Genomic DNA, 288,358 nt, shown 5'->3' with positions numbered 1-288,358 from the left:
AATACTTGTGTACAGAGCTTCGATGTCCATCGTCCACCTGTTTTTCTGCTCCCAGTCTAATTAATACAATTACACCGGGAACCCCGCATCTGTTTTCCTGCTCCCAGTCTAATTAATACAATTACACCGCGTATTTAAGACGGCGCCCGCTCCCTCCAGTCCTCGCACTCGGGAGGTTCGAGCGGACACATAGGACACAGGCATATTCTGCTCCGTGTTACAGTAAGAGTATGGATGATGCGAATGACTAAGAAGTATGCGAGTGTAGTATGGTTTAACTTTCACTATATAAGCAATTTACTTCCAATGTTTCCCTTCAATTCTGTTTGGGATTCGCTTAAATGATAGACCTTCTCTCTGTCTGTGTGTCATTTTCCCTGAAATTTGGATTAAGACCTAGGCTATTTGCTTTTCTTTCAACAGAAGTAACATAACGGTGGATTACCCCCGTCCCTCCTCCCCCCTTTGGGACAAGTTGTCCAACCAATTAGGGTAAGTTTGGTAGCAGTATTTACTGCTCCCAGGCTGCAATTGTTCACAAAAGTGTACACAAATAGAGGGTCACAAAGTCACAAACACTTTATTCACTCTTAGAGTTCAATGCATGCATTGTATTCCTTTTCTCTTTTCGTTTACAGGTACGTCCTACTCAACAAGTTTTAAATAAATCCTGTTTTTTCACTTTTTCTCATAGGCTTCACCTTTGGAAGCACCATAGGAAGTGAAGTGTGGCCTATGCTACACTCACACAGTGGTAGTGTCTTATCAACACCTGGTAAGAACGGAGCCCTCACTCATAATTTGGTCCTGATGAATGCCACAGACCCAACAGGGCCATTATGGCAGAAACATGTTGACCACACATAGGACGGTTAGGGGACACTAAATACCCCATACACTGTCACACATAATTTTTAATATCATATAGTTGTCTATCACATTAAAAATCACTTTTTGACCACTATAATGATTTTTAACCCCACTCACAGTTTCACGGGACCCCACTTAACCATTTAGAAAGTGCATCCTTGTCGTCAAGTGTATGCCCGCCCTTTATCAAACGAAGGTTTTAGAGGGCGAGGACTGGTCAATGATGAAGCATGACACCAGGTGGTGTGTGAGACCAGTCCGTAACTTTTTGTGAGATGCCCACACCTACGACGTTCCTGTAACTCGTTTGGGTTATCACACTAGGAGCGGCTTCTTGTGGTAAACAGTTATAGTGGAGGCTGCCAGCTCCTAGAACCCCTGTGCCTCTAGTTCCCTCCTCCACAGATCCAGTGGAGACTTTTTGTGTGTTAACTTACGTACAGCTGATGGCTGTGGGAACACATTAAGGGGTCAGCGTCCCAGTGTAAGGGATTTATTCTGTTATACAAACTTTTGTAAACAGAAGAAACTACTATAGCCACTTTTTGTTTTTCGACACTGTCCTTTCAAAATAAGGATAGATTTAGGATTATCCTCAACGCCACCCTAATTATCCAGCATGGATACCGAACTCTCATTTGGGGAAGAAGTCTTAGCAGAGATCTTAAACACACCATCTCTACTAGCAGAGACTGTAGTGACACAAACAGTGCAGAATTCAGATGAGTGGGAAGCACTGTCCTCAAAGAAAAAAGAACAAATTCGCACAGCCCTACACGGGGCATTTATGACTTACTACCTCCGGAAAAATACGGCACCCAGGGGATTGATTGTCACTAACGAACCCAGATTATTCCTTAATAATAAAGAATTTAGAATCAATTGGTCCAGCATTGCGTGGAAATGCACAAAAGATTGGTTAATTCTCATCATCAACACTGCGAGACAACTAGCAGATGCTCTCCTAGTCGAGATCCAACAGAGTGAAAGCAAACTGAAGACTACAGTGCAACTCTCATTTTTCAAAAAGAAGTTGGATGAAATCAATAAAGAGCACTCAGAATATAAGGAATATCTAACACAATCCAAGCTGACTAAACTGAAAAAAGATGTACAAAAATTCAGCAAAGAAACAGTCTATCCATACGTGACGGATGAACATTACAATAAACCAATCCCACAACAATCAGGGAGAAAACAACGCTTCCGACCGACGCCCCAGAACTGGACATTCAGCTCTGGAGAAGAGAGAAGTGACTCCAGCAGTGATGAAGGCTCGGGACCACATTATGGAAAACCGTCTGGGTACCAACCCCTGATGCAGGTACCTCAACAACAACCACCCCAACCTCCCCCCTTTGGCTTTTGGCAACAGCCCTATTTTCCACCGGGCTTTGGTTATCATCCAGGCCCACCGCCTTTTTTATTCCAGGGCAGAGGCAGAGGGCGGGGCAGACAAAAAAGAAGAAACACAAGGGTCCAGTGGGAAGACCAACAACCACCGCAAGGAGTAACAACCAGGAGCAGAGGGAGAACGGAGATGCCCTCAACAAGCAGGGATTAACCAATATCGTTAACATCAGTACACACATCCTAACCCCTGATGAAGAAACCATTCTTAACAAAGGTTTAGGTTTCGTCCCCACTCCTAAAAATGACCCCTTCACTCTTAATATGGAACTGGCCCAGTTTTTTCGAAAACTTAAGCTTCGAGACTTCTTCGGAGACATGACAGAAACTGATGATGATAAGAGGAAATCTACCGGGTTGCGCAAAAAGTCCACCTTCCAACCTCCAAACCAGAACATTTCGTGCCAAATACTGACATTTGAACAGGCAGTGCTCAGTGATATAGAAAACATTGACTTCCTTAACACCAAAGGGTTTAATAACCTCTCAGGGAAGGAACGGACGGCCCTACTAGCACTTAAAAACAACCATGATATCGTTATCAAACCAGCAGATAAGGGGGGCGCGACTGTCCTGATGGACCTCACGACGTACCGAGATGAGTGTGTGAGACTGCTAGCAGATACAAACAGCTATGCCACACACCAAACGGACCCCACGGGCCCAATCAAGATCAAAATCAAGAACATGGTGGAAGAAGCCCTAGGTAACAACTGGATAACGAAGCAAGAAGCTGAGTTCTTAATTAACGAGGAACCTAGGATGCCGCGCTTCTACATCCTACCCAAGATCCACAAGGGACGCATGCCACCGCCAGGCAGACCAATTGTTTCAGGCATCGGATCGGTGCTAGAACCTTTGTCCCAATTTTGCGATTGGTTCCTACGGCCTATTGTTAAGGAAACACAATCATACCTTAAGGACACAAAAGACGTCCTATGCCTCCTAAGAGATTTGGAGGTTGATACCACAAATGACTGGCTTATTACGATGGACATCGAAGCTCTGTACACAAGTATTCCACAACGACGAACATTGGAGGTTGTAGAAAACATCATCTTGCGTAGGGAGTGGGATTTTGTTACCCCCCAACACTTTATCATGGAATGCGCTGAACTGGCCCTTACAGAGAACTTCTTTGAATTCGAACAGGTCATCTACCACCAAATAACAGGCACTTCGATGGGGAGCACATTCGCTCCCAGCTTGGCCTGTTTATACGTCCAGCAATTTGAAGATGATTTCATCAACAATGCAGTGAACCCATTTCAAAACCACATAAAGATTTGGAAACGTTACATAGATGACGTTTTGATTGTATGGAATGGAACAGAAGAGAACGCTACAGCCTTTGTCCACTGGGTTAACCTACAAGACAGCCATCTCAAATTTACTCATACCATCAATAAAAACCACGCAATTTTTCTGGACCTGGACATAACACTCACAAGTGAGGGGATAACAACCAAGGTTCATAACAAACCCACCGACAGAAATAGCCTACTCTTGTATGAGAGTTATCATCCTAAAGCCCTCAAACAGAATTTACCTGTTGGTCAGTTCCTTCGTATCAGGAGAAACTGTTCCGAGTAAGAAACTTACACAGAGCAGGCAGAACAACTCGAGAAGAAACTGATTGAACGCCATTATCCAAGGAAACTGGTGAAGAAGGCTAACAAAAGAGCCAGAAACAACCCAAGGGAGGCACTTTTGGAAAACGTGGAGAAAGACAAAACCAACAGACCAGTCTGCGTCACCACTTTCACCCCAATTTCAAACTCAGTTCAGAAAATCATTCAAAAAAGATGGCACATACTTAACAGCGCTGGAAAACATTGGGAACCCCCACTGTTCGCGTATAAACGGAATAAAAATCTCCGAGATGAACTAGTCCATGCCCAGATGACCACAAATGAGAACATAGAACAACCTACACTTTGGGATCAACCACCCGTGGTTGGCCATTTCTCCTGTGGCGGATGCCAATCATGTAATCTTACAAAGAACACTAAGACAGTGGACATTGGAACAAACAAACCATGGCAACTCAAATCGTTCAGCAACTGTAACACGGAAAATGTGATATATTTACTAACATGCCCTTGCCAACTTCAATATGTGGGGATGACTACAAGGAAAGTAAGAATTCGAATCAATGAGCACCGTAGCACAATCAGGTGCAAAAAAACGAACACCAAGTTAACACGACATTTTACCGAGAAAAACCACACAGACTCAGACCTACGGTGGACTATCCTGGAGGTCATGAAGAATAAGAAATTTGATCTCACAAAAGCTCTCCATGTGAGAGAACAACGTTGGGTGTATCGCCTACGCTCTCATGAAAAAGGTCTCAACGATGACATTCCATGGCTGCAGTTAACCAATTGATGAAAGGAGATATAATTCGGACAGTTGAACAACCATACACAATGGTTCCCCTTTCCCATTTCCTTTCTTGACCCGGTTTTAATATACAATACTAACTGCACATTTGGAGACATATAAGTTTATCACGACACTATAGTCTTGTAATGTCACGATACATCACCCTACATATGCTTAAAAGCGGCTGGTGATAGCCATATGTAGCAACGCTGCCGCTACATTAACAGACACTGTACATAGTTCTATAGCACGTTGAGGTAGCAAGTAAGACGTGTCTCAGAAAAAACTTTTGAACTCTCCAGTGCTTGAGCCCTTTTAATAACATACACCTCTGTATTAACGCGTATGTGCCACCAACTATTTTTTTAAAAAGAACCGGGACACTATTGAATGCACTCTTTAAACAATTTGTCATCAACCTGCATTCAATACAAGAGCAACCTAGAAATTAACAGATACTGTGCATAGTTCTATTGCACGTTGAGGTAGCAGGCAAGACGTGTCTCAAAAAAACTTTTGAACTCTCCAGTGCTTGATAACATACACCTCTGTACTAATCCGTATGTGCCACCAACTATTTTTAAAAAACCGGGATACTATTGAATGCACTCTTTAAATAATCTGTTATCAACTTGTATTCAATATAAGGGCAATCAAGAAATCAAGGTTGCTTAAGCATCAATGGCGTCGCGATGTCAACATATGACGCGTTTTCATATAACTTCAGTATTCCCATGTAATTGAACATAAGGTAATGACACCCCTCGCCGAGCCAGTCTCCAATGAAATGGCTCCTGTCTTACGTATCTCGCCAGACAGGCTTTAGCGCGCCCTATGAACGGCGTCCTTTTCCGATCCTTCGTTTCCTATAGGACGGCTAACACACACCCCCAGGCTCTCCACGTATGAGGCTTCCTCTTTCTTTTACGCTACCTCCGCCATTTTGACTACAGGCTCGGTGCTCTACTGACACCGTGAACCCCGCACCTGTTTTTCTGCTCCCAGTCTAATTAATACAATTACACCGGGAACCCCGCACCTGTTTTCCTGCTCCCAGTCTAATTAATACAATTACACCGCGTATTTAAGACGGCGCCCGCTCCCTCCAGTCCTCGCACTCGGGAGGTTCGAGCGGACACATAGGACACAGGCATATTCTGCTCCGTGTTACAGTAAGAGTATGGATGATGCGAATGACTAAGAAGTATGCGAGTGTAGTATGGTTTAACTTTCACTATATAAGCAATTTACTTCCAATGTTTCCCTTCAATTCTGTTTGGGATTCGCTTAAATGATAGACCTTCTCTCTGTCTGTGTGTCATTTTCCCTGAAATTTGGATTAAGACCTAGGCTATTTGCTTTTCTTTCAACAGAAGTAACATAACGGTGGATTACCCCCGTCCCTCCTCCCCCCCTTTGGGACAAGTTGTCCAACCAATTAGGGTAAGTTTGGTAGCAGTATTTACTGCTCCCAGGCTGCAATTGTTCACAAAAGTGTACACAAATAGAGTGTCACAAAGTCACAAACACTTTATTCACTCTTAGAGTTCAATGCATGCATTGTATTCCTTTTCTCTTTTCGTTTACAGGTACGTCCTACTCAACAAGTTTTAAATAAATCCTGTTTTTTCACTTTTTCTCATAGGCTTCACCTTTGGAAGCACCATAGGAAGTGAAGTGTGGCCTATGCTACACTCACACAGTGGTAGTGTCTTATCAACACCTGGTAAGAACGGAGCCCTCACTCATAATTTGGTCCTGATGAATGCCACGGACCCAACAGGGCCATTATGGCAGAAACATGTTGACCACACATAGGACGGTTAGGGGACACTAAATACCCCATACACCGTCACACATAATTTTTAATATCATATAGTTGTCAATCTCATTAAAAATCACTTTTTGACCACTATAATGATTTTTAACCCCACTCACAGTTTCACGGGCCCCCACTTAACCATTTAGAAAGTGCATCCTTGTCGTCAAGTGTATGCCCGCCCTTTATCAAACGAAGGTTTTAGAGGGCGAGGACTGGTCAATGATGAAGCATGACACCAGGTGGTGTGTGAGACCAGTCCGTAACTTTTTGTGAGATGCCCACACCTACGACGTTCCTGTAACTCGTTTGGGTTATCACACTAGGAGCGGCTTCTTGTGGTAAACAGTTATAGTGGAGGCTGCCAGCTCCTAGAACCCCTGTGCCTCTAGTTCCCTCCTCCACAGATCCAGTGGAGACTTTTTGTGTGTTTACTTGACGTTGATAACACATATGAAGAGTGACGTACTCTCTGGAAGGACATGCCCAACTTAGTGCGGATCATACAAGGTAGAGAGACATGGTATAAAATGGTGTGTGATTGATATCTGTTAGAAATGGGGGTCTCTAGTTGGCAGAGGTAGGTACCTTTTCCAAATAGGAACCCTTGCTTCTAGTCAGGGTAAGGGGGATGCACTTCTAAAATAACCCCTGCTCACCCCCATGGTAGCTTGGCACAAAAAGCATTGTGTAAAGCATATGTGAACACATACAGTAATACAGTGAAAACACTACAAATGGATAACACACCAGTTTAGAAAAATAAGTAATCTTTATCTAAGCCAAACAAGACCACATGACAAAAATCCACAATACAGTAGTAAAAATATGATTCCTAAATAGTAGAAACAGTTCAGTTCCAAGAAAATGTGAGATGCGACACTTTACACAAAGTACCTTGGATGCGTCGAAAAATGCAAGCAGGGAAGGTGATGGCTCGGTTCATTACTCAGTTCCTTACACTCAGGGAAGGTGATGCGTCGGTTCCTTGCTCCAGTGGGGGTGATCCGTCAGTTCCTTACTGCTGTGCAAGGGAGGTGATGCGTCAGTTCCTTACCAGAGAGGAGATGATGCGTCGGTTTCTTACTGCGTCCCCCAACGATGCGACAGACTTGGCACTTCGATGCGATGCGTGATGATCCGGTGTGATGCGTTGATTCTTCTCCAACTGGGCCTGCTTCAGAATCGGTGCGGTGATCTCGGATGTTGGAGATCGGTGCATAGGATTCATCGCACGGCAGACACTTCAGCCACGAGCAGGCACTGCATCGATTCTTTGGCTGCGATGCGTTGGAAATTTTCTCGGAAATAGGTGATGCGTTGTTTTTCACAGTTCGTGCAGTTTCCATTCCCAAAGCAACCACCAGAGGCCCAGAACACTGGCAGGCACCTCTCATTAGGTCAGAACTCCCAGAAAAGTAGTTCAAGGCGGACTGGGGGTGAAGTGTTTGTATCCCTGAGACTTCAGAACAGGAAGCAAGCTTGATTCAAGCCCTTGGAGATCTTTCACAAGCAGGGGACACAGCAAACAGCAAAGTCCTTCTCCTTTCCTTGGCAGTAAGTAGCCACTGCAGGCCAACCCCAGACAGCAAACATCACAGGGGCAGTATTCCTGCTCAGCTTCTCCGGCTCTTCTCCTTGGCAAAGGTACCTCTTGATTCCCAGAAGAGATCTAAAAGTCTGAGGTCTGTGCCCCTCTTTTTATTCAGTAAATCTCTTTGTTCTCTGAAGGCAGAGAGTGTCTGTGCCTAGCCAAAACCAGCTCTGTCCTCACTGGTGCAGCTTCCTGGCAAGAGTTGGAGACAGCATTGTGGAAGGCAGACCAGGGCCATTCAGGTGACCAGGATGAAACTGTTGCCCATGGCTGTCTTGGGATCCAGAGGCCCCACAATGCCAATATCCACCCTCTCAAAGGGAGTGCTGATCATGGGGAAAGGTTGGAGAGGAGCCTTAAACTTCCTCCCACTCTTACCACTTGCATGGCAAGTCTGGCAAGACCTACAATGAGTGTGGGAGTGCTTTTGCATTTGGGGCCAGTAAAAGTGGGTGACAAGCCTTTCACTGGTCTTGTCTTGCCCCAAATGCCCTGCCAAAGGCACATCATGAGCCAGACCCAGCAGGAAGGCTTTGAAGCGCTGGGGTACCACCAGGCTCAGCAATCTGCATTGTGGAAGGCAGACCAGGCCCATTCAGGTGAAAGGAAAACTCCTCCCCCTACTCTAAATGCAGCCCAGGTCTATTCAGCCCAGCCCTGACTCATCCAGACTCTTTGGAGCCACTACACCTCCCCAGCCCCTGTCACACTAAAGCCAGACAGTCAATACACTTCCTGGCAGAAGCACACTGAGTGGCTAAGAAAGAAAATACCTACTTTCTAAAAGTGGTATTTTCAACACAGAATGTAAAAACCACCCTTACTAAAATATGCATCTTAAAACTCTGAGTTCAGGCATATCAAACTGTATTCTCCTATCTTGTTACCAGAGGTAGTAGTTATGTTTTTTAAAATGTTATAAACAAATGCCCCATTCTATCTTATGGGAACGGATAACCTTGCAATAGTTAAACATGAAATTGGCAGTATTGCACTATCAGGACATGTAACACACTTAGGGCATGTTCCTACCTTTTACATACACTGCACCCTGCCTTGCTTGTCAAAGTGGGTCAAGTTCCTAGTGCTCATCCTTCTTGTATATCGGGTATAGGGTCTGGTGTCTCATCTGACAGTAGCTGAGTCTCTCTGCCTCTAACACCTTAAACTCCATTCTGCACTGAGTGAAAGATTTAATTGACTTCTGGAAAACCTAATTGTCATAGCATGGTGCAATTGCCTAGTTTCCATGCTGCTTACTGGTTGTGTGGGTGACTAACATGTAAGAGAATGGAAGCCTAGGATCTGGCAGCTGGGTGCACTGGCCAGGTCGACATGGCAGTACCAAACTGCGCACAGACACTCTGGCAGGCCTGAGTTACATTTAGAGGCTGCTTATGTGGGTGGCACGATCTGTGCTGCAGGCCCACTAGCAACATTTGACTTACAGGTCCTGGGCACACACAGTACACTATACTAAGGACTGACTAGTAAGTCAAACATGCCAATCATGGAATCACCACTCCATAACAACAATTTACAAAGGGAGCACTTGCACTTTGGCACTGAACAGCAGTGGCAAAGTGCCCAAAGCATCTAGATCAGCAAAACGAAGTCCAACACACAGCAAAAACCCAGGAGGCAAAGGCAAAAAAACAGGGTAAACCCATGCCAATGAAGCCAGGCTTAACAATATCTTACTCCTCAAAAATGAAAACAGAATGGGTGATTCTGGAGGGGCTATAGGGAGGAGGGAATAGAATTACACGTCCAGTGGACCTGACCAAGGATCAAGATATTTTGGAAATAAATACTAAACCATATCATGAAGATTGCAGGTCTCCCAATACCACAAAAACTTATAAAAGTGATCTTTGGCATATGGTCTCAGGGTTTGGAATGTTTCGGCAGGGGAGTATAGATGGTGGATCGCTCACATGCCCCTGGTAACTAAATAAGCAGTAGTGCCACACTAGGAAAAACCCTTAGGGCCTTTTTATGAGTCTGACGGGCTTCTGACCACCAGACTCGCAGTGGCGGTCCACCCTCCGCCGTATTATGACTTTTTAAAGTCGTTACATTGGTGGATCGTCAGCTGCTCCAGGGAACAGTTGTTCCCTGGACGTGGCATGTAAAAACAAACCTGGGCACGGTGAATTACAGTTAAAGCAGGCAAAGAAATTCTAGAATTCCGACATTCTTACTGGCACTAATTATCAGAACAGATATCCAACCAGTATGTATTTGTTTCCTTTATTTTTTCTTTTTTTTAAATATCAAAATTCATCCATCGTACTTTTTTATATAAATGGATGTACATATTTGATACACATACTTGATTATTTATAAAATATTATCAAAAATAATTTCCAGTTGTCATACTTCATATCATTATTTGCAAAAACCAGCAATGTAAACATGTATACAATAATAATTTTCCTTTGTTACAAATATTTTTCATAATCAATGGTCAAAAGAGAACAATTTTGTGATGATGTGCAGAGACTGGTGGTATGTTGTCAGACTACGCACTTTTCAGCAAGGCCTTCGTCAGGACTCCGTCACAGAAGAAAAATGTGCGTTCCCAGAGGATAGATAGCTAGGTAGAATAGAACAACCCTTATATCCCTTTTTGAGGCCAGCCTAGTTAGCCCTTTAGTTCTTACGTGTTAGTTATGAACGGCATACCTATTGTTTGGTCAATAATCGAGGTTCAACAAAGGGATATGTAAATGCTGATTCTCATAAATGGATTTTCCAACAGGATCGCCTTTTCCTATGTATATATGAAAAGAAAAGATGTAGATATATGCTATTTACAGTTTATGACCCACCAAAATAATGAGCTGGAGCGCCACAACACAATTTGCTGAGTGGGGACTGGCCCACCAGCCTTTTCATGGCAAAGCCCCGCTATGAAAAGGCTGGCAGTACAGGAACAAAGGGGCCCCTACAGGGCCCCCTATGGCCCCCCGACATGGGCATGCATTCAGGGGGGCACAACGTGTGCCCCACCCCCAAAAAGTTCCAGCACAGCGTGGACATTCACGTCAATTCCATGCTGGAACTTTTTTGCTGTTCCCAGTTGCAGGACCAGTTTTGCAGGCACCACCAAAGGAATAGCAAAGGACCGCCTGCCGTATTGCGAGTTACACAAAATTTTAACTCGTAATACAGTCAGCGGTGCTTCGCTACACCAAAGTTTTAATCAGGCCCTAAGACTCCTGATAGTGCGTGATGGTCTTGCAGACCATGGACAATAATGGCCATGGGAATGATAACATATGATGGGAAAAATTTAAGCCATCTGCAAAACAGGGCCTGTTTTCAGGAAGATTCCCAGAATCTGGGATGTCAGCACAAGTTAAGGGATTTGTGACTGAACTGGTCATACAAAGCCTCAGAATAATAATCCAGGCGTCTTTAATGGGCAGTTTAAGGACAAGACAACTCTTTGTATACCTAATGGCAAATGGAAAGCAAAGTTACCTAATCATGTACTCTGGGGGAAGGTGATGTGTAGTGTTCTGAAGGGAGTCAAGAGGTTTACCGTATAATGGACTGCATGTTGTGTTATAATGCTATGATTTTGCTGAGAATCAAAATGTGTCATACTTGCGGTCACCAGTAGGTGATTATAGTTAGCAGGTAGTTTCCATATGAAGAGCATCTTTCCATTTGCCAATAACTTTGTCAAAGATCACAGGGACGTTATAGTTAGGTTCAGATTTTACACATACACAAAACCATAGATATATAGCAGTAATAGTTATACTTATCTCAAATAACTAAAACTGGAGCCTTCAGGTAACAATAATTTGTGATCGTGAAATTGAAACAGTTTTGAAAACCTCGTACTGTTGTAACAACAAGACAATACCATGGTTTTCTTTGGGCCACTAAGATCCATGATTTGGATGATCCTTTACAAAATAGCACCTTCGGTATAATTATTACTGAACATTAGCCCATTCAGGCGGTATCTCAGAATTGACATAGGAATGCTTTTACTGATGCAATATAAGTATGAAACCTGAGCCAACTAGCGCAATATTGCAATACATTTTTTTCTTTTTCCTATGTATCAGAATTTTATCAGAACTGTACGATCTGACAACATCCAAATTTCACTTCTTGCATTTTACCCATACATTATGGTTTTGAACATTAGATTTAAACATTGTGTTTTTAAAAAGTAGCTAAAAGCCTACTATTAACATATGTCGAGGCCTCTTCTCAATATGGTGGCTCTGGAAACCTGACTCCCAATGTATTCATTTCGGCACAATCCGTTGTTGATGTCTACTGCACTGTCACTTTATAGTCACTCATAATGGTATCCAATGAAAACCCTTGAGCAAGGGAATCCTTCCCCAAAATGCATTGGGTTACATGCTGCTGCCTGAATAAACCACCAAGCACTTTTTTGCATACAATAGAGAATAACACCGTACTCTCGAAGGGAATATTTCAATTAAATTTATTGAGTCATTACAACTCATGCCATTACATTTCCACCAACGAGTTTCAACCAAACTGATCTTGTTCATGGTGTATCTTAAAGTCCATCATTACTTTCTACCTTAAATACCTCTCTCCCATACTATCTACTAAGAGGCATAATGGGAAGGGTAGTTCTCATTACAAACAAACAAATAACCAAATACATTTTGCAATTCATCATGTCACATTCTGTCAAGTGTTAAATCTGATAATGCAAAGTGAAACTCTGATTGTGATATTAATTTACATTTTACATACTAAGGTTGCATTATCATTGGTTAGTGTATTTATACATATTTATTGTTGGTTATTATTACTTGCCACTTATCTCTAGCTCACACTGTTTTCTAGTGTATCTTATTCAGGATGTAATAGCTTTATACTGCCTCTGCCAAGTGGCAGCATAGGAGTTTCTTCCATGCCTCATTTTTATCCATGTAATGAAGTCATTACTGGTCTCCTGACACACATCTCAATAAAGATTTTAAGGGGGACTCCTGTCTTCCAACTTCTGGATAGTATATCTTGCTTCGTGCCCATATATTATTGGCCCCAACAACTACCTCAATTTGTTGCAGTTGCCTGCCATAAAGACTATCACCATGATGTGTGATGTTTACAGAGTATGATCTTTATTCCTACCACTAAATCCTCCATGTGGAGGGGGGGGGGGTTAGTATATATGTCTATCTAGGTGACCATGTATATATGTCCCCACCTCTCTATTTTATGACTCCATGCCATAAAGGCTATCACCTTGATTTATCATATTTGGCACCCAGTATGCCTTACAATGTTGTATTTGTTATTATCACTAAGTGTGTTGGTTTATAATAGTGTTTTTAACATATACATTTCTTCATCCCCATTCAGGCCCTGAGGACTCATAGTTTTAAACCTAATGATGAGTCGTAACTCTAACCCTCTCAGTTTTAAAGTGCTATTGCCTCCTCTGTCATCTCTCGGGATCGTGGTTATCCCAAAGTAGTTCATGTTTAACCAGTTTTTATCAGCATGTGTTATCATATGTTTGGCAATTGCATAATTCATATTTTTATTTTGTACAGCTCTTATGTGTTCTAATATTCGTTTCTTTAGAGGGCAAATCGTGCTCCCGACATATCTCATTCCACAGAAGCATTCAATCATGTATACTACATATATTGAGTCACAAGATATTCTTTCATGGATGGTAAATGTTTGCCTCCTAGATCTTGGAGCTCTTTCATCTTTCTGCCAGTTCTGCAGGCTTTACATTTTCACATTTTACGAATCCTACTAGTTTATGTAGCCAATTACTGGATTTTTTCATGCTGAAGTGATCTTTACCAATTTGTCCCTCCAGGAAGGCACTCTATGAAATCTTACATTGGGTCTCAATCAAAGCTTTCATCCAATGTCCAGGTCTTTATTCAAGACATTCCAATATTTATTCAAGATGTTCTGAATTTTATAGTTTTCCTTACTGTAAGTCAATATTATTCTGATAGTTGCATCATCTTTCCTTGTGTTCTTCCTTCCTTTATTGTCAAGTGTTTGAGCTTGTGTCAGTGATCTTGCTTGTTCTGACCTCGTTTGATGTCTCTTGTTGCCTCTATGTTGGAGTCTCCTTTCTGGATTTTGGATTCCATTTCATCATTTATTGCGGATATCAGGGCGCTTTACATAACAACCAACTGTAAGTTGAACAAACAAAAGTATGCAAGTAACAATCATATAAAACCACAATTCGTGCAAGTATAGTAGGAGGATTAGACATGGTAATGTATATTATAACAGGATCTAAAGAACTCGGGCCTGAGTAGATAGTGCTCATGTAAATTTTGCCATGAGAAACGCTTTGACTTCTTTTTTTAAAGAAGCGGTAGAGGCATTCAGTCTGGTTTCACGGGGAAGAGTGTTCCATATTTTGGGCGCCATCCCTGAGAAGGATCGTTTATAAGTTTTCTTTTTGTTGAACCTTTGTGGTTTCAGTAAAAGGTTTTCAGCACTCCTAGAGGACCTTAGACCACCAGAGATCGTCAGTTTCTGCGCGAGGTAGCTGGGAGTGCTGTGATGTAAAGCTTTATGAGTCATCCACGCAACTTTTAGGTGGATTCTAGCTTCGAATGGTAGCCAGTTCAAGGTTTTTAAGTCCGGGGAGATGTGTGCACTTCTTTTCGAGCCAGTGATGAGTCTTGCTGCAGCGTTGATAGACACTCTTAAGGGCGCTGTTGCAGCTTTTGGGAGGCCACATAAGGAGACACTTCCGTACTCCACACAAGGGATACCTAGAGCTTTTACTGCCAGCTTGAAGTCATCGACTGGCAGGAAGGGTTTCAGCTTCCTCAGTGTATTTATCTGGAAATTAGCTCCCTTTGTAGCGTTCCTGATGAGTTTTTGCATCGTGAGGTTGCTGTCAAGAGTAATCCCCAAGGATTTTGCTGAGTCCACGATAGTTGGTTGAACGTTGAAGGCGGTAAGCTGTTTGATCAAGTCATGCATTAAGGGGACTTTGACCGGTGATGCTATGAGGAGGAATTCTGTTTTTAGTGCATTCAATTTGAGATGATTTTCTGATTGCCAAGACTGGGTGTTCTTGAGTGTGGAGTTAAGCATCCTAATGCCTTCTAGGGAGTTGATCTTGAGATATAGTTGTGTGTCGTCCGCATACATATGAAATTGTACATTGGATGCCTGTAGGATTTCAGTGAGAGGTTCCATGAACAAGTTAAATAAAGTCGGCGAGAGTGAAGACCCTTGCGGCACCCCAAGTGTTACAGGAGAGGAATTGGAGAGTGTGTTGTTGACCTTGAATTTTTGTGTACGGTTATGGAGAAAGGAGGTAAACCATTTTAACACTGTGCCTGACAGATCCATTCTATGCTCCAGGAGATCTATTAGTTTCTGGTGTTTGACCGTATCAAAGGCTGAGGAGAGGTCTAGCAGGATGAGTAAGCACGATCCATTCTGGTCAAGGATTTGTAACGCATCATCAATAATGTGTGTCATGGCTGATTCAGTGCTGTGACCCGCTCTGAAACCTGATTGGTGTTTATTTAGGAGGTCAAAGTGATCTATGTGATTGGTCAGTTGTCGGTGTACACATTTTTCCAACAGTTTGGCCAAGGTGGGAATATTGGATATGGGACGATAGTTGTTAAGGTCCGTAGGGTCAGCTGTGGGTTTCTTTAGGATAGGTGAAACTTGGCCTACTTTGAGGGAGTCCGGGATGCAGCCTTGTTGAAGTAAGCTGTTAATGATTTTGGTCCAAAGTGGAAGAAGCCAAGGTGAGAGGTCTTTGACTGCATTGGCAGGGAGAGGGTCAATGAGGTGATTGGCCGGTTTCAGGGTGTTGAGAATCTTGCCTAGGGTGTCTTCAGTGCACGTATCAAAGGAAGACCATGCTGCTTCGTTTTTAGGGCCAGGTTTAGGGGGGAATTGGCATGGAGCGGTTGTAAATGAGGTGGTGATTTCTGTATGAGGAGCAGTGTGTAGTAATCGGTCATTAAGGGGATCCTTCATGATGTTTTCGTTCTTCAGATTGAAGAAGGTAGAGAATTCTTCACAGTTTGGTTGTGGGCGAGCTAGGTCTTGTAGCCATTGGAGTGCGTCCTTAGATTGATTTTTGATTAATTCGAAGAGTTTTTTTGGGCGGTTTTTTGCTTGGTCTAGTTGATGTCTGAAGAAGTCAGCTTTAGTGCGCTTAATCTTTTTTTATTATGCATTTCTCTTTTTCCTAAGAAGTTTGAGATGGTGAGCCGATGAGACTGATCTCCAATTGCGTTCTAAGGACCTGAGGGCCCGTCTGTCCTCATTAAGTAGAGCGTTGTACCAGGGCTTTGAATCTTTAATGGGGGCTCTCTTAAGTTGCAGAGGGGCTGCCTCATTCATTATCGTGGTCATAGCGTTGAGATAGTGATTGGTGAGATCATGGACGTCAGAGGTGCCTACAGGGGGCTGGAGCAGGTTATAGCTGGAGGAGGGTAGTGAGTTGGGGTTGATTTTTTTCAGGTCTCTTTTCCAGATCTTTGGTTTTGTGGATTGCGCTGAGTTGAGTTTAGTGGTTTCTTTGATATAGAAGGCAATAATATGATGGTCCGACCAGTCACAAGGTTGGATCGAGTCCACATGGATGACATCAGCTTTGGAGTTAATGAGATCAAGGGTTGATCCTTTATTGTGTGTCGGACTGTTGCAGGATTGGATGAGGGCTAGATCATCCAGGAAGTTTTTGAAGCTGTTGACCACTGAGTCATTATTGTCATTCCAGTGGAGATTGAAGTCGCCAAGGAATATTTGGGTATTTTGCCGCCCATTGTTAGAGGAGATCAAGTCCATGAGGTGTTCGATGAAGAGGAGGTTGTCTCCTCGGGGATGATAGATGGTGTGGAGTGAGCATACAGGTTTGCCCTTGCAGCAGATGTCCAGGCATAAGTATTCACATGAGGGGAAGGTAGGCGATGTGGCTCTGTTTATGGTGATGCTGCTGCGATGTACACAAGCTATGCCACCCCCTATCTTGTCCGCTCTGTCTAATCTAATGATGTCGTAGTTGGGTGGTACTAGGATGTCGAGGAGAGGGGTGGAGGATTCTGTTAACCAGGTTTCAGTTAGAAATAAGATGTCAAGCTCCTGAGAGATGATGAGGTCAGCTATGTCGGCTGCATGTCTGGAGGCTGATCTACAGTTTAGCAGAGTGCATTTCAGATGGGGTGCAATGAGGGAAGAGGAGAGGTCCTGAGGGATAGGGATTCTTCTTAGGTTATTATCACAGACTCCTCTGTTGTTGTGTGTAGCGGGTCTGCAGGGGTTGAGGGGGATAGTCGGGTTGGTCATCTGAGGGGACGTAAGGGGATTGGGGAGGGAGGGTTCGTAAGAGTGCAGAAGAGAGAGAAAATCGCTCTCCGAAAACGGATTAGTGCTGCGCATTGGGCGTGTTAGTGTGTTGTGGGACGGAACTGTTTTCCAACTGTGAGGGGGCATTTTACAGGCAGATGAAATGAGGTCCAGGCGCTCGTGTAATTTATAGGTCTTTGAGGGAGTGAGGTGCAATGAATGTCTCGACAACATCACCTTGAACGAATGAAGCTCCGCTTTAATTTGGTGCAGGGCGATTACATTTTCCTCTAGTCTAGGGTCTGGTGCGGTTGAGAGAGAGGTTGGAGTGTGTGTTATGCCTGAGGATGGCTGTGTGGGAGGGTGTAAAGTTGGGGTTGCTGGCTGTTGTGAGGGAGTAGGGATAGGATGGAGGGTGGATTGCTCGGAAGGAAGCGTGGTATCAGAAAGGGGGTGAGGTGAAACGTTATTAGCCCGCAGTCTACGTGAGGGTGGGTGACTGCGCTGTGGGGAGTATGTGTCAGGAGAGGCCGTGTCTGGCAAAGGGGAGGTGGCAGAAGAGATAGAATCAGAGGGGCATAAGCTGTAAAGGGGGAGAGGAGCGGTGGGTTTCAGAGGAATAGGTTCCCTATCTAAGGGAGGCACGTAGGCTGTCTCAGTCGTGCTGGGCAGTAGAGTGTACAGGTCAGGTGCAGTGACGGGGGGTGTGGATGTTAAGGGTGTACAGGGGGGAGAGCCATAAGGCACCGGTGCCAGCAGTGGCCGGGGAGTATGCAGAGCAGGGGTGTCAATCGAGCAGGGCGGTGAGGATGAGGTAAAGTGCTGTGTGTGGGAGAGGGGGGTAAATTGTGTGGGGGACGGACTAGGACAGGGCGGTAGCGGGGAAGTATTGTTTGTCAGGGTGGGGGGGCTAATCCACTCTGTGTTGACACAGGGAGCGGGTTGAGAAGGCAGCTGGGATATAGACACCCGTTTTTAATGATGGGGAAGATGTTTTCTAAGAGATTTAAATTACGATCTGTGGCTTGAATGAGGATAGTGCCGTTATTGTATATGGTGATGGTCGCTGTCGCATGAAAGTTGGGAGGGGGAAATACCAAAGGCTGTCCCATGTGCGGTTTTCCTCATAGCGGAGATCGAGAGAGATGCTAGGAATGCTTTTCTCCATTGGGCTCTTCGTTTAGTGTGGAAAATGAAATCTGTGGTAGTAACGCCGCTACGAGGTGAGAAATAAGGGTCCGCGAAGAGAGTTTCAGGGTGGAGTTTAATACAATTATGCTTGAAACATTTGGCTGATTGTTTAGTTAGGTTAGGGGGATAAATGATGCTGTAGGTGTGTGTACCTGCACGTTTCATGATGCCCACCCAAAGCAATATGACGCGCGCTTGGGGGAAGCGATATGGGGGGGAGAAGCAAGAAAGCTGAAGCCAGGGTCTAAGTAGAAGTGGACTGAAAGGAAAGGTGGGGGGTGACAGACTGGAAGTAGATGATAGCCCCGGGTGCAGATAAGGAAGAGAAGTGCAAGAGAGGGGGAAAGGAAAAGAACAAGGGTTTAGAAGAGAAGAGGTTAACGATATGTTGAGTGAGGGATAAAAAGAGAATCTGAAATGTGGAGAGAAGAAGCTAAGGTCAGTCTTAACAGTGGTAATGGGAAGGGGCAGTCTAAGATGGCCGCCTCATTGGGACTGAACTAATGGCGCAATTGAGTGGTCCATTGTCAGTTTCCATTGCCCAAGTGAGCAACCTTGTAGTCCTATGTTACTGACTATAGGGGAAGGTGGGAGCTCTGGGCAAAAGTGGGGACCAACTATTACTCGAGCAATTTCTTTTCATTCTTATAAATTCACCAAATGGAATTCTGCTGATAAGCAAGTTGGGGTGGAAGCTGCAGCCATAAAGGATGCTATTACTCGCTGTTGGTTTTCGAAATACAGGGGATTGTATCTCACTATTTTCTATGTACACTGTAGTGTTCAAGAACTGTATTTCGTTAGTACTTGTATTGCACATGAATTTCAGACCTACTTCATTGTTGTTAAGTATCTCAAAATATTCCATTCATTCTATTTTGGCTCCAGTCCAGATTAGCAAAGGATTGTCTATGAATCTCAGCCAGAAAGCTACTTTAGCTGTATTTTTTTCATTTTTCTCTCTCTGGGCTATTGTCTTTTCCCACCAACCCATGGTAAGGTTGGCATAGCTTGTAGAGATGGAAACTCCCATAGCTATTCAGCAAATCTGAGAGTAAAAGTTGTGATTAAAGATATAGATGTTATTCCTTAAACACAGTAAGATCATTTCCATTAACATGTGGGTATGTTGTAGTTCCTCAATGTTCAGTTGCTTTGAAAAAATACATGACTGCCTTCAGACCAGCTTCATGACTTATTGATGTATAGAGAGATATCACATCAATAGTTACAAGTAGATATCCATTTTGCCACCCAGTGTCTTTTCAAATTCTAAAAAGTCTCCAGTATCTTTAATATAAGAGCTCAATGTTACCACTATTGGTGCCATAAACAAACATTGCTATATTTTCATAAAGAGACCCACAACTAGAAATAATTGGTCTACCGGGAGGTCTCGTTAGTGTTTTGTGCACTTTAGGGAGGAAATATATAGTTGGTATGACTGGAATGTCATTTTTCAGGAACATCACTTCTTCATCATTTAGTAGCCTATCCATGTGACACTTGGTCAGCATTTTGTTCAGTTCTAATGTTAGATCCTTAATCGGGTTAGTTGGTAATTTTTCATAGTTGGTAATCTCATTCAGTTGTCGCATGGTTTCAGGGATATATTCCCGTTTTTCTCAAATGACCATGTTTGCTCCTTTATCTGCCGGTTTTATTTCTATAGTATCATTCTTCATTAGTTCAACCAGTGCTTCCCACTCTTCTCATGTGATATTCTCTTTTCTATGACCATGTTGTATTTTCTCAATTGCCTCCAAATTAACTAAATCATTGACCATATCGATCCTATTGCCTGGATTTAAAGATGAGCAAAATTTAGACTTGATTTTAAATTCGGTGTTGATGTGACTTTCTTTATTGATACACAATTATACTAATACCTGAGACTCCATCATGTCATCATCCTTGAAATCATGCATCAGATCATAGTTTTTTTTTAAATCTGGTATCTCCAAAATGTGATGGTTTCGAGTTAGTTGTTCCACTTGTACTCATGTTATTCGATCTAGCAAAACATTTAGCTAATTTCAATTTTCACACAAATTTATATATAGTAATTCTGGTTTCCACATGGTCATAATGTTTTTTTGGACAAATGGTTAGGCCTTTATTACCAAGCTCTTTTCATGTTCATTTAGCATGTAATTTGATGAATTAATAATCATGTTCTTGTCTTGTTCATTAGTCAAGTGTGTTATTGTTTCTTCTGACAATTGCGTAATGGGAATCCCTTTGTTTTTTCCGGAGCATCTTCGCATCTTTCTTCGCTTCTTTGACCTGATTGCTGGTCTATTCCTCTACCTTGTCCATGACCTCATCCTCTTCCCCTTACTCTCGGTGCTTTTTGATCGAGATGCATAAGCTTCTAAAAAAGTTGTCTGACATGATGTTCCTAATGATCCTTCTCCTTCACTATGGTCTGTATCCGACTCACTTCAAGTTGTATTTGGGGATTCATAGGCTGGTAGTTTGCCCTTATGTAAATTCTGATTCAATACATCAAATTGTTTAGTAAACGTAAGTATGGCCCCACACTCACATTCACGTTCATCTCTTCTAAATTTCATTTCTTTTCACTCTTCCACTACATTTTCATGCTTATCCAGATTGTGCTCCATTTATTTGCTTATTTCTTGCTTTTATCTTCTTATTTTGCAGCAAGGATTAGTGCCTCTAATTCTTCTATTGCAGTACGTAATTACACAATATTTTGCTTGCCATATTTCACAATGATCAACATCATGTTTTTTTGATAATTGCATGTTATGATTGCCCCATTCCTCCAACAATTCTGACTTTGTGTCTGGATGATTAGGTAAAGTGAATATTCTTAAGCCTCTCAGCACTCTCTCACATTCAATATACGTTTTAATGTGATAACTTCCCAGCTCGTAGTTATTTCTTTCCTTAAAAGTTTCTCTAGCTGGATAGACAGTTGTTTTAAATTTCTTTCTCCCGCTTTTGTTGTTGATTTAGGGTCATTCGTCTTTACATGTATTCTTTTATTTCCTTTCATTAACATCATCTCTGCCTTTTGAATCCTCTTTGCTGTTCTCGCTTCCATTTTTTGTTTTACTTTGGATACACTTGACTGCTCATACTATGTCAATGCTGTCGTATATGTTGATTGAAAAGTTGCTCCATTTACAATCCTGTATCATTTCAACTCACAGAGGCTTATTCCATTTATTATTGTGGCACATGTACCATTTCCCTTCCAAAGAGGATCACGTGTTACTTCCATTTCCCCCTCCCATGCACACAGAGCACGTGCTCTTACCTGGGGAGCCTCCTGATTGTGTGGCGTCCTCTAGCCCCCCTCGTACAGCGCTCAAACTTCGTGCACGGAGGGCTTCTTTCAATCTCTTTGTGTCAATTCCGCCTGGACGCGGATGTCTTCACAATCTGGATTGTTCCTCTCTCCTGTCTACATAGAATTGTTTAATACTATAATAACTTTAAAAAAATAAATTACCTAAGAATATTAAACGTAAAAAATATATAAAACTTGGATGCAAGGAGGATAGCATTTACAATAGTAATGCCAAGTTAATAAACATTAAAATCATAAAAAACATGCCATTATAACTTCATTCAATCGAAATTTTAAGAAAGCACACACATAAAATCAAATTTACTATTCCCACTCCAACCTCCTGAACAGCTGGAAGGAAAATTTGGGACTTTCAAAGGAACACTTCTATTATTCTCACTCCAACCTGAGCAACAGTAGGGAAAGTCATGGACTTTGCTGGGGACAGATTTACTATTCCGATTTCAACTTGAGCAGCAGTAGACTTTGGAGGGATAAGATTCACTATTCTCACTTCAAACTGAACAGTAGAGAAAATGTTGAACTTTGGAAGCATGGTACCTTCTATTCCCAATCCAACCTTACCAGCAGTACAAAAGGTTTAAAACGTCTTAAAATCACATTTACTATTCGTATTCCTAAGAAACAGAAAGAAATTAAAATTGCATAAAATCTAACGATACAATAAATTATAAAGAAATAAAAATGACCAATATCATCTTACCAAACAAAATATAACTATTTACATTATATATGTTAATTATTATTAACACACAGTACAATTTAAATTCACAAAATAAATTTGAAAAAATTACAAAACTAAATATTAAAGTACTTAAGGAAAATTATAAATAAACAAAAACAATATGAATTAAATATTAAAATACTACCTAATTATAAACATGAGCAAATTAAAAACAAACGTTAGCTAAATACAAAAACCTACAACAAAACTATATGAACTCAATATACAGTTATAATATTCACAAAAATAAGGAAACATCTTACCAATCAATAATTACTAAACATATTTTAAAATTGGTAAAAAAAATGTTTATAAACACTACCAATCCTACTTCCATACAAAAACAACACACCAAAAAAAGAAATAACAATAATAATAATAATCTTAAAAACAGAAACAGAATAAATACAAACACAATATAATTATAAATATTAATTGGGATAATAAGTTTTTTCTACATTTTCAAACAATAAGATATTCATAGGAAATTTAAAAAGAAACTGCAATCATTTAAAAATTTACTAAACAAATTACCCAATTCAAAATAAATTAACCAATCAAATTTCAAATATATATATATATATATAAATACACATAAAACACTTCCTATCCTACTCTCCTACAAACTCAACACCCCAACAGAAAAAATATAAAAAGTATTAATGTATGTTATATTAAATACATAAAAACATTACACTAAAAGAACAAAATAATGAAACGCCCATAAAATTAATACATACAAAATAACAAATATATTGAAATTAATTAATTTGTTTACATCATTATTAATTTAATTAACCAATTACAATTTTAAAACAATTGATGATGTATTTAATATTAAAACATATATATTTTTAATACCATTCCTACCCTGCTCTCATACAAATCCAGCAACCCACCAACAAATCAAAACAAGAATTTTCGCAATGCAAAAGGTCTTGCATTACTGAAAGTTGAGTTATTTTTTTTTTGTTAACAAATATCCCAGCAGTAGCATAAGAAAGGGTGCACAACCTTATGTGGCCATTTGAGGTCCCTTTACAACTCCACAGGGACACCTAGTACTGCACCCTTTTCTTGCTTTGTGGATTTTATTTTATTACTCATGCTACTGCTGGGATATTGTTTTAACAAACAAAGAAACCAAACAAACATTAACATTTGGGGAGTAAAGCAGTAATAAAATCTTTGCCTTACACAAACGCAGATGTAAAGTACCTTTTATGAGGTTTGTGAGATCCATAAAAGTAAGAAATAGCGTGGCTGGCATAGTCTTGCAGGGAGTGGCACACCAAGGGCCAAGAAGCTCCTGCCTCCGAGCTTAATTAAGGCAATAATTTAGAGGTTGGCAGATGGCCCACTGACCACAACTGTAAGCATTGATTCAGGAATCTACCAGCATTGCCAAAAAGACTTTTGAAAGGGACTCTGGCCTAGATCGAGAGCCTATAAATTTTCTGGAGCAGCGATTTAGCATGGCTGAATTTGAAGCTATATTTTTTACAAGCGGGATAGGGAGAATTTAGAAAGTGCTAACGAAAGTGCCAATCTAGCAAGGAACAGACTCCTAAACATTACTTTGCAAAGTATGAGCAGATGGAGTGAACAGTCTGAGACTTGTGCATCACCGAACATAAGCCAAAGGTCCTTATCACACCCAAAAGGCAAATGAAAGCTTCCATGTCTTCATGATTAGACCCCTTACCCAAGCAGTCACTGCTTTCATTACAACATCCAGACACCGCTCCGACTGCCAGTGCTTTGAAGATGCACCCCTATCATGCAACAGTTGTTGACACTATTGACGTCCTGCTGTGCGTGAATTGTTGATGATTTCTAGATCTACTTTAGGTGACACAAATGAAGAAATAAAAATGAACCATTCAGATGGCAGATGTAACTGACTTGTCTCCAATGTGATCATTATGGGGCCGAATCCGATCCGGGTCGGAAAGCACTCCGACCAAGTCAGATCCAGAGTGTTTTCCGACCGAGCCGGACCCCTACAGTCCAACCGAGCGAGTACGATGCGCACGTATGCTGTCGGACTCGGTTCGGTCGGACTCCCATAGAAGTCAATGGGAGCCAGTTGCACGACGCGTACATGCGCTCCCATTGACTGAATGGGTACGTCTCGAACAAGTGCGCCCCCCTACAGTGGGTACGCGTCATTGCCATCCGCACCATACATGCATGTGTTGGGGAGACCATAGGTCTCCCCCTGTGTCCGAGTCGTAGGGCTGCGGGTGTTAGGGGGTCCGACGCGGACCCCCGAAGTCCGACTCTGGGAGCTTTTGCGAGCTGGACACTCCGGCTCGCACAGACTGTCCGACACGTGCATCGTACTGGCTCGGTTGTAAATCGCATCCATTGCACGCCACTGTTAGCTTCCGACCGAGACGTATGGAGCGGTTCGGACCCCAAAACGACTCGGTCGGTGAATCTCACGCAGCTCGCATCATACTTGCTCTCTCGTACAGCTGTACGAGTCGGTCGAAAAACATGCATACGGCTCGTAGTTTTTCTGGCCGGATCGCATTCAGTGCCCTTCCGACCCGGATCGGAATCAGCCCCTATGTGTGAACATTTTCATTATTTAAAAGTAGGTGGTGTTTGTCAGATTAGGTCTAAACTTCGAAACTGCTAGGATATATAAAAAAGGATAAGCAGCGTGTGGTATAAGCCAATCAAGAAGCACGCTACACAAATACAGTGTTTAAGGCTCCAAATATATTCATGCGTGAAAAGCTTCCATAGTACACAGGAATTAATGCGGTATACTCACAGGTTAGTGCAACATACATCTTAAATAGTAAAATAAAAGTGGCACAGTAAAACAGTCTGTTACAGCTGACATGCCTCTGTTTCCCGGGAAAGGCATTCTAAAAGACAGAAGGTTTTTATCAAATGTGCCTCGGAGAGCTGCAGTCTGAGCCTGGCACATTTCGCCCATTCAATCTCCCAGATTCCTTCATTTTAGATGCATTGTTACACACACAATAGCCATCAGATACATCTACTTCGCTCCAAAATACATAAGTGAAAAACATTTACATAACAATGCCAATAGCTCTCACTCTAAAAAATGCGAGACCTATTGCACTATAAATGCTGGTTACACTTGTTAACACTGTCTGGGCATTGGTTGCACCTCATTAATACTAATTTAACACCCAAATATAGCAACAGATAGATTACCAATCAAGCTTTACGAAGGGCCTTCCACTGCGCAGCAACAAGTGTTGCTGTGTTTTAGTAATTTTTTGAGGTAGAAACAATTTTTTTGTTAAAATCTGCAGATTATGTAGCAGATGATGGATCATGTGGCAAATGCTGCAAATCTATAATTATGTGAAAAACACCCTGAAAAACACCACAGCCTTAGAATCTAATAATTCAAGTGGCCCTTGTTATAAGGTCTAGGTGTCAAATATTGTGCATTCTGGTAGGCATTATATGTTAAGGGTGTATAGTTAAGAGAAACAGAAATGTGATTGGGGTTGTCTTTACAAATGAGACTTTATTAGATCCCAAAGGAATGTTTTTAGCAATCTTAGAATAATGAGAGATTGAGCAAGAAAACAATAAGGTTCTAAAGCCATACCTTGCCATTTGCATGCAGATCTTTGGTGCCGGTTTATAGCTCACTGTGCTATATTGTGAGGGCTGCAGCTTAAGAATTGCAAGTAACAAAAGGGTATCTCCAGGGCCGGACTGGCCGTAGTGGGCACCGGGCAATCCCCCAGTGGGCTGCACGGGTTGGAGCCGGTTTTGGGCCCCTGGGGGCCGCTTTTGTTACAGGGCCAGTTTTTGCAAAATTGGCCCAGTATGAAAATCCGCCGAAAAGCGGCCCTGGCATAGAGCTCGGCCGAGCACTTTGCCAGGGCCAGTTTTGGTTCCCAGTCTGGCCCTGGGTATCTCTGTCAAAAGCAGTGACCCACTGAGCTATCTACCTAAATACAACTCTGTGATCTGCAAGATGTGCTTTGTAGCAGGCACATTAACCCTCTCTGCTACATTATGAGTTAAACTGTGAGTAGACAGAACAAGGATGTTTCCACTAGATTTATTTTACGTTATTATCCCGAGATTTGTAGCTCCACCGGGATCGCTGCTGCAGGTGCCTTTTATTTGAAAATGCAGCCTCTTTGTGACCATTTAAGAAAACTGGAATCGATTTAATGGTCCCTGTGGTCAATTCTTTTGCAGGACAGAGGTTTTTAGTCAAAGTAAATTTAGAATTTGACCGCCAGACTTTGCTTTCATTATTCTTTTCCTCATGACGTCAATGCTGTTCGCCTTGACCCCCAATTTATGGGTTCCTGGAATATCTGCTTTTACAAAAACAAGCAGACAGCACCGTGAGGGCCTCCAGACAAACATTCTGCGACTGAGTGGATTTCACAGACACGGGAGGACACGTCTCCTTCCCTGCCTTTTGCAGCACCTCAGTATTGTTCTGCCTTCGCTTCTTTATATGTCATAGAGAGGGCTGCTTCCTTTCGAATGTATGGCGTTAAAACGCATGCTTTTACAACACAGTTTTTACATCGCAACATCCTTTACAACGCATTCCATTTCATCGCATTATACCCTTACAACGCATACCATTATAACACATACCGTTACATTGCATTTAAGGCAAGTGTTGGATAGTGTGGGGTAAAAATTACTATTCTAACTCCAGGGGGTGCAACAGTAGGGTAAGTGTTGGATAGTGTAGGGGTAAAAATTACTATTCTAACTCCAGGGGGTGCGACAGTAGGGTAAGTGTTGGATAGTGTAGGGGTAAAAATTACTATTCTAACTCCAGGGGGTGCAACAGCAGGGTAAGTGTTGGATAGTGTAGGGGTACTATGCATTGTAATGACATACGATGGAATGCCTGCGTTGCAGTGACATACGATGTAGTGTCATGCGTTGTAGTGACATGCAATGTAATGGATGCGTTGTAGTAACATGCGTTGTAAAGGATGTTGCGATGTAATGACTGCGTTGTAAATGTAGTGCGATGTAATGACTGCGTTGAAAAGGTTGTTTACCCTTCCTTTCTGGTTGAGGGGTAAAGGTGGGTGTAAGCTGCAGGGTGTTCATTTGCCACGCATTCCGTGCTGCGGCTGCAAACCCCGCAGGAAGTTTCCTGAAGTTCGGGACTCCAGAAGTGATGGGTGGGGGGAGTATGGGGTTGGGTGGACGCGCTTGGTCCTCGGAAGTGTACAATTTTGCACACAAATGTTTTTAGATTCCATTCAGGGGGAATCGTTTTAAAAATAGCACCATGTCTCATTGGAAAAGAATGCATTTTACTGTGCCTTGTAAGACTAAGGAGAGATAAAGGAGGGCCTGGAAGAGGGGAGAGGAGTTGGCCTAACGGCTAGGGCGATCGACCTCGAATCTGGAGAACTGGGTTCAAGTCTCAGTAATGACGCTGAACATCCTGTGATTCTGGGCAAATCACTTAATCTCCCCGTGCCTAACAAAAATGAATGTGTGTCCTCATGAACGTAACTGTTGCTATGTAAAGCGCTCTGATACCCGATTTGGGTCAAGTTTGTGCTATATAAAACTCTGCAAAAAAAAAAGAAGCAGGCCTGGCTAGATATATAAGCGATAAATTGGCCCACCCAAATAAAAATTCCTGGAGCCGGGCCTGTGTCTCAAGTCTAGCTTTTGAGGGGGTTAGGTGGGTGAGTCACCAGCATGTCTCTTTCTGAACAGCCAGAGATAAACCCAGACACAGTAGCTGACAAGCTTTGTTTATCTGTCTGTCATGGGCACTGCTTGTAGATTACGATGCAAAACAGCTCGAAGGCAACTCGCAGCTTGCTTGGGGAAGTTAAAAGAGAACCAATGTCTGTTGTTATCATTGTAAGCCTCTGGCATTTCAATTGCCCATACAGGAGGAGGAAGCAGGGACCATCACACGCTGTGCAGTGTGATGGCCAAACAGAGTATTGTTCGCGTAAAATCAACAGAAAGCACACAAAGGAGGGACATTTACAGAAATGCACAAATAGCAAGCCAGCATTTCTAAATGCCACATGAAACAACCAATGGCAATTGGTGGGTGTGCCAGAGCCCATAGAAGAGGAAACAGGTCGAAGCTTCAGCTAAAAATGAGACTAAATCAAATATAATTCTTTACATAGATTACCAACCCTCAAACACAATAAATAATACTAAAAAGTATTTTAGATTAGAGCAATAAAATATGACACTCAAACTGATGCAACAGTTAAAAAAAACTATAATGTAACTTGTACAACTATATTAAAGAAAACTATATTAAAGATTTTGATATTATTAATAAAATTTAAACAACTATATTCTCATCTGCTATGTTATGCCCAACGCTATTCTGAACATTACAATACTTTTGTGCAATTTTAAAAGCCAGCAATATTTTTGAAAAGATATTGAGGTCGAACACCACTTGCAGCATATATGTAATCCTCTGCAATGCCACTGCAACCTCAACATAGGATCTTGTGATTTAAATTGATGTCACTTGCAAGACTAATTATACTTCCATTCAGTGTCCCAAGGGAAGTTTTCATGTTGGCAGTTCGGGCTGGACTGTACCTATTGGGCACAGGGTCCAGACGGATTTGCATATGGGTGGGTCCAAACTGGAATGGCATGGTGAGCAAAAAAAATATGGATTTATGCCCAGATCTCTGTACTTGGGTGAATTTATGACATTGTTCTACATTCCGTCCATCAATTGTTCTTTTTACATTAGTCACCCCGAGTGGGACCGTGCTCTCCATGCCACTGGAGTCAAGCTATTCTGGCGGAATCTTGTTTCCAGTACAGGGAGGACCTGACCTGGAAGTTCGGACTGGACTGTTCCTATTGGGTGCAGGGTCAAGACTGATTTGCATATGGCTTGGTCCAAACTGGAATGGCATGGTGATCAAAGAAATGATGGATTTAGACCCAGATCTCTGTACTGGGGTGAATGTATGACATTGTTCTGCATTCTGTCCATCAATTGTTCTTTTGGCGGATATAGTATTGAATTCATAAGGTTGCCAGCCACATAATCCACAGGATTTCAAAGACCACCATTCATTTCTTCAATGGACTTCTCAATGCCTTAGGTGCATTCATTTCATTAAGGTTTCTTTGACATCTAGTAATGTATCCTCCAAATCAATCTTAAAGTCTTTGTGAAATGTAGCCTCCTCTGTGAAGACATGTAATATTTTCAAGCTTTTCTTAACTTCCAAGTTAACGAAAGGGAATGGCAAGCCATATTCAATAACAGTAGCTTTGGGTTCCTACCACTGTGCTCAATCTGTTGTCGGAGACTATCAGATATTATTGGGCCTCTTGCAACATGCTGAGTAGCATCAGATCTTCCAAGTGCCTGAGTTAGAAGCCATTTTTCCTATAAGTAATTTTTCTACAGGCCTGGCTGGTTGATCCTGAGGTGATGTTGATATGTTCTCCAGCAACAACGTGCTGGCTTCATCATCATCACTGCATTGCTCTACAACTGGCTCTGAGAAAACAAAGTCTTCAGTAGAGTATGTGTCACTATTTGGTTTCATTGTACCACCTACAAAGAAGGATAAGAGTTGAATGTGAGTGTTTGGTTTTTATGCATTTCAAAATACAATGACCTATCGGCAGAAGGCATAGAGTGTCATTTGTCTTTTCTTATGAAACTGTGAAATTCATACTTAATACGTGACTATCCATCATAATGTTGTGTAAATACTATATATTAAAATCAGTGGAGCACTCAGGGAGCAACAATGTGTCATGGGAGTTCAAAGTACACATTATGGGGTAATGTTGACCCCATCACTGGCTCGCAAACCCTGTGCGGTTTGTGGAGGCATCCAACACCACCAGCCCAGCAGCCAACCACCCAGTCTATCAAGAGTGCTCAGCCAGTGCAGCAGAGCACTGTTGTTGAAAATGGTAGTGCCAATGTGGCAGGAACCCTTTCAGCAAGAAGGCATAGCAGCCTGCTTGGCGTGACTTTTTTGTCTTGCAGAAAGAAACCCTATATCAGGGACTTCTCCCTGCTAAGAAAACCAAAATCTCCTTTCCGTCCCGAAATATCATTCCTTACAGGGTGGCTCTGGACAAGAGAAATCAGTGGTGGAAGCTCTACCCTAAGCAAGCATTCTGCCACTTTGATGCCGGCAACTGCGTGGTGGATGAGGCGCTGGGGAGAGGTTTACAAAATAAGAGGAAGCTGAGACTCCACTATCAGAAAATTGGCGGTTCCCCCCTCTGCAACTGTCCTCAGTCTGTTAACATTGAGGAAACATTTGAGGGGCGGTTAAGAGACAGAAGAAAAAGGATAACCTACACATAAAAGCAGCTTTCAAATTTCATTTAAAGGAAACTGTGGGTGTCCAACAAAAATAAATTTGTCTGAAATTGCACAAGGAAAAAGTCATTGAATCAGAAAACACGATTTTTCAAAGTTACTCCAAGTCAGAGCGCTTTAATGTGGCAGTAATATTACACGCACTATTTACCAACCTCTGCAGAATTGGGAATTCCAGGTGTGATATTTCAAGATCAGGGATTCGAGGACCTCCTAATGAAGCCCTGTGCTTCTAGTTAATTTTTTTTTGGTTTTGTGCTGTCATACTTTGCAGTGCAGGTCTCGTGATCTTTTTTATTATTTTCTTTTTATGAATGATCTCGGACATCCTGAGTTTTTTAATAATCCAAGCACTTTACATATGATCACGACAAAGAACCTAAAGAAAGAGGGTCTTCAACTTCTGGAAGCTACAAGAATGTCAGCCGAGATATTAAAGCCCAGCGTCCTGCAGAATCAGCAGATTTTAACCACCTTTTCTATTCAGCCATATCAGACAGCTGTTCCTGGGGGCTATGATCGATTTTTACGAACAAGATTTAGATTGGGGATCTTTTCTAGAATTGTTAGTCTTCCGATAATGAATGACTGGACTCGTGAACTGAACTTGTGTGTATGTGATAATGTTTCAGCTCAATCCGACATACGGGTCCTCTTGTTTTGCAAGTTTTACAGAGAACTGAAAAAAACGTGGATTCTTCCTATCCTAAAAGGCTTTGGGTTGAGACAATGTCAGCCAGCTTTCATTCCTTTACAATTTCTAGACAATGTACATAGCACCTGGAAGATAGCAATGTTTTTAAAGCAGGTAGCCATACTCAGGAAAAGGATGGCTATTATATAAAGGATTATATTGGAGAAAAGGAAATTTTGGTATTATCCATGTTTTTAAGATTTTTAAGAGCCTTGCTTCCTATTGCTATTTCTTGCAATAATGGTTATGCTTTTTATCCCACTTACAATGAATTGAACTAATACCTTGTATACAGGATGTTTTCTTTTATTTCGTTTTAATCATGTGCATGTTTTTCGTATATATTTCTGCTTTTATGATTGTCTGAAATAGCAATCGAATAAAGCTGTCCTTTACTTGACTATTTTCTTTTCAGTGAGATATCAGTTAGAAGAAGGCTACATACACTCGCCAAGCTTCCATTGATGAAGAATGGCCTTACCTTTCTTATGAGCCTCCTTCAGCAACTCATTTGTATGGCCCCTGGTTGGAGCAACACATGTCTATTACAACATGGTCCCCTTCTCTCTGTGTTTGTGCATGTGTCTGTTATTACCTCTCTCCCCATCCTCTTTACACTAGACAGACAAAAGTCTTAACATCTTCCTTCATCTCTCCTTATATCATTTCTAACAGAGACCTGGAACTTCATTCATAGCTGCCCATTTCCAATTGATTATTTATGCACATAGGCTTTTTTCTGTAGAGCCTTAAAAATAAAATGCTATCGGGAAATTTTGGGGACAGTTCATGTGATTACTCTTTTTTGCTCCCTCTTGATGACTATTAGGGTACAAAAAGTATATAGTTTTAAAACATTCGTTTGAAATGCCTTTAGTGATAAAATATTAAAGGTACCCTGCCATCGGAAATCATTAGCCTTGAGCGAGCCCCCCATGGCCATTAATTTCATAGAGTCAGAAGGCCCATCTCATTTAAAGCAGGGCTTATGGTGCTGTTTTCTCCTGCCATGCCCCATCATACACACCATTTCAAACCCAGGCAGGAAAAATGAACAATGCCGCAGACACGCTCTCGCTGTGCACCAATGACATTTATTATTTTGTTTTGATAAACAAAGCACAGCATTGGGGCTCACCAGCTCCTCAGGCTGGCCTGTCCATCATGCAACAAATGAGTAAGCATTGAGGGGCATATTTATCAAAGTGTTGCGTCGCACTTGGGCCACACAATGGGGCTCAAAACACACACAACTACTATGGTAGATTTATTAAGCCACGCAAGGTCACCTTGCGTGGCCCTGAGTGGCTTGACTCAATCCAGAGTAAAGCAATGCAGTGCTAATCGCTGCTTTACATTTCTCTGCCCCGGGGGCAGGGGGAGGTATGGGTGTAGCGTTGATTTTGCACAGCATCTACCCATAGATTTTGTTGCATTTTCTCAGTTTACCATTACTGGTAGACCAGGCAATGCGTCAAAATGCTATGCCTTCCCTGGTGAGGCATAACAAGGAGAAATATCTTTATTTCTCCTCTTTTTTTCCCTTTTTCTATGTGTGCTGTGTTGTGCAGCACACATAGAAAGGAAAAATGCCACAGGGGATTGTTTTTGTGCAGGAAATTCTGCTTACAACTCAGGCACACACCATGGTTAAAGGTTACCTTTATTGACGCTTGGCATCACATTGTGCACCAGCACAAGGAAAAGACAGGAATGTGCAGTATTTTGTGATATACAGCGCATTCCTGTCCCTTCCCTACCACGCAGCACAGCAAGGTGGCTTGCTGCGCTGCGTGATTTTGTGATAAATGTGCTCCTGAGTGCTTTCATCAAATCTGCCCCCACTGTGCTGGTGGAAGCCCTTTCAACAAAAGAGAGCTAGAGTTGCTTCATGGATGGCAGGAGCAAGGCTGGAGTTTCCCCACTGACCTGGCACCCCATCCTTAGAGGAGTAAACAAAGGCCTCGTTTTGAAAACAAAATTGACATTTAAACTTTGACCATAACTACAATTTACCCTCATCTTAGCTCTTGACGGATATTGACTAGAACTGAATTTGGAATATTTGACCAATTGATCAGGTTCATACTGTAAAAACATGGATCGCTAACATATTTTTGCCTGCATTTTCTATCCCAGTGTTTTCATACCAAACGAGAGCTACATAGATAGTTAACATTTTCAAACTAGGAGTTCTCATAAACGTTTAAAATATTTTGGACAAACCATTTTGAACTTGTAACCTAGATTCTACTGGATGAGGTCGTTTTGTCAATGGAAAAAAGGATCCATTCAGATCTGAGATTTTACCTGCAACATTGCACAAAGGCTGGTCGTGAATGCATGCTCCCTTGCATGTCTGCAGTATCCGCAGCGCGGCTGACACACCAAAGGAAAGGACAGCTTGGGCAGCCATATTTCTATGTTCATTTAGGTTTATACTTTAATCTGATTAATTGAAAATGAAAATGACTCTTGTGGGTAGTTAAGTGCTTTAGCAATTAAGTGTGAGTTCTGTTAACTGTTTAGTCAGCAAACGGCCCTCATTTACGAGTGAGCAGGGTGGGCCACCTTTTCATCGCACATAGTACATCAAGAGACATTACATTACAGGAAGAGCTCCGGTGCCCTATTGCACCCATAATTATATATATAGCAAATTTATGAAGCAAAGATTAGGTACAATCAAAATGTGATGCATTAAAAATAATATAAATGCATTCATATAACTATTAGATGTATTACAGTGTATTAATATTAATGTTAATAACATTTCAAGAAACATTTTAAGAGAAATTAAGTAAAATATTAAATAAAAAAGAAATGAGATAACTCATGCGCTTTGGAAAAGGTGTGTGTGTTTAAGGCATTAGGAGTTCACACATGGGGAGCTTATGAATGTAACTATAGATATATAAGGGCCTGATTCACATAGGTAAACTTACATTTTTGTGTACGTTCACGATTGTTTGCTATTCACAAAGATATTTTACTAGTAGTATCTTTACGACTGCAGAGTGTCTGCACATAAAATGATAGGACAATAACGTGTGTGTGTGTGTGTGTTTAATACATTAGGAGTTTATGTATGTACCCCCCCCCCAATGATCACAGCCAAACGCAGTGTACTGTAGGAGTTGGCCATCAGCTGAGGGCCAGTCCGTAAGACAGACCCTGCTACTAAACCTCTAGTCGCACATTCACTGCACCCCCGTTCTGACTTATCTGAGGGTGATGCATGGGTGGGGTTGGCCCGTAGCAGTGGGCTGCTTGCAAGGATGGCCATCCTGGCTGGAGGCCCGACAGCCAACTGTGGTTCTGCACAGCCAAAGAGTGCATTCCACAGGGGTTGGTTGCCCTTGTTCCTTCTCGCCATTTATTCTCTCCTCCCTTTTCCACTTTTCTGCTTCTCTCTCCCTCTCCTCATTTCCTCCCTCATACACAAACATTTATTTTTCTTCTCTCTTCCCAGTTCTTTCTGTTACTCCTTACCTCTCCCACTCTACCTCACCTCTCCATTCTATCTCATAACAGTCTTAACGATCTGTCTCTCTCTCGCTACCTCTCTCGCTTTCTGTCTCGCCAGCACCATCTCCTCTCTCTCACTCTGTGGCAGAGGCATTCACATTGAGTACACCTCGCACCGCTCCTGTATCTCATGCTTTAGAAGTTGCTTACATCTAAGTATACAGCACCCTTACTACTAGGAGAAGTAACGAATTGGAACTAGGCACTCGCTTACAAGTTTAGAGCACTTAGTAAGCACTCTCGTCCAATTTTAGAACTCACCCTTACTGGAAGCAGTATGGCACTTGCACCAAGCAGTTACATTCATGGTTAGAGCACTCAAGCACTAAGCATCCACAGCAATGCTGCTTAAAGCACCCATACTATTAACAAATCAACACTGAGCACTCACATCAAAGTTTAGAGCACTCATACTAAGAGGGATACCGGCACTGAGCACCCATATTCCAGTTCAGAGCACTCATACCACTAGAAGCACTGGCACAGTGGCACTGACTACCCGCATTCAAGTTTAGAGCACTCATATTATTAGGCGCACTAACAAACGAGCACGGAGTATACACATTCTACTGGATGCAACAGAGCATTGGCTTGTACTTGCCCTGGCGTACCAGTGGGCCTTCAGGTAACATCACATATGGGATTGTGGGATTTGTGGGGGGTCAATTGAGAGATGCACATGGATTCACAAAAAGCAAGTGCCATTGGAAAGTAGGTCTTCAGCCAAGAAGACACTGCTTTCTTGTCATTCTAGCAAGAAATTAGAGAATATTTTACATTGAATTTACAGTGTGGTTAATCAATGTTGAAATAAGCAAGTTTGCCATTCATCAAGTTGCAAGGCTTGTGCATATCACCCAAAGCTTTTGTCGGGCAATATTGAAAAAGACATTTGAAAACAGTTTTTCTCATGAAAAGAACTTTCTATATATGTTTTTCCCATTTTGCTGTCTTTTTTCCCTTGCACGGGTTGCAAATACAAAATAATTTTAAAAGATATGCTTTAAAATGCACTACTTTGCACAATGGTTTAAATATTTTCTGAGCTTTTTTGAGGAGACCTAGGCAAATATTCCTCCCAAGCCTCCATTAAGCAGTTACAACGTGCTCACTTTGTGCACTGTTCTGTGCAATTTGTACTGGCTATTTACATCTCTCACCATCAGGCTCCACCAGCTACCACTTTTCACAGATGCTCTTTATGTTACCCTCATTTGTTTAACGTCCAACAGCTGCGAGTGTCCATGCACTCCTTGAGGATCTTTTTGGTCCTTCTGGCACAAAAGCCTGCCTCTGCTACCTCTCCCTGCTTGACCAAAGTCGCTAACTGGATGAAAGTCAACTGTCTCAAGCTCAACACTGACAAGACGGAAGTAGTGATCTTCGCCAACACATCACTAAGGGACTCAAACTGGTGGCTGGTAGGGCTCAGACCTACACCCAGAACCCACACAAGTAACCTCATTATAATCATGGACAGCAAACTGGACATGACCACATAAGTCAACACCATCACTGTATCCTGCTTCCACACCCTGAAGCTGCTGAGGAAGAGCTTCAAATGGCTCCCAGGAAACACCAGAAAAACAGTCACTCAAACCTTAGTCAGCAGCTAATTGGACTGTGGGAACACCCACTACACCGGGATTACCAAGCAACTCACTAGAAGACTACAAACCATCCAGACCTCAGCTGCCAGACACATCATAAATCTCCCACATACAATTCACCTCACACTACACCTGAGGGAACTAATGAGCTTATATCTAACTCCATACACATAAATTCAAGGCACTAAACAACTCAGGCATCACCTACCTGAACAGTCTAATTTCCTTCCACCAAACATCCAGAAAACTCCTCTCTGCAGGACTCCTACTCACACACATTGCACACATACACAAAACCAAATCAAGAGAATGGGCATTCTCTTACATCACTTCAAAAGCATAGAACAACCTCCCACTCCACATCACAGTCTCTTCCTCCTTATTGAAATCAGCAGGAAGCTGAAGACCTGGTTTTTCAATTAACTACCCTGCCACAGGACTAGACACAAACCTGCTCAGCACTAGGATGACCTTGTGAATGATAGTGTGCTTTACTAATACACATAACATGACAACTCTCCTGCTCTCTCAGCCCTATAGCCAGGAAAATGTTTCTTGGTCTGGATGCCTTGATCTGCCTGGATCTTCCAAGAGTTGGTGTTACAGAGTTATAGGTGACCACAACCAATAGCCACGTTGCCACCGACACTAGGTAGCATCTTAGCAGTAGATGCCTTCTGGAAGCATCCCCCAGGAAGACATAAGTCAGAAAGCAAAAACTTTTGAAGATGATAGGTGAGGCTCCAGAGCAGACCAGGGATGGCTATGAAAAGGCAATCAGAAGAAGAAGGATGAGGTGCCAGAAGGAATCCAAAGTTGGCATCAGGTAAGGCTGATGGAACCAGAACTGCAAGGCTGGCACCTGAAGGGAAACAGACAGGAGGAAAGGAAACTGGACTGACTATGAATCCAGCGAAATCCCAAGAAATGGTCAGGAATGAGGAAACAGGCCGATGAACTACTCAAAGCACTGCAACGCAAAGAGTAGAAGGAATTTCCTCTTTTTATAGGCAAAAAAAGGAAATTACATCACAAAAAGCTGTGCCTCCATATTGAATTGGAAGGGCTTTCTTAGGAGTCTGTAATGTGGCAGCCATCTTGGAATAGTTTTAATAATACCTTTCCTGGGGTCCTCATTGAGGGACCAGGCAGATGGAGGGACTGAAAGTGTCCCCAAGTGAGAGGCTCCCATGGAGAAGAGTGACAGTGGAGAAGGCGGTCCCATTGTGATTGATGCTTCATCCTGCCCGCCCGAGAATAAGGAGAAGATAGCGGGCAGGGGATGCAGGCGCCGCAACTATGCAACATAAGGACACAGGTCCCCCAATCATTACAACATTTATAGAATGTCACTGAGAAAGGGCTCGCTCCCTGATCTAATTGAAACATTTGTAGCAAATCTTACATTTTAAACCACACTTGAGAAATAACTTTGTGCACAATATGATGGGGAGAAAACCTTACTGCGTTGACATTTTAGAATAAGCCTGGGCATGCAATACTGCTGAGCTATCTAAAGTCTTAGGGTCAATAAGTAGTGAAACGTGCGAACGGTTTAAGAGGATAAGTCAGTTCCAAACACTCTCCCCATGGCAGAGGCTAGAACTGACAACTGTCTGCTTTGGTCTGAGACAGAAGGGGTATGAGATGTTTAACCAAAGATCACCCAAGAAAGATAAACTCTGAATGTAAGAAATAAGCCTCAGAACCACAGAGGTCACGTGATAATTTCAAGGTGGTAGCTGTCTTTAAAACAAACAATTTTCAGAAGAATTCTGCAAACTACTGCACTGCTTTGGGCAGGCGGCAAGTATAAACTTGGGGTGGCCTGGCCCCTTTAGCCCGCCTAACACTCCCTCTCCTACTACCATCATTTTTAGTTCGATCATTCGAGACATCCTGCATATACTTTAGTATATACTTTGGTATATATACTTTAGTATATGCTTATATGTGTATCTACTTTAGGGCTCTGGAGATCAGCCCTAGGACTTGTCTGCTTCCGCTTAGGGACTTTCTTTTCTGTTCAACTGCCTCTATTTAACTGTCTTGATAGAAAATGATCAGCAGATGTCAGTAAAATACCAGAATTGCTTTCACCTGAGTGACTTTATTTTTTTAATTTTTCTGGCAACTGCCTCTATTTAACTTTCTTGATAGAAAACGACCAGCAGAGTTTAGTAAAATACCAGAATCACTTTAGCATTCTCTAGATTCCAGTCCATAGTAATTGTCTTCCACGAGCACCCGTAGACAATATTATTTTTTTCAAATCTTGTATTTTCAGTGATATGACCACCAAAGGCCCTGCTTTTATATTAAAAACAGAGCTTTGGACTATACCATTTCCTGCTAAAAGGCAATATTTCTCTCCATGTGTTCCCATACCTGGCGTGTCATGCAGTTTGGTGTTTACTCCCCTCCATGTTAAAGAACAGTAGATGTTTCAGCACCCAGGCTAATGTGCTGCACAGCTAAAAACATATAAGGTCCCAAAGGCGAGACCGATTGCATTGCAAATGCTTGTTCGTTCGCTCTGTCCCCTCATCTCCCTTTTAATTTCCTTGTCCCTTATTTATGTTTTTCTCCCATTCCCTCTCCCGCATTTCACTCGCCTGCCACTCTGCTTCTCTCCGCCCACATCGACCCTCACTTTCACACATACCCTGGGGCTTGTTTGTTCTGTTTCTCTCCCTATACACCCCATGCCAGTGAAAAGGAATGTGCCCCAATAACACGTTTTTTAAAAGCAACTGTACTAATGAACACACATTCAGCCATTTATTTCTACAGTCAATTTCGATCTTATTACAGTAAAGAGAAATTGACATTTGAAAAACATCGCCTGAATGGCAGCATGTTACGATGATTTTACAGAGGGACATAAGTATGCCCAGTGTAACAGCATCGGTATGACTTCACCTCAATGCATGAAATGAACCCCTGGCATCTTGGTTTTGGTTAAATACATTTTTATAATAAAAAATCCACATGAAAAACGGCATGGAACAAACCATATATGCAGATGTGCAAAGTGGAATGTGCCACTAACAAGAAATGCTCAGGGAGGGAAGAGACATCATGACCCATCAAAGCTTCCCCTCGCCTGAGACTTGGCCCCTGCCCATACACAGCTGTATTGCCCTCGAGGGGCCCTGCTGACATCATAAACCATGAGGCCAAAGGTCAAGTAATTTCTACATGTCACCGGAATCATGAGAGGCATTATTGGACCATAGTACACATTTTACCTGTTTTTTAGGATTACATGTTGATGTTTGGGTAGTCCGATAGAAAATGTGCTTTTTAAAGAGGGAAATTGTATTTTAAAAGTTGCAACTAACAATGGGCACTGATTACACTTAGCATATATAGCTTTTGCTTGCTTGCCATGAACAGAATGTTCACAAACAATGGATAATGGTGAAGGCCAGTTATGTGGCTGTGGCGTCTACTGCATAATTATGGATTTATCACATCTGTCACATCATTTTAGATTTTAATGGAAAGTGATGTTCCTAGCTTAAATGGTTCAAAATAAAGTAGCCAGAAAATGGATCCCATAATACCAAATGATGTGTCTTTGGTCCTCCATTGCCACGGAATCTAGACAATGATAAAGCTCCGCAGAGTGGTTTAGGAGAGGTCCCATATTTCAGAGTTCCCTGGGAAATATGTTTTTAATACAGCTGCATTTTGCGCACGAAAAGCATACAACATGTAATATATGTGGGCGCATGTCTGTCTATGTGGGTTGCAAATTCATTTGCATCTATTATGAGAATATTATCTCTCTTGAGTCCTGCTTCCACACAAATCTGTGTGTCTTGTTGCAAAATATTTATTCAGCGGTGGCTCCTCTGCTATGGCGGAGGAGTGTCACCCCCCACCGCCCCCTCCCCACCCCACACCCCGTCAGCAGCCCAAAAATGAAAAATAAAACTAAAATGAGCCCGTGTTTATTATCGTTTTATTTTTCTCCATAGCATCGTCTAGAGGGTGGGACCATGGGGATGACAGGCAGAGGAGAAGTGGTAGGTGCATTGGTTTTCAGTGTTCATGGCGGTTTGGCCGGCCGTCTCAGGCTCACCAAACCCTCGTGCGCACTCAAGCTCTCTCCAACCCCAGCTGCGGTGCTGGGTTGGAGAGAGCAGGCACAGGCTCCCAGTCTACCTGGGAGCTCAAATCCACAGCGCACAAGCCAATTCTGACGCCGCGTTCAGGCAGCGCAAGCATTGGCCCAGGGGATTCTGGGGGACTGTGCCTGCAGTGCATGGTGGCGGTGCCAGAGATGAGCGTCTTTTGTTATTATTTTTTGGGGGGTTGTCCGTCACCGGTTACCCCTCTCCCGCCACCCCCCATCTTGCCAGACAACGTGCTGGGGTCTTGCTGTTTTCACCCTTTTCCCTTTATCCCTACTAGAAACAAGACACCGAGGGGTATATTCACAAGAACGTGGGTTAACTACCGCAAGAGTAGCCTAACGTAACTCTCAACATCGCAGCCCATCGCGGAGTAAGTACGCCGTGCCAAACAAGTATACACAACACGGCGGTAGCATGCGAGAGTCACCAGATAACACATCAAATGGGCGTGCAAAATCCAACACCACGCCGCACAAATGCATATATGGCAGTCCATCCTCACAAAAGTCAATGCAATCAGAGTGTCGAGGAGGTCAATGGAGGAGGTCAGGAGGCGCTGGCATGAAGTGCACAGCCAAACGAAGAAGAAAGTCGCAGCCAACAGGAATGCAGCAACGGCGACTGGAGGTGGGAGTCCTGCGACACAAGAGGAGCTGGATGAGCTGGAGGAAATGGTGGCCACAGTCAGCAGTGTGGAGATGGTGGCAGGAGTTGGGGGCCTGGACACAGCTCGATACGACCTGACCCAACAGCAACAGGGTGAGTAACGACCAGGGACAGGGGAGAGATGGGCACAATGGCACACATGCACAAATATGTGTCACACACTGCACACCCAAAATGATCTTGGAACATGTCCCTGACAGCCTTGGCACACTGCAGCACACATAGAAACACCAAGTAGGCCCCCATCCACTATGTGCACAAAGTGAGCCCCCTCCTCAACACCAATATCACAACCTACCCATGCACATGTGCTGAATACAGGAAAGCAGCGGCTCTGTGAGCCACACTGACTATGCAAGTGACACTGCATGACAGATAGAATGGCTGCAGTCACAATACATGCCATGGCCCACGAATCGACATGGAGGTGTCCCAGTGCGGATCACATCCATAAAGGAGCAGGTCACACTCTGACATATCCACGTGCACCCACAACCCATGGCGCACAACACATGCAGCAGACGAACAATGCACCAGACCACAAAATCTGTCCGGGAGCACATATGACCCAAGTCAAAAACAATACAGCCCCCGAAAAGCACACAATTTTAAAGGCACCTCAAAGGGCAAAGGGTACATGAAATCAGAGCTGTAGGGGCAACCCCCACACAGTGCAGCACACACACATAGCAATCACAGTACATCAGCAATGACGGCACCATGGTACAATGCGCAACACCAGAGCACAGAGCTCACAACATGTTCCGCTCATGCGTATCAACTGTCCACTCACATCAGGCATTGCCTGACAATGTGTGATGACAATGTACGGGTACTACCACACATCCATCATGTAGTCGGTAAACACACTGACTACCATCAAATAACCAGCTCCACCAAAACAGTCACAATGTACATTGGCATGCAGTCTCAATATAAAAATCTGAAATCTTTCAACATACATGTGAAACACTGTTAACCTGCATCACCCCTTTACATTTCAGAGGGACAAAAAACACCTCGTGCAGAGCACACCACCCTTCCCATCAGTGATGATGAAGAGGACAACCTGCACATATGTCAGGACACCCTCCAACGGATAATGGACAGCCTCCGCACCCCATCCCCAGGAGCAGGGCAGGCCATCTGCCTTGAGGTGACCCCACCACGTGCACAGACCACACAGCAGGAAACACACACCACCACGGCTGTCTCCCAGGACCCCCCTGACAAAGCCACATAATTACAACAGCGTGTGTGGGCATGCCGGGTGGAGTTGGCTGATCAGCTGCTGATAGGTTTCGAGCTCGTGGCAGCCAAACTCGATGCCATACGTGGGTGTCGGAGTCCCATCAGGGACCACGTACAGTCCCTTTCGGACACCCCTTGTACGCACCATGCTCCACCACAGACCTTGGCTGACCTCGCTGGGGCCATTAATCGGATACAAGAACTGTCTGGTCAGACAGGCACCGGCGATGACAGCACAGAGTGGGCACAGATGCGGAGGACAATGGAGACCATTGAGCAGATGCAAGCTGGAAGTCTGCCTGCCACGTCTGGACACCAGCGAGTAGTAGCTGGGAACTTCAACGCCCTGCAGTACATCATCTTGCCATTGATGCCACTGAGCCTGTCACAGATGGCTGCAGTGGGGACATCGACACATACAGCTCCGACCCCTGATGTGTCAGTGGCACACCGTGATGCAGCCCCATCACCTTCGCAATCTGATGTGTCAGTGGCACCCAGTGATGCAGCCATAACCCCACCACACACACCTGACACACCGGACACAGAACCCATTTCAGGGGAGTAAGATGGGGATAGAAATTACTGTGTGAGGAAGGAGGCAATAGCATCCATCACCGCCATATGGCCTGTCCCTGCCCTCCCACTGACCCCCGGAACACTCGGCGACATTCAGCCGGTCCCTGACACGGACTGCCATATCCTCACTGCTGGACAATCACACAGCAACCCTGCTGCGGACTGCACTCCCCTTCGTCCAAATCACTTTTCATTCCCCAAAGGACTCTGTTTGGCCCACCGCTGGGCTTCCATGTAATGTGGGCATGGATGGCCATGTACAGCTCCAGCTCCGTCAATCACCTGAATGTGAATAAAACATTCTAAATCACACATATGTGTCATGACTAGGTTCACTTACGTATAGAAGTATGGCGGAACATAGGGACAATGATGCACATGTAGGTACACCTTGGTAACTGACATCTATGTGTATGTGTATCCCTGAGACACATGGCCAATTGGATGACTGTGGAGGTGAGTACTAGCTGTGTCCCCATTGCACATTAACTACAGTCTCACAACCCCCCAACGTAGGCACACGTACATGTATTGAATAGGGTTGTGTATAGGAATGCCCAATCGATAGCAGGCCAGATGTGGTGTCCTACATCACATGTGACAATCGTACCTCACGTCGCATACCTACACGCTCACATCTGTGTGGCCACGTCCTGTTACAATTCATGACATAGGTACAGATGGTCTGAGTTTGGACACCATACTCACATTGCAGAAGTCACGTAAGTGCACAGGTCGGTCAGCAACTATACCATAACAATGTCTGGCCCACAGAGGTGGAGATTGCAAAAGGGAGCCACCCCCATTGTACATGCGTCAGTCAGTTCCTCCCTGTGTAGGGACGATGCACATTGAGGTACACGAGTGGATATTCGATTCAACACTCATCACAGTTAGACACCAGTGGATCAGCATAGACTTTATTGGCATGTGTATGTCAGTACGTACGAGGCAACGGCCGCCACAGGCAGGGACAGGCTTAAGGTGCTTACACGCAGCATGGGAACATGTCAAGGTTCATAAAATGGTGAGGCAAAAATGGACAACGATCATCATAGGTGGCAACGGTGTCAGCACACCTCGCCGTTCTGGATGAGTCATGTGTTGTCTGGCGTCTGCACATTGACCCGTGTGAGGGGGCTCGACTCACTGCTCAGGTGATCAGCATAGTGCTCTGCCACCGGAGTGCGCAGATTGTCTGCTCTGCTGACAGTGATCAGGTGGAAGGGTCCAACAGGTTCACATGTCATCCTACATTGCCATGTGTGTTCACTCACCCCCGCAGTGTGTCCGAATTGGTAACACTGCAAAACGATGCTGTGTTGCTCCGAGCATGGACTGGCATCACCTTGCACAGGTGTGTGTACACACGCATAGTTCCACACACATGCATCCAGAGTCCTGACGATGGCAGACATGTCCTCTGTTGTGGTGGGATATGTGAGCATTCCTCACGATGCAACAATTTGTTGGGACCTGTGCTGTGTGTGACAATCCGATGTGGCTGCAGGGACATAGTTACTCGTCCATGAATGCCCGTGCAGCTTCATGTGCAATGTGTTCCAATAGTAAGTCGTTGTCGTGTTCGAGGAAAACCAGGGTGAGCCAATCCATTAACTGGTCCGGGCATGTGTGCTCAGCCCACGCCCCCGTTTCCCCTAATCACAACACAGCCCAATAGGGGAGCGCCTCGATGTGGTCAGTGCACACGAGGAATTGTGCAATCTCCCATGCACAACTGCCAATACATGTGCAGTATGTCAAGGCATCCCATGCACGGCTGTCTCAGTTACACTCCTGTTCGTGATTCAACAGGGGGCGCACACACAAGTCATAGTCCAATTCATCTACGGTTGTGTTGGATAGGCAGACATCCATGGGACACTCGAATGTGCATGTTCGGCAGTGGAACCAGGGCTGGATGCAGGTGATGTAGGCAAGGCGGAAGCTCAGCCGGTAGTTGATCCGCAGCACTGCCAGTGGCAGTGCGCCCAGTAAATGCAACATACGTGCACGGTACTGTTCCATGTGATGGGGGTTGTGCATGTGCCCGGGATGGCCTGACATTGCATTTGTGCGTCTCGTGAAACCGGCACTCTTCTGCGACAGTTGTGTGGAGGATATGCCACAGCTCTGGGCTATGATTAGATTGTGTGTGCAATGTTGGGGAGAATGGGTTGCTGTTTCCGTGAGTGTCAAGGGCATCCCATGCGGGGGTACCTCAGGCAGGGCCTTCTGTGTGTGGGGTGTGGATACGTTGGATTGTTCATTTGCGCAATGCGTGGTGGGAGTCGTCCATGTCTGCCATGGCATCTCTCTCAGGTTGTTCCAGCTGCGTTCAGTACCAAGGTCAGAGGTGCAGGTGTCCTCCCGCCTTCTGCATTGGTACAAAGGAGCATTCATCCCTAATATGTGTCTGACTACAACTTGCGTTTTTGTAATGTGATGTGGCTTTGGCGCTGAGATTGAGGCAAGGCCTTGGGCTCATGGTGTCCTGATAGCGATACACACACATGTTGGCATGTAGGGCCAGGTGCCCGGGAGGCCTTGCGCTGCTTGTGCAGTCTCACTCCATCTCTCTTCCTCGCTCTCTCCCTCCCTCTCTCCCTCTCTTTCCTTTGTTGTGCGCATGGCACTCCTTCTTCTCTTGGATTTTGTCTTCCATGCTGTGTCCTACAGATTGTCCAGTGCAGACCCGCTAGGACTCATCCAAATGGTTTTTGGGTTTTGGTTTGAATGGTATTTTGTGTTGGTGATTGCATTGCTGTATGACTGATTCTCCATGTTCCGGGCATGCATGTGTGTTGGTATTCCTGCTTGTGTGACATCAGTCAAAAGATTTTTGTTTTGGGATTTGTAGTTTTGGTGTGCAGTTTATTTGTCCGGGATTTGGGGGGGGAGTGTTGCGGGCCTGGGTGTGGTGTCGGTGGGTGTTGTGGCCCTCTTGGATGTCCGTGCTGCATGGGTAGTTGCTCGGGGGCATCTGTGGTTCTTCATGTGTGGCTCTGGGCTGGGCTCCCTTTTGTGGTGCAGGCTGTGGTCCGACTTTGCACCAGGTCAGAACAGGTGTTAGTTTCCTGGTGCTAACGCGCCTTATGGCATGTTTTGTGTCCTTATCGCAGTTCTGGCTGTTCGTTGTGAATGTTGTGGAGTGGTGTTGTTGCGGCTTTTGGCAGAGGAACGCCTACTCTGTATCTCATTAGCGATAGTTGCAGGGGTAATCCGTGGCGATGTTTTTTGCGGCTGCTATCGCGGGTAAACTGGTGCAGTGGGCTGTTAACACCAGCTTGTGATTGGGGCGATAAGTTTATCGTAACTTTAGCTGCGATAAAGTGCCGTTAAGTCGGCGATAGATTCTTGGGAATATGGCCCTATAAGTATGCATTTGAATTGCTGCGCGCCCTCAGCTTCACAAAGTCTGAGCCTGATTACCAAACCAGGCCTTCCACCTGAGGCCCACACGCCAGCACTGTACAAAACGCCTTAATAAATAACAGTTTGCCCCAAGACAAGGCGATATCTTAAACTCCCACTGTCCTGAATCTCTTCTGTTTGCAAACGTGTCAGCCTGGGATTCAAGACCAGGCTCCTCTGGGAAGGAAGAGGAGGCAGGGAGGAAGCTAAACGGCTCAAAGTTTGCAGTTTTTTAGAAAGTTCTGGGTAAACTAGTTGGTGATTGCAGAGATATTCGAGATCACATAAGTAGAGAAGGAAATAGTTTGTAGAGAAAGTTCTTTTATGTATTGGGAATTTGCAATAAAAAAGTTGATGGAAAAAGAAGAGCTTCCCAACATCCCTTGTAAGGACTGGAAACAGCTTCTTTCTTTCACTTCTTACACTAGAGAATGGGAGAAGCTGGCATTGAATGGAACATAACAGAATGAAGAGCAAGGGGCAAAGGACAGTAAACACTCAATCGAAGGAGAATTAAGTGAGTTGCAAGAGCGTAACTGGGTGACAGAGTGGCGAGAGGAGAAAAAGGTGTTGTAGAAAAGGTGGATTTCTTTATGTACATGAGGCCTGATTCACAAAGGTAACCTTACAGTTTTTGTTTAAATGTACGGCTGTTTGCTATTCACAAAGGTATTTTACAAATAGTGTATTTACGACTGTGGAGTATCCGACATAAAAACTTAGGAAAGTCGTATCTTCATATGGGCAGAGACTCCGTAGTCGAAAAGATACTAAAAGTAAAATACCTTTGTGAATAGCAAACAATCGTAAACTTACACGAAAGTGTAAGTTTACCTTTGTGCATCAGAGCCAAGATGTGTCTACCGTGCTGAATCAGCATGACACACGGAGCACACAAAGCCACTGATAAGCCTCATCTCATTACAATAAGTAGCTTTAAGACACCCACAGCAGAAAAGGTTACAGTGCTGCCAAAGAGTCAAAACATCATCTATGAGTTATGAAGACTTGGCTAAAGCAGGCCATTTATCAACAGAGACTTCTAAAATGCACACCTACACCTTCTAACAGCCACCATATTTCTGAATCTGCACAATGTATCATGTTCCATTTAATTAAAGTTCTTTACAATATTTTTCTGGCCTGCATATTCTCCCTTGAGTTATTGCACACAATCAGAGAGCGACTGAAGCGGGATATCAGCAGGCATGGCATCAATCACATCTTGGTGCTGTAATTCATCATAATGCCAGCCACTCAGTGGTAATCATATTCACAGCTCCTGGTTTAGATCATTTCCATCACCTCAGTCATCCCATGCATTTGTAACATCAGCACCCTTTGTCACACTTCCATGTCGCCGTGTACTGACATGGTTGCAACGCATTAGGGAGAAAGCAAATGTGAAGCAGCTACTTGCAGACTTGTTTCACGAAACAGAACTAGGAAGTGGTATGTGAGATATGAGATGTGTCAGTAGGCCTTCCTCCCAAAGCTCGACTAGCCGTCTCTGCAGGTTCCACCTTATGGCTCATAGTGCCCCCATGGCCAACATCAACGGCACAAGGTCTCAAGCGCAAAAAAACAACCTGTGCATTGAATTAAATTATTTAAAATTGTTACAAATATAAATAAAAATAAATTAATGTTAAAAGTGATTTATAAAAATAGTACATTTAACATTATTTCCTATGGGGTTTTATTTTAATTCCCTACCTCCATATTTTTATACGGTTAGGTGATGCAGTACCAGTAGTTGACAATGTGTAGTGCTAGATTTACTACAATTCTTTTTTTTGTAGTACTTTACACTCAGAGTTTGTGAATACAGAATACCAAAAAGTTGTAAACTTCTTCAAAAGTGTACACTTACTTGAAAGTGTAAGTTACCTTTTGTGAATCAGGCCCATAATATGGCTACTACATTCCACAGTTTACTCTTACCCCCACATTTACTCTTGCACTTACTCCTTCACTTACTCCTACTTATGTCTAATCGTTATCATATTTATGTCTACCGGTATTACTACATCAACCTACTACTATTTTTTCCTACTCTTGCTCCTACTCTTGTCCACTTACTTCAGTTACTATTGCTTTATCCTACTCTTACACATACTTATCTCTACTTATTCCAACTCCTAGTCCCTCCCACCTTCTCTGATTACTCATATGATTACTCTACTCATGCCTACTTTTATTCCTTCTTACTCCTATTGTTACTTTTACGTACTCAATTTACTTTAAATAGTTCCACTTATATATACTCCTACCAACTCCTAGTTCATCCAATTTGTTCGGACTTTTATATGAACTTACTCCATCATACTCAACTTACTGCTACACTTCCTCCCACTAACTTCTAGTTACTCAGACGTACTCTTAATCATCGATATTTTACTCCTATTTTGTCCTTCCCCTGCTCCTACTATTCTACTTCCTCCTAGTATTATTTTTACTTACTCCTGTTTACTGCTTCTCACATGTACTCATATCCATTCCTACATACTCGTATCTATTCCTACTATCGCTTCAGCTTCTATACTCACTCCCACACATACTCCTTCACGTACTCATGCTTACACTTAGTCCTACTTACCACTGACTTACCTCAACTCATATTCCAACTTACTCTTACATTTATTCCAACTTACTCCTACACTTATATTGACTCTTACTCTACTTACACATCCTCTAGCACCTATGTATGTGTATTACTACTCATACTCATACTCTCACTCCTATTCTTACTTTAAATTACTCATACTTTTAGGCATAGTTGCTCCTATTCCTGCAAATTCTTACTCCTACTTACAAATCTTCTTCTTACTCCTACAGTTAGGACTAGTCATCTTCTAGTTACTCCTATATACTCCTATGTACTTCCTCTTCTTATACTTACTCTTATTTTTACTTCTGCTCTAAGTTTTTCTCTTTCGCCAAATCTTACTGTTACTCTTTCCTACACTTAACTGGAGAACTATCGCCCGATCTCTCCTCTCCCATGGGCCGCCAAGATTGCGGAGGCCAATGTTAATGGAATCTTGACTCAGCATCTCCAGATTGCTAATATCCTGGATTCCTCCCAGAATGGTTTTCGGGCAGGCCATAGCACGGAGACTGCTCTCCTTGGGATGACGGAACATCTGCGCTCCATACTTGATTCCGGCCAAACTGCGGCACTGGTGTTGCTTGACCTTAGTGCCGCGTTTGACACGGTCTCACACGCGATACTATTGCAGCGTCTGGGGGAAGCAGGTGTCTCTGGCTTGGCACTTGACTGGTTTCGGTCATTTTTAGCAGGTCGCTCATTCCGGGTCGCTACACCTCCTTTTGAGTCTAAACCTCATCTCATCGAGCAGGGAGTGCCTCAGGGGTCGGCACTTAGCCCCACGTTGTTCAATCTGTATGTGCAGCCGCTGGCTGCGGTCGCCAAGAACTGGGGTCTGACTATGGTTTCCTACGCGAACGACACGCAACTGGCGGTTGCACTTAATGGGGACTCCGACTCCGAGGCACTTAGGTTCAGGGAGGGTTTGAGGGCAGTGGCCGGTTGGATGACGGCTAACTGTTTACAACTCAATGCCAAGAAAACGGAGGTCCTTATTGTTGGTAAGCTGAGCAATCTCTGGGGTGCTCAGTGGTGGCCCCCAGAGCTGGGTCCAGCCCCCATCCCGGTACCCGAGGTTAAAAACTTGGGTGTCTGGCTGGATCCCGCCCTGAGTTTTCTTGGACACACTTAAAAAGTTGCTGCTACTTGCTTTGGTATCCTGCGTGGGCTTAGGCCAGCCCTGAAATTTTTTGATGCCCCCACTAGACAGCTGATAATTCAGGCCACCATACTCTCCCGGCTTGACTATGCGAGTTCGCTCCTGTTGGGGGCCAATCAGGCGGAAGTTATCCGGATGCAGCACATACAGAATGCGGCGGCCAGAGCCTTGGTGGGCTTACCTAGGTTTTGCTCTGCTAAGGAAACTATCCGGAAACTCCATTGGCTGCCTATGACCCAAAGGATTGAGTTTAAGACACTTTGTCTCTCCTTCAAGATTCTTAAATTGTCTTCTCCTCTGATTTTAGAGCATCTTCTCACTCCTTATGTCCCCTCTCGTTCTCTGAGGTCATTGGGTCAAAATCTAGCAGCAGTTCCACGGTTTAAGCGCTGCAGAGCGGGAGGGCGCTCCTTCCGCTATCTGGCGGCCAGGCTTTGGAACTCATTACCTGCCCATATGCGCGCCCTGGATGATTTTTCTTACGTTCAGGAGGGCTATTAAAACTTATCTTTTCCCCCCTGGATTTTAATTACACTGTATAGGACCTTTTTTCTTGCCCCGCTGCTTCTTTTATTTGGTTTTCTCCTTTTCTGTCTATGTTTCTTCTTCTGCTAGTCAGAGCGCCGGGACGCCCCTTTGCTGGAGCAGCTGTGCGCTATAGAAGAATGGTTAACATAACATAACATAACTTATGTATGCCTACTGTTACTTATATTCACTCCTACTCTTCCTCTTGCTTTAACAAATTCACACTTAAACTATTCTTGATCCTACGTACTCCAGTTTATTCTTCCTCATGTATTCTTCCTCCTACACTAATACATTTACCATTTTACTTATTCATACTTATACCTACTCCCTATGCCTACTTTTACTGTAATGTGCTTCTATTTCTATTCCAAAATACTCTTACTCTTACTTCAAGTTACTCCATCTGTCTCCAACCTACTCCTGCTTGTATGTGTATTCTAACACCTATGTATATGCACTCCTTTTCCAACTAGTATGCCTACCCATGCCTACTCATACTTGTAGTTACTCCTACTCACTCCTATGCTGACTCCGTTACTGTTACTTTGACTTCTACTGGCTACTTTTTCCTTCACTTACTCCTACTAACTCTTACTCCTGCTTACTCTTACTAATTGCTACTTATTTATACTCTTACTGCCTCCTAAGCTTTGCCCTGGTCGCCTTCTATGTATTCCTACTCACTTCCGCCCTAATACACACAGGAGTAAGGAGTACTCCTACTCTGACTCCAGCTTACTCTTTTTCCTACTTACATCCATCTCTACCCATCTCCGTGTGTCCATCATTCATTTCCCCCTCCTTGTCTATCCATCCACAATCAAACATTCATCCATCAATCCACAATCAAGCATGTATTTACCCCCACACTTACAGCCACCCAGCTATGCGAACATGCCCACCAGCATTGAACCTTCTATCCATACATTCATCCCGGTCTATCTATACATTCATCCCGGTCTATCTATACATTCATCCCGGTATGGTAAAGATGCATGTAGGGATCTTTAAAGTAGTGTAATGACATTAGTATGGGCTTGTAGCACTGATAGGTCTGGCACCCTCAAACATTCATCCATCAATCCACAATCAAGCATGTATTCACCCCCCACACTTACAGCCACCCAGCTATGCAAACATGCCCACCAGCATTGAACCTTCTATCCATACATTCATCCCGGTGTGCTATGCATGCAGGGATCTTTAAAGTATTGTACTGACATTCGTATGGGCTTGTAGCCCTGTGAGGTCTGGCACCTTCACTCCCAGCTCCCGAGGAGTCCATCACAGAGCACCCTGGTTTCGGTTTGAGTTGGACCACCACTACTATTCGTGTGGTCATTATTCTGTATATATGTTTGGTTTAGTGACGTTGATGTGTGCAATCAGAGCGTTTTGTTTGGTTTTTTCTTAGAATTCCGGAGCATGCCCTCTGGGAGGATTGGGGTGTGCGTTGCGAAGTTTGAGGTGCGTGCATGAGGTAGTTGAGGCTATGGTTTTTGATTGCACAGAGAGAGAGAGAGCGAGAGAGAGCGAGAGAGCGCGCGTGTGTGCGTGTGTGAGTTGTGTCTGGTTGTGTGATTGTATTCGTGCACATGTGCAACTAAATATTGCATTTATGCATATGGGTGCATCTAAGTCTGTTCCTGCACCCAAATATGACACAGCCCTATTGGGCCATTACAACCAAGAAGACGTAAGTTTAAAAAGAAATCTAGACGACTTTAAAATGATAAGTAAATCAGATGTGATATTCATAAGTAATTCCCATTTGAAACAGGATTAAGACACAAATACTCATAGAAAAAGTTTTGCCGCTCAAATCGCCTGTCAATCCATCTTTTTATTTCAATGTCACGCGATCTGTCCGCATGCATACATCTACCTTGCAGCCTAACGATATTTTTTTCCCCAAATCTATCGCTTTCAAATTAAAAAGCATAATCTCCGCTGAAATCTTTACCATATTTGCAAGGTTATGTTGACTTTCCTAAAAAGTGAAAGCAGCGCTCTGGCCTGCCTGCTAATGAGGCAAACGTGAGAAAAGTTCAGGCGCCTTCTGCTCGCTTTCGAAGAAATCTCCCTTCAATCAGCTCGCGCGCGTTTGAAGATCCGCGGTGATGGATGGAGTTGTGTCAGCGCGTTTTCCTGGGTACCAAATTGCTCGAAGTCCCAGTGGCTATGAAAGGGATTAGGGTGTCGCACTTCAATCAAGCCAATACGAGCGCCGGGCGCAGGATGCCTAGAAGGAGCAGCGTGTAATCTCCTTGAGGAAATTTAACAAGGAGTTTTCATTAGGTAGTTTTCATTTCTTTCTTGCTTTTGCATATGCCTTCGAGGAATCTGCATCGAAATGCTCTGCTGCCATCTACTGGATATATATAAATCAGCAGGAGAGTTTATATTTGTATTATTTATTTAAATCACATTTTCGTATAGCGAGGATTCCGGACAGTCATCGGAGTGCTCTTTCGAGTTGGTAACATCAAATATAGGTTACATGATGAAAGAAGCATTGGCAAAGCCAATCGGTTTAGCCATGGTTTACAGCAGCATGGCTTAAAGATAGTGGCGTGGCAAAGAGCAGAGTGGCGCAAGGGATAGCGGCATAGAGTGGAGTTGCACAGAGTGGGATGGCCTGAGGTAGAGTGGAGTGGTGTATGGTAAGGTGGTGGAGGGTAGAGTGGCATAGAGTGAAGTGGCGTAGAGTGGAGTGGCGGAGAATGAAGTTGAGTACAGTGGAGTGTCCTGCAGTAGAGCGGCATTCAGTACAATGGCATACAGTAGAGTGGCATAGAGTAGATTACAATGGCGCAGAGTAGAGTAGTGTGGGGTGAAGTGTTGTAGAGTTGAGTGGCATAGATTAGCGTGGTATATAGTGATGTAGAGTGAAATGGAGTGGTGTAGAGCAGAGTGGCATAAGGTACATTGGCATAGAGTGGAGTGGCATAGAGTGATAATGAGTAGAGTGGAATAGAGTGCTGTAGGATGGCATTGTGGGGAGTGGAGTGGCGAAGTGTTGCATAGAGTGGAGTGGCGTAGAGTTGAGTGGCAAAGAGGTGAGTGGCATAGACCTGAGTGGAGCGGAATAGAGTGCCATGGAGTGGCATATAGTGGAGTTCAGTGGCATGGCTTGGAGTAGAGTGGACTAGAATAGAGTGCATAGAGTAGATTGGTAAAGAGTGGAGTGGCATAGAGTATACCGGCGCAGAGTAGAGTGGCATAAAGTGGAGTGGAGTAGAGTGCAGTGACGGAATGTGGCCTAGAGTAGAGTGGCATAAAGTGGCATAAACTGGAGTGGTGTATAGTAGAGTGTTGTAGAGTAAAGTGGCATAGAGTGGAGTAGCGTAGAAGTCGTAGAGTTGCATTGTGTGGAGTGGATTAGCGTAGAGTAGAGTGGAGTGGCATAGAGTGGCGTATAGTGGGGGAACAGAGCGGGGTGGCATGGAGAAGAGTGGCATGGAGTAGAGAGGCATAGAGTAGAGTGGTGCAGAATGGAGTGGAGTGATGAAGAATGGTGTGTAGTGGTGTGGTGTAGAGTGGAGTGACATAGAGTAGAGTGGTGTGGAGTGGAATGGCATATAGTGGTGTAGAGTAGAACAGCATAGAGTGACGTAGAGTGGAATGGAGCTGCACAAAGTAGAGTGTCATAGAGTAGATTGGTACAGAGTGGAGTGGCGTAGAGTGGCATATAGTGTGGTGGACTAGAGAGGCATGGAGTAGAATGGAGTGGCGTAAAGTGGCATATAGTAGAATGGCACCGACTAGAGTGGTGTTGAGTAGAGTGGTGTAGAGTAGAGTGGTATAAAAGTCATAGACTTGCATTGTGTGGAGTGGAGCGGCATAGAGTGGGGTGGCATTGAGTAGAATAGAGTAGAATGGATTACAGTAGAGTGGCTAGAGTCATGTGGAGTGGTGTAGAGTGGAGTGGCATATAGTAGAGTGGCAAAGAGTCAATGGCACTCTAGAGCAGAGTGGAGTAGAGTGGCATAGAGTACAGTGGCACAGAGTAGAGTGGCATAGAGTAGACTAGTGTGGTGTAGTGTTGTGTAGAGTTGTGTAAAGTGGTGGAGAGAAGAGTGGCATAGAGTGGAGTGGTATAAAGTGGAAAGGCATAGAGAGGATTGGTGTAGACTTGAGTGACATGGAGTGGCATAGAGTAAAGTGGCATATACTGGCATAGATTAGAGTGGCAATAATTAGAGTAGCATAAAGTACATTGGTATAGAGTGGAGTGCCGTACAGTGGAGTGGCGTAGAGTAGTGTATGGTAGAGTGGCATATACTGTGGTGGAGTAGAGTAAAGTGGAGTTAAGTAGAGTGGCATAGAGAAGACTGCTGTAGAGTGATATAGAGTGGGGTGGCATAGACTGGAGTGGTGTAAAGTGGCATAGAGTGGAGTGGTAGGGAGAAGCATAGAGTGGGGTGCCATGGAGTGTAGTGCCATAGTGTAGAGTGGATTACAGTAGAGTTGTGCAGAGTGGCATTAAGTGGGATAGAGTGGAGTGGCATGGTAACAGTAGAGAGTCCTAGAGTAGAGTGGAGTGGTGTAGAGTAGAGTGAGTGGCATGGAGTGGAGTGGTGTAGAGTGCCACAGAGTAGAATTGTGTGGCATGGTAAAAGTGAATAGTGGAGTGGACTGGAGTGGTGTAAAGTGGACTTGAGAGGTGTAATTCAGACTGGAGTGGTGTAGAATAGAGTGGTAAGTACTAGAGTGGCATAGTGTGCTGTAGAGTGGCACTATGTGTTGTGGTGTAGAGTGGCATTGACTGGAGTGGTGTAGAGTAGAGTGGCGTTGAGTAGAGTCGCGTAGAATAGAGTGCCATAGAATGGCACAAAACTGCACTGTGTTGAGTAGAGTGGCGTAGATTGGAGTGGTGCAGAGTGGCATAGAGTGGACTGGCATGGAGTAGCATAAAGTGGAGTGATTTAGAGTGGTGTTGCATAGAGTGGCAGAGAGTGGGGTGGTATAGAGTGGAGTGGCTTAGAGTAGAGTGGAGTGTTGTTGAGTGGCTTGGAGTGGCATATATAGGAGTGGCTTGGCATTGAGTGGAGTGTCGTAGAGTGGAGTGGCATAGAATGAAGTGGAGTGGCGTAGAGTACAGTGGCATAAAATGGAGTGGTGTAGACTGCTTTTAAAGTGGCACTGTGTGGAGTGGTAGTAGAGTAGAGAGGAGTTGCACAGAGTGGAGTGGCATAGAGTGGTGTAGATTAGAATGGCATAGAGTACTGCAGACAGGTACTATATGGAGTGGAGTGGCATCGAGTGACTTACAGTAGAGCTGCATAGAGTGGGTGGAGTGGAGTAGATTGGGGTGGAGTAGGGTGGAGTGGCATAGAGTAGAGTGGAGTGTAGTGGTACTGAATAGAGTGGCCTGGGGCAGAGTAGAATGGCATAGAGTAGAATGGTATAGAATAGAGTTGTGTATAGTGGCATGGAGTAGAGTGGGTAAGAGCAGAGTGGCGTACAGTAGAGTGCCATAGAGCAGCATTGTGTGGAGTGGAGTGCAGTGGAGTGGACTGTCTTGGAATGGTGTAGAGCAGGGTGGGGTAAATTGGAGTAGAATGGCATAGAGTGGAGTAGTGTGGCATAGAGTACTGTGGAGCATAGTAGAGTGGTGTAGATTAGAATAGAGTTGTGTAGAATGGAGTGGCAAGAGAAGAGTGGCATAGAGTGAGGTGGAGTAGAGTGGCTTATACTGGCATAGAGTAGAGTGGCATGGAGTGGCATAGAGAAGAGTGGTGAGGAGTAGAGAGGTGTAGTGTAAAGTTGAGTGGCATAGAGTGGAATGGTATGGTATGGTATGGCATAGAGTAGCATAGAATGGTGTAGAGTAGCATAGAATGGCTTAGAGTAGAGTGGAGTGAGGAGAAGAGAGGTGTAGTGTAAAGTTGAGTGGCATAGAGTGGAGTGGTATGGTATGGTATGGCATAGAGTAGTATAGAATGGTGTAGAGTAGCAAAGAATGGCTTAGAGTAGAGTGGAGTGCTGTAGAGGCAATTAAGTGGCATTGTGTGGAGTGGAGTACTATAGAGTGGAGTGGAGTAGAATGGAGTAGAGTGGAGTGGCATAAAATGGAGTCACGTGTAGTGGGGTAGAGTTGAGTCGAGAGGCATAGAGTACAGTGGAGTAGAGTAGAGTGAATTGTCGCAGACTAGAGAGCAGAAGCATTGAGTAGAGTGGTTAAGAGTGCAGTGGTGTACAGTAGCATAAAGTGGAGTGGAGTTGCGTAAAGTAGAGTGGCATAGAGTGACGTAGAGTGGAATGGAGTGTCATAGAGTACAGTAGTAGAAAGGAAAGTGGCGTACAGTAGCTTAGAGTGGAGTGGCATAGACAGGGGCTCGGAGTACCCAGTGGCGTAGCAAGGGGATGATGGGGGGGCGCCCAGGGCGACACAAGTTTTGGGGGCTTTAGCCTCCTCCCCCCCGCCCGGGGCTGCAAACGCAGGATTTGTTTGCCAGCACACCACCCACCCCCTCTTACGACCGCAGCAGGGCAGCAAAGACTAGGACCGCCACAGGTGGCAAAAGGTCTGGCTACACTACTGCCCCATCAAAAAACTTATTTCACCGAAGGAGGAAAGCTTACATTTAGGGACAATAATATTCCTGTTGGTGCTGGAACAGAGCGGCCTCTCTGGCTGGTACCATTTAACCCTGTCTTTAAAGAATTTTGGGCCAGAATTCTATAAGGCCCTGAAAGTGATACACAGGGCTTTAAATAGTGGCATAGAATAAAGTGCTGTATGGTAGATTGGTATAGAGTGCAGTGGCTTAGCGTAGAGTCTCATAAGGTGGCTTACAATAGAGTGGTGTAGTGTAGTGTGGCATAGAGTGGGGTGGAGTAGAGTGACATGGAATATAGCAGAGTAGCGTAGAGTGTCAGAGAGTATAAGGGTGTAGGTTGGCATTGAGAGGAATGGCACAGACTGGAGTGGTGTAGAGTAGAGCAGAGTGGCAGAGAGTAGAGTGGCGTGGAGTGGTGTAGAGTAGCATAAAGTTGCATTGTGTGGAGTGGAGCGCTGTAGGGAATTTGGACAACATTTTGAGTTGTAAATATTGGGAGACAGAAATATCGGAAAAAAAATACCGTGATACAAGAATTTTGTGATATAAAAATATCTTTCTCAGGAATATTGTTTGTTTCAGGTATGCAATATTGTTGTTAAGAATATTGGTGTTGTTAATGTTAATATCGTTATTTATGATAATACAGCTGTAAAAAAAAAAGCTTTTGAATTATCTTAATGTGTTTAAATTCCTATAATATTTGTATGTGTTATTATTGAATGTATAGTTGTTAATAATAATTTAAAATAGTTTGTAATTTTAAGTGACTTGTAATTTTTTATTTTGTTGCTAATATTAATTTATAGTGTTGTAGTGGGTTGCTAGGTTTGTAGGGAGTATAGAGTGGAAAGTTAATTAAGTAAATATTAAGTAACAATTAATTATTAATGTATTATTAACTTACTTGATTAATTATGTGAATTATGCAATCATTATATTCTTCAGTTACGTATTTTATTATTTATTATCTAATATTTAATTGATTATTGTTTATGTACACTGTGCAATTATTAATTATATTTTCTAGGTATATTTTAGGTGTAAGCTGCTGGGATTGAGGCCTGAAAGGAGAAGCCAGTTGCATGGCCTGCAATTCACAAGAATCCCAGGGTAACGGAAGTGTGATCACACACCCTTTGACCTCAATGACATCACATGAAGCGACATCTTATGACCTTTGACCCTAAATCTTTCTACGAGTTGGTGTCATGTGACCTTAATCCTGAGGACATCACACATCACAATAATTGACATCACTGACTTTCCATAAAAACTGCATCATTATAATGAAAATACAACACAAACAAATGTCTGTATTAGAAACCACTCATATAATTTTGCTGACATGATCTTCGAAAGTGGTGGGAAACAATACTTGCTCTGAATTATAGCAAGCTAAGCAAATGAGCCAGACCTTCTCTACGGAGTGTGCAGAGGGGCTCCGAAACCGAGATTTCTGTGTTTTTTAAATATTGGGTCAAATAGTGCGTTGTAAAGCGCATTCTTCACATAGATTAGCTAAAAATCATAGGTTCTGCATGGGCTGTCAATAAATATTCATGTTTTTTCATGATGTGCTAAGCCAATGGACCCCATTCTTTCAAAATGTGCTTGGGGCTAAAAATTATCTCTACCACATCAGGACCAGAATTCTATTGGCAGCCCGCGCCCCATATGTCACTGTTGTCCTGTTGTCTGCAGAAGTGCTTTCAGTACACCGGCACAAGTATTTTTCCATGGGTGCCTCTCCAAGTCAAGACTTTCATAGGGATGCCTGGGCAAATCGAAGTCTTACAAGCATAACACTACATTCCCAGTCTCCCTCATTTACATATACTCTCCCACGCTCATTCTCACTCATTGACACTTGCTCTCACTCATTTTCACGCATTCATTCTCACTTACTTGTACCCCTTACTTTCACTCATTTCCACTCACCTTCTCCCATTCTTACTCTGATTCATTCATACTCACACTCGTTTTTACTCTCAATCCCTTATTCTAAGTCACTCTCACTTATTCTCTCTCGCTGATTCATTTATTCTTACTTGTGGTTACACTCACACTCTGTCACACACTATTTGTCACTCACAATCTCTAACACTAAGATCAGCTCTGTTAAAAAAACAGGGAGGGGATATCAACTATCGGAGAGTAGAAATCATGGAAATTCTAAGAGATAAGAAGGGCTGCTCAATATCCCAGGTATACGGGGAATTGACCAGGCACAAGGAGGACGATAGTGCAAAGGTTATAGAAAAATGGAATATAAAATTGAATTTATCTGGGAATGAGGTTGAAAAAGCTTTCAAGCTATCAAACTCAGTGTTAAGAGTAGCCACCTTACAAGTCCAGCAATATAAGACCATGTTTGAGCTCTATTACACCCCACACAGAATTGCTCAATGGGGTGGAACGACGGGAGTGGTTTGCCCAAGATGTCAGGCAACACAGGCAGATACTATACATATGTTTGCTGCATGCCCCGCCTTGGATTTATTTAAGAACTCAATAGAGCAATTTTTGGATAGAGCACTAGGGATCAAAATTACTATAACTAGCGAAGTTATGGTTCTGGGGGTAACTAGGGATGGTGTAGAAATACCCCAATTTGAGTTTATATATATAGCGATGATTTTGAGCCGACTTTGTGTCGCAACAATGTGGAAAGATCCAAATCCGCCAACATTCCAACAATGGCTATCGCGATTATTAGCTGTATATGCATTAGAAAAAGCCCTGTACGATAAAAAAGGATGGAAGACAAGACAAATGGGGAATCGGATATGGGCCCCTATTGCCTATTGGAAAGAGAGGCTTGAAAAAGATTAAAATATCTCCGTTTTGATCGGGGGCAATCAGCTAGCCCTCCATGCATTCTTGGTCTTATCATGTTTTGTTTTTCTTACTTTTAATTTTTTGTGTTTTTTATTTTCTTCTTTTTGATGAAACTGCATAATGAAATGTATCATTAAATATAATTCTCGATGATGATGAATAAAAGATAAAAAAAAAAAAAAAAAAACAATCTCTAACACTCCTTCAAATGTATTCTTGCTAATACATTCTCACTCACCCACTATCACTCACCTGCAGTCACTCTTAGTGTTGTTCATGGTCACTCACTATCTGTCCGTGAGTCTCACTCGCACACACACATACTAACACATACCCACACATATACAAGTTTTTGCTCTTATGTTCACACTCGTAACCAGAAGCACATGCACAACTGACATTTAAAAGCCTTTTTATTGACTCAGCTGCCAGTGAAGGTACATTTTAATTTTTTTTTAAACACAAAAATTGAAGGTGGCACCATGATGCCCAAAAGGACAAGCTACACCTGTGTTCTTTGGCACTGAATGTTGAACCTCTGAGGCCAGTCAAGGCTGGACTGGGAACCAAAGGCATCTCTGGCAAATGATGACATACCAGCCACCATACTGTGCTGAGTGCGCACAGTGAGTTATCCCAACAACCACAATGGGAGCTTAGGGAGAGCTCTCACCAAATACATTTTCGCAACAAAAATATGGAAAATGGTGCATTATACCACATCTGTTTCATCATACACTAATGTCCCCATCTCCTTTTTTGATCATTCCTCTTTTGTTCTCTTATCCATTTTTTGAATCCTTGCCCCCCTTCCCTAATCATAACACCTCTATAGCTTCTTCTCTCATCGTTTCTTTCTGCTCTCTCCTTCTTACTATCACTCTCTTGTTTTACCTCCAAATTCTTCATTCTCTCTCAGTATCCATGCCATTGCTCTCCTTTCTCTCCTCATTTCCTATGATTTTTATCCTTTTTACCATCATTCCTTTTCTCTCTTGCGTCAAGTTGTTCTTCTCCATCCTTTCTCTAGATACCGTCCGCCTCTCTTCCTCCCTTTCGCGTCCCTCCTTGTCTCCCTTTCTGATCTTACCTCAGCTTGGCTTTTTACTTTCTGTTCCTGTCTTCCGTTACTTCTTTCTCCTTTCTAAACCATTAAAAGCACAGGCAATCAGCAACAGAGGTAGTGCTTGTCAAACCTACACTCCAATAAGGAAGTGTGGATTTGATGACCATGTAGAGTTGAACATTGGATGGCCATAATTCGCATGGGAGGAATTGTATTGGAAAATGCAAGGACAAATCTGGAGACAACATTGGTGCATAAATAATAGCAATGGATAGAGAGGTGAGCCATCAAACCTGTTGAATAGCTGTCAGGAAAATGTAAGACAAGTTCTGTCCTCTAAATGAAATCTGCAACTTGAAACCAATAAACGCCAGCAGACACCAACAAAAACAAGTTGTTTTAGGAGTAAGTTTTAAAGTGTGACTGGAATCAAGTGGATATTCCCCAGCAGATCAGTAGCTATCAAAATCCATGTACCAGCTCCTCTACATTGAACATCATGTGTGGATTAAAATGCAGAATATATTGAGGCATGGGATATACATTGCAGCGACTGCTGATTATGTAGATGTAGCAAATACCATCCTTTTTGTCTCTATGTGCTTTACTTTCTTGAGGGCTTACAATTGTGTATGCTTCCTAAAGCATGTGCTTTCAATAAACAGGAGGTATCCGAGCTTCTCGAGAATGCCCTGTACCTGCACCTGCCAACAGTGCTGATATCTAATAGGGCAGTATTTGTATTTGCCTACAGAGATGCTACATTTTCCACTGACATACCTCAGACTTGTCTTACAATGTTCCTGCAACTTTAATTAAATTGGTCACTATCTACAAATGCCATCTTTGTTAATATTTAAAGGGGCAGCAACCATACCTGTATCAGTGTTTATACGTCCAGCAGGACTGTTTCTGCAATTGATAGCAATTATGCTATGTTATAATGGGAATGTGCCTTCTATTTTGTGTTTCATTTCTGCTGCAAAGTGTATGAACATCTTAGCAGAATTGTTATAATTTTAATTCGCTTGTATATGCATTGTCAGAAATGCTTTGATTTCAGTACGTATCCTATAATAGGTATTTACCCATACTGTAAGCATTGGTTTTAGGCAGCATACACAATTGCACATTCCAAAATTCAGAACACACCAAAGAGTGGACGAGCAAGCCAGCAGAGTCACAAGTGAAGCCCACCCGCATGCTGCAACAGGGGGCATCCTTTCCATCATTCTGTGTTGATAAAAAAGAGGAGCCATATTCTCTGTTTAAAACTACCTGGGTCAGTAGTAATAAACCATGTGTGAGTAGCATCTTTCCCTGGCATGTATTTTCTCAATATGGCAAGAATCATAATCCTTATTTGCCAGTGCCGGAAATGTTTCCTTGGTGTACAATAACACTATGTCAATGTCTGCTAATGATGAGTAAATAAAATAGATAAATCACTAATGTTGGCAAAAAGGTATTACCATCAGTTCTCTTCAGCAGGAGCATTGCCCAACTGAGCTGTCTTAAGACTGTGGGCCAGACTTTTCTAGCAGCTTTTTATGTAGTTGAGGTGGCCCAGTCGTACATCTATAATGCCCCCTTTGTTTCCGTGCCAGCTAAGGTCACACAAAGCCCCACTCTCCCCATTACCTGAGCTGTCCTTGCGTTCAGGTCTGCCAGAGACATTTGTGTGCCCCTTGTGTTATTTATCAGCTTTGACTTAGTTCTATTGGGGTTCTGTCAGGAGTTTAATAAGGGACAAAGAGGACAAAATGACTGAAAGGAAAGCACTGCAGAGCCCTACTTTGGAATGAGGCAGCAGGAGTTAAGTGTGAGCAGGTCTCTTGTAAAAAAAACACCAGGCGGGTTCCCATATGGAAGGCAGTCCTCTATGTTCATATGGAGGGCAGTCCTCTATGTTCATATGGAGGGCAGTCCTCTATGTTCATATGGAGGGCAGTCCTCTATGTTCATATGGAAGGCAGTCCTCTATGTTCACATGGAGGGCAGTCCTCTATGTCCACATGGAAGGCAGTCCTCTATGTTCTTATGGAGGGCAGTCCTCTATGTTCACATGGAAGGCAGTCCTCTATGTTCACATGGAAGGCAGTCCTCTATGTTCACATGGAGGGCAGTCCTCTATGTTCACATGGAAGGCAATCCTCTATGTTCACATGGAAGGCAGTCCTCTATGTTCTTATGGAGGGCAGTCCTCTATGTTCACATGGAAGGCAGTCCTCTATGTTCACATGGAGGGCAGTCCTCTATGTTCACATGGAGGGCAGTCATCTATGTTCATATGGAGGGCAGTCCTCTATGTTCACATGGAGGGCAGTCCTCTATGTTCACATGGAGGGCAGTCCTCTATGTTCACATGGAGGGCAGTCCTCTATGTTCACATGGAGGGCAGTCCTCTATGTTCATATGGAAGGCAGTCCTCTATGTTCACATGGAAGGCAGTCCTCTATGTTCACATGGAAGGCAGTCCTCTATGTTCACATGGAAGGCAGTCCTCTATGTTCACATGGAAGGCAGTCCTCTATGTTCACATGGAGGGCAGTCCTCTATGTTCACATGGAAGGCAGTCCTCTATGTTCACATGGAGGGCAGTCCTCTATGTTCATATGGAGGGCAGTCCTTTATATTCATATGGAGGGCAGTCATCTATGTTCATATGGAAGGCCGTCCTCGATGTTCATATGGAGGGCAGTCCTCTATGTTCATATGGAAGGCAGTCCTCTATGTTCATATGGAAGGCAGTCCTCTATGTTCATATGGAGGGCAGTCCTCTATGTTCATATGGAGGGCAGTCCTCTATGTTCATATGGAAGGCAGTCCTCTATGTTCATATGGAGAGCAGTCCTCTATGTTCATATGGAAGGCAGTCCTCTATGTTCACATGGAGAGCAGTCCTCTATGTTCATATGGAGGACAGTCCTCTATGTTCTTCAAGGGATCTTCGGTGCTTCAGCCAGGATGGGCTGTTAACTGCCTGGCACTGCGAGGTGGTGTGTGACATCAGCTAGGAGGCATCACTACCAGATAGTATTCATTTAAAATAAATAATGCATGCTAAAACGCAACGAGGCGTCATGCAATTGGAGCAGCTAACTTATTGATTGAAGTTTGGATCTAACTGTAGTGTCATTACTAAGGTGAATTAACTCTCCATGACCCGTGCTCTTTGCTCCCACTCACACAGAATGACTTCACATGCATTCTGCAGTGATTTAACCCCTTCAAGCGCAGGGCCTTTCTTTTCTGTATGTTTTTTAAGAAACGCCCTCAGGGAATGCTCAATAAAAGTCATGACCAGCCAAGCCGCAGCCCAGGGGTCGCAGTGACAGTGTGAGGGGCCACTACACCAACTCCTGGTGACCCGTAAATGATGTTTATGGCCGGTCGATCCACACACTCTACTACACATGCCTGTTATATGTGAGAGAGATCTGACAGGAGAGGGCAGTCCCTCTCCACACACTATTACACACATTCATAATCTGAGAGACAACTCTGAAAGAAGAGGTCAGTTCACCCACACACCCTACTATGCATACCTGCTATCTGAGAGAGAGGCCTGACATGAAAGAGCAGTCCATCCCTACACACTACTATGCATGCCGTCATTTGAGAAACAGATCTGAAAGGAGAGGCCACTCCATGTAAACACTGTACTACGCTCACCCGTTGTCTAAGATAGATGTCTGACAGGAGAGGCCTGTCACTTCTCAGAAACTAATACGCACACCCATCATCTGAGAGACAGGTCTGAAAGGAGAGGCCAGTCCAACCACATACCTATCATCTGAGTGAGACATCTGACAAGAGAGAGCAGTCCATCCCCACAGACTACCAAGTACATCCGTCATTTGATAGAGAGGTCTAAAAGGAAAGGCCAGTCCATACACACACCCTTTATCTGAGAGAGAGGTCTGACAGAGGAGGCCAGTACATCCACACACTATACTATGCATAACTATCATCTGTGAAAGTGCTCTGACAGAAGAGGCAGGCCCTCCCCATACACCACTATGTACACTTGTCATCTGAGAGAGACGTGTGACAGGATAGAGCAGTCCCTCCCCACACATTACTATCCTAATTCGTCATCTGAGAGAAGTCTGAAAGGAGAGGTCAGTTTATGCACACACTCTACGACACACACCTGTTATCTGAGAGAGAGGCCTGACAGGAGAGGGCAGTCTCTCTTCACAGACTACCATGCACACCTGTCGTCTGAGAAAGAGGTATGGAAGGAGAGTCCTGTCCATCCACACTCCCTACTATGCACACCCGTCATCTGAGAGAGAGGTCTGAAAGAAGAGGCCCTTCCCTGCCCACATTGCACAGGCCAGGTCCTGCATCCAACACCCACGTGCACGCAGGGGGCTGCATTCAAGTATGGTAATTAAGAATTACTTTATGTTAAACAAAACTCTAGAAATTCACGGAAAAATGAAAAGGCTAAAGTAATGTTATTGAAAGTTGTAATGAATAGATCGGTTGTAATTTTTTTTTTTAAACCTTAGAAATTCAGAGAAAAAGGTTAAAGTAACGTTATAGTTAAGTGAATTTATTAGTGACGTTCTGGACTAAAAAAACACAGAAATTCATCAGTTATAGTTAGCAGCCCTAACTATAACTTGCGCCCCCACCATGCACTGCTTATGACCTCACATATGACATCAATCATGACATGTCTGTGACATCATTTATGGCATCACTGATGACATCTCAAATGACATCATTGCTTGGAGTATAATGGTATAGTGTGATGTAGAGTAGCATAGAATGGAGTGAAGTAGAGTGGCGTAGTGTAGAGTGGCGTAAAGCGGAGAGCCGTAGTGTGCCCTACTATGCATACCTGCTATCTGAGAGAGAGGCCTGACAGGAGAGAGCAGTCCCTCCCTACACACTACCATGCATGCCGTCATTTGAGAAACAGATCTGAAAGGAGAGGCCACTCCATGTAAACACTGTACTACGCTCACCCGTTGTCTAAGATAGATGTCTGACAGGAGAGGCCTGTCACTTCTCAGAAACTAATACGCACACCCATCATCTGAGAGACAGGTCTGAAAGGAGAGGCCAGTCCAACCACATACCTATCATCTGAGTGAGACATCTGACAAGAGAGAGCAGTCCATCCCCACAGACTACCAAGTACATCCGTCATTTGATAGAGAGGTCTAAAAGGAGAGGCCAGTCCATACACACACCCTTTATCTGAGAGAGAGGTCTGACAGAGGAGGCCAGTACATCCACACACTATACTATGCATAACTATCATCTGTGAAAGTGTTCTGACAGAAGAGGCAGGCCCTCCCCATACACCACTATGTACACTTGTCATCTGAGAGAGACGTGTGACAGGATAGAGCAGTCCCTCCCCACACATTACTATCCTAATTCGTCATCTGAGAGAAGTCTGAAAGGAGAGGTCAGTTTATGCACACACTCTACGACACACACCTGTTATCTGAGAGAGAGGCCTGACAGGAGAGGGCAGTCTCTCTTCACAGACTACCATGCACACCTGTTGTCTGAGAGAGAGGTATGGAAGGAGATTCCAGTCCATCCACAGTCCCTACTATGCACACCCGTCATCTGAGAGAGAGGTCTGAAAGCAGAGGCCAGTCCCTGCCCACATTGCACAGGCCAGGTCCTGCATCCAACACCCACGTGCACGCGGGGGGCTGCATTCAAGTATGGTAATTAAGAATTACTTTATGTTAAACAAAACTCTAGAAATTCACGGAAAAATGAAAAGGCTAAAGTAATGTTATTGAAAGTTGTAATAAATAGATCGGTTGTCATTTTTTTTTTTAAACCTTAGAATTTCAGAGAAAAAGGTTAAAGTAATGTTATAGTTAAGTGAATTTATTAGTGACGTTCTGGACTAAAAAAACACAGAAATTCATCAGTTATAGTTAGCAGCCCTAACTATAACTTGGCCCCCACCATGCACTGCTTATGACCTCACATATGACATCAATCATGACATGTCTGTGACATCATTTATGGCATCACTGATGACATCTCAAATGACATCATTGCTTGGAGTATAATGGTATAGTGTGATGTAGAGTAGCATAGAATGGAGTGAAGTAGAGTGGCGTAGTGTAGAGAGGCGTAAAGCGGAGAGCCGTAGTGTGCCCTACTGTGGCATTGTGTGGAATGGAATGGTGTAAAGTAGAGTGGCATAGAGTAAAGTTGAGTGGCATAGAGTAGAATTGATTGGCACACAGAGTGGCATAGAGTGGAGTGGAGTGCACTTTTGTAGTGGTACTTAACCTGTGGTTCAGGGACCCCTAAAGGTCTGCAAAGCCTGCCCAGGGGTTCGGAAACAGCTTAGAAAATGAAATAATATAAACAGATTACTAAAGGGTATATATGTTAAGAAGTAAAATGTACATTTGAAAATTTTAAAACATTGTATAAATGTGAAGGAATTTGAAGTTGGAGGCAAAAAATCCAGGGGAATATATAGAAGCCTTGTCCAACGCCAGAACATCACTTTTTGTGACGTTACAGTGGCGCACAGGGCTTAGCCATATCTACAAGGCCACTTAAAGCCATCCTGCATGGCTTTTCATGGCATTGTAGATATGGAGTAAGGCAAAGCAGCGCAAGTCGCTGCCTTGCCTTACTCTGTGTTAAAGAGGCGTTCCATGGGTGTTGGAGTGGGTGTTCCCCACAACACACATGGACTTTGGCACTGCCCCCAGATTTACAATATCTCATAAACCTAGGGCAGCGCCAAAATCTTGCGCCTTCCTAAACCAGTTGTAGCGAGGGGAAATATTTGCATTTCTCCTAGTTTTTTCCTCTTTCAATGGGCAGCACACATAGAATGAGGAAAATGGCTCTTGTGATTGTTATTGTGAAGTTGTCCCTTCCTGCACAAAAACAATCATGCCAACAACACAGACACCCTTGCACCATGGTGCAAGGGTGCCTGTGTTGGCTCACAGCTGCTAACTGTGCACCGGCACTGGCTGAAAGGGCAGGAATGCACTGTATCTTGTAAATATGGTGCCCTTTCGAATTGGCATAGGGAAGCGCAGCAAAATGACTTGCGGTGCTACGCCAATTCTCTGTTAATAAGTTAGAATCCTCATATGATTCATGTGAACAATGGATTTGCATCAAACAGAATATAGGATGGATAATGAGTGGCCTCTATTAAATTTAGAAAATATCAATCCTTCCCATCAAAATTGAAATTTAGGTTTGTTCTATATTTGTCTGTGAATTAAATAACATTGTTCAGCATTTGAGTATTTGTTTGATGAATGAGTGCTTCTGTATTTTTAGTGTACCCTTTTGCTGTTCAAATCATTGAAAATGCTTAGGTTGGGGTCCCTGGCTTCTAGTATTGACTCATTGGGGGTCCCCAAATACCAATAAAGATTAAGTGGAGATTCCCGGGTTCCATGAATGATTAAGTGGGGGTTCACAGAAGTCAATAGGTAAAGAACCACTGTCCTAGGTGATACCGAGCAGGAGATATTTCATCATTTTCAGGAAATAAAACTACCTTCTGAGCAATTCTTGCCATGTGAAGAGTATACGGAAGCTATGCCACGTTTAGAGAAACGTTTTACCGAGGAGCCTATCGTCATGATGGCCAGGCACAGTTTTTTCAAATTAAAACAGTTAATGTTTGGCATCAAAATGCAAGTTCGGAGACAAGTAAAGTGGACACTTACATAAGAGATCAGTTTGTATTTAACTGTGCATCAAAGAGAATTTAGGAACGACTTCCAGCTTACTGGAATTCCAACTTGGAGGAGGTCCTAATCATTGCCTCGGGCATTGAACACTCGACAGTGTTGGAAAATGTATTGGCTGATGATGATGTATTTATGACATTCGTGACAAGGCCAATATCATTGGGTGATGTGATATTTGTAGATTAGGTATTTGTAGATTAGGTATTGTCCTTGTGAGGATTTGGGTGTACTAAATGATATGGCTGTGGGGCCTTATTGGGAAGTACACTCACAAAATACCATCTTGGGTCCAGTCAGGTTCATTTACTTAACCTTTAGCTCAACCCTGGGTAGCTGTGGCTGCGAGCAGTAAGGCTAAGCAAAGGACTTAGTGTAAAGCATTTAACAGCATCAAACAACAAAATTAGAAAGTCACTCAACATGAAAGAGACACAACAACAAATTATAAAATGGAGCGTATTTTTACAAACATTGATCATCAAAATACACCAAAGGGTTCCGGGGATAAAGATTTTAGATGTTTTTATAACTTCTAAATGTAATCGCAAACAAACATTAGTCAACAAAATGTTTATAAACTTTTCAAAAGTTTGAAAGAGTCAGTGAGGGTACTATAGCCTGGGTTGGGCAACTAAATCCAGCAGGGAAAAGGTCTAGGGGGCCAGAAAGGATACTTTGGACAGTTACCTGGCCACCCGAGGGTTTTTAAGGCCAGTTCTAAACTTTACAGATCGGTCACCATAGACATCAAGGGAGTGGTCCTGATGCTGAGGATACAGGCAAAAGATGCTCAAAGGATGCTCCAGGTGAGGTGCGGTCAATGGGGGTGTCTTTGTGGTTGTCCTTCGGTCTACAGGTGATGTGGGATGATGATGGTCACAGAGATCAGGGTCTCTTGAAGTCCCCTATGTTGCAGTAGCAGGCCAGCCGATGCTGGACTACTGGTCTCCTCGCACCCCGGTTGGGGTGAAATCCTTAGGTGGCGCTAGTGGCCCTTGGGTAATACAAATCCAACTCTGATAGCACTCCTAGGACCAGCAGTCATGGGTGCAACTTTTGGCTATCTTGGATTTGTCCTCTTGTGTTCCCAGTGACTGGTAGAGGCCAAAACGTCTGCGGTGGCTACCAACTTGCAGGTTTGGACTTTTTAAGATCTTGTGTCTCTAGAGCTGGTTCCAGGGGATCAGCCACTTGATTCTTGCAGTCACTGCAGTAGGTTGGGGCTGGAAATCAACTTTTCCCTGAGCCAGGAGCCTCAGGTACAGTACAAACATTGCTAGTCCACAGTGCAGCAGATGCAGTACTTCCGATGGTGCAGCCTCTCTTTGTGCAGTTTCAAGGGCAGCAGGGCAGTCCTTCTTTAACCCTTCCTTGGCCGTCAGGAACACGGTAGCCCACCCTAGAGGTGTGGCAACCAGTGGGCTACACACTCACGGGAAAACCAGTTTGGGGGCAGGTTTTCCCTCCTTAACTCTGTCTTCTATCTGTCTACAGGACAAAAGGTATCCTGCTCAGGGGTGTTGTCGCAGTCAGCCCTTTAAAGGCAGCTTCCCCTTTCAAGCTCGCCTTTTGGGCTAACACCCTGGCTGGCCATCCTGGGAGAGGAGGTTACACCTCGCTCTACGGCATCTTCCTTTGCTCCTGGGAGTCATTCATACAGCCCCCAGGTGGACAGAAAGCTGTCTATGTGCCAGGGCCTTTGTGAGGCCACTGGACTAGCTGTAGTGCAGGGTGGGAACTTTCTAAAAGTTGCTTGCTTTAATAGTGACATTAAATTCCATACTGGGTATCAAGTTGAGTTTAATGCCATGATTAATTTGATACCTTACTTGAGCCAGTTAGGTAGTCTCATTCAGAGGGTAGCCAGCCGGTAACTCTGTGTTAGCTAATAGGGCTACTAACCTTTCCACAGACAAATGACAATTTCCAAGTGTTGCTGTTAAGACATATCAGAAATTGTATCCCAAGCTGCCACTTGCAGACTGCAGTGGCAGGTTGAGATCCAGTTTGTTCTTTGTCTCACTCAGGGTGGCACAAACAGTGCGCAGTCCTGGGTACCATATACTAGGGACTTTAAAGTAAGTCAGTACTTGCCAATTGGGTGTATCCAATTAAACATATCTTTTGTATAGGGTTGGAACACTGGCACCGAGGTCTGGTTAGCAGGCCTCAGTGCACTCTCAGAGTCTACAAACCAGCAGCATCAGTCCAAAAATGTGGGGGTGAACATGCAAAAAGAGGCATGTCCTTACAGTCCTTAAACGATGTGCAGACAATCCTGTTTAGCTGGGTGAAATGCCCATTTCCACTGTGCTTGATGAAACTTCTGGAGTGGTGAGTGTTTTAGACAAATACAAAGACGTGTTTGGGCAAGTGTTGGGCGTATGTAGGGGTTTGTGCATGCTACTAAACTTAAAGCATGTGATATTCCTGTCAAACATAAAGTTAAGGCAGTACCACGTAATATTAAGGAAGACCTTGAGAAATTGCGGGATGCTATGTGTGATGACTCCACCATATAACCCACTGATTCCACTGAAAGCACTTATGCAGTTGTTATGACTACACCGAATCGGTTGGCATTTGCCAATATATGGCAATCTATGCTCTCTCAATCGGAACATCAATGTACATTGCCACCCTTTGCCCTGTATAAATGAAATACTGGCAGCTATGGATGGATCTCTGTATTTTTCATGTATACACTTAAAGATCCGGGTATCATCAGGTAGCCCTATCTGAATCTTACCACACTCATGACTCCATTTGCCACCTTCAGGTTCAATGAGACTTCCTTTTACTCTAGCATTTGCTGCTTGCGTTTTCCAAAAGAAAATGAATGTCTAACCTAGAGACCCTAAAGGTGTCCTGGTACTCAGGACAGCATCTTGATGTTTGCCAAAACCCTCTAGACCCATAAGAATACTCTTGATAAAGGTTTCCAAATTCTATCTGAGATGGGTATGACAGATCCATGTAAAATGTGCGAGCTTTATAGAAACAAATTCAACTAATTAGGTCATAATAGTTCTGCAGAAGGAATCAAACCCAAGTATCATGTAATCAAAGCAATTAAGTGTGCCCCGAAGCTCACCAAGAAGAGTTCACTCACATTGTTTTTAGATCTAAGGAATTATTAAGCATGGTTTGTGCTTAATAATGCTTAAGCATGGTTAATAATATTAAGCATGGTTAGCCCAAGAGGATGCTTTCGTAGTGGAACCTCTAAGAAAGTTGTCACAGAAAAAAAAGAAACATTTCTTCGAGTTATTGAGGAAGATGAGGAATTTGTGTCTGTGCATGACATGTTTGTAACTGCACCTTCTCTCAAACCTTTTGATGCCTCTGACAGATGTAAAATGAACACTTGATGGACAGAATGCTGATCAATGTCAAACATTCACCCCAGTACAGAGATCTGGGCCTAAATACATCGTTTCTTTGCTCCCCATGTCATTCCAGTTTAGACCCAGCCATATGCAAATCAGTCTTGACCCTGTGCCTCATGGGAACAGTCCAGCCCGAACTGCCAAGGCAGGTCCTCCCCGGACAGGAAACAAGCATCCTGGGACCAGACAGATGTTCTGGCACAGCTGATGTCACCCGTACTGGACTATGACCTGTTCCGGTGCAGTGGCACAACAGCAAGGGGCACACTATAGCCTTTTTTTTACAAACCTTTAAGCGCACTGAGTTAAGTTACAACAGAATAGAGCACTACGCCCTATTGTGTGTGTGTGTGGGCTGTGGAGAGGATTCAGACCTATCTATGAGTTAATAATCTTGATCCTATTACTGCCGCTCGTAGGCTCGGACATCTGATTTTACTTGCCTGGGCTCTTTCACTCGGAGGCTGCTCTCTGCTCCTGGGGACGCTGTGCTGCTGCCAAGGGGGACGCTGTTTTAGCCTGGACTACTCAAGCATCGGGACTGCGAGGACCAGGTTGCTCGGTGCTCTTCGCACCTGGTGCCTCTTCCCGACTCCTCCCCAGCTGCTATTTGACGCCTCGCGGCCCCCGCTTCGCGGGAGCCGCTCGTAGGCTCGGACATCTGATTTTACTTGCCTGGGCTCTTTCACTCGGAGGCTGCTCTCTGCTCCTGGGGACGCTGTGCTGCTGCCAAGGGGGACGCTGTTTTAGCCTGGACTACTCAAGCATCGGGACTGCGAGGACCAGGTTGCTCGGTGCTCTTCGCACCTGGTGCCTCTTTCCGACTCCTCCCCCAGCTGCTATTTGACGCCTCGCGGCCCCCGCTTCGCGGGAGCCGCTCGTAGGCTCGGACATCTGATTTTACTTGCCTGGGCTCTTTCACTCGGAGGCTGCTCTCTGCTCCTGGGGACGCTGTGCTGCTGCCAAGGGGGACGCTGTTTTAGCCTGGACTACTCAAGCATCGGGACTGCGAGGACCAGGTTGCTCGGTGCTCTTCGCACCTGGTGCCTCTTCCCGACTCCTCCCCCAGCTGCTATTTGACGCATGGCGGCCCCCGCTTCGCGGGTGCCGCTCGTAGGCTCGGACATCTGATTTTACTTGCCTGGGCTCTTTCACTCGGAGGCTGCTCTCTGCTCCTGGGGACGCTGTGCTGCTGCCAAGGGGGACGCTGTTTTAGCCTGGACTACTCAAGCATCGGGACTGCGAGGACCAGGTTGCTCGGTGCTCTACGCACCTGGTGCCTCTTCCCGACTCCTCCTCTTCCTGCCCCGACTAATAATATCACAGTCCCGCCTATATGCGATAGCGGGACGCGTGCGGGTCGCAGTCCGGGGCGAAGACCGGGCAAAGAGCGGGCCGTTTGAGGCCGTTCGAGTACGGTCGCGGTAGGCCAAGGCCTAACCCCCTATAATTGTACGCTAGTTACTCATTTGAGGTTTGTTGGTTGGATTATGTCTGCCAGAGAAACCAGGAGTAAATCCGCGCTGGCCGCTGGTTCGGCCACTGGCACCCTGGATATGTACTTTGCCAAGGCAGGCTCCTTGTTGATCGATGAAATAACTACCCTAGAAAGGCGTATTTCACAGGAAATTGACTGGGTGAGGAGATCTTCCTTGGGACCTTTGGCACAGGTTCCCTCCCCAGTCTATATGGCCGAATCCATGGCACTTACTGCGGGGGTAGAATCCGGCATTTCAAAACCAAATGCCCCGATTTCGTCTGTTGTTGACTGTGATACTTCAGCTCCCACAGAGCTTAGTATTGTATCCCTCCCACCACCTAGACCACACCCTGTCCAGATGATTTTAAAACCTAGTATTCCAGACCAGGCTCCTATCCGGGATAGAAAGCATTTATCTAAACAGTCTAACCGGGGGAGAGGGCAAGTGCAATTTCGAAGAGGAAGAGAGGGCCACAAAACACAGGGGGGCGTACGACCAAAATTGCAAAGCTCAACTTAAGGAGCGAAGAAAATCAACTTGGAGTAGCCCATACAAGGACCGATCCACTAGACACACTCGATCTTTCACTCCATAGTCATAACGCTTTTACGCGTGAGATTGGTCTTTCTCTTGTGGATGTAAATTCTCTTTTGAAGAAATCGCTTACTCCTATAGTCGATCGCTTGGTACAACTAGAAGCATCCCTAGCGAATCTTCAAAGGGGAATTGACCTACTCCTAGACGCCCCTAGAGCAGTCACCCAACATGAGAACCCTACACAAGTACTTCTAGCTAAGGAAGGTGGTCCCTTACCCAAATCTCCCCAAATGCACCACCCCAGGCCACTTATTCCACGTACATCAAACTTTTTGACCTCTAGCTCTAGCTCTCATGGGGCGCCAGCAGTTCCATTAGTATCGATACACGGTAAGGATATGGGACGTAGAACAATCAACTTACCTCCAGAGGCAGTCCCTTACACAGTCATCCTAGCTGGTATTCCGGAATTAAAACCTTCTGCCAAGGAACCAGTGGAGGCTTTAAAAAACAAGGTTATTCACTGGCTTTCCTCAAATAGACCCCTTCCCCAGGGCATCCATAGTGAGGTCCTTATGGTGAGGAGAGTCCCGTGGCTAGGTAATACTAGGAAAACAATTCCTGGTGACTGTATACTGATCAATTTTAGGGACTCCCGTACAGTTTCCCACATATGTAGTTGGCCCTATAATGCCCAGGGGTCCTCTATCCAATCTCTTCCACTCTCATTCTTCTACCCGCCTACGATTTTTAACCACGATGAGGAACAATGGGTACTAGTGGGGGGGGGAGGGAAGAGTAGTGACCAACTAACAAGAAGGGAGCACCGTTTTTTGGGCCCTCTCAGATCTGACCATCTTCCCACTTACAACAGGTTTAGTCCTTTAGATATGGTGGACTGACCGTGTACCCCGGAGGGTGGTGGTGTTCTGATTCAAAATAAGCCTAATGCATCCCCCGCTCAATTAGTAACTCTTATTGAGAGGGATCACCTGGAACATGGCCAATCGGTTGGAGAAGGACGTTCAGAGATCACTTGTCCTATACCCAACCTAGCCATGGACAGGCGCCCTCACGAACATAACTATGCTTACAATTTATCAGCTGGGATGTATTCAGGCCTGGCTCTAAGCCCTACTGCACTTCCCGCGATGGGTGCTTCCTCCTCTCTTAAGATCCTATCGTGGAATGTAGCGGGTTTAGCTACCAAATTGAATAATCCGGCCTGTAGTTCTTTTATTGAGGACAAGGACATTTGTTTGTTCAAAGAGACCTGGGCAAGGGAAGACACTACTCAAGCGGGTTTTGCAGCATTTTCTATCCGTGCAACTTGGGGGGGAAAGGGGCGCCCCTCCGGAGGCCTAGCAATATGGGTGGCTTCCGACTTGGGTTGCAAGGCACTTATTTTTCCGTCTCATACTGAAGACATTTTAGCGGTACTGCTGGAATGGCCCAATTCCCAAAGCCTTTTAGTGATTAATATATATTCAAGGCCAGTTAATATCACGCAGGAGTCGCCCACAATTGAGAAGCTTGCGCTGTTCCTCAGTGAAATCCCAGAGGGTATACCATTCTTAGTTGGAGGCAATTTAAATTGCCATTATGAGCCATTCCCAGGCATACTGGAAGGTCTGGCCTTGGAAGAGGACCTCTTGTGGTCTATTCCCCCTCCACAGGCCCCGGCCCCGGCCCCGAAAACGTGTTCTCCTTTAGTTTTACAAATTATTTCCCTGTCGCTGAAATTTGGTCTCAGGGCCTGTAATGGAAGGTTCAAATCTGATATTCCCCCTAGATGCACTTTTAACCGGTTGGGTAGCGAATCGCGACTGGATTATGTCCTGGTGCCCCTGACCTCATGGTTATATATCAGAGATTTTTGGGTCACAGTTAGGGATAACAGTGACCATAATGCCCTCGAGCTAGTCTATGATCATCCTGGGCTTGAAATCAGGGACAAACCAAGGGTGCCCACTGACGATAGTCTGGTTCTTACTAATAACAGGCGTAGAGTTAAATGGGAGCACTTAGCTCTACACCCTGGGAGGATACCCAAATTATATGCACAGGTAATTCCCATTTTTGAAAAGCTCCTGCTATTTAGGTTGAATTGAACTATCCAGGATCCTCTTACTCAAATGGGGCAGATCCATGGTGATCTAGCGAAAACTCTGTTTGAATGTCTAACCAAGAATACAAATAGACCAAACAAGAAAACCGCTGGTCCCCATTGGTACAACAATGCCTGTCGAAAGGCAAAAGCTGATCTTTTGCTTTCAATTAAAGAGAGAAGGGCCAGGGAGGTAATCAGGGAAAGAAGAGCAGTTTATAAGTCCCTGACCACCAACGCCAAAAGAGAATGGGAGCATGATAAATGGGAAAGACTCACCACCTATTTGGCTAGAGGGGACTCACGTAAATTCTGGTGCTGTGTTAATTCGGGTTCGGAGGAGCCGGCATCAGCCATTCAACCTAATATATCACCTAAGGTATGGCAAAACCATTTCCAGTCTCTGTATAAATTACCGGAGAATGACCCGATAACCACTACTCAACCGCTCAGTCTAGTTGAGATGGGGGAGCCATTTACAGTGGCGGAGGTACGTGTGGCCGTAGTTGGCTTGGCATCGGGAAAGGCTCCAGGCCTGGACGGTATGCCTGGTGCCTTATTCAAACAGGAACCAGATGTCTGGGCGCCTTACTTCACGATCCTATTTAATGCTATCCTGGAAGGCATGGCTATACCGGGCACTTGGCTGCGCGCAGAAATTGTCTCAATTTTCAAAAAGGGCTCTCCTCTGCTCCCGGCCAACTATAGACCCATTAGCCTTATTGATGTGCCACAAAAGATCTTTGGCAGACTCATCTTAAATCGCCTCCAGGATTGGATCGAGGAGAATGCGATTATGAGCCCGTACCAGGCAGGATTCCAAAGTGGGATTTCCACCACCGATCAAATCTTCCGTTTGAACCTCATATATTGGAAGACGGTGTTGTTCGAGGGCGGCAGTTTATACACGGTTTTCGTGGATTTACGTGCCGCCTTCGACCTAGTCCCAAGGGACAAACTGTGGGCTGTTTTATCGGACCTCGGGGTCCCTTTGGACATCTTATTAATCTTGAAGAGACTTCACCAGGGAAATTTCGCCCGGGTAAGATGTGGCAGAGGGGGTTCTCTCTCGGATGCTTTTCCTGTTGATAGGGGGGTTAGACAAGGCTGTGTCCTTGCACCCACCCTTTTTTGTCTTTTTGTTAATGGGGTCATAAATTATCTTAATGAGCTAAGTAACACCGATGCCCCTAAGCTCGACGGCAGCAGATTTCCCGCCATTATGTTTGCGGATGATACCCTGCTGCTTTCTAAATCCCCTATGGGCTTGCAGCGGGTCCTGGATGGGTTTGTATGTTTCTGTGTTCATCGTGGTTTGGAGATCAATGCTGCAAAAACTAAGTACATGATCTTCAACCCGCCTTCCAAAACTCGTGCAGCTCCCCTTATAGGGACTTCAAGGCTAGAGCGGGTTGACACGATCGAATATTTGGGGGTAGTAATTAATCAATTTATGTCGTGGGAACCCCATAAAACCAAGGCAAACTTGAAACTTTCCCAGTTGGCGGGGGGTATTGCAAGGATGACGAGAGGATTAACCTATAGGCCATTTGCGCCATGCCTGCAAATTTATAAAATTCAGGCTAGAGCAACAGTGACCTATGGGGCTGAAATATGGGGCCATACGTTAGGACAGAAGTTGCAGACTACGGAAAACAACTTCCTTAGACAACTGACGGCCTTACCCACTAGTACCCCCCTTTTGCCTCTTAGACTGGACCTGGGTCTAAGACCGATTTCAGAGGTTTTGGGACTTAAACCCTTAACTTTCTGGTGTAAAATATGGTCTTCCCCGGATCTTTTGAAATATAGAGCTGAGCTGGTGGAGATTATGTGCCTCTGCAAAAATATTCAAATCCCTTGGCTCAGCTATATCAAGCGCATTTGTGAGGCAATGGGTAGACCAGAACTCTGGCATGATCCGATGTCCGCTTGTCCCAGGGTCTCTCGAAAACTCATCTCGAATGCATATTATGAATATAACTTGCGTGTTGCCATAATGAGCACACGAGAGGGTTCCCAGACAGCATACTTTCTGGGATTTAAAGATTATTATAATCTAGAGTATGTATATGATGATATGGGCCCACCACTGACTAGGAAACTTTACATGCAATGGCGTTTCAACACATTACCCTTTAGGGCACACACGGTTTCGTGGGCACAATCAAATCACACAGCCCACTGCCCTAGTTGTGCATACCCCCATGAAACAGACTTACATGTTATATTCTTCTGCCCTGCATACCATAAACCTAGGAATTATTGGCTCCGACCCCTTCTCAGAAACATGGGCTTTAGACAGTATGCCCCTGCTTTTCGAATATTGAAATCTGATCTCTCTGCCCCAATCGTATTTGCGGTTGCAAAATTCTTGTCTTCGATGTGGTTTATTCGTTTGCATTGTCTCAAGTCCGCAATTGAATGATTTAGTGTGATGATTTTAGCTTAACTGTTTTATTTTTATCATTGTACTTTCGCTGCATATTTTATCCTGTACATTTATTGTTGTATCTGCATTCTTTTATGGTCCTGGTGACCGAAATAAAGATAATTGATGATGATGATGATTACTGACTTTAAACAACCTGTGTATTTTATTAATGGGGATGGCACAGGTAAAGCATCAGGCGGATTAGTTTGTTTGATTACAGGGCTCCAGGAATTTTGTATTGAAGTTAAATATATTCCAGGAGATAAAAATATTTGTGATGACTGCTTGTCACGGATGTCATTCTGCTGAAGACTTTGAGATAGAAGCCTTGGTGTGTGGTAGCATCTGTGCATGCTCTACAAGCTAGCATCGGATCTGTGGGAGAGAACGAGTGGTTACAGGAGAAAGACTTGCAGTTGAACAAGTGAAGAGATTTATGGTTGCAGAGTGGTCTTGCATCAGTGCATTGGATACATCTTTGGTGTTTACCAACAGGTGGCTTCCGAGTTAATGGAGCAGAAAGGTAAGATAGCTAGAGTTGGAGCAGAAAGATAAGATAACTAGAGTTGGAGCAGAAAGATAAAGGGGCATATTTACAAGGGCTTTATCTCCGCTTTTATGGCTTAAAAAGCCAAAAAAGCGGAGATAAAACCAGCGCCCTATTTACAAGAGGGTGCTAACATGCATAATGGCATGTTAGCACCCTTTTTCCCAGCGCCTCCCTTTGCATCTCCAATGAGATGCAAAGTGGGCATTACTGGGCGTACCCCAGATGGACTACGTTGCAAATGTCGCTGATGTTTACATCGAGATATTTACAAGGCAGCCCACATGATATTAGCAGACGTTCGATTTTGGCGAAAACGTCAGTTGTTGCCAAAATCTAAAGTCTGCTAAAATCCTGACTCAGCCATCCCTAACATAGGGGGTGGATTATGCTGATACGCCCTGTGGAAAACCAGCGATGTTCCCTGCAAAAGGGCGATAACCTCGCTAGCTCTGGAATTTTTATCGCCCTGGAGAAACGCGTTGTTAATAACGCGCTACCAGGGCGATGAATTCCAGAGATAGCCTGCGATAATATTATTCTTGCTAAGCACGGCCAGTGATAATTATCGCTGGCCGTTGATAATATGCCCCAAGATAACTAGAATTGGAGCAGAAACATAAGATAACTAGAAAGGGTTTTTCAGTTCGCCCTGTCAACTTGAAGGAAAGAGTAATGAAAATTGCTCACAGTCGACATCCTGGCATGACGACCACCATTAAGTTATTGAAACAATATTGTTGGTGGCCAACCAGGGATACACTATGTTGCAAGTTTTGTAGACATTTGCTAATAGTGCTTTTAATCTGACAAGCACCTGAAAGTAACAAAATAAAGTGTCCACTTTTTGCCTGGAATAAATTGGCCATTTGTCTTGCAGGACAAATCTGAGTTAACTTATTGTCCTGACTGCCTATTTTTGTTAATTGGTTTCCTTTACCTCTGTTTCTTTTCCAACTACTGATAATGTGATTAACCTTTTGAATTATGTTTTTACAACAGTACATAATTTATTTCAGATAACGTTGCTGAATTCTTGAAACTTAATGCCGTTAGGCAGAGAAAGACTCCTTTGTGCTGCCCTTCACCTAATGTATTAATGGAGCATACCAACACATTCTAATTTAGTTGCTAAGAATTACTTGAAGAAGAAGGCTTGGATTTATTAATGCACACCACATTCTTTGACTGGAGTCTCATATTTTTTCATCTTTAGAGGAAAGAATATCAATACTAGATTAACTCCTAGGTGGCTTGAAAGAGAGTTTAGTGATTCTGTTTGTTTGCAAGGTGTGCGTCCATGTGTGAGTAAGGCACAGACACACTCTAAGCTGTATATTGATCGTGTCAGGAAAGGTAAGGCAAGAACTTAAATGTGGGTGATTGAGCTCCCATCAATACACCTTTCAGAGTCCAAAAATAGAATTCAGTAGTTAGAGAAACTGCTCTTGTGTGTGTTAGCAAAAGTGATGTGTTGTTGAAAGGATGTGGTTAGTAAAACAAAAGTTCTGTTGTGATGTTGCAACACAACTAGAAGGACATTATCTTGCAGGGCGTGCTGAAAATAATGATTCACGGTTTATGTTCAAACCGAAAGTTTTAAAACCAGAGAGGTTTCTAATGAAGTTGTTTTAGCTAATGAGCTTTCAAATGCATCTTCTGAGACGTCCTCTTCTGCTTCTTCCTCTGTTGAGTGCAGGAGTTGTATGACTGTTCCAGACAGTGTTTGGTGCAATAATCAGTTATGCAACCACAGGAGGGCAGAAGAGTGGCGTGCCAGGTCTGGTGGCTTAGTGGACTAATGTGTCCAATGTAGAGACCTGTGTTCTACCTCGTGGTCGCAGGTTCAAATCCCAGCTGGTCCACTCAGCCTTTCATCCTTCTGAGGTCGATAAAATTAGTGTTGTTGAGTAACAAGAAACATCTGCTATTCAGCGCCAAGATACCCTTGGGTGAACGTGCGCTTTATAAATATGCATTATGTTAGTGGTGAGATTACCAGAGAATTTACATAACTATATATTTTTTAATTCTTCTCTGTGTTTTTTTCTTACCACATATCTATATTATTTATTAGGTCTTCTATGTGTTTTCTAATGCTATGTGCTTTACATTTGTTGTAATTTATATGATTTCCGTTATGTTTTTGTTATGGTTCCAATATTGCACTTGCTTTGTCTGCACTTGTTTTCCATTTTATGTTAATGTTACAGGTTGCTTTACCAATGCTTATTATTGTCTCTTTGTTTATGAAAGGGAGGTGTTGTATTACAGCTTGTTTTTACCAATCCTTAATAGCAGCCATTGATCTGAATTTGGAATCTGGAATGCTTTGTTGTTTCAGCTGTGGTCGGGCTTGTTCCTGCCCTCTTCCAGACTGCAGCTGGTGGTCCTTCTGACTTCAACTCATGGCCCTATCTGTATTTCATCAAGAATAAACAAGTGTTTTCTATTCCAACAATATCCATGTTTTTCCGTAATAAAACTCATCTTGTCCAACCATTATGTTGCAAGAAACAATGGGTTACAATAGAAAACAGAGGTTGTAATCTGGTGGAAACAAACTATGAAGGTACTAAAACATTTCTCATATCCATCTCCTCAAGAAACAACATCACCACATTCCCCATCATCCACCTACACTGGAAGTGACTTCACTACATTTCCCATATTCCACCTGCACAGGAAGTGACATCACTGGTTTCCTGCCACAACTGTTTTAAAAGAAGAGCCCAAGCAACAGGAGTTAATTTCCCATCATCCATCTGCACAGGAAGTGTCAGCACTGCCTGCCTTCTCACTACTTTTGTCAACTCTTGATGGCGTCCCATTTCCCTGGCGTCACCACCATATGGCAACTGAGAAACTGGCATTGCCTGTTTGGGCCTGTTAGGCCTGAAAAGGCCTTGCGCCAGAAATCCCTGTTCCCCTATAAGGTACAATTTAATCATCTGCCTCACCCAGCGCCCCATAATGCCAATCCCCAAGATCATCTCAAGATTTTAACAGCTCAGACACTCACATAGCATTCACATAACACTAAGGTCCAACCTTGTACACATCCCACTAAGTACCACACACCCTTAATCTACAGAACACATATTCCAACTCATGCTCATTAACACTCACAGTGCAGTACTCCATTCAGCAGACATCGCAGTCCTCATCACCTATGAGAAGCTTGACACCCTCTCCATCACAGAAACATGGTTCACCCCCTCATCTTTGTACATCCTCAATGTCTTCCTTCCCACAGGATATATCATCCATCGTGTCGATCATGCACATAAGAAGGGAGAAGACCTTACTGTCATTCAAAAGTCTGCCTGCTCCTGTACACTGAGCAATCAAGTAACACTCAGGAGCTGATGCCATATCATTTCCCTTTCTCTGCAACTCACACTGTCACCTATCAGCTCACCTACAGTTCTCCTGGGCAGGAGAATGGTTTAATTGGTGAATTCTTAGATCACCTCATCACCACATCCACCCGACATGCCGAGTTAGTGCAAGCTCAAAACAAACAAGTGACATCCTCTGGCGGTTCTCTGCACTCCTGCAGCCAGGGCACGATCAGACTGCAGGGAAAGAAGTGGAAAAAAGAAAAAAACAAGACAAGAGGTTTTTCCCGTCTATGCAGTCAGAATCTGCTCCAATTTAGGAAAGAGTTGAAGACCTACAAGTTTTAAGAACACTTGATCAAAATGCATGAATCATCCAGTACTCAGCTTCCTCTCCTATTACTCACTGACTTTAAACTTGCCTTTGACTATGTATGGAACTCTGCTGCCTTTTGGCTAGGTCCACGCTTTAGAAATACTATGTACCCACATACATTTACATATACATATATACAGTGCAAGAAACATATTTAATATGATATTTGCAAAGTGCAAAAAATATTTCTAAATTATGAGCAGCCCTGTAGCACATCCTGATGGCATGTTTTGGATGTTTAATCTTTAGGTAGTCATTTATTTTGGCGTTTTGGCTTTTGATATAGCACTGACATGTTGCCTTGCTGCTACTTTGAAATTGGTTCCAGAAGTCAATACTCCATAACTGTGCAGACAGTAAAGATGCTCCTGGTCGTTGAGGGGGGAGGTGGAGGGGTTCTTGAAGCATTGTCAGCACACTTGTGCACAAAATGCTTATTCCTCCCCCCTCCCTCCCCCCAACCAGGTGTGTCTAACGTTCACATTACTTATCGGTAATCTCACTATTCTAAATTTACCTTCCACCTTCCAGGCCTTACCAGTGAGGAGACGCCACCTCCAAGCTGATACCTTTTAAAGCAATATACTTAAATTCAAAGAGCTAATTCTTCCTATAATTCCCCATATAAGGGCTCTTACAAAATCCATGGAGTCGTTTTGGGTGAATCAAAGCAATATAAAGGTGACAACAAATAGTGATGTAACACCCAACTGTACTCTAATGGAAACATTTCAATCCTCCGTCTAGACTCGGTAGCCAAAACCCCAGTGCCAAAAGATAAAGGATTTCTGGAATTAACATGGAGTCTGTAATGTGACTGAAAGGCAGAACATGCAGGCCTGGCGTCGCCTGACAAATGTCTGTGGCAGAGACCCCTTGGGCTTTGAGGTGGCTATCCTTGTAGGAGATCATCAATGGAGAGTGATCCAGTTGAGGACTAAAGGGGCTGGGATCCAATCATACTTTATCATAAAGAAAAAATGCCCCCAAGACCACCAATCTAATACTATTCTGAAGGAAGAACCAGTAACTTGTTTCTCCAGCCGTCATTGACTTGACTGCTACTAATTCAAAAATACTTCAATTGTGTACACAACAAACTTTAGATCGCACCAATTGAATTAATCATAACATTGATCGTGAAATCAGTAAAGAACTGGAAATATACAAGGTATCGTCTTTCATATTCAATTCATTTTTGTTTTTGTTATAAACAAGCCACACATTGTACATTGCCTTTTTTAATTTGAAACAAAAAATATTTATAGACCAATATACAATACATCACATCAAACATTTACAAAAGGCATGAGCAAAAAAACATACAATCACAATATTACATGTCTAGTGTCCAACACTGTCAGAATTATAGGGCAAGTTACGATTTCCACCCTCTTATCTGCAGTATGACCTAATACTGCTTGGCCCTATTTTGAAAGGCGGTCAGAGCTTGTTATGCACATGGAATCATAGATTTTAATCATTGATAGTACACGCATATATGCCCCAGTATATACAATAAGTAACAGTTCTTGGTCATGCTCATAGATGTGCCATACGCCGACGCGTTTCAACCTTCACGGTGGGCCAGTGGAGTGTTTAAAAGAAGGTCTTCCTCAGGGCTGTGTGCTTATTGGACACGTTGAAACTGCTGGATACAGCTACTCTTCAGGAATGTCTGAACATTTCTTTGGTCAATGCGTCATTTCGTTTATTAATTTCAGCATTAGATCCTTCTGCCAGAGTGGAATTATGCATGTTCAAAGAAGGTTCGTTCTTTACCTTAGATTTACTTAAGTTAAAGCTGGCCGCCGCCGTGGGAAACCAATTCTCCATTCGAGCTTGTGCGGCATTGGTTTGTAGTGGAGCACCTTTGAATCTGTCCAGTCACCTCCTCATCTGAGAGGTCAGAGGCAAATGAAATGGTGGACCTCACCCATCAACTCAGTGTGGAAGTAGAGCGACATAATATCTTTCTGGCTGAACCAAAGTTAACAAAGTGATTGTTACATTGACAAAAGTAAGGAAACTTTTCTGATAAATAGAAACCACCTGCATACCTCAACAAAGTGCAAGACTACATCTTCAGGAGCCAAATGATTAAGATGAAAGACAGCGGCGGCTCCTCGGCAATGGCGGAGGAGCGTTGCCTCACTGCCTAGCTCAGAGCTAGTCAAATGTAAAATAAAATGATGTTCTTGCATCGTTTTATTTTGCATTTGCCAGCTCTTAGCCAGCACTGTAGGGAGGGATGGGGCCGAGGCATGTGAGAGTGAGGAGGAGTACTACGTGCACTCGATTCTCTAAGTGCTCATGTGTGTTTTGCCAGCTATCTCAGGCCGACCAAAACACACATGCGCACTTTCTCCAGCCCGGCTGCATTGAGCAGCCGGGCTAGAGAACCCCCACAGACTCCATGGCCTGAGAAGAACATCTTTCTAGCCCACTATGGTCAATCCCAGTGCTGTTCTGCAGCACGGGGATTGGAGTCTGTCCCAGGGGCTGCTGGCACCCAGGAAGAGGAGAGGTGATGCAACGCTGGAGGCAGCTGGCAGCTCCAGGTAAGTTTTTTTTTTTAATCTAGTTTTTGGACATTTCTAACGACCTTGCACAACCCATCCATCCCCATGCTCCCTCCACCCACCTCACAACCCTTCATTTGTGGTGGTCGCCACTGATAAAAGACATAAAAAGTTCACAGTCGCTCTATGAACTTTTTGCCTAATCTTAGAGGCAAGAAGACGAGGCACAAAGCACTGTACTAAATGTAAACCACTCCCAGGGACTCTAAAAGCTCGGATAGCTGCACCGTGTATCCTCAGAGTAGTAGGAGACAACTCCAGACAAACTGTCCCTGAAGAAACTGAAGGATTAAATTTAAGTCACATATCAATGGGACTACTCCTTTCTTGCACATCAATTTTGTAAAAAGAATAATTGTTTTGTAGGCCTTGCGAGTCGACAGCCACTTGGAAGCCTGAACAGCTTTAACCATAAGTTCAAGTAAATCCAATTTTTGCAAGCCTAATCATTCAACCTCTATACTAATAAGCGCATTCGAATGATGAGCAGGGTCTGGACTGATTTGCAAATGGCTGGGTACAAACTGGCGTGGTGCAGGGAGCAACAAAGATGTATTAAACCCATATCTGTGACTGGGGTGAAAGTTTACATTGTTCAGCATTCCGTCCATCATCTGTTCTGTTTCCTTTTGGCATTCTCTGAATATGTAACTGTGAATGGGTAAGAGAGGGAAGAGGAGATGGGGATACTGAAAGGAGTCACTCCTACACAGAAGCCACCTGTTGCTAGACTGGTAACAAAGATTTTCAAACCCAAATTGGAACCACTAGATAGCAGAGCTGCAGAATGTGCTTTCCAATTGGAGGAATGAACCAGATTTTCCCTCCCCCTCAGGCCCTGAGGAGAGAAAGAGAGACCAGCGTTGCTCCAGAGATCAGCTCTGAAGCATCTTTGGTCAGGATTACTGGATCTATTGCTATAAGGGGAAATCCCTTTTATAAATGTGCTGGAATCATCCACCACAGAAGTTTCAAGGAAATCTCCTTTGTTACTGGGATCTTGAGCTCTTGCAGTACACAGTGTGGGTCCCACCAATGGAGGATGTGTCTCCATTGCACCACATTGTAGCACTTGAATCTTTCAGACTAGCCTACTCAGGAAAGGTGGTGTGGCTAGTGAGGAAGCTGAAAACTTTTATGAAAAATTTACCACATAATGATATAGAAATGTGCGTAAATGTTAACATAGAAATGCATAATAAAGTAGATGTTAGGCAATATGCTTTTACTAGCCGTGCAAAAGTGGAAAATGCTGCTTAATTTCTGCAGAAAGCTCTCATTTCTATTGTTCTTCAACTGCTAAGCCGCACTATTCATTTATTCTTCTCTATCACTTTAAGAAAATAAATGCCTTTCATATATAGTGATCTAACGTTGAAACTGAATCATAGAGTCAGACCTTTTTGTGAAATGTGCTGTTTCATGCAATCTGTATTTCTCTTCCTCTCACACATATGACTTCATTGTATTTAGATTGTTTTCTTTGCCACATAGTCATAATGAACAAGCGTATTAATGAAAAGAAAATTCTTGATGCAGCTTACATTTTGTGAACTAACCGGGACATATCAGAATTCAAATGTTTCATTCCATAGAGCAGCTCCCTGTTACATGATGGAACACCAAACAGCAGGCTTGCAAAAGGTTCCCATGAGAACCTATGTAGATGTAACTTTTGTAATACGTTGTAGCAATCTTGGAATAGCTTCATGTCGATGTAGACATTTACAGTGCGATTCGAGGACAAAGACGACAGACCATCGGAAGATCTTCCTCCATTGGGCGTTGATGACATATTCACCTGTTTCTGCAACATGTTTAGTGGCCTTTCTATATAGCATGAGTTCCTAGCTAGAGAGTCAAACCATTCTATGCACTCCTACCATGCCATGCCCCTTAGCACTTCATTGTGCTAGCTCGAAATACCATGACCTATTGCTGAAGGTGATTTTCTTTGACTTCTCCTTATTCAGAGTGAGGTAACTTTCTGTAGTAATGCTGATCACAGCTACTGATTTGATTTCTCTCACCCTCCAGCTCATTTAGACATTTTCTACTACAAATGCCCGGAGTACTTGGGCTGAGAGAACGACCCTTAATGGGGAAGTTAGATCCTTTCTTTAGTTATCTGGCGTTGCTTCAAAATTCTACTTGCTCTTTTCCAGAAGGTGCTCAGTATGGGTTCTTGTTAGGACAGGATAGGTCCTAATAACAGGCCATTATTTTCTATGCCTGTTCTAACCAATCTTTTTGATTATTTCTGTAATTGATCTACATAAAAGAAACAATCAATGAGGACAGTACCAATATTTAATACATGCTATAACCCACCATTGTGGTCAATAGGGTTAGTACCAACATTCAATAACATTCATTATACTGTAAAACCTTGCATTCTCAGTCATCAGCAATGTCAAATGATTTAATTGAATAACATGGGGTCTTGGGTCTTACTTCTACTTTTCTATACTGCAACTGCCTTTTTAGGACCAACCAGTAGGAGTTCTTACTCTCTAGAGCCTATGATCAAAAGGCTCCAGTTTCAGCAGCGCTTAAACCAATGTAAAACCTCTCCCAAACTCATGGTTATTATGCCATAGGAGACTTAGGGATAGACTTGGGAAAGCCTTTCTGGGTGGCTGCTATACTTCCTCCAACCCTCTCTCCGTAAATGTACTTCCTGAAGGTTTGGGGTGCCCTAATCCTTCCTGAGGCACTATAGAACATGAGAATGCCAATTAGAGGGCCCACACAGGGCTTATGGGGCTTTCCTTCAGCGAGGTGATACATATTTGATGAACAGCTTTCGTCTCTGTCTTAAATGCCTTTATTTGGTGAACTGAGACCTTGAGCTGAATGACCCTTTGTCTACTCGGGCACCTGGGAGTGGTATGGTCGTTGGTTGGGAATGCAGGAAAATCCTCACGGTCCCCATAGCCCCTGCTATCTCCCTGTGTGCCTTTTTGGACAGGCACAGGAGCCTGCAATGCTCCCTTCTGCTCTTTCCTCAAGCAGAAGCAGATTGCTTATCTTTGGCTCCCGCCAGGAGGCATGAGCAACTTGGACCTTTCCTGCCCACAAGCTGGAGACTGTATGCCAGTGCGCTTCACCCCACCCCTCCAAACACAGGGATGCACAATGCATTCTCTGGTGTGTCAGGGATGGGGTCCCCCCATTGTCGATTGCTGTGGGCCCAATGAGATGGGGTCCCTGGGGCCAAGTTTGCCTTGGGGGCCTCACAAATACTCCTCCCCCATAGAAAGTTGGAAATTAATGTTATGGCAACCCCTGGCCCGTAAGAGTTACTTTTCATTGGGAGATAGATTTTCTGGCTTTCTGCACTAGGCCTATCCTCTGCCTGAGCTCTTGGTGCACTCTCCAGCTTGAGGTGTGTCTTCCATAGCCCTGCAACAGCCTGTAAGCTGAACACCTTGACTGACCCCAACTTCTCCCCAGGTCCCACAGCCTCCTGGCTTCTTGAAGGGCACCTGTGCACTGGCAGAGTCAATGACCGGTCCACAGACATCCCATGGTAATCATCAAGGGTCCAAGGCAGGTCCATTCCCTCAACTGTTCCTCAGGGGACATAAGGGTGCCAGTGCCACTGGCCCTGGAAAGACCCATCTTTGTCCTGGAGGTCAGCTGGAGTTAACATCCTTCAGTCGACCCTTGCTGTGGCAGCTGGTTTCTTCTTTCAGGTAGGTATTCTTTCTCCTTCGTTAATCTCTGTTCCAGGGTCTTCTCAAAAGTATCTCCCTTGTGCAGGAGGCTTTAAGTAGAGGTGGAAAGTCATAGAAGCTAGGCACCACTGGCCAATCCTAGGATACCACATCATCACTCCAGCCTTTCCCCACACTCCTGCACAGCATTCTTGGACTTTTCAACATGGATACTTCAAGAGGTCTATAAAAAGGCATTCCTGTGAGCCTCAGTTCCATCCTAACTGACATCGCTGCCTGATCCCTTCCAACCAAAACTTCAAAAAGGAGCCCCTCCAGTGATTGACTCTAGAGGTATGACCTTCCTCCTTTGTTTCTTAGGGCTTATGGCTTTCCCAGTCGAAGTGGAGTGTGAAGAGTTAATTAGCAGATGCTGATTTCCTCTCCTACCCTTCTTTTCACAGAAACTTGATCGAGCACTGTTAGTGGTACTAATGTGTGAGGAGGCCTTTGATCCTCCTGCTGGCCAGCAGGGTAATTAACTTGGCCCAGTAGGAGGGACAAAGGCCTGGAATTCGATTATGGGTGAAATGAGGAAACATACCACTTCTGAAAGTGGCATAAGAAGTGTAGATATGATGTAAGGAACTGTGGATCTACACTTGGAATGCAAGTTTGTCCTAATAGTGATACCTCATTGAATCCTGTATTCCTAAGTTGGGCGCAACTGTATGTTGGTGCAGATTTAGCCTATAATATGTTATTCAGTTAAGCACTACAGACTTTCAGTTAGCACTACAGGGCTACTCTACAAATACACATTATAAGGCCAACTCCAGGTCCTGTCCTTGAAGGGTCCCTATTTTAACAGGCTACCTCTGCACAGATACTTGGCGGCACACAACGGCTGCCTCACACACGCAGCCTGCACACGCTGGTGCTCACGTGTAATCAGCCCAGCGCCTCTTACTCTAGCTGCAGAGTACTGTACTTATCTTAAAAGGCAGACAGTGTCAGTTTGCACTCTTACTCACCATTTACTTAAAAGTTATTGTGGGTGATACTCAGGTAGTGGAACTCATGCACAGTAAAAGTCCAAACACTGGGTAGTCAAAAGTAAAAAAATCAGGGGTAGAAAATGTTCAGAATCTATTTCCTTCAAAATGCATCTCTGAGATTCTAACCAAAGAGACAGCAAGGCCTTCAATTGAGATTAGAACTGAGAGGCCTAGCTGGTCCTGAGGCAAAGATACCGTTCCTATATCTGTCTGGAACCTTGCCCCAATGAACTAAGGATCCTGAGCCAACTTGCAATGTCGGGGTCAGCTAATTCAACCTCCTCACCTAAGATAGGGTCAGTAGCTGATTGAACCTCCATTAAGTCCAAATGATTTATCTTAGCCCATTTCCTCAAGCGAGTCATTTTGTTGCTGTTTTAGGTTATGGGATTAGGAATTGGCATGGAGAAAGATATCAAATAGTGATCGGACCAGGGAACTGCGATGAGGATTTCAACCAAGAGTGCATGGAGGTTAAAGAAATGGGATCCAAAGTGTGTCCCCTCGCATCCGTGAGAGTGAAGTCTGCCAATTCATAGTTAACTGTAAAGTGAGAACTGAGCAAAAAGGTTCCTTTAATCACAGGATCAACTGTAGTCATCCTGATTCTTTCCCAGGAGATGGGGAGCTGGTCACAGAACCAGTTTGGTGTGATTGAGGAGGAGAGGAGTTCACATTTACTAAGTGGGTGACCAGCCTCCTCAAAGCCAGAAAGATGCACCAATCTTGATATTCTGTGAAAACGCTGCACTGTGAGATAGTTTGCAGCAAGGCAAACAGGAGATGCAACAAATGCGGAAAGTTTGCCTTTAAGAAATGTTTTCCCATTGGTTAAGGAGAGCCCAAGAGTCCCACTGGCTAGTAAATGGTACAAAGTTTGCACCTCACCCTCAGCTTCTCAGAATGCACCTGGACCAATGGGTGAATAGAAATTGACCTGTTGTCTGTGACCTGTGTGGTGGCCTGAGGAACTCATCCTGCCCCCACTTGTACCCAGAACAGAGTAGTGGACTCCAAGTCTCACACGACTGACCTCCTGTCACTGTAGGTGCACCAAAAACTGCAAAGTCCTTTACTTGGTGTGATCTGCTAACTAGTTACAACTGGACTCTAAGTGGACCCTGTTGATGGTCTCAGCTGGAGTGATCCCTGCCCCCTGAGTGCAGTCACTGAGATCCTTTGCGGTTTAAAAGTGACCAAGAGGAACACTTCAAAAAGATTACATTTTTGGGACTTCATTTTTACCTCTTGAGGAATTTGATACAAGCCTATCCACCCAAGGCACAACGACAGTGGCCTTTTTTGACATGGTCACCCCCACTTTTTCCATGGTATTTGGTGTGATATTGACTGGAAGTACACAGATTTCCTGCTAACCAGGTCCTCAGTGCCAGATCTCTTTCCCAAAAGTGTTCAATTGTTTCCCCAATTTTCAATATCTTTAGCACTCCCTATATATCTCTAGTAAATGGTACCCCTGGTGTCTAGTGCACCCCCCAGGGCAGGGGGGCCAAAGAGGGTCCTTAAGGGCTGCAGCACCAATTGTGCCACCCTAAAGGACCCCACACCGAATACACACAGACTGCCACTGTAGGCTGCGTGTCTTGGTGCAGACAACAGTGAAAACACAACATGGCACACATCCCTGTGTGCCATGCCCACAGACACTGCTTGCAGTATAGGTAAGTCACCCCTACAGTAGGCCTTACAGCCCTAAGGTAGGGTGCACTATACTACATGTGTGGACATAGCTGCATTAGCAGACATGCCCCTGTGCTGGTCCGTTCTACTGGTGCCAGTGGCATCACTGAAAGCGGAGAGGCTTGGTATCAAGCATCTTGTATTAATAAGCCCACACTGATCCAAGTGTTGGATTTATTAATACATGCAGCCAGAGGGCACCTTAGAGGTGCCCCTGAAAATCTGCCAACTCCTGGTGTGTTCACAGACTGGTCTCAGCTAGCCTGCCACCAGAGATTTGTGTCTGACCCACAAGGGTGAGCACCTTTGCTCTCTCGAGGTCAGAAACACAGCCTGCTCAGGCACAGAGTGTTTACAACCCTTCCCACAGGATGACCTGCGAATTAGCATGCCAAGGCAGGGAGCTGCAGAGAGTCCACTGCCTTTGGTATGCAAATCTGGCTACCCTCACAGGAGAGGATGCCACCCCCTTTACCAAGAGCCCCTATTGCACCAGGACAGGCGGGATAATTAGTAAGCAGATAGGCGTGCCCACCCCTCAGCCTAGTACCACCCCAAAGGCAGGCTAACCTGAAGTGGATGCAACTTTTCAGAGTCTGCCATCTTTGTGATGGCAAACTTAGGAACTCTGTTACAGGGTTATGCCCACTTCCACCAAAGTTGTCATACAGGGGGACATAGTGACACCAGGAGTAGGTAACCCATTGGCTACTACCCTACACTCCTCTAACACCCCTAAATTAATTGTTTTGGGGAGCCCCTGGCACTAGAAAATCAGATTCTGCTGACCAAAAGAAGAAGGACCAAAGAGCTGCAAAAGCAAGAACTGCACAAGAAGCAACTGACTTGGCACCAGTGCTGCCAGCCTGTTTGCCTATTCTTGACAATTGTGCCAAAGGCGTCTTACCCTGCAAGGTGCTGGCTGCTGATCCTCTAATGCCTGGGAGGACTTCCAACGCTTCTCCAAAGACTCGGGAACTCCTGTAGAGCAGCAGTGATATTCTCCTGCACCTTGTAGGTACCAAGAAAGAAACTGTGAGGCTCCAATACCGTGAAAACACCATGCCGGAAAGCACCACTGCACACGAGCCTCCTAGCCCGAACTTAATTTGGCCAATGGTACCAATGCTGTCCCCAGACCCTCCAGACTAGAAGCCCACCTTGGTTTTCCCCGCTGTTGACTTCTCAACACTGCATGCAGCCCCTGTTTGCAGGACCCCTCTACCACGACTGCTCTGGTGACAAAAACCTAATGCCTTTGCACCTGGCCTGTTGAGAAGAAGACCAAAGGTGTTACTATATCCCCAAGCATCATGAGGCCTGAGCCCCCCTGTTGGTTCAGCCCGACTGGCACCCCAGTCCAAACCTGCAGCCTCTTTTCGCGAAGACCAATCCTAATAGACTAATATTGGGCACCCGACGCAGTACTGCACCACTGCACCTGGCCACCCTAGTACTGCTGGAGGTGACCTGTTGGTGCTACCTTGGACCTTGCCCCATACTCACCTTAAGTCTGGGAGACTTGCCTGTACTCTGCCTGCATGCCGTACGTGTTTTTCCTCACTTAGGATAACATTGCAGCTACTGAAAATTGAATTGAATTGAAAACGCAAACTATTTCTCTCGTAAAATGTACTTATCTGATTGTATCGATTCTGGTGCCTAAACATATACAAAGATGTGTATTTTTTTTATAAATTGTTGTGACTCTCCTTATGAGTCGTATGCATCATTTATTGACTGTGTGTGTATTTTGAAGATGTCTAACACTCCTCTCTGATAATCCTAAGGCTTCTCGAACACACTACCCCTTAAAAGAGCACCTTTGGATTGCTAAAGCTAGCCTCTGTCCACTCATATAGGAATACCTGGACTATTTGCAAGATATACCTAATTTTGGTATATAATATAAAAAGCCAGCGTCCTGCACTCAGCAGGCAAGAAAATCAGAGGGGTCTCACTCTGAGCTTTTTGCTGCCCAAAATCAGTTTACATCAGACCCTTGTGGCTAAGCGATCCAGCTCATGTGTGACCTGTAGCTTCCATGTTTGTATTGCTGAAGATTTCTGAGTTCCAAATCAAATCTAAAACTAAAACTTTAAAAACTCTGCTTTCTCTTATTTGTTATTTGTGTCATTTTTTTTACTCAATTGTTCTTAACTTTTAGAAATTGATTGTAGGCTTTTTAGTGTGCAATGTTTTGACTTTTTAATTTTTTTGTTATTATTAAAAATGTTATATACTTTTCCTAAGCTAAGCATGTTTGCTCAGTGCCAGAACTGCATTTTGCGTTGCAGCGCGCGCAAAGGAATTCGTTTTAGTTATTTAAATGTGTACTTACCTCCGTTCATCCATATTCCGGTGTTTACATTTCCCCGCCCCGCCTCACCACCCCACGGAACTCCCTGCACGGACCGCTACTGTTTAGCTCACTTTGCCACCCTAGTTCAGACTTAGCCATCTGCAAATCAGTCTTGACCCTGTTCCTAATGGGAACAGTCCAGCCCGAACTGCTAAGCCAGGTCTGCCCTGGACCAGAAACAATCATCCTGGGACCGGTTTCGGGGTAACACCCCTCATCAGCCAGGCTAGCTTGAAACCATTGGCAAAGTGTTGTGTTTGCTAGCTTATTTAATGTTGTCATGAAGCAAATCGAAGAAGGCACAGTTTTCCCTGAAAGGAAGTTCCCTAATTTGCTAAGCTAGGAAGAAGGCAGAATCGAATACTGATTCAATCAGTTAGATGAGAATGGATTTGTCCAGGAGCCTAACTCTTTGGGCAGAAGCAAAGAGAAGTGTCTTTACTCAGGACAGTGGAAACGAGCATCTGAATCTAACTCAGCCATGCACAATTAAACCTATACAATTCTTAACAGTGAAGTGCATCTCCCTGTGGTTCCCATGAAGGGAACCAATCAGGACTGAACACTTCCTGATCAACCAATGTCAGCCTTCTTCCCAGCCAGCACACAATGGAAATCCCTGCTGCCTGGCCTTCAATTGACATCTTGTAGTAGAATGAGACGGTTCAGTCAGCGTGTTCTTCTTGCAGGTGGAAAGGTTCATTATTCAGCTCTCCAAGGAACACATAGAGATAAACATTCACACAGAAACTGGTGTGACCAGTTCACATCTGAATGGGCCTGAAGTCTGAGTGGCAGTCAGTGGGCAAGATTACCGACCGAGAAGAACTGTAGGCGATTTCTACAGCCCTCCGATCTCACCCATTAAAACGCACAAAACTTTAACAAAACATTCGACCAACAGAGATACGTTTTCTCTCACTCTGCTAATGCACACCTCTACAAAACGAGCCGAAGTAGGGGTGCAGCGCGCCAATGCCATATCATCGGGACTTTTTAGGTCTCGGGACCATCCAGTCGGCAGACCGGAAGTCCGGAGATTTAATGACTTGGGAGAAGAGGGGCTTGCACCCGCCCCTCTTCTGCCCTGTTCTCCATTGGCTGGCCTCGTAAATGCTGGCCAGCCACTGGAGAAGAGGTCCAGTCACTCCGTTGAAGCCCCGTCCTTTTCGGATCCAGGGGCGTGTTTTTTGCGAAAAGTCTCAGGGAGGAGACAGCAGCAAAACACGCCCCCGAATCCGAAAAGGACGCTGCCTTTGCTGCTCTGGTCTCCTCACCTTTCCAAGGGTCTTCTTGTTTCTCTCCTTATCAGTGCTGTAATCAGGACGAGGGCTCCCTCGGTGATGTTCTACTTGCAATGCTGCTGCAGCAGTTTGGCTTGATGGATTTCACTTTGCATTAGGGCTCGTGTCTTACAGAGTCTGTAAATAGAGTGCACGAGGCAAGCGGCGCGGTCCAGGGGGACAGATATCGCACTTTCCTTAAATGGGAAACACACTTGCAGCATTTCAAGGTAAAACGCCTGACCCTTTTTAAAAAATATTCTCATCTGTAAACAAGAGCTGGATTTCTTCGACACTTTCCGTGTGAATGAACGCGCGTGCCATCATTATAACCAAAGTAAATAAAATAGGAAAAACAAAAGGCATGTGATCGCAACAAACAAAACGAAAGCGCAGGCGTCATCAGAGTCCATGATTGTAAATAAATCGCGGCCCTCGCGCTTTAAACATTTTATGCTAATGCGCGGTTGCTACAATTGTAACAAACGTAAAGAAACAGAAAACAAATGGCTGCCACGCACTCACTTTTTTTTTACAATCACGGCGCCAGTGCTTTATTGGAAATGCCTAGATCGTATGGCACAAACAAAATCGGAACTGCCTAAATGGCCTGAACCCAAAACACAAACCAACTCGTCGTCAAAAATGCACGGTTCACCACTCCAACCACTCAACACAGGGTGCGCAGAAGCCCCCCGGGTCCTCCCGACGATTTGGAAGACCAGCGGCACCTTTGGACACCGACCAGTTGGTAAACAAGCATTTACAATGCAATGGTCTCGGCATTGGTAAAGTTAGAGCTATTGGCATTGCTCATGACATTATTTTTGTTCATGTTTTTTGTTTTTAAAACATTTAAATAAACGGCGTTGTCATGAGCAATGCCAATAGCTCTAACTTTAACAATGCCGAGACCGTTGCATTGTAAATGCTTGTTTTTTTCTTTTATAGCGCGAACTCGACCTGAAGGTATCAGAGCGCTATACATGAGCACCACCAGGTGCTTTACAGACGGGGAGATTAAGTGATTTGCCCAGAATCACAGGATGTTGAGCGTCGAACCCCGTAACCCAGCTTCGGAGCCGACCGCTCAAGCCGTTAGGCCACATCCTCTCCCAAGGTATACTTTAAACTCTGAGATGGTGCAAATGACATACAGAGTCGGATTGTACACTTAGACGCAGAAAGATAATGGCTAATTTTTCATCCAAAATATCCCAATTAAGGACAAGCACATCCAGGTGGTCGATAACCCTCACTTTTCAACTCCTCCTCATTGGTAATAAGCGCTATATAAATGCAATTCAAGCTTGGAAAGATATGCCTTGGATGTAATCGCCTTCTATGTTATTTACAGCCCATTACATTTACTAATGATTACCGCCAATTAACACGCCGTGATAACAATTTCAAGTTCATTACAGCCATAAATCACGAGGCAGTTATTTTGGAAATCCATCGTAATTATAATGCGTTTTTTGTTCCTTGTTCATTCCTTAGTGACCACACCGTCATCCGCTTCAGTCAACACGCATACACAGACATCACCCAAAGATTACACTGACACTTTATTTGTGGGTGAAGAACTGCTGCAGGTTTATTTCATACAACACAGTATGATAATAAAATTGGGTTATCTTACGGGCGATCCAGGGCAGGCAGCCCCTTGCTGCCCGCCCGCCTGGTGAGCCAGCACACACGGTGGGTCGATGCCCGGCAGTGTGGCACATAAATATCTGCAGATCATCCACTGGGTCACGTGATCTGCCTCCTACTCCCGCCCCTTCCGACAGGGGCGGAGCGTGTTGTGGCCACCCCCGGTTGGTCAGGCCCCCCAACCGCCCGAAGGACTAACGGGGCGCCGTCGCGGTCTTCCCAGAACCCCCTTCGGCTCCTGGACCTTGGCTCGGGCACCCTTACTGTGCCGGACAGGGGTACCCTTACTGTACCGCCTGTCGCAGAGGTACCCTTACTGTACCAGTCTGCATCCAGATCGCCCTGTAACTCCGCCACAGCTCTGGGGAGGCTACCGTCGCTGCCAGAGCCCCCCTTCCTCCTTTCGCTGTTTATGGGTGCCCGCCCCTGCGAGCCAGCTTTTAGTGGGCTAAATAATGGGTCCTGTTCTGTAACCGTAAATATACGGCATTAAGTTGCAACATTACTCAGAAGCCCAGGGCAGACTAACCACGGATGACTCTAGGCCCCAATGCCGCTCAGCTGAGGCGTGACTGGAGTTACTAGCCTTATAAGCGATGCCGCTGCAGATCTTCCTATCGTAATTATGGGAAGATCTAGCACCTACAAATGGAGTCAGAACTAAACCATAGCTGAATTCGTCAATCCATCGCTTCCCTTCATAACCTAGCACTAAGGAGTTGATTTCCGCTTTGTCTACCCAGGGATGTATAGATAGCGGCATGGTACCTAAAACACAGCTGCTGCTGCGGGCAATTACATGATTTCTTTAGCAGGACAGAAGATTTTTAACTGCTAAATGGACGTCTGCTTCTTTCATGACTCCGGATAAAGCCGATATGGCTGACTGAGCTGCCGAAGGTACATCGCTCAGCTCGAGGACCCAAATTTGTGAACGTTTCCCCCCCTCCCTGGCTCCACGGAAATGCTGGGCGAGAAGAGTAACACCTAAATCTGATTTTCAGGCCGGAAATATGGCATCGGTAACAGGGCATTGGTGAAATAGGCGCTTATGGACCTGCCATCCCCTTAATACTTCCAATTGGCCAATTTGGGTGCCAACTGGCACAGAATTGTGTTCCCAACAGCTACAGCACCATAAGCAGGGTGAAGGTAACGTGTGAGTTAACCCCTTCACCTGCGTATATAAACACAAGCTGACATCCCTGTTACCTGACTTTGCTCCCTTTCACATCGTATTAGTCCATTGTTTACTACAACCGGCCCCTATCTTAGCAACATCTCCCGGTTTGGCCTCTCTACTTGCAAATTAAGTTACCCTAAATTGGACGATAGAGTCTTATACTAGTCCCGCTGTTATCCCACTCTTTCCTCACTCTCCACTGGGACAGCGTATCCAATTCCTTGCTTGTTGAATAGCAGCTAGCTGTGGACTCTATTGCTGCTGAAAGGAGTTAATATCTTTGCCTACAGTCCCCGACTTCGGATAAAGCCAATACGACTGACTGAGCTGCCGAAGAATACATCTCTCAGCTCGAGGACCCGAATTTGTGAACGTTTCCCCAATTCCCTGGCTCCAAGGAAAGGCTGAGCGAGAGGAGCAACACCTAAATCTGTTCCTCAGGCTGGAAAATATGGCATGGGTAACAAGGCATAGGTGAGATAGGCGCTTATGGACCTGCCATCCTATTAATATTTATCAATTCGCCAAATTGGGGGGGCCTTCCTGGGATCTATCGTAACTAACCAGGTAATGCAGGTTTAATGAATATTTTTGCAAATTAAGTTACATTAAATAGGTGATCGAGTCTTATTCTAGCTTTGTTGTTCAATGGTTCGTATAAACTCAAACTAAGATAAATATTATAGAAATATTTCGGTTCATTCCTACTTTTTAATATACTTATAATTAAAGTTTATCACCTGAAGGCGATACCACAACCGCCCTGGCTAAAGCGCGTGGGACTTTTGGTTGCAGGGGCTTGCCCCCCAAGTGTATATCTGGACCTGTTTCTATATATTGCCTTCAGCTGATACTCCTGCAGGCCTAACCCTTGGCTTTGGTGCCCGGCTCAGTGTGCTGATGGCTGGTGTTTGATCAAACGCTTGATCAACCATAAAAATGTATGCCTGTGTAATATGTACCTTTCATGCACAGCTATTACCAATAAATTGTAACATGTATTAGCAAAACGTGGGGGGGCCAAGTACTCTTGGTGCTGAATAACAGATGGTTATTGCTCCCCAGCTCAATGGTACTCATTTTATCCATCTCCGAATGATACCCGGCTGGAAAGACCCATAGGGATCAGAACTGTGGCCAAACCCAGGCCATTATAATCCCCTAGGCCACCAGGCCCGACTCTACAATTTAGCACACTTCTGGCACCCTTTGCTGTACACGTTGCACTAATGAATTTTCCGGAAACGACTTGATGTCCCCAACTTCTAGCCACAACACATTTACTAGAAATGTTTTAGTTTTCATGATGCAAAATTGGTAGCTACATGACTTGCATTTTTATCATGCCCCTCACATATGGTTGTGGGTGTCAGCTCCCCACTACAGTCCTCCGCTCTATCCACTGAGCAATCGAAGGCTCATGAGAACTGAAAACAAACAAAGCCTGCATACCCCTCCACGTCCTGTGTACAAAAGCGCCACTTTCCAAAAACGCAATAAGCAATCAATAACGTAGCCCTTTAACAGGACTTAATTATGTATTGAGGGTTGCATGGTGGTGTCTGCGTGAGTTTAGATTTTGTTAAATCCCCCCAGCCAGAAGTCAACTTCCTCCCCCACGTAACTATGGTTGTACAGGCAGGGGATGCTGTTTAATAGAAGCATCCTGTAACATGGCGAATCTTGAATGGAGATAATCTGGGTTGAGGGGAGGTTTGTAATGTGCCCATAATTGCAGTCACTGCACCCCATGTGGGTGACCCATACACAGCCCCTCCTGCTTCCTCGCTATTGTCCTAGCCCCGGTAACCCTACCTGCTGACCAACATGACCCTTGGTGCTGCCAGCACAGAAAGTCACCGAAACTACTGCCGCAAAAGACCTATGGTGTCAAACAGAACTCATTTTACGATATATTGGATACACAGGCGGCTGCTGTAGAGATCTAGCTGAGTCAGTCCAGGCGGGGGCTATCAACTAACCGGCTTGCACAGGGGGGGATGGTCATACTGAAAACATGTGTGAGTAATATCTGGTGCAGCCCCTACCAGGATTAGCAGCAGCGCGTGCTGGACCTGTCCAAAGAACGCGCAACCCATTCATGGGGCGCAGGATGAGTGTTGTGCGCACATTTGCTCGCAAAGTGCTCCAGAAATTACCCCTCCCCACCAGATGTATCTTTCTTGAATGACTGACAGGCGAAACCAAGGCAACCAGCAACAGCTGTATTTCCAAACAAATCATTCCTAGTCTGTGGAAACTGTATACAGTGAGGGGCTGGGCACAACTTCCTAAAAACTTACAGTGAACTCAAAGAACAAGGTTGTATCGTTTATAACAGTGGCTGCTGCGAAGTAATGTCCGGGCGGGAAGGGGGCTGATGCTTATTGATAGGGGCTGTTTGTCTCTACCAGAGATAATTGCCCGACGTTGTAAGTCATAAACGTAAATCCTACTCAAGAAGAGTGACTCAATTGAAAATATGTATTCGTCACTTCAAAATCAGTTAGTGGTCAATAAACCACCAGTAGGTCAAACCCAAACACTCTACGTATCGATAATTCAGATCAGAATAATAACTACATTATTATCTATAGTTTGGCAACATTTCCATTTTCAAGAACAAAACGTAGTGGCGCACAACCGTTAGAGAAGCTCCAAGCATGTTCATAGTACATTAACCTAGGAAAGAAATCGTTCCGGGCTTTTTAATTTGTATTCATGCATTAATGCGTATATAGGGGAACCGCCTTTAGAAAATAACCTCGTTGTTTGAAAGCACGTGTTTCATTTGGAATTACCGGCTGTCGATTCAACGTGAACACTCGTACTCCTACCTTCTAAACTTTTTCATATTGTAACCCTGGGCAAATCACTATCACTGTGCCTATAAACCTCATTTAGGGACAGCCCAAGGTAGCAGTTGGTATCTTTGGCTAGCTCTTTCGACCCATGGCATTGACTAACGCTGTCATTCTAGGGTTTATAAAGGGTAAGAATGGCTATCTCAGCCTTGCTTACATAGTGTAGTGTTGCCATTTCCCCACCCTTTCAGCACCAAATAGGTAGGTATGCATTACTTTATTTCTTTTGGAGTTTGATAATGCGCTGTGGGCAACCTTTAGGTAGTTAGTCTGTTTAGTCTGAATACTACCGCCCGACACTGCGTCAGATATGCTTCACTGAGGACGCAATTACACGGGAGTTCATGTTTCAGGCGTGTATATAGCGCAAAAAAAACCGAGCGCTTTACATGGGCGACAGTTACATTACCCAGGATATATTCCTTTGAATAAATGAACATCGGGCTCGAACAGGACATCTCAGATTGAAAGCTCCGCTGCTCTAGCCTTCCGCCGCCCTCGCCGACCAAACGAGCTACTGTTTAGTGTGCCTGCTGCAAAGAACGTGTCCCAAGCAGACTACAGAGTGCGCCTGATGTAATCGCTCAGAGGTCACTGTTCCCTACAAGAGGCATCCCTTTGTTACTTCCCATTTGTAACCTAAAGTCGTAATATTCAAGTGAGCTATCACGTTCATCCTAGACTGCATACACACCGCAAAGCATACACCATTAGAACATTGATTAATGTTGCAAAAAGGTTAACTTGGCAAGAAATTGACTCAGAGCTTGTGCATTACCACCCCAAGCAACCCTAAACTACACTGCCCGCCAGTAGGGACGATACGAAACTCCCACACTTCGAGTCCTCCGGCCCAGGCAACACCTACTATACACCGATTCACACGCGCACCCGACCCAATAACTCGCAAGGGCTCAAGGACTCCAACAATAGCGCCACACAATAGACACAGAAAGGAGGCATACCACAAGCTTCCTCCGCTGCCCCACCAAGCGGGCGCGCCTTCGGGGCAGACAACAGCGCCTTTGGGAGAGGACGCGCCGGCATCCCAGCGATGGGCATTGCGGGGCGAACACAAGCAGACCGGCGCGTGGCTAGACACTACCTCCTTAAAGCATGACCGGAGAGCCAATGTCTCAACTCGCGGCCAACCCGCTGGCCGGAACACCTCGAACCCCTCCCACCAAGGCCACCCGCGGGTCCGGGAGCAGGACCGAAAACCCCATCGAGTGAGGGAGGCATACCCCTCGGTGCAGCTGGCCCGGCGGAACTCACTACTAACTTCAGCGAAGTCAAAATCTCAACTGTACAAGGTGCTGGTCACTCACCCGGAAGGTAATAATCACACGAGTTGTCTTCACATATATGTGAGTCCTGGAAACTGCCGCAGAGAGAAACGCCGCATCAGGTGCTTCAGAAGCACAATAAACTTCCAAACACGGCGCACCCCAAGCGCCCCCATGGCGGCGACGTTACGATGCACGAGGTTGCAGGTAGGCACCACCTACTTCAAACTAACAGTGCTGAATGGATGAGGACGCCACTTTAGGCCTTACATAAACGGTGGCTGCAGAGACTGCGAGGGGTTGGCGACGGATTCAGGGACAGTCGAGCTCTACTATAATCTGCTGAACACAAGGCGATTAGCTCCTGGGCCACTACTTCCGCTTCCGGGGTCAGACATGCCACGAAAAGACACCACGTACCGGATCACAGCTGCGCCCCGGGTGTGCCATCAAAGTGCCGCGAGCACCGGGTACGGCACGGGGACACCTAAACCCGCAGCATCAGAAGCACAATAAACTACCAACCCCGGCGCCCCCATGGTAGCGACGTTACGATGCACAGGCAGGCTGACAATTGTTGCATATTTATATAGCGGTGCCAATATACCCTGTCTCCCCCGCCCTGCCTGCTGAGCTATCTTGTCTCCCAATACACTGCGGTGGGCGGTCAGCCCGCCTTGTAGTCCCGCACCGCCACTTTCACGACACCAAAGTGCCAAACGATCTCGCTTCGGGGCCCACATGGCTCGCGAGAGGGACAAACCACCCTGCTGCGCCGCGGAATTTTCCCGCGCTAAAACAGCTACCAACTGGCAAAGAGCATCCTTAAAGACCGAAGTCCAACCTGCAACATGCAAAGAACCCGCAGCGCTTCAAACAGTCAGGGCAGACAACTGACCAGAGTCCCCCAAGGGCATTAACACATCCCGACCTACAAATGCCCAGGAGTACAACGCGTCACATATAACCTAAACATAACGCTTAACGATCGCCCCTACGTAAACAAAATTCTCTAAACGGGGTGGCCGGTATTTATCAGAGACCCCGACACGTGGAGGGACAAGACGTTCTTGGCTATGCCAGTTTAGAAAGGATTACCGGGAAACTAGAGACTACCAATGCGTACCACGTCTAAGGCACGCCATTCCGCTCTCCGAAGCGAGCCGCCGCAGGGAACAGGGGGGGGGGGGGGGCGCAAGGGGGCACCGTGTTACAGCTCCCTGTCTTAACTTATTTAAATACACCTCCCCCGCCCCTGCTCACCACAAAGACCAAGGACCCCCAACCCTTACCTCCATGTGCTACAACGCACCAACACCGAAAGCATCTGAGCGGGGAATCCCACCGCAACTAAAGATCACGACGAGATGCTCTACTCCCGAGGCCCTGCTCTCTCCACTCTGCAAGGCTCACGATTCAGACCAGCTGTCCTACGACCATCGGCGGTCCCAGATCGTCAACAACACCGTCGCAAATAAAGCCGGACCCGACGACGACACACCGCAAGATAAGGGAGACCTCGCCAGTCGACGGCTGCTTCAGACCACAGCTGAGCGGTGCAAACAAGAGGACAATGCGCGCGGCCAGGAGGAGCGAGAACGCGTGTCCAGGCTGGGTGCGGCGCGCAGGAGACAGAGGAGGAACTGGGCGAGAGAGCCCACTAAGTAGGGAGTCAGCCGCGCCCCCCCAGCCCGCCCCCAGCTCCACGCGATAGGGGGGTTTTCCCAAGTGGGCGTAGGCCTCGCGCGCGAGGCAGCAAGGGGGGGGAAGGCTCCGACGGGCGGCCACTAGAATGCTGCCCTGCTGATGTCCCACTGCTTGGGACGCGGGCAGCGGCATTCTAGTTAGTGCACGTGCCTGAAGTGAAGATACATACCGCTGTCTGCCAGTAGATGGCCCTGTTGGCTTCTAACGTCAAAGCGGATGTGCGCGCTTAAAAGTCGCAGTAGCTATAGTTTCTCATGCAGCAGCAATCCAATCCATGCAGTTGGAGCTCGTTTCTTACTGAGTGTACTCTACAAACCAAACTCTCTCGAGGCGTATTAGTCATCAGCTCAGAAGAGGAAGACTCGTCAGAGGGAACACACACGAAAGAAATCATTTCCAACTCTAATGGAATAACTGAGTCTTGTGGCTATGACTGTGCCGTCTTTTTATGATGAATCATCTCGCTCGTACCTGGCCAGTCAGGGTTCGATGTCGTAAACCCACCTGCTTTACGACCTCCTGGCTCCTACACCGTGCTAAGTGCAACCTCCTACTTTGAGGCGCTCTCTAAGGCTGTCTTCCTCCTAGTTTGAATTTATCGAAAAGAGGGGGCGAGGGGACCGAGCTATTATTGGGCCTCATACTGAAATGAAAAGTATAGAAGAAACCGATAAGGTCATATATTAAATCAACATTAATTAAGATTGTGCATAAAATCAGATATGCTAACCAAGTATTGGGTGTCTACAACATCATTTTTTAATTCAATTCTTTTTTCAATGACAATCATTTTTGAAAATTAGTTTGTGCACAATGATAGAAAACCTTATTAGACAGAGGTGGACTGTCATATATGACAACATTTCGTGCCCGTCACCCTTGTGGTACTTGTGAGGAATATGAGTTCAGTGTGCAGCAACACTTAATCGGAAGATGATTGGTTCAATGAATTATAGTGTAACATTATTTTTTTTAAACAGCAGATGAGGTATTTCTCCATTTGGGACTCCCCCTTTTCAGTGTGCAATAAAGACGTTGAAAGCGCCCTTAAAAGGTTAAATGGATGGTTCATGTTATATGCTATGAATGTCGTAGTACATTATGCATAGCTAGTAGATGATATGCTCTGGGCATTCTGGAATGTGAGAGTAGAGTGATGGAGACGGTTGGTGGAGGACGTGGGAGATTGTCGCTGTGGGGAGCTGCTCCTGTAAAATGGAATAAACTACAGCTTCCCTGCATGCGTGTGGTCCCTCCTTTGGACGTTGTGGCGGCGAGCTGGAGGCTACGGGAGCAGCTCCGGGGTGGTGTCTCCTCAGTTCCCTCACGCGCACCTTGAGGGAGGGTTGACCACGCAGGTCAAAGCCTGCTTCTCAAGGGCTTCCAGATGCTTCATCTCCATCTAACATTTCTGAGGATTTTGTTAGCGCCATGAAGCCCAGTTTGGCTGTACGGCATGCTTTATAAATCTTACAAAACGAAATAATAAAAGTTTCCTCTTGGTTTCTTATCGTGCATAGAGTGTTCCAAATTTTCTGAGACACCTGGGGAGACTGTAAGATCAATCCTTGAAGCAGTTTTCAGTTCATCGCGGTCTCAGGGAAGCAGGCCAGGTCTTTGGCTTGGTTGGAGGTGGTGGCATAGGCGGCGTGGCACAGCGTGGCATGTTTATCCCCTAACCTTTCCAGCGATGTATTTTCCTGGATGAACGCACAGCTCCCTAACCTTCTGCGGTAGAGTGGCATCACAAGTAATCACCATAGCTTACAATCCTCTGCCCAGGTTACACATCCTGTATTTCAAAGTTTTCAATCACCAGTCATCTTGGCAAATGTATCTCTAACTTCTTTGTCCCCCCTCTCAGTAACTACAAAGGCTTCCAACACACCAATCCAAGAGAAGCAGGGAGGCGGTCCTACCCTATTGGTGCCAATACCTTCACTTGCTGCTTCAAAGGAAATTATCCCACTCCCTTCCTGTTTAATTAGGAGGAAGTATCATGTAAAGCTAGTGGCGGATTTCTTGGAAAGCTTCTCTCCTTCAGGTGGCATCTGCATTTAGTGTGGAATTTCCAGAAAGTGATGTGGATATACTGATTGTGTAGAGGCTTAAGACACATCAGGAGACTGACAGGTTCAAGGAGAACAGATTGACAAAGAAGAGTGCAGACTCCTCACATATGCTCACATTTAAGGTAGGACAGAATGCATCATAGAAAGAAACATTTCTAGCCACCCTTCGCAACAATGTGATGTGAGTATATCTTGCAGGAGTTTCTGTCTCAATTTTTTAATCGTATGTTCATTGTTTAAGAATTGTCTTCTTCCTGTCTTCCTGAATAAGTGCATAGTGGCTGCTTTGTCCCTTCTTTTGGCTTTCTTTATTGGCTTCTGCAACATATATGCCACAACAGCAGAGACCCCATCATGAGTTCTTGGTGCCTGCACTACAGGTCAATGACCCAATCTTTATCCACCTAATTAAAAAGTATCTTCTTGTGGACAGCAGTGGCTGCTGTCAATCCGAGGTTGGGGGCGGGACATTTTTTAAAAATAAACTTACCATTCCAGCCGGCTGCCGCAATCTCCTGCTCCCACACCATGCCTCGCTGCTCCTCTGATCCAGTCCCAGCACTACAGTTCCCATGAGCACAGGCTCCCAGACCCTATGCAATCCCAGCGCTTCTCTCATGTTATTAATCCCAGCATGAGAGAAGTGCTGGGATTGGGCGGAGGGGGCTGGTTTTGCGCACCAGCAAGGTATGGGAGCCTGTGCCCCTGAGCACTAGGATATCTCCAAGGAACAGCCTTGAGATATCCTAGTATGCATGTCGGTTTGGCCTACCGTGGATAGCCGAGCAAACTGACATGCGCACTTTCAGTGCCTCTCACTCCTCCTCTCCCTGTTGTGTGACCCTGCGGTATGGCCTCACCCGGCAGATGGGAAGTACAAATAAAATGACAATACAGAAGTTTTATTGTCAATTTATTTTTCTTCTGACTGCTGCTTTTTAGCAGTGGGGCGACGCTCCTCTGCCATGGCAGAGGAGTCACCCTGCTTCTGTAACAAGGAAGCTTCCTTGTGCCATATCTACTTTCAGATGTAAAAAAAACATATGATGGAAGGAATGCTGAATTTATCAAACATTCACCCCCAGTCACAGATCTGGGTTAAATTCATCAATTGTTTGCACGCCATGCCATTCCAGTTTAGACCCAGCCATAAGGTGGCAGGGTATGCCCAGACGTGGGTCCCTTGCTCACTTTCACACTGGATTCAAGCTAGTCTTGCTGATGAGGGGTATTACCCCGAAACCGTTCCCAGCATGCTTGTTTGTGGTCTACGGAAGACCTGGCATGGCAGTTCGGGCTGGACTGTTTCCATGAAGTACAGGGTCAAGACCGATGTGCAGATGGCTGGGTCTGAACTGGGGTGGCGAAGTGAGCTAAAGAACTATGATGAATTCCACCTATATCTGTGACTGGGGGTAAGTGTCTGAAATGTTTGGCACTCTGTCCATCCTCTCCTTGTGTTTGCTTTGTTCACCCTAAGTTGGCAGGGTATGCCCAGACATGAGTCCCTTGCTCACTTTGCTGATGAGGGGTGTTACCCCGAAACCGGTCCCAGGATGGTTGTTTTCGGTCCAGGGAAGACCTGGCTTAGTAGTTCGGGGATGGACTGTTCCCATGAGGAACAGGGTCAAGACTGATTTGCATGTGGTGGGGTCTGAACTGGGGTGGTGAAGTGAGCTAAAGAACTATGATGGATTCAACCCAGATCTGTGACTGGGGGTGAGTGTCTGAAAAGTTTCGGAGCTCCGTCAATTATCTCCTTATATCTACATTCAGGGCAAATTCATAAGGCAGCTAAACACATCAACTTGCCCTCATTGACTCCAAAAACTAAACATGTTTCGTTCTCAATATGGAGTAGTTCTCAAAATCCCCGATGCAAACAGCAGAGCGAACACCTATGTTTGTATATAGAGGCAACAGATTCAGTGGAAACCTGACTTCATTTCTAAATATTGCATGTAAGAGTCGATAAGAAGACCTCTCTTAGCTGACAGAGCCTACACTGTGTATTTTTTCAGGATTAGAAGATAAGACAAGGGTTGCCGAAGGGTCTTTAATTGTGACAAGATGTTGGACGGGTGCATACAGTATGCCACCCCTTGGTCTTCGTATTAAAGTAACTATCTTTCCACAGTTAATGCTGTGATAGTGTGGCAACATGACATTATTAATCTCTGTATGCTTATGAAGTTGTTGTTGGAAACCACTTTGACCACCTCACTTCGATTTGATTGTGTGACTTTCAAGAATTGTAGGATGGCCAGGTTTGCATTGGCAACTGGCTCGAGGCTTTCCCCACGTCCTTAAGTGATATGTTCAATTTCCCTCCCTCTGATACAGTAATAACTATGTTCTAGATTTCTTTATATTACCGACAAGAGACTTTAAATATGCTTTGACATATAGAATCAAAACTATCTTGTCCTGTAATCTTTTAGGTTTCATTTTAGAAGGACAAATTTGTTTACTGTACATTTGTCCTGGACTTTCCTTGCAGACTGTATTTGCTCCCCCTATTTTGTCAGTCAGGTTGTACCATCGTTCCTGAGACAGGAAGAATTTCTACTGCTGCATGTGACAAAGGTTCTTTAAAAAAAGTGTGAGTCAAAGTTCGCAATCTGAGACTGCACTTGACTAAGGTGACTTTTACATTCTGTCTGCCAGGGCCAGTCAACCTAAGTGGCCAACAGCGAGTTTATTTTCTTTTTTTAAATGTACTTATTGTAAAACGGTGTTTATTACCTTCACTATAAACTATCAAGTAAACTATAGTGATTGCACACATTTTCCTGCCTTAGTTTAGATTGGGATGTATGTATTAGATATATGTTCTTTAATTGTGTTTATTACTTGGAGTTCTCACTTTATCCATCTTGTGCTCCATTTTGCATCTTAGTTATTCTCTATTTCATGGGTCAATGTACCAGAGATCAAGGAGAAGGCAGGAAGCACCGCACAATCAGAGATATTGCCTAGATAACACGCCAGTCTTCATCATCTCTTCCAGTCCAACTCTTCCCTGTCCCAGTGCTATGCAGTTGGTACCACCTCGGAGAAAGACAACTTCAGCCTAATGACTTGATTATAAGCCCACTCACTTGTAGATGGGCCAGCATTATCAGCACAGCCATGACCTTAAACACACCTCTGTTACACACAGGGCAACCAAAGATGGTTATGTGGGCTTTGCATAAGAACTGTGAAGAGAAAATGTTGGACTAGGAGTATCAAGAGAAAATAACATGGGAGCCATGTCTACACTGTCCCCTGTTAGATACAGTCCATACTATGGCGTTCACCAAAGTACGCCAATGAACTTTGAATCGTAAATCAGGAGAAAACTATAGCCTATAAGTGCTGCAATACCCAGTAGCACTTTGTTGTGTATGGAAAAGGGGATCAAGCTGTAACAGAATCCAGTAACCCCACAAGAAAATGCGGTCCTTCACTTTCAAAATTTGGCAGTCTGTAATGCTGGAGAAGGTATGATTCGTAGCCTACATGGCTGCCCTGCTAGTCTCTGTCAGAGCAAAACCATGAACCTTTGACCAGGAAGTAGCTGCTGCCCTGGTGAAACCATCACTGGATGACAGAACGTAATGGAGCTTCTGCCATGGATCACTGACAGAATATCGAAACCAGAAATATCGTGTGGACCGAATATTGTGTCAAAAATATCGAGGACACAATTATCGACAAGGTGTGTACAAATAAGTAAGCATCGATTTACTATTCTTAACTCCACATCTGCGTACCTAAAGATATATACATTGTCAAAGTACATATATGTGTATGTTATTTATAGTAAAACTGTTCGTACCTATAGAAATTTACCTTCACAATATTTTTGTCCTTAATATTTTTGGTTCCGTTATTCTCTCTAAACACTATGCCAATTTATAAGCAAAACTGACACAGTGACCAGCCAACAGTGTGGGTGACTTCAGACACAGCTCCAGAGACTTTAAAAGCAATATACAGATAGTCTGACTCTGAAAGAGCAAGACCCATCTAAACATGCCAAAATCCCAGTACAACTCTGAAGAATCCATGACAAAAAGAGTTCCCTTTGCATAAGGACTGATAATCTTTCTTTGCATAAGAACACCTAATTCCCAGACTTGTCTAGCCAAGGTTACTGTCTTGATGGAAGATGAGCCAGGAAAACACGTCCCTGCTTCTCTATTCCCCAAACCATATCAGGGTTTCTCAAACGCTATCATGGCAGACCATTGCTGCTAGAGATAGAAAGTTGTCAATCCCTGAGAAAAACTAATAAGAACTAGATGGTTACAAGAAATTCACAACCCACAGAGTAAAATCCACTTTTCTCTACTTTTGTCTTGGCATTCATCACCTTACAGAGGCGCCCTTCACTTTCTACATTGACCTTTGTAAGTCCCTAGTGGACTGTATTTCCCCTGCCCCATTTGAAGTCAAGATGGCAACTTTAAGGATCGCCACACTAGGTGAGCTGAGTGCCTACAGGAGAGGAATATAACTTCTGCTAGGCTTCCATGGTGACCAACCAGTCCCCTGAGTTTCTGGTTAGTTTTTAGAAGCCAATGGATGATTTAAAAAGGTGGCAAAGCATACAAGAGTTGTTGCAAACAAAAGTGAAAGAATCCATTCCCACCAGCCATCCCTCTGAATGAGAAAAATGTCTGCAAAGCTTTGGTAGCAGAGGATGCTAATGGAGGCAAACATATCTAAAACGTGCTCTTGGAATGCGTTGCACGTGGCTTGAACACCCTAAGGCACAGAGTCATCTCTTCGGACAATGGAAACAAGTAGTAGCTCCAGATGCCTGCTTGTGAGTATCTGGATCTGTACTGCCAATATGCTTAAGAAATGTGTTCCCACCCAGGAGACTGGCCAAGCAACAAATTGTTGGCTGACATATGTCACTGTTACCAGCTTTGTCCAACCAGAATGGACCCGCCTTCAGCCTAACCTGAGTGTGAAAATGCTTCAGAAACCTGAATACTACATTAATCTCCTTACAATTGGACATTGACTTTCCCTCTACTATGGTATGCTTTTGTAGGCTTTCCTGTTTCCCAGAATTCCACTGGTATCTGAAGTGAGACTGATACTCTCCAACCAGCATTGAAGCTGATCTGTCATTGGCTCGGAGACTGAACCAGCTTCTTTAGGTTCTGAATAACTAGACATGCAGGTTTTCAGTAGTAAGCATGCATGGAGACATGCTCTTCAGATTATGAGGATGTAGACCACAATGTGTCCATGTACTCTGAGCCTTAATCTTGTCAGAACCTGTTGTGCTGAATCAAGCATGATCAGATGGATCTGGAAGTTCAGGAGGAACAACTTTGTTTTGAATGTGAATACCTACAAAGAACAAGTCACTATGATCAATCCTTCCGCCACCTTCTTTCAAGACAGAACCTGCAGCAGCCAATCCATATGCTTCTGGAAAGACCACCCCTGCAGGTAAAACTGCATCACAATCCATTGCAATTTGGTAGCAAAATACTCGTAGAGCTAACCTGACCAGAATTATTGGACTACATACTGGCAATGGACTCCTCTCCCTGCAAACCTCAATAACTGGCAATGCTGTGACAATGGTATGTAGAAGTAGGCACCTGTGATAAAACTTAACAATGTTGTAGCCATCCATGCTAGATCATAGCAGGTGGCTACCATTGGGATGATGAACTATAGGGATTCCATCTTGAAGGGCAAACATGGATCCAATGATTCACTCTCTGGAGGTGGATGACAAATCTATACCTTTCTGACACATTAGCAACCCTGCTCTGCTGGTGGCACTGGAAGGATTGCCTTATTGAGCAGGTGACTGCTATTGCTTGCTTCGAGGGTAATCTTTTTTGCTTTCAGGCAATGTCAAAGTGCATGTGAAGTAAAATTAACTAAGTGGAATAATCCTTGCTGATGATGTCAAACACCCAAGTGGATCCTTGCACAATATCAAAGAAACCTGCAAGTAACCTTCAAATCTCAATCCTGGCCTAGGACGCAGCAAAGTCAGGATTAATGAAATGTGGGTAGGGAGGAAGGGCACTGATTAAGGACTCCTGCAGAAGTGAACCTTTCAACTTCAAAGGATGAATTCAGGAAACTACTAAGACCTTTATATACAGATCACTTATCATCACATAGATGATCTGAAAATCCAAATAACCTTGGCCTCAGACATACCAGAACCAGAACAAAGGTATGCTTGAAAAGGAATGGTGTGTTGTTTTCCAATCATATTATTCCTGAGCATGTTTTCAGGAGATCATCTAAGGTTTGTGGTCTCTTTGGATATTTCATTTTATTTAATTTAGAGAGTTTTATGAATGAGAACAAGACCCAAAAGCATCTGAGCGCTGAATGGGGATAAACCCCCATCCAGTCAGGGGCATAAGGAACCATTAGAATCGCTGGGACCCCAAGTAACCACCTAAGGTAGTGACACAGGGGACCCACGGGGCCGTGTGCAGTGTGTGAACACAGCCGCGAGCTCCCGTTAGCTTCTATGGCGAAAGTCGCGGTTAGATTTTTAAAGATTAGGGATACTTAGAAATTAGTCAGGACCAAACCCTTTTGGACTTAGGAAGTTCTAGGGCTAGCACCCACGGAAGCACCGGAGTACTCGTGTTACCTCACCCAGGGAAGCGGGGTGCATAGGAGTCTTTTGGTGTCGGGTCACGTAGTTGATTTCAATGGGAGCTGGCGAAGAAGTGCTGCTGCTGTGAAGATGCGAAGTGTCCGAAGAGATGCAAGCCTGTATCGAAGATGAGACGAACCTGAAAGCAGAGGGGACAGAGTCTGGGTCACTAGCCAGTGACCAGGAAGGTGATGAGCAGATGCCCACCGATGTCGGGTGATTTTAGGTGAAAGAGGTGAAGCTTAACTCTTCAGCCACGAGGACCAGGAGGCGTTGAGGATGACCAGGAGCTGGATTCGAGCTGTCCCACAAAGGATGTCGAGTGCTGCAGTGTCGGTGCCCGGATTGGACACAACAAGCCTTGGCAACAGCAACCCACACAGAAACGAGAAAGATGCTTCCGTGCAGACCAGCAAGGTCTGTGGGACTCACCACTTGGTAGGGAGTCGGGGCACATCTGGAGAAACTAGGAAAGCCCAAGGAAATACAGAGTTACCCCCTCAGGGACCCACCAGTCAACGGACCAGGGATCGTGAAGGGACCGCGAGACAAAACACAAAATGGTGGCCCATGGGTCACTCGGAATGACCAGGCCGACAATCTTCGGTGGATTTAGTGCTCGAGGTGGGGGCTACAAGTCAGCCCAAGCACGACTTCAAGAGACGTCGAGAAGTCTATGCACTTGCAGAAATGCACGGTGACCAGGAGTTCCGGTTCCACGCTACTCACAAGGGCTGCGGGTCTCAGCTTTGCTGGGGACTCGGGTCCGCCTCTGAGATGTCTGGAAATCCTCTTCCTGGGCTGCAAATACTTCAGAGTCCGGCGGGAGCTTCGATAATGCATATCGGCAAATTGCTTCATTGGTGTTCACCACAAGAGAGATTTCTTCAGTCATCTGGCCTTGAGCAGAGCGTCGAAGGTCCAGGATTCAGCTTCAGAGTTTCGTCTAGGGTAATCTAAAGTCCTAAGGACTGGGGTCCCATACTTATACTAAGGTAGGGAGTTGGACACACTCTGGGGACCCACCTATGGGAGGGTTTGGAAAGAGGGGTGGTTACACCCATTTGCTTTGTCCAGTTTCGCACCAGAGCAGGGGCTGGAAGCCCCTGAACCGGTTTGAGCTGGACTATGCACAGGGACACCAAATGTGCCCCCAGTGCAGGACTTCAAAGCACTCAGAGAGTGCTCCCACCCAGCCCCAATACACATAAGCCTGTCTGGGAGGTGGTTACACCTCCCTGTGACAGGAAACCTATTGTCCAGGCCTCCCCTGCCGGAGTTTCGGTCAGCAGCAGGAGGCCAGACCCCTGTCTGTGGCTGCAGCATCCATTCTGTGAAGCCAGGGCTCTATTACGTTTCTACCCGGTATACCAGTGATGTCATGTCTCTCCCTCTAGAAGGGTGGGATCATACTCCCACACCAGTTACTGGTGTGGGGGTATGATTCCAAGGTGTTTGACACCGAACACAACATGTTTCCGTGCAGCCAGTCCAAAGTTAGCATTTACCGTTTGCTTATAATGCACTTAAGAGTGCATGGTCAGGCTGCACTACTGTAAGCAGGAAAGAGCAGAGCTAGCGGTATCCCTCTAGGACAGCACCGGATTATCGATTAACCCATTATATTGATTGGTGATAATTTAAGTTCACCCCACGTGTGCACTCTTGAATAGTACCCGCCAGCACAGTACTTCCCCAGGTTCTGGGGCAAAGTGAAAACAAACAGCAAAAGGTGCACCACATCCACAAATGTAAATTATATTAAATTAGTCCTTGTACTTGATGTATTTTCTTTTTCAAAAATTCTTCTTTATTGTTCATTTGTTATAATGACATTAAGAACAGCCAAAGCAGCCGACGCGTTTCGTCCCACTTGGGACTTCTTCAGGGCGTGAATAGTAATATACCGGTGTGTATTTATATTCGGGGCAATTTCTAGAGCATCATTCAACGTCAATTTATAAGGTAGAAAATATATCAGTTAGGGTACGAGTGTATGTCAGATAAGTGACAACAGGTGGTCCCGTTTTTTCAGTGTAATACAAGGTCAGATTTCGTCCAATGATACGGACAAAAGCCAAAGTCTTCAAGTTGCCCGATTCCGCATGTTCGATATCCGAGTTGGAACCTAATCCGTCAGTGATCCGCACGCGGATCACTGACGGATTAGGTTCCAACTCGGATATCGAACATGCGGAATCGGGCAACTTGAAGACTTTGGCTTTTGTCCGTATCATTGGACGAAATCTGACCTTGTATTACACTGAAAAAACGGGACCACCTGTTGTCACTTATCTGACATACACTCGTACCCTAACTGATATATTTTCTACCTTATAAATTGACGTTGAATGATGCTCTAGAAATTGCCCCGAATATAAATACACACCGGTATATTACTATTCACGCCCTGAAGAAGTCCCAAGTGGGACGAAACGCGTCAGCTGCTTTGGCTGTTCTTAATGTCATTATAACAAATGAACAATAAAGAAGAATTTTTGAAAAAGAAAATACATCAAGTACATGGACTAATTTAATATAATTTACATTTGTGGAAGTGGTGCACCTTTTGCTGTTTGTTTTCAGGCTGCACTACTGACAACCCTGGAGAAGAGATTCCGAAGGCTGCAAAGGGACTCAGCTCATGCCTGGACACCCCCTCACATATAACTAAGCACCCTGCCTTATAAGGGCACCTCAGATCCAATCTGAACTGTACCTAAAGTACATGGAATCATTTTAGAGAGGAAGCAGCTAGGCTGGGGCCTGGAATAGCAGGGTCCCAGCCTAAATAAAGTAAAAAAACAGTGAAACACCAGCAAAACGTGGGGGTAAACATGTGAAGAAGATCCTACTCTCCTACAGTCCTCAGTCCAGACGTGTTCTGGTTTTGGGGTGTCAGAGGTCCAATACTAATAACCCTTTCTGCCTATGAATTAGGCAAACTTCAAAGGAAAGTCTTTGTAGTGCACAGTTCCCTGCCTTCCCCTGATCTGGCTCCATACACACTACAGGGGGTGGAGACCCCTTTTTGTGAGAATGGGCACAGCCCTATTCAGGTGTCAGTGATAACTCCTCCCATCACTCTAGCTCAGGAAGATCCATCAGCCTGGTGATGGACCATCAGGATATGCAAGGCACACCTCAGCTCCCTTTGTGTGACTGTCTAGAGTGAATGCATAAGGGCCCAACTATCAGCCAACCCAGACGTGTATTCTACAGGCAGGCAGAGGCACAGAATGTTTAAGCAAGAAAATGCTCACTTTCTAAAAGTGGTATTTTGAAACTAACTTCACAAAAATATGTATTTTTAAATTGTGAGCTCATACTCAAACTCCAAATGTCCCTCTGTAACCAATGAGAAATTACATTTAAAGGATATTTCAAGGCAATTCCCCATATGGGAGAGATAGGCCTTGCAATAGTGAAAAACGAAATTAACAGTATTTCACTATTAGGGCCTGTAAAACACACCAGCACATGCCCAACCTTTTAAATACAGCATCCTGCCCATAGGTCTGCCTTGGGCCTACCTTAGGGGTGAATTGCATCTAGTGAAAGGGAAGGTTTGGGCCTGGCAAGTGGGTGCACTTGCCAGGTCGAAATAGCAGTTTAAAACTGCACACACAGACACTGCAGTGGCAAGTCTGAGACATGTTTGCAGGGCTACTCGTGTGGGTGGCACAACCAGTGCTGCAGACCTACTAGTAGCATTTGATTTACAGGCCCTGGGCACACCTGGTGCACTTTACTAGAGACAAACTAGTAAGTCAGATATGCCTTAATGGATAGCCCAATCCCAATATAATTTTTCACAGGTAGCACTTGCACTTTCATAAGTATCAAATGGGAGAGAGAGGAAAGGTACTGGAGCAAACTGACTGACCATTTCATACAGGCAGGTCACTCACCTAATGACCTGAGGTGGACTGTAATAGAAAAAATTGACATCCAGAACACCACAAACGACAGGATATTACTACACAAAGAACAGCGTTGGATATATAGCCTCTCTACCCATAAGGCTGGATTAAACGATAATATCATTTGGAATAGCCTGAACTAATACCATGAGCCCTTCTTAACATCATGGGGCCGAAATACAATGAGCTTCACACATATGACTACCTCCTGAACCTCAAATATCATTCAACCTTTTTCTACACATCGTGATAACCAGAGCCAAGCTGGTGTTTATATGCCTATTTACCATGAGCACCATGCAGGAGATACCTTACGCGCTTCCTCCTTGCAGCACAAAGGGAAGCGGTATTCTTTCTTTCCTCTCTCTCTCTTTTTTTTGCGATATATTTGACATATTTTATAAACTAAACGCAGCCTTCAAGTCCTACTGTAATTATTTTACAGACTTATTTTTATCCTCACAAGACTTCAAAGAGTCCACAGTCTCAATAAAACTTTATGCGCAGACAGCATAACACACAACACGTGCACGCGCTGTTTTCTACCTTTATTTTTCAGACGCCACTCCCGGAGTTAGATTGCCGGCACCTGGAATCTCTCTGAGAGTATTTATAGCCCCGCCCAGCACCTGGCACACATCGTCCGAGTTCTGATGCGGCCGCAGTAGGTGCAGAGGCGGGTCCTTGACTTTGAAGAAGTAAGTTGGGTTACTATAGGGGGGTCTCCTGAATCGCGGAGACACGCTGCAGAGTCTACACACTACAAGTGTGACAATAGGTCGGGCCCCACACCAGAACTCATGGGGCATTTCCCAGACATTCTCTGAGTAAGCAACTCCGCATTGTAAGCAACTTCTTTTTTCTTTTTTCATGTGCACTTTGTTGAAAATGCACCGCATATAAATGAGGCGTCGTATAAATTAACTTAACGCCACTCTCCGTCCTCACAACGCCATTGCCCTTATAGAGCACGGACACCACGCTCCTTAGTCACAAGATATGCCGTGAAGCAATTAATTCTTCTAAATGTTTTTTGTTTGTATGTTTGTCTGTTAACTTCTTTCCCATACAGGAATGCGCCGTTAGAGGAAACTCTCCTCTACCATATAACGCACCTTAGTGTGTGCGCCACATAGATGGTCTTTAACATACTATTCTTTTAGACAACTTTAACACTCATTCACATAAGGTCCTGATGAAAGCCATCCTAGTAAAGGGAGCGTGGCTTAAACATGTTGACCAATAAGGATATTGGAGTTACTAAACACCTCCACTGATATTCGCCCCTCGTTTTTAACCACTGACAAGGGCCCAGACATTAAAATAGCCTTTTCTTGTTTTTGGGGACCCTTAGGACAGTTTTTTAACTCAAATTCATTCACCTTCACTGCACACTCACTGCACAAAAACAGCTCTGCTGTATCCAGGCATCGAAACACACCCAAGGAACACTCGGTACCTTGGGTGGGACCCAGTGATGAAGCATGTTGAGTGAGGGTCTTATTAAAACACAAATGTGTTTTCCCATGAACAAACATACACTAGGGGCACTTATGTTGTAACTAGTTCTCTTTGATTTATACAGCCCTTGCACTTTAGCACTGGTCAGCAGTGGTAAAGTTCCCAGATACCTAAACCTAGCAACAACGAAATGCAGCACACAGTCAAAAACAGAAGGTCAGAAGCAAAAAGATAGGGGAAATCAAAGCAAAAGATGGCAATTCTAACAGGCATCTTCAAGCCACTTCAAGGGTCACCCCTAAACAAGAATTATTGTAACTCTACAGACGTTCTTTCATTGATGGGCTTCATAGTTTGGAATAGAGTTGTTTTAGTTGGGAAACAACCTTTACAACTCAGTCATTACATCGCACCACATTTACAACGCAGCGATTACATCGCAACATCGTTTACAACGCATGTCACTACAACGCAACAATTACATTGCATGACACTACAACGCAGGCATTACATCACATATCATTACAACGCATACCATTACAACGCATAGTACCCCTAAACTATCCAACACTTACCCTACTGTTGCACCCCCTGGAGTTAGAATAGTAATGTTTACCCCTACACTATCCAACACTTACCCTACTGTTGCACCCCCTGGAGTTAGAATAGTAATTTTTACCCCTACACGATCCAACACTTACCTTAAATGCAATGTAATGGTATGCGTTGTAATGGTATGCGTTGTAAAGGTATAATGCGATGTAATGGAATGCGTTGTAAATGCAGTTTTATAAAATTCGTTGTAGTGGCATGCAATGTAAATGTATGCATTGTAAAGGATGTTGCGATGTAAAAACTGTGTTGTAAAGGCATGCATTGTAAATGTATGCATTGTAACGTCATACATTCATTTTAGTCACATTAATGACCACGGTACCAGCAGCATACATCAGTGAATGACACCTGACCACTCTGCCCAATTTTAAATTCTCCCCACATGTCTGACAAAACACTATAAATGTGTTCAGAGACAGGGAACAACTTTGTCACACATTTGTCACTCTAAGTACTCTAAGAACTGGTTAGTTACTGATCGAGGTACTAGGCCAACTGGAAAGGCCCTTGTGCACCCTGAGATTGCCCAGCTTTCCCAGCAGAAGAGTTTGGTCGGGAATATGAAAATGTTGCCATATTTAAAAATACTACATGAGGATACCACTCCCTTGACATGCACATATGTCAATCAGATTTTTTATCACTACACTGCAGTCAGTAGTGCCCAGAAAGTCCTTGAATGCCACTTGAGCAGGAGTTAGAATGTGTCCCTCTTCCATCGACTGCATTAATCTCCTTGTGACCCATTTAGTATAAGCCGTGCATATCACACTTCAATCTGAGACATTGGACGATCAGATAACAGATTGAGTAGATTGTAGAAATTGTACCGTCTCTCGAAACCTTGGGCATCTCCTTTGTCTGTCTTAATGCCTTGGCGTAAAAGACTGTCTAACAGGCATCCAGTGGGAGAGTGCAAGATACAAATTAGGCTTCATATTGCCAGGCCTGCTGTGGTACCGGCGCTACACAATTTAAAGCAATACACAAATTCACACTACTTTGTTATGGTGGCTGTGAAATATTTGCCTGAACCAATCAATCAATCATAGCATTTGTAAAGCGCACTACATACCCATGAGGGTTTCAAGGCGCTGGGGGTTGGGGAATGCTGCTACTGCTCGAAAAGCCAGGTCTTGAGGAGTCTTCTGAAGGTCAGCAGGTCTTCGGTCTGCCGTAGGTGGGTGGGGAGGGTGTTCCGGGTCTTGGCGGCGAGGTGGGAGTATTTAGCAGAATTTAGGAATAACTGAGTGAAGCAGATTTTTATGAAAAGCCTAATAGATGCTGGAAGTAATTCCTAAACCTGGGTTTTAATTGTGACTTCCTGTGCCAGCCCCTCTCCATGCCAATAACTTTCAATGGTGTGTTCTTTCACCAATTGTAGTACCTGTAGCATATGTGTACTAGGTGCACTAGGACGTTATGCAATATCTATAAGGCTCAAAGATTCATAAACTGTAAACTATAACACATGTGACGAATTATATGTTCCAAATATCACTATGCATGCTATGCTCCTGAAAAGCGTTCATAACAGCCAAAGAGAGATCCCAGATCTAATACAAGCCTGCTTACAATTACACCCAAGTAGAATTAAATATGCATAAGGTATTTCTCATAGCTATATGACTTAAAGGAAAGCTAGTAGCCTAGAGTGACCTAGAGTAGCCACATAGCTACTAGGGGTGCAGTGCATCCCTTTCTTGATCTCTGTCCCTGTAACTACAAACCTGTCTAAACTCAGTGCTAGTCAGGAAGTGGAAAGGATACAAATTAGCTGGATTGCTAATCTGAGAATCATGTCCCCCCACAGGTCTGCCAGAATAAAAGCAGATTCCAGTGAGGGGCACTGGCATTATTTACTTTGCTGGAGGTGCTCAAGATTGGCAATCAGCACAGATGTTTGGCCACTGCCAGGTGTCTGCAGGCTGTGGCTGTGACCAAGGGAAGGCTCAGTGGACACAGCTTCTGTGCAGGCTGCGTTAAAGTTACTGTTTGTGTAATAAATGTTGATATCCTTCTACGATTATTGTACCGATATCTAGAACAACTACAAACACTATATACACTTTTTTACAGAAAATGTTAGTAGCTGCTAAGTGGGCTATTCTCATACCGGATGTCTTTAGCCAGTCCTGGTGTTAGCGCAAACAACACTTTGCATGCTCAAATTTTTTAGTCAATTTTCACAATGATAAAAGCAAAACGACTGTAGTGGGTTGGGCCCTAAGCCCTCATGCAGAGATAATCATGACACAGGCATAGAGTGGTATAGTCTGGAACTGGCCCAGGACACGTGCTCCCGGCCCCTTATATTAGTAGGAATAGGGTCACCTGATAGATGAGACCTGTGATGGTTGAGTGTGCAGTCGCGGCTGCCATGACTCGTGGCTGGTGGGGGCGGTGACACGCAGGGAGGGGGTCGCGCGAAGGGACAAGGGGGTTAATTACATTTTTAAAACAAAATTAAACTTACCTTTGCCTCCGGTCCTGCATCGTGTCTCCTCCCACTGCTCATAGGAAGCAGAAGCAGGTAGCCTCCCTCTACTCCCTTAAGCCAATCACAACGCTGCAATGGCAACGTTGTGATTGGCTAGGATGCTGACCCCGAAGCGTCTATGGGGAGGCCATTTTCTCCCTGTAGGCTGCATGCAGCCTACATAGGGAAAATGGCAAGTGTGTATGACTTGGTTGGACGGCCCTGGTGTCGACCAAACAGTCAGCGCACTCAGAGTGGGCAAGCCACTCGTCCCCTGGACTACTGCAGGACCACCCACCCGCCCGCCCCCAACCAGGCATACCCTTCTGCTTTCTCGCAGTGCGAGAAGCAGAAACATAAAATGGTATTTAAAATGTAATTTTGTTTTGATAATCACGTTTTTAAAATATAATTTTATGTTTCTGCTTCTCCCACTGGGAGAAAGCAGTGGGGCAACGCTCCTCTGCCCACGAGGAGGAGCCCTGTGAGTGTGGAAGCTAGCCCTCAAGGAGTGGCTGGTGGAAACACATAATATAGAAACACTAGACTGTGACCAGTCAGTCACTACAACTACATGCCCCAGAATGCAGTATACTTTGGGGAAAAGTCAGGATAGGTTCACGTGACGTGGGGCTGCGTGGCAGCAACAGGTATTCATGAGTTCCCTAAAAGAATCTGTAAATAGGTTATTGTTAAATGTGGTTTACACTAGCCAGGTAATGATTTAGTTATCTGACACTAGGTATGATGTAAAACGAAATCCAGGAGTGTAAATGAGTGCAGAGGGATTGCAAGTAAACAACTGTGTCACCTCTGATTTAACCTGTTCGTTATTACTCTTTGAAAAAAATATACCTTTCGTTTTTAGGTCTCGCCTGGCGACGCAGAGGATGCGCGCTGCACACCTTGGCGAGATCTATTGTTGCCGGTTTCTCTAGCGAAGGGAGACAAGAGGTGGCACGCGCGGACAGAAGATGTGCATGCGTACAGACAGGAGATGTGCACTCCGTATGCGTGCACATCTTCTGTCCCCGGAGGCTCGCGTTACACAGCGCGCGCATCTCGGCTTTCATTTTCCCTCCCCCCGTCGGCTCCACGGAGCCAGCTTGTTTGGTAAGCTTTGGTGGGTGGCGGTTGACTGAAAGTGTTTAGGGGGCACACAAGGGATATGGTGGGCACGTTGTAGTTTCATAACTGGAGGGGAGGTGAGCAGAAGTGTTTGTGCATAGCGGAGAGTTGTTTAGATTTGGAGAAGCAGCTAACGAGGTAAGACCCATCAAAATGATGAAAAGTGAGTGTGTGGCTTGTTGGTGGGCAGAGTTTTGGGATGTGTGCTAAATGTGCAGCAGAGTTGTTTTCCTGTGCTTGCAGAAGCGGTGTTGCTGAGCGTTTGATACACTCATGATGTTAATTAGTGCAGCAGTTTGGACTGCGTGAGTGAGGTGAAAAACAGCAAGAGTTCACCGGCAGATGGGAGGTGCGATGGGGGAGTTGGCTAGGTTACTGCTGTGTGAGAGCGGGGAGGTACCTGTTGCTGTTAAGGTTTATGGTGGATTTCGATTGGCAGGTCTGTATTATAGTGATCGGGAGCATGTTGCAGCTTGTGAGCCAGAAGTACGTTGCACTGGAGTCGGGGAAATATTTATAGTATGGGATGGGCGTTTTGTAGTAAGTATAGGTAATATATTTAGTGCTTATCGCACTGTGCATAGGTAGCTGCAGGATAAAAGGATGCAATTATATGGGTGTACGGTAGAGTGGGGAAAAGGAGGGAGGGGGGTGGGTAAGGGCAAACATCGGGAATTGAAAGCTCAAAGTAATGGTCACTATTTTTTAAGATGTAGTGCATGTGTGCTGCATGTAAGGTGCTAGTGTACAGGATTCTTATGTTAAGTTAAGGATTAGGCGCATGGATAATGAGGCGCACATTTACACAAGTTTAAACTATTGGCATTGTAAATGACGATGCTTTTTATTTATGTTTTAAAAACGAATACAAAAATAAAAGGCATTGTTATTTGCAATTTCAATAGCTGAAACTTGTTTATACTTCTGCCCTTCTCTGCTCTACAAGCCGAGCTTGTGTCTTTGGTGCTTCTGCTCGTAGTACTCTTTTCTTTATTGGCTTTCTTACATGCAGGCACGACGTGCTTAGCTACGTTCAGCACGCCATGCTCGCTCTCTGCCCTGTTTGCCCACCCCGTTCCGCGATCGCAAATTTTCATTATTTTTTTCGCTCGCGGCCGCCCGCCATTTGCTTTTGTTTACATTGCTTTTGTTACTATCTCAGGACCGGCGCGGGTGCTACAATTTCATCAAAAGTAAGAAATAGAAAAAAAAGTGCTTTTCTATTTTTTATTTTTGATGCAATATTGGCACCCACGCCGGTGCCGAGATAGTAACAAAAGTAATTCTGCCAGGCATCTCGACATGCTAACAGGCCGGGACCGACTGAGCATGTTTCAGTGATATGAGGGGCAGGGGGCATCAGAGTGCGCAAGGTTCCCAATTACGTGCTGGCAGCCTTGTTTTTTATCCGTTTAAGAGTGACTTTGCTGCACACTGTGACTTTGTGTGTGAAATTATTAAAGTTGTCTTGCTTTTACAGATTGGCGTTCTGCATCATTACTGTTCTGTAAACTGTTCAGGGAGGAATGTGAGGATTTCCGTTTCTTCGAATATCATTGAAGGGATTGTGCTTAAAATTTCTAACGTGTATAACGAGGTGCAAAAGGCAATCCAGCTAGAGCAAATAGGTTTGGTCATTCTTTGACCATTCTTACTGATATCACAAGAGCCAAGTGGAAACCCTGGCTGGCTTGCATGGTTACGTGGTTTTACCGCTTAGTACGACAGATTTAACCCAGATCTCTTGACGGGGGGTGAATGTTTGATTTGTTCCACATTCTGTCCATCATTGTGTGCCTTTTTTTTCCCCCCTTAGCAGCTATTGGTAGTGCCAGGCAAACCAACGATCTCTGTGCGCACGGCAAGTACAGTGCACGGGCAGTAGGAGCAATTCTTTAAGGAGTACAAGTCTATCACCTGCACTTGTATTTGTTTACTTTTTGTTATTGATATTCAAGGACTTTGTGAAAGTAGTGCAATGGGATTGGGGAAAGCGCGCTCCCCTTGACAAGTGCAAAGCCGAGGTGGAGGGTTGACTCGAGTCATCAGCAGCAACTTTCACAAACAGCAGGGTTATGGCTTATCAGGCAGGCATAGACCAAAAACTGGGGTGTCATTATGTCATTAGTCAGAAATGCATATGGCAGAAAGGCTACATGGTAAGATGTGCTGTGCTCTGGTTGGAGTCACTTGAGCGAGCACACAAAAGATGTATGGTGCGGTATCTGTTCTGAGCTATCCCTGTTGCTGCCAGTTGGACTGGTTGAGTTGCATGGCTTAAACTCGTTCATCCTGCTTGAAAGGTTACTTTTTCGATACACTGAAAGGTGCATGAAATGACTCACATTTGCAGGGTTTTTGGCTCACCTGTTGTGGGCGCTTCGTTATAGTGCTGTGCTGGTGCAGGTTTGCCACTGACTTGGGTGTTGTTGCGATGTGATGTGGGATTGCTTCTTGGAAAACAGCTGCACTTAGTGTGTGGTGTTGGGGGGACGGGCAGTACGTGCACATGAGTAATGCTGCGGCTGGAATTACGGCGAAACACACCTGATAGACAGGCTTTGGATGCTGCTGTACGTTTAAAAGTGGAGTAAATTTACTAGGATGTGATTATGAGGCAGGCTTGAGGTTAAACTTGGCTTGAAGGCAGCCTTTACTGTATAGCTGCTCCTCTGCGGTTCCTCACAATTGTAGAGGGCCACCCGGCCTCTATGCTCCCTTGCGTGAGCACGCACCCCTCGTGACCGGGCGCGGTTACGGGGGTATAAAATAAACGGGCCTCGGTCGCACGGGACCTGTCGGCCGGAGTATAACCAGAGTGGTAACTTGTCTTATGTCGTCCGGCCCCAAAGTATTAGGCTGCCTGCCCCGTCACAGTCCCCGTTACACTGGCGACGAGGGTGCTTTGTGGACCCCGCACCTGTGTCCCTACCTCGCTGCTGAAGCTGTGGCGAAGGCACGTGCACCCGCTCTGGGTGGTGCGCGGTGAGGAGCGTGATCGACGCGAGCCCCTGTGGTCTCGGCGCCCCAGCAGTCCCGTGGTGAAGCGCGCCTCAGGAGGAGTCCGCGCACGTGGTATGCAGTGCCGACTTCGGGAGACGGCGGCGAAGTCAGGGTGAGGCGGCGGCGCGCACACGCACCCAGGAGCGGCACCGGCCCGCGAGTATCGCGCGTCGGCCCCGAACAGGTGTCGGCTCGCCCCAGGGGCCTCCCGCGCGTGCTGCGAGGCACGGCCCTGCTACTGTGGGTTAGGTGGGGGCCAAAAGTGTTGGAGGCGCTCCATCTGCCCCTGTTGGAGGTTTGGCTGCAGCGGAGTGTCTCCCGGTAATACAGGGGAACACAGGGTGTAAGGAGCCCTGTAAAAGACAGAAAGACACTGGTAGCCAGCCAAACGTAAAACCAGGCTACGGAGAGGGCAGCAAGGAGAGCAGCAGTTGCCCCAAGGGGAACACAGGAGAGGGGCACAGGGCTGTTTTCACCTACCGGGGTGTATAGAAAAAAAAAAAGAAATAAATAACATCCCTATCTGGATTGGAGGCAAGGGACAGCTCCTGCGGGACGAAGGCAGTTACACCTAAGGAGCTCGTCGGCGCACCCAGGCCCTCAGGGCACCGCAACACGTCGCTAGGCCTCGAGGATCAGCAGAGCGCTACGCGACGCCATGGCGGATGACCAGGCGACCCCGCCCGCCCCGCACTCGCATGCTTCGGTGACGCCCCTACCACCGTTCAGCCAGTTGGCTGACCCCGCCACCGCGGCGCCACGGTGGAAGCGCTGGGTGGGCCGCCTCAACCACTACTTTACAGGGACTCGGGAAAACGACGGCAGGGTGAAGAGATCCCTCCTCATGCACTACGGAGGCGATGAGCTCTACGAGCTGTTTGAGACGCTACCCAACACCGGGCAGGACGACGATTATGACGCCGCGATTGCCGCATTGGATAAGTACTTTGATCCCCAAATGAATCCAGATTATGAACGGTTCAAGCTGCGGCAGGCTCGGCAAGGGGAGACGGAGACCATGGATATGTACTATGCACGGCTCCGGAAACTGGCGGCCACGTGCACTGGAATAGACCACAGCGATGAGATCAGGGCACAATTAATCGCCGGATGCAAGGCCGTGTCACTGAGGCGCCTGATCCTACGACAGCCAGGTATCTCACTAGATGAGATTCTGATTCTAGCGCGTTCGCATGAGCTCTCGGATAAACGCGCAGACGAGATGGAGACAATGAGGCTGCGGAACGCCTCGGGGGTGGCGACCCCCAAACCAGTGCGGATTAAGGAAGAAGTGGCGGAAGCCATACAGAGGCGCCCCGGAGGCACACCCAGACGGGGTGCAGGCCCAAGGCCCAACAGCAGGTGCGGGTACTGCGGTTTCGACCACGGAGATCAGGAGAGGTGCCCCGCAAGAGGGCAGGCGTGTCCGAAGTGCGGGAAAGCCAACCACTACGCCAGCGTATGTCGGGGACGAGGAGGCCGAACACGTGGAAGCTCCCCTCGAGGACGCCCAGGAAGCCTAAAACACCTCAAGCTAGAGGACAGGGAGTCTGGAGCGCCACCAGACGCGGCTCCGGAGACGGCGTACTATGAAGATGATGATGATGCCTTTGTCATCTCTTTCACAGGTCGCGGGGGCAAGAGGAGGCGCCCACCGCCCATGTGCCAAGTCCTGATCAATGGGTCGCCGGTACAAGCACTAATAGACATGGGGGCATCCGTGAATGTCATGGATTCGCACCAGTTCGACCAGCTACAGCCCAAGCCAAAGCTCACCCCGAGCAAAACCAGGATCTTCACGTACGGGGGCATGGAACCACTCCCCCTGCGAGGCATGATAGAGGTGGAAGTGTCCAGCGAGACACACAAGCTGACAGCGACGTTCCACGTCACAGAAGGTGGAACAGGCATGCTGGTAGGGTGCCATACGGCGGAGGACCTCGAACTAGTGTTCTTTGCGAGGCAGGTGCATGACATCCATGCGGAAAACATCTTAAAAGACTTTCCCCAACTCTTCACGGGGCTACGGAAGCTAAAGGGCCTGCAAGTGAAACTGCACATAGACACAAGTGTCCAGCCAAGAGCACTCCGGCACCGGAGGATCCCCCTGCATATCCGTCCGCTGGTGGAGAAGGAGCTGCAAGCGCTCGAGAACTTGTGAGTCATCGAGAAGGTGCCGGGGCCCACACCATGGGTGTCGCCCCTGGTGGTGGCGCCCAAACCGAAACAACCGGGTGCTATCCGCCTATGTGTCGACATGCGACTCCCCAATCAAGCCATCAGACGGGAGCGGCATGTGACACCGACGATGGATGACATCGTCGCGGACTTGAACGGGGCCCAGTGGTTTTCGAAATTGGACCTCAACTCGGGATACCATCAGCTTGAGTGGGCCCCGGAGAGCAGGTACATTACTACCTTCTCGACACATGTAGGGTTGAGGAGGTACACCCGGCTCAGCTTTGGGGTGTCGTCGGCGGCAGAGGTTTTTCAGAACGTGATTCAGGAAACCCTGTCGGGACTTGTCGGAGTAATCAATCTGAGCGACGACATTCTCATATATTCCAAGAGCCTGGAGGAACATCACGCCAGACTTCGGGCGACCCTGCAGCGGCTGGTGGAGTGCGGCCTCACGCTACACCAGAAGAAGTGTGCGTTCTATCAAAGCTCGATTGACTTTTTCGGCTACGTGTTCTCTAGGGAGGTGCTCAAGGTGGACCCTCGGAAAGCGGCGGCGATCCGGAATGCTCCGGTGCCACAGAATCTGACAGCGATAAGAAGCTTTCTGGGCATGGCAACCTATTGTGGCCGGTTTCTGCCAAACCTCGCCACGCTGGCGGAGCCCCTGAGGCAGTTAACGAAGACCGGCACGCCATGGGCCTGGACACCACGGGAGGACACAGCGTTCCAAGAGGTGAAGAAGGCACTACTAGACCAAACAACGATGGCGTACTTCCACCCGGGGAGGAACACAGAGCTGGTGGTAGACGCTAGCCCGGTGGGGCTCAGCGCGGTGCTGCTGCAGGAAGCAAAGCCAGGAGTCTACTCGCCCGTGTCGTACGCCAGTCGGCCACTGTCTCCAATGGAAACGAGGTATGCCCAGATCGAACGCGAGGCCCTGGCCATTCGCTGGGCCTGCCAGCATTTTTATCTTTATCTGTTCGGCCACTCGTTCAAAGTCATAACAGACCACAAGCCCCTAGTGCCACTGTTCAGCGGGTCGAATAGGCTGGCACCCCCAAGGATCGAACGGTGGGCGGTGCAGCTTCAGGCGTACTCGTGCCAACTGATCTTTCGTCCAGGGGCCAACAACCCGGCGGACTTCCTGTCAAGGCACCCACCATCGGGGGACGAGCGGACCCTGTCAGAAGACAGCTTACGGACGGAGGCGTTCGTGCAGATGGTGGAGGAAGATGCGTGCCCGTTGGAAATCACGAAGGCGGAGTTTTTTGAAGCCACGGAACGGGACACCATGCTTCAACGAGTCAAAGACGCACTTGCCACGGGTCGATGGCACAGGTTCCTGGACGGGGTGGCAGGCCTGGTGGAAGACGAGCAGAACGCAAGGAGGCAGCTGTGGAAAGTGCGGCACGAGCTGAGCATGAGAGAGTCCGGCCTGGTGTTGAGAGGCCAGAACATAGTGGTCCCACAGGACCTCCAGAGGCGGTTGGTAACGATAGCCCACCAGGGCCACCAAGGGGCTGGAAAGACGAAGGCGAGGCTCAGGTCCAAAGTATGGTTCCCGGCCATGGACAAGTAGTTGAGGATGAAGTGCAGGCATGCCACTTGTGCGCCATAACGGGGGCTGACCCAATTCCTGCACCAGTCATTACTGAAGAGCCCTGCGACACGCCCTGGACGAAGGTGAGCATCGACTTTGGCAGTTTTCCGGACGGACGACACACGATGGTCATCATCGACTCGTGCACCAAGTTCCCGGTGGTCGAGGTGGTGTCCTCCACGGCATTCACCCAGGTAAAACCCGCCCTGGAAAAGATCTTTGCAACGTTCGGTCTGCCGGAGGAGATAAAGTCGGACAATGGCCCGCCGTTTCAAGGGCAGGAGTTTCAGGACTTTCTACTACGCAGAGGGGTCAGGCACCGGAAAATCACGCCCCAGTGGCCGCAGGCCAACGGGGAGGTAAAGCGTTTCATGAGGACCCTGAACAGAGCAATGCGCATAGGGGTGGATCAACATCGAAACGTGCCTACACCAGTTCCTGTTTGCATACCGGCAAACACCGCATGCTACAACAGGATGTGCCCCGGCAACACTCCTTCTGAAGCGACATCCGCGAGATCTCATCCCTGAAGCGGCTGCCTGGGCGCCGCCGGACCGAGACCCGGTGCGTACACAGAGACGGCGCCAAAGGACCAACGACAAGGCCTCCGCGCGCCGAGGCGCCAGGACCCCGAACATTCAAGTGGGGTCGAGAGTAATCCTGAAGGACCGGCACCCCAGCTGGAAATTCCACACACCCTATGAGCCTGAAGGATGGGTGGTGGCCAAGGTGAACGGGACAATGATCACCGCACAGAAGGGGCGGCATACCGTGGTGAGAAATGTGTCATGGTTCAAGGTGATACCGAAAGATGCGCCAAGGATTCGCAGCGACCAGGAGGGTGGCGAGGACAGTGGGGAGCCCGACCTTCCGCGGAGCCAGGACGAAGTGGCCAATGCACCGGGCACCCAAGCAACCTCACAGCCCGGCAGTAGAGGAATACCAGGGCAATCTGAACCAGAGGCGTCCTGAGAGCATTGGACACTGATGCCAGAGCTACGTATCTCTCTCTCTGTCTCTCAGTCTTGGAAATCCATGTTGATGTTCCGGCGGCTGTTTGGCCGGCTAAAGGTTTGGAGGGATGTAGAGGGCCACCCGGCCTCTATGCTCCCTTGCGTGAGCACGCACCCCTCGTGACCGGGCGCGGTTACGGGGGTATAAAATAAACGGGCCACGGTTGCACGGGACCTGTCGGCCGGAGAATAACCAGAGTGGTAACTTGTCTTATGTCGTCCGGCCCCAAAGTATTAGGCCGCCTACCCGTCACAGTCCCCGTTACAACAATGAGGGGTTCTTATTTTCAGAGACAGCTCTGATTGGATGGCTATGCCTGGTTACATGCAACAGATGTTATCAATTTTGATCATGCCAATGAAGTCTGTCTTATGAGTTTTTGATCTTACCAAATTCATGTGAGTTGTTGCAATGAAGTATTCTTGAAAGCGGACTGTAAGCACAGGATTCCAGCTTTAATGAGCGGAGATTTCGCAGAGATAGGGTCACTTGGGAATTTGACAGAATGGATCGATCATTTGTAGGAAATACGAATGTCATTTGTTATGTGCAGCAAGACGGTGACCTGCCTTGTTGTCACCTGGTTTATGATGTCTGTGATTTGTGTGGACCTGGCCTGGCAGTTCGGACTGGACTGTACTGCACTTAAAAAAATAAAAAATAAATTATTTAATACTAAGTGCTTCGCTTGCTTCACGGACACCGCGCTCTAATGTTTCACGTTGCTGACCTTATGCCTTCGGTTCTGTAAGGTCTCACATTTACGCAAGTTTGAGCTATTGGCATTGCAAATGACAATGCCTTTTATTCATGTTTCAGTTTTTGAAACATAAATAAAAGGCATTTTCATTTACATTGTCAATAACTTTAACTTGTGTAAATGCGAGACCTGTTGCATTGCAAATGCTTGTTGCTTAATGTAGTGGGTTGAATGTGTGATAGTTAAAATTATGTTTATATTCACACGATGTATTTTAAAAATCTGAATATCATTTACTTATGCTGACACTGATATAACTGATTGTGACACCAATTATGGTTATGTCACTTCTCTCAGTCATTGGGGTCAAAGGTTACACCTTACGCCGTGACCTCAGCTCCTTTCAGGGAACGTTAGAAGTTGTCTCGGTGACTTTCGCCGAACTCTAAATAAGGCCGTATGTTTATTAGACAGTCTATATTTAACCTGCATTGTTTGTGAATTAGCGACCACATTACATAGTACAAATTAAATCGCTTATTTGAAACGAAAATGATTTGCTTTGGAAAACACCGATTTTTTTTTGCCGCACAGTCAGGGAGCCCTTCTTGCAAAACAGAGATTTGGTTTCCTTTTATGAACGCGGTACAAGCCTGCACGTGGTAAGGATAAACATTCCATCCGAGGTTGTTGTTCTATTATTTCTCAGCAGCCTGCGTTCGCTGAACGTGGGTGTGTTCTGAACCCCACGAAGCGCGGCAGCAGGCTGTGCTTTTCAACTTCAGATATTTGCGTAGGACTGTCCACGCCGGCGCCCCGCCCCCTTCCTGCCGCCACTGGTGTCGCAACCCTGCTTTGCTTGAAAATTGAGTAAGAAATGTGGAAGTGCAACAGAGAGTGGTTCGCGTGCCAAAACGAGGCCAAGCTGAGCGCGAGATCTTTTTTCCCTTCATTAAAGCGCACACATCTGGTGCCTGCTGCTTCTTCTGAATCTTTACTGAGAAGTCACGCGCACTTCCTGGCCCAGTTGTTCCCACAGCTAGCAGCCCATGTCTGCCTGAATCTGGAGGCTCCTTCCCAATTATGGAACCGATTCCCATGACTTAGGGTGCCTGGTGGACAAAGTAGTTTAGAAAAGCAACAAACAGTACATGGTTTGCGACCGCTAAATCACCGTTTCCCAAACGTGAGCTACGCATCAACGGTAATTCCGCTGTAGGGTGACCATATTCTCAAAACAAAAAACGGGGACAGGTCATAGACATAGAAGTAGGACTAAGGTCTGCAGTAACCATCGACGTAAAAGTAGGACTATTTGACAGCTGTCATAGACATAGAAAAAGGACTACAGCAGGGCCACTTCCCCTACAATTTGGATTGAACTTTCCCCATCGCAATTGCATTTCATCTGGATAAGTGAGTCTATCGAATAAAGCATTATACTATTGAATGAAGATTGTGTGCTATTCAGCCTAAGGAATTGAACAAAAGACACTCTCTTCTGGACGTGCTATCTGAAGGTCTCTGAATGAGACAGTCCATAGCCTGGGGGAACTTACCACCGCCGTGAGGGAAACGGCCACTGCAGCAGGCTCCTACATTCCAGCCGTGAGGGGAACGGCTCTCTTGGCTTACGCAGGACCGGGAACCACATCCCCCACAGTTCTCTGCTTCGTCGCCTGGCTGACGTGGTGGAGCGCGCCTTGAGGCGCGATTTAAGCAGCGCCAGACCCCCGCAGCACGGGACGCGCGCGTCCTTGCCCGTCATTGCCAGGAAGAGGCAGGGTAGGGCCACTTCCCTTGGTTGTGTGTTTAAAGGTATCACCACCTTGTATCCCTATTGGATTATGGACTCTGGGGGGCTGTCTGAAAACGCTGTGCCTACCTGCTTACTGCCTTGGCCTTTGGGGGTTGCTGTGCTGATTGTCTCTCCCTCCCGCCGTCGCATCGGTGACTTCGGCGACCGCAGCGCGGAGGGAGTAGGAAACTTCATTTCCCAGGCTCCTTTGCCCACCGGAAGCGGAAGCGGACCTACGGCATCTCGCGCCTGAAGGCGCTACAAAAACAGCTTCACCCCCCGCGTCGCGGGACGCGCGCGGGCATCGCCGGGCTAAGCCCGGGCAAAGGGCGGGCCGTCTGTGGCCGTCCGGGGCTGGACAGGGCTGAGCTGGGCCACCCCCCTTATCCTGCACGAACGTTACAAGGTGATTAGGGGCTGTCGTATACAGTCTACGGCAAGGATCTATTTGTTCAGCACAAGTCATGGCTAAGAACTTCAACAAGGCTCAGATAGTGGGAGGTCCTGGAACTTTAGACGCCTTTTTGAAAAAAGCCGAACATGTTGTCTCCAAAGAAATTGAGATCGTGGAAAAAAGGTTGTCACTAGAGTCTCTTTCTCAACCCTTGTTGGCTGCTCCCTCTGGGACTTCTCACTCTATTTTCTCTGGGCCCGCACCTGAGTTCTATCATCCCAGCGTTCAATCATCGTTGAACGTGTCCAGTCCTTCTCCTTCTCTTTCCCCCCCAGTTTTACGTACTAGGCAGCCAAAAGTTTCCTCTGTGGCCCATGTTAAAGCTTCTAAAGGTAAGAGGAAAGCCATTCACGCTCCTAACGGACCTCGTCATCACGCTAAACAATCCAGAAATAATGATCCTATTAAGGGGGTGACTCACCCGGTAGAGTGCCCAGTGGTCGTGACCACACCTCATTCAGGTAGCGGTGTTATGGAGTCTGTTGCCCAGGGGGGGGCTGTTATTTTTAGAGACATGTTAGCTGATGTAATTAAGCAGCTGGATGAACGATTGAGTAGGTGTATATCCCCAGTCTTGGATAGACTCAGTGAGATTGATAATAGACTTACTCTTATTGAGCGCCACATTGCTGTTCAAAGCGCCCCTGTGCCAAGGTCTAATGACTCTGATTTACTACCCCTTGGCGAAGTTACTACTAGAGTAGGGGATATGATTGACATCATGGCAACTACTGTTGCAAGTCCAGCAATCCCCTTACCACCTGCCCCGAGCATTAACGGTACCAGTCTAGGCCCGAGGAACATTATAGAAAGCCGAAGAGTTCAGGGACATTTGGCATATGAGGGACGCTCATTAAATTTGCCCCCAGAAGCCTGTCCTTACACCGTTATCTTGGCCAACGTTCCTAAGACTAGTGATGGTAAAGAAGAGCACTGGTCTACTCTGAAAAACAAAACCCTTCATTTTTTGGCAGGAAAGACAGTCCTGGGGAGTCACCTCTATGATTGTTTTAAAATGGTGAGAAGGGTCCCGTGGGTGGGGAAATCTAATAAGTCTCTGAGGGGCGATTGTGTTGTGGTGAACTTCAGTACCCCTGATATAGTTGATCACATCTTCAGACAAGCAGGGTCTATTAGAATTCATCAGGACCACATTAATGTTCTTCCATTGGGTTTCTTTTATCCACCATCTCTTGCAGGTCAGGGCAGACAGAGAGAGCGTCCCCTTCAGTACGGCCCTTCTAGTAATCCTTTGTTGTTATCAAATAGATTTGAAGCTCTTAGCACTTTAGATACTAACGATTGACTTAGCGATAATGGAGCTTATTTAAATAATGATGTTTTTAGTATAGACGTTTCTAATTCTTCTGAGCCTTTATCTGTTGGGTTTCCTGTCACGGCGAATAATGCCCCTTCCACTGCACTAGTTAATAATTTGCCATTACAATCTGAGGATGCAGTCGAGAAAGGAATTGCGCCCATTTTTAATGGGGAAAACATGGGCGTGGACTTACCTTGGAATGGTGTAGAGGTTGCTCCATTACCTTGTTTATCTAACCTGGTTAACACTCTAACTAAGGATCAAGGGCACATAATGGACCTTCCAGCTGCAGATTTAATTTCTGCATTATCTTGGAACATAGCTGGTCTTCGGTCCAAACGAGGCAATCAAAATTGGTTGGCTTTTCTCTCCTCATATCATATAATTGCCTTACAAGAAACATGGGAGGCCAAAGATCCTTTTTTTATGGATGGCTACCAATCTTTTATTAAATATGCTACACCCTCGGATATGGGGAGACCACGAGGGGGCCTCCTGTTATTATTCAGCCTAAAGCTTCGTTATAATATTGAGTTATTACCAACTAACTCTCCTCACATCCTAGCAGTGAAAATGGAATGTGTTAACCTGCCATCATTTTTGGTGGTGAATTTTTACAATTCATTTACTAGGACGGAAGAACTGGAACATCTCAAAGCACTACTCAGTTTCCTGGATGAGTTTGATGCATTGAATGAAAAACCTTATCTTCTTTTACTTTTTGGCGATTTTAATATACACTTATGTTATCTTAACTGTTGCTCAAATAATTATTTAGATTTTTGCCCAAATGAAGTGACCCACTTTGAGCACACTAAAGGCGGGATCTTTCTAGAGAATATAGTATCGTCTTATTATCTCTACATGCCGGTTCAAGACTTGTCGGACCCGGTTCACACATTTACTGGTCATGGCCATGGTAGTACAATCGATTATATTTTTGTACCACGTAACATGCTGTACCTATTGGGCACGTTTTGTGTTACAGAAAATGGCCTAAGTGATCATAACCCACTAATTTTGGAAATCAAAGTTAAGGCTTTGAGGAAAGATGTTCCTCAGCCTTTGATCTCTAATTCAAATCTTGAGCCTACAAGCCAGGGCAGACGACTTAGATGGGATGTCATTACCCCGGCTGATTTCCTCGTCAATTTATATGAAAGTAAAATAGAGGATTTTAGCTTGTGTCTTTCTTTAGGGGAGGAACCGAAAGTGATTCTGGATGCTTTTGAAAGAATCACTAAACACGCCCAGGGGAGTCTCACCTCCCATGGGAAACCTAAACCCAGGAAGTTTAAAAACTGGTTTGACCATGCCTGTTCTAGTGCCCACTCTGCTCTCTTACTGGCACTTAAAGAATCTGGGAGCACCCCCAGTAAGATAATTGAGGCAAGAAAAGGTTATAAAAAAGCCATAAAGGATAGGAAACGCGAGCTAAAGTCCAAGGCATGGGAAGATTTGACGGATGCAAGCATACAGAAAAATAGCAGCCAGTTTTGGAAGGTGATAAATAGTCCCCTCTTTAATGAGACGGAGAATACCATCAAAGAATGTCTTATCCCGCCAGACAAATGGGTGGCTCACTTCAGTGGTCTCTATTCGGAGATACAAGAAGCTAATCCCACAAATTACGTGGATTACACTTTAGCTTCAAGAATCCTTTTTAAGGAGGAGGAAGTCCGGGAGGCCATTGAGGCCACGGCGTCTGGTAAAGCCCCTGGTCCGGATGGTGTCCCAGCGGACCTCTATAGGGCAGATCCACAGCTTTGGGCGAAACTTTTAACCTGTGTTTTTAACGCAGCTTCTGTGGTCGGTGCCCCTAGATCATGGGCAAAAGCCGTTATTGTTCCACTTTTTAAAAAAGGTTCAAGAGAAGACCCGGCTTGCTACCGGCCTATTTCTCTCCTTGATTCTGCCATGAAAGTCATGGGTAAAGTTGTTCTTGCTCGTTTAACTGTGTGGTTGGAGGAGCAATCCATCATTTCCGATCTACAATATGGGTTTAGACAGGGAAGGGGCACAGTGGGCCAATGCCTCAATTTACACCTTATTATAGGAAAATATACAGTCGCTAAGCAGGGGGACCTCCATTTAGCTTTTATGGATTTGTCCACTGCTTTCGACCTTGTAAATCGGCAAAAATTATGGGCATTACTAGCCGGTTTGGGGCTTGACCCGGTTTTGATCTCTTTCCTGGCTGTAATCCATGACGACACAACCGCAGTCGTCCGTTACAGGGATGATGGAAGCCAGACTGATGCCTGGCAGGTAAAGCGGGGAGTAAGACAAGGGTGTATTCTTGCTCCCCTACTCTTCTCGCTTTACATCAATAATTTGGGACCGGTTCTGAATTCGATCTGTATAGACACCCCGAAAGCCGGGTCCAAAATGATTCCCGCTCTACTATACGCGGACGATACAGTTTTGTTGGCCAGAACCGCGAGAGGATTGCAAGCTCTCTTAAATGGATTTTATGATTTTATGGTCTCTCTAGACTTATTAATTAATTTTAAAAAATCGCATTCTATGTCGATTGGTTCAGGGAAAGCAAAAAGGGTGAAATTTTTCTGCAATGGGCAGGAATTAACGAAAGTCCAGACGTTCCCATATCTAGGGGTAGCATTTGACGACAGATCATCCTGGGTCACACAACGTGCTCAAAAAAAGAATATCTTAGCTAGTGCCACAGGCGCTGTGTTGGGCTTTGCAAAGCGCTTAGGCTGTAAACCACTCCCCACTTTATTAAAAATATACAGTGCGAAGTGTTTGCCCATGGCACTTTATGGTAGCGAGGTCTGGGGTTACAAGGCTTCTCCTAATATCCAAGTGGTTGAAAATAATTTCTTTCGGAAACTGCTGTCTCTACCCCCCTCTGCCCCCACTTTTAATATTCATGAGGACTTAGGGATGGGTTATATCAGTGACCAAATAGCAGTGGCCCCGCTACTAGGCTGGCTGAGGGTTTGGGCACAACAGCCACCAAACTTAAACCAACAAATTATTCAGGACTGTCTGTCCTTGGAAAAAGCCCTGTCTATTCCTTGGTTAAGTTACATCAAAAATGAATTGACTTCAATAGGGTGTTCGGAATTGTTCTCTAGTCCTTGTGTGATTAGTAAAGAGCAAATTAAAGCTATCAAGACCCAATTTTTGTCAAGAGTAATGTTGTCAAGAGAAAGTGATGAGCTGGGGAAACCGACAGTGAGGAGGTTTGTGATGTTGAGTTTAGGGAACAAGATTCAGCCCTACCTAACCTACATTAATAAACCTTTCCATATGTTTTTGCTAATAAGATTTAAGCATGGTTTGCTTCCCTGGCTCTTGGCATACCCAAAAGGATTTTTTAAAGAAGGAACTCTGGGGCCCTGTCCCTGTGATAATATTTCTGAACAAAATTTGTTGCACATGATATTTTTCTGTAAATTTTACTCTGTACAGCGGAAAAAATATATCTTGCCGATTTTAAAAAATTGCCAATTTAAGCAAGTTAGGCCTGCCTTGGCTTATTTACAAATGTTGGAATCCCCATTGATTTGTTTTGGGGTTGCCTGCTTTATAGTGGGTGCCCTGAGAGTCAGAAATAGGGCCCAGTTGACATAGTTACCTGATAATGATTATTGTGCCTACTACGTTGTCGTAGATGAAATGTTTTTTAAGGTCATTATGAAATTTTACAATGTTTTTAGCTATAGGAATGAATTCTCTAAGTGTTATTTTATTGTACATTGCGCCAATCTGTTTTGTATTTATTATTTGTGTTAATAATTTTTCAGTAATGCATTTTCCTCTATTTTGTCTGCTGTTTTGTGCTTTGATGGTTTTAAATTTTAACCGAATAAAGCAAACTTTGACTTTGACAGCTGTCATAGACATAGAAAAAGGACTACAAGGACATCTCCCTCCACAGACCGAGATGAAGCATTACAGACGACAAATCAGAGGTCTTTTACCGGCAGTAACCATTAATTTCATTGAAACAAACTTTGCCTCAACATTTGCTATAGTTGGTGACCACCCTGTGTTACAATATATCTTTCACCCAGGTCTCCTCTAGCAGAGCTAGTCAGACTTTATTACGATCACTTTCTCAAAGGTGCGTGCAGGATGTTTTCGGGTCCAGAATAAACATGTAAAGTTCTACAGCAGTAATACTTGTCTAGAGACAGTCTAACCGAAGAGCAATGCACCCCTGGCCAGTCGTCCCTCTGGCACCAGCCTAACTCTTGTCCAACACCATTACATAAATATGAGGCATGCAATAAGTGTGTGAGAGGGGATATATTGCCTTTAATGACTTATAAACTCTAATTGACAAATAATACTTTACACTAATATAACAGTTTCAGACGTCTAAAATGGTAGAATGAATAATATTAAACTGTAATAATAAAGCACATGTGTATGAAAAGTTGCAAGGATTCTTTAGGTTAAGAGATGGTGAAGAGACAATTTTTAAGGTACATCAGACACTTGACATTCAAAAATGATGTGGAAAAGATTATCTAGGGGAGCTTTACACCTTTAGCAAGAGGAATTCTCTTTACGAGTCTTTTTTAGTAACTTTAGCAGAGTTCAATATTATTTCAAAACAATTCTTTGTTGAATTTAAATTGTTTCAAGATTCATATTAGTTTTTGTCATACCTCATGTGGGCTACATAATGACAGAGATTGTCATCAGACTTGCAATTATATATCTTGGAAGATCATGAGGGGCCTAATTCAGAGTCCTGCTGTTAGGGTACTTCATCAGAAACTTGACTGACTACCTTGTCTGCAAAACCCTCTGCTTGCCCACTCTATTTTGATTAGGGCAGGCTGCCTGCGCTCCAACGGCATTGCCCCTTCAGGCTCTGCTCATGGAAATTTCACTTCGACTGCCCAGCAGAGTATGGGCAGTTAGAGTAAAGGCATCAGACGGTCTCAATTATTTCGAGTGAACAATATGATGTGCCCTTCTTTCCGTCCATCACTGCCCAATAGAATCTGGTGGTCACAAACAGAAAAACAAATAATCATACCCAACACCAAGATATAAAACACTCAGGGTGTGGGGGCATTTTTGTATTGTTTAGAATAATCTTACACTTTAGAAGTTTGTTTCGAATAAACAAATATGTTTGGAGCGCGGTCATCAGAAACATGCCGGGCATGCACCAAACTTTTTGAGCAACAAAGATCACTGCAGGGCTAAAGGTGTTCTCTTGATAAGGTGTCAGGCCAGACTGATGGAGGCAATGACTGATGGCTGCCACGTCATGATGACATGGGTTGCGCTGCGTGAACAAAGAGAAGGGAAATACCGAGAGAAAATGTCTCTCTTCAAAGGATTTCCCTTCCTGCTACAGTGCTCACCAGGCGCGCAACACCCATTTAACTCAAAGGGCTTCAGCCCCCCCACCCCCCTCGTGTGTGGCAGCCCGAGATGAGACCGCTTCCCGGGCAGACACAAAGCCATGCCAGAGCACTTCACAGGTCTTTAAAAAGACCATTTGCATGTTAATGATGCCTCGCTGTTGCTTCACCCCTTCTAAGAGCCCCTGCAGCTCCACTCTGCCTAGATTCAGCCCCCCCACCCCCGAAATCAGCGCCACTCTGCCTACTGTTTAAAGATTCAGCCCCCCCCCCCGAAATATTTGCTTAGCCCCCCCCCCCCGCAATTTGGCTCTAGTTGCGCCTCTGGCGCTCACCACAGTGAAGTCACACGCAGTGAAAACAGAGCAACCGGAACAGTGAAAAACCGGGACATTTCTGTGTTTAACCCGGACACTGTTCTAAAACGGGGACATTTGACTCACCTGGAGAGAAGTGTCGGGACACGGGAACACTTCTCCCAAAACGGGGACCGTCCGGGGAAAACCGGGACGTCTGGTCACCCTATTCCGCTGGCAACCCATTTTATCTTTTACCAATCTCCCAGTTGGGGTGGTAACTGAATAGCAAAGTGGAAGGCCAACCACTTCTCAGTGGCATAGCAAGGGGGTGGTCTGCCCCAGGAAGCACAAGTTTTGGGGACGCCGGCCTCCAACCCCCCCTTACCTGCGACTGTCACGGGTGGTAGCAGGAATCAACAGCACCTCCCCCCCTACATGCCATCGTCACGGGCGGCAAAAGGTCTAGCTCCGCCACTGCCACTTCCCTTTAGTAATCGGTGTGGCAGCCTCACAGAGAATAAATAGGCCTTGCTCCACGTGACCGCTGCCTGCTCTCACTCAAGTTTTCCAAAACAGTAAAAAAAACATTTTAAAGCATCCCAAGTTTCTTTAAGGAACTCAGGCTGCTTGAATTGTTTTTTTTTCTCCATTTTGGAATACAATCATAGGAACGGTGGTCTGATGTCCCTTGCGGGCCACTATCCCTCTGGGATTATAGCCAATCTCAAGGGGGTTGCAAATTGCACCCTGCCTTTAAATAATAATTAGCAAGAAAGTGAAGAATGCACTCCGGTTTAACAAACGTACATGTTGTTCACAGATTTTTTTGAAAATGTTTTCATTGTTACGGCGTGCAACTCTGTGTGTGTGTTCCATCCATACGCACAAATTCAGTAAAGAAAATGATTATGAAACTTCGTCAGGTCCCAACACAGATTGCACTGCCACCAAAGAGTTGATCCAACAAATTGACTCTACTCGTACATAGGTTGGTTTGCAAGATCAGATTGCACATTCTTAAGTTGGTGCACCAGTCTTTGCCAATGTGATCTTGGTACATCAGGAGATTCAGAAGGACTGTACTGCTGCTTGAGGGGCTGCTTTGTTGACTGAGGAAGGAAGACTGGACCTGCTTGCCTTGATCCCAGCCAACCCAGAGTGACTCCAAGGGTCAGTTGGTTGACCCCCGGTGTGAGCTACAGGAACACAACAAGCTTCCAGAGGCCTCCCTACAACTGTTCAGCTCATGAACACCAACTGGACCTCCCTGGATCTGCCTGAGCTCTGCTGGTGGCCTCACTGGAGTGAGTCCTGATCCCAGAGAGGTGCCCCCCAGGTCCTAGCCCCTTGGCTGGTATCAGTAAGAACTCTTCCTAAAGAAAAAGATGAAAGTCTTGAAGTTTGGGCTTCTCACAACCATTAATGGCCCCATTGTGCCAAGACTCTGCTGTCCACGATGATAGCCACTTCAAAGTTCCAGTGAGACCTGCTCTTTGTACTGAAAGTGACTGTCCTTGCCGACCGGCAACACGAGACCTGTACGTTGCACTAGAGTAACGACACCCTGCGGCAACCGCCAATGTGAACCTCCAGCAACTACTGTCTCTTCGCGCTACAAAAACAACTGTCCACGATGCTCAAACTACCCTTAGCGCCAAATGCCTCCTCTTTGCGGCCTCCTCCAATTCAAACAGAACTCTTCATGCCGGACTTGGGAAGGTAGCTTTTCAGCGGCACTATCCTGGTCCCTGTATGCGACCCACGCTCATCATGGTCAGCCTGAAATTGTGACTTTCCCCCAGTCTAGTGTAACCAGATGACAGCGAGTGGTGCTTTCTGCTTCTTGGTGCTATTTTCACTAAAAACTTAAAGTTCAATATCTCCGCTTCTACTGATTGGATTTTTGTCGTTCTGGTATCATTGTATTTATTAAAATGTACTCTATTGTTCTCAACTGCTTTGGACTTTTCTTGAGTTCCGTTTTCACTTTATTATTGTTTGTGGGCTGCGTAAATATTTGCACATTGCCTCTAAGTTAAGCCTGACTGCTTTTGTGCAAAGCTACCATAGGGTTAAGCACAGGTTAATTTTGTGACTTTTGTGGTTCACTCTGACACGCATTGTGGTTATTACCTGAGTGAAGATTCCACCCCTGTCAACCAATAACCAAATTTCTTACAGCCCTGGTTACCAATGCCCCTGAGGGTTTTACTCGAGGATCTAAATTATCTAGGGCACCTGTAATCAGCCCAGATAAGAGGAAGATGTAGGACGGTGCTGCGCAGTAGTTGCAGCACCTAGGATGGAAAAATCCAAAGGGGATTGAAGGCAGGACATACTTCAGGATGTTGAAGCGACAATGGCATGATTTGGATACCCTAGTAATTCAAGACTCAAAAGAAGGCATGTGTGGCACTGGGGAAGATGGACAGCTAAGGAGGCTTCACACAGGTACCTTCTTTGTACATATGTACTGGCCTGCTAATTGGTCAGCAGAAGTTGAATAGGCCAGGAGCCTGCAGCTGATCCCACCTGTCCCTCCAGCAAATTGCTGACCACTACTCAAGTAGGAGAGCACTTCCCTTTCTTGTACCAGGTGGCTAACAAGGATGAATCATGGACTTATTGTCAGGTTGAGGCCTTCCTCCTGTGTACTCAAAAGAGAGTAACAGTCACATGGTAGTCCAGACTCAATTATCTAGGGGAGGGTTTCTTAACCTGTGGTCCAAGGACCCCTAGTGGTCCGTGAGGCCTACTCAAAGGGTCAACAACTTTTTTACAAAATTAAATCATATTAAAATAAATAAAGCATTTAAAATTAAAGCAGCAAAACTGAAAATGTGAAAGCTTTTTATACATTTGATTGTGAATTAAGCCAAATAATGTAATATGTGAGCATTTTGTGTGTGTATGTTTTGAGATTCAAATCATAGACATTTTTTAGGCTCAGTTCGGGTCCCTGGATTCCAATAATGATTCAGAAGTCAAAAGGTTAAGAACCGCTGATCTAGGGCAAGGTCTTCAGTCAACTCTTCAGTCCAGGCTTAAAACAGATTAAATAAATAGGTCGAGCTATAGTCAAAATGTGACCCAGTGCTGCTGACTTGACGTCTGTGAGACCAGGTTCGATACCCATTTGCGCTCAACATCCTGTGATCCTGGCAAATCACTGCAAATCTTCCCGTCCCTACCAAGAAAAATGCGTAGTGTCTGGTTTCACGTAAAGTGCTCTATTGCTATTGGCACAGTTGGAGTGGCCGATAGGGCAATCAGTCAGTGCCCGATGGGCTGCTCTGACAATTTTTCGGCTGCTCGTGGGACTTTTGTATGGTCTGATGGGCTGGTTATTACTGTTGATTTCCCTGATATTAAAACAAACATTGGCTGCAGCAAGCTCAAATTCATGCAGTCTTCCATATCTTGAAACCGTATCTCGCAAAACACTTATACAGCGTGCCTTTTCCAGTTCAAAACTGCTTCAACTTGCAAACATAAGCAACTTTTTTAGCAATCTGATTTTCTGATGGGGGGTGGGGGAGGACTTTTATTTTGGTGCCTGTGTCTATTTTCTGTCCCAGTCCGACCCTGGTTATATATTAATGTGCAGAAAAATTAAACTTTATCTAGCAGACCGAAAACTGTGTTCGTAATTGGATCCAAGGGCCTTTTCGTTGTTTCTGTGGGCTGATGGTCGGTTCGTCATCAGCTATGTCACGATGTCAGGTCTCCATTTTCAACATGCGGTTTGCTGCTCTAGCCCTCCTCTGCTCCAACGCTTGAGAAGTGTCTTCTTCCTCCAAGTCGCTCAACACTCGACACAGGATTTTGTTGCTATTGCTTTTCTTTAGGCTCAACGTTTGGGATGCAAGTCCTTCTTGTCCAGTCACCGAACATTGCCTACATTCTTTGCGGTGATTTGTTTTTTTGTTGTTGTCTATTTGCCTTGTTTCATCATCATCTTCGACGGGCATGATGGCTGCTTCAAAGTACTTTGTTCTGCTGCCAAATGCTCTGTTTCTGTTGGGTTTGTATCTGTTGCAGAGTACCTTCATACATGCACTTCTTCAAGAACTGTCGCCGGTCTATCATCACGGTGACAGGCACACCTTTGTCCTCGGTTAAACAACATGCATTTTTTCTGTTTACTGTATTTACCAAGCAGTTTGGCTTTATTCTTAAAGAAATGTATTTTTTTTTCATTCAGAAGTCATGTTTATTATGGTAGTATATTTCTTCTGGTTATACTCTAAGTACACAGTTTGATGAGACAGTGCAGTTTTTTTTTTTTACCTCATGTGGTGTCGTCTCTTCTATATGGTGCACAATATTTTTAGTATTGTACAGCGCACAACAGTTTTTTCTTCTCACAGCGCACAACATCTTTAGTGTAGTACTGTACACAATAGTTTTACCTTCACACAGTGCACAATGTCTAGGTTTACATGTCTAGCTTTACGTTTTACCCTCCATAGGGTGTCTAAGGTTTTTACCTTCACACAGTGCGCAATATTTACCTCAACATGAGGTGTCTCGCAGGGGTTTTAATCCCCTCACTACAGTGCACAGGGGTTTTAGTCCCGTCATTACTGTGCACATTGTTGCTACCTCCACACGAGGTGCCTCACAGGGATTGTGTAGTATCTTGTTATAGTGCTGTTCTTGCCATTCACTGCTCCACCGGTGGAACACTGTGGAGATGATGTAATGTGGAATGTTCATCTATGAAATCCACAGATGGAGAAGGGCTGAGCGCCTTGTTGGCTGCCCCTGGTGGGGCTGATCCACTACTGAATTACTACTATACTACTGATCTGTAACCAACTTGAATAAATCCTCTTGAAACATCTCTATCAGCCTGGACCTGATTACCACATTTTATGGGGACGAGTTGAACATAAGAACCTGCTTCTGCTACCTCTGAGCACATCTGGAGTACTCTCAACCTCAAGCTACTTATGAATCTTCAGCTGCTCTAACTCAACTACTGGCACACATCAGCCCCACCAGTGACCTCCCATCGGTCGCCTTCAACGCAAAGGTGCCAGTTCCAGTTTCTAAGCAGCTTAATTCTCGACCTGCTGTTCCTACAGCAGCACCTCAACAAGCAAGGAAAAGGCGTTCTAAGGTACCCAAGATCTAGTTCATCTATACCTACAAGTGACATTTTTTACATGCTGGACAGCGTTTCAACTGACAAGTGACATTTTTACATGCAGTTCCTACAGCTTCTACAGCGTTCTCCTGTGCTTTGTGAAGGTTCATGTGTGCATCCAGAACAGGAAGCTTTCGTTCTTCATACAAGCTTTCCCTCACCACTTCCTTTTCACACTGGGATCGTCATCCTTGTGTTAAGCATCCCTAGGAGCCTACCATATTATAAACAGCCTCTTCAGATACAATTTTCACAGAGAGGCAGCTGGCCTGATCACCCTGCTGTGATTCTCTGTGTTGTTTGGATCTAGTTACAGGTTTCTACAAGCTGCGCAAAGTATTTAATTACAGATGTGGGCACATCGTGGACACAGTTCTTTATCGGAGGAGCGGAACTGCCTTTGAGCCTGCGCAATGCCATCAAGATTTTGCCTGGTAGTTTGCTAGTACTGTTTCTTGCGAGGGATGCAGCCCGGTGCACTTTTGGTGACTTTTGCGCATTGGTGTGGGGCTGGGACCTTGTGTGTACGGTGAGTGTCCTCACTTTACTTTTACTCATATTTTGGGCCCCCCCTGTTCCCTCCAACTTTGGCAGTTCAACCGCCCAGTTATAGTTTAAAATAACAACGTGCGCCATAGTCAGCGCGCGCTCTTACCTTAAGCTTGCTGCCGCGCGGAGTTTCTCCTGTGCTTTTCATGACGTCTTTGGCCTCTCTGGTGTTCGATGCTGCATATGGACGATTTGGCAGCAGGAGCGCGCCGTGATCCACTCGGCATACGTCACCTGTTTGTATCTGTTGCAGAGTACCTTCATACATCCACTTCTTCAAGAACTGTCGCCGGTCTGTCATCGCAGTGACAGGCACACCTTTGTCCTTGGTTAAACAACATGCATTTTTTCTGTATGCTGTCTTTACCAAGCAGTTTTGGCTTCATTCTTAAAGAAATGTGTGTGTGGGTTTTTTTCCATTCAGAAGTCATGTTTATTATGGTAATATATTTCTTCTGGTTATACTCTATTTACACAGTTTGATGAGACAGTGCAGTTGTTTTTTTTACCTCATGGGGTGTCGTCTCTTCTATATGGTGCACAATATTTTTAGTATTGTACAGTGCACAACAGTTTTTCCTTCTCACAGCGCACAACATCTTTAGTGTAGTACTGTACACAATAGTTTTACCTTCACACAGTGCACAATGTCTAGGTTTACATGTCTAGCTTTACGTTTTACCCTCCATAGGGTGTCTAAGGTTTTTACCTTCACACAGTGCGCAATATTTACCTCAACATGAGGTGTCTCGCAGGTGTTTTAATCCCCTCACTACAGTGCACAGGGGTTTTAGTCCCGTCATTACTGTGCACATTGTTGCTACCTCCACACGAGGTGCCTCACAGGGATTTTTGTCCCGTCTTTACACTGCACTTTGTTCTTACCTCTACACATGAGGTGTCTCTCAGGGTTTTTGTCATGCTACTCTTGTGCACAATGATGACCTCTACAAGCTATTTATTTCTTTTGTTTTGGTGCACATCTATCTAGGTTCACACGTTGCGTGGCTTTTGTCCCACATTTACAATGTACAATCTCTTGACCTCTCCGGAGGTATGTTTGTTGTGTTTCCCCATCGTTTTGTGCATAACATTGTACCTCCTGTCGAGGTGCGTCCTTACGGACATGACATTACACTTGTCATTACATTTACAAACTTTCACTTCAGTGCATGCTCTTACCTTTCTTAAGGTGTCTAGTGTATGTTGTGTGTTTTATTTTTACAGTGCACAATAGTTTGTTTTTCTCTTGTTGTTACCTCTACACGTTCCTATTGTCACACACATTGGTGTATAGTTTTGGTTCTTACCCATTAACTATAGTGCATTGGTTCATGTTAGACTGGGCGTTTTTGTCTCATCTATGTTTTCCTTTTCATGCTCAACAATTTAGCCCAGTACTTTTCTATTTTGTTTTAACTCAAATGTTTATTATAGTGTGGAGAAGTATGAGTTATATAATGTTTTTCTCTTCTTCTCTGTCATCTTCTATTTCTCCTGATATGGATTCCTCTCTTGTTTACTTACCTGGCCAGTTGGTGTACAGAGAGTACTCATTGATGGTTTCTTTTTCTTTTCTTTATTTCTTTTTCTCATTTATAGAAAGGAGGATGGGAAACAGGTTATTTATCTGTTTCTTTAAGACTTTTGCTTGTTTTCTTTCTTTCTACCTCCGCTCTGTTCTCCCTAGGACTCTCCTCTCTATTTTGTTCTTCTAAGTTCTACATCTAATTCTTTATTTCTCTTTTCTGTTTTCCTTCTGGAAGAAAGGAGGATATGTAGTATCTTTTTATAGTGCTGTTCTTGCCATTCACTGCTCCACCGGTGGAACACTGTGGAGATGATGTCATGTGGAATGTTCATCTATGAAATCCACAGTTGGAGAAGGGCTGAGCGCCTTGTTGGCTGCTCCTTGTGGGCTGATCCTCTACTGAATTACTACTGTACTACTGATCTGTAACCTACTTGAATAAATCCTCTTGAAACATCTCTATCAGCCTGGACCTGATTACTACACATAAGCAACTTTTTTAGCAATCTGATTTGCTGATGGGGGGTGGGGGAGGACTTTTATTTTGGTGCCCGGCTCTATTTTCTGTCCCAGTCCGACCCTGGCTATATAAATGTGCAGAAAAATTAAACTTTATCTAGCAGACCAAAAACTGTGTTCATAATTGAATCCAAGGGCCTTTTCGTTGTTTCTGTGGGCTGATGCACAAGTGGGAACAGCAGAACACACAAGTGTTTATAAAACAGCATCATCAGCAATGTAAAACATCTTCCTAGGGAGAGGGAGGCATTTGGGGGACACAAGTGTGTGGCCTGGGGAGGGAGGAAAGCTAAAGGGGGTTAGCAGGATTTGGCACAAACTGAAAGGAGGGTGAAGGTTGAATGACAAGATTCTCTGAAAATGGCTACTGTACGAAGCACAGTTTGCTTTTAAACGGGAACATCAGACACCAATGCAATGTTTGAAATGTAAAACCTTAAGAGGCGACATTAAAAAGTTAAAAGGTTCGTTAAATCTCTCTTAAACTTTTGCTAAGCTACAATGATTTACATTAATTACATTTCATGTAAAACATAAAAAGTGGTATTGAACATTTCGTGAAGAAATCAATTTTGTCATATTTCACAATTTACAAAATCACTGTCAAAAAAGAATGTGTGACTTTAAGGGGAATTGACCATTTCACTCAATTAATTATTCAGTTAATCAAATCAGTCTTTATTCAGTTCATAAAACGACTCATAAAAGATAAAAACAATAAAACTATCAATAAATATAACTCAATTAAAACCCCAATTTTGATACATGCATTTGTACAGGAAAATACAACATTTATGGTCATGCATAATAACAAATGCACGGTCTCATTAAAAGATACTTAATTCAAGAGTTAAAGCATTTTCCATGGTGTTAAATACTCGCTGTAATTAAAAATAAGTATTTCGAAAGATAAACATTTCCTCAATCTGATACATTGCTGAAAAAAACGAATAACAGCAAAACAATAGGCAGAAAATCTAGCTGTAGCAAGAATATTAGTGTCAGTCTACATTGTGAGAAGTTCAATTTGGGCAATACGGTTTCTAATAATTCCCTGGGGGCTGTATAGTCTTTGCAAAAGCCGTAAAGTGCAATGGGCCCTGTTCGGAGCACCCGGCACATGGACAAGGTGTGATCCCTTACCGTTCATCCGTCCTTTAGTCGAGAGTCGGTCAGTATAAATCTGTGGTGTGAGTTTAATATCATCATAAGGTCAGGTTCAAAACCTTCACTAGACCATTTTACTCCAATGGAGGGCTGATATAAAATGATTGAAGACCACTGTTATAAAACGTTTTGGGGCATTTATCAATGCATTGATTAAACAGGGCAGACGCAGTAAATTGACAGATGCCCACCTCATTGTTTCCACGTTTCATTCAGAGATGAGGGATCTACTAGGTTTCTGACTTCAGAGCCTCAGCCTGCTCTACCTTTGTGATCCCTCAGCTGGTGGTCAATAAAAACAGGCATTGGCAAAGCCAATATGTTCTCAGCTTTAAAAGGCTGTAATTTTGTCTTAGCGTGTGCTTTTTTTGCGAATCATATGGGACCGCATGCATCAAGATGGGCACAGGGACAGCCTTATGGGGGTGTAGCAGTATATTTTCAAATATCCTGCATGCATAAAAGAGGGAATACAGGAAATGCAAGGGTAAAGCTGGAGACAATGTGGGGTGCAATTCACTTTGGATGGATTTAGCAGTCTGGGGGGCAAGAGGGGTGCAGCGGAGCTGTTTGAAAGGACAGATTTCAGACGATTTTGTTACAGGGGGGCGATATTGCCGGCCCCGTTAACAAAAACGGCCCCCCAGGGGACCAAAACCAGCTCGCACCCTGGCGGCCCACCGTGGTAACACCCAGTGCCCGCTACGGCCAGTCCGGTCCTGATTGAGGAGGCATCCATAGTCAAAATTGAGTCGACAACAAACTGGGAATGTGCGAGAGGGGGAATAATCCGCATCACTCAGTGTGCTGACAAAGCAAATGAGCAGTGAAAAATAAGAAAAAATGAGAAGTGCAATCACTTATCCCTCTAAGAGCGAGGGATCATCTGATATTTAAATGAGCCAAGTATTAATAAAAAATTATAGTCCACTGTCCAGGAAGCAGTGCTTAATTTGAATTGGTGGTTGCCTGTAGGGGGGCAGCAGCACTTATTTTTGGGGACCCGGCACTTATTTTTCCATATCAGTTAATTACCGAGTGCAACAGAGAGAAAAACACAATTCGGAAAGATGGAGAAAGAGAAAGACATCAAAGCTAGCACAAACTGATAAGCAGGGATCAGCAAGAGTGAGAAAAAGGGTCATGGAGTGTCTGATAGTGGATTAAAGACTACCAGCTTTGATATTGGGAGTGTCAACATTTAATTGCACCGGCCGCTGGCTTTTGAGCAGAGCTTCAGGCATCAGTACTCTTTCTTTCACAAATTAAGCACTGCCAGAAAGTCTCACAATACAACCAGAACAATATGTCAAAGTATATTACATCATGATCATATTGTTCCATTCATCTAAAGTGTTCTAAAGCCATGATTCACAGAGCCACACCTTGAAATCCACCGCATTTACTTGTAAATAAAGGTTGTTGTAGGTTTCCCCCTCTGGGAGGCAGAATCACCTGTTTAATCACTTGCCAAATTAAATCATTTTCAGTTCTCCTGTATTGCCATTCGTACTGTTTTTACTGACAATACAGTCTTCTAGTCTATCTTCCTCCTCAGTGCAGCCTCTATTGTTACTCCCACCAGCCGAACAGCTGGAAAAGTCACAGTAATCAGGGGCTGCATTTTATATTATATATATCTATATATCTACATATTATCTACTGGCGGTCGCCAGTAGATAGTTATAGTTAGGACCCTGTTTCCATAGGAAATCCGCAACATTCTATTTGGAATAACTTTGGCGCCGGTCGACGAATCCTTGCGAAATTTTCAAAACTAATGGGGCGCTACGCTCCGCTCCTACCCTGAAAGTCTCGGGGGGATTCTTCAAGCGGGGGCTGAGAAAAAAGGGGGGTCCCAAAACGCGTTTTCCCCATGCATTTTTCCATAGGACCTTTAGACACAGCTACAGCCCGAATGGCTGAAAAGAGTTACTTGAAATTTGGCAGAGAGGTAGTCTACAGGTCAAGGAAGTGCCTTTTGTAGGTCTGGTGTAAATCTGTTCAGTAGTTCCTGAGAAAATAGCATTTAAATCAATATATATATCTGTGGCAGCTTACCGTGCGCTTACCGTGCGCTTACTGTGTGCTTACGGTAAGCTTACCGTACGCGTACGGTGCCGTGCGCGAGCGCGATTCTGATTGGTTGTTAGATCTTAGTAAACATTCGAATCGGTCGAAACCATGAAGTGTCGGCCGCCATTTTCTCTCTCGCACTCTGAGGGGGGGAGGAAAAACAAAGTTGGATAACATGAAAAGGGGCAGGCTAGACAGCTCCTAACCACCTAGCCTTGGTTAGGGTGTCCCAAAAGCACCCCCAAGGCCAAAAATTCAATTTATTTTTTTTTTCGGAAAAACGCCGATGACGCTTACCGTACGCGTACGTTAATTAATAAATAAAAAATAAAAAAATAACCACCATTCCTCTCCCCGTGTGCAAAATGTGCCCGTAGGGCACCTTTTGTGCATGGCAATGTAATGTTAACAGAACATTTAATAGATAACCTTTCACAACGAAGCGCATAATATGTCCTCCGTGTGCGGACAGTGCGCGAAGCGCATCGTGCGTACATGGCCCATCCAGCGTAACGTGCACGGCACTAACTGCGTAAAGTGGGCACGCGGTGCGCGAACGGAACGAACTGCGTGAAGTGGGCGCGCACGCCACGAACGGCGTAAAGTAACTTAGCATTTAAAAAAACGTACAAATTCACTGAAAAAACCATAGGTTTCACACACGTTATAGTTAGGAATTAGCATTTAAAAAACCTTGCAAATTCACTGAAAAAACCATAGGTTTCACACATGTTATAGTTAGCTGGACATTTCACTCGTAAAAAAACATTGAAATTCCCCCGTTATAGTTAGTGCAGGCAACTATAACTCACGCGACCGCAATCCTCTGCTGATGACATATGTGTCTTTATGAAAAAAAAATATTTGCAATATATGTATAGCTAAAATTTAATGGAAGAAGACATGGGCAAATAAGTGTCTAAATACAGTATTAGCATCAGCAGAGGATTGCGGTCGTGTGAGTTATAGTTGCCTGCACTAACTATAACGGGGGAACTTCAATGGTTTTTTACGAGTGAAATGTCCAGCTAACTATAACATGTGTGAAACCTATGGTTTTTTCAGTGAATATATATATATATAGATTGATGATAAAAGATGCCATTGACAACTTTCGTGACAATGTGATTAATGGTTTAAAAGAGCTAAATTGTAAAACTCAAAAAAAGTCTAAAGCAAAATCGAAAAAGCAGGAAATTCAGTTTTACGCTTTAATGGCCAATTTGAAAAAGAACTCTGACATAGTGGTACGCAATGCGGATAAAGGAGGCAACGTTGTCCTTTGGAAAAAAAGTGATTACATCTCCGAAGCAATGAAACAACTGCAAGATAATCAATGTTATCGGCACAGCGACTATTACACAATACGCAGTGTAACCAATGACTTCATGTTGAAACTGATAGGATGGAAAAATAAAGAACTTTTAACGGTGGATGAATTCAAATTTTTGAAAAATGATCATCCAACAGTCCCAATTTTGTACTTTATTCCTAAAATTCACAAAAATGCACGGCAACCACCAGGAAGGCCCATAATCTCAGCTCGAAACAGCCTTTTGGAAAATACTTCGAAATATGTGGATTTCTTCCTACAAGAACATGTACAGAGTTTAAAATCCTACATTAAGGATACCAGTGACTTATTGGCCAAACTTTTAACCTATACATGGCAAGACAATAATTTATTGATGACACTAGACGTTACATCTCTTTACACGTCCATCAATCATAGAGATGGACTAAAAGCCATTGACTACTATTTGACAAAAAAAGGATATCAATATATTGAACACAACAATATGATTGTTAGCATGGCAGAATTTTGTTTAAAAAATAATTATTTTCTGTTTCAAAACAACCTGTACCAACAATTGCGTGGTGTAGCAATGGGGGCCAGCTTTTCCCCCAGCTATGCTTGTCTCCACATGGGTTGGTGGGAAGAGCTGGTCCTCCCCAACCAGCACAGTACACACGTAACCAATAATATTAAAGCTTGGTGGAGGTACATAGATGACCTTTTCATAATTTGGGAGGGGTCAAAAACAGAAGCAGAAGAATTTCTAAGCCAACTCAATATTAATGCATTAAATCTTGAGTTTACCGCTTCCATTAGTGAGACATCTGTAAACTTTTTGGATGTTGAAGTTTATATACACAATGGGAAAATCGAGACTAGGCTACACAGGAAGCCAACAGCTGGAAATACTACATTGCATGCGGGCAGTTCTCATCCTAGACACCTCATCAACAGTATTCCTTATGGTGAGATGCTTAGGTTGAGACGCATTTGCAGCAACGATATTGATCTCATTAAAGAACAACACAACAGTAAAAAAAGATTCCAGCAAAAGGGCTACACAAACAAATGTCTAGACAAAGCCATTGTTAAAAGTAGAAGCAAGTCCAGGGAATTGTTGCTTGAACCCAAAGTCAGACATCTGATGACAGAACAGGATGATACATTTAGATTTATCATCCAATATAGCAAACACGAAAAAGAAATCAGAAAATTGATTACCAAAAATTGGCCGCTGGTTTTAAGTGACCCTGTCATAGGTCCAACTCTCACTAGAAAGCCAGCCATCACATACAGTAGGGCCTCATCTATGAAGGATATTCTAGTCCAAAATGACCCTACGAGTACCAACTCCATTACTTGGCTAGCTCAAAGAAAGGGCTTCTTCAAATGCAAAGTTTGCAAGGCTTGTAAACATGGCCTAAACCGAACATGCTTCACAACACCTTTTTGTGATGAAGAAAAACCAATCACGAAAGCCCTTAATTGCAAATCTGAATATGCAATTTATGTGCTGCAATGCCCCTGTGGTCTAAAATATATCGGTAGTACCATCTTACAAGCCCACAAGAGAATACTGCAGCACTTGAGAGCAATCAAAAACAGGGATCAACAATATCCAGTGGCCAGACATTTCAATGACACACATAACGCTGATCCAACAGGCCTTTCCTATTTTTTAATCGACTCCATCCCACACAACAAAAAAAAAAGAGGGGGAAACAGGCAAAAAGAATTGAGACGTTTGGAAACTAAATATATTCTAAATTTAGATACAAAGCATCCGAAAGGTCTCAATGCAACTGAGGAGCTCCATACTTGCCTGTAATTAGTATCATTTCTTTCATGAGTAGTCTATCAGATATCAATCTATAGAACACTAGATTACATGGCATCTATGCAAAACAACATTCATACATGGCATTCTACTAGATAACATGTCCGCCGCCCACACTGTTAAACATTTTTTTAAGGTACTATTAAGGTACTATTCTGTACATAGGGGTGATTTTATAGGTTATTTTAGGTTTTTTATAGGTATTTTAGATACATTTTTTTAGCACTTTTAGATATAGTAGAAATGGTGAATCTCTTAGAGAAGCGGGCACTTGCACTTTATTTATGTATTTTAAGACATGAGAATTTTATTAGCTAATCAACAATCTGGCTTTTGTTTTTGAATAGATTAACCTTGCTATTTTATGCAAAGGGATTTTATAGCTGTTGGTTGAAGTTTTAGTATTCATACTGTAATTTTAACTTCGCCATTGTCAACACAAACAGCTAGCCAATATATGTGCAGACAATATTCCTATTGCAAACAACAATAATGTTATCTGACTAGAGAGAAACAAACGTCATTTTAACACAATTGAATTATTTATTTATCTATTTAATTTGTTTTAAATGTAAACAATTCTAGTCAATCACAATGTGCTGCAACATTTGTTTTAGATACCAAATTGTTTTTTCCTGCTATTAAGAATTCATCATGCACTTGCACTTTATTTGTTAAGCACCTTATAAAGTTTGTTGAAACCACTGCATATACAAAAAAAGAGTGAGTAAAAAAAGCTATAAAATAACCGATCACCTGACAGAGCGTGTCATGTGATCAAGGCCCTTCCGGGCTGAAACGCGTCATGGCTGTAAAGGTCGAGGGAACTACTGAATAAATCCTTGCTGGTTTACCTTGTGGTCTGTGCTTCGGTGCTGTCAAACCCTGCGCAAGCCTACGGAGTTCAAGAGAAGATAGATAGATATATAGATATACATATATATATATATGTACAAAGCACTTTCCCTGTTTGGGCCACAGCGCACCTTTCAAAAGGTGCGGCAGGTGCAAACTGGGAAATTGCACCCTATTATGTAGAATGTGTTGTCCCCAGGGCAGCCGCGAACTAGCGCTGCCCTGGGGGCAGTGCAATCAAGTAAAATACAGAGCAGCTGCTTCAAAGCCACTCCGTGTTTCACAGTGCAGGCGGCAACCCGCCTGCACTTAGAAGAGAGGAGAGAGATCCCCTTGCAGGCGGGTGCAGTGAGTGACTGCACCTGCCTACAGGCGGATCTCTGGGGGGGGGGGGGTCCATAGGACTCTCTCGGTTCCCCCCAGAGGGCTGCCTTTAGGAGGCACACCCAAAGTGCGAGACCTATTTGTCACTCACTTTCAGTGCACCTCCTAAGGGCATGTTTGCCTTGGCACCCAAGTCCATAATGCGGAGAGGGAGGCGCCAGTGGCGTAGCTAGGGGGGGGGGCGGAGGGGGCGGTCCGCCCCAGGCGGCACTATTTTGGGGGCGGTGGCGGCCGGCGGTTGCACGACCCTGGCGGCACACGACAGCAGCCTTTTTTTGTCACACAGTGACATACACGTTACTGACCCAGCCAGCACCCACCCCATGCACGCGACTGTGAGTCTGTCGCTGAGGAACCCTGACTGCACACGTGACATGCAATAACTGCCAGCAAGCGTACCGGCTGTAGTGCACGCACGGACCACCTAGCATAGTGGTGGTGGTGCGGTGCGCGGCATAACCTTGTATGTGGTTCCCAGGGTCGTCAATCATGTAGCGCGACAAAGCGCTACGAATAACGGCCCTGGGCAGAATGTTTTGGACAGCCCCTGCGCAGTGCTGTTAAAATGCAGCTAACGCGAGCCACCACCACGTGCTGACGTGACGGACCTGGCAAAACTGGAGAGGTTACGTTACACCACGCTACCTATCACCCGAGAGAAGGGGAATTTTGGCCCCCAATAAGACGGGCTGAGGCACAAAGAGCCGGAGTCTCTCAGGTCCCACGTGGACACACTGTTGGTTGGGCAGGAGCCGTGTCCGGTGGGCCCAGGCTGTAGCAGGATGTTCAATTTCCTGCCCGCCAGCTGGGCCCCAAGCACCCAGGAAATTACTCGCTATTCTGCTGCATAGCCAGGCCGAGAAAAGCAGGAAGCCGGTGTTCGAGAACCAATCACCTCCTCCTGAACTCGCCATGGACTGTTGCTGTGCCCTGCCCAGGCAGAGCCTAACTTGTGCCCCGGACTCACCACTAACAGGATGAGTCTCATAGGGAGCAGGTGGCACAGGCTGAGGCAGTGCAGCACTGCTCGCTCTGAAGAACAGACAGGAAATCAATCTCCAGGGTCCCACAGCAGCTCCTCTCGGCACGTCATTCTATCAAGAGACTAAGTAAGTCACATTTTAATATAATTTACTCCTGCCTTTTAAAATGTTTGTTACGAGAATGGGGAGGGGGCCCCATCACAGCACAGCGCCGTGCAAATGACACACTAAAGTTGTCTGTGCTGAAAATACAGAGCCATCTAAGATGGGAGTTTTGTCTAATTAAACTAGCAGTTGTTTTGCTGATTTATTAGTTCAAAGGGTTTAATATCTTTGCTTGACAGTACAAAGCCGCAGGTTTTATTTTCGCAACACTAAGAGACTTGCTAAGTGAAAGTCACATATAAATCGGGTGATTAAAGTTCCCACTGGCCAGAGGTCATACTGTTCTCTACTGATAGTTTTCACTCTCACCATAAAGTAGCGCAGACAGTTAATATGCCTGCTATAAAGAAAGTCTACCAGCATATTACAGAACTGTATTGTATGTGGATAGTTCAGTGGGTTGCCGCTTTTGTCACAGAGTTCCCTTTGTTACTTGTGGTTCAGCCTCACCTGAAGCTGCGGTTGGGGCGTAGGGTACTGATTATTTAGAAATTAACAAATAGCTTTGAAAGCACCTGCTGCAGAGTGTGACTTCCATGTTGCACAAATGAGTGTGTTTTCTGATATTTGTCTGTTTCCATGGACTTCATTGTGTGATTTTGGTTGCAGGAAAGTGTCTCCTCACAAATTTAGTCACTGAGGGCCTCATGTAGGTAAATAAATTTTACCGGTTCTTAAATACCGAGCCGTACCGAATCGGTAAATTAGAATCGGTAAGTTACATGTAGGTAAAAATTCGGTAACAGTTACCGATTCGGTAACAGTCGGTAAATACGAATCGGAATTCACCGATTCGGTAAATACCGAGGTGATAATTACCGAATCGGAAAATACCGAGGTGGTATCTACCGAATCGGAAAATACCGAGGTGGTATCTACCGAATCGGAAAATACCGAATCGGTACGTACGGATTCAGTAAATAACATCACATGACTTGACGAAACAGCTAATCCTGTGCAACGACAGCCCACCCAACCAGGAACTGCCCACACCCAGGCAGGTGTACACAATTAGCCGAAGTGGCCACACCCAGGCAGGTGTACATAATTAGCCGACCCTGGAGAGGCTCGGAGTGCAGAGGAGAGGCAGGGAGCAGTTGCATGTGCGAGCGGGAAACGAACAGCATGTCCAGCCAGAGCACACAGAAAGACGGAGGGGAAAGGAGGAGGAAGCTCAAATTCAGCCCCAAGGAACTCCAGGTGCTGGTGGAGGAGGTGGTGAAGCAGCACCAGAAGCTGTTTGGGAGGCAATCCCTGCAAGTGCCTGAGGCCGAAAAGCGCAACATATGGCTGGCCATCCAGGCGCAGGTCAATGCTGTGGGAGTGACCCACAGGGAAATTGAGGTCCTCAAAAAGCGCTGGTATGACCTGAGGATTGTGACCAAGAGGAAGATGGGCGACATCCAGAAGGAGGCCAGCCAGACCGGAGGTGGAACCAACAGGGCACCTGCCCTCACCGAACTGGAGGAGCTGGTGGCGGCCACACTCGAGCAAGAGAGCGTCGTGGGTCTTGGGGACGCCGACAGCTCTGCCAGAGCCGCAACACACCAAGGTAAGACGAAAGCACAGCAATGTAGCCGCCCCTACCCCTATCCCACATCCCCCATTGTGACACGAGAATCACACTGCAGTCCACACGTGTCAGTGCAGACAGGCAATGCATTCCGGGAGATGTAGTCAGGGCAACACTAACCATGACGTAAATGTCACAGGGCAACAAGGCATGTCACGCACTCGAGGCACAAGGAGACAGAGGACAGATTGGAATGTGAAATGATTTATTGTGACGCTTGCAATGCAGCCCTTCGGGGACACTGAGCCAATGTTGTTTTTCTGTCCACAGATGTGACATCATGCAGTACAGGGCATGCTGCAGGGGAGACGGCACACCGGCCACAAAAATCACCTCTAGCCAGCACGAGTGCAGACCAGGGAGCAGGCCCACTTGCAGCCGCACCACCTACGCAGCCAGCCTCGCCGCACACAGAGCCAGCATCACCTCACCGAGAGCCAGCATCACCACCACCAGAGCCAGCATCGCCACTCATGTTCGATTCACCGGCCACATCTCCGCTTGCAGGTGTGAGAATGAGGAGGCGTCCAGCAGCCAGGCTACGAGCCTTAGACACCTCGTCAGACGACAGCATGGGCCCAGAAGACCGCACCGGGCCCCAGGAAGGGAGCCATCCCACTGTGCCCCAAACATCACAGGCAGCACAGACGGGAGCAAGAGGGCGCCGCAGGTCGCGTGTCCAGAGTCCACCAGCACCCACTGACGGCCATGGTGTCTTCTTGGGGCTCGAGGGCCAAATGTTGAAGCAACAGCGCCTGCAATCAAAGGCAGTAATGTCAGTCCAGAGGCACATGCGGGTGATGAGGACAAGCTTAGTCAACATGGACACAAACATTGGCGGCATGGCTGCGGGCATTCGGGACATGTCCCAGTCAATCCAGCAGTTGTGCAGCAAATTAGATGCTGACATCGAAGCACGGCGCCGGGAACGCCAGAGAAGGGACACTACCAGCAGGGCACTCAACCGTCTGGCAACTGCGACTTCCCTACTTTGCCGGCGCTCTGTGACGATGCAGGAGGGCCTAACACAGTGCTGCAGCGACCTGTCACGGGGGATGGTGCAGGTGACAAGTGCACTAGGGGTGCTATTGACAAGTCAGGCGTCGACAACTGCTGCAGGGGATGCTGCGGAGAGCATCGACACCAGCAGCAGCATCACACCCCCCGTCCCCGAAGCACGCAGGAGCAGCAGGCGGCTTGGGGTTGGCTCTAGTGAGGATGCACAGGCCGTGCAATCCACCACTGCAGCGCGTATGCGCAAACATTGATGTGGCCCTGCTTATCCACTTGCCATTGGGTGACGTAACCCTGGACATACTCATTGTATAGATGGCATATTGCCAGATTGGCCTGTTCATGTGTTCATGGCGTGGTGCCACATTAAACTACGTCATGACTTCTCACGACTCGCTGTGTCCCCTCACTTACTCAGAAATAGTTGCATGTGATCTCTGCCCGTCTCTCTCTCCCATCGATTGCAGTTGGCACTCTAGCTGCGCTGCCCTCTGGCTGGCCTGACTCATCCTCGTTGTCCTCAAAATATGTTAGTTCCACATCTGTACCTTTTTTCGTGGCAAGGTTGTGCAGCATTGCACAAGTGGCAATTATCTTGCAGCAGGTGATGGGTTTGTACTGGCGTGCGCCTTCGCTCTTGTGGAGGCAGCGGAACCTGCTCTTCAGCAGTCCAAACGTGCGCTCCACCACATTGCGTGTAGATTTGTGGGCCACGTTGTATCGTCTCTCACTCTGGGTTGCTGGGTGTAGGTAGGGAGTGAGGATGAATGAACGGCATGCATATGCACTGTCGCCTGGATGAGTAAAAGGGAACCATCAGTTACATGCCTCTATACACTCTGATTTGCAGGTTTCAAGGGGCGTCACTGTTACTTACCCAGCAGGTATCCCTCTCCGAATTCTCCGGCTCTCAGTCGTGTGTAGATCCCACTATTCTGGAAGATGTAAGAGTCGTGGGTGCTCCCAGGAAACTTTGCAACAATATCTGTGATGATGTTCCCTGCATCACAGATCACCTGCACATTGATGGAGTGGGTGGACTTCCTGTTCCTGTAGATGTGCTCTGTGTCAGCTGGAGGACAGATTGGGATGTGTGTACCATCAATACAGCCGATGACATGGGGGAACTGTGCCATGTGATAAAAGTCTGTTTTTGTTTTCTGCAGTGCAGCCTGTGTGTTTGGGAAGCTGATGTAGTGGTGCATTCTCTGCATCATGGCATCCAGGAACTTCCTGAAGAAACGTGACAGGCAACTCTGGGATACCCCACCCACCGCAGCTATCACCACCTGATAACTGCCGGATGCCAACAGATGTAGGCTGCAGAGCACCTGCACATGTGGGGGTATGGCGTGCGCCCTTCTTATTGGCTGGTCCAGGAGTGGGTGAAGGTCCCTGATTAAGTCCATGATGGTTTCGGGGTGTAGCCTGTACCTCTCATGTATCTCTGCATCAGTCAGCTGGAATAGTGTGATGCGCTGTCTGTAGATTTGTTCCTCCCGTCGCCACACCCTCAGTCCTGCTGCCTGTAGACGTAGGCGCCTTGCAATGACGTACATGGCGGCCATGTTGTCCACGCTGTTGCATTTTGGGATTGCTTATGTGCATTGTTGATGGTTACCACCTGCTTTCCATCCGTGTTAATTACCGACTCTTATTTACCGATTTTCCTGGATTTCTTAATTACCGACTGCTCCTACATGTCATTTTCAATTTTTACCACTTCATATTTACCACTTCATATTTACCGATTCGTTAATAATGTATTCGGTAAATATGAATCGGTATTTTAGAATTCGGTAACTATGAATCGGTATTTACCGCCTCATATTTACCGAAAAGTGGTTTTTGGACTCCTACATCTCACTTGTCTGAATACCGGTCGGTAACGGCATATTTACCGAAAATCGGCCGTTACCGACCGGTATTTGGCTACCTACATGAGGCCCTGAATGTCTCTCATAAATCCACTGAATCTATGAAAATGTCAAACATAAGGAATCTGAAACATTAGCAGCTGTACTTTAATGGGTGTAATTTCTGATATTTATATGTTTCCCTTGTTTTCATTGCTTGATTTGCTTGCGAGAAAGTGTCACTCATAGTCGTTGAAATGTCACTCATAATTACACTGAAATTATGAAAATGCCACACATAGCAATCTGAAACCTTGGCAGCTATGTTAAATCCGGAGCGGGGCCCCTCAATGTACTGTGCAGGGGGGCTCCCTCAACTTTCGTTACACCACTGCTCTCCGTGCCAATGATGTCTACGACTTCCATGTCGGGATGTGGCCACATTAATTATGGAACTGAAAGGCAGGTTGAGAGCATCGTATCAGAGGCCAAACAGCAGGAAAAGAAAAGGGCCTGCTCCGCACACCACACAAGTTAGTTTCATCAGGCAGCTACTGCTGTGAGGCCGAAGAACCAGGGCTCACTATAAGATATCGAAGCATGAGGAGGCAGCGCCGCCTGAGCACAAAGGCATGGCGAAGCACAGACAATCTTTATGAAGAGCGGACAAGCACCAGTCCCCCCCGAAGACAGAGGCCAAAGAAGGGGAAAAGGGCTACTATGGATAATTAACCAGGTGATTATACATGATGTGAGAAATATTTGTGCCCAATATCTGACCGTGAGGAGAGTGGTAATTATATTTGGAGCAGGCCTCTGAGGTGATTGCTAGTGACAGGGGAGGAGGAAGTTGTACAGTACAGCTGTTCAGGTGCCCTCACAGTCATTTTAATGGAAACTGTTTGTCACGTGTATTTAAACTGCATGCTTTAAAGGCTTCATTTACCTTTTTTTTATTACAGATATACTCTAATATTTGCAATGCCAATAGCTCTAAATCAAACAATTGCAAGACCTATTGCATTTGCAATCATAAATCAAAACGTTTGACCACTGGCATATTACACAACTTAGCATAAAAAATTTCATTGACTAAAAAGTAACTACAGACATGGTGGTCTGCTGACCCCAGCAGGCCACCATCCCTGTAATTTATCCAGTAGTACTGTGTCGCAATTTGTGATCTACCCTAATTTTCATAAGGTAGGTCAGATTCTGACCCACAACGATTTGGATTTTTAAGATTAAACCTACAGCACTTCTTAAAAGTCTTAACTGTTCGCAATATGCAGCCAGTACTTTGTGACCAGATTTTTGTGCCTATGGCTCATCGTTTTCTTACTGCATGTAATCCTAATATCTCTGTTTTGAACCCAACAGTGTGCTTTAAAGGCACCTGATCCTTGCAACTTTTATATACATTTTAGATTTTAAAGGACTACTCCCTTCTGTTATTTGTGTGCATACAGTTACTGGCTGTAACTTTCTGAACACAAAACCACCTGCATTGCAGAGGACACTTGTAGTCTGATGTTGGGGCTATGTGAGTCTACTGTCATGTATGCCTAAAGGAGCTCTCAATTGTTCTCACACCTGCTTTTATTAGGATTCTATGTTTCACTGTTAGGTTTAACCCTATTTGTGAAGACCTCTGAATCTTTAAACAAGCTATTTGGTGTTTTTTATGGGTTTATAAAATGTGCGTTACATCCTTTATCCCCTATGGATGATCAAGTAAAGCTATGAAGTTACCATCGGTTTTTTAAAATCTCACAAAGATTATTTCTTGCTTATTTGTCGGCCACATTTAAAATTTCATTCTTTCCCTGAGTAACTTAATTTGTGAGAGGAACCTAAGCCATTCCAGGCTTCCGCTGGTTTGCTTTTGAATTACACTCTAAAAAACTCTATCAGGAAAACTGGCACTCCCTAAGAAGCTTTATTTATTATGTATGGTTAAATTCATCGGATCTCCAAGAAAAAACTCAGAACTGAAAGGGGTAAAGAAGCATGGGGTCCCAGATACAGAATTAATTACCATAGATTTCAAGCTAGCCTTGGTTTAGGAGACAGCCTGCCATGCTGCTGAGCACCGAACAGCAGGCGATAAAGAAACTAAAGTTTGCTTCAGGTCAAAATTTGCGATTGCTGTCTTTGGTCTTGTTGGCAAGTGATAGGAACAATTTCATCTTAGAACATTCCTGAGAATGAAACCATTACTCTTCTTACTTGTGTTATCAAATACATGTTAATAGGTATCCTTTCTCTTTATGTTGATCTTCCATAGCCACCACCTTATAAGTGAAATTTCTGGTCTAGTATGTGTGTAGGCTCATCACAAGAGATCAGCATGTACAAGCATGTGTTCTATGTTAATGCAAGCCACGTTTTACATGCATGGCTCTAGAGTAGCCATAGTGACTCAGAATGCAGGGTGCAAAAGAAAGGAAAGGAAACCAGCTGCCTTTACAAAGGTTTCTTACTTCCTCTCACCAAAGGCTACCAAGAACCGCTCATGCATTCTCAGTGTGACACTGGATGTTAGGGCCACTTACACACAAAGGCGGGACCTTAAAACTTTAAAGTGACATTTGATTCCTGGACATGTTCCTCTTACAGCTTCGCAATGGTTTGTAACAAGACAAGGTTTTGACTGTCCTTGGACACTGACTACAAGTGAGCTGCTGTGAGGGCAAGCCTGACCCAGGCCGGAGACAATGGCTCTACAGCGAGCAACTCCGGCATCAATAATCTCCCAAGAACAAAAAGCCAACAGCAAGCTGTGGGAAATCAGGTCAGCATGCTGGACAGGGGACGCAGTTTTCATGAAAGTGTCCAGTCATATTTGTGAGCCATCACCGAGAGAGTCGCAGCCACGATTGCAAATAAACACAGCACAGATCTGAAATCATGTTGGTTAGCAAGCATCTGACAGTCATGCAACACAATCATGAACTTTTTAAAGTCCTGAGGAGTGCTCAAAAGCAGAAACAAATTGCGATGAGTTATTAATAGCCTCAATTTAGGAAGGTGTAATAACATCTATTCAGACCAACACATTGCCACTGCATATAGGACTCTGGTCATATTTTTGGTTAAATATGCTGGAGGTTGCAAACAAGTCAACCTTGATACTTCTGTACTTGTATATTATTATTGCAAAAAGAACAATTGATGGACAGAATGCAGAACAATGTCATATATTCACCTCAGTACAGAGATCTGGGCCTAAAGCCTTCATTTTTTTGCTCCCTATGCCATTCCACTTTGAACCCAGCCATATGCAAATCAGTCTTGATTTGCATATGACCAAGTCTAAACTGGGGTTGCATGGTGAGCAAAAGAATGACGGATTTAACCCTGATCTCTTGACTGGGGGTGAATGTTTTGATTTGTTCTGCATTCCGTTCATCAATTGTATGTCTTTGTACTGCCGGTGTATTCAACTGTGTAGCCTTGGCCTGTGTCATGTATGTGCATGTAACTTGCATGATCGACGTAACTATTAGCAGCGATCTCACGTGTCTCTAGGACCTCTTTCAAGTGCTTGCCGTTCTTTTTACTCAGCATCCCCCCACTCCCGCTACCTGCCATGGGCGGCAATCTGAGGGATAGCCCCGGGCGCCAGAAGCTCTAGCTACGCCCCTGGGAGGCGCAGAGGCAAAATGATTCCCTCATTTTCATGGGGCCATGCCCCCTTGCAAATGAGGGAACAACCCCTCATGATGTCGCTGGGCGCCACATGTGCGCCAGAGCTATTAGCATTACATAAGGGGACGCACAAGTGTCTGCAGCCCCCTCTGTAATACCATTGTGCCAAAGGAGTGCACAAAGCAGGGTCACACGCCCATTTGTGACCCCCTGGGCACAATGTGTAATATGGCCCCTGGTCTCCAGCACAGTTCCTTTACTGTGTAGGTTGGTCTATGCATGTGCCGCTTTCTTAATGCACACTTACATCCACAATTACAGCCTGCAAGGCTTGTGCACGCATTCTTCTTTTCGACTGTCATATTGGAAAAGCGGATGTCTGCAAGTTAGCATGGTTTTCTCTGCTTTCTCCACATCCTCTACCAATCACAAGCTACCCTGTGTGCTGTGCTTCTCTGTTAATTAACTACACAACTTGTGTACAGCTTTCTAATCACTGCTTTGAGTGGGATGGGCAATTTCACAAAACAGGATTTATTTCAGGTCTTTAGCGTAAGCAGTGCCCCGCATGAAGTAAGAAGCCTAAGGGACTCTACGATGAATGCCCATGTAATTGTGGGAGTGGCCTAAGAGGCATGGTCTCCTACCCCTAATGCATTTTATCCAAGAGGCCTCGCAAGAAGGCGAATGGAATCAGGGAAACCTCACTCCACATAACCCGTCGGTGGCTAAATGTTGTACACACGGATCAACTGAGCATCGTGTGTGAGTCCCAAAGTCAGCCTGGAAGCAGGGGTTACAGAAACTCAGTAGAATACTAATTATTATAGATGGCAAGCTGTAAATACTTTTAAGTGATTGATAAATTAATGTATCAGTTTCCTTCTGCTGCTTGTGTGTTCTATATTTCTTAATAGAATGTAACTACTCTGTGTTAATACATGAATTACACTGAAAGCTAAGTGTCAACTTTGAGTAACTATAAGGCTTTATATGATGCTCAGGTATGACCAATTATATGAACATTGGCCACTTGGAACAGGAAGGGCACTAAAGGCTGATGTCAAGTTCAGACATGTTTAAAATCTTAGATCCAGACTTAATTTTTCACACACCATAGCACAAAGCAGCAACCAAACGTGCTGCATTTCCATAGGGGAGAGATATAGCACGGAACCATGTCAACCAAGGGTGCACTGTTGCTGCTGTCATCCCCTGCGCTGACCATCAACAGGGCTGCCTCGCATGGCGCGCAGCCTTGCACATGCTGCAGAGCTGAGTGTGTGCTGTCTAGCATAGGACTGCTCCTGGAAGTCTACTGCTCCATTACAAATTCCTTTGTCTAGACAAACTCGGAAGAATCCTACGCTTTCAATGTGTGCTGTGCACTGAAGCACACATGCTTGGAAAAATGAACACATTTCCCTGGATTATACCTGCTTGCAGTAGACTTTAGTTGTTGATGAAACCCAGTCTGGCTATCTTCCTAGTTCGGGTTTTACATCAAAACCTATGAGTGTTTGAGCTGACCCACCCCAATAATATCCCCTGGGACAAAACAATGCAAAGCAGTGCAAAGGGGTTTTTTTGCTGAGAAGAGGACACCTTGCAAATACCATGTAAGGTTTGTGTCACTGTGCACCTGCAGGGAAATCCGGCAGACATCCCCATGGAAGGTTAGCGGGGCGGTGTGTGCTGGGGGCGGGCTTAGATTGGCATAGGGAAAGGGAGGATGGGACTTGGAAGAGGGAGCAATACATGCTATTTCCATGCTTTACTTTAGAAGAAGATCGGGCCTGGGCTGCATTTTTACTCCAATCACAGATTCTTTGGCTGGCAAAATTGGATCCCGTGTTCCAGCAACTATGAAATGTGGGTGCAGGAGCACTGGGGTACTTGAACTCGGCAGAGCTGTATTCCGCTTAGGGGATACCAATCTGCAACATTTATAATCGGGGCCAATATCTGCATCAGAAGTGTTCCACAGCCCTGTAATGTAAGTAGTAGCAGGAGTGAATGGGCAGGATATTATGAAGCAAGCAGTCCATTCTATCAATACACTTTGTATCAACACTAAGCCATCAACAGTTGATGAGGATGAGGTAATGAGGTCATCAACAGCAAGAGGCGGTCCTGCAGAGAACATCAGAGCTTCCAGTAAATTTTAATGGAATCACAAGTATTTTATGCAATAGTCAAAGAGCACTTTTTAAACCACAGTGCAGTCTTTAAGATTCTTTGCTCAAGAATACATGAGATATTCCTACATGAATTAACAGAATCAAGCAGCTTCAAATATTGAATATGGGTAAAACTCCATTGATTCATAAATGATGTAGTTTAAAATGGGCAGAGAGGGGCAGTGCTTTTGCTTTTGCTGTGTGTGAAAGTTAACATATTACATTTTTGCATAAGGAGGTGGGGGCATACCTGCCTCATGAGAAGAACTAATCCTGTAAAGCTGTGACCTCACAGCCTCATCCTGAATTTGAAAGAGGTATCATGTTTGAGAGGTTGTATTTGATTCATACACATAGGGCGTGTAGAGGAGAGGGCGGAAATATGGCTTCGGAGACTTTTCTGTTTTCCAAAAGGTGACGTTTATTAATATTACAACTGACAGAGGAAACGGAAAATGAGAATCTTGGTAACACCAAGGGGCAGTCTTTATTTCTCTTCTTATATATCCAGCGCTTTGAATGGGGGAAATGGTAAGGAATGCAAGGATCCGGTCGGATCTTCTCCTTTTCTTTCCTAGGGTCACGGATGATCGCCGCCAACAGCCTAAGGAAAACCAGAGAAGGTATGGGCAAGTGAGTAATGATTTCTTGTTGTTTATTTACACCAATAGGGAAGGGGAACCGGTCACCAGACACCTATGAAAAAAACCAAGGGAAAGTGGTCCAACCTCCAAGAGAGATCTCAGTTAGGCTCCCATTTTCGTGTTAAAGGTTTTCAGTCCTTAATTCCCAACCAGCAAATAAAAAAGTCCCCCCCATTTAAGGCTCTCACCAGTAATACAAAACAATACAAAAACCTCTCAGTGCAGATGCTTTTAACAAGGCCATCCCAAATTCTACAATCACCACAAGTAACAAAAAAATACAGTGTTGGAAACGAAAGAAAGGTGCTCACAATGAATGCACCAGGTATTATAATGCCCCCAGGAGGCTCTACTGAGTTGTGGCGGCTAGCAGGCGAAGGTTGGCGGTATCCACTAGTCCTCACTCCATTCATCTAGGTCCTCCATGGTCTTCTCCACGTCTCTTCGCTCTCTTGTTCCTCAAGGCTTGCGGGAGTTTGGCCTTGCATGGTCATCTCTAGGGCAGCTGCTTAAGTTTCCTTTCTTTTGGCGCTCCTCCTTGTGTTCGGCATATTCCTGGTTGAAAGGAAATGCCCCTTGCGAGTGTTTCTTCCCTTTCATTGGCTCCATCTCCATTGTGTGGTCCTGATCAACAGAACCTGTCTTCTCTTTCAATGACAGCAAGTAATGGCGTCAGCCCCGCCTCCCATCTGACGTGGTGTTTTCTTTCCTTTTGCAGGTGATGCAGGCGCGGATTGCCAGCATCGGATGGGTCCATGCTCCTGATTCCTTTTAAGTACCCAAAGTGGAGGGACCCTCCGTCACAGTGCCATTGTTATAATTAGTGCAACCAATGCAATTGCACCAGTGCCCAGTGCATTCCAGTTGTATATATATTCTCTTGGTGCCAAACACCCAACACAAGGTGTGATATGTGCAACCACATTTTCTAAACCATTTGCCTTCATTCATTTCCTGACAGGACTCAGAATGCTAAGCCAATGATGAGTAGATGTGTAAGGACCACTAACACCATCATTAAAGCCACCAACAGACGCAGAAAGTGTTTCAGGACAATCAAACACTGCAGCAACCCCCTGTCAGGCCCACTTATTCCTCACTCCACAGAAATGTGCAATGCCAGCAACCTTCTCTTACTTAATTGAACAAATACTGAAGACCCAAAAGCACATTGACAGCACCAAGCCTGCTTCATCTCTTATGTCCATCCCTTCCTAAAACTCCCACAGTGGTCATCCTTCAAATCCCTACCTCTTACAGATCCTGCTGACATACTCAACTCCCTCAAATCCACTTCTTATGAAGATGATGTCTTACCCTCATCCTTTATCAAAACTCTCTCTGGGGACCATTATCAAATTCTCCCTTACTCAAGGCATCCTCCCAGATACTCTCAAGACAGGTCAGATCCTCCCACTCCTAGAGGATCCTGCACTAGACCCTGATGACCTCATCAGCCACTGGCCCATTACTCACCCACCGTTCATCAGCAAGATCTTTGAAAAAGGCAGTCGGTGTTCAACTCTAGAATCACCTCAATGTTAATCTCCTGCACGATCCTCAGATCATGCTACAGCATGTAGACAGCTACCATACACATCATAGACTATGCCTTCTTGACCACAAGATAGCCCTTGCCTTCTGATATAGCTGGACCTCTCAGATGCCTTCAACACAGGGGACCATTCCATCATAAGCAAAAGTCTCAAATGGGATTATAATAATATTAATAATAATTCTTACTTGTAAAGCACAAACATATCACCCCTTAGGGTTTCAAGGCACTGGGGGCTGTCGGGGAGATTAAGTGAGCTATTGCCCAGAGTCATATGAGGCTGAGCTGCCTCCGGCAATCGAACCGTGAGCTCCGCACTCCGGAGTCACTAGCTCTGGCCCCTGCGCAACACCTCTCCCTTGAGAATTCTACTAAAAAATCGAACTTAACCTGCATACTTTTGCACAAAGTTAATCCTAAATAGACACTGACCCAGTCATATTTCCAAACATATTTTTTATTTTCTTATAGAACAATCTTTACTGCCTTCATATAGGTTTTGTCAATTTTACAGTAAAAAACATGACCATATAAAATTTCACACTACATGTCATAATTTCATCAATGTATTAAAAACATATTTAGACACCACAAACCCTATTTCTTTCTTACATTTACATTCACACCACACACTCAAAATTACATACATTAAACCCAGAAGGGACAGAGATCTACCCCCATTAATTTTCTCGACAACAGAGCAATGAGACCAAATTTCATAGTCTTCCTTCTTTGTGTCTCAAATATTTGTAACACGATTAGAGTGTGAATGAACATGGAGACCTTAAAAACCTGAGGGTTTACAGAAGAGGAGTTCGGTAGCCTTATAGGCAAACCATCTACATTACAAACATTTGTAGAGTTCACTCAAGCAGATAATAGTGAATTGGTGAAGCTAATGAATTTAAAGAAAAAGACAAAAATAATGGAATCACTTGTGCAATGTATGTTAGACTATCACGAAGCATGGGTAACGCCTTCTGGTTTGAAAGTATGTTATATACCAGCTTTTTTTTTGGAGATGGGAGAATTCTTCGATAAATGGTCTCAGATGTCTAATTGTTGATCTCGATACTGGATGATTTTAATTGTGGAGACAGCCATGGAAGTAGCGGTAGTTTTGTGGATTATCTTACGAAAAAGAAAACTGACAAACTGAAGAAAGATCTAAAGTATTGAACACAGAAAAGGTGTACACGTATTTAACAGAGAACTGTTATCAGACAGTCGGTCTAGGTCCATTCTCTCCCCGCAGCTCCTCTGTGCCGTTTCTTGCCTCCAGACCCCGACCACCTCCTTGGGAGGTTCGAGGCTGCTGCCCGCTCCTGCACCTGCTGCCCGCTCCAACTAGGACCAGACCGCCTGCAACCACCGTAACCTTTCTTAGCAGTTTTGTTCTTACTTTTACCCTGTTGTGCCATTGTTATTGTGCCCATCTGTGTCTTGCCCTAATTCCACCACTGTTTTTATTTTCTCGTGCCTGCCTGTTCCTTTTGCCTTTCTCCGCTGCTGCTCCTGCAGCCCCTCCCCCTGGAATTCTCCCCCAGAATTCCCCCCCGGAATTCCCCCGCTCCCGCCTCCCAGCCTTCCCTTCCACCTCCCTTACTTAATGGAGCCTGCTGCGCAGTTGCGCAGCAGACACGCGCAGCGGGTGTGCTGCCGGCGCGCCAAAGGCAAGCCCGTCTGCGCCCGTCCACAACCTGACCGCGGCCAGTGGAAGGAACCCTGGACCTCCCACTACCCATCGCTACGACACCAACACCCTCCTCGCACTCAACCCTGGAAGACTTAGAGAATGCCAACAGGCCTCACTGAACATGACCCACGGCCAGCTCTTCTGCCTTCACTGCCTCCAGACCCTCACCGCCACCCCGGCCTCCAACACCGCTGACGCAGGCGACACCCTAAAATGCATCCTCCTCAACGTACGCTCCGTACACAAACACGCCATGGAAATCTGGAACCTACTCGACTCTCTCTCGCCCGACTTCGCCTTCTTCACAGAGACCTGGCCCAACGCTTCCTCCGCCCCTGACATCAGCACCGCCATTCCAGACGGATACAAGATCCAGAGGAAAAACTGCCCAACCACCCAGGAGGGGGACTCCCCATCGCCCACAAGAGCACCCTCCGCCTCACCACCTCCAGCGAAACCTTCCCCTCCGCCGAAGACCTGCACTTCCAGATCCAGACCACCCTGAAAACCACATTGCGAGGAACCCTCGTCTACAGACCCCCCGGCACCCAAACACCCTTCGCCACCACCATCACCGACTTCATCGTACCCCACGCCATCCCCTCAACACACTACATACTCATTGGAGACCTGAACTTCCACCTCGACAACCCCAGCGACCCCAACTCCACTATCCTTCATGACAAGCTCGCCAGCATTGGACTTAAACAACTCGTCAACACACCAACCCACAGAGCAGAACACACCCTCGACCCCATCTTCGTGACAGGAAACAGCATCCAATTCAGCCACACAACGCAGCCGCCATGGACCGACCACCACTGCGTACACTTCGCCATCAACCCAAATCAGCCCCAAGCCCACCACAAAGGAAATGGAGCAAGGTTACCGATGAGCAACTTAACTCCACCCTCACATGAGACAACCACACCTGGGCACCCAACGCAAACAACGCAGCCATAGAACTCCACATCTGGATCTTCAACTGAGCAGACGAGCACGCCCTGCTACGCAACCCCGACAGACAACGTCCCATGAAAGCCACCTGGTTCACCACCGCTCTCTAAGAAGCCAGACGCACCTGCAGACGCCTGGAGAAGAACTGTAGAAACACCAAGACAACCGAAAACCACACCACCTACAAGGACGCCATGACGGACTACCACAACCAGATCAAAGCCACCAAGAGAAACTTCATCAACAACAAAATCCTGGCCATCTCCACCAACTCCAAGGAACTTTTCAGTGTCATTCAAGAATTCACCAACCCACGCAGCGAAGCCACAGACATCACCCCATCCCAAGACCTCTGCGACAAGTTTGGAACCTATTTCCACCTCAAGATCAAAAACCTCTACAACAACTTCATTGACCATCCACCAGGCGCTACAGACGGCCCCCTGCCCCCCAGAAACTCCAGCCAGCCCACCATCTCCAACTGGACACCGATCACGGCCGAAGACACCACCTGAAAAGGATCCACTCGGGGTCCCCCACCGACCTCTGCCCCCCTCACATCTACCACAGATCTGCGGCTGCCATTGCACCAGAACTACAACACACCAACAACACCACCTTCAAAACAGGCACCTTCCCAGATGACTGGAAGCACGCAGAAGTCAGACCCCTGCTCAAGAAGCCCACAGCTGAACCCACCAACCTCAAGAACTATCGGCCCATCTCGCTCCTCCCCTTCACAGCCAAAGTTGCAGAGAAAACAGTCAACAGGAAACTGACACAATTCATTGAAGAGAACGCCGTACTCGACCTGTCCCAATCCGGATTCTGAAGCAACCACAGCAAAGAGACCTCCCTAGTCGCCCCCACAGACAACATCCACACCCTCCTGGACCAGGGTCCACTCCGCAGCCCTCATCCTATTCGACCTATCAGCGGCATTCGACACTGTCTTCCACCGCACACTAGTCGCCAGACTACACGACGCAGAGATACAAGGAACAGCCCTGGACTGGATCCGATCATTCCTCACCTGAAGAAGCCAAAGGATCAGACTCCCACCCTTTCTCTCAGACCCCACGAAAATCACCTGCAGAGTCCCACAGGGTTCATCACTGAGCCCCACCCTCTTCAACATCTACATGGCCCCCCTCGCAGCCATCCTCCGACAACACAGCCTCACCATCATATCCTACGCCGACGACACCCAGCTCATCCTCTCACTCACCAAAGACCCCACCACTGCCGAACTCAACTTCCAGAAAGGAATGCAAGACGTCGCAGTCTGGATGACCAACAGCTGCATGAAGCTCAACGCCGAGAAGACAGAAGTCCTCATCCTCGGTGCCACCACTTCTACAAAGGATAGCACCTGGTGGCTGACTGACCTAGTAAGCCCACCTACCCCCTCAGACCACACCAAGAACCTCGGCATCGTACTCGACTCATCACTCACCATGAACCAACAGGTCAACACCGTCACCTCCAGCTACTTCAACACCCTCCGCATCCTCTGCAAGACCTTCAAGTGGATCCCCCCTGAGGCAAGGAAGACAGTCACCCACGCACTCATCACCAGCAGACTGGACTATGGAAATGCACTCTACACCGGCATCAACAAGTCCCTACTCTGCAAACTCCAGACAATACAGAACGCCGCCGCCAGACTCATCCTCGGAATTCCCCGACACAAACACATCAGCCAACACCTACGAAGTCTCCACTGGCTCCCCGTGGAGAAAAGAGTCACGTTCAAAATACTCACTCACGCCTACAAATGCCTACACAACAACGGACCCAAATACCTCAACGACAGAATCAACTTCCACATACCCAAAAGAAACCTCTGATCTTCCAACCACACACTGGCTGAAACCCTCCATATCCACAGAACCAGAGCAGGCGGAAAACCCTTCTCTCACATTGCAGCCAAGACCTGGAGCGAGCTACCGGCAGACATCAGACGCGCCCCCTCCCAGAACACCTTCAGGAAGACCTCAAGACCGGGCTGTTCAGCTAAACAGATCTGCGAACCCCTCCCCCCTCAGCGCCTTGAGACCCTCATGGGTGAGTAGCGAGCTTACAATTCCCTGATTGATTGATTGATTGAATCATGAAAACATGGGTGTTGGACCAAACGATTGGAGACAGAAGAACATTATGACCTTCTCAACACATATTCATCAGATTTGGAGGAAAAGAGGTTTAGTAACCAACAGTCTGAAACCCCTGGGAGAGATCAGCGGCCTAGTAGATCTGCTTATGTAGAAGCTCCCCAGTAATCTTATAAGATCATAATGAAACCCTGTGATAAGGATGTAGGAATAGTCTTGAAGGATACAGAAGACTATGTACAGAAAATTAACCGGATGCTGGCAGTACCTGAGCATTATAAGAAGACCAACAGGGCAGAACTTGTAAAACTAAAAGAAAAAATAAGAAATGTTTTCACTATGAAAAGGATTGGATATGTTTACAGGCAGGTCGCTCCGCACGCCGCACAGCACCTGTGTGTTCGTGCCCTTTAGCCCGCTACCGCTGCCTGCCTGAAGTTTGAGGCCCACCTCCACCCGCAGGCTCCCACCTGCCCCTCATTCCTGGTGGCCAGTGGTAAGCCGTTAGCACTCTGCACTCGATCTGCCCCTTTTGTCTGTCTGCCTGTTGTAATTGCCTCTGTGTCGTGGTATTAGCTGCATTTTTCCTGTATTCCCTTTTGTGCACTGTTCATAGTTTTGTACCCGTGTTTTGCCTTCTGTATCCTCTGCCTGCCCGTTTTTCCCGCCACTGCGTCCCCTGTGGGCCAGCCCCCTGCTCGCCCATTCGCCGCCCCGCTCCCGCCTCCAAGCTGCTCCTCCCTCCCACCTCCCCTTATATGGCGGCTGCTGCGCGGTGAGGAGAGCGACCCTTGACCCTGTTTACAGGCAGGTCGCTCCCCACGCCGCACAGCACCACCTGTGTGTTTGTGCCCCTTAGCCCGCTGCCGCTGCCTGCGTGAAGTTTGAGGCCCGCCTTCACCCGCAGGCTATCACCTGCGCCTCATCCCTGGTGGCCAGTGGTAAGCCATTAGCGTTCTGCGCTCGATCTGCCCCTTTTGCCTGTCTGCCTGTTGTAATTGCCTCTCTGTTGTGGTATTAGCTGTATTGTTCCTGTTTTCCCTTTTGTGCACTGTTCATTGTTTTGTACCCGTGTTATGCCTTCTGTATACTCTGCCCGCCTGTTTTTCCCACAGCTGCGTCTCCTGCGGCCCCGCCCCCTGCTCACTCATTCGCGTCCCGCTCACGCCTCCCAGCTGCTCCTCACTCCCACCTCCCCTTATATGGCGGCCGCTGCGTGGTGAGGAGAGCGATCCTTGACCCTGTTTACAGGCGGGTCGCTCCCCACGCCGCAGAGCACCACTTGTGTGTTCATACCCCTTAGCCCACTGCCTCTGCCTGCCTGAAGTTCGAGGCCCGCCTCCAACGGCAGGCTACCACCTGTGCCTCATGCCTGGTGGCCAGTGGTAAGCCGTTAGCGCTCTGCACTCGATCTGCCCCTTTTGCCTGTCTGCCTGTTGTAATTGCTTCTCTGTTGTGGTATTAGCTGTATTTTTCCTGTTTTCCCTTTTGTGCACTGTTCATTGTTTTGTACCCGTGTTTTGCCTTCTGTATCCTCTGCCTGCCCGTTTTTCCCGGCGCTGCGTCCCCTGCGGCCCGCCCACCCTGCTCACCCATTCGCCGCCCTGCTCCCGCCTCCCAGCTGCTGCTCCCTCCCACCTCCCCTTATATGGTGGCCGCTGCGTGGTGAGGAGAGCGACCCTTGACCCTATTTACAGGCAGGTCATTCCCCATGCCGCACAGCACCACCTGTGTGTTCGCACCCCTTAGCCCGCTGCCGCTGCCTGCCTGAAGTTCGAGGCCCGCCTCCACCCACAGGCTACCACCTGCACCGCATGCCTGGTGGACAGGGGTAAGCTGTTAGTGCTCTGCGCTCGATCTGCCCCTTTTGCCTGTCTGCCTTTTGTAATTGGCTCTCTGTTGTGGTATTAGCTGTATTTTTCCTGTTTTCCCTTTTGTGCACTGTTCATTGTTTTGTACCCGTGTTTTGCCTTCTGCATCCTCTGCCTGCCCGTTTTTCCCGCGGCTGCGTCTCCTGCGGCCCCGCCCCACTACTCGCCCATTCGCTGCCCCGCTCCCGCCTCCCAGCTGCTCCTCCCTCCCACCTCCTCTTATATGGCGGCCGCTGCGTGGTGAGGAGAGCGACCCTTGACCCTGTGTACAGGCAGGTTGCTCCCTACACCACACAGCACCACCTGTGTGTTTGTGCCCCTTAGCCCGCTGCCGCTGCCTGCCTGAAGTTCGAGGCCCACCTCCACCCGCAGGCTACCACCTGCACCTCATCCCTGGTGGCCAGTGGTAAGCCGTTAGTGCTCTGCGCTCGATCTGCCCTTTTTGCCTGTCTGCCTGTTGTAATTGCCTCTCTGTTGTGGTATTAGCTGTATTTTTCCTGTTTTCCCTTTTGTGCACTGTTCATTGTTTTGTACCCGTGTTTTGCCTTCTGTATCCTCTGCCCACCCGTTTTTCCCGCCGCTGCATCCCCTGCGGCCCCGCCCCCCTTGCTCGCTCATTCGCTGCCCCGTTCCCCCCTCCCAGATGCTCCTTCCTCCCACCTCCCCTTATATGGCGGCTGCTGCATGGCTGCATGCAGCGGGCGTGCCAAAGGCGCGCCTAAGGCAAGCCCGTCTGTGTCCGGCCGCGCCTGGACCACGCCCAGCACCAGACACCCTGGCCCCCGCGAACACCAGGGCACCCGACGCGGCTACGACGGCAACACCGTCCACGCAATCAACACCGGACGACCGCACGCCTGCTTCCTGGCCGCCCGAAGCGCACCAAAGGACCCATCTCCTGCCGGAGCTGCAGCTTCACCAGTCTCCGAGCCGCCAACCCGCCCACCAGGACAGGACGCAACCACCCCAGATGCATACTCCTGAACACCCGCTCCGCACGCAAACATGCCGTCGAACTCTGGGACCTGCTCGACACACTCTCCCTGGACGTTGCCTTCCTGACAGAGACCTGGATGAATGACTCCTCGGCACCCGACATCGCCATAGCCATCCCGGACGGCTACAAGATCACCCGCAGAGACCGCACCAACGGAGTAGGAGGTGAAATCGCCATCATCCACAAGTCCACCCTCAAGGTCTTGACCAACTCCGACCACACCCTCAGCACGGCCGAACACATGCACTTCCAGATCCACACTGATCCCAACACCACCCTCAGAGGAACTCTGATCTACAGACCCCCCGGACCCTGGCCTCAGTTAAGCGACTCCATCGCCGACTTCGTCAGCATGCACGCCCTCGCCTCCACAGACTACATCCTCCTCAGAGACCTGAACTTCCACCTCGAGAACAACAACAACACCAACTCCACCACCCTGATCGATAACCTCGCCAACCTCGGACTCAGACAGCTCGTCAAAAAGTCCACCCACTCCGCCGGCCACACGCTCAACCCCAGCTTCTCTGCAAGCTCCCACATCTCCTTCAGCCATACCACCGAACTCCACTTGACCGACCATCGCTGCATCCACTTCACCTTCCGGAAACCCACCATGCACCACCGCACCCAACAGATGCCCCGCCGCAGCTGGAGCAAAATCACCGAAGACCAGCTAAACACCGCCCTCGCCCGAAGCCCACCCACTGACCCCACCGACCCCGACACCGCTGCCAGCACCTCAGGCGTTGGATCGACGACTGTGCAAAAACTCTCACCCCGATCAAGAAACCCTCCAACAGACGCACCAACAAGAATGCCAGCTGGTTCTCCGCGGACCTCTAGACCTCCAAACAAACCTGCCGAAAATTAGAGAAGAAATGGCACCGCAAACAGACACCAGGGAACCACGCAGCCCACAAGAACGCCATGCGCCAACACCATCACCTCATCAGATCCACCAAAAGGACCTCCTTCAAGGACCTCCTCGATAACAACGCACACAACAGCAAAGAGCTCTTCAACATCATGAAGGAACTCTCCAACCCCAGCTCCAAAAACCAACGACATCCCACCATCACAAGACCTGTGCAACTCCCTTGCCACCTTCTTCCATCGCAAGATCGCAGACATACATGACAGCTTCGACAACCAGACCCCCACAACAGCCAATGACACCTCAGACCCCATGGCCACCACCCACAGCGGCCCCCTGCCCACCTGGACTAACATCAACAACGACGACACCATCAAAATCATAAACACCATCCACTCCGGCTCCCCGTCAGACCCGTGCCCACACCACATCTTCAACAAAGCCAGCGCCACCATCGCACCCCATCTCCGCAAGGCCATCAACATCTCCTTCAAGACCGCGACCTTCCCGGAGAGCTGGAAGCACGCCGAGATCAACGCCTTGCTCAAGAAACCCAAGGCAGATCTGAGGGAACTCAAGAACTTCCGGCCCATCTCCCTGCTCCCATTCCCGCGAAGGTCATCGAGAAAACCGTCAACAAACAGCTGATCCGCTACCTCGAGGAGAACAACATCCTCGACCCGTCCCAATCTGGGTTCCGCAGCAACCTCAGCACCGAAACTGCCCTCATCGCCCCACCGATAACATCAGGGCTCTGCTGGACAACGGCGAAACCGCTGCCCTCATCCTCCTGGACCTATCAGCCGCCTTCGACACGGCCTGCCACCGCACCCTATGCACATGCCTCCACAACGCAGGGATCTGAGACAAGGCTCTGGAATGGACCACCTCCTTCCTCTCTGGCAGAACACAGAGTGTCCGCCTCCACTCCCCTTCCGTTCCGAAGCCTCTAAGATCATCTGCGGCGTACCCCAAGGATCATCCCTCAGCCCGACTTTGTTCAACATCTACATGGCCCCGCTTGCCCACGTCGCCAGACTGCACAACCTCAACATCATCTCCTACGCCGACGACACACAGCTGATCCTCTCCCTCACCAAGGACCCCCTCACCGCCAAAACCAATCTCCACGAAGGAAAGAAAGCTGTCGCCGAATGGATGAAGAACAGCCGCCTGAAGCTGAACTCGGACAAGACAGAGGTCCTCATCCACCCCCTCAGCCTGGGATGACTCCTGGTTGCCGACCGCCCTGGGAGCAGCACCGACACCACCCACCGACCATGCACACAACCTGGGGTTCATCCTCGACTCAACGGTCTCCATGACCAAGCAAGTCAACACCGTCTCATCCTCCTGTTTCAAAACCCTCCGCATGCTCCGCAAGATCTACAGGTGGATCCCCACTGACACAAGAAGAACGGTCACCCAGGCCCTCATCAGCAGCAGGCTGGACTACGGAAACGCCCTCTACTCGGGAAGCCCAGCCAAACTGCTCAAATGACTGCAACTCATACAGAACGCCTCTGCCCGCATGATCCTCGACATCCCTCGACACAGCCACATCACATCCCACCTGAGAAACCTGCACTGGCTGCCCGTCAACAAGAGGATCACCTTCCCGCTCCTCATCCACGCACACAAGGCACTCCACGGCACCAGACCAGCATACCTCAACAGACAACTCACCTTCTACACTCCGAACCACCAGCTCTGCTCTGCCGACCACGCCCTCGCTACCGTCCCCCGCATCCGAAGAGCGACCTCCGGCGCCAGATCGTTCTCCTACCTCGCCGCCAAGACCTGAAACACCCTCCCCATCCTCCTAAGGCAGACTCAAGACCTACTAACCTTCAGTAGGCTACTCAAGACCTGGCTATTCAAGCAGTAGCAGCAACCCCCTAGCGCCTTGAGACCCTCACTGGTGAGTAGTGCGCTCTACAAATTTCCTGATTGACTGATTGATTGAAGAAAGAATTTGAGTATCTCAATAAGAGTGATCCAGTTACTGCTTCATTTTATGGGGTTCCGAAGACACATAAAAATGAAAAAGAACCTCCTCTGCTTCCCATCATTTCGACCATTAATGCCATAACAGAACGTCTCTCCAAGTATATTGATACTTTTCTATGTCCTCTTATTAAGACTTTGAACTCCTACATTAAAGATACAGGGCATATGATAAGAAAGATTTAAAATGTACCTTTTCCTATGGATAATGAGTTACTAGTAAATTAGACATCAAAGCGCTTTAGACAAACAAATTGCAGAAGTAAGCAAAGGAGATTATTGGTGAATTATTGGCTAGGACTCCTGGAGAAAGACAGAATTAATTTATTATGGAATGTCTTGAGATTGTACTTTTTAATAACTTTTTTGAGTTTCATGGGGAGTTGTTCCAACAAAGGAAAGGTATAAGCTTTGTAGCATCTTGTGCCCCCAGTTTAGCAAATATTTTCATGGGTGTTTTCGAAGAGATACATGTCTACAATGATGTTGATCAATCTTATGAGACTACAAAATTGAGTTTGTTTCATAGGCAAACATTTTTTCATCTGAAGTGATGAGGAAGTAGCATTTAATTAACTTCTTCTATGACTTTATTCAAGTAACCCCAATTTAAAGTTTACCGCACATCCAAGTAGAGAGAAGGTGTAGTTTTGGGGCATCTGGATGGTAGGTACCAGTGCTTATTTGGAGGTAGATCTCTACCGAAAACCTACAGCATGGAACACGCTCCCACATTTCTCTAGTTTTGATCTCAACTGTCAAAAGTACCGTTTGGACAGTTCCTTAGGATTAGAAGAAATTGCTCAAGAATGGAGGACTATGTAAGAAACAGAGAAGAGTTAAAAAAGAAACATTATGAAGAGGCTACCCTAAACTTTTAGTGAAATTACAATTGAGAAGTTCTTTTTTGTAATGAAGAAAGAGGAACGAGTGGTATGTGTTATGAATCACTCCAATATAAACAACAGGATCAGAAAGATCTTTGCCTCTAATTGGAAGATCTTCATATATCAAGAAGGAGGACCCGTAAATTGAGAGCCTCTGTAGCATACAGAAGAAATGCCAACAAGAGAGACGCATTAGTGCACACCTGAGTGAAACAGATAACAGAATGGTCACAAAGAGCCATAACAGGAGGTACTCCAGTAAAAGGGAACTACTGCTGTGGAAACTGCCACGCCCGTGAGGCACCAATTGAGAGGCTAGCATGCACACTCTGTATCCTTTCCTCCTTCCTGTCTACACTTATCCAGCAATTACTTCACGCTTCCTCTTTTCCTCAGCCATGCTCCCCCATTTGTGTTGCCATTTTGTCCCTACCCACCCCCCTCTATAAAGTATTCCCACTTTCACTCACCCCATCATGGCTCCCTCATCAGCGCAGACAGAAATGTTTTATTGTTGCAGACTGCGTGGGAAATTATTGAGTGTGAATGGCAACATGGCCCGATATGTGAGCCGCTGGCCTCTGCTCGGCTTTTTTCGGGTCCCAATGCCCTGGTGATTTATTTTTTAAAAAAGTGAGTGCGAAATGACAATACGACACAACATGTGAGCACGTTGGCCACGGCCCAGCTTGGCCAAGTCCTGTTGCTCCCTCTGATCCATTCCCACAAAGAGCAGAGATTGGTGGCAGCCATCTTTGTATAGGGCATTGAAAAAAACCAAAAAAGGGAAATATCATCAAACTATTAATTAATGATGTTATTTCGAAGTGTGACGATCCATATTAAGGATTTATAAACTATGTATTTTAACACCTCACCTTAGCCTTCCAGCTACCCTATTTTCTACCCTCTAACCAGCAGCCCTCCCTGCCCCAAGGTCAGAGCCAGGAGTCTAGCTATCCCCACCTTTGAGCACTCTACACGGGCCTGGGGCACCTGTGCCAACAGCAGCAGGACTGGCACTCTCAGAATCTCCGCCAGGTGCAGAGGTTGCTGCTCTCACAGACCCAAGGCATCCCGGAACTATGGTGTGAGCCCCCCACTGAGAGACAGGGGCCACGGGCTGACAGAGTGGCACCTGGGTCTGCACGGCCTGGCCTCCATAGCACTGAGGACATGCCTTCAAGGGTTTCCACAACCACTTGGGTTCAGATTTCAAATGTGGGTTAAGGGCATTCCAGAGTCTATGCCCTTGCATGCCCAGTAAGCTACCTCTTTATTTCATGCTTTCCAGCAGTTGATGGTCATATTGTTGGCCAGATGCTGAGACCAGTGTGTAAAAGAAAATAGACACTCAGGAAAGCGCATAGAAGTATAACATATGTTCAATACAAAAATAGCCAGCAAGTATTCAGAACCAGCATGTAAACTGCCTCATCAGCGGTCCAGAGCTCCAGCCCTGATATTTTAGGTTGTCGCAGTAGTGATCTGCGTCAAGCCAGGCTCTAAGCACCTGTGCAATGTGAACTCTGACATTTGCACTGCCTAATTTGGAAGTGTGCACAGGAAGAAGCTGCAGTTAATGGTCCTCAACTATGAAATAGCTTCAATATTGCCCTACAGATTGGATAATTAATTGATTTAAGTCTATAAACTGGATGTAAGGATTCTAAAAAATCAGATTCTTTAATACTAAACTTTTAAGGAACTATTCAGAAAAATCGTAATAATTTGTTGAGAGCTAGAAGAAATGTCATTGCCATGTGAGTTGCCACTGTTGAAATGATTATTCTAAGCACACTTTTACTGCAATAAGTTTGCTTGCTGGTGCTGTTACTCATCAAGAAGAAAGAGGGGTAGTTCAGTTGATTGAGAAAATTGGCTGGGATCAATAAAACCCGAGTTGTAATCCCTTCCCCACTCAGCAATAGAGGAAATAGAGTTGATCCTATTGTAATATCATTTCACTTCGCTTTTAGATACTATAGCAAACATATTGGGTATGCTATTGCTTGAGGAAATCGAAAAATGGATCAAATGTGAGGTCCTGATTTCTACTAAAAAGTTTGGTTTCAAAATTCGGGGCTAAGAACACGGCATGGTAACCCCTTTAAGTTATATAATTCGAAACATTCTTAAGGAGGTAATCTTATGTCGACCTACCTGTTTCACTCTGTGGAACAAGGACTTTTATGGAAAATGTTAGTTTTACTGTGTAAACCTGTAAGGCTTGTGTTCGCACTTGTTCCACAACTGGCTTCTACATGGGCTAATGCTCAACCAGAATTTAAAGGGTAATTTTCAGTGAAGATACCAAGGTTGTGTTTTGGCGTCATGGTTATTTGCCTTGTTGATTGGTGACCTCCCAAAAACCATCATGACTGCTAAAGGTTTCCCTCTGAAGTGCATGGGTTGCATCTAGGTGCTTTCTTGTATGCGGATGACTTAGGGACCTTACTTAGAGTTTTCGATATGCAAGACATCAGCCAAACATTTAGTGTGTCCCATCTTCCATATTGAGTCAATTGATGTCAATGGCACTCTAACTACGCAGATGACGCAACTGCTGCTTTTTCCCCGCTCCGTGATACTCTAAATTAGGTCCTTAGCAAATTATACACCAGGTCCCTATACGACTGCAAAGGTAGCAAAATACATTAAATGCCAACTGTTGTACTAACAAATGAACTGTTTGGAGTTCTAAAACGCAGGTTATCTGATTCGGCAGAAAAAAGGTAAAATGCATTTAGGGTAGGTGATAATAAATTAGTACAAGAGAAGATTAATAAGTAGTTAGGCGTTTGCTTGATGACACGTTGACCCAAAAGGAATATCAATACATGTTTTTACAGATGCTTTTACGGCATTTAATAGCCTAAGACGGTTTTAGTTATAAGCATGTAGGCTTGTCTGCTTTACCATTGTTGAAGATGTATGCTAAAAAAACATATGCAACTTGTAAAAGGTGCTGGAAAATTCTTGAAAAAGGTTTATATTGTAAAATATTTGAAAGAAATGTTAGAAATAGGGTTTCTGGTTGGCAGGGGTATGCACCCTGCCCAAGCAGGAACCACAATCCAAGTTAGGGTATGTTACAACACACCATAAATTATCCTGTGCTTACACTTTGGTAGCTTTGTCCAGAGCAGTCAGGCTTAATTTAAGAGCCAATGTGTTAAGTATTTCTGCAACTCTTCAAATAGTAACACAGGGGAAACATCACAAATAGACTCCACACCAGATTGGAAAAATAGATTATGATGTTATGAATAAAACAAGACCAAACAACAAAAAGCCATCAAGTAGGAGTCATTAATTTTCAAAGAATAAATGTCAAATAGCGCTTAGACGTAATGAGCGCATAAATCGGTTATCTGGTACACTATACCGGGGCAAAGTCAAAAGTTCAGGCCGACCATGATGGAGCGCAGGCTGGATATAGTGACCCAATTGGGCCCGCTGAACCTAAGTAACTTGATCCAGCATGGGTCGTCATCGACGAAGATGCGAGGTGAAGCTAAAGCGATCCGTCAAAGTCAAGCCACACAGTGGACAAGATATATCGATTTTCTCAATGCAACAGCGTCGATGCAACTGTTCTGAGTCTGAGGTGCTGGTTCCGAATGCGATGTGTGGCTGCTGTTCCCGCAGTAGACGATGCCTCGATTCCGCGGGCGATGCACTGGTTCCGAATGCTAAGGTTTTCTTCAGACAGTCGAGGAGGCGCTTAGAAGGTGTTAGGGGTTTGATATATACAATTCTAAAAACAAAACATCCAATGATTTTGCACAATTCTTGCTGCTATGCCCTGTATATATAGATGATGGAAAATTGTGTTTTAGACCATTTTTGGCGTAACGCCTGTGTCAGGACAACTTATACTGCAATCACATTTTCATTTACTAAGAATGCATCAAAAGTTGTACTAACTTTAGTCTTTTTTTAAAAGCATTTGAGTAAGCGAAAAAAAAATATAGGGTAACATATAAAATTTTCTTTTCTAATTGTTTTAAAAGTTGACTGTACTCTAAGGTATAAGAAACTCATTTTAAGTAAGTGATCTCCTTATTATTCAGTTCTGATTCCTACCAAGAAGAGTAGGTGTTTAGAAACTGGTTAAATGCATCTAGGAAACACTATGCACAGTAGGTTTGCTGTTAAACACACAACTGGGTAGAAAGATCGATGATTTAATGAGAAGCAGGATGGACTTGAATGTCCCTAAAGATGATCCAAAAATGGATTTCCATTGCTGTGATATTTAAAAGAAAAGTTAGTCTTTCGGAGTTGCTGGATTCTTTAAACAAGCTTGCTAGATATGTGATCCAAAGTATAGGATTCCAGGTTCTGCCAACAGGTACTACTGTGGACCTACATATGCCCCGTCACCCAAATCATGTCTGGAGGCAGCCATGACACTGACCACTGACACTTGATGTAGAATAGGGAGCAGTTGTCTTCTACGTGGTCAATCACCATTCTTGTTTTCCTGCTTAGAATGAGAGATAAACTGTGATTTCATATATCAGAGTTTGAGCATCTGATTACCACAGATTTTCCCTTTTTCCTGGCAAAATCGGTACAGTGAAAATCCTCTCACACTTTGCGCACTTGTACTGAATTAGGTGCAACAACTAGTTTGTGTTCAGACTGTTATCTTGGTGAATCGTAAAGAAGAACCAAAGCAGAACTGAATAATAGAGCAATGATGTAGCCAACAGACACAATAGTACATCATGACATGAAAACTAGACTGCATGTGGTCAAAGAACAAAATTTTTGTTCAGCAGAGGAAACCACCTCTGAAACAAGAGCTGATTGCTAGGTAGATATAGATTTGAGAGGAAATAAAGACCACAGACCCAGCTGCGCACACCTACGCCAACAACAGTACTTAGAATATGAAAGTTCCACAAACACCTTGTGGTCCAAATTGCATTGTGTTCACAAAGAGAAGAGAAACAGCTGCATACTTTAAACTCTACATTGTAAATCATAAAATATTGCCAAATACATTGTATTTACAGTTATGGATAGACCACCCTTTATCACACCAACACGAATCATGAAGCAGCAGGAAGTGTAGAAAGTAAACAGGACTCTCAGAAGTCTGTTTACTATTTCTATTTCCTGGCCTATTGGACCTGATATCCTTGGTGTTATCCCCCCCAGCTTTTTGCCTTCAATCCTCCTGTTTTTGCTGACTTCTTTTTTGCTGGCCGTAACCCTCTGGACCCGTTACCACTGCTGACCAGTGCTAAAGCTATTCTGCTCTCTCCCTAAAACATGTTAAAATTGGCTTACCCCCAATTGGCACATTTAATTTTCCTGTAAGTCCCTGCTAAAGTGATACTACATGCACCCAGGGCCTGTCAATTAAATTCTACTAGTAGGCCTGCAGCACTCAATGTGCCACCCAGTTAAGTAGCCTTTTAAACATTTATCAGGCCTGCCTTTGCAGCCTGTGTGCGCAGATTAATCTGCCATTTTGACCTGTCAAAATAAACCTTTTGCCAGGCCTAAACCTTCCTTTTAATACATATAAGTCACCCCAAGGGTAGTCCCTAAACTGCCCATAGGGCAGGTTGCAGTGTATTTAAAACGTTGGACATGTACATTTTAATTTTTGCATGTCCTCGTAGTGACAAACTCAAATTCATTTGTCACTACAGCAAGGCCTACCCCCCTCCATAGGATAACATTGGGTTACCTTATTACATTTAATAAGTGATAATTTCCAATTGGGAGCAGGTAAGAATGTGGAGTTTAGTCTCTGAAGAATTGTAATTTAAAACCGTCTTTAATGTTAAGGTTGGATTTTAAGTCACAGGCCACTTTTAGAAAGTTGATGTATCTACAGCCTTCATTATGGACCACATGACTAGGGTTAGCTGGCAGTTTGTCTTTATGTATGGCTCCCAGACAAGTGGGACAAAGGAGGAACAGGTGTTGGCAGGATAGGCCATCTCTGACTTGATGGGGGGCAAAGCTGTCACCTACCACACTTGCACATCACATATCCTCTGCCTCAGCACACTAACAAAGGGTTTCACACTAGAATGTTGTGCCCCCAGACAAGCTGGGGCCAGGGCAGGGAGGCAGGAGATTCCAGACACTTCTGTAGGGAGAAGACTCCAGATGTTTCTCCTACTTCAAAGTGGGTGTAAGGTATAAGTATTAAACTCTCAGACCCGTCTCTTCAGTACACATCTGTACCTGTGGAAGAGACAGAAACAGAAGGACTGCTGTGCTTCTAGGTGCAAGAAGGACTGCTACTCTATTTCCCTGCTACTCTGCTGCCCTGCTAATCTGCTGCCCTGCTACTTTGATGCCCTGCTTCCTTGCTGTATCAGTGAGAAGGACTGGACCTGCATCTTGAATCCAGGACCACCAGAGTGAATCCAAGGGTTAGTTGGCTGGCCCCCTGATCAGAGCCCACTGTGCGTCCTGCCCCCAAGTGGTGCCACCCCAGTACTGGATCCTAGGAAGTGGGCCTGCAGGTGCTCTTCCAGCCCAGCTGTGGTCCCAACTGCCCGAATAGGAATGGAAGTTAGTGGGCATGTTAAACCACATTTGTGAAGAAAGCAGTTTTTAAACAAGCACTTGTGTTTCAGCCAATCCTCGTTCACTTTGCACACGCTTGAATTTTCAGCTGATTCTCGTTAGTTGCTTACAAACGAGGATCAGCTGAATACACAAGCACGTGCAAACTAAACGAGGACCGGCTGAAAACACAAGAGCTTGTTTAAAAACTGCGTTTTACACAAATCTGGTTTAATATGCCCACTAACTTGTATGCATTGCAGATAGAATGCAAGTTAGCGGGCATATTAAACTAGAATTGTGCAGGAAAAGGCTTTTAAACAACTGCTTGTGTTTTCATCTGATCCTCATTTACCTTCGCAGTTTTATAGCGTAAACTCGACCCAAAGGTGTCAGAGCGCTTTACATGAGTACCAGTTACGTTACATAAGGATATATTCATTGATATGCCGTGTGAGATTCCCATTCAAAAGGGAACTTTTATTTTATTTGCGCAAATAATGTGAATGATAAAGCAGTGCTCTGGGTTGGAAAAGCACCAGCTGCACAGGTGCGAGCCATTCCTGCTGTGATGGGACACCTTCCGAAGCGGGGCTTTGATTTATTTAACAACCAAAAAAGGACTTCTATGGCTGAGAGACATCCCTGCAACTAAACAAAGGCCTACTCTGGTGTCTGCTCACGAGGGCTTCACTAGCTGAAAGCGGACTCTCAACCCTGCCCGTATCAGTAGTTAAAGTCATGCTTTACTACCGCTCAGCCCTCCACAGGGCTTGGTCGCCCCACTCACTGCTGCCGCTCCTGCCTGCCTTTGCCGCCTCCTGCCTGCAGATTCTTCGCTCGCTGCCCGCTGCTCCTGGGAATTTCTCGCTGCTCCTGGGAATTTCCCGCTGCCCGCTGCTTCTTGGAATTTCCCGCCGCTGCCTCCCTGCGGCCCCGCCCCCCTGTGATTCCATTCGCCGCCCCGCTCCCGCCACCCAGCTGCTCCTCCCTCCCGGCTCCTTACTTATGACGCCCCCAGAGCGACCGCGCAGCGGATGCGCGCAGCGTAGCGCCAATTGAGTGCCGAAGGTGCGCCAAAGGTAAGCCCGTCTGCGCCCGTCCACGCCTGGACCGCGCCCAGCGCCAGACCCCCTGGTCCTCGCCTTCGCCAGCACACCCTGCACATCTACGACGCCAAAACCCTCCACGCACTCAACGCCGGCCGAAACACCGCCTGCTACCGAGCCACCCTGAGACGCACCCACGGACCCTTCACCTGCCTGACCTGCCGCTCCACCGGCCTCCAACCCAACACCGCACCTGCTAAACCGAGCCCCAGCAACAAACACCTGATGTGCATCCTGCTCAACACCCGCTCCGTTCACAGGCATGCCGTCGAACTCTGGAACCTCCTCGACTCGACAGCACCAGACATCGCCTTCCTGACGGAAACCTGGATGAACGCCTCCTCAGCGCCCGACGTCGCCATCGCCGTCCCGGAAGGCTACAAAATCACCAGGAAGGACCGCGTCAACCAGACAGGAGGAGGCATCCCCATCATCCACAAGAACACCATCCGCATCACGACCAACTCCGATGACACCTTCACCTCCGCCGAACACCTCCACTTCCAGATACACACCGACCCCAAGACCACGCTCAGAGGCACCCTCGTCTACAGACCACCGGGACCACGCACACAGTTCAGCGAAGACATCACAGACTTCGTCAGCCCGCACGCCATCAATTCCACCGACTACATCCTCCTGGGGGACCTCAACTCCCACCTGGAGGACAACAAGGACCGCAACACCACTGCTCTGCTGGACAACCTGGCCAACCTCGGACTCAAGCAACTGGTAACCACCCCCACCCACTACGCCGGCCACACGCTTGACCCAGTCTTCTCATCCAGCAAATACGTCACCTTCAGCCACTCCACCAATCTTCAGTGGACTGACCACAGCTGCGTCCACTTCAGCTTCAGTAAAACGACGACCCACCACCCCCTCAACAAGCCCCCCGCAGGAGCTGGAACAAGATCACTGGCGACCAGCTCACCACCTTCCTCAGCCAGAACCCCCCCACCAGCTCAACGGACCCCAACGAAGCCGCCAACAACCTCACACAGTGGATCACCAACTGCGCAGACGCCCTCGCACCACTGAAGAAGAACCCCCCCAGCAGACGCGGCAGCAAGAAAGCCTCCTGGTTCACCGACGAGCTCATCACCTCCAAGAAGAACTGCCGCTCCCTGGAGAACACCTGGCGCACCAACCAGACCACAGACAACATGACGGCCCTCAAACACGCCACCCGCAAACACCACCAACTGATCCGCGCCACAAAGAAGACAGCCTTCAAGGAACGACTGGACAACAACACCCACAACAGCAAGGAACTCTTCAGCATCGTCAAAGAGCTCTCCAACCCCGACGCCAGAAACAATGACATCACTCCCTCGCAAGACCTCTGCGACTCCCTCGCAGCCTTCTTCCACGACAAGATCGCCAACATTCACAACAGCTTCAGCCCACCAACCACGAACCCCACCACCGAACCGATGCCCCCCACCACCACCCTCCGCACCTGGACCCCAGTCAGCACCGAAGACACAACACGCACAATGAACACCATTCACTCCGGATCCCCTACGGACCCCTGCCCACACCACATCTTCAACACGGCCGACCACATCATCGCACCCCACCTCCGCGACATCATCAACGCCTCCTTCAACACCGCCACCTTCCCGGAGTGCTGGAAACACACCGAGATCAGTGCCCTGCTGAAGAAATCAACTGCAGACCCCTCCGACCTCAAGAACTACCGCCCCATCTCGCTCCTCCCGTTTCCTGCCAAAGTCATCGAGAAGACCGTCAACAGACAGCTAGCCGCCTTCCTCGAGACCAACGGATCCCTCGACCACTCGCAATCCGGCTTCCGAGCCAACCACAGCACGGAGACCGCCCTCATCGCAGCCACAGACGACATCAGATCCCTAATGGACAACGGGGAAACTGCGGCCCTCATCCTCCTGGACCTCTCCGCAGCGTTCGACACTGTCTGCCATCGCACCCTGGTACAGCGCCTGAACAACACCGGCATCCAGGAGAAGGCCCTGGAGTGGATCACCTCATTCCTCGCCGGAAGAACCCAGAGAGTCCGCCTCCCCCCGTTCCGGTCAGCGGCCACCGAAGTCATCTGCGGCGTTCCACAAGGGTCATCGCTCAGCCCCAACCTCTTCAATGTCTACATGAGCCCCCTCGCAACCATCGCAGGTCAACACAACCTCAAGATCATCACCTACGCCGACGACACCCAGCTGATCCTCTCCCTCACCAGCGACCCGGACGCCGCCAGAGCCAGCCTACACGAAGGGATGAAAGACGTCGCCGAATGGATGAAGAACAGCCGCCTGAAACTGAACTCAGACAAGACGAAGGTCCTCATCCTGGGATCATCACCCTCCGCCTGGGACAACTCCTGGTGGCCCCCCGCCCTGGGAGCCACCCCCAAGCCAACGGACCACGCACGCAACCTAGGCTTCATCCTGGACTCCTCCCTCTCGATGACCAGACAAGTCAACGCCGTCTCGTCTTCATGCTTCAACACCCTGCGCATGCTTCGAAAGATCTTCCGGTGGATCCCCACCGAGACCAGGAAGACGGTCACCCAGGCCCTCTTCAGTCGGCTGGACTACGGGAACGCCCTCTACGCCGGCACCGCCGCCAAACTCCAGAAGAAACTCCAACGGATCCAGAACGCCTCAGCACGACTCATCCTGGACATCCCCCGACACAGCCACATCTCCAGACACCTGAGAGACCTGCACTGGCTCCCCGTCAACAAAAGAATCACGTTTCGACTCCTCACCCACGCACACAAGGCCCTCCACGACCTGGGCCCCAAGTTCCTCAACAGCCGCCTGACCTTCCACAAGCCCACCCGCCAGCTCCGCTCCGCCAGCCTCGCTCTCGCCACCGTCCCCCGCATCCGCAGAGCCACCGCCGGAGGAAGATCCTTCTCCTACCTGGCAGCCAAGACATGGAACCATCCACCTCCGGACAACGCAAGACCATCTCGCCTTCAGGAAGCAACTCAAGACCTGGCTGTTCGAGCAGTAGCGTTTCCCCCCCCCCCCCAGCGCCTTGAGACCCTCCGGGTGAGCAGTGCGCTATACAAATGCCTATGATTAATTGATTGATTTTATCCGTAGAAGCACCAAGGCAGATCGCCCTCTACACAATGGCTCTGTAACTCCATTACCAATGCCAGAGATGACGTCCCTGTTCACATTTTACCTCAATTTGCTTCCCCTAAGAGCAGTTCCTTTTTTTTCTGCTGTTTGTTTGTTGTTTTCATTTCTATAGTCAGGGTCCCTGGAATTATGCAGCAGTAGAGCGCTAAATTATCCTGCAAGAAATGGCAAAACATGCAGCATAATGCATCACATTTTTAACAGTAATCTTTGATTACTTTGTCCTTTTTACACATTATACATGTTAATACGGTCTGGGAAAGATTTCACATCACTAGTACTAACTAGTACAAACAAATACTGAAATAGGCAACTGAAAAATAACCAGTAAACCTTTGTGAAGGACCATCCACTGCGTGCAAACACATGTTGCCATGGTTTTATTTACTTTTGATTTGTTCGAGCTACAAACAATTTTTCTCAATATCTCGACATTATGCAACAGATAATATATTATGTGACAAATCCATCATTATGCGAAAAACTCTGCAGCTATAGAATCGCATAATTCCAGTTTCTTCTGTGAGATGAGTTCCCTTTAGGTGTCTGTGTGAGCTGAGTTCCCTTTAGTTGTCTGGCTGGGTTCAGACTGTGGAAGGATGATTATGAAGGCGCATTCAGATTAAGAGCTATGGAGCTGAAGCCAATGTGCCTGTCCGTGCTTCATAAAGGTTCAGGCTACATATCTGATAGCTTTTTAGGTCTTGCCTAATAAGCACTTGCACTGTCTCTGCCAGTCATACTGTATTCACGTATGGACTTTAAGCTCCGCCCATCTTTTCAGTACACTCCTGTTACTGCCCTTTGTAAATGGTGCCTTTTAATTCGTAAATAGTAGTCCCTCTTTAGCTGCTCTTCTCATCACTCTCCTTGTGCGTCATGCTGCTCCATAACTAACAATTCCAATCCAACCAACATAATTCCACCACACACCACACACATACACTACATAGCAATCAAACAAATGCGAGACTTATTGCATTTCCAATGCTTGTTTTCTGCCCCACCTCTTTATCATCTTTCAGCAACGACTAAGGTATTCTCAGAGTCACTGGTGAAGTGCCTGAAAATATTTCTGAACCTGATTATTACAGCAGGCGGTAAAATCCTGCTTTTGATGAATAAGGAAAAATTACGTTGACAGAGTGTCGTGACAAAGATTTAGGCCCTCATTACTAGTTTCCCTTAAATCCTGAATCAGAATTACAAGATGCGTTGGAAAACCTGCACGTCTGTAATTTTTCTCTGATACAATTTGCCAGTCAAACGCAGGCAGAATTTGGGGAATCTAGGGTAAGGAGTGGGGATAAAACTGTGGTAAATTAGTGCACTAACAATAATGCCCGTGGTTATTAATGGTAGCAGTGCAATAACCTGTAATTACTGTAAGAGGGAGATCCAGTAATTCTTGGGTTTCCCTGCAAGACTTGTAATTAGACCCCTAAAGTAAATGGAAGAAATAAAGGGGTGCTACTCTTAAAGTATGGACTGACATGTTCAAGCATTCCCTCAAAGATTCATTCACATGTTGCATTTGCTGACAAATGGTCAGATTTCTCGAGCAATGAAACAGTCACTAGATCCCCATCTCTTTCACTCATACATTGCTCTATTCTTCACAGATCTATTTAACTACAGCAGTTATATTGCACTCACAGTATAACAAGTCTCTTGGTCCTTAAGCATGTCACTGAACAACAATGTCTTCACCGTGGGCCTTGGTTAGCTTGGTACATCAAAGAAGTTCCTTATCTGTGTGCCCTCCAGGATATTTCCTTTTTTCATCTCCATAGTTTGCCTACTTTGGACCTTGGTATGACCCCTATCTTCTATTAGTCAGTAAGCTGGATGAAGACCTCTAAGAACACAATTTCTGCCTTTGATCAATTAATTTGAAGCTAGGAGCCATGTTGATCTAAGCATGTTAACGATGTATTATACTCGGAGGCCTTTACAATGATCCAATACAGGAGCTGAGGGTCAGCAGCATGTAACTGATATCTCAGATTCCATTATTTTTTCAGGTTTAATATTGGATGCATACAGTATTATAGGCAATGGTGACCCTTCCAGGGCTCCACTGTTCAGCTCCATTGGGGTTGCAGTGGCATGATTCAAAAGTGCATCAGTATCCATGGTGTCTAAGGCTGCTGAGAGGTCCAGGAGCACAAAGCTATTCAGATAATTCCAATTGGCTCCCTTTACTATTGTCCACTATAGCCAGCAAACCAACTTTCTTCAATCTGACTTTCTGGAAGTGAAATTTAGGTATATTTGGAGCCACCTCATTAGCATTGGGTACTTGCAGGTCTATGTGTACTCTTCCTGTCCTGATTGAATTACTTTGTTCTTCATAATGGAGAGAGGTATGTAAGAGGGCATCAGATTTAGTAGTCACCCTGTTACCCTTCCTTATTCTAGACCCATTGTAGGAAAGTCACATTGACTCTTTCATACATATCCTGTGACAATAGCTGTGTGTTGTCACCATACAGGGTTGAGATCAATCAATCAAGTCGTACTTGCATAGCGCGGCTTATCACCCGAGAGGGTATCCAGGCACTGTGCTGCAGGTATCAGTGGAAGAGCCAGGTCTTCCTGAAGTGGGTCAGCGAGGGTGTGGTGCAGAGATGGAGGTGAAAGGCATTCCAGGCTTTGGCAGCGAGGTAGGAGAAGGAGCGTCCTCCGGAGAAGCAGTGGAAGATGCGTGTTATCTGTGTGAGTGCGAGGTTTGTGGAGCGGGGGCTCCTGAGAGGTCAGTGAAAGTGCAGGCAGTGGTTCATGTAGGCGGTTCCTTGGTCGTAGAGGGCTTTGTAGGCATGGGTCAGAAGCTTGAAATGTCATGTCTCCTGGACGGGGGTAGCCAGTAGAAGTTCTTAAGGTGCTGGGTGATGTGGGTCCTCTTGGGCAGGTTGAGGATCATTAATTATAGGCTTGTTAAGCGCAGCTACTCACCCGAGTCGCTGGGGGGCAGGGAGCGCAGGTCCAGGATGTTCAAGGAGATCTGTCAAAGAGCCAGATCTTGAGGTCCTTTGTGAATCTTGGAGAGTGTTGGCTTTTGTCTGAAGTGGAGCAGGAGGGTGTTCCATGCCTTGGCCGCGAGTAAGGAGAAGGAGTGACCTCCTGTTCTGGTCTTCTTAATGCGAGGCACCTTAGCAAGAGAGAGCTGGACTGAGCGGAGGGATCTTTTGGGTGCGTGGAATGTGAGGGGGTAGTTCAAGTGTGCAGGTCCGGTGTTGTGGAGTGCTTTGTGGGCGTGGGTGAGGAGCTTGAAAATTATTCTCTTCTCGATGAGGAGCCAATGTAGTGTGCGCAGGTGTTGGGTGGTGTGGCAGTGGCGTGGTAGGTTGAGGACTAGTCTGGCGGAGGCATTCTGGACATTCTGTAGTTTACGGGTGAGGTACTTGTTGATTTGGCATAGAGAGCGTTGCCGTTATCGAGTCTGCTGCTGACTAGGGCGTGGGTGACGGTCTTTCTGTGTTTGACGGGGATCCATTTGAAGGTCTTTTGTAGAAGTCGGAGGGTTTGGAAACACGAGGATGAGACAGCTTTGATTTGGCGGTCCATTTTGAGTTCAGAGTCCAGGATGATTCCGAGGTTTCGTGCGTGGTCCGTAGGGTTGGGCGGGTTACCGAGGGCGGGGGGCCACCAGGTGTCGTTCCAGGTGTCGGGGTGTGGGCCCTTGATGAGTACTTCGTTTTTTCTGTGTTGAGTTGTAGACAGCTCCTCTTCATCCACTTGGCTACTGCTTCCATTCTTTCTTGAAAGTTATGTTTGGATACGTGGATTTTGTTGAATAGGGAGAGGATGAGTTGGGTGTCGCCTGCATAGAATACAATGTTGAGTCCGTGGGATCTGACGATGTTGGCGAGCGGGACCATGTAGAGGTTGAACAAGTTGAGGCTGATGGAGGATCCTTGGGGAACTCCGCAGGTGATCGGTGTGTGGTCCGAGAGGAAGGGTGGGAGTTTGACCCGCTGCGTTATGCCAGAGAGGAATGAGCGGATCTAGTCAAGGGCCTTGTCCCGGATCCTTGCGTCGTGGAGTCTGCCTGATAGGGTGCGGTGAGAGACTGTGTTATGGCTGCAGAGATGACCACAAGGATGAGGGCCACAGTCTCCCCTCTGTGGAGGAGGGACTGGCTGTCATCTGTTGTGGCGAGAAGGGCGGTCTTGGTGCTGTGGTTTTTCCTAAAGCCGGATTGGGAGGTGTCGAGGATGTTGTTTTCTTCAATGAAGGAGTCAAGCTGGCTGTTGACAGCTTTTTCAATCACTTTCGCCGGAAACAGGAGTAAAGAGATGGATCTGAAGTTTTTGAGGTCGGTGGGATCCACCGAGGGTTTCTTCAGGAGATGGTTGATCTCAGCGTGTTTCCAGTCGTCGGGGAAGGAGGCTGTCTCGAGGGAGCGGTTGATGGTTCGGCGAAGCTCAGGGGCGATGATGTCGGCGGCTCTGTGGTAGATGTGGGGGGGGGCAGGAGGCCGTGGGGTCCCCGTAGTGGATTGACTTCATTGTCTTCATGGTGTCTTTGGTGGTGAGAGCGGACCAGCTGTCAAGTGTTGGCTGTGTGGTGTCAGTAACATCATGTGAAAGAAAGCTGTAGTTCTGAATCCACTTGAAGTATAAAACATGTTTATTTTGCAAAAATAGTGATATTGGAGCCGCGAGAGACAGAGCTTTACCTGACCAAGCAGTTTGTTTTCACAGAATTTTTCGCCGTAAGTGGTGATACCCCGAAACCGGTCCCAGAATGCTTGTTTCTGGTCCAGGGAGGACCAGGCTTGGCAGTTCGAGCTGGACTGTTCCCATGAGAAGCAGGGTCAAGACTGATTTACATATGGCTGGGTCCAAACTGGGGGGGCATAGTGAACAAAAGAATGATGGATTTAACCCAGATCTCTTGATTGGGGATAAATGTTTGATTTGTTCAGCATTCTGTCCGTCATTTGTTTGCGCAGCATTTTTCAACAAGCCGTTGAGAATTAATGCTAACCTCTCCCAAAATGTCCTCAATTTTAAAACTATTTCTTCATGTAGGAAGTTGAAAAAGTATAAATGTGACAGAAACCAAAAATGTAGATATTTTTACTTACAGGTGCAGGTCTTCCAAATTAGAAGAGTGCCAAAGACCTTGAGAAAAGTTGCAACAGGGATGATCTCAGTCCTCAAGCTTGCTTCATTGGGAATACTCGCTCTGCTGTGCCAAGCACGAAAATGTGGTCTGTACACATTAGAGGAAAGAGAACTCAAACACGCTAACATAATATGGGCATGCAAAATGACTGTAGACTAATCACCATGGCAGCTGTTTATGTGGCAGTGAACAGTTATTTAACAGCAAAAATGAGTTCACAGTGGTTAAAACCTCCATAGTAACCTCTTCAGACTCGTTCAGAAACCACCTGCTCCTGCGCCGCCTTAGGGAACCTGAGGGATGCTGTGAATTGGCAGTTTTCCCACCCCATTTGAAGCAGAGAACCAAGGAATTACAATTATAGAGCCTTAGCTGGCTCTGCTGGTGGTCATTCAGAGCAATTCACCACAGGTATCCAGAGGCCAGTCCTCCCAATGCACATTTTCCCTGCCCAGGTCCACCATGCATGGCAGGAAAATCATGGGCAGCACACCTAAGCCTGAGCCTCTGTGTCTTGTGGTGTCACAGAAGGCTTCATCTTCTTCTCAGGGATATTTACCATCTATATGGAGGAAATTCCCCTTAGAGTGCAGACAACACCAAATAGACAGATGGGAGAAGACTACTTTGTTGCTCTTCTTCACACGCTAGAACAGCTGCAGCTAGCCTATTTATGACCCACAAGGACCAAGGAGGCCAAAGTCTGTCCCAGGGGTGCCTCCCTACTTTGGAACTTCTCTCCCAAGCTGGAAGAATGTGGAAAAATCTCTATAGAAAATCAATAGATTAGTGGCAACTGGACAGTTTCTTCGGTCAGACCACATGAAACATTTCTCTTGTGCCTGGGAAGTGGAGAAAGCCGTGAATAAACTGTTGCTGCAGAGGAAACCAAGGGACCATTTGCAGCTGGACATTTTGTTGTGAGCCTAAGGTCTTGGAGGCCCCTTGTAAAGACAAATGATGAAATGTCATTTGCAGAACCAGGCTTGAAGATCTGGACATTATTTTATCACTAAATTTTTAAGCGTGCAAAATCAGAATAAAAAAACAGAGGGCCAGATGTACAACCATTCACTTTTGCGAGTCGCAAATTGCGTTGATTTTCTACTCGCCATTTGTGACTCACAAAAGTGAATGTACAACAGTGTCTATTTGGATTCCCAATGGGGTCGCAATTTGCATGCCTCATTAATATTCATGAGGCAAGCACAATTTGTGACCCCATTGGGAATGGCTAGCACCCCCAGGGACGGTGGTCTGCTGGGGTCAGCAGACCACCATGTCTGGCACTGCTTTTTAAATAAAGTAGTCTTTAAAAAAAATGCATCCTGTTTTCCTTGAAGGAAAACGGGATACATTTAAAAAAGAAAAATGAAACTTTTCAGTTTCATTTTTTAAAGGCAGGCAGTGGTCCCCAGGACCACTGCCTGTTCTTAAAAAATATTTTCGCACACTCACAAACAGAAAAGGGGCCCCTGGGGACCCCTTCCCATTTGCGAGTTGTCTACCTCCTACTTGAAGTAGGTGGTAAACTGCGAGTGTTTTGCGGCCGCAAATGCGGTCACAAAACAATAGTACATTGCATTAAGACTCGCTATTAGGAAGGGACGCCCCTTCCTAATAGCGAGAGTCGTAAATGCTATTTTGCAAGTCAGTGACTCTCAAAATTGCATTTGTACATGCCAGGGCCCTTTTTTGCGTTTGCAAACGGGCCGATCTCCCATTTGTGACCGCAATAAATGCTCATACATCTGGCCCAGAATGTTCTAAAAACTATTTTCTTTTAAACAAATTCTTTGAGGGCATTGATTTATATCAGTGACAAAATTGAATTGACTACTTCGATGTGGTAGCTAATTTTTGAGAATCTGAGTCAGCCATTTTTCTGTTTAATAATAATTCAAAAAGCATCCTAATTCATGTAATAAAAACTCGAGATCCCTACATCAGAATTACTTCATTATTGTGTCATTGTAGGCATTACATTTTTAATTTATAATTAAATTGGGGGTTTTGATTTTTGCATTCTATAACTGTAATTTTGTTTTTTGGGTTACTTTTTATGCATCACAGGCAAATATATCTGATAGAGACCTTGCTGCATGTCCCAGCCTACCACTAGTAAGCTATGGATTTCTCACGGAAACCTGTTCAAATTGAAGTTCTGAGATTGTGTGAGGCTCACTTGGTTTACTGCAGGGATGAAATTAATTGAAACAATGCTAAGTCCCAACTTCCCTCACCTACCTCCTTCGTCAAACTAGGTCAAAGCAAAAGAGAGAAGGTGGGGAAGGAGGGAAACAAAACAAGGGAAGGAAGAAGGGGTATACGTCCACTGGAGCTTTTCTGGAACTCCTGAAGGAGAAAACACAAGGTAAGTACTAATCAAGACTACCAGTAATTGGCTGTATGTTAACCCCTTGGTGCTAATGGAATACCTGTAAAGAAATATGTCAAGTACGTGAGGGGGGAACAACTCCCAAGGACTGTAGAATACTCCAGTGTCTAAATGGAAGGACAATGTTCACTACGTGAAAAGGACTGCAGAAGTTTGATATTAAACAAGAGATGAACAATAGTACACAAACCTATGTTGGAAGAACCATAGGAGTGAATCGGACCCTTAATAAAACTAAGTATCCATTACTCCTGAATTAGGGAAAGAACAAAAAACTCATTTCCCTGGACAGGAGAGAGCACGGAAAAAATAGGGAAAAACGTGCAGTGTCACTTTAAACAAATCAAAAGTAAGATATCCAAGACTAATAACCTAGGTTCTTTGTTCCTTTTTTCCACAAGAAGAGAATTAACAGAAACTAAGCAGATCCTAAGAAGCACACCTCTACTTATAAGACCATCTGAAGCAATGTTGCCAGGAAGCCAGGAGTCAAGAGACTGCAGCTTAAAAGAAACAATGTTTCCAGGGAGTCAAGGGTTGCAAGGCTTTGCCCAATATTAAACAATGTTGCCACCCAGCAAGAGACTAGGAAACAAGTGCTCCGGAAGAGCACCAAACACTCAGGGAGAACAAGGTAACACGGGAGGCCCTGTAACCCAGAGCGAAACAAGATCAAGAGCCAACTGCAGTCAACAGAGGGATGGAGAGAGCTGCGGCGTAAGCGGATGAGGCCTGGTGGGATCCTTACTGGAACGTGTTATTGGGTCCAGTAAAGCATTCACGTCCGGTTTCGTACATGATGGGAGTGTCAAACAAAGGTCTAACACGCATTCTTCACCGCAAAACAGGCATCGGAGGACAAGTAAGATTCAGTCCTTACAGACCGGTCAAAATGACAAGAACCAAGATGCACTTAGTTCTCTTAGGCGAGGTGTACCTAGATGTTGTACCATGCGGTCACGGTATTTACGCTCCAGGAGTGCTGTTTTCCATCTCCTTGGTGACTGGGACGTCCATTGCATAGCAGATAGAAAACAATCAGAACACCTGCTATTAGAAACAGGAGTAGATGAAGTCCTCCAAAGATGCTTCTGAATACAGAGTGAATGAAGTTTGTTATAACTCCAAGTACCGTCTAAAAGGTTCTTAAAACCTATGGTCTTAAATAGGTGGACTATGCCTGTCGTATCAGACATGTTAAAGATATGATTTACAATTTCTGCAAAATGGAAAGGGCAGTTTGTATGGATAAGTGCCTGTATCTCTGCCGAAGATCTTGCAACCAAAAGCCTCTTAAGGGCACAGACTTCTGTAAAAGCATGGCTTTCATTCTGCTTAGAGTATCAAACCATATTAAAGAAACATTCAGTGAAGGCCGCAACGGCACCTCCCTGACTGTATATGACGGTAGAAATAATACTTGCATACAACAAGTAACCCTGGAGTTCACGGTAACCAGATATGCGATGCACGGGAGCATTCCGCAGCAGCCTTGACTGTTCAGCATCAAGTAACTCCCATTTGAAAGTAGCCCAAATGCTGGAGTAATCTGGAGTAATCACTGCAGCTGGGGCACCCCTCAGATGACAGGACACGTTCGCTACAGAACCATTACAAGCCCCGTGCAGCATTATATCCTGACATATGAGTGATCCACTTAAAGCGCTCTCACAGTTTGTACCACTAAGAAACACTTCTCGCTCCCCACTCTCGAAATCTGTATGGTAATTCCCTTGATTCTTTAATGTATGCCTTACCCATCTTTTCATATCTGCCTGCCTGCTTTTGTTCAAGGCAATACTGAAACTGAAAAGTAGTGACCGGTAGAGTTATGTGGCCATGGATTAGCCATTCCATGGACGGTGATTCTGCCTCTGTAAATGGTAACCTATCCAGTTTTTCAATACTCAGCATTGTATATTTTGCTCCCCTTGTGCCATTTCTATCTGTTTATCTGTCAGATTGTATTCAGAAAACAGAGACGTACTGTTGATAAAACGCCAAGGCACCTAGCCTGCACGCAAAGATTGCAGCGTCCAGCTCAACAACATAATAGAATGTAATTGAGATTGCCCGTGCTGTAATATGGCTAAATCTTGTTCTAGTATGTCTATTGCAGAAGATACAATGTTGTCTCAGGAATATATCCTGGAGGACAATGTTGTTAACCCATTGTCTACGACTGCTAGAGATTTTTCTAGGTTTCTACAGTCTATCTCCCGTAGTCTCTCTGCGGACTCTTGTTGTGATATTTCCCATATTTCATTGTAGGCAGCATAAATGCCAGCATAAATGAAACATTTCTGACGTGGCTTCCTGGGACCTAGTAAAAAATCCCTAAGATCCACATCCTGTGACAGTAAGGATAAGTGTTGTTTCACCTGTGTCAGTGTTGAGGTTTTTAGCCACTCAAGGCACAACTGCCCAACACTGCAGGATGTCTCTACCCCTGAATGTTCTCTTTGTACATTACGTGGATCTGACATTTGGATAGCAAACCCTTTGGTTTTACCCATCAATCAATCAATCAATAATTTGTAAAGCGCACTACATACCCGCAAGGGTTTCAAGGCGCTGAGGGAGGGGAGGGGTGGGTGCTGATGCTACTGGTCGAACAGCCAGGTCTTGAGTTGTTTCCTGAAGGCTAGAAGGTCTTCGGTTTGTCGTAGGATGAGGGGGAGGGTGTTCCAGGTATTGGCGGCATGGTGGGAGAAGGATTTGCCTCCGGCTGTGGTTCCACGGATGCTTGGGACGGTAGCCAGGGAGAGGTCTGCGGAGTGGAGTTTCCTGTTGGGCACGTAGAAGGAGAGGCGACTGTTGAGATAAGCTGGGCCGGTCTTGTGGAGTGCCTTGTGTGCGTGGATCAGGAGCTTGAAGGAGATTCTTTTGTCGACAGGGAGCCAGTGCAGGTTCCTCAGGTGGGGGGTGATGTGGTCGCGGCGCGGGACGTCGAGGATCAGGCGTGCGGAGGCATTCTGGATTCTTTGCAGTCTGTTGATGAGCTTGGTCGGGGCCCCGGCGTAGAGGGCGCTTCCGTAGTAGAGTCTGCTGCTGACTAGGGCCTGGGTGACTGTTTTCCTTGTGTTTGTCGGGATCCATCTGTAGATCTTGCGGAGCATACGGAGGGTGTTGAAGCAGGTGGAGTAGACAGCGTTGACTTGTTTGGTCATGGTGAGTTTCGAGTCGAGGATGACTCCCAGGTTGCGTACGTGGTTGGTGGGTGCGGGTGGTGTCCCCAGCGATGCGGGCCACCAGGAGTCGTCCCATGCTGAGGGGTTGGGTCCGAGGATGAGGATCTCTGTCTTATCTGTGTTCAGCTTAAGGCGGCTATCCTCCATCCAGTCGGCGACGACCTTCTTTCCCTGGTGGAGGTTGGATTTGGCGGTGAGGGGGTCCTTGGTGAGGGAGAGAATCAGTTGCGTGTCGTCGGAGTAGGAGATTATGTTGAGGTCGTGGTGTCGGGCGATGAGTGCGAGAGGTGCCATGTAGACGTTGAACTGCGTCGGGCTGAGGGAGGATCCCTGCGGGACGCCGCAGATGATCTCAAAGGCTTCGGAACAGAATGGGGGAGGCGGACTCTCTGGGTTCTGCCGGAGAGGAAGGAGGAGGTCCAGTCCAAGGCCTTGTCTCGGATTCCTGCGTCGTGGAGTCGTGTGCGTAGTGTGCGGTGGCAGACGGTGTCGAAGGCGGCGGAGAGGTCCAGAAGGTTGAGGGCCGCCATCTCGCCGTTGTCCAGTAGGATCCTGATGTCGTCCGTGGCGGCGATGAGGGCAGTCTCGGTGCTGTGGTTGCTGCGGAATCCTGACTGGGAGGGGTCCAGGATGCTGTTGTCTTCGAGGTAGCGGGAGAGCTGGATGTTGACTATCTTCTCGATGACCTTAGCTGGGAACAGAAGCAGGGAGATGGGCCGGACGTTTTTGAGTTCACCTGGGTCTGCCTTGGGTTTCTTCAGTAGGGCGTTAATCTCGGCGTGTTTCCAGCTTTCAGGGAAGGTCTCGGTCTCGAAAGAGAGGTTGATGATGTTGCGCAGGTGGGGTGCGATGGAGCTGCCGGCTTTGTTGAAGATGTGGTGTGGAAAAGGGTCAGACGGCGAGCCGGAGTGGATTGTGCCCATGGTCTTGATTGTGTCTTTGGTGCTCACGTTGGCCCAGGTTGTCAGGTGGTCGGTGGGTGGTGGTGATTCTGGCGCATTGGGGCTTGTTAGGGCCGTCCGGGGGTTGAAGCTATCGTGGATGTCGGCGATCTTGCGGTGGAAGAAGGTGGTGAGGGAGTCACACAGGGCTTGCGACGGCGGGATGTCATTGGCATTGGAGCTGGGGTTGGAGAGTTCCTTCACGATGTTGAAGAGCTCCTTGCTGTTGTGTGCATTGTTGTTGAGGCAGTCTTTGAAGGAGGTCCTCTTGGCGGTCCTGATGAGGTGGTGGTGGTTGCGGATGGCGCCTTTGTGGGCTGCGCGGCTGCCCGGCGACTTCTCGCTGTGCCATATGTTCTCCAACTTCCGGCAGGTGCGCTTTGACGCTAGGAGTTCCGGGGTGAACCAGTTGGCTCTCTTGCTAGTGTCTTTGAGGGTTTGTTTTTTCAGTGGGGCTAAGGTGTTGGCGCAGTCGTCCATCCATCATCTGAGGGTGCACGCACCATCGTCGAGGTTGGAGGGGTTGGTCGGTGGGTTGTACTTCAGTGATATTGCCCCAGCAGCGACGGGGGATCTGTAGGGTGTGGTGATGTGCGACGGGTTTCCGAAAGGTGAAGTGGATGCAGTGGTGGTCGGTCCAGGTGGGTTTGGAGACGTGGCTGAAGGAGACGTGGGGGCTTGAGGAGTAAATGGCATCGAGCGTGTGTCCGGCGATGTGGGTCGGCGTCGTGACGAGCAGTTCCAGTGAGACGTTGTCAATCAGGGTGGAGGAGTTACTGTCGTTGTTGTTCTCCAGATGGAAGTTCAGGTCTCTGAGGAGGATGTAGTTGGTGGAGGTCAGTGCGTGCGTGCTGATGAAGTCAGCGATGGCATCGCAGAATTGTTGTCTGGGTCCGGGTGGTCTGTATACGAGGGTGCCTCTTAGCGTGATCTTGGGATCCGTGCGGATCTGGAAGTGCATGTTTTTCTGCGGTGCTGAGAATGTCGTCGGTGTTTGTTGAGACTCTGATGGTCTTCTTGTGGACGATGGCGATTCCTCCTCCAACTCTGTTGATGCGGTCTCTGCGGGAGATCTTGTATCCGTCGAGGAAGGCTATGGCGATGTCTGGAGAGGAGGCTTCATTCATCCAGGTCTCGGTCAGGAAGGTGACGTCTGGTGCTGCGGTGTCGAGTAGGTCCTAGAGCTCGACGGCGTGTTTGCGTGCGGAGCGGGTGTTGATCAGGATGCATAGGAGCTGGTTGTGTTTTGTCGTGGGGGGTGTCTCTGCGTCTTCGATGCAGGAGAAGCTGCAGTTCCGGCAGGCAAAGGGACTGTGGGTGCGCTTCAGGGTGGCCCTGCAGCAGGTGGGGGTCCGTCCTGGGTTGATAGCGAAGAGGGTGCTGGTGTTGTATCGGAGGTGGTCTTCATGGCTGGTGCAGGGGCCAGGGTTTCTGGCGCTGGGCGTGATCCAGCTGCGGACAGGCACAGACGGGCTTGCCTTATGCGTGGACACGCAGCGGCTGCCATGTTAAGGGGAAGTGGGAGGGAGGAGCAGCTGGGTGGCGGGAGGTGGGTGGCAGGGGGCAGCAAATGGGCGCGGGGGCAGGGCCGCAGGGGAAGCAGCGGCGGGAATACACAGATCTCTGTACTGGGGTGAATGTATGACATTGTTCTGCATTCTGTCCATCAACTGTTGTTTTTGCATTTGTCACCCCGAGTGGAAAGGGTATGCCCAGACATGGGTCCCGCGCTGTCCATGCCACTGGAATCAAGCTATCCCGGCTGAAGAGGGGTAAAACCCTGAAACCGGTCCTAGGATGCTTGTTTCCAGTCCAGGGAGGACCTGGCTTGGCAGTTCGGGCTGGACTGTTCCGATGAAGCACAGGGTCAAGACTGATTTGCATATGGCTGGGTTCAAAATGGAACGGCATGATGAGCAAAAAAACGATGGATTTAGGCCCAGATCTCTGTACTGGGGTGAATGTATGACATTGTTCTGCATTCTGTCCATCAACTGTTGTTTTTGCAGAGGGCAAAAATGGTCAGCGGGGCACCGGGGAACAAAGGCACACAAGAGCGGGGAAATAGAAGAAAAAATGGGCAGCGGGGCACCGGGGAACAAGGCACACAAGAGCGGGGGAAACAAAAGAGGAATGGGCAGCGGGGCACAGAGGAGCCAAGGGCACAGGACACTCGGAGCGCAGGTGGCGCTTCAGCGGGGGGGGGAGCGACCTACCTGGCAAGAACCCATGAATCTTGCCTGACAACTTTTGGCGTCTGTGGGCCAAATCAACCATTTTTCCCAATCGGGGTCTGATCTATTGTTCTGTATGATGTAGCTAATGTAACCTGTTGTTGTGATGTTTCATTACCCTCGTCAGTGATGGTGTTGGCAGCCGAGGTGTGTTCAAGTCTTTGTTCTTGGATAGTCCAAGGCAAGACGTCTGTAGCACTGTCTCGTTCAAAAACATGATCAGTTGAGGAATAAGGCATGCTCTTAACAAAGCTTCCGTTCCCTGAACGTGCCATTCTCTAGTACCCCAGACTGATTTTAAGTCTATGGTGTCTTTCCATAAGTCGTAACCTTGTTCAGACAACTGGGCAATAAAGGAAGCAGAGTAAAACTGTTTGGTGTTTGTTAACATATTTTTCTGTGCTGATGTTGGTGCAACCTTATAGTGATATGAGGCTGGGTCAGACATATTAAACCCTGAAAAATATGGAAACTTTTGTGTAAAGGTTTTTGAACTGCCTTTTGGCGGTGTTGGACAATGTTCCCACTTGTGGTAAGTGAACACATTTCTAGCATTAGCAGATTTATGCTAAAAGTGATGACCATAATGTTGAAAACAATACACAGATTCGTAATCTGATGTGTTTTCCAATGTTTCACTATTAGAAAATACAGCAGATTTTTTGAAATTAGACAACATGTTATTTACAGTATCAAAGTTCCAATCATCGGAAAATGTACTTGAGGTAATGATATCACTTAATGATATTTTAAATAAATGTGGAATTTTTAAAATTTCTGTCGGTCCAAATATATCGAAATCAACCTTGTCCCAAACTATACCATCCGGTATAGGAACTGCTGTAATGTTCACGGACGACAAGTCTCTTTGTTCCCGATGAGATGATTGATGTGGTTTTAAAATTAAATTCACCTTTTGGGCTATAGAACTTTTTTGAAGATATTTGCCATTTACAAGCATGCCAAAAACTATTACCTTGCCTACCCAGAAAAGAAAGGAAAGTATCCAAGTTATTACCCATAGTTCTACCCAAGGTGATACCAGGTAAGTCTTTATAAGAAAGTTCATAAAGTCTTTAACTTGCTGCTTGCGTGATGATTTGGGTGGCATCGTTTCAGTTTCACTTGGATCCAAAGAAAATGTATCAAAGTTTATGAAGTAGTCAGAAGCAATTCGATCATGTTGGTATTGCATCAGGATTTGTAGAAATCGTAGTTTGCTCTTGTTGAGGCATGTTGATGTAGACATCTGTATTTGGTCGAATAGCAATTTGTGTTTCATTTTGATTCTGAATTCGAATTTCAGGTTCAAGGGGAACTAGTTCCATGGCATTATTGCATAGTCCTTCATTCTGTACAGGGGACTCTTCGAATGTGATGAGTCTTTCTGTTTTAACCTCTTGAACTATAGTGAGAGGAGGAAGTCTGCTACTTTGGAGTCCACGTGGCCTACTGCTCAGTATCAGCCACATAGTGTGGTTTGATTAGGTTGATTGAGACAAATCTTTTCTAGCTTTTTCCAGGAAGAGGCAGTAGACGTACAATTCTTGTTCCTATCACTGTGTCAGAACACAGACTAGTTAACCACTAACCTTTGAAGCCGGATAAGCAGTAGCGATGAATGATGCTGCGTAACCCTATCCCAACGATGAAATGATCTGCGAGTATACAACTACCACTCAACAGGAAACACCATGATAGGGGAAAAGGGAAAAAAGAGACTAAAGAAACAATAACGATGCGGCTGCGAAAACACATGATGGGGAATGGACCTGGAGTTGTAGGCTTCACTCCTAGTCGTGTCCCTCCAGCTGTCTAGCCCCGTGTTCCCTGTAGTAAAACACAAGCACAACCCATATGTAACAGCCACAGTATGTAGAATGAGCAAGGCGCTTAAGAATTATGTGAAAGCACTTACGTTTAACCTTGTCGCACTCATCCTCATGTAAAAAACAAAAAAACAAAAAATAAACCAATGAAATAAATAAGCACTCCTTTAAATGAGGCCATAGTGCCTGCACTCTATCCTGCAGAGGAACTGCACCCCTGAAACCAAATCATACAGTGTACTTAGCTTGGTAGATGCAGCCCAGAGTAATGAGAATGACTCTTCCACGGTAATCCTAAAATTAAACCGTACCTGGGAGGCTTGAAAACCAGCGAAACTCTGCCCCACTGCTCTGGCTCATCATCTTGCCTGCCTGAGAATCCTGCCCGACAGCTCCTCCATTGCTGTAGTCCCCCCGCCGCCGCTCCTGCCATCAACGGCCGCAGAGCGGGGGACTACATTTCCCTTGGTGCTTTGCGGCAGGAGCCGCCACCGGTATCTCCTGCCCCCCAGGAGGCTGTATAAAGGCCTGCGCTGTCCGTGGAGCGGGCGTAATCCTAAAATTAAACCGTACCTGGGAGGCTTGAAAACCAGCTAAACTCTGCCCCACTGCAGCGGCTCATCATCTTGCCTGCCTGAGAATCCTGCCCAACAGCTCCTCCATTGCTGTAGTCCCCCCGCCGCCGCTCCTGCCATCAGCGGCCGCAGAGCGGGGGACTACATTTCCCTTGGTGCTTTGCGGCAGGAGCCGCCATCGGTATCTCCCGCCCCCCAGGAGGCTGTATAAAGGCCTGTGCTGCCCGGGACGCGAGCGGGACGCCGGGTTAAGCCCGGGCAAAGGGCGGGCCCTCTGTGGCCCTCAGAGGCCTGAGGAGTCTGGGCTGGGACAGAGACTTTGGTTCTGCAGGGAATATTCACATGTTGCGATTTGTGAGTTTATATTTTAATACTTGTGTGGGTAAAAAGTGCTGACTGTTGTAGGGCTGTACCACCGTAGCAATTTTTAGACAGTGGGTAGAAATAAGTTAACTTGATGTCTAAAGGAGAAAGTGATAACATTTTGTCTGGGGTGGGTACAATGGATAATTATCTGATCAGGAAGGTAAATCAGATCAATAACGATAGAAGGGCATCCCTAGGACAGGAGACCCCTATAACGATACAGGAAGAGGCGCCTCTCTTAGTGGTGGATACACTCGTGCCCAGTAACCCCACTACTGGCGTAAGGAAAGTTGTAACGGCTATAGCCCAGGTGCATGCTGAGAGGTATGAAGATTGGCCAGACAACTCTAGGGCTGAAATAGAGCATGCTTTGTCACCCTTAAGATCGGTAAGAAAATATAAAAAAGTACAACGGAGATGTAGGGGGAAGTATAATCAAAAAAGAGTAGCCACATCCAATCATAAAAGGGGCTTTTCCCTGGAGTCAATGACGGGAAAAAGTTCTTCTCTGGGGCAAATAGGGACTGTGCCATCGCCAACGACAAATCCAACAAACATCTTAGTAGTACATACTGGGTTATTAAATACTGGAGATACAGAGGATAAAGGAGAAGTGCCGGTTAGTCTCTGCACTGATGATTCTCTGTTAAGTACGTATCTCACTAAAGTGATGAAATGCTGCTGTCCTAGAAAGCAAAATCAGTGTGTGTAAAGAAGGGAGGCAAAAGAAAACTTTTCTTTTAAAGACGAGAACCCTCACTCACCCGAGGGTGACATGCTTCATCATTGGGTCCCCTCTTGCACACTGTACCCGCAAGGTATACAGTGTGGGCTACAACTCTCCAAAAGGGGTATGAGAGGAGCGTGAGGTGTTTTAAAGGGGATGCCAAAGTTGGCAGGGGGAGTAAGGGGCAGAGTGTGATTTAAAACGAAATGTGAGTAAGTAAAACTAGCTACAGGGTAACAAAATCAAATTTAATAGTAGTTCCCATCAGCTAGAGTTAAAATGAGGTGATCTAGGATTGACAAAATATCCTAGTTATTGGTGGTCGACATGTTTCTGCCAGATGACTATTTGTTCGCGGCATTCATCAGGACCTCTCAATATTATCACTCTGCTCGTATAACCAAACTAAATAAATTACAGACCATACTCATTGGTAAGGTGTAAATGACAAGAGGACCAGCTGCAGTCCGGTCCAGTGTCTATGGAAAAAGATAGTTGGTAAATTCAATATCATTTCCAAAACATTAAGGTCAACCTCCACACACCAAAATAAACACCACACACGTGATATGTGTTGCACACGTGATTAAAAAAAGGGGGGAAACAAACATCATTCAGGTAAGTCGATGTATTGTGTGAACTCACCTAGGGGTAATGTTAATTTACCTCTACCTTGCGAACAATGATGCTACAGAGCACAGATTACTAGAAAGATAAAAGACCGGTTCAGTATAGTTCTCCCATGTTACACAAAAAAGGACATATAAACTGATAGATTAGTTTTGCTGTCATTAGATGTCGTTATGACAAGCACAATCTATTATTTACACAGTACACAGTATTCAGGACAATAATAAAAAAAAAAAAGTAAAGACTTTATTAACCACATGTCCCAAAAACGAGTAACTCACAGTCACTACATAGTCACGTGTATCTGTTGGAGTGTAGAACATGTATTAATTGCTATCAGCAATGTAGAGAGATTTAATATGCTCTGCACATAGCCAGATCAGTTTATTCTGGTCTAGTGCTAATAAAATGAATTATACAGCGAGCAAAATCAATAAAATCGTCAATATGCGATATTTCACCCGATAACTCAAGCATCCCAAAGAAGCGAGTGAATCAATAGCGCTGCACGCGGACAACCAGCTCTAAAGATTATCAGGCATGCGTTCACTGGTATCGGCTGAATCAGTCAAAAAATGCACAAATAGGGTGAATAATCACTCTATCTAGCCGGCGTACAAGCCATCAGCGGCTGCCCACACACGCTCACTTCTGTACCTTCAGTAAATCCGTGTCGTCCTATTCAGAGCACCAACCGAAGGGGAAGAGACCGCGCGTCTCACAATGTTTTTAAATCACCCCATGCACCTTCATTAATGCGTCTACCCGGAAGTGAAACAATTAACGTCCGGGTTACAAGGGATCATGGGAATTGTAGTATGAATCATAGCGCTAGAAGTGGATTACGTTATACATCAATCGGAATACAACAGAGTACGCCGTTTTTTGAAATTGCAAAATACAGACGCCAATCCAGGCACACTGAAAGTAAATAATGTGTCCACAATGCAGTATGATAATGGATTTGTCATAAACGAAACTCGACATCAAAAGCGGGGCCAAGCCATGAAAAGTTGCAAGGGAGCACAGGAAAAAGAATCTTGGTCATTCGAAATACAGTGGATTACACTATAAAAGATCAGGGGGACAACAATCAGGAGACAACAGTATCAGCAGTCTCGTAAGCTCAAAACACACACATACAGACATCAGCCGCACTCAAAATGGGTAGTATACCCACGGTGTACTGAGATGGTAAATCAGTAATAGAGAGCTCTACACCAGAACGGGGCCGTGCCACCACGACGTGACACATCTAAATTAGGTGGCTTAACAGATGGAAATACTACATACACAAAATGCATTGGAACGCTGTGGGGGACCTGGAAAAGTTAAACAGAGCCCCAAGGAATATCCTCATTAAGACCTCTCAGATGGCTCTTAAGACGGAACACCCAACGTTGTTCCCGGCGAAATAAGACATGTTCCAAAGGTCCCATATTAACATCATAATGAGGTTTGTCAATGATGACCCATTGAAGGTCATTTTCCGTGTGACCCTTCTCAAGGTAATGTCTTGTCATACGTGTATTCGATTTTTTGCATCGAATGGTACTGCGATGCTCAGTGATTCTTTGACGTACTTTGCGACAAGTCATTCCTATATAGATTAATGAGCAAGGGCACTTGATCATATATATCACCCCACTGGTGTTACAGTTTGTGTGATTATTCAGTTGCCATGGTCTTCCCGGTAGAATATCCAGCTCCGTTACATGACTTGTAAAGGGACAGCAAGAACAGGATCCACATGGAAAATGACCGATCACAGGATTAGTATTCCACAGTGTTGACTGGCTGTTGTGATGTACAGCAGTTCTAGGTCGTGTATGTACCATGAGATCCTGTAAATTACTGCTCCGTTTCAATGCAAATAGGGGCGGATCTAGTGTCAGCTTGCCTGTGTTCAGTATGTGCCAATTCTTATTGATTGCCCTTTTAACATTTGTAGTTAGATTACTGAAAGTTGTCACACACACCAATCTATCTGATTTCGGTTTGGTATACGTTTCCAGGAGTGCCCCCCTATCGTTGTTACGGGCTCTTTTGGCCGCTCTTTTTATAAGTTGTGTTGGGTAATGTCTGGCAGCTAGCTCCTCAGTCAACTTCTTGGCATGTTTATGATACTGAACCAGTTCTGAACAATTTCTCCTTAGTCTAAGAAATTGACCGACTGGGAGATTGGTTAGTAATGCCCTTGGGTGAAAGCTATGGAAACTCAACAAGGAATTGCGGGCCATCGGTTTCTGATATAGCTCAGTATGGATCCTCCCATCTTTAGGGTACAGTCTGAGGTCCAGGAAAGGAATAGAGAAGTTGTTATTCTCACCAGTAAACCTCAGATTAGTATCCCGTGTGTTAAGCCATATAGAGAAGTCTTCGAGAGACTCCTGGTCACCTTCCCAGATGACCAGGATATCATCTATATAACGTTTCCACAATTTGAGTTGATAATGGAAAGGATTATGTAGAGGATAGATGTGTTGAGTCTCAAAATTGTGCATATAGAGATTGGCCATGCTTGGTGCACAGGTACTCCCCATGGAAGTACCAGTGGTTTGCCAATACAGTTGTCCTTCAAAGCTGAAAAAGTTTTCTTTAAGTGCTAATGTAGCACATTGCATAACAAAGTCATTGGGAGTTTGGTCATCACGTGGATTTCTATCTAATAGATCCCGTATTGTCTCCAAAGTGGCATCTTGCGGTATATTTGTATACAACGCTTCCACATCGTATGTAGCCATCAGTTGACAGTTGGGATCAAAAGAGAGGGATTCAAGATACTGCAAGACGTGTTTAGTATCCTGTAGATACGATGGCATGACGGATACAAATGGTCGAAGAAAGTGATCCACGAATTTCGATAAAGGCTCTAAAAGGGACCCAATTCCAGATACTGTCGGCCTGCCTGGCGGAGGTCGCTGATTCTTGTGGATTTTTGGGAGAACATAAAAGGCTGGTACTTTAGGGTTTTTTTGGATCAAGAAGTCAGCCTCATTCTTCGTTATCCAGCCAGCCTCTTTCCCTTCCTCTACCAATGACTTAATTTTCAGCTGTAATCGGCTAGTAGGATCTAATGCAATACGAGTATAGAAAGTGGTGTTCTCTAGCTGTCTATGGCATTCTTGTCGGTAGACCTCTGTATCCAAAATAACCGTCGCTCCCCCCTTATCAGCTGGCTTAATCGTGATCAGGGGATCATTACCCAAGTTAGAGACACATTGTCTCTCTAAGTTGGACAGATTGCAAAAACCTTTTTTAGTGTGGCTAAGACCCAATTCATAGTCCTTCAAAACCGCCTTTTCAAACGTGAGGACTTCAGGAGGGACCTGTTGTGAAGTGGGCAAAAAAATAGATTTATTGCGGAGTCCTGTATTTGAGCTCTCATCAAGTGTTTCTGTCTCTACATCACTAAAGAAGAAGCACAAACGTATTTTTCGAAAAAATTCTGCCAATTCTTTGTGGGTCATAAAATCATCGCCAAGTTTTGTAGGTACAAAACCTAGGCCTTTGGACAGAACACAGATCTCTAATTGCGTGAGTGATTTGCTGCTCAAATTAACAATTAAGTTAAGTACGCCTGCCAATACTTGTGAGTCTTTGCCGAGTTTCTATAATAGCAATGATGATGAAGGGTTATTAAATCTCCCTAGATTCTCCATTGCATCTCCCTCAAACTCAAACGATATGTCATCACCTAAGGTTAAAAGCAAAAAAAGAGGGGGTGGTCTATTAAAAAAGCGGCAAGCCGAAATACAAAAGAGGAGTTCAACCTCAATTTTGAGGGATGTGGTTGATTCACTGGCTCCTCTCATGGTCCCCTTAATGGCAACCCACTGTTCTATTAGTGAGGGTGGTTTGTTGGAAAAAATTGAAAACTTGGTAAAATTATTATTGCAGCCCCTTTTAGAAAAGACGACTTTGATTAACACGCACTTGGACTTGATCGAGAAAAAGGTAGAAGTTAATACACTCTTACTATCTCACCTGGCGAAAGGGTCAATTAATATAAACCCCAGTAAAATACCTGTAAAAATGACGACAGCAATAACACAAGCCCCACTATGTCCTACTCCCTCTTCAAAATTTAACCAGGTCGGGAAAAAGCCAACTTGTCCTTCCCCGATTAAAGTACAGACACCTCCTTTGCTGAAGAAGAAGCCTGCCTCTAAGGTGCAACTCCAAGTAAAGTAGGTGACCAAATGGGGGATAACTTGATCTTAGAAGAAAAAGCAGTACCATCGCAAAACAAGGCCAATAAGGATAATGGGGCCGGGAATTTTCATAACAAAAACTGGCAATCACACAGAATAGTAGATTTACCGCCAGAAGCTGCCCCTTATGCGATTGTCATGGCGGGTGTCCCCGAGCTACCTTTTGGGAATCGGGAAGATCATCAAGCCTTAAGGAACAAAGTCACTCATTGGCTTCGTAACAATAGACCCTTGCCTGCCTACATAAATGGGGAAATTTTAAATGTTAGGCGTTCAAATTGGGTGGGGTCACGACCTAAAGACAAGAAAGGGGATGTAATCATCGTAAACTTTAAAGATCATAGAGCTGTCAGGCATATTGGGGATTGGTATGACTCAAGTAGTAGTGACTCCATCTCTACACATTATCTTAGTTACTTCTATCCATACTCTCCAGTTCAACATCCTATAAATCAGGTGGTAAGAAGGCAGACTGTAAATAGGATTGGCTTTAACCATCATGGATATAGCCAGATTCCTTTTTCGCAACCACAGAGTTCTTTTAATTTCCATCCTAGGCAGTTTTATCCTTACACCCCATGCCCTAATTATGGAAATCATTATTTTTGGGACAACAGAGGTATGGCTCTACCTGCTTATAACATACCAACTCACAATCGGTTTGCTGCTTTTTCTGGTCTTGAATATGTGGATTGACACAAGAAGGATACTCGTATTAGTAAAACATTAGGATTAGGTGGGCACACTGACGAAATCAAGGGGAACGCAAAAGAACAGAGGCTTTGGGATAGTAATGAGGATATTATACAAGTACAAATTGCCCAAAGAGTGATTCATGCTGATATTGAGGAGGACAGTTGTAAGATCTTGAGCAACCTTGACTTAAAAGTGGGGGGAAATAATGGAGGAGTTAGTTACCCGCAATATGAAAAGCTGTTGGGCAATGCCTCCTTGGGTGATTTTGGAGCCAATGAAACAAGGAAATCCTGTACACTCTTATTTTGGAATGTGGCAGGATTAAGGGAGAGAATTAAAAATCCATCTTGGGAAACTGTTATAAATGGACATGGCATTTTGGCCCTCCAAGAAACCTGGTCTATTGAACCAGTGTATATAAGTGGCTATAGAAGCTTTTTTACTCCGGCCGTGGGGGGCCAATATGGGAGAGCAAAGGGAGGTTTAATCACGTTCCTCTCAAACCAGCTCAAATGTGAGCAGGTTTGTTTTACGCCAAAATCTAGTTATTATCAATTAATAACCTTAAGCAACAAGAAGGGAGTTAATGTTGTTGTTATAAATTTTTATAATAATATTCCGAGAAAAGAAATTCCTAGCATTTTAAAAATGCTGAGGGACGACATACAACACGAAATAGATAAAACTGACAGGGAATTCATAATTTTATGGGGGGGGGGAGGGGGGTTTAATTGCCCATTCTGTACAAAGGGCAAACAGCGTATCTGTGGCTTAATGTTAGAGCAGGAGATAAACCTAACCCATTTTGATCACTCTCTGACCGGGGACCTATTAAATGATATATTGTTTATGTATGATCTGGGTTATGCAAATGAAATAGCCCAAAAACCTACTACCTTTGTGCCCACATTTATTGGTAGAGGAGCATTGTCTACTATTGACTTCATCATTGCCTCAAACAGTTGCAGCCATAAGATCAATAGGATAAAAATTATGGAGCTGCCATTAAGTGACCATCAGCCTCAAATATTGGAGGTCGAAAACCCATTTTTTGATTGGCATGAGGATGTGCCCTCTATATGTACAGCTCCTGATGTGGCCCTTGGGAGACAGAATGGGTACACTCTGAAATGGGGTAAGGTTATCCCAGAAATGTTTTTAGGTAAATTGTTGAATGCTTGCTCAAATAGTTTTGTGATCTGCCTGGAAGAAAAGTCTAATAATGAGCTGATAATAGAGCATTTTAACATAATAGCTTCCACAATAAAGAAGAGTCTGCGGGTGGAGGTAAAGAATAGGCAAAGGGTAATAAAAGTTGGTTTGACAATGCCTGCACAAGGCATTGACTGACTTGAAACATGCTATTCATAGGATACCCCGAGATCTTTTAGAAATAAGAGGTTTTCGGAAAAAATATAATGAGGTTTTAAAAAATAGAAAAAATGCTATAAAAAAGGAGGCCCTAGAAGCTCTATGTGAAGCATCACAGCTTAAGGATGCATTTGCATTCTGGAGGGCCGTAAATACCCCGTTCCTCTATGACAAGTTTAAAGCCTGCATGGAGATTGCAATTGCTGAGGAGGACTGGGTAGAGCATTTCTCAAACCTTTATAGGTCCCAAGATGAAAGCCATATTATAGATCCTGTTACATTGGATAATATAGGTGCAGGGGCTGAAAAACTGGTAATAACTCTGGAGGAAGTTATGATGGGTCTGAAAGCAACGAAGGGTGGCAAGGCCGCAGGGCCTGATGGGATCCCAGCAGACTGTACAAAGCAAACATAGAGATCTGGGGACCCATGCTGGTACAACTCTTTAATGCAGCACTGGCAAGGGGTTTAAACCCGTCTTGGTTTACCTCAGTCATTGTACCTATATATAAGAAGGGAGATAGACAAAGCTGTGTATGTTATAGACCAATCTCCCTTCTAGACTCATCAGTAAAACTCCTTGGGAGAATCATTCTGGCAAGACTACAAAGCTGGGCTGAGGAGAACGAGATAATGAGTGACCTACAGTATGGATTTCAAAAAGGCATTGGTACTGTCGAACAATGTTTAAATTTAATGATTTTGCAATCTAAGTACACGAGGATAAAAGGTGAACGTCTGTATCTCACGTTTGTTGATCTCACCTCGGCGTTCGACTGTGTGTCACATGTTAAATTATGGGCAATCCTGAGAGGGCTGGGTGTGGAAGATTCCATCATTTGCTTTCTGAGAGAATTATACTCAGGAGCCACAGCATCGGTCCGTTATGGTAGGGGGGGCCAATGTACCAGAAAATTTGGGGTGGGTCGTGGTGTACGCAAAGGGTGCGTCCTGGCCCCATTCTTATTTCTGGTGTACATAAATGGACTTGAGCATCGCCTGCTGCAGGCGTGCAGGGATATGCCTAGGGTTGGGAAGAGATCTATCCCTGCACTCTTGTATGCGGACGACGCAGTCCTAATGGCTCGCACTCCCTTGGCCCTACAAAATTTGATAATATCTTTTGAGAAGTTCATGTCGAGTTTAGATTTAAGAGTTAATTGTAGTAAAACCTTCTCCATGAACTGTGGCACAAGACCTGGAAAGCAGACAAAAAGAATGTTTATAAATAATGTTCAGTTGGAAAACACTTCTACTTTCCCTTATCTTGGTATTTTGTTCCATGAATCTGGGGTGTGGACAAGTGCTGTAAAGGCCAGAACCCTTTTGTTCTTAAAAACAACAATGGCCTTAAAGAATTTTACTAAAAAGCTGGGCAAGAAACCGATAAAAGAAATTTTAACAATATATAATGCCACGTATACATCGGTAGCTTTGTATGGCTCGGGTCTTTGGGGGTATTCCAATATAGATTCAATTCAAATAGCCGAGAATAAGTTTATGAGGGATGTCCTGACAGTACCACAAAGTGTTGCGACCTACATCTGTCATAATGAATTTGGACAACCTCATATATCAGACTTAATTAAAATACAACCCATCCTCTTGTGGCATAGGGTATGGATAACAAATGAGTGTGTCATGAACCGGGCTATATTGCAGGATGTATTAAAACTGGAAAATGTGGGTAGATCTGATTGGCTAAATTATGTTAAACATTTCCTTATTGAAATTGGCTGCCAACAATATTTTGATGACCCACTTTCAATGGGTAATATATCCAGAAAAATGTTGAAAAAGCTATGTATGGAATACCTGGAGGAAAAGAGAAGGCGAGAGGAAATGAAGAAAAAGACAGTAACCTCGCGTCTTTTGTTGTTAACTGGCAATAAAGTACAGCCATACTTAACCCTGCCGATGTCAAATTATGATCGATTTCTTTTGACCCGTTTTAGATTAAATATTTAGACTCTTGTCCTTCCCAGAAATGAATTCATGGTTGCGAAATTTGCCTATGTGCCCGTGTGATGACTCCTCGTCCCAATCTGACATCCATATTTTATTTTTTTGTAAATTTTATATTTTACCACGTAGGAAATTCATTATCCCACTCCTCAAAGAAATGAACTTAAATAAATGCCGCCCAGCTTTCTTAGAATTTCAGAGAATGGACACGGTTTTAACTGTCGCTGTAGTTCTAAGCTTTTTAAAAAATGTTTTTAAATTACGGAAAACAATGGGTATTGATGAAATATAATAGATTTGTTCTTTTTATATTTTCCCTGTGTAAATTGTAAATTGATGTTGTTGCTTTCATGGTTATTGTCTTTTAACCGAATAAAGTACTTTTTGAATTTTGAATTTTTTGACTCTTCCACTGCAGGGTTAAATCCAAGGCACTGCAAACTAAAAATAAACTAATAGGATGAGCTATGCTGATCCTGCGTGTTCATCTGAAAACAAGAAAAATTGCACACTGCTCCGAGCCTCTCAACGGCTCATGGTCGCGCTTCAGCGCTTTAGTATTTCCCAAGGAAGACCAATGGCAAACTGCTCTGAGCCTCTCAACGGCTCATAGATGCGCTTTAGCGCTTTCGTAAGTGGTTCCCTGAGGGAAAAGGAAAAAAATGCTCTGAGCCTCTCAACGGCTCAGAGACGCGCTTCAGCGCTCTCGTAAGTGGTTACCCAAGGGAAAAAAGGAAGAAATGCTCTGAGCCTCTCAACGGCTCATGGTCGCGCCTCAGCGTGTTTGTATTGCCCAAAACCAGCAAAGGAAAAGGAAAACAGCATCGAGCCTCGTAACGGCTCGTAAATGCCCTCCAGCGCATTTGACACTGAAGAGCCTAGAGTCACACAGCTGCTCGCAATTGTGCTCCAGCGCGTCTCCAGGGATCTGCAAAATGCCCGCAGGAACGGAAGGGAAAGAAGGCAAGAAGGAGATGTGGAACCTGAAGTCTCCTATTACCAGCATGCAGCAACACAATGTCTTGAAACAGACTGTCCAGGTGAATGACTGCTCACAATTCCCAAGCACCGGGCTGCCCGTAGGTAGTGCTTAAGTAGTTCCCTGTAGTAGAACCCATGTGATCCTCTCTCCTAGAATTATGGGTGATGTATTCCTACCTCACACACACACCATTCTTCCTGTTCCACACGTTCTTATTCAATCACAAAAGGAGCTAGAGAGGGAAAAACGTGCCAGAACGCCCTCCAATCAACAATAGTTTCAACAACAAAGTACTGGCACACTGTAGCAAAAATTTCCTTGTTATTCTGGACTAGGTAGGAGGAAGTGTGTTTTATCACAAACCTCCAACATTCATTTATATTGTATGGAGACAACCCATCCAGAATGCTACAAATTTAAAAAGTTAGGTGGATAAGAAAAGTAAGAAAAAAGGAGAATGTGCAGTCAGTCCACAAAAAGATACACTCTACAGAAACCCTCAATTGTAAAGAGGTGAAAAAATGTGTAGAGAGAGAGAGAGTACCTCACGTGCGCACCACCAGAGGAGCTACTGGTTGGTTCTCACCAGCTTGCCCACGTTTATCTCATCATCGGTCACTCTCTCTCAAGAAAAAAGTGTGCAGTGTCCAGTGGAAAAACACATAACACAAGACAGTGTAGTGTGAAAAACAAAGAAACACATAAACTGTGCAGACAACGACAATAAGAATTGGTGAGGGTATATAGACTCTCAAATAATTGTTTTATTCTGGTTAGGAGTCTATCCCCCTGTTTAAAAACACTGCATGTTGCATACCTTAATAATGACGGCCAACATGTTTCATTGCCAATAAAATTTGTGGCAAATTCATCAGGACAAGAAGGGGTCAAGGATCACCTTCTCTGAACACACACCTTTAAAAGGACTAGTTGGGGCTATGGGCCCACATACCAGCCACCAACCAGTCGCAGGGGCGTTCTAAACTTAGTACTATCGCCTTCCTGCTCTGCAAAGCACGACCGTCGTTGGTGCCTGCACCCTGTCACTTGTACACCCAGGCGGTACCTCACACGTTCTTATACCTAGTATGTGTTTCCCTCCACACTATCTATGCCTAAACGTGACACACTGCTAGGACCTAAACAGGCTTTCTGTAGGATTGCCCAAATTCGTTCTTGTCCGCTGTTTTCTTTCTGACCAGATCCCCGACTTTTGGGATTCAGACAGGTCTTGCTGTGACTGATTTGACTTCCACAGTGGCGGTCTGACTCAGGTGGACATTACTTTGTTGTGTCCTGGATTCATTTAGATTCTGTAAAACAGCCAAACGATCATGGATGTCAAATGGTTTTTCATCCGCCACTGCGCCTTCACAATCAAGATCAGGTACCCACATTCTTATCCCAAATAGGACTTCATATGGAGTGAGCCCTCCTAGAGAACGTCTTGGCATATTGTTCAGAATCCGTGGCACTCCATATAGATGTTTCACCCAGCTCTCACCCATGCCTCATACTCTAGCTGTTAAAGACTGTTTTAAGTCTCGGTTTTTCCTCTCCATGACCAAATTTCCCTCTGGATGGTACAGAGGAGTACTGCAATGCTACATCCAATCCTCGCATGGCCTCCTTGCAAGCCCAAGAGCTAAACGCAGGGCCTTGGTCAGAATGTAATGTGCCAATTGCGTATGTCCCTATGAAGACTCGCAAATATTTTATAGCAATTCGAGCGTCAGCCGAGCACTGTGGCCACACTCGTAGGAATCTTGAGCAGGAATCGACTGCAACCATGATATATCTGTAAGCCCCATCTCTTTTTAAGAGGCTGCGGTGGTCCAAGTAAACACACGCTAGTGGTTTGTCAGATATTAACAAAAGTGTCTGCACAGGACGTGTTACAGTGGAACCTTTCATCTGCTGGCAGATGTCGCATTTCAAGACAAGGGGCCTCATGTAGGTAAATAAATTTTACCGGTTCATAAATACCGAGCCGTACCGAATCGGTAAATTAGAACCGGTAAGTTATATGTAGGCAAAAATTCGGTAACAGTTACCGATTCGGTAACATTCGGTAAATACGAATCGGAAGTCACCGAATCGGTAAATACCGAGGTGGTATCCACCGAATCGGTAAATACCGAGGTGGTATCCACCGAATCGGTAAATACCGAGGTGGTATTTAGCGAATCGGAAAATACCGAGGACACTACCACCTTCCCTTAACTAAGTAGCCAATATCACAATCATGTCATTATAGAAGGTCTCTCAGGCTTGAATAGGGGACCCCATACCTCAAAGATCAGCTTAGTGAAATCACATCACAGGAGCATCAGGAGTCTCCTCGCAGGAAGGCTCGTCTTCGGTCTGAATAATAAACATGACGTCTGAGATATGAAAAGCACCAACTGTCAGGTATGTGCAGCTGCGCGTGTGCCATGGCTAAATCGTGGGTCGAACAACCTAGAGTGGAAAACATGCATTGTGTAAAATTCCAGACTGTGTGTCACAGCATGTACAGACCAAGGTCGCTGCGCAGAGCTTGGGATGGGAACAACAGAATGCACTCGTCTGAAGGAAGTCTCGAGTCAGCAGTTTACTCAAGAAAGAACATGTAAACGCAGTGTCGTGTGCAAAGACACAAATATGGCTACATAACATTCAACGTGGTAATGCCAACTGAACAATGCATGTACGTATTCAGGGAGAACTCACTACACGCCCCCTTGAGCGAAGCAATATGTAATAGGCAAGACAAGAGAGAACGCAGAGTTCATTTTCGTCAGAGCAGAACAGGGCGTAACCAATGCAGCGCCAAAGTCCTACAGTCCAATTAATTGCAGCATACAATTCCAAAAACACAATGCAAGTATAGTAAAAAACTCAAGCAGACCATCAGGAAGAGAATAACGAGAACTAAAAGAAATAAATGTTGCGCCAGGGTGCTGTCCAGTAGCACAGGCGCAATGGACGACAATCCAGTTAATCCATGAATGTATAGGCAGCATATGTGGCCACGGCTTCCAACAAGCAATCGTTTTCAGGGCCACTAAAAGTCTCAGCCATCCAATTGAGTAAAGAAAAGGAACATACGTGTTCTCCAACCAACGGAGCCTCTAGCACAATCAGAGGGCACCCGGAATGTTCCTCCAAATAGCTCATGGACAAGAAGTCGTAGGCTGCCGCTGAGATGTCCCAATTACCCAGGATACCATGCGCCGCTCCACACGCCATGATCCGGACACCAGAACAGGACAACTCGTGAGACACTAAGGGCCTCATCAGTCGATCGAAATCCGGCACCGGAGACACCATGTTGGTCAAGCACAAATCCAGAGGCCATTCAAAGGGACAATCCAGGCAGTGCAATACAGGTTGTACGCAGGTGAAGTAGGAATACCTGAAGGATAATCCATAAGCCAGGCTCAAAGTCGCCAATGGCAAAGTACCATAGAAGTCAAGCATCCTATCACGAAGAAGATGCAGACGGGACAGGTGCTCGTGTGGCACAGAAGGAGCAGCCATTCCGTAGTATGAAAAGTAAAAGCAGCACACCTGCCACCAGCGCCAGAAGCAGCGGAACACCTCCAAAGATGCTCGAGAACAGTGAATGAACAAATGCCGGAATTACACCACAAATTGTTTGGAAAGAGGTCACGAGACCCGAGCCCCACATGTTAGAAAAAATTGAGCCAGGCCGGTCGTGGACGAGGCATTGATAATACTTTGGATCAAAGAGCCGAAATGCAGGGGGAGGTCAGTATTCAGAGGCGCCTGTTCCTCAGTGCGCGTAGTAGCAACGTGAAGGACAAATATTTTAACGAGAGAAAGTCAAAGGCACCTCTTTGTGGGACAATGGCGCTCTATTCTGCTCAACTTGTTGGACTCTGCTTTCAAGGTTGGAATCGAAGGCCAGATGGAAACATCCCGCCGCCCATGCGGGGGTGGAAAAAGAACAGTATTGCAGCAGACAACTTCATGCGAGACAGTTATGTACGGGATTACCACTCACATCCCGCAGCAAACTTCATTAATCATTATTAAATGAATACCGTTTGCAAGCACAGTGAAAGAAGGTGTAATCACAGGCACTGGGATACCTCGTAGGACGCACGCCAAAATCGGGGCTTGTACATTGCATGCGCCGTGTACTTGCATGTGCCTATTGTCTCATGTTTGAATCCTAGAAGTGAGAGTGCTAGAGCTAATATCTATAACGGCTTAGGCCTTCTCCATGTTTGCTTGGTCAATAGCTCTCAGTCTGGAAGCCGCATCACTGTGCGGCAACTTGCAGACCTCGTTGTAAATAGCATACGCGCACCTTTTGGTTCTGCCACCCACGGGACCATTCACAATATCATTCCATTCGGTATGCACATTGATGGAGTGGGTGGACTTCCTGATCCTGTAGATGTGCTCTGTGTCAGCTGGTGGACAGAGTGGGATGTGTGTCCCATCAATGCAGCCAATATAATGGGGGAAGTAATTCCTGAAGGAACGGGACAGGCAACTCTGGGATACACCACCCACCGCAGCTGTCACCACCTGAGAAATGCCGGATGCCAGCAGATGTGGGCTGCAGAGCACCTGCACATGTGGGGGTATGGCGTGCGCCCTTCTCATTGGCTGGTCCAGGAGTGGGTGCGGGTCCCTGATTGAGTCCATGATGGTTTCGGGGTGTAGCCTGTCCCTCTCATGTATCTCTGCATCAGTCAGCTGGAATAGTGTGATGCGCTGTCTGTGGATGCGTTCCTTCCGTCGCCAAACCCTCAGTCCTGCTGCCTCTAGACGTAGGCGCATTGCAATGACGTACATAGCTGCCAGGGTGTCCACGCTGTTGCATTTTGGGATTGCTTAGCTGCACTGTTGTTGGTTACCACCTGCTTTCAATCCGTGTTAATTACCGACTCTTATTTACCGATTTTCTTGGATTTCTTAATTACCGAGTGCTCCTACATGTCATTTTAACTTTTTACCACTTCATATTTACCACTTCATATTTACCGATTCGTTAATTATGTATTCGGTATATATGAATCGGTATTTACCGCCTCATATTTACCGAAAAGTGGTTTTTGGGCTCCTACATCTCACTTGTCTGAATACCGGTCGGTAACGGAATATTTACCGAAATTGGGCCGTTACCGACCGGTATTTCGCTACCTACATGAGGCCCATAGTCTTTAGTCTGCTTTGTTAATCGTGGCCAACAATAGCGTTGTTTCAACAAGGAAACAGTCGCCGTATCTCCCACATGTGCAGAACCTATACCCTTGTCTGCTGCTAGAATTAACCCTCACCTACGATCCATGTTTGGAACTACTCTATCCCCCACTACAGGAATCTGAGCAAATGGAATGTTATTTGTATCTAACTTGTAGGAGTACTTGAGTGGAAATCGTTTTGGTACTGCACCACTGTTCTTGCGTGAAGCAATGACAGCCACCATAATCTCACCGTTTATTCTCGTTTTAGAACGAGTGATTGCTGCTACAGAAGCTGTGCGTATAGCCCCCTTTGCGGCTTCATCAGCCAATGAATTCCCTTCAACGTGAACACCATCACGCTGATGACTCCGTGTATGTATCATGTGAGCCCTTGGTAGTTCGGTTTTTAACTCTACTACCTGTTCCCATAGCATTGTATGCTTAATTGTGCCACATTTTGCGTCTTTGTACCCATTTTGAACCCAGTATTGCAGGTATTCATTATATTACTGCACACAGTAAAAGGAATCACACACAATTAGTGTGGGGAAATCTCGATCCGTATTCACAAGTGCCAGTATCAAGGCTTTTAACTGTGTTTTAGTGCAACTTGGATGGAACATTCCATCCGTGATGCAACCTTTAACGATTGCACATGCCGCGCTATATTGTTGCTTACTCCCAATGGCCGGTTGAGCATATCCGTCAGTGTAAATTATATATTCATACTGATCTAGAGGCATTATTTCATTTGGTAGAGGATATTCTTGTTCGTATTGCAGAAATGCTTGTGTCTTTAAATTTGGGTCGTACCTGTATTCTACAGCTGTTGTATTTAGCCATTGTATCCACCTCGAATGTAAGGCTTTAGCGTTGGGAACTCTTGCCTTTGTTGCGGCCTCTAAGGCTGGAACCGGAGTCACTACTATTATTCGTTTTCCCTTTGCCAGTGCTCTTTCTCTTACTACAGGATTCTGTACTGTTGTCAGAATCTTTCCAGTAGATGCGAAGTGCATCTCAGCATTTGTGTACAAATGTGATTTGTCTGCTATTGGTACTGTTTCACCTTCATTATATGTCAGGTAGGTGTATCCAGATTGACCCGCAATTATACGGATCACCAGGTTGCGTACGTTTACGCGTGTCTGTAAGTGTTTGAAAGCTATCATGTCAGCTTGTAAGTAGCGAAGTGTATCTGTGTGTTCCTGTGTCCAATGTTTTACTGAAAAATCAGGTTTTATTAAGTCGTAGAAAGGTTTTATTCTTTCTGTGTAATCTAAAATGTATGTTCTACCAAAATTTAGGAATCCCAGGATTGATTGTAAATTTTTTAATGATTTTGGAGGTTGAAGCAGCACGCATTTTTCTAAAATATTGGACACTGAGGTGGGCAATTTTTGGTCTTTTAAAGTTGAATTTTTAGCCCTCAGATGCAAATCCCAAAATTATGGTATTCACTTTGTTCAAGTGGTCCTCCAGGTCGGCGTCCATCAGATAAATATCATCCACATAGGACAATGTCTCTTCATCTAATTTTTGAAGTAACTCAGTTACTCTGGCCAAAAACAACGCTGGGCTGTTCCTATACCCCTGGGGGAGGAGACGAAATTGCCAATGGAACCCAAGCGCAAAAAAAGCTGTTAGATACCTGCTTTCAGGTGCTATATTTTGGCAGAAAAATACATTTGAGATATCTAGTGTTGTTTTGTTTTGTTGTTATTCATTAATGCGACACTGTGTGCAATTTTAACTGGAAATGTCTTAGTGCAAGTGTTTAAATGTCTGTAATCTAAAACTAGACTATATGTATTGTCAGGTTTCATTACCGGAAACAAAGGATTGTTCATTGATGAGGTGCAATTTTCGATCACCCCTTGGTATTCAAGTTGATCGGAGATCTCCCTGACCTATTTTTTAGCTTCTTGCTTTATTGGATACTGCCTCTGTGCAGTTGGAGTATTTTTTAAAGGAATTATGTGGTGGGTTGAATCCTCATCCCATCCAACATGGTTTTTGTATAATGATGGAGCCTGGGCTACCGCCCGCTCCTGCGCATATCTGTGTTGCAAGTGCCTGGGAATATGATCTGAGAATGCTGGTAAAATTACAGTTTTTAGGGCAATCCATGACGAATGATGGCGGCCAATCTCGTTCAGCTAACAAAATGTCATAGCCAAACGTAAGGTTCTCCCAAAAGAGACATCTCACTGTTTTACATTAGTCCTTCTCCATCTGGGGCATTATTTCATATTCTATAAGTGGTACACTTAGCCTAGTATCGGGTGTTTCTACTGTGCATCGTCAGAGCCCATTCCTCGTTAAGTAGTCGAGTCCTCAGAATTCTGGGCATGTCTGATCTTTAGACCTGCAACCTTCTTCTTTTTGGACTGTGGCTTTTGCTTTGGCTCAGAATTGTAATCCTGAGCGTGCTGCTTGTCTCTGGACTTGGTACGCTCTTCTTGTCTTTCTGACCATCCTTCCCTCTTGGAGTTTTTCGATTAAACCTGAAAGGAACGAGAGTAACGTGTATCAGTATCCTGATACCTGTCAGGTTTCCTAATATTATCCCTATTCCTCAGTTTATACCTCTTTTCGGAGGGCTCCTGTGGAGGAGATCTACCTTGGAATTGAGATTGGTTTCCTTTAAATGTTTGTTGTTTTTTATTATCCCACTTCTTTTTAGTTGAAGCAGGTGTCTGCTAGGAAGTGTCCTTTTCAGAACTGCACATCAGTTGTGGTTTTAAAGCTTTCCCACCCAAACTGTCTCTGCCTAATTCTACATATGCAGTTTCAATTATTTTCGGTAGTTCGTGTTCCTGTTCTAAAGGACTGAACTCCCTTAGGCGTTGGCGGATAGCCACTGAAGTTGCCTCCCCTTTAATATTAGCTAATATTATGGCTGATACCTGGGCATAGTTACCTAGTAACTTCATCCCTAAGTTCAGAACAGGTTCTGCTCCGTACTCGTTTTGTATTTGTCTTAATACAGCCGGTATCACTGCTAAGGACGGAATACCATGAGTCCTGGTATAAATGGCAGCAAAGACAGTACCCCAAGTGGTGCAGTCTTCTACTTGTGGTGTTATCCCCATAGGCAAGCAGTGTTTTTCATACGGGGTAGTATTTGGGAATACTGCCTCTAGCTGAGTCATTTTCTGAGCTACCCAGAATAGCATTTGTTCACATTTTGCGGGCATTTTACCCATTACTTCATGTAATGTTTGTTGTGTGATTTTAGTTGCTGTACCCTGTAATTGAGTTCCATTTGTTGCAACTATTGCTGGTTGGACTGTAAGTGTCCTCATGACGAATTGCATCAAGTTTCTATAGGTTTTAATTAAATCTTTATGTTGTATGAGTAAGTCACCTGGTGGCCTTGTTCCGATGTCAGGATGTGGTGTGTAGGCTGCTAATACCAGCCATGTTGCCCCTTCGCCTCTGAGCGGGCCAAGTCTTACTCTTCTTCTTATATGGCCTAGGGCACCCTTGAAACCAGTATAAGTGTTCCTGGTACGTGAGTGGAACTTCTATGTCCTCGACTGGACAATATTCCTCTGGTGCATCTCCTTCTGTGTATGAGTGAACTGTCTTTGTTCTTGCATTTGGCGCTGGGAATGTAATCCTTGAATAAAATAGCTCTGTTTTGTTTGATTCGTGTGGCTCAATCACGAAAACTACTATGCCAACCCTAGATGATAATCCATGCTCTAGCAGTCTCATGGTGACTGTATTTCTAAAGTTTGGTGCAATTTGTATTGCATCTTCTTCCTCGTCTATGAGGGGGAGGGCTTGTTGTATGGGTCTAAGACCGGGTTATTCATTGTACTTAGAACACTGCAAAATAGTTTTTCAAAGTAACCAAGATACGGTATTATGCACACTTTTTTAGAAACACTGTGTTCTTCAAGCTTGATTAACCAACAGCTAATAAATACGATTTTTCGCCTACTCAGCTGTGGCTGAGTTTGTGGCCACCCACTCCAGACGTCTCTGGTGTTTTGTGAGTAGGGGTCTCCCAGAATATCATGACTGAACTACTCAGATTCTACTGTTCAAGAAGTACCCAACCAACGTTGGGCGTCATGTTGTGTAGTTCCTATATATCCTATACAGGATCTGCACGTTTGGATAACGTTTGGCATCCGAAGAGCCACCACAGGAGGAAGGTCCTTCTCCTACCTGGCCGCCAAGACTTGGAACTCCCTCCCGACCCACCTCCGCCTGACCCAGGACCACCTTGCCTTCAGGAAGCAGCTCAAGACCTGGCTGTTCGAGCAGTAGCGGACCCCCCACCCTCCCCCTAGCGCCTTGAGACCCTCCGGGTGAGTAGTGCGCTATATAAATGCTCTGATTGATTGATTGATAAACTGCAGGATTGGTGGCAGACTGGTTCCGAGCACATGCACTGGATATGTCAGCCTAATTGTATCAGCTAGCTCAGAGTGCCACTATAATCTCCTCTTATCAGGAGAGAATAGTTTCTGGCAACTTCGGAACAAGACAACCCTGATTCCTCAGAATCGTGGAAACAATATACTACCTTTCATACAGTCACTCGTACTCACTTAGTCGGTCTCAGAGATACACAGAATAAACAGTCTGGGCGTTTCAATAGGAATTTATTGAACAGTTGTTATTCTAGTGTAGAATAGATGAACTGCAACAACCATTAGATAGTAGCAGAGATATATGATTAGCAGTACTACGAAAGTAAAGGGATGGTACAGTTCTATCATTTTGCAGTAATCATGAATATATACAAGTACATAAAATGCATGATTATAAGTGCGTACTCCTACGATGGTGCCCTAACTAGATGTACCTAAATGTAACTAGCATCTATGTAGGTGTTATGCCAAGAATCCCTCTAGGATCTAGTCAACCCCATTACCTGAGAATGAGAGAATATGGGACGCCGTCCTGGTCTCGAGTTGGACACCTTACGAGGGATGTTAGACCACTGCTAGCTGAAGCGTCTGAATGCAGGAACCTCAGCGTCTCTGGTCAGTGTGTCAGCCGGGAAGTCACGGTCTCCTTTGTCTTTCTAAGCAAGACATGATGTATATATATCCATATGTCTCCCCGGGGTCCTACCTTGCTGTGTTACTCTGTCGGCCTAAAGGATGACGTCGGGCCTGAACTTTATACAGAGATATTATACAGGAGATGTTTGTCCTGCTGTCAGTCCAGCTGTGCTTCCAAGAAACCTCATGCATATTGTATGAGTTTTGAACTAGGGAAAATCCGTGTTCTGAACGCAGTGTGGTAGCTAGGTAAAAGGTCCGTGCCTAAGAACCGTTATGTATGTATTGTAGGGAAGAACATAGGTGAAAGGTTGCAGTGTTACCTGCACCTATATCGAGTACTTATATGGAAGGTAACAGGTGGAGGGTCACTTAGTTGGACTGAACTCTTGAACTCACTGTATCGAAGACCGTCAAATGTCAAACTCATTTTCCACACACGCACAAGGTATTTTTCTACATCTTTAAAGTCACATTCTTCTTCTTCTTCTGTCTCGGCAAATCCTTTTAGAAACTTCACAGGTTCAGCAGCTAAAGCTCCAAGCTTTGTTCCAATTTTGCTCATAGTGTCATCACCCGTAAGAATATGTGCCTTGATAACACTGGGCATCTCTGGGTCAAGTTTCTTTTACAGAATTGTAAGCGGGATTAAGTGTTCTTTCATGCCTGTTCCACAAAGTATCCATAACTCCGACAATCCTTGACTTATGAGCATTGCAACAAATCTAAGTAGCACAATAATAACATCTGTGTCATTTGACAGTACAATTTAAAACAACCCACTCAACATGTGGCACAACACGAAGATTAGCTTTCTCCAATGTGCTGTTAAGTTCTTGAACAATGTGGATGTGAATATATCTCTGCAGACATCAATTCCTCATTGACAATCATTCCACTTGCAATAATTGGAAATTTAGTGTTCACTGAGGCATCAGCAATGTTTTTAGCGAGTTAACATCGATGAATTCATCTTGATCAATGTTGATGACCAGAATTTATCAAGTTGCACAGGTATAGATGTCGAATTTTTGATGCAGGCAAGGTCAATTGTTCCACTTGTAGACATCCATCTGATTCTCTCACATTCTTTTACAGATATTTCACTATAAATGGCAAAGACAATGTGCAGTTCTTGCAAGGTGCACACTGACTTCCATATCTGTATAACAGTCTGAATGACCTCTGCGAAGTTTAGCATGAATGAAAACCTGACCATTTGCAATTGTGACATATAGTTCACAACAACAGTAGTTTTCAATGAGGACACCTGTTCAAATTTAAATTCTTCAGGTGAAAGGCTTTTTTCGAGCTCTTGTACAAATTTGTACTTCACTGGTTTGGTTGTAGCATCTCCATCAAATAATGCATTTTTTGGAAGAAGATCAAGCAACAGATTGTCCTTGATACATTCATCCCTTTCTTTTTCTACATCCATCTCTCTATGTGCTTGTGAAAGTTGTTTTTTTGTAACCTGTTTTGAAGTGGTTGGTTGGACGAAACTCTTACTATGGCAATTAAAGCGTGGAAGTTTAGCTTTAGTGATTATGTCAAACAGCTTTTTCTTTTTCAATACAAATCTCTCCTGCTTCAGTTCTGTGTTTAGTTTCGATCCATGTTCCAGGATATCTAGTAAATGTGTCTTTTTATCATTATCCACATATTGTTTGGTTATGAAGTTGTGTAGTCGCACAGGCTCAGTCATTTGAAAGAGGTTTCCTTGCTGATATATGAAATGAAGAAGGCTGTCAACATGTTTATTAAAACATTCTCCTCTCTATCCCACAAGTTCGTGGTGAGGAACAGTTTCACAATGGTCCATTAATTTTGAATTTGTGATCTCTCTGAAAACTTTGCAAATAGAAAGGACTTCATGGTAAAAAAGCTGCCATAGAGCAACATATTCACTTTTACGTGTCTGACCCAGTGGCGTAACGAAACTTGAGGGGGCCCCCCTGCAAAGTACATGGATGGGGACCCTCCCCATTCTCCACGCCACTCAAGATCTCTCAGGCCAGTGACCCGCCATACTGCAGGGGCTGCGGGGGCTATTGCTATTCCTCTGGTACCAATACGGCCGTTATAAGTAACTCTGGATGGTGGAGTTAACAGTTGGGCTTAGTCTGCCTGCAGTCTATTATAGGTGGTGGTCTATCCACTACAGGGTCCCTGCCATCAGTACACTGGGGAAGTTTGCCCTATTTTAGGTGGGTTTCCTAATGCAGACTTCTGTCAGGATATGCAACATCGGCCCACTCTTCGTTTGGTTTTGCCAAAAGTGCATCCACTGTTCCTTCTCTTTCACACCTCCTTCCTCCCTCTGGCTTTCTAACTCTTCCTTTCCATTATTTCTGAGCATCCTATCTTTTCTTTATTCTCACCCCAGCCTGTTTCTTTCTATTCTCTATCACTTTTATCTCTAACTTTTTCTCTCCCATCCCATCAAAATCATTCGACTATGCTTTTCCTATCTCCTGAACAGTATTTCTCTCCCTTTCTCTGCTCTTTTTATGCTATCTGCTTTGTATTCCCTTCGCCCATTTTCTCACCCTCTCCATTCTCTACCTCTCTTTTCCTCTTTTATACCCCAGCTGACCTTGTCCCTATAACACCTTGTGATTTCTTTCCTTCATGCTTTCTCGCTGGGTCTCTTGATTAGCGCTTCCAGTGCATTCTTATCTATCACTCTGCTCTTCATCAATCCTGTACATACCTTATTGCCCTTCTTCTTCCTCATACTCTCCCAGAACCCCTAGCCTCAAAGGTTGTATTTGTTTACTCCAGAGTCTTTACTGGTGTCTCTAGAGAGGCCAGATGGTGCCAGTCCCCCAGTGCTATTTGTCCTGGCTTCCGTAGAGCCCACCACCACATCTGTTCAATGTATTGGGTGACGACACAGAAAAAACAGACACTGCACCTTGCCACACACATTAAACTGTCCAACTACCCTTTGTAGCAAATTGGTGCTGTTTGATTACATTGTTTGAATCTCTCTCTCTCTCGCTGTCTACGTGTCTGTGTCTGTGTCTCTCTGTCTCTGTCTGTGTCTCTGTCTCTGTGTCTCTGTCTCTGTCTCTGTGTCTCTGTCTCTGTGTCTCTGTCTCTATTTCCATCTACATACACACACACACACACATACAAAAAGGCCACTGATGTAGGAGAGGATTTTGCTGGAGTGGGGGACACATTCTTACCTCTGACCCACCACAAGCACTTTTTGTTTTGGGCCATGTATAATAGCCTTGTTCAAACCCCTTTATTTCCCTTATCACTCATACAGCATTCTCGTTGTATTCGGTAGAGTGACATTGCAATGTTGTTGTGAACTCTTATGCAAACAAGAAAAAGATCCCCCACCAGGTCAATACCTCATACCCAGAGAAATCCACATTGACACAACTCCCCAAATCGCCGAAGCATATTCCAACATAGGAAAAGGTTAAAAAAGAGTATATTACATGAGGTGCATCTATTAGGTCAGCACATTGGCTTAAATGGGATGTACACTTTTCTTATGGTCAGAGTACGTTTATCAACATTTTCCATCAGCTGTGGCATTAGTAAACCTGGTCTTGGAATCTCTCCCTGCGGCCTCTTAATTTTGCTAATTCATTGGTGTTCACACTCTGATAATAAATTGTAAAGACCAGGCAGGGCTAAGGTTTTTAACACATGCAACTGTCTGTTACCATTATCGGACAGATGTATTTAAACAGCCCATTGTTGTATTTCCTGGATGCTAACAACACGCTCTTGCTGCTTTTTCAACCTCCACGACACTACCTCACAAAGCCATTTACTGAGAAGCACCACTATCGATCAAGGACAAAATCACCCCAAAAAATAAGCTGTGTTCCAACCCCACATCGCCTTCCCAATAACTCTCTTTAAAATACTCCGCAGAGGGCTGATCCATTTAATGTTTGACAACAGCCCTTGTAACAGACTTCCTGTAGAGCATTACAACCCATCCAACCTGCTACTGTTCAAAGAACAACTCAAGGATCTCCAGCCAACACCCAACCTACCAACTCAAGACTCACAAGTTTCCCCAACTCCTGCCTTATTGATCATCAGCCCAAAACTAAGACCGACCTCTTTCTTCACCTACTGTCCTGCAGAAACAATCCACGGTGTCTTTCCCAAATTTCTCTAAATCGACAAAGACAACCCGTCACAAACATAACTTCTCTTGTCAATTGTGATACAAGGCTTTCCATCGAGTGAACTGGCCTTTTTCTGTGGAAAATACTGGATAATGTGGGTCTGAGTACACAATTCAAAACATGGGAATTGTGCAACTATTCTAGCCCCACAGCTCGGAAGCTGAGCTGGACTTTCACTTTATCCTAAAGTAATGTACTGACACCTTCCACAAAGTGTACACCTCATTCTGTGCTTCAGAAAAAAGAAGCAATGCTTAAGGTGACACACTATTGGTGCTACAATCTAGCCAGAAGGTGAAATGGAACCTCAACAGTCCTAATGGCTGTTAACAAATCTTCGGCCACCCAGACACACTGACTCATCTCCTCTGGTTCTGTCCCAAGCTCAAACACTACTGGTAGGCCGTCTAAAAGATATCAATGAAATGTTTGCAACAGATATACCCTGTCTTTCTAGCTACGTCTTACTGAGCCTCACCAATGCCCCAACACACCCTCTACACTCTAACAAAGGGAAGGCAATAATAATGGGTATTGGCTTTGTGTGGGGCTAAACATGTCATCAAAACCAAATGGGGCACCGTTACATTGTCGTCTCACTTTGACTTGCTTCATAAACTGTGCTACCTCACAGGGATGGGAAAGCTTACTGCTTCTGTGGGAGCCGGCCTCGTGGCATGGTCCTGTTTCCCCGCGCTAAGCCGCACGAGGTCCCATGCACATCGGGGCTCCTCCATCTTGGATTGCACGTCACTCCACGTGACCACCTGTATGACCCTGCTCTACCCGGCCTCGGTCCCAGCGAGGCCCGACATCGAGACGCCAACCCCTGGCTCGGGGGATACCACGTGAGCCCTTCCCACTCTCGGCGGAGGGCAGTATCGATGGGACCCCCTACCGTCTCTCCACACCTGGGTGTGATCACCCCACAGCTCTCTGGGGCCTGGCGCCTCTCCTGCTGGGCGTCTGGCCGCCCCCTACCCGTCCTCTCCGCCCCCTCCGGGCGCACGGGTCCGGACATCAAAGGGCTCTCGTCCTATATCTGGGGCGACCCGACAACAGGGCAGTAGTTGTATCCTGGAGTCGAGAGCCCTGCTGATCGGATCGCGGCTGACCCTACGAAGAAGACTCACCCTGAACCACCCCTTGAGCCCTGCTGACGACGTCGCGGCTCCACCGTGCTTAAAGACCTTCACGAACCTTTGGGGCCCTGCTGACGCTGTCGCGGCCCGACCTTGTTGAACCTTACCACCAGAGCCCAGCTGACCTCGTCGCGGCTCGACCTAAGCGGAACTACCATCCGAGCCCTGCAGACGACGTCGCGGCTCTCCACGTCCGAGCCGCTCTGAGACCAGCATCCAAGGTCTGGCGCAGAGCCCTCCCGTGCCTGGCTGGCACTAAGACTGTCCCGCTACCCTATCCTCTTGAACGAACACTGAGACTCTGACAGGATCCCTCGATCCCTCTGTAAATATTGCACGTATTACTGCCGATAAAGAATCTAATCTCGCAACTGCTATTGAGTCCTGTGTGGTGGTGTTACTGGGCCTAGTACGATCATAGGAGAAAGACCTCCCCGAGGAGGCTTCTCAGCGGCGCTCGGCTATAACTTTGCGGTAGGAAGGTGCCGGAATAGTCTCCCCGACTACCCGGTGGGCCTCCCTCCAACAGCTTCCCTGCAGAACAAGTTGCTACACTTTGACAAAATGAGGGGCCCATGCATCCAATCTCTGGCACAGGACTTTTGGGAACTTACTAGTCCTCTTTACTTATGAGTACGCCAGCTTACAGGACGGGGGGGCATGCCTGATCAGCAAGACAAAGAGTGACCGCAGTGGGTATGACACACTAAAAGACCCAGCCTGATCACACTGAATATGTTGCGAAAGAGCTAATTTTGGCGAGAGTGGCTATGCTACCTGAGTGACAACCCCTGATATTTTATCGCTTCCCTCTCGCCTTTCCCAGTCCCCCTGGTATCCTCCCTTCCTCAACTTCTATCTCCTTCTTCTGTTCTCCCATTGTTCTACCTCGTTGGCCTTTGGATTTAGGTAAGAGTATTTGTTCCTGGATAAATTAATAAAAAGATCTGAACCATAAAAGATCAATGGGTCGGCAAAATATTTACATTTTAACATTATTAATATATTATTCCATCAACACAAGTAAAATTCAAAGTGGTGTACTAACTCGCAGGTGCTGTCACCTCCGTCTTTCAGAACTACGTGCCTGCTGTTTTTGAGAACTACACCGTGAGCTTTGAGATTAGGTAGAAGCGGATAGAGCTGAACATGTGGGACACCTCAGGTAAGAGAGCATTGGCATCCTGTCATGGCGGCAGCCCCACAGTGTCATGAATACCGTGTGCTTCAGCCAAGGCGACAATAACTTCCGGTGTCTGCGTGTACCTAGAGGGACCCAAAGGGGATGCCTGTCTGAACCAGTACTCCATTTATTATTCCATTATGACTGCCTGGGAGACACCCCCTTAAAAAAACTATTTTGTTTCCTTCCGTACCTCTCCAACTTTACACCACTAGGCTAGAAGGGGTTAAACCGAATCTCTGATGTCAACATATCAATGCATTGAAGATAACAGGAGGCTCCTGGTTTTATACAGAGTAGAAAGAAGCCTTCAAGCTGCCTATGTGCACATGCATGTGACTGGGACCCAGGAGGATGAACACAGACACTGGAATGTAGAAAAACAACTGTCGTCATCCCTAGGTTACACAGGTTCATCTGTGGCCCTGGGAGTTGTACCCAAAAGCAATGAATGCAAAAGACATATGTACACGTGCACATGGGGCTCTGAGACTTGTACACATAGAACTGTTATATAGGTCAAATTCACCCCAAGACTACACATGCAGTTGTTAGCCTGCATGTTTAACACCAAGCCGGTAAGGGGAAAGGGGAAACTATCCCTCGTGTGTACACATGCTTGTGAATATACAGAGGCCAGCAGGAAGAGGACCTTTGGGGCCTATCTCAGCCTACTCCCCACTCTCCTCCTCACATTTACCTGCATTAACAGGACCTGTTTTTCGAGTATGACATATGGGTGGTGTATCTCATGTCCCCTGAAGAGATAGTAGTAAGCTATGGTCATAGCAGCTATAAAGTGACCCCATTACAAAAGACCCCTTCAGGCATCACTTCGGGTGTTGGTACCTGTGTCAAGCTTTACTGTTCCATCTTGGCATTTTCAACAACTCATGTTTGGCTCCCAGCATCCACTGTGTACTCTGGGGGGCAGAGGTTGTGTCCCTCTAACCCCCTCCTCCCTAGGCCCTGCTATGCTATGTGTTCAGCTGTCAGCATGTCACTGACTTTCAGCCTGCCCTGATTTTTCCAGCAGCACTATGCATGCTGGATGAAAAGTCTGACTCTGAAACTTTAACCTGGTTTCCTCGACCCAAAGTAGCAGCATATCTCTGCTTTTTAGGTCAAGCTTAGAGTCAGAGCGCTTGTCACTCACTCTCTGCTGTGCAAGTCAGAAAAGCTGGCCCCCTTTTGGTGGACTGCTTTCCAAAGTCCCACCCCTGGATGCTTGGTTGATGCCCAGGCGATTTCACCAAGAGAGCAATGTTGTTAGCCATGACAGTACTTTCATGCTTCCTCCTGTTACAGCCTGTAATAGTCCCTCTTATCTGCATTGCTTCTTACTAAAGCCCTGCCTCCCCTGCTCCTCCCGTTGCTCGTGCGATGGAATTCCATCACCCTAGTTTTGAAAAGGTTAATACTTTGCGCCATGTTTATGACAGATTATTCACAGATAAATACCGAAGCTATCTCTTTAAAAACAAAGGGGCATATCAGCAAGGGCCTGAGATAATTATCGCTCAGCACTCTTAGCGCGAGGATCATTATCGCAAGCTAACGCTGGATTCTATCGCGAAGATAGCGTGCTATTAGCAACGCTTATCTCCCAAGCGACAGACATCCATGTGTTAGCCACAAACCAGTGCAATTATCGCTGGAAATCCAGCGATAATCACACTGCGACCGGCGATACCTTGCTAATAGTGCAGGGTGGATTAAGCCATGTAATCCACCTCCCATTGGATTACATGGCTAAATCAGAATAAAAGCAGGCGTAAGAAAAGTAGCGATAACCACGGTTAGCACTACTTTTCTTATCACTCTGCATGTTAGCGTACACCTTGATAATTGGAGAAATGTCGGTTAGCGACATTTCTCCAGTTATTTTGGGGAGGAACGCCCACTTTGCATCTCATTAGAGATACAAAGCTGGGCGTTCAGGAAACAGGCGCTAAGGCATGGATTCACACGTTAGCGTGTCCATGCTGATAGGGCGATAAAATTATCGCCGCTTTTTGTCCGAAAATGGACGCTAAAGCGGCGATAATTTTATCGCATCGCCTTGCTGATATGCCCCAATAAGTGCTAGATATCATGAGGACAGTTAAAGTTTTTGTATGTAGCTTGACACAATCCCACTCCAAATAATTCCAGGACACTTAATACCACATAATTACTATCCACATAATTCCACAGTACGCATGCCACATAATTCCAATACACAAATTCACTCCACACCACAAAATTCCAAGCCACACAATTGCACAACCAACTAATTCCATCCAACCCACATGATTCCACAACAAACCACATGCATACACTCTGTAACAAATAAGTAAAAACATTGCCATTTACAATGCCAATAGCTCCAACACAAATTAATGCGAGGACTATTGCATTTCCAATGCTTGCATACCTTCCAATGCGTCCCAGCAGAGACCTATTCCTGGAGCTGCAAACCTTCTCCTGGCCAGAGACGTTTTAACATATCATTAAGTGGGGCACTTCTACTCCCCGTTCCTGTTGCACAGCTTAAACAGCGCCTTTCCTGCGCCTGCTTATAGTTTACAATTTACTCCATTCTCCTATTTGTATTCTCCGTTTTTAAACCTCTTCTTTTTGAATCTGAGTTCCAATTCAGTCCACGCGTAGAAATATTGTGCTATTTCCAAAGTTTCCCATGTTAGTGTTGTGTCACTCCGGACCTCTTACAAAAACACGAACAAATGCAAAGTTCGTCCAAGACAGTATTTATTGAAGACCCAATGCATTTCGGGCATACCAGTGCCCTTCGTCAGGGGAAACTAGAATTAACAATAGAGACATTTGCGTTAACATATTGTACATTGTTGTGATATTGCCTCTACTTTATTAAAAACATTTTTTGCTCGTAAGTTACCAACACGTGTACATCAATCGTGCAAGAATTTCTACCAGCAGCTTGCTTTTAAACTGGTGAATCAATGAAGCCTAAGCGGGCCGCATGCTATTGACTCTGAACTCTCCCTATTTGCACATTGCAACTTGCCGTATACAGCCTTAGATGACTAGCACAAATTATTACAGTCTATCATTTTACTCTACTGTATACCATCTTAAATTATGCGATATTATACCAGTATCCCTCTTCATTGCCACTATACCATTTGTGTTGCAGCCATCTGAATGTGACCCACCCTTCTCCCATCATCATTTATTCAAAACTTTACTAACGGTCACATAACTTACACTCTCTGCCAATAGATATTAACACCTACCCTATACACACTCACTGGCTACCTCATCATTTAATACCGCTATATTTCCAAAGTGTAAACGTACCTGCCACAAAGATTCAAACCATACCAGCCTCATCTCATGGTAAAAGAAATTCACTTACTATTCGTTCGCTCGTATTTTAACCTCGTACACCTGGCGCAAATCCCACCTCCTATGTGTGATCTGATTGGCTGATTATTCTACCCTATCGTCACATTCTAATTTTGTGATAGGAAACTACACTTCCCACAATGCACTAAGCTCACTCAGAATTCACATAAAAATACATGAAAGAACATAATTTTAGTGAAACCAATGTACTGTTCGTATGGTAACATTTAAAAAGGTTAACCACAATCAGTTCCAAATATTGTCCAAATATGTATAACGTTAATGAACATTCACTATCGTATTTCTTAGACACAGTCTTGATTGCCGAACAAAAGATGTTACATCATACGCGTGGAAAGTTACTCGATGGTTAAGTATGATACTTTGTATGCCTTCTTGTTTGCCGGGTGCTATCTCTTTGGGGGCAATTATGTAATTCATCGTTAAGGTTATGAGATGCACTCCTGTTTCATCAATCTTTATCCGTTGTCATCAACATCCTCCATGAATGCGTGCACACAGGAAAAGTGTCTTGCCCTCATGACACTCCGTTAAACATATCATTAAGTGGGGCACTTCTACTCCCCGTTCCTGTTGCACAGCTTAAACACAACACTAACATGGGAAACTTTGGAAATAGCACAATTTTTATACGCGTGGACTGAATTGGAACTCAGATTCAAAAAGAAGAGGTTTAAAAACGGAGAATACAAATAGGAGAATGGAGTAAATTGTAAACTATAAGCAGGCGCAGGAAAGGCGCTGTTTAAGCTGTGCAACAGGAACGGGGAGTAGAAGTGCCCCACTTAATGATATGTTTAACGGAGTGTCATGAGGGCAAGACACTTTTCCTGTGTGCACGCATTCATGGAGGATGTTGATGACAACGGATAAAGATTGATGAAACAGGAGTGCATCTCATAACCTTAACGATGAATTACATAATTGCCCCCAAAGAGATAGCACCCGGCAAACAAGAAGTTATACAAAGTATCATACTTAACCATCGAGTAACTTTCCACGCGTATGATGTAACATCTTTTGTTCGGCAAGCAAGACTGTGTCTAAGAAATACGATAGTGAATGTTCATTAACGTTATACATATTTGGACAATATTTGGAACTGATTGTGGTTAACCTTTTTAAATGTTACCATACGAACAGTACATTGGTTTCACTAAAATTATGTTCTTTCATGTATTTTTATGTGAATTCTGAGTGAGCTTAGTGCATTGTGGGAAGTGTAGTTTCCTATCACAAAATTAGAATGTGACGATAGGGTAGAATAATCAGCCAATCAGATCACACATAGGAGGTGGTATTTGCGCCAGGTGTACGAGGTTAAAATACGAGCGAACGAATAGTAAGTGAATTTCTTTTACCATGAGATGAGGCTGGTATGGTTTGAATCTTTGTGGCAGGTACGTTTACACTTTGGAAATATAGCGGTATTAAATGATGAGGTAGCCAGTGAGTGTGTATAGGGTAGGTGTTAATATCTATTGGCAGAGAGTGTAAGTTATGTGACCGTTAGTAAAGTTTTGAATAAATGATGATGGGAGAAGGGTGGGTCACATTCAGATGGCTGCAACACAAATGGTATAGTGGCAATGAAGAGGGATACTGGTATAATATCGCATAATTTAAGATGGTATACAGTAGAGTAAAATGATAGACTGTAATAATTTGTGCTAGTCATCTAAGGCTGTATACGGCAAGTTGTAATGTGCAAATAGGGAGAGTTCAGAGTCAATAGCATGCGGCCCGCTTAGGCTTCATTGATTCACCAGTTTAAAAGCAAGCTGCTGGTAGAAATTCTTGCACGATTGATGTACACGTGTTGGTAACTTACGAGCAAAAAATTTTTTTAATAAAGTAGAGGCAATATCACAACAATGTACAATATGTTAACGCAAATGTCTCTATTGTTAATTCTAGTTTCCCCTGACGAAGGGCACTGGTATGCCCGAAATGCATTGGGTCTTCAATAAATACTGTCTTGGACGAACTTTGCATTTGTTCGTGTTTTTGTAAGAGGTCCGGAGTGACACAACACTAACATGGGAAACTTTGGAAATAGCACAATATTTCTACGCGTGGACTGAATTGGAACTCAGATTCAAAAAGAAGAGGTTTAAAAACGGAGAATACAAATAGGAGAATGGAGTAAATTGTAAACTATAAGCAGGCGCAGGAAAGGCGCTGTTTAAGCTGTGCAACAGGAACGGGGAGTAGAAGTGCCCCACTTAATGATATGTTTAACGGAGTGTCATGAGGGCAAGACACTTTTCCTGTGTGCACGCATTCATGGAGGATGTTGATGACAACGGATAAAGATTGATGAAACAGGAGTGCATCTCATAACCTTAACGATCAGAGACGTTTTAAGGCATGGGCAAAGTGGGCTCTGTCTCAGGGCCCCGGCCTTTCAGAGGGCCCCTCATAGAGCTAGCTCTTTTCTGCAGAGTCTTGTCCTGGTGACCTTGAGTAATGCTTAGAAAATTTGTTTTAAATACCATTTTTCTTTAATTTATTTTTAATGTGGGTGATGTGTGAAAGTCTATTACAGACATTTTGCAGAGAAATGTTGTGCTTATGTTTCATGAAAAATCCATAAAAAAAGGTTATTTTAGATCAAAAGGACATGAAATATGAGAAATGGGAGTGTGACACAGGTCATTTGCAGTAGCATTAGTGAGCTGCTGCTGTGTTACAATATTGAAAACACAAGCCACTATCCCTTAATATTAGATTTAAACACATTTAGAAAGTTCACTAGTGTGCTTGTGCACTGTCAGTGACCTGGCCAAAGGGTGCATGAAAGAGCTGAAATTGGATCTAAATTCAAAGCTGTTCCCATTAGGAGTCCCCAAAATAAGTTTGGGCCAGGGCCCCCAAAATCCTTAAAATCCTTAAAATGTCCCTGCTCCTGGCCCTATCAGCTCTGTGCTGCCTCTTCTCAGAGGAGCAGTGCTCTGTGGGGAATACTCTCTCTGGGGCCCCCACCCTCATCCTTTTTCCGGGCCTGGGTCGTAGTCCTGCCCTGGGTCAGCGCCTGGAGCTCAGAGCAGGCTGCAGACTGCAGCTGCTTTAGAGCAAACCTCACAGCTCTCTACCGAAGAGCTGAGGGGGCCCCCTTCACCACTGAAGACTGGGGGCCCCCATGCACCGCAGGGGGTTGCGGGGGTGTTTGTTACGCCCCTGGTCTGACCAACAAATCCCTTGGAGCTTTTTTGTGACCTCTGTATCGTCTGTTCCAGTTTTATATCTAGAGCCACAGCATTGAACCTTCCTTCTCTGTCTTTCACCACAAAATGTCTTTGGATGAATTTTCTGTAGAGTTATAGCTATTTCACCTCTAGCTTCTTCACTCTTTCCAAATACCAGGACCCATATCTCAGGCAGTTTATGCAATCAAATTCGCGAAACACAGTAATCAATGATTCCACAGTTTGCATGTGCAGCTCCCAATCACCTTCCAGATTAGCAAGTACCACATTTTTCACTAGAGCTATCACGTGTAAAACATTTCTCCAGTACTTGCAAAGTTCTGATTTTTCTTCACAATCTTTGACAAATTCTACGAACTTGGTTTTCTGATTTTGAACTGAGTGTATTGAAGATCGCCTTGAACATTACATTATGTATTTTGCATGAAGTGCACCCTGTGCCTTGTTCACTCCTGAGATAAGATATGCAAAACCTAATTTGTGATTCTTATTCCTGAAAGCATTCAACGCAATGTTTCTATAGCCTCAGATATGATGAGCATACCTTGTAACGAACAAACGTAATGAGTTTTGCTCAATACTGAGTGGACAGCATTGCTTCGAAAGATTCCAGCCTCAATAAGTGATTGGTCTATGCCACATCCACTGAGATAACTTCCTGCACACTGCAACGCAACTTTTGTCATGTGGAAAAAGCCCGTCATTGGATAAGATTATCAAATTCTACTCGATTGATCACAAAAATGTCAGCTACAATACGGAAAACACCTTCATCGCAGAAAAGTGGCAGGATAGGCTAGTCTTCAAGCTGAGCATGCACATTTGGGATTTTTTTAGCGTTGTGTATACTATTGTATAGTTTGACTGGAGATGGTATTACTGGTAAAAACCCAACCTTATTCAGTGGGACGGTATTCTGGGAGATCAGAGCATAAATTCCAGCCTAGGGAGGAACTGGCATGTCTTCATCCTTCAGTCCACACCGAATAAGTGATATGATACATTCCATTAAATCAGCTTTGTGGACCGCAGCATCAGGTAGAAAATATCCATGTCCTCAGCCACTTTGAAACATTCTGGTAGACTGGGACATGTTGATGGCTTGTAGTGATTTTGCACACGATGGCCAAGCAGATTGGTTATAAGTTTGCAGCTTTGTTTGTTTATGCCTACAGCTGACACAGCTTGTTTTCCAGAAGCTACTAAATTGGTACTGTCTTGAAAAAGCACTATGGCAGTATCATGTGTGCTTGATTTCCGGACAAAGAAGAGCAGTCTTCAAAATCAAAATTATCAAGTGCAGCAATTGTAAATCCTTTCCTGGTTAAGCGACTTGGAAGTGGTGTGTTGTAGGATTCAAAAGATTTTACAGCATGAGCTGCTAACAAGTTCTTGATCCATACTATGTCATTATAACTTATTGATACACCAATCCTATTCATTGAAGTGATTAGCTTCTACTTTTGCACTTGTCATAGATTGTGTGGGCAGTCATTATGTGCAGCGGAGTTTTCTTTTTGCCGTGATGTAGTTCATAAAACATGATTTGGAAAAGACAGTATATTTGCACAGCATAAGCCTGACTGTTGATGGGATTGTCTTCCACTTTTTTGCTTATATCTTCCAAGCCGTAATCAATTTTGACGGCTTCTGTTCAGAACTCAAGAACTTTAGTTTGTAGCAGTTTTGCTTTGCTGATATTAAACAATGATGTACAAATGTTAAGACAACATCAGGCATTCTTGTTTACTCCCATGATTTGCAGAGCTCTGGGGCATCACTAAATTCGTCATTAAGTCCTAAATCTTTCAGGGTGTTTTTTAAAATGGTTCCTGCTGATTTTGACTGAATCCTGTGATCTTATTGTGGTAGCAAGAACTTCAGGAATCAAATCAGTTGAGAACACCATAAGTGGCTCATTCTTTTGTTAGACTGACAAAAACTAAGTCTGTCATTTTCTAATTTTACTGTGTTAGGAGATCTAAATTTGCACCTTGATACTCCTTCTGCGCCAGGAGTTGATAGCTTCATGGAGACTATCAATGTTCTGGGACTCACTTTATTGACCCATGAAAGTACCCATTCAGGAGGTCACGTTTTGGATTGTATTTGCTCCAACTCCACCAGTCTTGTTGTAAATTCACCCTGCCCACAGATCTGGTCTGACCATTTTTTCATACCTTTTTATATTTTATTAAATCACAAAACTATGAGACCGAATCGTCACAAGACTCCCACTTCTAAGTCTATGTGTAAACCTAATTGGAAGAATTTATCTATGAGACCCGAGCTGATCGAATCGCTTATAGCTACTGCTCCTAGGACAACAGGGAACACTACTGGAGACAACCAAGGTTTTTGTGATTGGTTAAATAAGATAGGCCACCAATTAGACCCCATTAGACCCCGGATCTCAAGTTCTAGTACCAGAACAACAAAGAGGAAAGCCCCTTGGTTCTCATCTGCCCTTCGGTTAGAACTGACAGAGCTAAAAAAACTGGAACGGAGATGGCGCAGGTTATATGAAGCCTCTGCGCGGGACACCTATAAACAAGCAAGAAGAACCTATCATGCTCATATAAAATCAGCTAAGAAAGCCCATTTTCTCCAGGCCATTTCTATGGCAGCTCAAGGCAACAAGGAGAAAGAAATTTTTAAAATAGTTAAAGATTTTACCAATCCGTTAGTTCTTCGGCAGGAAATCCCGCCATCCCAGAAACTCTGTGATGAAATTGCACTGTATTTTGAAAATAAGATCGTGGACATTGTTAAGACCTTCCCCCAAACTTCGTCCACGGTAGAATCCACAGATATTATGGAGAACATTGAGAGCAAGGAAAGCACTGCTTCCCTAGAAACATTCTCTCACGTAACGCTAAAAGACTCTTTAAAGGCTATTCTTGCCTGCAAATCGGGCTCACCTTTTGATCCATGTCCCGCATTAGTCCTACATACTCTAGCCACAGTAATGAATCCCATTATTAATGGGATCATTAATTCATCTCTTGCCACAGCGGATATTCCAAATGACTGGAAACTTGCTGCTCTTAAGCCTCTTCAAAAAAAAGCACTGGCCGACCCGACCACCCTCTCTAATTTACGGCCAATATCCCTGCTCCCCGCTCTATCCAAAATGACTGAGAAGTTCGTGAATTACCAGCTCACGAGTTTCTTGGAAGATAATAACATTCTGCATTCCAATCAGTCAGGGTTCAGATCTAATCATTCCACTGAATCTGCCCTGCTGTATACAGCAGAGACCCTTCGGATGGCCTTGGACCGGGGTAAGAAAGCCGTATTAATCCTACTTGACCTGTCGGCAGCCTTTGATACGGTTTCTCATAACATCCTTCTGAACCGTCTGGCTGCCGCAGGAGTAGGTGGGGCGGTTCTGGCCTGGCTAAAAAACTTTCTTACTAACAGACAACAAGTTACCGTGCTTGGTAATTTTCAATCGGAGGCCAGACCCCTTTGCTCTGGAGTTCCTCAGGGATCAAGCTTGAGTCCTCTGCTCTTCAACTTATATATGGTCCCCCTGATGAAACTAATTACAAGCTTCCAGATTAGTAGTGTTTCATATGCTGATGATACTCAGCTTATTTTAGTACTAGATGGTGACCATTTAGAAAGTGAGGACAATCTCAGACAGTGCCTAGCTGCTACTTTTCATTGGATGGCGGACAATCACCTTAAATGCAACGCTGGCAAAACAGAAATTATCCCTTTTGGTAAACAAAATCTGTTTTCCCCAACAACTTGCTGGCCTGAGGATGCTGAAGCTCCCCCTATGACCATCACCTCTGCCCGGAATTTGGGCATTAGGTTTGATTGCCAGCTATCCTTCAAACAACAAGCGCTGACAGTAGCAGGCTCATGCTTTGGTATAATAAAATCACTGAGGAAGTTTTTTGACCTCCTGCCATTGCCAGCTAGGAAGACAGTCGCAGTTGCTCTGATTACCTCCAGGCTGGACTATTGTAATAGTTTATACGCTGGAACCACTAAAACTGTTCTACGTAAACTACAAATAGTCCAGCACGCTGCGGCTCGTCTAGTACTACGCTGGCCTCGTAAATCATCTGCATCAGCCGCACTGAACACACTCCACTGGCTGCCTATTGGTAAAAGGATTCTTTTTAAGATCCTTCTACTTACTTTTAGGGCCTTCCATCAGCAAGGCCCGAAGTATTTGTGTAATGGCTTTAAACGTTACCATCCGGCACGTTGCTTGAGATCCTCAGGATTGAATCTGCTCACTATCCCTAAATTCAAGCTAGCCACCAAGGGTGGCAAATCTTTCTTCGTCTTGGACGCTAAGGCTTGGAATGGTCTTCCCTCCTTCATTCGTTCCTTGTCGCAGGAGGCTCAATTCAGAAAGGCTCTGAAAACATGGATCTTTTCTCTTACTGATGCGGCTTGCCTGGCAATGGTGTAGTCTTGGTACCTGTGTGAATTATGTCTTCCCCCCTCAACTTTTCCAGCTGGTTGATTTAGCGCCAAGATGCTCCTTGGAGTGGTAGCCGCGCGGTATAAATTCACCTTTACATTACATTACATTACATTACATTACATTACATTACATTACATTCTCACAAGAAAAATATTATTTTCATTATTATGGAACAATACAGTTTCATCAATGTTGACCATTATGTCTCTGATCTCAATGAGAGCGAATCCATAGCAAGCACTCCAGAGTGGCTTTAAAACTTCATTTGTTTTTTCAAAGGGTGCAAACTTAACTTAAGGCAGGCAGGTACGTTGCTGCTGGGAGCTCATTGTACATTCATATCTTTTAATGTATGCACGCATGCAATTCAGGTGGGCATACAAGTCCGCTGCAAATACATTCACCTCACTGTTTAGACCAGCTACTCAGCTGAAAACTTCATCTTGGAAGAAACTAGCTGCAGATAAAAACATGTTTGCCCTCTGTACTTTGCTCTTTCATAAATCCCTTTGGCCCTTGTTCTGGCTCAACCACAGATAACACATTAAAGATCCTCTGCCTTCTGGTCTGTTGTTGGAGGTGGGTGAGGGGTAGCCATCGATAAGTGGATGGGCATTGGGTTTGATTGTCGTCGCTTTCTCAGAAGACTCAGATTCTTATTGTGATTCACTGGTTCCTGATATTTTTTGCCAATTTTTTCCCAGGCTTTTTTCCATTGTATAAGACTTGTAGCATTTGCAGTTACATTGATAAAACATTTGATCCTCTTCACCCCTCAGTTTCAATGTTTAATTAACTTCATCTTGCCATATTTTTGGAGCATCTCGAACTCTCGTCTGTTCAGCCGCAGTTGATGATAGCTTATCTTTTGGATTAGTTTGGCATATGGCACCTTTTCTTTGTTGAAAGAGTCCTCAGGTTTTGTGGTTAGCAACACTTTTACAGGAGATAAAGTTCCTCTGCTACCACTTGCTTCACTCATGTTTACAAATATGAATCAACGGAAAACCTGAAACAAAAACAATATTAAAATAAATTACCAATATGATGCCAAAAACACATCATGATAGAACCACCATTTTGGAAAATGGCAGAAGGGTTGCTCTGAGGAGTTATTGTTTGTCTCTATAAGACTACTTGACCCCCAAAACCTATGTTTTGACACCAAAATGAAATATATAGGCTTCATGGTTCCTGAAATATTACATCATTACTGCAACAAATCCGTCATTTTTAAAAATGCCAACCAGAAATAATCGGTCTGGATTAGCAATGTCCACCCAAGCTAAATTACTTCTCTAATGATACAAAAACACAAATAAAAATAAAAAATCTCTGGACAGCAACTTTTTTACAGAGGTTTATCAAGGGGGCCAGGACTATACAGGGAGCTGACAAGCAGAGGAGTTTACCAATGTCTAATCAGATTTTTTATTGGAAATGTCCTTTAGGGTGGGGCTGATCACTGTGATTTCCCACCGGCTGTTGTATCCTACAAATTTCTATGGTAGGAGTAAGCTGCGTTCATGGGAGACAGGCCTAGTGATTGTGATCTGGTGCTACTGGTTCATCAGTTTTAAAGGGTTTTCTAGAGTGCAACCATGCAATACTTTGTGTAAGACCTACAGGGTTTTGAACTCAATCCTCTGCTTCCCTATCGGCCAATCAGTGAAGCTTTTATTTGGTTTTACAACCTGCATATCTCACTTTTGCTAATTTTAGAGCCTCAGATTTCCGTGTCTCTCAATGCTGTTTGAGATATATTTGACAGATGCTATATATTATGCAATTCTCTCCATCTCCTATCATACAGATTGCATGAGTGGATGTAGAGTTGCTCGGTGTTGCACTTTGAAAACCTACCTAAAAAGATATCCTCTGCCTATTAGCACAAACATGGACTTTTTGAGTGAGCTTCAGCCAATCAAGTGAAAGAAATTGCAGCCCTTAACTACTACCACAGGCTGTCAGTTGAAATTCTTTCAAAGCAGACAGCTGACTTTAAGGGATTTCAGGGTGACACAATATTAGTACCTTCAGGTAATAACACTGTTATTAACCCTGGAACCAGTCAATATCTGTGTTATTGTCCTTTACCCTCCTCATGGCGCCTAGAGTGTATTGAACACATATATCTGTGCACGGATCTGTGTTGACACCTTAGAAATTGTGAAAGGCTAAGCTTTAGTTCTCCAATATACACCTGGCCATTTCCAGAAGAGTTCACTCCTACAAAGAAAATATGCATCTCCAAGTTCAAATTTTATCCTTCAAAATGTGTTTCCTCTTTTCTGTATTGCTGTAGGTACAGCTTTTCCTTGCCAGATTCATCATTTTGTTTTTCTGTCTAGAATTACATCCAGAAGACATAATGACTTCCAATAATATATATTTGATCACTAACAAATATCACATCCTAGGTGAGGTGACATCCAACAAGCAAAAAGGCCTCACGGCAATGGAAATCACAGCCAGCTTGTTCTGCCTTGCATTGACCAAGAACCAACCTTGATCATCCATAATTGTCAGTTGTACTTGGTGTTGTAACTAAGCATGTCTTACTGAACAGTTACAGATTGGTTTAGCAATGTGCACTCTGCTCTTAGTTCCAGGGTACTAACAAGAGAAACAAATCTAGCATAGATTGCATTGTATTTAATTCCCAAATAATGAGCCTACTATATATCATGGCAGACTGTGGAAAAACCAGTAAGACCACTGGCAATGTTAAAAGTACCAGAACGTATATTATTTGCACCAAAACATTGCGCACAACATGGTTCCCATTTCCCCAATATCATGTGGAAACACAATGCACTAACTACTCACCCTAAGCACTTTTTGTTGTGCCTTTTGTTGCCTAATTATTTGAAAGCACCCACAAAAATCAGTTGCCTCCAAACACTTTCTTCAACAGGTTTGTTTCAAACCTCCCCAACCTATCCAAATCTACCACTAGTTCTGTGTACAGTGCAGCAGCCACGCAGCTGCTCCAGTGTCTGTCTTCGTCCAATGATGCATTTTGTGGTACTACAACCCCAATGCGATAAACTAGCCTTTCACACACATTCCTGTTCTCAAGTATAGCAACAAGAAGTCTTAATTCAGAGGCTGAGGCACAGCGCTGTGGGGGTGCTGCAGGCTAGTCCCTGTTAATATGTGTGCTCCCTAACCTTCCTTGGCAACTTGTAGGCCTTGAAGGTCAAATGTGGAAGGGTAAATGGCACTACTATTAGACGAAATACCGAGCTCGCTTCAAACATCATTCACCTTGAACGTAAGCATATATGTTAAAGTGCAAGAATGGCTATTCACTATAAAGCAAACATTTCTAAAGCAGTAAAATTCTGCTTTCCATTGAGCTTGAACATGGTAAACAATATTAATGATGCAAAGTGTAAGGTATGCGTCAATTAAATGTCGGTAAATAATTAACCAGCTGCCCCTTTTTGACACAACTCTTTCTTCTTTAGGTCTCATCTAGGGAGCGCATGCGCTGTCTCTTCGAGACATTCAGTATCTACTCTGTGGGGTCTCAGCACGGCCATCACTTTTCATTTGGTCCTTCGTGTGCCCTTCAAAATTCCTTGCTTTTTAGTGGTGAATTGTTGCCTTTTGTCCCTCCTTTTGGTGTGTTGTTTCTTCCCATGGACACTGACCCTGTTACATTTCTCATTTCACTTATGGCCATTTATGATACTTTTGGCGCACTATTTTTGTTTGTGGCCGTAATCGAAGTGCTTGTGTTTTAGTGCTCCATTCCTGTTGATCATTTTGTGGCCGTAACATGAGTGAGCACACAACAGGAACCGACCTCCAATAAAATCTGCCTAATGACTAATGCATGCGAGGTCAGTTTACAGAGACAGTGCCGCAGGAGCCGTACAGTGCTGCTGCAGATGGCTTATATTTTTAAACACAGTTGCCTCACTGTTCAACGTCTTGCAGAGCTAGCTAGACAAACCTTATTCTGATCAATTACAGCCTGTGTGTAACAATATATCATCAGTACATAAGCTGTAGTCTGTGGCATAGATGATTGCCATCGGGGTCATGAAGTTCCTATCCTGGACCTTTATTTACGAGCCTGGTGCATAATGGGAACTGTAGTCCTCATTCACCTCAGTTCGGCCTAAGTTCTAGACTACAAAGGCTTTATATAATGTTGGTACTGACAACATGCCGTTTCGGAGTACTTTAAAGGCAAAAAGCATTAATAATAAGAGAAAAATGCAGGTGTGTGCTTTCTGTTATTTCGAATATCTGTGTACGATCATTGGCAAATATTTGTAATGTATAAGAATAAAGATAATACAAGGGTATTTTCAATTCTAGCGATTTAGGTCACTTTTGGCACATATTTGTTTTGGTTAGTTTCTGCCTGTAACGCAAGTGCTCTTATTTTTAGCCATTCTGTTCCTGTTTATCATTTTGTGGCTGTAACACGAGCGCTCGTGTTTTCAGTGCGACTGAGTTAACCCATCCTAATTTTTTTTTGCAGTTTTAGCTAGTGTGAACTCGACCGGAAGGTATTTAAGCGATTTACATGAGCACCAGTTACATTACACAAAGCCTTGTGTGTGTGACCCAGTCTGACTGTTGTCCCTGAGCACAACCGAAGTTCAGGTGACTGTTGTGCAAGGACAAAGGGAGACTCTCTGGGCCATTAGAGGAGGGAGCCCGCCAGAGGTGCCGACCTTCGATAAAAGCTGCTTAATGACTGATGCATGCGGGGTCAGTTAACAGAAGTGGAGGCAGCCTAGCTAGTGCCAGCCTGAGTGCTGCAGGAGCCGTACAACGCTCCTGCAGACAGCTTAGCTTTATCAACACAGTTGCCTCAGTGTATAATGTTTTGCAGAGCTGGCTAGACCAGCCTTTTTCCAATAAATTGAAGCCCGTGTGTAACAATATATCATCTGGACATACCCTATAGTCTGTGGCATAAATGATTGTCATGGGGGGCATGAAGTTCCTCTCCTGGGCCATTATTTATGAGCCCGGTACATAATGGGAACTGTAGTCCTCATTCACCTCAGTTCGGCCCAAGTTCTAGACTACAATGGCTTTGTATAATGTTGGAGCTGCCCATGTGTTGCCTGTGTTGCTGCCGGATGCAATCACTACTGTGGGCCAGACAGATGCCTGACTGTCCTTCCCTTGCATAGCCCAAACATTAGCCGCCGAGGACACTCCCCCACCCACGCCTGCTGCTGTTGCGGATGTCCCTGGAGATCCAGCCCTCGAGAAGCCAGTTTTGACCTCTTCCATGAAACTCTTCAGAATGTCATTGAGCTTACCCAAGTCCTCGTTGGTGGCAAAGTTAGTTTGGGATGGGCCTGCGGACGACGGTGGGACAGGTACGAACGACACAGTCTGTGGAGCAGCCCCGGTAGCGCCTCTGGGGGTAGGCGCCGGACGGCTCTTGTGACATGGCGCTTCTGACGGAAAGTCTTTGACGGTGGCCCTACGTATCCGCTTGGACCGGGACGGCCCTGCCTCGTCTAACAGTTCTTGGCCCATGGGCGTACCACCGGAAATTACCCCCGAATCGTCCGGGTTGCTGGCTTTCAAGAGGTCCGCAGCCCAAGCTAGGCCCTTCGTCTTGGCCAGTTCGATTATGGCCGCTAGCTGTGCGTCCTGGGCGGTGCCTTGCTGCGTTTCCTCCACCTGTGACGTCATGGAGAAGAGTGCCGGGGTGCCCTCGCTATCCATCACTCTGGAATGAGACACCTGACTGAAAGAGAAAGCCAACGTGATCTGCAGCCTATCAACACATGGCCGGCACCCACACACAAGATACTCATCCGCCACGCACGCCCCGCCCCTACTTACTCTCGTACACAATGCTAGCGCAACTGTCTGGTCCGTGCCCACGAATAGTTCCAAATCTGAAGCAAAATTGAAAAATTATTAGCTGAACATCCCTTGCATGAGTACCCCGTGCCAGCTAGCCAAATGGCTTGTTCTGCATGCCCCTTCAGTTCTCACTGGCCTTACGCACACCCGACTCCCTAGCGATGGTATCCCGCGACTTATAGGATCACCGGCAGGATCTGTGTGAGAAAAAGAGAGGGGTTAGAGGCAAGGGGGAACCTGTCCCCATAACATTCTGGCTGTTCACACAATTACGATGGCTGCGAGGGGATCAGGGAATGCACCCGAGGATGGAAGCAGCAACCTTCAGCCAGCGTCTCCAGCTTGGCGACCCAAAGAAGCCCTCAGTTGAGACCTGCCCTAGGCCCCGTCCCCTGGCGCAATAGTGCCCACTCCGTGGACAAACCGCCCAACCACGACCACTGGGCGAAGGTGGAATCCCCCGCGAGGAGAACCGCTCCCCAGCTGTTCATAAAATGATGCCCACCCGCGAGTGTAGCCACCCCTTCCGCGCCCTGAACTCAGCATCAGAGGCGGAAGCACAGCCGGAGAACCTCTGAATCTGACGAGATGGCAGGCGGCCCCCGAAAAGTCCCGTTCCCAGGAGGAGAAAGCGACCCCGGGGCACGATGCAATGTGGGTGAAATTGGGGGGGGGGGAGTGAATTGCCCAGAATCACAGGCTGGTTGGAGTCAATACTGATACTAGAACCCCCTTCGCTCAGGACCAAGGTCGGGCGCTGTCAGGTCCCCAACTAAGAGGTCTCACATCAGGAAAGGAATGATGGTTGCCGTGTTGTCCAGACTGTGTAAAAGGCATTGGGTGCAAGGGCGATTGCAACATGGCGGCTGTTTGTTCCATAATAAGAAACGGGTTAGCGCTCTAGTCAGATTGGCAGATTGGAGAGTTACCGGTGAGGCGCGCGGAGAGCTGCGCACTTCACCTGAACCGTAGGAGGAGTAGGAGGTGTTTTCATCACGTCGCGTTAGTTTAGGGAAAAGAAGCTACGCGTCGCGAGAGTCCTGAGGAAGTATTTGAGTTTGTGTACAGCCAGCTATCCAAGTAAGACAATTCCAATTTACCAGCGAAACGGTCCGTTAAAACTGGTAACAACGCATGCTTGCCAGAAGCTCCTGAGGAAATATTTGAGTTTGTGAACAGTCCGCAATCCTAAGTAAGACAATTCCTATTTACCCGAAAGGCGGTCCGTTAAACTGTAACAGCGCATGCTTGCCAGAAGCTCCCCTTCCTAAGGGCGAGTGCGCAGTTTTCTTCTGAAGTAGATTTCAAGTGCGAGTTAGAGTCTGCACTAGTCTTGAACAACAATAGTACAAGGTATTTCGACGAGGGTTCTGAGAGGCGACGGCTTTTTCGCTTGATGCAAATGCCGTTTCCTAACAGTATTTTTTCACACAACTTAGAGAGTAGAAACCCGCATGAGGTAGAAATCATATGACAACGAAAAAAGTGAGAGAATATAATACCACAGCGAAGCAGCAGAAGTTACCAAATAAGATATACATACACACAGTGGAGAAGAAGAAAGAGTATACTTAACGAGGCTTCAGTTCTCTATCCATGAATAATACTAAGAACAGAAGAACAAGTAGCCTAAGAAGAGAAGCAAAGGCACACAGCTCCTGGCATACAAGAACAGTAGAGCAGAAGAAAAGACTAGACAACATAAGAAGAAGAAGAAAGGAAGACTACACGTGTGTTCATTCTCTTCTCTGTCCAATTCCCCTTTCCCCCTTGGGGCTTTTCTGGCTACGCATTTAAGACTGTGCGTGGCTGGGGAGTTCGGAGGAGGAATTGGGAGCTTACGTCGTTCTGCTCCTGTGTCACCTACCAGCGAAAGAGAAGAGCTGGTTCTGACAGGCGCACAGGCCCATGAGCCATCTCCTCACCACAATGAAGCCGGGCACCGCGCTGCAGCGCCGTCGTTGGCCCACCGGGGCGCCCGTACCAAGAAGTCGGTGGGGTGGAGTGTGAGTGTGACGCCAGTTTACAACAGAGGATACAACCTTCCAAGCCTGCGGTCTGAAAATTAGTGGCGCGGACTCGACCCGAAGGTGTGGCTGAGCGCCTGAAATCATTGCCCATGCATGGGGAGGTCGGACGCGACCTAGAGGCGCGAACCCTGAATTCTCGCACCTCAGGCAGCCGCACAAACGACGAACCTAACTCCCTCCCGGGGCGGTGGAAGCCAGCGGCGCCGGAGTAGCATGTCCGCAGGGGGAGCGGGCGGGGGGGCAGTGACCATGCATGCCCCAGCTCCCAGGATGTGTCCGTGACCATGTTGCCGAGCTCCCGATCTACTCAACTAAGGCTGCAGAGCAAACGGTGAGGGGCCACCGCGGCGCCGGGAGGAGGTCCGGGCATCGCTGGCTAGCCGGCGAGTGCGCAGCGTGGAAAGCTCACTGCCCGCCCCCCCCCCCCGCGCGGCGCGGGCACCCGCAAACATGTGGGCCTCAGAGGAGCACCTGGCCCCCCCCAGTGAGACTGCAAAGCCTCAGAGTCGATTTCTAGCCAAATTAACCCATTTTGTGACATTAATCAGTGTTCTAATAATGTATGCATTGCGGTGTGATACCAGTTCTAGCTGAACGTTTGTAGCTCACTGATAAATATTAGGACTTTAGTGATAAATTGCAAATAACAAAGGATGCCTCTTTTGAAATTAGTAACTAGCTTACCTATTTACATCATACGCACTCTGTAATCTACTTGGCACACGTTCTTTGCAGCCGGCATATTGACCCTCTGCCCGAACTTCACCGAACAACACAAGTAGTAGATGCCGGGGATTGAACCGAAAATACCTTGACACGTAATCATAACACACTCCTTATTTAGCACGATGTGCTACGAGTCTACACCGATGCGAGGGGAATGAATCAAGGCCGCGCCGCGAACCTGGTTGCCTCCAGCGCGCCCTGGCGAGCCACCGTGCCGGCCATGCCCAATCCACGGAGACCCCGAGAGCGGGAGGGGAGCGGGAGTAACGGTCAGCGTCCCCAACCAAGTCATGCACTTGCCCCCCCACCACACTCGCCCCGCAGCCGACACCTAGAGGTTAGCTCCGCGCACGGCCACCTCCCCCCCCGCCCGTGGTACTCCGACCACAGGGCCCCGTCGCCTGGTACTGCCCAGGGACAGGGCCGGGACGAGAGGAAGGTCACCGGCAAACTCACCGAACAGAAGTACTGGAGGTTGGGCGCACGACGGACAACCCGCGACGGCGAGACAATCGAGCAGCGACCTGCTAAAGGCGAGACGGGAGGGACAAGAGATGTGGTCTTGTTGATAATAGTTGACTGGGGAACTAGGAGACTCGAGTTCTTATCCCGACTTCGCCACTTCACAGTCAGTATGGTCCTGGGCGAATTATTCATCGTCATGTGCTCCGGTCCATTTTCCACGGGGCGCATGTACAGCGCCCCATCTCCTGGCACTGTCTACGGTGCTCATGTAGAGCATCACACGACCGCTCCTGAGGGTCATTGCTTTCGGGGAGGACGGGGGGTCAGCGAGTCCCTCGGGGCCTCCCTCTGGGGCTAACCAGTGCTTTCAGGGAGGACGGGACAGGGGGCAGCGGGCTCCCTCCGGTGTTTAAGTCTCTGGTCCAGGGGCAGGGCAGGGAGTCCGGACCCAGCAAGGTTTCCGATGTGCTGGGGCTTAGCGCCCGGACGGCAGGCAGACAAGCAGGCACCGCAGTGGGGGACCGTAACGGCCTGAACGAGGTCGCTACGCCGCCGGAGGTTGCAAGTCACAAATCATGTTCCACTGCATTCAGTGGGCACTGGGTGCGAAGTGCGTTCCTTGCTAGTTGAAGGACAGTGTGCCTTTTAGCGAGGCCATTGTGTAGAGCTATGTTAGCAGGCGTGTGCACAAGCCTAGGCAGCCTAACGGCTAGGCTACCGTCTTTAGTGCTGGAAACCAGGGCTCGAGCCTCAAGGTCGCGTCCTCACCTGTGATTCTGGGCAAATCATTTCTTCACCCCGTGCCTGAAAGTGTAATGTAAAAACGATGCGCATGTACAGCGCTCTTTCACATTCGGGTCGAAATCGCGATATATATAAAATAAAAAATGAGAAGGGTGCTTTTGATTTCTCCTTTGGTCCCAATGGCATGTCAGAAGTAGACATGCACAAGCACACCTCACCTGAGATGTAGAACAAACAGTAGATTAGAATATGCCACATGTAGGCGGTGAATATGTAATTCCTCAGCATGTGATGTGTGTGAATTGTCCCCTGACATATATGAAAGTAGTTCACGTTGACCCTGGAATAAAGTATGAAAATCGCTGTACAATGACGCCGAAGTAGCAAGGGGGGATAACTGAGGGAGACTCAGCCCTTCTTGAAGAGATGAGTGCGTCGCAATGGGTCAGTCAAATGCATGTATCCGTTGGCACCATAATGCAATCCAAATCGCCTCTCACTCATCAAACATCCTGACAGTTGCGATATAGAGATCACTCAATTTGCATAGGTGGGGAAGCTGGGATTTAATATAACTCCTTCTGGTTACAAAGCTTGTATCAATAAGCGAATTCTCAGCGGGAACCTTCGCTGGTCAATGTCCGTTATATTTTTTTTTTTAAAAGTCCATTTCAACAGGGGAATTCTCAATGTTCTCTAATATATCTCTGCATTTCCGAAGCCAGGCTGTGCTGCTGGGCAAATCACTCATCTCCCGGGCATGTATGGGCAATGTAATGCAGTGCACACGCCAGCGCGCCATTACTTTTCAGTGTTGTGGGCAATTCAATATTTCAGTGCCTCTGTGCAACATTATCGGTGCGCACGCTGGCACGTTAGACTGTTCGGTGCTTCTGGACAAATTACTCATCTCCCGTGCCTTGGGCAGTTTAATGCGGTGCGCACGCTTGCGCACCAACTCTTTCGTGCTTCTGGACAATTCGCTGCTCCCCTGTGCCTTTGTGCAGCGCAACGCGGTGCGCACGCTCTTACCTTTCTTGCTCATGGACAAATCTATCATGCAGTGTATTGCGGTGCGCATGCGCCAACACAGTGCCGTGCTTCTGGACAAATCACTTATCCCCTATGCCTTGTGCAGTGTGATGCGGGCGCACGCTAGCGCGCCAACATGTTTCCGTGCTTCTGGACAATTCACTTACCTCCTGTGCCGGGGTACAGGCAATGCAGTACGCACCCTAGCACGCAAATCCGTTCGGCACCTATGGGCTATTCACTTATCTCACGTGCCAGGTGCAAGGTTAGGCGCCATAACCATTGGGCGAGTCGCGGCAAATAATTCCTAACATGCATACCAGAGTTGCACTGGCTATGAGCAGAGGAATGGTGCGTTCAAGCAGGCTGGCCCTGGCTGCCGGCAGCCCAGTCTGGTACGTCACAAACAGATTGGGCGGAAGGAAGGCAGGGAAGAGGGGTGCTCTGGACAAGGGGGGTTATCGTGAGGCCTGATTTTGATCGCTGGGTGCATCGGTGGGTGGGACCTCACCCTTGCCACAGCATATGGTGGTTCATCACTACCCAGGTGTACGAGATACGCGGCACTGTGCAGTTTATAGTTTAGAAAGACATTGCTCCCTCATTTACAAACTGCCGGACTCCCCCACCGCTCAGCAGGCTGGTGGGGCGAGCATGAGGGAGCCAGGGGAAAGTGATTAGAGATGGTCATTTGTTTACCCATAGTCGGGCCCTGTGAACGGTTTGTCCCACGGGTTCTTTGCCGATGAGCACAGGCATCCCGGAGCAGTCAAAGATTTTTGGCTGACAGGGGGAAGCAGAAATTCTTCAGGCCCACAGGGGACCTTCCTTTCGCCTCGGCGGTCCTGAGGCCAACAGGAATAGCTGGGGAGTGCCGTTTATCACTGGTCAGGGTTGTCGCTATCAGCGTTTTTCTTCCAGGTTGAGTCGGCCAGCTCAGGACAACTAGGGATAGCCAGGGTTCCCCTCCGCTGCTCCTATATACGCCAGCTTGGTATGCTCTAGTGGGCAGCAAACATTAATTCTTTCTTTAGAATGTTTGCATCAAATATGTCGGTCGGCGATGGATTGTTGGCCAACTTGTGGGTCGTCAATATGCGGAGCCCAGCACTCATGTGGATGTCTGTACTGTGGGGTGGAGCGAAGACAAACTTGAACAGGAGGCCCATCAATCCAGAGTAATAAAGGTATAAAGTGCACTGAGGTCGGCTGCTGCCAAAGTGAATTCTCATTGGGAGGCACTCTGATGACTTGCTGTCATTTACGCACCAAACAGTGGAAGTCAAATACAATTGGTTGTATACTGCAGGGGGGAGGACTCTTAACACTCGCATCCCTGCCAATATATACGCACAGGGATACCCCTTCACAGATCTCAACCTGAATCCTTTCAGGCAGCCGAACCCCACACTGCATGTGCCAACAACAGTGGTAAGGCAGTTCCTCATAGCCAGTGGCAATGCCACGCCTTATGGCCATATGCCAGGGGCTTGCGGCTAAAGCTGTCGTCTCCAGCACTAGTGGCAGTGAAAGGTAATCAAGCCAGAGATGTGCAGCTTAAGCAGGCACCTGCCTATAGAATATCAACAGGAACTCAGGTACAGTGGAAGGCCCATGGCTCGGTGCTCTGTTAGGGCCTCATGTAGGTAGCGAAATACCGGTCGGTAACGGCCCAATTTCGGTAAATATTCCGTTACCGACCGGTATTCAGACAAGTGAGATGTAGGAGACCAAAAACCACTTTTCGGTAAATATGAGGCGGTAAATACCGATTCATATTCACCGAATACATAATTAACGAATCGGTAAACATGAAGTGGTAAATATGAAGTGGTAAAAAGTTAAAATGACATGTAGGAGCACTCGGTAATTAAGAAATCCAAGAAAATCGGTAAATAAGAGTCGGTAATTAACACGGATTGAAAGCAGGTGGTAACCAACAACAGTGCAGCTAAGCAATCCCAAAATGCAACAGCGTGGACACCCTGGCAGCTATGTACGTCATTGCAATGCGCCTACGTCTACAGGCAGCAGGACTGAGGGTTTGGCGACGGAAGGAACGCATCCACAGACAGCGCATCACACTATTCCAGCTGACTGATGCAGAGATACATGAGAGGTACAGGCTACACCCCGAAACCATCATGGACTCAATCAGGGACCCGCACCCACTCCTGGACCAGCCAATGAGAAGGGCGCACGCCATACCCCCACATGTGCAGGTGCTCTGCAGCCCACATCTGCTGGCATCCGGCATTTCTCAGGTGGTGACAGCTGCGGTGGGTGGTGTATCCCAGAGTTGCCTGTCCCGTTCCTACAGGAATTACTTCCCCCATTATATTGGCTGCATTGATGGGACACACATCCCACTCTGTCCACCAGCTGACACAGAGCACATCTACAGGATCAGGAAGTCCACCCACTCCATCAATGTGCATACCGAATGGAATGATATTGTGAATGGTCCCGTGGATGGCAGAACCAAAAGGTGCGCGTATGCTATTTACAACGAGGTCTGCAAGTTGTCGCACAGTGAGGCGGCTTCCAGACTGAGAGCTATTGACCAAGCAAACATGGAGAAGGCCTAAGCCGATATAGATATTAGCTCTAGCACTCTCACTTCTAGGATTCATACATGAGACAATAGGCACATGCAAGTACACGGCGCATGCAATGTACAAGCCCCGATTTTGGCGTGCGTCCTACGAGGTATCCCAGTGCCTGTGATTACACCTTCTTTCACTGTGCTTGCAAACGGTATCCATTTAATAATGATTGATGAAGTTTGCTGCGGGATGTGAGTGGTAATCCCGTACATAACTGTCTCGCATGAAGTTGTCTGCTGCAATACTGTTCTTTTTCCACCCCCGCATGGGCGGCGGGATGTTTCCATCTGGCCTTCGATTCCAACCTTGAAAGCAGAGTCCAACAAGTTGAGCAGAATAGAGCGCCATTGTCCCACAAAGAGGTGCCTTTGACTTCCTCTCGTTAAAATATTTGTCCTTCACGTTGCTACTACGCGCACTGAGGAACAGGCGCCTCTGAATACTGACCTCCCCCTGCATTTCGGCTCTTTGATCCAAAGTATTATCAATGCCTCGACCACGACCGGCCTGGCTCAATTTTTTCTAACATGTGGGGCTCGGGTCTCGTGACCTCTTTCCACACAATTTGTGGTGTAATTCCGGCATTTGTTCATTCACTGTTCTCGAGCATCTTTGGAGGTGTTCCGCTGCTTCTGGCGCTGGTGGCAGGTGTGCTGCTTTTACTTTTCATACTACGGAATGGCTGCTCCTTCTGTGCCACACGAGCACCTGTCCCGTCTGCATCTTCTTCGTGATAGGATGCTTGACTTCTATGGTACTTTGCCATTGGCGACTTTGAGCCTGGCTTATGGATTATCCTTCAGGTATTCCTACTTCACCTGCGTACAACCTGTATTGCACTGCCTGGATTGTCCCTTTGAATGGCCTGTGGATTTGTGCTTGACCAACATGGTGTCTCCGGTGCCGGATTTCGATCGACTGATGAGGCCCTTAGTGTCTCACGAGTTGTCCTGTTCTGGTGTCCGGATCATGGCGTGTGGAGCGGCGCATGGTATCCTGGGTAATTGGGACATCTCAGCGGCAGCCTACGACTTCTTGTCCATGAGCTATTTGGAGGAACATTCCGGGTGCCCTCTGATTGTGCTAGAGGCTCCGTTGGTTGGAGAACACGTATGTTCCTTTTCTTTACTCAATTGGATGGCTGAGACTTTTAGTGGCCCTGAAAACGATTGCTTGTTGGAAGCCGTGGCCACATATGCTGCCTATACATTCATGGATTAACTGGATTGTCGTCCATTGCGCCTGTGCTACTGGACAGCACCCTGGCGCAACATTTATTTCTTTTAGTTCTCGTTTTTCTCTTCCTGATGGTCTGCTTGAGTTTTTTACTATACTTGCATTGTGTTTTTGGAATTGTATGCTGCAATTAATTGGACTGTAGGACTTTGGCGCTGCATTGGTTACGCCCTGTTCTGCTCTGACGAAACTGAACTCTGCGTTCTCTCTTTTCTTGCCTATTGCATATTGCTTCGCTCAAGGGGGCGTGTAGTGAGTTCTCCCTGAATACGTACATGCATTGTTCAGTTGGCATTACCACGTTGAATGTTATGTAGCCATGTTTGTGTCTTTGCACACGACACTGCGTTTACATGTTCTTTCTTGAATAAACTGCTGACTCGAGACTTCCTTCAGACGAGTGCATTCTGTTGTTCCCATCCCAAGCTCTGCGCAGCGACCTTGGTCTGTACATGCTGTGACACACAGTCTGGAATTTTACACAATGCATGTTTTCCACTCTAGGTTGTTCGACCCACGATTTAGCCATGGCACACGCGCAGCTGCACATACCTGACAGTTGGTGCTTTTCATGTCTCAGACGTCATGTTTATTATTCAGACCGAAGACGAGCCTTCCTGCGAGGAGACTCCTGATGCTCCTGTGATGTGATTTCACTAAGCTGATCTTTGAGGTATGGGGTCCCCTATTCAAGCCTGAGAGACCTTCTATGATGACATGATTGTGATATTGGCTACTTAGTTAAGGGAAGGTGGTAGTGTCCTCGGTATTTTCCGATTCGCTAAATACCACCTCGGTATTTTCCGATTAGCTAAATACCACCTCGGTATTTACCGATTCGGTGGATACCACCTCGGTATTTACCGATTCGGTGACTTCCGATTCGTATTTACCGAATGTTACCGAATCGGTAACTGTTACCGAATTTTTACCTACATATAACTTACCGGTTCTAATTTACCGATTCGGTACGGCTCGGTATTTATGAACCGGTAAAATTTATTTACCTACATGAGGCCCTTAATCTTGTGTCCCCTTTCACTGTCTTTATTTAGAGGTTAAACAGGTCCGACGTGGGGATACCTTGGGCAGCACTGCCATGCCTGAACGCACATAGGGAGGGAGAATAGTGTCCCAGTTGCGCAGCATGGTTTACTGTTGTATAGGAAGTTTGTCAGAAGCTTCCTTTGGTCTAACAGTGCCAGTCCAATGGGGGTGACCTGTAGAAGAAGCAAACATGAGGGGTTACTAAACACTGTTGGTTTGATAGGATGTTGTCAAGAGCAGGTCTCAAACTGAGTAGCCTTAAACCCTTGATGGAGACGACTTAAGCGTCATGCATAAAGCTGTAGATGTGGTGCTAATAGGATGCATGCCAAGGGAGATATCTTCCATATTTCTCTGGATCACCTCTATCCAACACGCCTACAGTACGCGGAGGATGCCAGTTGGATCTGTTAGACCTATTTGTTTTTTTTACTAAACACACAAGCTACTAGGAAGTAGTGACATTTTCTAGAATCATAGGTACTTCTAGGACACATGTTCAATACACACACCTCTAGACAGGACTGCGCCCCCCACACCACAGAGTGAAGGGAAGTAAACCACGATAAGGGTTGGCAAGCTTTTCAGACATGGGTTACACATGAGGTGGCGCTGGGTGCGGTTACACATGAGGTGGCGCTGTGTGCGGTTACACATGGGGTGGCGCTGTGTGCGGTTACACATGAGGTGGCGCTGTGTGCGGTTACACATGAGGTGGCGCTGTGTGTGGTTATACATGAGGTGACGCGCAAGGTGCAGTTACGCAGGAAGTGACTGTGCCATTACGCAGAGGTGAGATGACGATTTTGCAGTTACACAGGAGTTGACGCTGGGTGCAGCTACCTTGAGGAGACACTGCGGTTACACGAGATGAGCCACTGTGTGCAGCTACACATGAGCTGACTCTGTGCAGTTACACATGAGCTGACTCTGTGAAGTTACACATGAGCTGACTCTGTGCAGTTACTCATGAGCTGACACTGTGCAGTTACACATGAGTTGACATGGGCCAGTTACACATGAGGGACACGGTGCAGTTACACAGGAGGTGCGAGTACACAGGAAGTGACAACGTCTGCAAGCACACAAGAGGATAAGGTGTGCAAGTGGTCATGAGGTTACATGGTGTGGAACGTTGAATGAAAGGGGAGGTGGCACCCAGTGGCTGGGAATATTACTAGCATTTCAACAACCTGGCATGCTTGAAGGCTACACAGTCATGCTAATGGGAAGAGCCTGACACTGTTGTTTAAAAGTTTAGTTGGCAAACATGGAGTGAACTGCAAAGCAGCTTGGGGCCTCATGTTAGATGGCGCAGGTGCTCCAACCTTGTATTGGACTTGCCATGTTGCTGCGCTTCTAAGTCAGAGGCGTAGGTATCCTGAGAATTTCGGCTGCTTTATAGATTTCAACAGTGGAACTAGGGGCATCTCCAGGCATTTTGCAGATAGGAAGATATGCAGCCGCTCTAATGGGAAGCGCATGAAACCTGGAGTAAAGGTGTAGTTGGCTAACCTGGGGTGGACTGCTAAAACAGCTTGGGCCTCACTTGTTAGACGTCAACAGGCTATGTGTACCACCAAAAGCACCAGCAGCTGTAAGCTTATATTTTCGCCCGGGACTAGGGATGGCATTGTCCTCAAAATTTGCAGCCAGACTAGGAATAGGCAAAGACACATCTGTGATGGTGCAACGGACACGCAGCAGTAGAGTTAGCTGAGTGTCATTATATCATGGTATACGGTCAGGGATAAACGTAGGTTATGGGCTAGACACGAACAGGCACTTTCTGTCTCTGGGGCGGGAGTGTGCCAGTGCCAAGAGGGTGTGGTTGCCTGGTTAGGGCTGATATGGATGGGAGGGAGCACTAATACGGACTACCACAAGAGCACAATTTTTCAGTCATAGAAGGTCAACTTGATAAGGTGATGGCTTGGCAACAGTCGCTTCAGTTATGGGCATTTTCCTGGCAGTGGCAGCGAACATTCAGAATGCCATGTTGGTGTTTAGCCTGTTGTCATGCCTTTTTCAGAAGTTTTTTGGGCGCAGGCATGGCCACGCATGGGTTAGATGCCTGAGGTCTGCCCTGGGATTCATCTCACAGGCAGGTTGAGCGGCAGAACTTGGAGGGCTTTGGTCCGACCTCTGGTTTCAGGTGCAGATCTTGGTAGGTTCACTTAGTGCCTGTCCTTGAGTTCGATGAAACAGGTACCATTGATTTGAGTAACGATAACGGGTACTTCTCCCGCCCTCCAGCACTAGCTGGCAGCTATGCAGGTTGTGGAAGTGGCCTTCCAACGGGGGCGATTTGGTCCATATGATTGGGGGAAACTCCTGGGAAACACATTTGGGCTACAAAGTATCAGGAGAACAATTGGCATTCCCGGTATTCAAAATAGAGAGGTATTTTATACGTTGGTTCCCCCCTGGGTCACTCTGTCCTGCCTGCTCCCTGGTATACTAGCAGAAGTTTGGGAGGGCAAGGCTTCACAGTGAGTGGTGACTGACGGTATGCGATGGACATACTCCGACTAGTGCTAGACTCAGACAACTGAGTGAAAGAGGAAGCAAGGCGGGCTTGTCGACTCTTACCGCCCCCCGCATTGGCACTACCTGGCAGGAGTGGCTTGTCATAGGTACTGTTCTTCAGCCATGCAAAGGTAACATTGGACCAACGCTTATTTATAGGTTTCAGGTCAATTCAGTCCAAAATCCACGGGGAGTTTAGAAAGGATGGGGGCACCTGTCCTGAGGGGGCATGCTGGCCTCCGGTCCTGTATGGGCTAAGACTTGTTTTGGCTGGACCTGGGAGAAGCCCGGTAAGCAGCATGTTGTAAGTATAAAGGCCTATCTTGGTGGGGTCCCTGGTAGTGACGGTGGCCACTCCCAAGGCTGTGAAGGAGTTACAGGGCGATCCAGAGTCTGCAGATACCAAGGGGTACATCATGCAGCAGCACAGCGTGGTGCTAAGCCAGGATACTCAGGGATGTCTTAGCGTTGTCCCCTGGAAGAACTACGGTGCCCCGTTAGTCCTACGGCCGGTTGTGGGTCTGAGCAACCGGGGGCTGCCATAATATGCTCCGCCCACCTCTTTCGGGGGGGCGTGAGTAAGCAAGTGGACTGGTGGTCCACGGATGGGAGGGGTGGCCCCTCCCAAGATTTGGTATGCACCAATTGGCGACTGCCACGGTGTACTTTAGGCTTATCAGACGGGCAGGTGGCATAGGGGCTGGCCTGCCCTGGGATCGCCCGTAAGATAACCCACCATGTTTGCATATTGGTTATGCTAATAAACCTGCAGCAATATTTCTCCACTTACAAAAAGTGTCATGTGGTTTATTTATGTACTTGTGTGTTATGTGACAACAGTTGCCGATATTGGCACTATGCAAGGCTGCCCGGGGGGGTTGCGCAGCAGCCCCCCTAAAAGGGCGGCTGCCTTAGTGCCACAGGAAGGCACTGGGAGTGGGAGGTCTAGTCCCTGGGCCGTCCAGGGAAGACGTCCAGCCAATGGCTACTTCCGGCAGGGGGGGGAAGGGGCAGGGGTATTTATGCTGTCCCCGCCACTTCCTCGCCCTCTTGTCCCTCTCGGCTCGCCTTGCCCGCCCCTCCGCTTACCCAGCATCCGGAGGTACAAAGGGGGGGGGGGTAAGGCTTTCTAACATGTTACTTTGTGTTGCAGGAGGAGTTACAGGGCGATCCAGAGTCTGCAGATACCACAGGGTACTTCATGCAGCAGCACAGCGTGGTGCTAAGCCAGGATACCCAGGGATGCCTTAACGTTGTCCCCTGGAAGAACTATGGCGCCCCGTTACTCCTACGGCCGGTTGTGGGTCTGAGCAACCGGGGGCTGCCATAATACGCTCCGCCCAGCTCTTTCGGGGGGGGGGGCGTGAGTAAGCAAGTGGACTGGTGGTCCACGGATGGGAGGGGTGGCCCCTCCCAATATTTGGTATGCACCAATTGGCGACTGCCACTGTGTACTTTAGGCTTATCAGACGGGCAGGCGGCATAGGGGCTGGCCTGCCCTGGGATCGCCCGTAAGATAACCCACCATGTTTGCAGATTGGTTATGCTAATAAACCTGCAGCAATATTTCTCCACTTACAAAAAGTGTCGTGTGGTTTATTTATGTACTTGTGTGTTATGTGACAACAGTTGCCGATATTGGCACTATGTCCCTGAGCACAACCGAAGTTCAGGTGACTGTTGTGCAAGGACAAAGGGAGACTCTCTGGGCCATTAGAGGAGGGAGCCCGCCAGAGGTGCCGACCTTCGATAAAAGCTGCTTAATGACTGATGCATGCGGGGTCAGTTAACAGAGGCGGAGGCAGCCTAGCTAGTGCCAGCCTGAGTGCTGCAGGAGCCGTACAACGCTCCTGCAGACGGCTTAGCTTTATCAACACAGTTGCCTCAGTGTATAATGTTTTGCAGAGCTGGCTAGACAAGCCTTTTTCCAATAAATTGAAGCCCGTGTGTAACAATATATCATCTGGACATACCCTATAGTCTGTGGCATAAATGATTGTCATGGGGGCATGAAGTTCCTCTCCTGGGCCTTTATTTATGAGCCCGGTGCATAATGGGAACTGTAGTCCTCATTCACCTCAGTTCGGCCCAAGTTCTAGACTACAATGGCTTTGTATAATGTTGGAGCTGCCAACATGCCATTTCAGAGCACTTTAAAGGCAAAAAAACACAATGTTGGGGTTGCGTTCAGAGCAATCATTTATTTCAAGTGTATTATAATAATAAGAGAAAAATGCTAGTGTGTACTTTCTGTGAAATTGAATATCTGTGTACCATTATTGGCAAATATTTGTAATGTAGTACAATAAAGGTAAGATGAGAGTGTCGATATAATGGCTTGCAGGTTGGAATGCTGGCAGATGTGAGCACATTCAAAGGGTTCCATTAAGGATATCCTTTCAGAGTCTTTGATTTGGCAGGCACGGAGAGATTAAGTGATTTGCCCACAATCATAGGGTGTTGAGATACTCTTTAGGTATGAAACTATTTACAGTGCATGCAAAACTTATAAACTAACTATAAGGCAGAAGCTTAATACCTACCATGAACAATCACAGTCACAAAACAAAACACAAAACAGTACATTCAGAACAATTCATACAAAACTTATTTTTAACTTACCTCCAAGCCCTCCCATTTTCCTCTTCCCTTCCACCTGCACTCTCGTCCCTGTTTCTCCTCCCCCGCGCGCCCGTGCCTGTTTCTTCTCCCCCCTTATCTCTGTTTCTTCCTCCACATCTCTGTTTCTCCCTTGCCGCCCTGTTCACTACTCCCACCCAATTGCCAAAGCCAAAAGCTTGCCTATGGGAGAGTCCTATTGGCTTTGGCAATGCTTCTTTTATAAAATACTGACACCAGAAAGAGAGCACTGAGATGTGGGTTACTGACCTTGGACCCTGGCATCAAGATGGAGACAATGGCACTGACAAAAAGACAGTGAAACACTGGCATTAACAAATACATAAGGAAAGTTACTGACGCAAGGATACTGGCTCAATTGCTTTGACATAGGGAAACTATGACACTGGCCCAGGTACACAGACATGGAGACGCTGATGTACACATACAAAGACACCTGAACATTAAGGCCGGTACACTGACAAGAAGAGACGTGGACACTGGCACACTAGTCCTAGAAGACTCAGGGGCATAGCTTAGTCAGTTAGATTTGGTGGGGGTGTGAAACAGATATTTCCCAACCCAACTGCCATTGCAATGGAATAATGTATGAAAATAGTCTTAAATTTAAATGTCTTCTCTGCACCACATACGAGCCATCCAGTACTTTGTTTATTTTTTGCCTGTTATGAGTGAACGGGAAGATGAGGGCGGGGTATATAGAAGCTCTGGCTAGTTTCATGGACATGTGTGCCTGTGCTATGATTGCTGCTAATCTGAGTGGAAACCTGACCACTGACACGTTTAAACAGACTGGAGGCCGCTCAACCCAACTACACATAATTATTGGGAGGTGTCACATCCCAAAGACCCCTCCACCCCCGGAGCTACACCCCTGAGAAGCCTGATCTGGGAAGACCTACAAAGAAACATACATATGAAGCCATTTCTGAATACCTGAACATATGACACATGCTACTCACTCTTGTGAAACTGGGACGCAGGTGCTCTAACAGTGGGATACTGAATTTGTGATACCGGCACATCAACACTAACATGGGGGCACTGCTATGGGTTGCTGAGGCAATAACAATGATTAATTGGCCTTGGGAACTGATATGGGAACATTGACATCGGAACACTAACACAGGGACATTGACAGTAAAACACTCACAGTTGGACACTGACACAGGTACAGCCACAAGTTGAGAGACGCAGAACAAAATGGACAAAAAGCTGGGGTAGGACCCTTGAGGAAAGTGTGACTACCGGGCGACCTCCTCCCGCTCCTGTGACAAATATTACCCTACTCATGAGAGTTGGACCCCAATGGGACAATAAGAGGGCAAGTATATTTATTGCCCCCAGCATACACAAGGCTGCATGCTTAAGTGTTTATATACAGGATAATATAATACACTGCACAAACCAGAAGGTACCATTGCATTACCTTGATGAAAGCCTTGTACCTAATTAGGCCTTAGAGTAGGACTGAAACATGTTGGTATAACATAGGGTCATAGGACCATTGAATCCTAAAGACCCACAACTACTATATTTTTAACTTTACTCTATTTCTCCGCCAATAAAGGGATACCTTGGAGAAGATGAGGGAAATGTAATCTCTAGTTAAGCCCCCAGGTCTTTTCTTTGTAAGAGCTCCCTGGAAGACGGTTGAGCCCACCCTGACCTTTAGGAGTGACGGGGAACTCGTCGATGAAGCATGACACTACTAAAGTGTGTGAGGGATATTTAAAGAAATTGAACTTTTTCCTTCCCCGCACTGCATAGCATGGAGCCACGGTGGAGACCATATACGCCCCTTTTCCCTAATTTTTCTCTCTCTCTTTCCCTTCTAGAATTGATCAAACCCAACATACTAGGTAGGATACTTATAAGTTTGATGCAGAGTGACAAGAAAACCTGCAGGAACACTGCCATTAAACATGGGGCACTGACACTGGACTATTGACTAGGTGACATAGGCCTGGGGACATTGTCTCAAGGACACAAAACATGGGACACTGAGAAAGAAAGGATACTGACCTTGACAATGTGGAAATGAAACAGGGACGGTGACACTGAAATGTTGAAAGAGGCACAGTGACAAAGAGCACAGTTGGGAAGGCAGGGGCACAGTTCAACATACAGCTATCATCACAGGCACAATAGCATTGAGATGTTGATACCCAGACGATGATACTAAGGCATAAGGACAATGACACAGGAAGTCCAAACCAAAACTAACTCAGACCAACAGTGACATGCCGACCCAGAGAAGCTTGGCCTGGGGATATGGAGACTATGCATTGGGTACTATGGACAAGGGAACACAAACATCAGTTCAGCATAAACAAGCATTTGGTATATGCTAAACAACATAATGTACAACTACCCTAAATACCAAGAGGCAATATTAATGCCAGATAAATTGCTTCACTAACAGCACCCAATGTTTTATTGTGCAAAGCACTGAAGGTATGCAAATGTCCCATTCTTCAGCTCTCCCTTAGTCTCCCTTAACATCTTAAGACTCTACTGGACTTCAGAGCCTTCTGAAGGAAAGGAAAATGGAGACTCTACACTGCAATACACTAGCAAATCTAACATCACCTCCCTGCACAATAGATCAGAAGCTGACAGGATTGTTGCATGCTTGTGCCTAGCTCAGTCAGTGCTCATCCTTTCAAGCGGGATGGTAAGGGCTGAGCTAGCTGCTGCTGTAAAGTAAATAATGCAACCTCTTAATTCAGGTGTTTCGCCCACAGCTGCCAACTGTCCATACGCGAGGAGGAATCAACCTCCACTAGTCCACAAACCTGGGATTTGTCAGCCTATGCTCATTAATGGCAATAAGGGAGCCACAACGTTGAAGAATACCAAGAATACCAAGTATTGGTTAAAAAGCAAGAGATCACTGAGGTTGCTTCTCAGGACATAGAAAAACCAGACAACTCTGTTCATTCAACTCAGTACACATTTTGATGTTGCAGAACTGCTGAGAAGATATGAAATTACATGTGCAATTTTAAAACTTACTCTCACACTAGGGGTCACTTGAAACTATTGTGAGATAACAGATGTCTATTGTTACCAAACTCAAAATGTAAACATTGTACCGTCCACAAAAGGATGAAAGGCTGGGTGGATCAAGTGACATCAGCTATTTGTCCTGGCCTAATAAAGTATGGAATCCTTGCTGATAAATGCTGAGACTTGTGAATTCACGCAATAACTGTGTTGACATATAGCGCGTGTTCTGGAAGCCATGTTGTCTAGGCTGCAGCCATTTTGTATACCTATGATAAACCTACCCACTTGAGCCATTTTCCATCCTTTTGTGCTCAGCCTCACCTTCATGCCTTGCACAGCAAAGTGAGAACTCTCAATCAAGCCACCTCAGCATTTTTTGTATCTTTTCAAGTTTATTTCGCACTCTTCACATGGGAAAGCCATGCATGCACCTGCTCGCGTCACTATCTGAAGTTTCAGTTTCTGTCACATGTATCCTCCTTTCGTTGCCTATGTGAAAAATCTGTTATAATCGTTGGGAAAATTTGATGTTTATCTGCTTTTGGAGGCAAAGCTCTGACTCTCTTTGTGGCAGTAACACTATTTTTGCTTGTCTTTACATAAGAAACATGGTTTAGACTTCAGCTAGGCTTGCAGCTATTTTGTTCTTTCACACACTGTGCGACAAATGTATCTTAGCCCAGCACAAAATTGTTTGAGTTGTCCAGTAAAACAAGCATTTGCAATGCAATAGGTCTCGCATTTGTGAGGGTTTAAGCTATTGGCATTGTAAATGACAATGCCTTTTATTTATCTGTTTTGATAATTAACACATAAATAAAAGGCATTGTCATTTACAATGCGAATAGCTCAAACTCTTGTAAATGCAAGACCTATTGCATTGCAAAGAAGCGATGTCATTTTCCCGGGCTGCTTGAGAAGTGAAAGCGTGCATGGCGCGCTGAATGTTGCAGGAAAGCATGTCGTGCCTGCAGTAGGTGAAACTCATTACAGAAAATAATGCTTACTGACAAAATAAGACGTACTGTGTAACAAATAAAGTAAAAGGGCCAGTCCTCATGGGAGGTTGCAAATGAAGACAAGGTGGTACTAAGGAGGGACTAACAAACCTATTAACGAATCATAAGCCAACATTTACGATAGTGACCTACCGAAGCTCAGAGTAAGGTGCAGAGATAGTGACCTACCGAAGCTCAGAGTAAGGTGCGGGGATATTGATCTACTGGAGCGTAGTGTAAGGTGCGGGAATCGCAACTCACTGAAGCGCAGAGTAAGGCGTGGGGATTACGACCTACCGAAGCGCAGAGTAAGGTGTTTGGGATTGCGAGCTACCGAAGTGCAGGGTGGGTCTACAAGCCAAGGTGATGCCCTAGATCATACTGATCTTAATGGAAGAAGCCTCTACACCTATCTGATGCGTACCCTATAGCTGTAACTGAACTGACCTTGGTTTCATCTCTGTCCAGTGAGCAAGGTTGGTAGAGGGCACAGCGTGCCGGCAAGCAAGTCGAAATGTGCAGCTGAGGCAAGCACGTGCGAAATAGTCACTGGCTTGGAGGTGCTTCTTACTGGCTCCTTCACACCTGTCTGTTGCTACATTGGGTGCAGAACTCCCTCCCTTCTGCTCTTTTCTGTAAGCTACTCCTCGGGCATCCACCAGTTTGTTCTTAAGTGAAACCTACAGTGTCACTTCCTTTCAATAGCTTAGGAGGCTACTGAGTACTCCTGTGTGGCTAGCAGTATGTTTCTTTTGCACCATCTAGTTGATGTTTGTCATCTGCTTCATTTTTCTGAAAATGGCAATTGGCATAGTGGTGGTAAATGTGGTCGGCCTCAGCATAGTGGCTAACGCTTATATGAGCACACACTCCAAGAATACATATACAAAATCCATAGCGCTTCAGAATTGCAGAACCACTCAAGCCAAGCCCGTTCCTGGGGGAGGAGGGTGGTATGTTGTGCAGCATGGACAGCTTTTGACACGTTTCACGCTTCTCCGAGTGCAAGTACTGCAGACACTAGTTACTCCTGATAAGCTACGGGTACAGAAGAAATTGTGAAAAACAAAGGAATTAAGCCTGGCCGCAGTTTTACCATAGCATAAGCTAAAATACATGTAAAACCTAAGTACACATGTCCTGTTTTTCAAATACCATGCACCCCGCCCTATGCGCCTTTAGAGTTTACCTTAGGAGTGACCTATAAGTATTAACAAGCATTTGTAATGCATCGGTTTTGCTGTGGCCTAACTGCTAGGGCAGTCAACCTCGGAGCTGGGGAACTGGATTCGAGGCTCGGCAGCAACGCTTAACATTCTGTGATTCCGAGCAAATCACCTAATCTCCCCGTGCCTAACAAAAATGAATTTGTTCATCTGTAATGTAACTAATGCTCATATAAAGTGCTCTGATACCTTTTGTTCTAGTTAGCGCTATATACAACTCCACCCAAAAAAAATAAAGAGCTGTTCTCATCAATCATCGGCCGGGAGAAGGAAAGAGCTCCCTGACAGACAACACAGGAGTGGAGAGGATGTGGCAGAGAGGCCAGAGCTGCTGACACGAGCGCTGGAGATCCTGGTTTGAGTCTCGGCGGTGCAGCATAACATCCCGTGATTCTATGCAAATCACTTAGGGGGTCATTACGATTGCGTGCGGAAGCGTATCCGCAGTGGTAGCGGAAAACATCGATTTTTCCACTACAGTAGCGGTTTTTGCGACCGCCTTATTACAATGGGTTAAGATAGCCCATTTTCTGACCGCAGACGGTGCCAATAGAGCAAGGCCAGCATGTGGATTGACGTTCCAGCCGCCAACCAGATTACGATGTCACAAACAGCCCATCACACCGTGGCGGTAAAACCACCTCATCGCGGATGACGGAAGCGCAACTATGGAACCGAAAAGTCAACCCAGACCACCTTCATACAATCAGAGCCGCCATGGATCCTGCTCTACAGGCCTTTCCGCTGCTCTACCTGATGCACTACCAGCAGATAAGACACCGTCCCGCTCAACAGCAGAGGTACATCGAAAATATATCCACGCATGCAACCCCTGTACAACAACAACAACTCCCAGCAAGCATGCAGGCAGGGCCGGGACTAAGATAAGTGCAATGTGCGAGGCTCCTTCAATTTACAATACTGACACCCTCAGGGCTTTTGAGGCTGCCTCGTGCTGACTCCTCCTGGGCCGCAGCTTCCCTTTCTCCCACTTATAAGCATCACTCACAGAGCTCCGATCTGGCTCAAGGTGGCAGAATAGCTTGGGGGCTGTGAGCCTATACACTGCAGACTGCAAAGTGATGACAATGCGTGTCCCGCTGTGGCTCTCAATGAGCAGCCAGGTAGGAGGTCACCCTTGGCTGGCGATAGGCATGGCCAGTGTGGGCAGCTACCCAGGGCCCCGTAGTCAGCACTCCAGCTTGTGGCCCGCAACAATGTGACAGAGTCAGACCATGGCATGAAAGGTGCCACCTTAGGAGGCCTCTCTCCCCTGGCCTCACTGGCATGGTGTAGCAAGGGGAACCCGAGGGGGAGGGGTCCCCCATTACCAGTTGCAAGAACACACATTCTCCAAGTTTTTCAAGCAAATACGCCTCCACCCCTCATCCACGCAGAGAGACTGCTGTGTTGCTCCCTGACAGTTCCAACCCTCTCAGTAAACAATCAACCCTCACAACTTCAGCCCATGATTAGCTGTAAATAAGTGCTTGTAGTTGGCTCAGAGGGAGGGGCAGCGGCCACAGGAGCAGGGACATCTATTTAGATGCTAACAGCCCTGAATGTGTCACGTCAATGCACTTCAGAGGGGCCTAACACATTCACACAGCCCGCCCTGTTAATGTCACCTTAGCATCGCTGATCCCCATCTCCATTGAAAATGAGGGCAACAAGCCCTGCCGTGGCAGGCCCCGTTACCGCAGCGTTGAATCCGCGGAACAATGTTGTCCACATTGTTGTACAAGTACATCACAGTGTCCCAGGCTAGCCTGATCCACATACCATGCCACACCCCATAACATATCTAAAAGAGCCTTCAGTCATCTAAACATACCTGCAGGAAGTCGTCAAGTGCAGGCACAGTGTCCATAATGACATGTCAATAGGATCAGAAACAAATGTATGGCAACAGGAGGGACGGATGAGGCAATAGTCACTTCAAAGGGGCAATAATCATAATTGCAGTGAGATCTGTGTTAGTCAACATCCAAGGTGGAACAGAGGAGCCCAGAGCAAAGAGGGTGTGCATGTGGAGTACACAGTAGTACAACAAGGTGTTGGAGGAGTCAGAGAGAGCAAAGGTAGATCACACATGAAGATACCCACCACTGCCACATAATCACCGTTCAGCACACACCCTAATCAGACATTGTTAGACTCATCCCATGCAATGGCAGACCATACCACATAATGACAGCCCAAACCATGCAACGCTATGGTCTTTTTCAGACTCAAACTGCTAACTCAAAGTAAGCACCAGTGTGCTTTAGTCTCACTTGTGTAGTGCTGCGCTAAATGACCCCATGTCAGTATGTCCTGCACATTGACAACACTGACTACGCTGCCTCTTCAGTGACCACCTCTACACTATCACTCCACCTCTCCAGAGGTAGACCCAACTCAAAACGTTATGAAACAATGCCAACGATTTATGAACAGTACATCTTGATAGCAGTAAACTGTGTGATAACAAGTTGACTATTAAAAAGTGGAGGCCACAGTGCATCAAATGTTTGGAGAAATGACTAGTACCATCTGGCCATGGTATTGAAGAAGTACCACATATGACACTACACTTAGGTCATCAACACCACATTTCTGTCACATAGATTACATTTGACTGAAAGTGATCATCACTGCTGTAACACTGTGATCCAGCAATGTAAGTAATGCCTTGCTCCACAATGAGATGACTTGGCACAAGCCAAACAGTGACCAGCCCCTCATCTGTCTCTACTAATATCTCATGTATATGCCACTAGCACAACACTCATGTCTCATGTTGACATTCCATGACTGACAAAATTAACAATGACCTGCACACATACCCCTCACCTAACAATCTTCCACCTTCACTGCTCAACACTTGGGACATTGACTGATAAAGGTGATAAAAACTAATCATACTTCCCTGCTACCCAATGCAACACCCTGGTGTGTATCTCCACATCTCTAACTTCAGCTCAAGGATGTCTGGTGGAATGCTCAACGTAATGCAAGTGCCAAATACATGTATCACAGACCACATCAACAGACATCCAACAAGCAGGGCCATGTGCAGCAAAACAGTGGATAGCCAATGTGATACCATTCCTCCCTGGAACAGATATCATTTTACCTCTGGCCAACTGCACAGACTGCATAATCAAAAGTAATCTAAGAAAACTTCCTAAAATGACACATATATACACCAAAATGTATGCATCTATACAAATCAGCCAAGATAGCCATAGACACTCCACCGGTGCCAAAGTGACCATGGTGTCAGTGTGCCGCACAAGCATTCACACGCACAATCATGACAAGTGACTGTTCAAATATTGGGGGCCATAGCACAATTGTGCACACAAAACAAACTCATTTCCAAGAATCAACATATCCGTATCTGACATAAACACAAGATATGCACAGTACAAATACTACACACATCTGAATGCCTTCAAATACATACCATAGCAATATCACCTGTGGATCAGGGGGAATAACACCTGGCAAGGCCCAAGCATCATCCACTGACAGCAGTGCATGCACAGTAAGCAGTGTGTGAACACCAGGAAAACCAGTATCAGACATAACTGAATTCATCACCATGAACTTGAACATCACAAATCGTCACATCACACACATCTCTACACACTCAGGATGGGTGGCAGTGCCGCAGTCAACAGCTACACACGTTTGCTATCAACTACTGCTACACAACTCAGGCAAACATATATGGATGTAACAAGATAAGAGGAATGTGCTGCAAACCCATCTGTACTGTACATCAGCAACCATGACTGCAATCAAGTAGGCTCAAATAGCACATATCACAAAGTGAAACAGTGCTGAGTGGCACAATGTTTCTGGATACAAATCATTTTCACACAGTATTGTGTCACACTATGGAGTGGCGGGGAGGGTCAATCATTTGCATGGCATGCAGTGGCACATGTTCAGACTGAAGTGGTGTGTACAGGAGGATTGTATAGGTGAAGAGTTTACAGAGAAAAAGCCATAGGGGAGTATCTCACATTGTGTAGGGCTCAATGGTATGACTGTGAGTGATATGAATCAGACTAACACATAGTGGAGCACATAAAGTATAAAGTGACAGCAATGCATGTGAAAAGTCACGTATCATGTGTGTTTCCCAGAGTGATTCAGCACAGTGTGTCAGGACCAGCTCTTCTCTTTTGCTGGCAGGTGACACAGGAGCAGAACGACGTAAGCTCCCAATTCCTCCTCAGAACTCCCCAGCCTCGTACTATATTAAATGCGTGGCCAGAAGAGCCCCAATGGGGGAAAGGGGAATTGGACAGAGAAGAGAATGCACACACGTGTTGTCTTCCTTTCTTCTTCTTCTTATGTTGTCTATTCTTTCTTCTGCTCTACTGTTCTAGTATGCCAGGAGCTGTGTGCCTTTGCTTCTCTTCTTATGCTACTTGTTCATCTGTTCTTAGTATCATTCAAGGACAGGGAACTGCAGCCCTTGGTAAGTTTCCTTTTCTTCTTCACCTATATATATATATATGTATCTTATTATCTAACTACAGTTGTTTCTCTGTTGTTAATTTGTCACTGAGGTTAGACGCTATTTCTATTTTCTCTTAACCATTTCTGAGTCATATGGATTCTGACCTCATGCTTGTATTCGCTCTCAAATTGTGTGAGAGAACTTAGGAGACGGCATTCACAAGACGAAAAATGCCGCCACCTCTCAGAACTCTCGTCGAGTGCCTTATACTATTTTATTTTCTTGACTAGTGCTGACCCTTGACTCGTACAAGATAACTTCTTCAGAAAACACTGCATACTCACTCTAAGGAAACTGACCTTCTGGCGAGCAAACGCAGTTACAAGATTTACGGACCTTTTCTCAAGCAAAAAATTGGAACAGTCTTACTTGAATGGCAGGCTGTACACGAACTCTAATATTTCCTCTGAATTCTCGCGACGCGTAGCTTCTTTTCCCTAACTAACCCGACGCGTTGAAGAAACCTCCTACTCCTCCTACAGTTCAGGTGAAGTGCGCAGCTCTCTGCGCGCCTCACCTGCAACACTCCAATCTGCCAATCTGACTAGAGCGCTAACCCGTTTTCTATTAAGGAACAAACTGCCGCCATGTTGCAATCGACCTTGCACCCACTGCCGTTTACACAGTTTAGACAACACGGCAACCATCATTCCTTTCTTCTTATACTGGATACCTTTCTTGATATGAGACCTTTTAGTTGGGGACCTGACACAGTGAGAACAAAGCTAAGCAAGAGCTAAGCCTGATCCCAAGACTCACAACACAGACGTTGCAGTGACACACTCTGCATACTCACAAATGATGTGGATAAGATGTAGGTGTACCCTAGGACTGCGATGTGACAATGAAACACTGCACACTGCTCCGGCAACAACGTCAGCATGTGCACAAACCCTCCAGAAGGTGTCTGACCATGGAAACGAACAGGCACTCATCAACTGGATCAAACATGTGTGAAAGACGAACGCTCAAGGGCACATACACAGGAACACTTCTGCTAATGACAGGATACTCACACTGTCTGATGACACCAGTGCACACATGTACATCCATACATGTGACTATGAAGCCATACCTATCAAAGATGACAACACACCTACACTGGTGTGTACACATCAAGATAGATCCCACATATATGTTGTAACCTGTCCACCCCTCAAGTCATCATGTAAATTGGAATAGCTGCACTTGATGGAGATTAAACAAATATGACATGTGTTAAAAAGTAGAGGCCCGCCGACATAATGAACAGGACCAGAGTAGACCATCACAGACAAGCAGCTTGCCAAAATCAATCCTGAGAGTCAAAAGAGAACATTATTTGCCAGAACCTCTGGGAACACCTGCAATAGCAAATGGCGTACATGACAATAGGAATGTTGCATTCAGAGCATGGAACCAATGAACATATACACATACATTGTACTGCATCATTAGCAATGCCAGCGACAATGCTCAGAACATAAATGTATGTTGTATTACATAAACTCTGTATGAGCATTAAAAGTGCAAAACAATAAGGGCAACGGCCAGTCCAAACTTGAGGCCGCATATGTGTGCTTTAAAAAATTTTCATAAATAATTGCAACACAGTCCACTGCCATGGGAATCTCACCAGGAGAGGGCAGGTCAGGCACCGCTCAGGGAGAAATGGAGTGTGAAGGGGGTGTCAGCCTCAATAGAGTGGAGAACTGGAACTGGGAGGGGTGACTGTCTGGGCCAGTCGGAGGACTGGGCCTAGGAGGGGGAGAACTTGTTGAGGCAGAGGGATCCCTGGATGTGTGAGCCTGAGGGCTTGCTGGACCTGGTGGAGTTGTTGCAAGAGGAGGTGGTGAAATGCAGTGGGGAGGCTCAGTGGCTGATGCTGCATGTGGAGGGCTGTGCCTCACTAGCTTGGGGATACGATAACCCCCAAGTGTCTTGGGCCTAGGGATAGGTGAGGTGGCCACAACAGCTTCCTTCTTCCCAGACAGTGGAGTAGGTGCTCATGGATCCTTCTGGGAAAAACCTTCTGATCTGGTGGTACGCTTGGGGGGGGGGGTGCCTTTTACCCTGCCTCCCCTGTTTTGGAGCTACTACTACCTCACTGCTTTTCTGTCCATGCTTCCTAGTGGAGGTTGGGGTGGGAGTGGAAGTGGAAGTGGAAGTATTAGGCACAACAGCCCTCTGAAGTGGGGGGGCAGTTGTGGCAGGCACCAGGTCCACGGCAGTCAGGGCAAGTTCCTGTGCGGATTTGGGATCCAGTTTGGGGATGGGAGGGATTGAGGTATGCAATGTGGATGCATGTTTTTTGTGTTTCTGCTTCTCAGTGTCCTGTGATGTGCTTGTAGTGAGGCTGGCATGTTTACTCCTTGTGTGCTTTTAGGAAGATGTCTTGTATCTGTGTCACTTGGACTGCTGTTGTTGTGCTGCGTGTGGATGACTTGGTGCCTAAGAGTTCTGGTGTGTGTGTGCTCTGGTCAGGTGTGGTCACTGTCAGGGTGGTTGCGGAAGGGACAGGAGCCGGACTGGGAGCTTGTGACTGCAGAATGGATGCTGTCAGTGTAGAGGCCAAAGACTGGACAGGTCTGTGCAGGCCATAGTCGTCCGAATGAATGCCCTCCATGAACGCAACAACCTGTGACAACTTGTTGCCATGATCCTGGAGGGCATTCAGGAGCAAAGTCTGACCCACAGACACCTGCCACAAGATGTCTATGGCCTCCACACTGAGGGCAGCAGGGGACACAGGTGCTGGAGCAGCGGTGTCGGGGGGAAAAGAGACTCTACCCTTCTTAGGGCAGCGACCCGGATACCAGTTGTGGGAGCATCAGAGAGGGTGGACACAGGACAGGGTGTGGCAGACGATGAAGCAGGGGTAGAACTTCCTTTGCCCAACAACACCGAGGGGTCACCGCTGGAGTGTGAAGATGTGGAGGTAGGTGTTTCTGGAGCGGACTCCTCCAGGGCACTCCTGATAGGACCACAAATATCCCATTGACCCTTTATATCCTTTATATGCTTGTAACTTTTAATATCCCAGACGGTTCCAAGAATAAAGGGATACCGGGAACTGCCTGAGGATTTTTAATCTTTAAGACCCCCTGGCCACATCTTCTAAGAGCTCCCTGAAATACGGTCGAGCCCACCCTGACCTTTTGGAGTCAGGGTGATCCGATGAAGCATGACACCACTAGAGTGTGTGAGGGTCATTAAAACAGAAGGAATGCTTTCCTTTCCCACAACCCGGAGGGTAATAACTAGGGTGCTTCAGTAACCATCTTCCCATTCTCAACCAGGGTTCATTTGTTTTTCGTTATCTAATTAACTGTGGGGTACTTAGTGTGACTTAGAGTTTACTCCAGGAGGTCGTACTCCCACCAGAGATTTCCTCTCTGCCCTTGTGACACATGAGGAGCATCCTTCTTTTAGTGTCTCAGGTTTTGCGGAATAAGGCTCTACACCATGAACTTGAAATCATTCGGCTAGACAGAGTCCCACACATGTACATTTTGCAATCAGAGATTCACATGTGTGATGTTTGGCATCAATGGAGCTGCAACATTGACAAGTTTGCCATCCTCCCCACATACTCAAGTGCATCAACTTATACGTCATGTATGGTACATGCAGACGTCAAAATCAGAATGCACGACTATTGGCTTGCAGTCTGAGGCACATACCACAGTACACTAACATATTGTGAGCCTTCAGAACATTCAAAGAAAGTTTCACATTCATTTAAAACTTTATTTCGGCAATGAGCCATAAAAGTCAGCAAGAGATAAGTATAACATACATATATACAATTCATCATATAAATGGGAGATAATTACATTAAATTGGTGATAAAATTTGTTTTGTAAGTAACCCATAAGTACACAATACCGCGTATAAAAACATAAATAACAATATATAAATTAATTAAAAGCCAGAAAACAATTGATTGCATGGGCTGGAGAGACAATAAGACATAAGCAAAACACAGAAAGTGGGGAAGGGGGGAAAGCAGAGCATAAATCCAAATATATTTACAGCTTGTATCCAGATCGTTTCCGAATAAAATACACACTGTACAAAAATCTACTTATTCCAAACACCACTAACTGTGAGGTGTTTGACTTGAATATACGCTCTGCCTCTTTATAAGATCTAACCCCCACATAATAACAAACAGGTTTGATCCAACAAACCCTTGGTTTTTTGTATTTCGGGCAGAAAAAAAGTAAGTGGGCAGCATCTTCTTTAGCCCCTAGAGGGCAAAGGGTACACAAGTCAGGGCCTTTTACCTTCCCCCAACAGGATGTATATGCATTAATCTGTAAAACACCATACCTAAACTGTAAGTATAATGTTTTTGCTAATGGTGGACAGATCTCATCCATAAATTGCTCTAAACTAGGTGTATCTTTGAAAAGCAAAAATTCCATGGTCAATTTGCCAGACGATGAGCTATACAATAGTTCACCGTTGACATACGACCAAAAGGTATCCTTTACAAGCTTCCTAGAAGACAATGTCATGTTCTGTGGAGCATCCCATAGATGTGCAAGCCCTAATCTTTCATACCACTTTGAAACATACTTTACCCATGGTGTATTCAAATAGCCATCAATCTGAGATAGTTCGACAAGTCCACTTTTATAGACACTCAGTTCCGGGGTTACCCATAGTCTGACCCAATACAACAACGGTCTTAATATTACTTGGTAATCTATTTTTTTGAGATTAATATCTAAAAATACAGGGACCAAAGGGGTTCTGGTTGGTATCCTTAGTAGACTACGCACAAAATAATTTTCCATTTTTCCAAAAGTGTTATTGCAATAGTAGCCCCAAACCTCAGCACCATAAAGGGCAGCCGATTGTGCCTTAGCTTTGTATACTTCAAGAGCCGGGGATATAGCCTTGGAGTAGCTAGCTCCGTGAACTTTTAGAATAGGCATTGAGTTTTGTTTGAGGGATATGGAACTTTTGTCCATCTGTCCTTTCCAAGACAAGTTACTGTCCAGTAAAATCCCCAAATAGGTAAAACTCCCAACTTGTTCCAGTTTTTTATTTTCAAGGAACAAATTACTTCTAAGGGATTTTTGGGGGTTTATGGACATATACTTGGTTTTGCTAGGGTTTATTTCTAACCCCTTCCCCTCACAATATTTTTGGAATGTGTCCACCAAGTTTTGTAAGCCTCTCGGAGTTTGGGAAATAAGGATAGTATCGTCGGCAAATAATAATGCCGTAACCGCTTCACCACCTAGCTTTGGGGAATCATGCACGCAGTTACTCAGATAACTTGGTGTATCATTAACATATAGGGAAAAGAGTGTTGGGGCTAACACGCATCCTTGGCGCACACCACGGTCTACGGGAATAGCCCTTGAGATTTCACCATTCTTTCCCCATCTGATTTTAGCAAAATTCCCCGTGTGAAGCCTGATGAGTTCTTTAAGTAATTCCCCTGGGACCGCCATGTTCTTAAGTGTCGACCACAACAATTTACGCGGAACAAGATCAAAGGCGGCCCTAAGATCCACAAACGCCACATATCGACTACCCTTTCTTAGGTTTATGTACTTCCAACAGATGCACATAAACCTAAATACTTGATCGATAGTACTAATTTTGGATCTAAAACCAGCTTGATATTTAGTCAATATTTTAGTCTCTTCAGTCCAATCTAAAAGCCTGTTTAAAATATGTCTGGCAAAAATCTTTTGTAAAATGTCAATTAAACTAATTGGGCGGTAGTTACTAGGATCATAACGGTCTCCTTTTTTAAAAATTGTTATTATTTCAGCCCCTTTCCAGGAATCAGGGATTGGTGTACCAGCAGCAATCGAATTACACAGGAAGTTTATGTATGGTCCCCACACTTCTACATCATGTTTTAGTAAATCGCCGGGAATTTTATCGGGACCAGGAGCTTTGCTCGTTTTCACGGCCTGCAAGGCCTGAATGGATTCTTCTAAACTAAAATGTAAAGGAGCATTACTCATTTCTAAGTCTATCTCATGGTCCTTGAGGGACAAACTCTTCTTTTTATTGGCGTAAAGCTTGGTAAAATGATCACACCATGTATTTTCATCTAAGAAAATATCCTTAGTTGAACTACCCTTCTTATTCCCCTTGGCAATTAAGTTCCAGAACGTACTTTGGTCACGCTGCTTAGTTGCATTTAAGAGATCCTCCCAAATAGTTTCATCCCAGGATTTTTTTGCTTGGTCCATGGTTTTGTTATAAGTTAATCTTCCGTTTTTTATATCTAGACGATTTCCAGATTTTACTGCCTGAATCAGCCTTAATTTAGCTTGTCGGCAATCTTTATTATATCATGGATTCACCATCTCGAGAAGATTCCCTTCCCTATTACTGTCTTTTTTATAAGTTTTACTCAGTAGTGGAGTTAAAGCATCTAACAACTTATAATGTAAATCAAGAACACCCTGAGTACCCACTAAAGGTAGCTGGGGTGTTCCCAAAATTTCAGAGAAAACATTGTAGATGTTTTTCAATGTTTTTTCCGACCCCAAAATGTATGGCCATCTTACCGCACGTCTATTGTTAGATATTTGTAACTCCCCAGTTGATGATGTTGGTAACAATTCTTTGTCAGGTCTAGTAATAAATGGGTAAGGATCTAACCATAATTGGAGAGGGAAGTGATCACTCTCTGTCCTTTGGTCTACCTTAAAATCTGCTATTAATTCCCATACGTTCCGGGATGCCATTACAAAATCTATGTGTGATCTGTAAGTTCCCTTGAAATAAGTCGGAGCTGCTGGTCTATCTGAACAGAAACGGCCATTACAAGCCCTTAAGTCGTGCGCCACAGTCAATTGCAAAATTTGTAAAACGGCTACGGTATTATTAACTGAGCCCACTGACTCTAAGGGTAAAATATCATTAACGGCGTCTTGTTCATCGAATATTTTTTCCATGCCCGAAACAGGCTCATATTTACAATTAAAATCCCCGCCAACTAATACTTTTGCATCATCTCCCAGTGTATCTAAAAAGGAATCCAAGAGTTCTATCGTTTTAGATTCCTTATGAGATGGATATGGTCTATTGTATATATTTATTAAGTAAATGATTTCTTTCCTTCTGGTAAGAATTTTAATGCCAAGTAGATCTGGAGGGGTAATGGATATCTGGCTAGTAACTATTTCTAGAGACACTTTAACCCAAATAACCAATCCCCCTGATGCTCTACCTCTAGTGGATGGTGTTGCATTAGAACAATATGTTTTATAACCCAACCTGTGGGGAGTTTCCACCATCCATGTCTCCTGTAAGAATATGATATGATAATGCTCAATGTATGAGGACCCTATCACATCCTTTACATTCTTGGCTAACCCAGCTATATTCCAAGATAACATTCTGATACTTGGATCCTCTTTTACATGTGGTGAAGCTGGGCCTGCTAATATGATGTCATTCCCTGTATTGACCTCAGATATGACTAAAGGATTTACCTTGTTTGCTTGATTAGCAACTTCAATATCGTCCTTTCCCTCCATGGACATTATATGATACTTGTCTATGACCCCCGAACTAGCTGCCTCACTCGTTGTAGGATAGGAAGATAAAATCTTATTTCCCAACTTGTCTAACACAGTATCACCGGGGCATATTGGTATCGTAAATTTTGAACCCAATTGTTCAACATTCACGTCTGAACCCCATATCTGATTGTCTATTCGTGTGTCTGTGCTTGATTCATTTAGTTGTAAAAGTCAGTCATTTTGATCTAACATGCTCAATGCTGAGAATCTATTTTCAGTTGGGATGATAAAGTTTATGCCTCTGCTATTGAGCAAGGGTCTGCGATTGTTAGGCAATTGTGATACTCTGGTCAAATGCCTATAGAAATACCCCAAAGAATGCACACCCACATCAAACTCCCCTATATCCCGGGATGCTGCTCTTAGAAGTACGGTCGCAGCGTGCTGGGGGTGTCTAAAATTAATAATTATGCAATCCCCCTTACATCTTTTTCTTGCGTTACCAATCCAGGATACCCTTCTAGTAGACAGAATGTCATCAGAGAGGAGTGGGGGGAAACCACAGTTTTTATGTAACGAAGCAATTGATTTCCGTTTAAGAGAATCATGGGATTCCTCCCGATGATTTGGAACTGTCGAATCTGGGGGTGGGACATTTGAAAGGACTACAACATAAGGTTCACAATCAGGCGGGAGATTAATATGATTTGGTCTATATCCAGGAGTAGTTGTCCTCTCACTATTAGGTGGAGCTACATTTGACTGAGTGGTACAACCAACTGGATGACATATCTCCCTGGGTAAAGATTTGGATGGGCTTTTTCTTCTGATTGTGGCCGACTGTGCCTGATCATTTGAATATGTTTCTGACTCAGGAGTTGTTGCGGTCTGATCTTTCCTCTTATTCTCTAAGAGACCGCCCAACCTAGATACCTCCGTAGATAAGAAATCAATTTTTTCCAAGAGGGGTTTGGTCGCCAGATCTAATTTTGCCTCAAATAGGCTAGATACCTCCATTGATAAAAAATCAATTTTTTCCAAGAGGGGTTTGGTCGCCAGATCTAATTTTGCCTCAAATAGGCTAGATACCTCCATTGATAAAGAATCAATTTTTTCCATGAGAGGTTTAGTTATGAGGTCTAATTTTGCCTCAAAAATCTTGGCAATGTGTCCCAAAAGGTTATCGTTCCCATCACCCTTGCTAGCTGTGTTATCAGTAGCAGTCGCAGTATTTCTATGTCTTTGGTCCAACTTCAACTTAGAGTGGGCATTTCCCCACTTAGTTAGGGTTCTCCTACATTTCCTAATAGGTCTCTTAGAGGGGGAATGAGGTGACACAGGTTCACTAGGTAACTCTAACGGTGCTTGAGTAGATACTTCATGATCTAATGAAGTGGTAGCTAAGGTTTCAGTACGAGAAGTGTCAATACTGGGTAAATCCAACATAGTAAGATCACTTTCAATATCAATATCTATAGAAGTGGTGAGATCCGGAGTAGAATCCTTCCCCAGGGATTTTCTTCGGTCGTTATTTATCTTGCTCACCATTTTGACCAGATAATTGTCCAAGGTGGAGTTCTTTGTGGCCATTCTGAGTCTCAATACAAATGTGTTAGTCTCTAGTATTGGTAGTAAGAAATCAGTACTGTATAAAATCGTATCTCTACGCACCAGTAGAGGACACAGGAAAAGTTAAAAGAATACCTATCTCGTTTCAATCGCAAGTTAATACAGTACTATAACGGGACAGCAACCCTGGTACAGCGATTGTTAAACAGGATAAAACCTTAATCCAACTCACGTCATCAACGTGGTAACGATCAATTTTAAAAACCTTGATTTAGGAGGGTGGCCCGACCCGACCTCTTCCGGCCTCCTAACGGCCACACAATGGCCCGCGCGCGTCCCGCGACGCGGAGGGAGCCTCAGCAATTTATGCGCCTCCGGGCGCGCAGCTCGTAGCACCAGAAAGTGGTGCCGGGAACTCTGGGAGCTGTAGTCTCCCCCCACAGCGGCCAGCGGTAACGATGGCGGCGGGAGAGACCAACAGCGTGAGCAGCCCAGGAAGAGTGCAGCAAGATGTGACCGGTGTCGGCAGCGTCAGGTAAGTGATGATTCAGGCCCCCGCTCCACCGAGGGAGCCTCAGCAATTTATGCGCCTCCGGGCGCGCAGCTCGTAGCACCAGGAAGTGGTGCCGGGAACTCTGGGAGCTGTAGTCTCCCCCCACAGCGGCCAGCGGTAACGATGGCGGCGGGAGAGACCAACAGCGTGAGCAGCCCAGGAAGAGTGCAGCAAGATGTGACCGGTGTCGGCGGTGTCAGGTAAGTGATGATTCAGGCCCCATTCACTTAGCAGTACCTGTGGAGCACCATAGAGCCGGCCGTACTGTCCAAGGACCTCGAGCTCCTCTGTGGTGAAGGGACGGGTCCTCAGGTTCTCAGTATGAGCCATGACTGGTTCCCGAGGTGAGGTACAGCAGCAGTTCGTAGTGAGGAATGGTAGGCAGCAGTGTCTCTAGGCAAGTAACAGGTGTGGACATTTCATAGACATATATCTAGGCCCCTAGGCTTGTGCCAGTGTTACTCTGCTGATACCATTGGCCAGCCTTGTTAGCAATATTCAATTGGGGCCAATGCCCGGCTCCGCAGTGGCGAAGCACGCCTACCGCGACATTCAAAACATGTAAGCCACTAGCGCGCTGGCGGTTCCCATTGGCTGATAGCTAATTCTCATAGGCGGTGACGCATCGCGGCGGTCAGGAAGCAGCGAACTCAATCCTGCACCATTCAATTGGGGCCAATGCCGGGCCCCGCAGTGGCGGAGCACGCCTACCACGACATTCAAAACATGCAAGCCACTAGTGTGCTGGCGGTTCCCATTGGCTGATGGCTAATTCTCATAGGCGGTTACGCACCGCAGCGGTCAGGAAGCAGCGACTGCAATCCTGCACCATTCAATTGGGGCCAAAGCGTGTTACTGTAGTGGATGCCATCTACACACATGTAAAC

Source organism: Triturus cristatus, chromosome 8, assembly GCF_964204655.1.
Source record: "Triturus cristatus chromosome 8, aTriCri1.1, whole genome shotgun sequence".
Classification (NCBI taxonomy): domain Eukaryota; kingdom Metazoa; phylum Chordata; class Amphibia; order Caudata; family Salamandridae; genus Triturus; species Triturus cristatus.
The sequence above is the reverse complement of the archived record's forward strand: the minus strand, read 5'-3'. Positions refer to the sequence as shown.